The sequence below is a fragment of the Podarcis gaigeae genome, assembly GCF_964106915.1.
Source record: "Podarcis gaigeae genome assembly, chromosome: 7".
In the NCBI taxonomy this organism is placed as follows: Eukaryota; Metazoa; Chordata; class Lepidosauria; order Squamata; family Lacertidae; genus Podarcis; species Podarcis gaigeae.
In genome coordinates this window covers 42,026,625-42,266,083 of record NC_139683.1, presented here as the reverse complement: position 1 = coordinate 42,266,083, position 239,459 = coordinate 42,026,625, and the positions used below count along the sequence as shown (strand labels likewise).

General features: G+C 41.3%; 3 protein-coding genes across 11 annotated transcripts; all 3 read right to left on the bottom strand.

Annotated features, from left to right (window-relative positions):
- Positions 1-2,475: 2,475 nt before the first annotated feature.
- On the bottom strand, positions 2,476-81,124 carry GAREM1 (GRB2 associated regulator of MAPK1 subtype 1). Of its 8 annotated transcripts, none has more exons than XR_014566482.1 (7): positions 80,671-81,124; positions 60,374-60,514; positions 25,292-25,422; positions 15,417-16,595; positions 11,423-11,589; positions 6,323-10,191; positions 2,476-6,182 (listed from the first exon to the last, which is right to left on the bottom strand). XR_014566482.1 is itself a non-coding variant. In XM_083747687.1 (7 exons), the coding sequence occupies exons 4-7, from the start codon at positions 25,316-25,318 to the stop codon at positions 9,279-9,281; spliced, it is 2,286 nt and encodes a 761-aa protein (XP_083603813.1). In that variant the 5' UTR covers positions 25,319-25,422; positions 60,374-60,514; positions 72,897-73,030; positions 80,671-81,097; the 3' UTR covers positions 2,476-9,278. The 8 variants fall into 8 exon arrangements, 4 of the variants coding, with proteins under 4 accessions (XP_083603813.1, XP_083603811.1, XP_083603812.1 ...); XR_014566483.1 differs by having other exon boundaries at positions 2,476-6,202; positions 6,493-10,191; XM_083747687.1 differs by adding an exon at positions 72,897-73,030 and having other exon boundaries at positions 2,476-10,191; positions 80,671-81,097.
- Positions 81,125-88,331: 7,207 nt separating this feature from the next.
- LOC310848679 (ras-related protein Rab-10-like) lies at positions 88,332-127,411 on the bottom strand. The gene is made up of 7 exons (XM_083748093.1): positions 126,813-127,411; positions 126,288-126,768; positions 112,380-112,440; positions 110,386-110,524; positions 98,089-98,178; positions 91,316-91,417; positions 88,332-88,612 (listed from the first exon to the last, which is right to left on the bottom strand). Exons 2-7 carry the CDS (start codon positions 126,427-126,429, stop codon positions 88,535-88,537), a joined length of 612 nt encoding a protein of 203 aa, XP_083604219.1. The 5' UTR covers positions 126,430-126,768; positions 126,813-127,411; the 3' UTR covers positions 88,332-88,534.
- An 8,375-nt stretch (positions 127,412-135,786) lies between these two features.
- Positions 135,787-198,475, bottom strand: KLHL14 (kelch like family member 14). 2 transcript variants are annotated; one of them, XM_083747791.1, is made up of 10 exons: positions 197,662-198,475; positions 194,962-195,975; positions 177,582-177,703; positions 157,762-157,851; positions 153,103-153,181; positions 145,151-145,341; positions 144,890-145,048; positions 140,474-140,631; positions 136,611-138,857; positions 135,787-136,454 (listed from the first exon to the last, which is right to left on the bottom strand). In XM_083747791.1, exons 2-9 carry the CDS (start codon positions 195,930-195,932, stop codon positions 138,717-138,719), a joined length of 1,911 nt encoding a protein of 636 aa, XP_083603917.1. In that variant the 5' UTR covers positions 195,933-195,975; positions 197,662-198,475; the 3' UTR covers positions 135,787-136,454; positions 136,611-138,716. The 2 variants fall into 2 exon arrangements, with proteins under 2 accessions (XP_083603917.1, XP_083603916.1); XM_083747790.1 differs by lacking the exon at positions 197,662-198,475 and having other exon boundaries at positions 194,962-196,570.
- Positions 198,476-239,459: the final 40,984 nt, after the last annotated feature.

The following is a 239,459-nucleotide window of genomic DNA, read 5'->3' as shown; positions in this document are numbered from 1 at the left end:
AAAAATAAAATAAAATTGCCCATATCAGTATGCTGTTGGAATAATACTTAAATATTTCTGTAACAGATCTAAGCTAATGCAGTAATACCATTATGATAATGCTAGTGATTAAATAGGAATCAGACACACGAACATTAGGTAAAACTTCAGACTATTTACATCCATAAAGTTATTTATGGCAGGGGTGGTTAAGCTGTAAAATATTATCGACCATCTGAGAAACACACTGAACTGGAGGACAGATTAATTGCATACCATTTACATATCTTCAGAAAGTATGCGGTCTGTACATCAGATGGTTCTGCCACCACCATCTTCCTCTCCTCCTCTCTTGCCAGGTGGGCAGGCAGCAGACAAACCTTGGCTGGATCCAAACAACCATAATCAGGACGTAAATAGCTGCTGGCAGTGTTCTTCAAATATTTGCACCTGAGTTCCCCTTGGAGTACAATAGCTAGCCTCTCTGAGGGTGGAAGACACAAAGAAATGAGAATGCCAGTGGAGTACTGTAGTTAGAGAGCACAGAGTTCAAATCTTCACTCTGCTTCAAAGTTTACTGCCTTTCTTGGATTCCCCAGCCCCCCAAAAGGGTTGCTGTAATTATAAAAAGGGGTTACCATCTAGGTTGCTTTTAGCTCCTTGGAAGAAGTGTTTGAGGGAAATAAAAGGTATCCTCCTAGAGCTTGTTCTACATATTAGGCTACAGCATACATTAAAAAATGAAACTGAATCTAAAGATGTTCAGGATGCACGGGAAAAATTCAGGTAGTTTCTAAGCCGGCTTTCTTTAAAATGACATAAACACTTGCACAATTTCTTGGGTGCTAACAGCTAGCGGTTATATTCTTTCTGTTCTCCTCACACAACCCAGATTAAAAATGTCAAGCTGCATATGGTAGGCATGACTGAAATTTGCAACCCTTTATTATGGCAGTTGTGACTCAGCCTTTGAAAAATTGGATCTTAAAAGTTGTTAATGCACTAACCTACTATGGGTTAGAAATAGGTTTGCAAATCTTGGTTGATCAATATTAGGGTATGTTCATGTTACTACTTACTGTGACTCTCAACATGCTCCTACCACTGTTTTTTTAAAGCTGGGTTCACACATCATCAGCCTCAATCCACCTGTGTCCTGCAGCTTTTAGGGAAAACAACTCTTTGATGTGTTTTTCTTGAAACCAGCTCCCATCCAGTTTGAAAATGGAAGTGACGCTGTGCTGTGGACAGTTTGGGCGGCTTTTGCAGGTGCACAGATGATGGCTTCACATGGCGCAGGGAAAGAAGTCAAGTGAAGGCACACAGACTTTTGCGCTGGTGTGCACAGTGATGGGAGAAAGCCACTTGGAAATGCAGCACGAGTATGGGTCAACTTCACAGCTTCTCAGGCTGCTAGTGTGAGTTCAGATGAAATGCTGCATCACAGTTAATGCGAAGTTGGAGAAATCCATCTGACTGAGGAAATGCTCCATCTTCTAATCATAAATCTTCTCTAATCTTCTAAACACTAACACAGCCCCAAATGCAACTCTTTCGATAGCAAACTAGGATGGTTAATGCCAGCAGGGTTGTAACAAAAGGGATGTGTTAGTATTCTCAGAAAAAACTCTTAAGGTTTGCAGAAGGTAAAATAAATAAATACAAAAAGCCCAAGAGGGCAAACCCTTTCTCCAAAACCCAAATTAGGCCTGAGCGTACTTAGGAGCCATGGACTTTTTACTGTCATTCGGAAAAGAAAAATGGAAAACTTGGGGAAGTGATGGAATGAACTACTGAAGGAGCACATGGCATAACACCCAATTACATTTTGTTGCAGACCCACCTGTGCATCTATACTTGTGACTGGCGGTCAAGTAATAGTGAAATAGCAGAAGTAGTCTGATCTTAGCAGTGGACAGGGCTAGTTTAACAGGAAATCACAGTCCCCAACAAGTTGTGGTGAGCCTCAGGCTCATACATTTCCCCCTCTTTTATATGCCACAGGAAATGCAAAGAGTCTGCCTCCTTTTTAAAGTAATCACAGCTTCCGAGGATGTAGTTTGTTTAAACTATCATTAGTGATAACAAGTTGTGATTATACCAGTTTCCCATTACTTCTGAATTAGGACAGAAACCAGACCATACATCTGTACAGATTCTGAGACACAGATGCATATATTAAGATTGCACAAGAGTATTTTAAAAAAAGATTCCAAGAAACAGTCCTGAAAATAGATGAGATCAAGATGTGCAATAAAACCAGCAGTCCTTTTTTTAAAAAAACACAGATCTCATAAGTATGCAGACAAATTGATCAGCTTTGCACTTTGGCAGTATTCCAACTTAATGAAAGAAATTCATTTTAAGAACTCCTGTGTTTCACTTCAATTATTTTACCCAAAGAATCTAGCAATTAAGACCTTAGCATGCCAATACTGTGTTTCTAATCTGTCCATTTAACTTCTGGATGAAATAATAAACTCTACGCATTTAAAATATCACGAAAATAATATCTTTAATATACAGTTATATATATACTTACAATACACCATTGACATTTGTTCATATACATAGTAGGGTTATTTATTTGCTTCTGGTTTAAATAAATGTTCCTCACCCCAAAACCTGTAAAGAGATTATCAAACCGGCACATACTTTCACAAACACATACTTAGTTTTAACAATAGAATATATTTACTAAGCCAATAAATTGGGTTTTGTTTTGAAATTTGTTTATTTTTGGCATATATGGAACCCATTTGGAAATTGAATAGTTGAGCCCAGAAGCTAAAATTGTGCCATTATCCTTTAATGTCTGATCAGCTTCTTTATTTAAGAATTAAAGGAGTTCCATTTTTTAAAAAAAGCTCATTTGTTCTAGATATTATTGAGCCTTATGTGTTTCATTTATGCACGATGTATGCATGAAAATGGTCTTTTACTACTTTGATGTTATTGTTTATAGTCTCATCTTGTAGTGTTTCAACTATAAGGCAACTGCATGCTGAAATACTTACATTTCAGTTTCATAACTGACACACCTTAAATTTGTGGAAGTTAATGCTCATATTGCAACTGCCCCAGTACAATACTAGTAGTGGCGGTAGGAAAGGGAGTATTATTTTTATTTTTGAGCTGCATCCATCCCACTCTCACACCCTGCCACTTAAGAGGCAGCTTGTTCCTCATACTAAAAAGGTTTTCTTGCCACCTCTAGTTTACCGGAGGCAGTACAAGTAATTAATCAGATGCAGGATTGTTTCTCCAAACCTCTTATGGGATTTTGGGCTGACGTTAAGAAGTTTTCATGGCCCAGACTGCATTGGGGATGACTTACTACTGTGTTTCTCAATGCAACTGTTAAGAACCCACTTACACTTGTGTATGCTGGTAATGCAGATCAACTGAGAGATGGAGCCACATCCATTCAGCAATGCTGTAAAGTGCCTAAGTCTGTTTGGCCAACACATCTCTCCACCTCCTACTGTATCTGAAAACAAACTGGTTGCATTAATAACCTACAGGGAGGAAGAAGGGATGGAAAACTTTCCTTTCCTGAACGTCCTGAAGTTAACTTACCTTACAACCCAAACCAGTGAAACTGTTGCCATTATGAAATCTCATTATACAGCATTATATATACCATAGTCATAGACATAGTATGGGACTTTGTTATAAATTTAGCTTAAACACCCCCCCCCCAAAAAAAAATTTAGTTGCCCCCTTGGCTTTCAAAAGTGCATTTTCCTTATGCAATTAAGCAAACATTCACTAAGACAAGGGTGGGAACCCTTTGGCATTCTAGAAGTTGCTGGACGACAACTCCCATCATCTCTGGCATTTGCCCATGTTTGCTGGGGCTGTGGGCACTGTAGTTCAGCAACATCTGGAGGGCCAAAGTTCTCCACATCTGCCCTAAAGCTTTAGTTTTTGCCATTAGCAGTCTGATGCCGCCCCTATGTACAATCCATTCTTACTTGGAAGAATGTTCCACAGACTTAAGCACGGCTGCTCCATCCCAAGTATGCACACAGGAATCTTCCTGAACTTGATGGGCCTTATTTCCAAGAAAACAGACTTAGGGCTGCACTGTAAGCATCTTAAAGAAACTAAACACATTACACTGCACTATAGGATTAGCCACACCAGAGCAACAGTTACAGGTATCTTATGGATGGCCTCAATACTCCCAGACTGCCTCCTATTTAAAGGAAAACCTACTGAAGTCCTGTCCTGTTGTGAAAACAAGAACACCCATATCTAAAGGACTACTATACAAGGTATTAATGTGCTGCACATAAAGGGATTTTGCAGCAAGATGATTAAATACAAAACTATGTCCATCGCACTGCTCCAAAACAAAAAGTGCTTTCAGCCAGCACTTTAGTTATTTATCAAACATGAAGAGAACAGGGGCCATAATCAGTGGCGAATCAGTGGCACATGCCCTCCTAGCGTTCATACTTTACAAAGACCTGAGGAACAATATTATCATGCCTCTCTTATTGACCATTCTGGGTCACCCAACCACTGCCACAGTGTTGTTTCTCCTGGCAGATCAAGAGGAGCAGATGATTACAAAGGTTGCAAGGTTTCTAGCTGGGGCAATCAGAATAAGGTCCACTATTTGATGGCTGATTCAGGACCCTAAACTGTGTTTTATATAACTGACTTTTTATTTTCTTCTGTGTAAATCACAATGTTTTTTTGTTGCTATGGCCGATGGCTGATGCAAATAAAGTTTCAGTCATCATCATCATCATCATCATCATCATCATCAGGGGCTATAAGATGGGATACTCCTTTTAATCAGAATATATATGGGAGGCTGCATGATTAACGTTGAGGACTGAGTCATATGAGAGGTCCTTGTTACACCTCCCAGTCCTATGTTGCAATCTGCCAAGGAGCAGGCACTGTCCCGGCAAGAATGCTGCCTGCCAGCCTGGGTGCTTCCCCTTGCTCTGAATGCTATTCGCATGGCATCATGGAAAAATTCTATCTCTGATCCTGCAAGAAATAAGATCTGTGAACATACTTCGGGAGCGAGGAGACACTGGAGTCCTTGTGTAAGTGGTCAGGGTTGAAAGGATTAGTATTGCTCCTTGGGTGGTGCACAAATGCTTAGGAATGCTCCCTCAGCCATTAATCCGCCAATTGACTAACATTGTTAAAAATATTTTACTGGGTGATGCTGGTGGGACAAACGAATTCTCAAAATGCTACAAGGCAACAACAATGATCTGTGGAAGCAAAGGCAGAGAACAGAATATGGGGGGAAAACCCAACAACATTCCAATGCAGAAATGAGAGTCACTACAAAGTCTGTGATAAAAGGACATGCAGTGTGTGTGCGCTACTAATTTCACCACTCGTAAGTCAGGTGTGGGGAATGTTTGCCGCCCCCCAGATGATGCTGAACTACAACTCCATTGACCATGCTTGCTAGGGCTGCTGGAAGTTGTTCGGCAACATTTGAAAGGTCACCAGTTTCCCACACCTGCTCTCACTAACTTCTTAAATATGATGACCCAGAAGGCAATAAAGTTACAACCAGACATGAAACAGAGTACGGTAAATTCAGTGTGCCATATAGCACTTATGAACTGAATGGATTTATTTGTAAATTAAATTAAGGTATGGGATTATTAACTGCTTTGATGCCACACCAAGACCAGAACCACAATCCCAAACACTTGTTATTGAAGTAAATCCATGCATAAGATTATGGTAGGACTGAGGTTGCCCAAAGCACAGAATTGTTTTTCATTAAGAGAAAACTTGCTAGAAATTGGAAACATTGCCTCCCCCCCATCATCCTGCAAACCCTTCACTATTAAAAGATTTTAACCATGTGGTGAGCCCTTGTCAAATCACAAAGGATTATACACTGTGAGGAGCTATCACAGGAACCCTTGCTTGAAGTACAAATAGGTTTTTGAAAACAGAAACAAAGATGTCAGGCAACTGCAATTTAACTTCCAAACTGATAAGCACTCAACTGCCAAGGTTTGCTATATGATGCCAAACCACAGTTAAAATTTCTCAACAATGGTTTGACATGATTGAATGAACCGAAAGAATGTTGGCTTGGCTTGGATGCTAAGAGAAGTTGACTCTAAGAGAAGTTGGATCCTAAGACAATTTTAGGCTTTTCTCTTTCCTTAGCAGCCCCCCTATTGCTCAGAAGGGTCAATGATCCTCTAGAGCAGTGTTTCCCAACCTTGTGCCTCCAGCTGTTTTTGGACTACAATTCCCATCATCCCTTGCCACTGGTCTTGCTAGTCAGGGATGATGGGAGTTGTAGTTCAAAAACAGCTGGAGGCACAAGGTTGGGAAACACTGCTCTAGAGCAGGCATGGCGAAACTTGGCCCTCCAGCTGTTTTGGGACTACAACTCCCATCATCCCTAGCTAACAGGACCAAGGGTCAGGGATGATGGGAATTGTAGCCCCCAAACAGCTGGAGGCCCAAGTTTGGCCATGCCTGCTCTAGAGTCTTTTCGTGGGGCACAGGAGGCTGCAAGGGGAGGAAGAGTCAGGAAACTCTCCTTCCATTAATTTCCTTACGTTAACTGACCTTACAACGGAAACCATTGGCCATGTTCACACATAACACTAAACCATAGTGCTTATCAGTGCTTTTCTTCTAGAAAAGCTTCTAGAAAAAGAGGTGTTGGTACTGTGTACCTTGATTACCCCCAGAAAAAAGGACCGGTAAGTAAAAAGGAACTATGGATAACACAACAAGTCAACATTAAGGGAAAATAAAAGTAAGTACTGGTGATGTTCTCTAGAGACTTTGGCTCATTCCAGATTGTGCACATAGGGTTATCCCATGGTTTAGCATTCCATGTGAACTGGGCCACTGAAGTTAAAGTACAGGCTATTCCCCATAGAATTTCTTCCTATACAAATGCAGTCCAGTGCTGTACTTGGCCACTGAAGTGCTTGCAATCCTATGAGATACGGGGGGGACGGGGACATTACATCATGAGAATTCCTGGGATCATCACTGACATCTCCTCACATGAGAATCCACCTAACTACACTAGTCTACTCATGTATGGAGAAAGTACTTTTAATCAAGTTCCCAAAGTGTGTGTTTTTTTAAAAAATCAAGCAGTTTACAATCTCCCCCCTAATGGCAAGAACTTTCTTCAGCTTTCTCCCACAATTACAGCATGCAGTCTTCTGTAAGCTTCCTAAGTAGTTTTTCCCCCCAATGAACAAAGATAACTGAAGAAAAATTAATGAAAATATCACATTAAGAAACACTGCATTAAGGATTGGATGGGGGGGGAAGCTTTAAATACAAACATGAAATCCTTTATCCTAGCTGTTTAACTCTTATGAATGAGCAATGGGATTAGTAGTGTTGTGTTAAGACCTGGATTCCCTTCCTAAGACTTTGATGTATTTGTTGTCTAGCATAATGAAAACAGGCTGGCTAGGTAAATACATCACACACCATGTGGTCCAAGTTTGCATTCTCCTCACCCCACTTTTTAAATAGTCAAATGCATTTCATAGATTAGGATCCTAAAACATTCATATATTATTTCAAGAATAGGAGGGTAACCTCAACTATTCTACTTCCTCTAAACATTTTTTAATCATCATTTAATCAGCTTAATTTTGATTAGACTAGATTTAGTTTTGGGAAATGTGAACACGTTTAATTTAGGTTAGTGTTTAAGTTTCACTCTTTCCTAATTATGGTTTTTTTAAGAAACCTTAGAGAAGTAGCAGCAATACAAAGCATCTAGGATGAACCACTGAACTGCTGCATCTATGTCTTATTTCCTGAAAATTTGCACTCCAAGGCAGATCATTCTCATCTTGTGTGCATTTTACACCCAAGCCAATGGGTGCATTGTTCTCTAACAGTTATTTGTACTAAGGCAAGCCATCAAAATTTGCTCAGATTGAATGCAAAGTAGTTTCAATCACATTTGAAATCCAAATCTTTCTTTGTTCCTCTAATACAAAACCTTTTCCAAAATAAATTCTGTAAAACAAAGAGCACATTTCAGAACAGCACATTTCTGCATTTCAGAACCCCTTTGCTCCCCAACACTGAAAGGAACCTATGCTTATTCTCTCCCTTTCTCTATCTGTTATCTGCTATGCAAGAGAACTCGACTGGGTAAAAAAGAATACCTGCCTTGATTGCGACAGTTTCTAAGAGAAACAGTACGATGGTAAATCAAACTGGGGCCATTCTGAGAAGTAGATTGGTAGGGCTATGACTTCTAAACTGTTTGGGCTGAACTACCCCAAATCCTGCCCTTCCCACAGAGCTATATGAAAGACCAAGGCCTTCCTTCTCCCTCAAGTGCTATTAGGTTGAAAATTATGCTGCGTTCATAGATCATTGCCCCTTTATAAATACATGTGTGTAGAAGCTGAATGTGTTTTTTGCTACCTCTCTTTTCCCCTCGTCGCCCTGTAAATTATAACTGAGCAGAAAGAGAGGCCACAGGTGGATAACAAGGCAGAAAGAAAAACAATGCATGTGTGAGCAGGGCAGTGACAGCTCACAAGAGATTTAAGAGCAGAGGATTACCGGTAAGTATTGCTCTCCTAAAGGCCAACAACTCTATAAAAACCAACCCTGTTTTCAACTAGGCAGAGAAATAAGTGGTGAACTTGTATTGCCTTTTCAATGAGAAATTTGCACTCATCTGGAGGTGACGCGAAGCTACTAAATTCTTCGTCTTTTTTTTTTTTTGCGGTTTGAATTTCCTTCTGGAAGGAAGGAAAAGGGTTCTAATCCCAACCCACATATAAAAGGAATGCTATCCCAACAATTAGAACGAGTGGGAGAAGGACACTAACCACTGGATAAATCAGAACTGAAGGCAAGGTATGCAGCCATCAGAATACAAAAAACAAAAACAACCCCCCCCCCAAGAGGAAATACATTTATTGGTAAACACACAAAAATCAAGGTGATTTGTGTGCTGTTCAGCTTTGCCTAATCAATAATAATAAATATAATGTCTTAATAGACTACACTGAGTACAAATTAAATTCCCTTTAAAGCCCACTGTTTAGCAGCTTCTGAATGTTCAGGGATGCACAAGGCACACCTCCCTGTTTCTACTATGTACAAAAGAGTCTGCTCACCACTCAGAATATCTGCATAGTAAGAATGTTTTTTTCCTGCTACTATATTTACATAAGAGCAACAGAGGATTTTAGTGCAAAAACAAAAACGAAAACGAGAGACTGTGTGTTAGCCCTGGTGCTTCTGGCACACCTCTCTCTGAGTTTTATTGCACCGGCTTCGTAGCACTACATTTTAGGTCGCCAGCCGTTAATGAACTGCAGTATTTTCTTAACCTGCAACTTGCTTAGCTTGAAGTCCTCCAAAAGGATCTCTTCATTGAGCTGAACAAGCAAGTTGCCGTCAATCTTCTCTGTAACGAAAAAGGATATGACATCCTCAGATAAACCTATAAACCTCAGAGATTTAGAAACTTCCTCTATTGAAAGTCCAGACAGATCCACAGGGGGCTGCCAAGGAGAGCCGTCGCCGCAGGACCTTGGTGCTAGCTGAAGGTGGAGGGGAGATGAGAAAGGATAAGGGATGGCAAAGATGTCTTGCATGCCCTTTTTGCCAAGGTACTGATCTTCAGAAAGGTCTGGCGAGCCTGCCTGCGGCTCTTCCTCCGCACCATCTATTCTGAAAGGCAGTGGACACAAGTCAAGGCCGGGCTTCTCATCTGCCGCTTTTGGTGCACGAGGGGGTAAGGCAGGACACGAGAGAGACTGCGGTGTGCTACTGACTGCCAGGCTCTTCTCATCGGTGCACTCGAGAGAGTAACTCGCCGACTTTGGGCAAGTGGGCACTGCACAACCAGGTTCTGCTGCAGCTGGTAGGGTGTCCCCTACAGGAAATTCACTTCTATCCAAGTCAAATGTAAAAGTTGCTGGGCAGTTTCTCTTTGGTGTGCCAGGAGTCTTCTGTCTTGGATAACTGTAACTCCTGCTTGGGTCCAATAGAAATTCACCCCTGTTCAGGCCTTCAGCAGCTCCGGAACAATGATTTGGCCACGACAGCCTGGAGGACAGAGCATCAGCAGAGGGGCTTCCAAAAGGCAGTAGGTTGCCAAAATCTTGTAGGTCAGCCTTCACGGTGCTGCACGGATAGCAAGCAACAGGAGCACTCTCGGAGGCAGACTCCGCTTCTCCTTCTGCAGCACTGCTGCTTTTTAAAAAAAGATAAGCAAAAAGATAATTACTTTGGTACTTGGTGGTCATGTGAGAAAGCTATTACTTTGCCTTACATTATGTCAAGATGGCGGTCAGTGTCTTTATACAATTTCCCTTCTGCAGAACTGTTTGCACATCACAAATTCAAACACAGGAATTAGACTTGGGGGGGGGGGCGACATGCAAAGGCAAACAACACCCACATTCCCTGAAAAGCAGTTAACTGTACTGACAATTATTTTGTAATTTCTAAGCAAATTTGTTCACTTAAGTGGAGGGCACCACATTGATTAAGCTTGCTGCTATACACCAATGGGAGGTTTTTAAAAATCACTTTTCATCATGCCAGTAAAGCTTGCGAAGTTATCTAACATTGCATGTTAGACTAAATGTATAGGGGGAAATAGGGTGGTACACTGTGTATTCTGAACTGAAATAATGAAATCTGGACTCTGCTAATTTAATAAAGAACAGATGTCTGGCCCCTGTACCTTAAACCTAGTAGGTAGAAGGATCTAGACAGATATGAGAGATAATTCTCAAGTTCATTCTAAGGGACTGAACTTGCAAAACATGTGCTCTATGACAGTGCACTGTAATGCTTCCTTTGACATTAATATCCAGTGCCTCACAATCCATAGTATACCCATCTACATGTGGACCAATTTTCAAAGCAGAGTGCAAAACTGCAGGGATTTTTTGTTACAGTAATTTGGACTTCCCTAATGAGTTGGGTTGTTTTTTTAAATGGCTGGAGTAATCCACTTCAGTGACTGTTCCCTTATACAGTGGTACTTTGGGTTACATACGTTTCAGGTTACATATGCTTCAGGTTACAGACTCCGCTAACCCAGAAATAGTGCTTCAGGTGAAGAACTTTGCTTCAGGATGAGAACAGAAATCGTGCTCTGGCGGCACGGTGGCAGCAGGAGGCCCCATTAGTTAAAGTGGTGCTTCAGGTTAAGAACAGTTTCAGGTTAAGTATGAACCTCCGGAACGAATTAAGTACTTAACCCAAGGTACCACTGTTTAAGCTGTAAGGAAAACCCAAAGGTATCTATTAAGACAAGAGGCTAAATTACCTTACCTATTAAATGTATAGTTATTACAGGGAAAGTTGCACAAAACTGTTTGAAGAAATAACTTGGAAGGATGTTCTCCACAGTTACTGTAAGCATCCATGAACAAGAGAAGGCTGAGAGCCAGAAGTGTTCCGTACTTACATGTTGTGCAGCCCTGATGAATAGTATGAGAGTGTTGGACTAGGAGAACGAGTCTGCTGCCGTGCTGGTTTGTTTGCCCGCGGAGGAACAGATGGACTGGTGGATGTTGGCTTTGAATTTCGTGGAGGAACAGGAGGGGCATTCAGGAGTCTACATTCTTCTCTGACCTAGGAGGGAAATAAAACTTTATCATTCGGCAGAACTTTAGTATGTTCAAAGCACACTGCATAAGTAACCAGTAAACATACAGAAACCCTGTAAACAGTGCTTTTCTTCTAGGAAAAAGGTACTGTGTACCCTTGAGTACCCCCAGAAAAAAGCACTTACTACAGATGCAGAACAGAAGCTGTGAGAGAATGACTTGCTTAAGCCCACCTTATGAGTGCACTGATCAAGCAAGATCTGGATTTCCTGGGTGACTTCCCAGCTCTTTTTCTTCACCCCCGCATCACACCTGGTGTGCAAGAATTTAAGACAAGGCTTGAGAGTCCAGGTGGGTAACCTCATCGGAATCAGAGGTAGATGCATCAGCTCAGGTCCCAGTTTTTTAAGGATCACAAAACAAGAGGAATAGGAGTGGTATTCATCCTGCAATGCCCACAAAGGTGGTTAAAAACAAGCAAACCCTGAGTAATGGAATACAATGTTATTGCCTTCTTAGAAGCAGATATGAAAGCACAGCCTGTCTACTTATCTGCTGCCAGCAGAGGGCATATGGTAGCCACTGAAGGATTGCATGAGCTGGTACAGATGTTACTGGACCCAGCTTACTTTGGTCATCTGCCCATATACAAACAGTCTACCTATGTGAGCAAGAAACGTCTGTAGAGGAGACTAGAGTAAAGGAGAACCTCTTCTTCCATAACTAGAAGCCATGGTAAAATATTAAAATATGCAACTACCCAGTAGGAAATGGGAAATCATTTAGAGTTGCTATCACAGAAAACTGCAAGCGTTTTAAAACTGGTGTTTTAAAAACCAGGCAAGACAGTCTGCACATTTCGGTTGTAACCACCCTTCAATATTGTGATTGCAGGTTTTGTAACTCTAAGTTGTTGTTTTAAAGGTGCAAGATAGCATACTACAACAATGGGAGAATTTCTCCCTCTGTGAATACTAGCAGTGAATACAAGGCTTTGATTTTTAATGCTTATTTCAAGATATTAAAATGTTTTATATATCCAGAATGCAGCACTATACCTGCCATTGTGCAAGCAGCCATGCATCATCGTCATCAATTTATTAATCACCTTCTACACATCAAGGTGATGTACAATTAAAACACCAAAACAGAGCTTAAAACACAAAAAGCAGAGATAGTAAAACTAAAACAATACAAAGTGGACACTCCTGGCAAAGACCAATTTATCCCACCTGTGGCAGGGCATCAGAATAATAGGGGTGACAGGTGTGGGTACAGAGGTACTAGCTGTACAGTGGTCAAGGCAATGCTGTGTCAACTGAGTAGAAGTGAGGGGCCAGAGGATAGCACTTTGATGACCTCCATGTGAGGAGCTAATCTTTAAAGAGGCCTTCAATTCCCAAGCAAAAAAATCTAAATGATTTTTCTTTTGTGGCTGTTACTGAATTCAGCCATAGCACCAACGAGCTTTCAGTGTTGCCCCCTAGATTGCAATAAATTGATTAAATTCCGACTCGAGCATCAGTATGGTATGCAGAGCAATAATAAGGCTTTTATAAAGTGCGATAAAATGTTGTCTACATATTCATTGTGAAGAAGTAGCTCAGTCCTAGAGAGAACTTCAACCCAGAAGACCGTCCTGTACCAAGAAAGGCTCCATAGGGCACTGTTTTGAAGCTTTAAGAGTAAAAAATGTATGCTCAGCAGTAACAAATGAAGCAAACATGCTCTGTAAATATTGTGCCAGGAATAAACAAGAGTCTTACTTACTCATTGCATTAAACCAAATATATAGAGAAATGCCTTTACCTCCAGAAACATGTATTTTTTTTAGCGTGCAACTACCAACTGGTATTCATTAAACCAAGGCATATTTAAATAACTTCTAAAGTTAGGCTAACAATATGCTACAACACCATGGCTATATAATTCAGGGAAATATTTTTGATGTGTCTAAGAGTTTCTACATGCCTAATGGATTTTGAGAGTGTGGAGGATAGCTAAATGAAAATGCCTACCCAGTGTCCTGTACAAAAGGCAAATTCCATGTCAGGTATACAGTGGTACCTCGGGTTAAGTACTTAATTCGTTCTGGAGGTCTGTTCTTAACCTGAAACTGTTCTTAACCTGAAGCACAACTTTAGCTAATGGGGCCTCCCACTGCTGCCGCGCCGCCCAATCACAATTTCTGTTCTCATCCTGAAGCAAAGTTCTTAACCTGAAGCACTATTTCTGGGTTAGCGGAGTCTGTAACCTGAAGTGTATGTAACCTGAAGCGTATGTAACCTGAGGTACCACTGTAATGGCAAATTTATTGTGTGGCCACGCTTGGAATACTGTGTACAGTTCTGGTTGCCACTTCTCAAAAAGAATATTGTAGAGCTGGAAAAATATGAAGAAAAGGCAACTCGAATGAGTGCAGGGCTGGAATAACTGCCCTATGAGGAAAGGCTATAACATTTGTGGCTTTTAAGTTTTGAAAAAAGGCAAGTTGGAAGGGACGAGAGAGGGAGAAAGAATAGTGTGGGGGAAGTGGGTAGAGAAAAAGGTTTCTCTCCTCATATTAAAAACTGGAGCCAACAAATGACACCAAATGGTGGGAGATTCAGGATAGGATATCAATGGCTGCAAGTCGTGATGGTTATACATTAGCTCCAGCATCGGAGGGAGCATACTGGGGAACAACAGTGGGAGAAAGCCATTGTTCTCATGACCTGCCTGCTGCCTTCCTACAGGCACTGGTTATTCAGTATAGGAAGCAGGATGTAGGCCTAGATGAGCTTAGGGTCTGATCCAGATCTAGTTTTGGACTAGTTTTCTGTTCTTACTTTCACCTCAGTTTTGTAGCATTATGCATACTTTCGAAAATCTGTCTGATGAGAGTCAATGTTGGGACCAAAAAAAAAAAAAAAAAAAAAAACCATGCACGTACGCTGCCAAAAAAGAGTCTCCAGTGACCCTTAACTCCTTAAAACCATTGTCTATCTCTACGCCATATTTTATTTAATTCCACCATTTTATTGATTTCTACTGCTGATTTTTCCATTCAGGGCCTATTATTTTTTGACCCATACACCAGACATATGCTCAGCTCTAATGCAATTTTAATCATACTGTTCTTTGATGCAAAGTATTACATGGAATACTTATGGTTTGCAACGTAGAGACCCCTTTTTTAAAAAAAAAACCCCAAAAACCCCGCCTGTTCAATTTGCTAAGTCAATTTCCATCACTCAAGTATTTCTCCATTTTTCTTCTTCCCCAGGAGCATTAAGCAGGTTCCAAGTTGGTAACCTTTTGTTCTTGGGAGGACATATTCATTCAGCATTGAGTTTCATCTTACCATTAAAAATGGCAAAAATTCTTTGCATAGCAAAAAAACATTTCTCCATTCAAATTTACATGTGAAGTTGCACAATGCACAGAAAAATGCATGCTCTACAGGGATACATTTTTATTGGACGCAATAAAATCCTGTTCTCAAATGTGGTTTACTTCCAAACCAATCTAGAAAAGTGCAAACTCTAGAGGGGGGAAAATGAACACCAAGGCTGCTATCCTATACCCATCTTAGTGTGAGTAAGACCCACTGAGCTCAGCGAGGTATACTTTTAAGTAGATATATACAGGATTGTACTTAAGCCTTCAAGAACTATGAAATGGGTATGGGCTAATTGAGGAAATAATTCTTTCTGCAGAAGATCTGGGGGATCCCAAAGCATCTGAATTCACAATTATGACAGTAGGACTTGCAATCAAGTTCACCCCAATATCCAGATCAACACTTTTAAGTATATGATCTGGACCTACCATCACCCATCTTTATTAGAAAAAAGAAAGACCATGACTTACTGCTTCTGATTTAGGAGGCACAGGTGGTGGAGGTAGGGAAACTTCTGGAGATTTTGATGTTACTGTTATAGGCCCAGGTGCTGGAAGAGAAGAATTTCCACACTTGGACCGGAAAGAACTCCTATAGCTGTCACATTTGTTCTTCTCACTTTGTGAGCGAGTGAAAGGCTGATCATTGATTTTCCCACCCCCCTGGTCCAGCCACAGTTCCTCATAAGGAAGTTCTGGTTTGGTAGGTAAACACAACGATTCTTCACAAACTTCAGGGAACAGGTAGTCGCTGCTGCCATCGCCAGAGTCCTGGCACTGCAGGGCATCATGGGAGAATAAAGCCCACTCATTGCACAAGTCCCTGCAGCCGTGAAGGTTCACCTCACTATTTCCATGGAGGTTGTTTCCATAAACACAAACCGAGAGGCGGTGGAAGGATTGCGTCAACTCGTCCCGAGCGTAGCTAAGAGAGTTTGGCATGTGGTTGTGGCTGTGGGGCCGGGCTTTCTGCGGACTTTTGCACTCTTCATTCCAGTCGGCTTTCACATCTCTCACGCCACGGGAATACTCGTCTATGTCAAACTGCTCTTGGCAGAGACTGAACCAGTGCTTGACAAAGGCTTCGTGACCCACCTCCCCTTTCACAAGGCTTTCGGGGAGCGTGAACTTTGGAAGAGCCAAATGCAAAGGGAAGTGCATGGGAATGATTTTGTTACTGTGCAGCGCACAGCAAACCACCACAGTCTTGGTCTGAATGTTGACAAACTTGTAGCGGTGCCCCTCGCGGACAAAATGCAGGTCGTAAGGGTTTCGCGGCGGAGAGCTGGGCACAGTCACATTCACGGGCAGCCGCGTCTTCTCCACGATGTTGCGAATGGTGTGTTCGCCCTCCTGCATCTGCAGCTCCAGGGGGCTGCGCGTGCTGAAGCGGCCCTTGCATTGGAAAGGAAGGCTGATGCTCTCGTTGGTCCTGTGGTTCATGCAGATCAGGCACGGCATCTTGCCTCTGCCCAGCTTGCTGATGGAATTGAGCTTCCCGATTTTCTTGAAGATGGTGTTGAGCCGTGACTTCTCCTTGGAAGATTTTGCATAGAGGATTTCCGCTTGCCCCATTAACGTCAGCTCGTCTCCCGTGCAGAGGGTGATGTTGTAAAGCTCGGTGTCTTCGTTGCATTCGCCCGAAGCCACCTGTAGCACAGAAAATTTAAGAGATGCCCAGATAAGTCATTTTGAACATGAAGCATAAAAGCAACAGCTGCAGAAACAACAAATTAAAAATTATTGAAACTGCAGATAACGGATCAACATTTATTTAAAATGTCTCATTTAAATTTCCTCTACAACCAACCTGATTTCTTTACTGAATATGAAATTCTATGAATCCATATGTACACAGGCAATTCTGACATATCCTGGAAAAAATTATGCCCCAGCCAAAGAATAAAAACAATGCAATTAATGTAAGGAAAGCAAACATTTGAACCGAGTAAGACCACCCCCTGCAAAGCCTTGCAAATTAGGACTGAGTCACTCTGACTTTGCTGAATTTTTCATCCCACTCCCATAACTGGCAGTGTGGCAGGTGCCAGCTGCATTCTCTCTTTTCTGGCTTAAGACAGCCTCTATAGTTCTGCCGTGGATCTGTGCTTCAAGGATATAATGGAGTACTACAATGGTTGAATACTCGTGTGTGTGTGTGTGTGTGTGTGTAGGAGGTTAAAACATAAAGGAAAGTATACAAGTGCTATCAGTGAAGATGACACAGAGTTGGGCTACAAATGCTAGTGTTTCCTAAGCCCAGGAAACAATCAAATTCTATTGTTGTAGGAAAGGTGACAGGTAGAGCTTACTACTTGGACTGATCATGGCCTGGAGGAATTGCAGCTTATCCCAAGGCAAGTACCCAAGTGGCAAGCTACACGGCTGAACCAAGAGACACAGAGAATCAGGAGTGAGCAATACTGAATGCACAAGTTAGGTTGCAGAGCCTGCCTCCCCTTGATGAAACTTTGCAATTTCATAGAAAAATGCCACTTTTCTGGTCTACACTCTTTAAGAGTGTCAGAGGCAAGCTTCTTCAGCTGGATGCGGGGAAGGCTAGGTTTTCTCGGGTCTCAGCCTTGGGTGTATATTTGTATTGTGCGGTGTAGTGGCTAAAGCACTGGAGTGTGACCTGGGAGTCCAGGGTTCAAATCCTCATGCAGCCATGAAGATCACAGGGCAACCTTGGGCCAGTCACTGTCTCTCAGTCTATCCTACCCCACAGAGTTGTTGTGAAGATAGAATGGGGAGTGGAAGAACCATATTTTTGTATGCCACCTTGATTCCTTGGAGGAAGGGTGGGTTATAAATATAAAAATACATAGGGAATTTTTTTAAAAAAATGTTTTAAATTTAATTTGTTTTTCTCAATTGCTTTTTAATTGCCTGTAAGACAGAGTTGTTCCACCTGGTCTTTGGCTTAGAATCAGTTTGATTCCCTCCCCCTCTTTCTTTTTCCTTTCTCCTCCTGTGAAGAGGCTGCATCCTAATGTTTTAATGTTGTATCTTAATCTTTTAAATTGTATTTTAATCAACTTGTTTTTATTATTGGTTGTTAGCTGCCCTGAGCCCGGTCTTGGCTGGGGAAGGCGGGGTATAAATAAAAAATATTATTATTATTATTATTAAACCTGTTCTTATTGTATGATTGGAAATCACCCTGAGACTTATATGGAAGGAGATTCATAAATTTAAAAATAAGAAATAAATATAAGCTAATAAATAAGAATGGAATGGAGCTAGTAATGGCTAGGGCTCCAAGAGCATGGCATGTGAGAAAGCATCACATTTCCACACATAAACAGAGTACTGCCTAAAATCGTCGGCTCTTTTACACCATATACATTTTTGTTACTGAGTTAAGTGTAGACTGAGATCCCAATCTGATGATCAGCCTAAGAACCACTCCTTCCAGTCACACTGGAAATTGCACAAATGGAATGCAGAAGGAATAGAACAAACCCATCAGACGTGTTCGGGCATCCACTATATTCATGTAATTCAAAATAATAATATTAATTGCATCCACACAAACTAAACAAATGGGCTACAGACTTTTAGCTCTTGATACACTCTCCAGTCCTTTGTCAACCCTTTCCTATTTACTGAGGCCATTGTTCCTTAGTGAGCAAAAATATTGAGTTCGCAATACCTCCCACAAACACATTGCCAGAGTTAAGAAATCACAAATAACTTATACTTTTCCCAGTAGGAAAATACACCCCCCCCCCACAAAAGGTTGCCAGATTTGGTCATGGAAGATCCAGGTTCAAATCTCTGCTGAGCCATAACATTCATCTGCGTAGCTTTAGGCAAGTTACTGTCAAGCTTAACATATTACACAGGAATGTGAAAAAGAAAAGTAAGAATATATTATAAACTCACCTTGAATTCATGAGATAGGACAAGAATGATGGCCTTTTCCCCAACCCCTCCAGTGTTTTTGAATGTATGTATGTGTGATTTTACCCCACCCCTGTAATTAACAACTCGCCTGATAGCTATAGGAGACCTGGCATTTTATGCTAGAGAAGTGGTGTCCAAACTTTATTCAAAGAGGGCCAGATTTGATGAAGTGAAGGGCCATGAGGGCCGACAAAGGGCTGACCAAAGTTAAGCTTTTTTTTAGGATTGAAGTTGCTGGGCTTTTTAAAGGATTTTACCCCAGGGGCCGGATTAGGCCCCTGAAACAGACTTTGGACATGCCTATGCTAGAGAGTGCATGGGAAACGAATGAGCTGCCACCCTATTGGTTCTGGTCTAGGGAGGGAGGCGGGAGGCCTTGGCCCATCCAGCTGCCTCCAGTGCAATGGATCAGAGAGTTGGGTTGCACCTTTTCCCAACACAGATAATTACGCAGCATAATATATTCCTTTCGTTCCAAAAGCCTGTTCGTATTCAGAGTGGCATTCAGTTTCTGCTTCTTAGTATTTGTAGTTGTTAACTTCATGCTACCACATAAGTAATGAGCATAGCAATCCTAACTCGCGTTTATACTCTGTTTGGGGATAAGGTGAAATATCCTGGAGATCTGCTTGCACAGAGACTGCCACATCCAATTCCCTATGGGAATCTTACCTCCACTGACTAAAATAGAAGGGAATGGACTGTACCAGCCCCATAGTTAAGTGAACCATTACTGAGACCATGCTAGGGAAACAAAGGGGCTTTGTATCATGCCCACACCTACCCATGGCACTATCCGCTTTCCTCCTCTCTCCTGGTCAAACATTGCTGATGGAGCGCCAATACTGGTAGAACTTCGATGCCAGCAGAACTTTCCACTGGTGCAAGTGTTGTTCTGCTAGTGTATGTCTACCTTCAAAAACATGCAAAGCCCTTGCTAAGTGTGAATAACAACTTGACAGAACTGGAAGAGATGCAGCTTATGCATGTGCTTAAAGCTGAATACTTTGGCATGCCTGGCTAGTATTGCACTTTCAGAGTTTCCCAAGAGGAAGTAATTCAAATGCTGTGTTCAAATCTACACATCCTCAATAGAGCTAATCCAGGAAACAATCAGGATTTCCCTGTACGTGATACTCATTTACAATTCAGGTCAATGCCATGGCAGTATTATGAAACATTAATATTAAACAATGGTAGATTTCACACCGTGATTAACTATTCTCTCTCTCTCTTTCGCTCGCTCTCTCTCTCTCTCTCTCTCTCTCTCTCTCTCTCTCTCACACACACACACACTCAAACTCACACACTTCTAGAGCTGCTTCACACAAGACTTTTTTGCTCCATGAACATCAGTGCTGCAAGGAGAAGGGGCATTTTGGACACATTAGTATTTTAAATTAAACATAGACATGGTAAAACAGGCACGTGGAGTGTTTCTTCCCCTTCAAAAAGCCCTCACATGTTTTGTACACATTTTCCTACAGAAATACAGTATTCATTGAAGACAGATATCCTGTGTGATGTAGACTTCCAAGATGGGATTTAGTTTCAATTTAAGTAATATCAACTGGAGATAAGAACACTCTGAACTTTGCAGAACACTCCCCTCTCCTCACATTTTTGCATTACACACACGGTGACATCTCCCATGAGAAACAAGAAGCAACAGAGAAATCAGTGGCCCCTGATTCCTCTTTTGGCATGGTCCATGTCATGTGTGAATAGGCAGCTTGCACACTTGCTCTATGGTGATATATATGAACTCAACACACATCTGAGTGCAAAGATATGCAAGTCCTTGTACTGCAAATTTGACAGGATGGGCAAGACTGTTGCTGCTCAAGTTTAACACCTGAAGACAAAGTCCCTTGCTTAGAGAAGTAATTTCAGGTCAGTTTTGTTATTCTGAAGCAAAGGTGCACATAAAAAGGTGTTCATTTGCACTTTCAATTATTAATGGCAGAGACAAAAGAGATATGTAAAGCATTATAAATTAGTAATTTCTGACATAGCTCAAATACAGTTCTGCACTACCACAGATATCAGGCTCAGCCAGCTATTAAGTGACTGCAGCAATTTATCTTATGTGTGTATAATGAACTGAAATAAAATGCTAGGTATCAGGGAAACCTAATTTCCTAAACAGTATTTAAAACACCTAACAATAAGTACATTAACTGGGTAGAGAAAAATGACATTTGCAAAGTTTCTTCTAAACTATGTGTCATGGCATCTAACTCCTCTCCAGCTTAAGCTACAACTGCTATCTAAAGACAAACACAGTGAAGTTGTGCTTAGAAATGCCATGGGGAACTATAGCTCAGAACTGCAACGCTAATTGCTTTGTCTAGGATTTCCACCCTCTGGCATGCCAATGGCATTAATGAGCACATCACTTAGCACAGCCACCCTCATATCCGGATCTCCTCCTTTCGTGGTGGTACACATAAGAGACTTCAGAAGAAGTGATGATGTGCATTCATTGCCGCCACCTCCGCATTATACTGCAATGGTCAAAGACCTCTATTAATACCTTCCAGCGCTCTGAAAGTGTTTGCAGTGTGGTCACAACTTGAGATCAAGGTCCCAGTGTGCTTGGTCTGACTCCTCTGCTTCCTCCCTCCCACGCTGGAGTCTCGGCTGCAGAATAACTCCTTTTGTTGCCTTACTGCACAGTTTCCAGCCTCCTCTTTCCCCGTACATTTGGAAACACATTTCTAGAGCTGAATTTGGGATTAGGGCCCCTTGCTGGTCTCGAGGCAAACTGTATGAGACTACATCGCAGAAAGATTGGATTCAATTTTGCATCAACAAAGTAATGCTTCAGGTGTGCTGAAAATATTTGCATTCATGGACTTGAAGCTTTGCCCAGAGGACCTGAAATACCTTGCAGTTAGCTAATTAGGTAAGAATCCTCAGCAACTTCCCCCTTTTTCTTCAGAGAATAAACCTATTGAATTACCACCTCCAGGATCAGGAGGCGCCAGTTCATTTTCTTCTGCCACTATGCTGGAAGGAGTGTGTGTGTTTAAAACTTGCAGCTCCAAACTCATAGAATCATAGAGTTGGAAGAGACGACAAGGGCCACCGAGTCCAACCCCCTGCCAAGCAGGAAACACCATCAGAGCACTCCTGACATATGGTTGTCAAGCCTCTGCTTAAAGACCTCCAAAGAAGGAGACTCCACCACACTCCTTGGCAGCAAATTCCACTGTCGAACAGCTCTTACTGTCAGGAAGTTCTTCCTAATGTTTAGGTGGAATCTTCTTTCTTGTAGTTTGGATCCATTGCTCCGTGTCCGCTTCTCTGGAGCAGCAGAAAACAACCTTTCTCCCTCCTCTATGTGACATCCTTTTATATATTTGAACATGGCTATCATATCACCCCTTAATCTCCTCTTCTCCAGGCTAAACATGCCCAGCTCCCTTAGCCGTTCCTCATAAGGCATTGTTTCCAGGCCTTTGACCATTTTGGTTGCCCTCCTACGGACACGTTCCAGTTTGTCAGTGTCCTTCTTGAACTGTGGTGCCCAGAACTGGACACAGTACTCCAGGTGAGGTCTGACCAGAGCAGAATATAGTGGCACTATTACTTCCTTTGATCTAGATGCTATACTCCTGTTGATGCAGCCCAGAATTGCATTGGCTTTTTTAGCTGCCGCGTCACACTGTTGGCTCATGTCAAGTTTGTGGTCAACCAAGACTCCTAGATCCTTTTCACATGTACTGCTCCCAAGCCAGGTGTCACCCATCTTGTATTTGTGCCTCTCTTTTTTTTTTTGCCCAAGTGCAATACTTTACATTTCTCCCTGTTAAAATTCATCTTTTTTGTTTTGGCCCAGTTCTCTAATCTGTCAAGGTCGTTTTGAAGTGTGATCCTGTCCTCTGGGGTGTTAGCCACCCCTCCCAGTTTGGTGTCATCTGCAAATTTGATCAGGATGCCCTTGAGTCCATCATCCAAGTCGTTGATAAAGATGTTGAATAAGACCGGGCCCAAGACAGAACCCTGTGGCACCCCACTAGTCCCTCTTCTCTGCTTTCTGCTTTCAAGAAAGAGATGTGGAATGGGTGACACTCAGTAACTTAAATTAGACTTGGGTATGATTCATGTCACTGATTCCCATCTGGCCAGTTTTGCGATTCAGGCATCGCACTACAGCAGGGATGGGGGGCTAGGTACTGCTGGAGTCCAATTCACATCTGCCCCAGCTAGCATTGCCAGTGGTCAGGGAGTTGGAGTCCAATTTACATCTGGAAGGCCAAAGGCTAGCCACTTCTGCACCTATAGGATGCACATATGGGCTTGACTAACTGGCAGATTTCAGTATTGGCCTCAGATTTAACACCTAACCCACCCCTATTAACCTGATGTATTGGTTGCATTTGTAACCCTCTGTTCCTCCAAGGGGTTCAGGGCTGCTATTCATGAGGTCATCACATTTTAGCCACATGACAAAACCTGTGAGATAGTATAAGCTGAGAGATAACGGCAGGTCCAAAGTCACCAAATAAACTTCACAGTTGAGATGGGATCTGAAGCTAGATTTTCTACATCCAAATATAGCCTTCCAGTGTGGGAAAATTAGCTCCTAACAACTCTGGTGACTATAAAGGGCATACCAAACAGGAAGATTTTATCATAAGTTTGATCATTGGCAATTTAGCTGTTTTCAGATATCACCTTACTGGCTCTTCAAATTATTTGCTTAGAATGTGGTTCAAGAATAGGTGATGAGAAAAATTGATTCTTCCTTCTCACTTGCACCTTGAGAAGAAGACCTGGTTTCCTCAAACCAGTTTTCTGTGACATCCTAACTGGCAAACTGTGGTTTAATTAATCCCTCCAAACCAGGATTGTCTCACTAGCCTAATATCTTCTTGGCAGGGGCTCTCCATTTCTATCTTCAACAATAGTTGCCATGTTCAGGTGTTACATTCTAGACCCTCAAATTGTGATTTGCTGAGGGACTGTAGCTCATTCCCAGGTTCAATGCCTGCCACTGCCAGTTAAAAGGCTCAGGCAGCATTTGTGTGTTGTGTGTTGTACAGACATAACCCAAGAGATCCTAGCAGGAGATCCCCCAGTTGGTACGATTTAGAACTCCCATGAGACTCACTTGGCTTTTTCTCTAAACGTGTGTGTGTGTGTGTGTGTGTGTGTGTGTAGGAATAAACCTGAAGATCAACAGGGTCTAATCCAATTCTAACATGCTTAACTTTCTGACTTAGATGTTACACCCTCTTCTCAAATTTTCCTGAATATTAATAATGTTATCTTGACTATAGATGAACTTGCTCAAATGAGAGGTCAAGCATACATAGCCACATCCAAAGTACATAGGAACATAGAACTATGCCTTGTACTTAAACAATCCACCACTCCATGTAGCTCAGTTTACTGTTTACTCTAAATTGGCGGCAGCAGCCCTCCATGGTTTCACAGACTGGGAACATTTTCCAGTCCTACTTGGAGGTGTCAGGGATTGAACCTGGAACTTCCTGCATGTAAACCAGTGCTCTACCATTGAGCTACTGCCCTTCCACAGTGATAGACCGCCATCTTGGATAGGCCCATGCCGTATGTGCACCTCCCTCGAAAACAATTACCGGTACTTACTTTTCTAAAGTGATTGTGGCAACAGGAAATAGCTTGTGGCATTTAACCGTTAAGGTACATCCAGAACAAACATGGAAACTGCTAGAGGACATTCTATATGGCTAAGACACTCTAACATATAAGATTGGGAAGAGAGAGGGAGGGAGGGAGGAACAGTTTACAGACACTGTAGTCAGAATTTATGTGGGTAGTAGTTTCTGACAATACTCTGTTTAACAGTGATATGGCCTCCCTATTTGCAGGGCTTAAAGAAAAGAGCAACAACATTTCATTTGAATCATGTTATTTCTCATGGTTGCTGCATAGATTTTAAATCAAGGAATCATTAGTCCTTTCTGCTTCCATGTAAATGCTGATAATCTTCACCAGTATTGAGGGGTTTCAATAATAGTCCATACAGCCCCTATGTAGCCTAAGACATTCTGTGGAGTGAATGAAGCAGCTGCTCCCTCACCAATTAAAATCTAAGGGGTCGGAGGGGAGGGAGAGGGAAGGGGAGTGAACAACAAAAGAATCTCTGTCTAAAATTTGGAGGCAATTAAACAGATCGGAAAAGAACATTGCTTATTGAAGGTGGTTCCCTCTTTGAAAAAGTCTTCGTATGTACCGTATCTCACACTGATTCACAAAGATTTCAAAATGGGTTTGGGGGAAATGTACACATTAAGTTGCAGTTTAAATACCATCCGACTAAGACAACTCAGTAACCCAAAATTACTTCTCCCACAGAGCACAGTTGCTCAACTGCCATGTATATATATAAAAAGGGTTTAACCATAAATCATTTCACTAGGGATAAATATTAGTTTAGGGGCTACCTTAACGTTGAATGTTATTTCCTCCATGACGTAAACTCGTTCAGGAAATGCTTTAGCCACCTCCTCCACACTGTTAAAATACTGCACTGGCTCCTTAATATCACGGTCTTGTTCCAGCAGCTTAAACTGCCCTGAAAACAGATGATAAAATAGAAGAGCAATAAGATATTTATATTGGACGGCTGTTTCTGTGGCAACTGCTAACGCATTCCCTACGCTATTTAACTTGGTCAGTTTCCTCCAATTATTAACAGTTAGGCAATGGAAGAACAGATTGCACAACTCTTTGCAAACCTGAAAAGGAAAGAGTTACCAAGCTTTGCTAAACCGGAATTAGAAGAATGTGTGTGGGCCGACGTGAAATTTAATAGAATTTACAGGCGGGCTCTCTGAAAGTGGACTGAAAGCACAAATGCATTCTCATGGTAGAATTACACACAGATTTCTGCACATTTAGAACTTTCCCCAACACGTTACAGTACTTTATGTGTTAAAAGCACAAACTCAATTTTTACAGGAAAATACACCAGAAAAAGAAAAGCACAGATGTGTAAGAACTGAAGAAATTTCACTGGCCAATTCAGTGTTCCCAAGAGCCCCTTTTGAGGGGCACAAAGCTTAGGGATATTCACCAGTTTTCAGAATTTCTGTTCTGCTGCTTCACAAAACATTGCATTTTTGAAGCCACTCTCATGGCCACATAATAGGTTAAACTGTCAAGTCACTAGAGTTCCGTGAAAACAGGCAGTGTTATTACTGTTTATCACAATGCACTGATATGCTTTCTGGTTGTTTTGTACTACGATGCCAATTAGCCCCAGGCAGCACGGCCAATGATCAGGGTGATGGGCATTGTAGTCCAAAACATATGGAGAACAGGATCCCAGCAAGATGGCTTTTGGGAAACCTAAGTCTTTATTTCCCATGCTTGATACTTACTGTATATGGGCAGTACAAGCTAGTCTGGAAATAAAGCCTGTTGACATTACAAACACTCACAAAGGGTTTTCTGCTCCACATACCAATACTCTGTATATAAATTTGGGGTCACATACGGGAAGTTTATTTAAATAAAACCTAATTGCATTATGTCTTGCTGTAACCAAATAGAACTAGCACAATACAGTTTTTTTTTTAAAAAAACCTGGGAATGTATGGTAAGATTTACTTTTGCTTGGAATAAGATCTGGATGGTAAAAGCACCATTGTTTGGGGTCTATTCACATGAACATTTTATCAGTGGTAACAGCCAGCACATGAAACTGATATACAGCATTGCATGAATCAATTCCTACAATTCAACCATGGTACTGGCTTTGCTATAATGTGGACACAATATCAATCAATGAAGATAAGCTTATCAAATGATAAGATTAATTTGCAATAAATACCACCAATGCAATACTGTGGATTTGACATCCGTGACTGTAATCTATAGAAACTAATTATCAGCAACATGCACTTAAAATATCAATAGTGTGCGGTAGAATGTAGCAGTCATGAACTCACCAATAATTTAAACCTTTTTTTCATATAGGTATATACACCCCCACCCCCACCCCAACTTACCACAAACCTTAATTCAATACAGTTATCTGAAATATTATTTGGAATATTATTATTCTACACTAATTTAAAAGATTAAATTTTTTTGCAAAAACAATACTTGAGATTACCACGCTCCCCAAGATGCTGAAAACAGTTGGCTATCCTAGGACTAATTTATATGTTCATTTTTGGAACTGTGTTTGGAGACTCTTGAGAGTCCCATGGACTGCAAGAAGACCAAACCTATCCATTCTTAAGGAAATAAGCCCTGAGTGCTCACTGGAAGCACAGATCGTGAAGCTGAGGCTCCAATACTTTGGCCACCTCATGAGAAGAGAAGACTCCCTGGAAAAGACCCTGATGTTGGGAAAGATGGAGGGCACAAGGAGAAGGGGACGACAGAGGACGAGATGGTTGGACAGTGTTCTCGAAGCTACCAGCATGAGTTTGACCAAACTGCGGGAGGCAGTGGAAGACAGGAGTGCCTGGCGTGCTCTGGTCCATGGGGTCACGAAGAGTCGGACACAACTAAACGACTAAACAACAACAGCTTTTTGCTGTTTTCCCCTGACATAGAGAACATAAGAAGAGCCTGCTGGATCAGACCAATGGCTCGCCTAGTCCAGCATATCCTCTTCTCATTTCTCATAGTGACCAAACCAGATGACTGTAGGAAACCTGCAAGCAGAATTTGAACACAGGAGCCCTCTCCCCAAGTACTCTATTTCAAATGTGCTTCCACGTTCACAGCAACCCAGCACTAAATCCCCCTTCTATTCAGTGTGGAATCTCATTTATGTGCCATGAACCTTTAGATGGCAGATAATAATATAAAAGAAAAAAATAGAGATATACAATACAGATTGCGTATAAAGTACTTGAAAGGCACTGTTGTTGATTGAAAATCCTGTGGGAAACAGCAACAAGTGCACTGTCCTGTTATGTTGAGTGAAAACAGACTACCCACTTAGCAAATATTCCTATCTAAGAAATCCTGCATGGCTATGCTAACTACATGGGACTTCAAGTCTCTGGGTGAGCTGTATCTCTGGAAGCACAGGTATGGAAAAGTAACCACATATGGCATTGTACAGCAGGGACTATGGGCGGGTTCTCACAAGATGCCAAGCCAAAGTATGGTTTACCAAGATTTTGCAAACATGCAGGCTCCCAGAGATGAGCTCACAGCTGTTCTGCTCCTCTCTGGTCCTTTTTGCTCCCATGCTGCACTGAGCGATGCCAGATTTGGCATAGTGAGTTGTGTGAATCCAGGCCTATAGTTAAAACTCACTCATTAACCACAAGCTCCAACCAACTTTAATTCTGCTCTCTGGGAGCCTGGACAATTCCAGCAAGCTATAGTTTACTATATCATGTGAACCAAGTTGATGTGGCAAACAGTTTGCTTTCACCCACTCTTAACTACACCATATTTGGCACACGCACACACACACAATACGTACATACAAATATATATTGAAATTGTTGCAACTGTTCAGTGTACTGATGCCATGCTACAGAGGACAGAATTGGTGGGTTGACAGCAAACTCCCACTTCCTCTGATTTTTATTCATTTGCTGAAAAGTCTTGCTGAGTTTGCTACTCCTACATCAGAGCCTCCTTTTTAAAATATGAAGGCTTAGTTCATTCATTGACATCTTGCTTATTGCACATTCTTCTGTGCCTTTCAGGTTTTGACCCTGGTCCATGTTAAACAGGCTGCGGTGGAAGTGTAGGATGCTCTATAGTAAAAAATTCCATTTGACAGGGACAGTTATGTAAACATTTCTGCTTCTGCCTGGAACTCTGGATAGATCAAGCAAGCCTTGAAACAAGAACTGCTTTCGAAAAGCAGGATGTTTGAATATGTACATAGAGCAACCCCATGTAAAAGACTGCTTTTGTTTCACAAGGAGGAAGCTTTTAAATTTACTGAATGGGAGGATTTAATTCCAAAAAAGAGTCTATATGGCTATATAGTTTTTGGCAATATGTATTCATAGTACATTATAATGTGGGAAGAAATTAATTCTAGTTTAACCAGCATTCAGCATTCTAAAACCCAGTAGCCATACTAAAGTGTATACATACATTAAAATAGATTTTTTTTATTTAAAAAAGGTTCTCCTGTGTATTCTTGAACACAGGCAGTGTTTGATTTATATTCTCTTTGTAGCATGCATACTGTATACGTTTCTCCCTCATAGAACACCCACAGTAGAATGAATCTGGGAAACATTTCCCCATCAGGGTCCTTCCAACTCTACAATTCTATGATTCTATCAGCAAAACAAGTTGCAATGAATCTATTCCTCACTCCTAAAACTCAAGAGATGAGACCATTATTAACACTCATTTAATGCACTGGATAAACATTATAAAAATATAGATGTAAGAATTGTGAATGTGTACATTTCTCTACATTTGGGACCTGCAACATGATGCTGCAGCATGTCACAATTTCTGTTTAGTGTTCAAGCCAGCCAGCCAGCCAGCCTTGCCTTCCTCCATATGCCGTTCCATTCCCCTTTCCCACCCACCACCCTCGCTTCACCCCCAACAGTCAACCTTCCATGGTCATTGAACACATTTGGTTCCTATTGGCTTCTTCTGTTCCCCACCCTGACTAGGAGGTCCCCCCCCATTTTGTACTTTTGCAAATCATGGCATTTTCCTGTGCGTGGGAGGTGCCTTTTTGGCTACATAAGCACTAGCACTGACATTTGAACAGGATCTTTTTAGAAGCTATTTTAAGACACTTTAAAACTGTTTCAGATAACAGTTTACAATAAAATAGCTGGAAGCACATGGAACCATCTTTTTACATGACTTTAACCAATCCTGCAGGACAAGCCCTCTGGCTGATGTTATAAAAGGATAGCAGAGGAACATAGAAAAAAGACAATGAGGCACCAACAGGAAAGGCAGTTTTCCTGCCTGGTGCTAGGCTCTCATTTATCACCTTGGTTCCAGTAATGTTACTTAGAAGGACTTCTTAAGTAGCCTTTAATTACTGTCACCCCAGTAAAAATGAAAGCCTTGGCCTAATGCAATATCACCACTTTCCTAACCTATCTTACCCACAGTTTTGACAGATTAGTTGCGAGGTCATGGGGATATGGCATACATAAGGAATCTGCCTGTCAGACGGGAGGTCTGCAATACATAGCCTGGAGTTGGCTATTCTCTGATCTGAAACATCAGCTATCTGGTTCTCTGGTTGCCATTGGTTCAGCTGCTCCACTGTTACACAAAACTTTGCAAGCCCTGGGCATTGCTTGGGAAGAATGGAAAAACCTTTAATTCAGAGTTCTGAGCTTTGCTGCCAACTTAGGGCTAAATTTATGTGACGGAGTGGATTCATCTCATGAACACAGCACAAGGATAGAATGAATTGTTTCATAGCCTTTACTTGAAAATCGGGGGGGGGGGGGAGCACTTGCTGCTTATAATACAAATAATAGAATCTCTGATATACTTTATATATACTATATATACTAAGATATACTAAGTCTAGATCATTCTCACCACCACCACTTCACAGCTATATGTATATTCAGTGCCATAGCAAGCAGGCATAGAATCTCTAGTTACTTTCTGAGTAACAAGTCTCAACCTATTAAAGCTCATACCTCACTCCTCCCTATGAAATCTGAACCATCATAAGGTATTGTTCTGAGTTTGAAACAAACGTAAGCAGGGACAGACTCATTAACAACAGGAAGCTCAACTTGCGGCTTCTAAGGGCTTCCAATTTGTTGTGCTTGTGGTAGCAAAGACTCTAACAGAGAACTGGCTGAGTTGATGGGCTGTCACAAAATGTCCATCAACATCCAAATCTGCTTAGGGCAGATGTTGCTGGAGCTGATGGGAGGATGGAGTCCAATCACATCTGGAGGGCCAAGGGTTTCCCATCCATGGCTTAGGGGATAATAAAGCTGTCTACCTTCTGTGAGGGAATGAGGTATTTTTCTGTTTGGGTGGAGTTATACTTCACACAGGCCTTTGGGACAGAGGCAGCTTTGTGAGGGAGGCTGGAGAACTAGGAAGGAGTCCAAATATTCTAAGGAAGGTCCAAGAATTGGAGGAAGCCCAGGAGCAGCATGGAGAGTGCAGAGTGGCCACGCAGGTCAAGCAGCAGATAAATTTCACTGTAGATATGAGCTATCCAACCAGTTTTTTTGGCTGAAGGCACCTAGAGTCTTCCTCTAATAAGCATGAAGAATGCTGGACAGCCTTTGCCTTGAGGGACTGGTTTGGCCATGATTGCAAACTACCGTATTTTTCGCTCTATAACACGCACCTGACCATAACACGCACATCGTTTTTAGAGGAGGAAAACAAGGGAAAAAACATTCTGAATGAAACAGTGGATGTATCATTTTTGTGCTTCATGCTGTGGCCACAGACATGTGATCTGATGGTGAATTTGGGCTGACCCAATGCAAAAATCCTGAGAATCCCTGTGCATCCATGGTTTGTAACCACGTTTTTGCACCATTGCAGCGCCAGGCAACAGTGGGTGCGTGATTTTTGGGGGGCAGGCTGTAGCCATGGACATGCTATGTGCTCTGATGGTGAATTTGGGCTGACCCAATGCAAAGATCCTGAGGATCCATGTGGATCCATGGTTTGTAACCACGTTTTTGCACCATTGCAGCCCCAGGCAACAGTTGGTATGTGATTGGGGGGGGCAGGCTGTAGCCATGGACATGCTATGTGATCTGATGGTGAATTTGGGGTGACCCAATGCCAAAATCCTGAGAATTCCTGTGGATCCATGGTTTGTAACCATGTTTTTGCACCATTGCAGCCCCAGGCAACAGTGGGTGCGTGATTTTTGGGGGGCAGGCTGTAGCCATGGACATGCTATGTGCTCTGATGGTGAATTTGGGCTGACCCAATGCAAAGATCCTGAGGATCCATGTGGATCCATGGTTTGTAACCACGTTTTTGCACCATTGCAGGCCCAGGCAACAGTGGGTATGTGATTTGTGGGGGGGCCAGGCTGTAGCCATGGACATGCTATGTGATCTGATGGTGAATTTGGGGTGACCCAATGCCAAAATCCTGAGAATTCCTGTGGATCCATGCTTTTTAACCACATTTTTGCACCACTGCAGCCCCAGGCAACAGTGGGTGCGTGATTTTTTTGGTGCAGGCTGTAGCCATGGACATGCTATGTGATCTGATGGTGAATTTGGGGTGACCCAATGCAAAGATCCTGAGGATCCATGCTTTGTAACCACATTTTAAGTGGGGAGCGAAGGAAAAACAAAGAAGGGACATTAGAGGGGTGTGCAGAGAAGCAGCTGGCTAAGAATGCAGGAGAGGGATTTAACGGGAGGGAGGAAAGAAAGGCAAAAGTTTCCCCCCACCCAAGCCAGCCATCTCTCTCTCTCTCTCTCTCTCTCTCCCTCCCCCTCCCCCCCTCTCTCTCCCTTCCCCCCTCTCTCTCCCTCTCCCCCAGCAGCACCGGAGCTTGCCTGGAGGGGAGGGGCTTTCCCTGCTCTTTGTTCCGTTTCAGCAAACACAGCAACGAAACAGAGGGGGTGGGCAGTAAGACCCTGAGGCAGAATGCAGGAAAGCAGCCGCTTCCTCTTTTCAGGTTTCGCTTCTCCGTGCAGCGCCGCGATTTGATTTTTGCATGATTTTTCGGCTCCAGGGACCACACATTCGCTCTATAACACGCACAGACATTTCCCCTTCCTTTTTAGAAGAAAAAATCTGTGTGTTATAGAAGGAAAAATACGGTAATTGAGAAACAGACGAGCATTCACTTTTTAATAATATGATGCATTATATTGGACTCCTGCCAATGAGATTTGCAAAACAGGCATCCTGACAATGAGCATTAACATCTAAAGCCAACAAGGTACAGAAACACAAAATAGCACTTGACATCTGAAACTGCATTTCCCCCTCCCTTTAATCTTGTTTTTGTTTTAACAGTTTATTTGACCCTACTTCTTTTCATGTATAACACTTTATCCAACTATTCCAAAACATGATGCTTTCAGTATATCATAAAAGAGAAAGAGAAAGAGCAGGCTGAAGGCCAACGAGTTAAAGAAGAAAGCACTGCATAGCTGTATGTAAATTGTACTCCTAAGAGCTTTGGAACTCCAGAAACCTCATCTCTTGGTATGGCAAGGGAAGGGATGATAACCGTTTCTCTGAGCTAGACTTTGGTGTACTGCTCTGAGTGTTAAAATTCACCCCAGGGCAGCCCCTATAATTGTGACTAGTTTGAAAAGTACCTATATGAGTACTATCATTTAATTAATATGTGTGTGTGTGTGTGTGTGTGTGTGTGTTTGTGCGTGTTTGTATGTTTGCATGTATGTGTATATAAAATTTAAAACAGAAAATGCAAAAACCATTAAAACACAAACAAGAATTTAAAGGCGGCTGTGAATTTTAGAGGCTCTTGCCTTTGGGAGATCAGTATGACATCAGATAAAGATTATATGTGCCCTTGGAGCAGGATCTTGATGGCCAGTCAAAATTTGTGGAGCTATGGATGAAGGAAGGGAGGAAGCATTGTCAAAGATATGACATTGCTAACCTTTGGCAAGTTGTCCCCATATTTCATTTCAGATGCTAAGATGTATACAGCTTGAAAAACGCAAATTATAGTTTAACAACTGGCACTGTGGAACTTTGGGGAAAGTTGTTGATAACACATTTCCACTGGTTAATTCAGAACTGCATTCTCTCTGTGAAAGTTGTGTTTCCACGTACAATTAAAAACACTTTCCAGTATAGACAAGGAAATTAACCAGTTCTAGGTTTTTGCTAGGGAGTAGAAGAAAGACCTGTCTGAGCAGGAAGGAACCAAAAATGTACACAGGTAGGCATTTCAGCAAAAGCATGGATATGCGTCAAGGCGGGGGGGGGGGGGGAGAGAAGAGACAAAAAAGTTCAGAGGAATTTTACTACTAAATACAGTAAGCCACAACAAAATTAAAACTGACTTGCAGTTGCAGCAGGGAGAGAAAGCACAGGGAACACATGCACACAAACTCCTACACCCCAAGGCCACAGTTTTATTGCTTAAGCTTCCATGAATTTGGTGTGGGAAGGACACTATCAGCAGACAAATCCAGAGGTCATTTCCTGTGTAGGAAGAATGGCCTAAAATAGAACACAGAATTAAATTCTCATGCTACCCAGGGTCACACAAAACTGCCCCATATTTCAAGACCACGGGTGGAGCAAAGTGAAGTAATCTCTGTCAGGGTCTACCTGTAAGTTACTCCCTATCCCAGAAGCATTCAGCTGGTTAGTTTGGATGGGTAGGACAAGCTTATTGGGTGGGCGACACTCAAACATAGGTTAGCACACCCTACAGCTCCTGAACCTTGCCGGGCTTCTGGAGCGATAAGATAAAAAACTGCCACAAACCAACAGACAGGGGCATCACTAGGCGCTTAAAGGACTCAGGACCAAGTCCCATGGCACAATTTCACATATGCTGTTTTATATACGTAGCTGCCTCCACAAAATTAAGATGTTGAGTGGATCAGGTTTTACCAACACTGCACTCTGCAGTGTGCCCAGACTCACAGTAAGTTTTAAAACTTATTAAGTTTAAGAAAAGGGTGAGAAAGGCGCAGGAGAGCCAAGAGCTATGACAGAAGCTGCTGTCAAATGCATGCAGACCGGTAACTTAGTATCATCAACCTGTAAAATAAAACTGGGGAAAATACCAGTTTCCTGAGCTCAGCAAGATAGCCTCACACCTGAGAAACAAAACAGAATTTGATACTTCCCATTTTTCTTTTACAAATAATATGGTAAGAGTGACAAGTGATATCCCTCAAGACAAGTAGAATGCAAAAGAGCTGGGACCCACTATGTAGCTATTTCATTTGTTCCTTGTCAGGGGAAAAAACAACCTACCACCACCAGACTTGCAGACACAGAACAAGGACTTTCAAAGAAGATAAGCGTAGCTGTTGGTTTAAGACTTATGTTGTACTTACAACATGAGCTTCCTGTAAACCTTGAAGAAGTTTAACATGTATTGGGGGAGGGGGGGAATCTCTGTTTGTCCTGACTTCTTCACTCCTTAGATTAGATGCTCATGTATCATGGAAATTTTAAACCCCAAAACATATTAACTCAGAAAGAACCACAACATGATTTTGGGAGCCAGTAACTGTTGTGTTCCATTGGTAGAACACCTCAGACAGAATCTCAAAGCCAGACAAAACCTTGTTCACCTCGCTGTGCAGTGTTAAAGTGTATTATTCCTGAATATAAACCAGCCAGCTCACAAAAAGTACCAAGTTGCTTCTTCTTTGCATCTATTAAGTATTTCCACTTAAAAAAAAAAAAATGTAATGACAACATTTATAGGATGGTACAAATAGGCATGTTTGAACTACTTTAACAGCACATCAGACATGCTTTTTATATACTGCAAATGGCAACAGTATAAGAAATGGAGAAAGAGGAGCTATAAAAAAAATCATTGGGGTAATTAATGAATTCTGCTGGTATTCTGCATGTAAAAGTTGGATGTTCTTGACTACCCATCCCTCCACCACTCCAAGGATGATTCAGATATGCCCAGGGAGTGGAAACTGTGACCCCAAAGACATTATTAGACAACAACCCACATCATCCCTGACCACTGGCTATGCTGGCTGGAGCTGATAGGAATTGTAGTCCAACAACATCTTGTGGTTCACACATTCCCCATCCCTGAAGTAGATGAAGAAAGAAGAGAAATCCTGCAGCATAATATTTCAACCTTCGTGTGATTTGGCATGCTCAGTGCAGCAGTGCTGGCTTCTATTATGAAACAATCACCATTTTGTCCACTGACCTCAAAAGTTGTCCAAGAACCATGGAGTTAAAATCCACAAAACAGGCTACCGGCATATTAGTTTCAGCTTCTGGAACTAGTCAAGATTCTAGGAAATACACCCAGAATGGACAGCTGTTTCTGCTTTATCTGGTAAGTCAGAAAGTTCCATCTGTATCTCTCATCAGGTAATTTGCCTTCCTTGAAATTCTGCTTACAAGACATTTATTTGTCTGCAGAAGAAGTTAACAACTTCCATATATATATATATATATATATATATATATATATATATATATATATTCCTTTTTTAGGCACAAAGCACTGGAAAACTCTCATGGGAATTTGAAAGGGAAAATAATTATGAAGCTATCTAATCCTATCCTTTTTCTCTGCTACTGCAAGGATCTTCCTTAACACATGATAGTTTTAATTTACCGTAAATCTAAGTAATCAAACATCTACTGCTTGTTTCCCACTTCTATTTACAGTCCAATCCTGTGTAGGTTTATTCAGATGTTAAGGTTAACTGGGCTTAATGGGAGTTACACCCATGTAAGAGTGCAAAGGATTACTGATTTAGATCTTTTGCACATGTAGATAAATAAAAGCCTTTTGGCTTCATTCATAACTTTTCATTCCATTTATGTAAGGAGCTTCTGCTTACAGAAGGAGAGTTGCACTCATGAAAGAAGTCCTTCCGTGAGTGGAAGCTCCATCTATGAAATGCTTCTTAAGCCCATTTAGGTCAGGTTTTTAAAAGAGAATTGTTTTTGAAAAAGCTAAGTCATATTTTTAGTTATAAGAACAGTGGACCTCTTGTCATTTAAGTAACATTGGTTGATGGCTGAGAGATGGTAATTTCTTTCTAAGGTGGGGGTACCATCATGGAGCCTTTCAGATGTTCAATTCCATCAACCCTGGCCAGCATGGCCATTGTTTAAGGATAATAGGTGTTGTGGTCCAACAGCATTTTTAGAGGGTTTTTTTAAATCTCATCCCGTTTTTGAGTTATGAGGGGTTGAAATTTCAAAAAACTGATGATCTGGGCCTTGTCGGACTACACAAAAACCTTAAAAACTCAGCCCATAATTGATAGATGTCAAAACTAAAAACACCAGTATCTTCAGAACTTCATGGGCTTTAATATTATATGCCACATGGTGTAAATTTAAATTTAAGTTACAAAAAAAGTTGGATCAATTGCTACCCTTAAATGAAACACAGAATTCCTTTTTAAAAAAATAAGGCACTATTTGGACTTACCTGTAGGGGGAGAGGCAGGGTGCTTATCTGGAGCATAGATGGAAAAAAAGAGAGCAAAACTGAAGACTAAATCAATACTGGAATCTGAAACAAGTACATCTGTTCATTGCAAAGGCAAGAGGAAGCCAGGCTCAACACAAAGGAGAAACCCACATGTTTTGAAGTATATCTCATTAACAAAGCAGGGATTAGGTCACATTTTCTACATATCGAATGGCTCAAACAAGAGCAGAAGAATACAAAACAAAAAACAAAAAAATACCCTGCGTTATTGTATGAATGTCTTGAGGTTTTGCGTTCCAGTTGGTTTTTAAACCATCAAAACATGTGTCCCTGCAGCTTTTGTTAATGAAGCTGGGAGTGTTATAAAAAATGAACAGGTGAAAATTATCAGAGATTCATTCAACAACTTGGCTGCTAGAGATAATAACTGACCACAAACCACTTAACCAACTACGTGTGGGGAAAGGAGAGGAAACTACTTCTATCCTGCCTGTAGAAGAGAGAGATTCTTATCTTTTCTCCTGCCTGCCTACAGCCATGACACATGATCATTGGCATACCAGCCTGCACAAGGATACATTGTCCCTCCCCTGGGACAGAAAGGTCTGTGTATGCTTGACCACCCACCTGCTCATTTTGTGAATCCACAAGGATCTGATTCTTCAAGATTCTGAGGCAAGATTACACAAATGAGAAGAAAGCTTAAGATGGTTTACAATAATTTCTCACTATGCACTGGTGTGTCGAGGGTATAAATTCCACAACTCTTGAGTGAGAATATCATAGGACCTCTAAATGTAGAGGGGGGGGATGAATATCCCATGAGGAAGTACTGAGTACCTTTCTTTAGATTATAAATGTGCTTTTTTCTTGAATGTCAGATGTTTCCAATATTTTCAGAGGCATAAATCAAACCCAGCAGGCAGCTTCCAATGCTTAACTCATTCTACATAGTCAAATTACAATAGTCCAAAACTTGAAATGATCTATTACAAAAGCAATGAGAGATACATGACTCTGTTATAGCAATGTTACAAGTTAACAATCAAAAGGAGACTATGACTAAACAAGAAATGTCAATTTAACCACAAAAACTCATAGTTTATCATGAACAAAAGAGAATGTGACTAGAATTTCAAGCTAGATTATAGATTAGTTGAAATTCCTGCAGTTCAAATAAGGATAATCAAGCTTGCTATGGTTACCAAAGCATGGCTGTTGGTTGATAATATTCAGGGTTGTTATCTTGTGGCTGATTTAGAAGTGATTACTTGACCATTCTTTTTGATCATCCTCTCAACGGACGAAAACACAAAACAAGGATTCAATACTTCAAAAGACAGATTATCTGATTTTGAATTTCCCACTAACTGGCCCTGGTCAGTTTCATGGATTTGGGTCTGAACCCAGGTTGTAGTGGATCTAGATAATCAGTCTCATCAAGAAATACCTGCAGTTGCTCCACAAAGCATTTATAATATTCAAAATATTCAGAACAGTTAAACCTAAGAACTGCTTCTCATGTGTGTGGAGAGGAAAAACACAGATGACGTGCTAAGCTACTCTTGAACCAAATTGCCTACCATACTAGACCAGAGGTGTAGTTAACCTAAGGTAAAGGGACCCCTGACCATTAGGTCCAGTCGTAGCCGACTCTGGGGTTGCGGCGCTCATCTCGCTTTATTGGCCGAGGGAGCTGGCGTACAGCTTCCGGGTCATGTGGCCAGCATGACTAAGCCACTTCTGGCGAACCAGAGCAGTGCAAGGAAACACCTTCCCACCAGAGCAGTACCTATTTATCTACTTGCACTTTGACGTGCTTTTGAACTGCTAGGTTGGCAGGAGCAGGGACCGAGCAACGGGAGCTCACCCCGTTAAGGGGATTAGAACCGCCGACCTTCTGATCGGCAAGTCCTAGGCTCTGTGGTTGAACCCACAGCGCCACCCGCTTCTCATATGTGTTCAGATGCAACTTTTCCTCTAGAAGTGCTCTCATGAGTGCCTGTGTGGAGAGGAAAAACACAGATGATGAACACAGCTACTCTTGAACCAAATTGCCTACCATACTAGACCAGAGGTGTAGTTAACCTACTTCTCTGCTAACTGCACTGCAGCTACTTAGCAGTGCTGTAGTACTGATTAGGGAAATTAAACTGCAACTGGCATTCCTCTACAGAATCAATTACTTATTTTAAGGAGAGCTGAAACGCAAGGGTTCAAATGCTGGGTGGTGTCTTTTTAACTGTAGTCAATACAAAATGCACTTGTACTCATTCTCAAATTTACTGCCTTATTTTCTCTCTCCACACATATGCATTTTAATGAAGTGAAAATCCATTAATGCTAAGATGTCAAGAATTACTTTGGTTGATTCATCCTTTCTGGCTTTTAGCCACATGTGAAATTAGTACCACATAATCTATAGACCATGCAAAACTTCAGTTTGTTTCATGCATTGGCACTCTGATTAAACAGATTTTTCCTCAAGCATTTTCCATCTTACAAGATTACCATGCTCCACAACATTCCTGATTCCGAGCTCATTGCCCTCATTTCAGAGACAGAGGGACATAGCTTAAGCTCTCATTCCAGAAATGCAGACAAGAAACTAGGTTATTATGTATGTTGGGTTCTTTTACTCAAATGAAAACTTTAAGATTCCAAGATCCTGTACAAAAGTCAAGAAACTGACAGGAATGAAATACAGAAAAGGCATATTAAGTGAAGTGTAAAGTAGAACCTGCTCTGGTTCCTATCCAAAACCAGGCAACCGAGGAGTTTTCTTCTAAGTAAGGAAGTAAACTTTTATTATATCAGTCCAACAGTACAAACCCAGCAACTAGGAAAGGGTAGAATTGAGTCCAGGTGCTCTCACAGTGCAGAGGAACAGCAACAACAATCCAGTCCAAGGGCCAAGGCCAAGGCTCAAGAGTTCAAGATTACAGCAAGAGGTCCAAGACTGCATGGGAACTGTAACGTTGTTCCAACAAGTTCTCCCATCAAACTATTAAGGAGAGGAAGAAAACCCGAGAAATGTGCCTCCCCACTTCCCTTGATGTGCCACCTGTCCCTGGGAGAGATTGCTGGATGCTGCTGCATAGTCTCATCCCCCTCCCCTCTCCTCCTTATACTCTGGTGCCTCCCACTCCTGGGAGGACTCAAACGGAACCACAACACAACTAATTCAGCAAAGAATAAAAGGCAGTAACCAAAGTATTTGAAGGAGCATCTAGCCCTGTACTTTCTGACCCAGAAAGTACAATTGAGAGAGAGAGAAAGGCCCTGGGTGGCCCCATCAGCAGGATCAGGAAGGGGCAGGGCATTCTTGGTGGTGGTGCCCTGCTTATACAACTCCCACCAAGGTGAAAATCAGGCAGTCCCCCACCTAAGCTACATTTAGGCAGCATGTTAAAATGTACCTATATTTACCAGGCCCGGGGGGGGGGGGCATAACTGAAGAAGATGTCAATTGCATTGATGGAAGATATTAACTGTTGTCATTTATAGTATGTTTTGACTGATGCTTTATCATTTGTATTATTTTCTGTTGTTAGCTGTTTGGGGATCCCTTTGGAAGGAAGGGCAAGATATGGAACTAATAAAAATGAATAAATGCTTATATAAAACACAACCTCTCTATTCCTTACCTACACCCCTTTCCCCTTGCAGTTCCTTATCACTAGACTGCCCTTTTTAGGTGCCTCCTTAGAACACATCAGTTCACATGGCTAATACCATTCTCCCCTTTTGCTTTCTTTCTCCCTTCCTCACCAATGTGCCTTGTCTTTATCCTTAGGTTACAAACCTTTTGCACGGCACTAAGAAATGTTAGGTGCCTTCTAAATAATGTATTTTTAAATGTATGTCTGATTATTTTTGCCTTAAATTTATCCCATCAAATTAAAAAGAAGACCCGTAAGATGCAAATACTCCAATCCAAAATATTTTAAGTGAAAACAAGTCCCACTGATTCCAAAGAAATCTGTCCTGATTATATACACACGTGATTCAAATTCAGTCACCTGTTTCAACTAGACTTGCTCCCAAGTACAAACAGAGCAGTAGCTTTGGTGACACTTGCTGTGCTCTAGATCAGGGGGAAAAGAATATTATATAAATTTCAACTCTTCTCAACCCAAATAGAATTGTGGCAGCGTGAGATATTTGTTCATCCAGTGCCAGACAGAGTGGAAATTACTTGACAAAGGAGTTCAGAATGACATATTCAGGTGGGCCGCGAAGCAGCTGTGTCACGGTCAGGAATTATTCAAGCATGCTAGAAATCATGTGCTGTGAACTTATCAAGAGAACCAGAATTTCATTTCCCAGAGATTTGTCACCTGTGAGCTTTAAGCTGTATGCTTTTAGTACGGTCGTGTACACTGCCAATTCCCGAAGCGTTTCTTCTTGAATGAACACACAGTTAACCAAGACAGAGTAGCCGTCTTAGGTTATGAGATATGAACTCGGGCTAATATAGCACTCTGTGGAAAGCCTATATTTTGCCCACTGCAGCTTGTATTATGATCTCTATACAATAGATTTTAGAAAATAGTAGGGGGAGCACAAAAGGTTTCTGGGAAGCAAGTACCTTTCTTGATCCTGCTATTCTAAAATGCACAGGGGGAAAACCTGTAACTAATCGCAAAGTTTTCACTTGCCTTCCACACTGTGGCGCCCATGGGGATGTTTTTGGTACAATCACTGGGCAGTTATATACATGGGGATCAGTATGACAGAACTGCATTCCAATCCTAAACACATAAACTAAGCATACTGTATTTATATTCATAAATAAAACACATGATTTAGTTGGCCTTTTACATAAGCTTAGGGTTGCAGCTTAGGGTTGTGAATTTCCCCCTGCCCCGTCAAAAGTGCCATCAGCAGTACTTGATGAAAAGCACGAATACTTTTCCATAAAAAGTATACAGCTAGCGCTCAAAACAACCTTCATGAAAACAATGAAACAGCTTATGCTCATTCATCCCACCCTAAACCTCCCTTTTCAAATAGTGAACTCTTCTTCCGCTAAGCAAGTATTATTGCTGCAGATGCAGAGTGAAAAGTGTAACACCCAGCACCCACATTTCCCATTGGTGCCTTGTAGTACTATGCTGTACTATGTTGTGGAAAACGAAGAGGGCCCCCTGTGGCCAGTCTCCTCTATTTGTCTGCCAGCAGATGGATTGGCTCCACCCATTACCCACTGATCTATTTCCCCAGACGAGGCTACAACCTATGCATGCTCAGAATGCAAGTGCACTGCAATCAAATCAAATCAACTATCTTTAATACGGTCAATGACCAGAAAGCAATTTATAAAAATATGACATTATAAGTAGTATTGTGCTACAAAGCATCTGCAGCACTTTGATCTCTTTCTTGAATGGGCAGGTGCTAGACAGCAGCACAACTGCACCTGCCATAGTCAGCTAGGGATGGTGTCAGTGGATAGATGCTAGCTGGAGGAACACACAGGCAGGAGATGTTATACCTTTCCAGTGCTCTCTGGCAGAAGACGTGGCACAATTCTCAGAATAAAACCAATGCAATGCTAACTTCTCAAAAGGAAAGACTTCCATTCCTTGAACAGTAGCAATTCATTGTTTAATCAGACCACAGAATTTCAGGCATGGACTGGGAATAGTAAATAATAGGCTTGCCATATCTCACCTTTCATTAATCTCTGAAATTTGCCTCCCTCTGCCCCCGCATAAAGGCCAAACATTCCTCGGCAACATGCTCTACTATATTAGGTGTTTGACCTGTGGTGTGCGAGTGCTCCAATATTGCCTTTGTCTCAGGTTCTCATTAACTGAAGCAAGTACAGTGGTACCCTCAGGTTAAGTACTTAATTTGTTCCAGAGGTCGGTTCTTAACCTGAAACTGTTCTTAACCTGAAGCACCACTTTAGCTAATGGGGCCTCTTGCTGCTGCCATGCCGCCGGAGCACAATTTCTGTTCTCATCCTGAAGCAAAGTTCTTAACCCGAGGTACTACTTCTGGGTTAGCGGAGTCTGTAACCTGAAGCGTATGTAACCTGAAGCGTATGTAACCCGAGGTACCCCTGTAGACACTGAGTTTATTACAGCCAGGTGGCTAGATATTATTTCAATTATTTTGAAAACTAATTCCACCAATATATTTTTTAAAATCTAGCTTTTGGAAACTTGGAAAACCAGGTGATGACTTTGTTAGTTTGTTTAAAAAGGAATTCCAGTTGTGAAGTAGTATATATTTCCTGCAGCCCCAAGCAGGCCTTTCTTAATACAGAAAGCAAACACAGACAGTTTGCTTCTAGACAGCTGCTTATTGTCGGATGGGTTCTCATCACGAACTGTTTCACAATATTCATGCAGCATTGTTGGCATCAAAAAGGCCAGTTCAATTCTTTTCCTCCCCTTAATTCAGATTTAACCTTTCTGGGCGAAGTCTGGTAATTAAAAAAACGACAAAAACCTGAATGACCCAATTTCAATGTGGGGCAGAGCAGTCCTACAGATAGGAAGCCATCAGAATTTACATCATCTTAAATTAAGCCAGCATAAGTTACTCATATTCCAAACTCCTTTTAGGAGTGGAGCTTCTGCTGGCTGAGCATGCCTGAGGGAAGCCAAGCTTTTAAAACAGAGTTTGCCTTGCACCAGTCCTTTTGTCTGCACATGTTCCACCAGTTTGCCAGGTCACGTGACTGAGCTAAAAGCAACCTGAATAGGTGTAAGCCTCTCCTTTCCCCATCCTCCCCCTACCACATCTCTGGAACACTCCTTTTTAAAAACTTATGTCAATTTCGCCCGCAGAGTTAGCATAGCCCAGGGTTCATCCAAGTTGAGCAGGGATGAAGGAAGTATTACACCAATGAAGCCCTGGCTCATGTGGGAAAGCCCAAAATCCACCTATTCCAAACTTACTCATCCTGGCAGATCTTGGGTTTGGACTGTGCTGTATGCCCCCCCCCCGGACGCTTTGCAAATGGGGTGCTTTTCCCACAAAACATAAAAAAATAGTAGATTCACCCTTAACCTGCAAAGTTTTGGCTTAAGCTGGAATCACAGGACTTACTGTTCCTCCAAAAAGATCTATTTCAGAAGTCATGAACAAGGAAACTTTTTGTTGAGTACATTTCCTTTGAAAGGTGCCAGATAAGAATCTTTTTCACAGAGACCAGAACTTAATGGATTTTAAAGACCGATTCTCACTAACACAACCAATCGATCTAAATCACTACAGGAAAGAGAGCTGAAGAGACAGTAAAAATTAAGCTAAATAACATACTGAAACTGCCTCTAATTAATGGCATATTATTTTATTGGCTTAACACTGAAGGAAGCCTGGCAATCACATGTCAGACATTTCTTTCTATGGAGAAGGGAGAAGTCCACATTGATTAATTTCTTTGGAATATGTTTAGCGCAACTGTTTTTATCATTACATTTTAAAAGCGATTGCCCTAAAGTGTCCTCAGATGAACTGTGTCTTTTATGACCAGTGCAGCCCAGCAAAGTGCAATTTCAGGGAAATAATCTCTTCAATTCAAGCCTGCTCCTGGTGTCTTTGGTCTAACTACTTGCTTCCTGTTGCTCCTCCTGGTGGCTTTTGCCCAATTAACTAAATTGAGGGAGCCTATGGTTAGGAAGTAGTAAGGACCTTTGTCTTTCTTCTAAAGCTGGAGAGCTAAGCACCAGCTGGGTTGGTTGTTGCTAGCAGGATTCTGCCCTGCAGCATCCCTCTGCTACAGTGACTCCACCTCCTAACTTGGCCCCACAGTGGCCCTGATGACCAACACCGCTCCCTCGCCCAGTGACTGCCATGAGATCATGCCTGCCCCAAACACATACATTTACTTGAGACCTCCCTCTGATGCTGCTCCTGAGCACAGCAGTACAATTCAGTTAGTGGCCAGGGTGGGTGGGGAGAGATCTGGCTTGCTGGACCAAAAAGCTTCCCCACAGCAGGTGGCAAGTAATGATTAGCTGAAATTGTTTCCCACCTCCAAGCCAGATTTTTTAATCTCCCCGCACTCCTCATTTCCATGGGGCCAACTGTGACAAGTGAATCATCTGATGTGATAATGACACCAGATATTGACATCTGTCAATGGGAAGTGCTGCAGAAGAAGCTTTTGAGGCACTGCCAACATACATTGTCTGTAAAGCCCCTTTCAGCCGAACTTCAGTCTTGTTGGTTCCATACTCATATGACATCAGGTGTAGGGCAGGCAGGTTTGGTATGGCTGAAACAGCCTGGAGAACCAAATTTGGTCCATGGGTCACAGGTTCTCCACACCTGTTCTACAGCCACAAATAGGCAGCAGTAGAAGGCTGCTATCCTAAGTAAGTCCTATCCTTTGGATACTTACTACTGTTTGCACCATTTTGCTGAAGTGAAACTGCACAAATTAAAAATAAAAAGCAAGGGAACAGCAGACAATTAAGGGTGAGAAGAGGAGGAACATCCTTATAATTAAAACTGATTAAAGTGATGGCTTCGAGAAAACTCTTGAGGAGGTGGGAATATGGATCATCATCAATCTGGAAATGTTTAATTAAAGCCATTCCAAAGGAGTGGGGGAAGGGGGAGCACAAATACTTGCCCACCCTCTGTGTGGTGGAACATAAGTTGTGCATAGGGAAATAAGCCTGCTATAGTTGGCAGGTGTAAATGCTTGGCTGCAGTTTTGGGCATACTAAAAAGCAGGATGTAACTATTGGATTGCATTAAGAGTTTGAAAGCACATGAGCCCACTTACACCTGTCTGGAATACCTTGGAATAACTACTGTAAGGTTTTCATACCTACCAAACATACCTGTTTCAACTATGTAGCTTTTCAGACAGCAAACCTTAACTTCAGTTCCTAAAGTACCTGGTAGAGCTGCATGTAACCCCCTGCCCCCCAAAAGTACCATGGTGGTTGGCTATCAGCCTCCTTGGCATTAAATTATTCCATTTTCTTCTACCTGAGCCTGTCTGTATATTGAAAAAAATCTCTGGAGGTTCTTCCCTGTCTGCTAACACCTTCTGAGGTTAGGTAGGTGGGAAGAGGAGAGGGGGCCTTGTTAATAGTAGTAACAAATGATTCCTCTTACCAGGCGCCTAATTTACTATATTTTTGGCACCAGGTCAAAACCTGCTTACTCTCCCAAACTTTTTAATTTATCTGCATTGGTTTTTAACTTGACTTTGTGTGCTTTCATAAACTAATCACTGAAATGGTAAAGGTTATCTGCAGTTTTTAACATCACCCTTCTTTTATTATTTTATTTATTGGATTTATGTCCTGCCCTTTCTCCCCAAGGAGTCTGCAAGGCACCCTGGCAATAGAAATATTGAAGAGCAAACAGGGCACACACTTTTTAAAAAATGAAATAAAGAAATGTTGGTGATTTATGGCTGAACTCAGCCCTCTTTTGCAAAATGTACTGAGAACTGGCTGAGCTGTCTGTTTTGCTTCCAACAATGACTAAAGGATTTCAAAGAAGAGGGGAAGGACTTAATGAGGTAAGAGGCAAAAAGTTTTTATTCTGAAAAGGCAGAACACTATCTTATCTGAATAATAGTTCAATACAATGTGGGGTTATGTCATTCAATTCCACCCTTGTTGCAGCAAAAAATTTCAGAGCAATGGTATCCTTAAGTGGAGCCTATAGGGTGACTTCATGGCTTCAACATCTAGCCTTATTTTTATTCATCCTACTACTTCCTGCTGTGGATAACATATTGTCTGGTGAAGAATTCTGGGGAACAAAGACTTCAAACTATACTACAAGAAAAAGAGCTTACTGCAACCAATTTTCACCAAGTTGCCCTTAAGGTAATTGGAGAGGAAATCTGGTGACAGCAGCATGTCAAGTAATGAAGGGAAGGGATACGGGGGAGTAAACTTAAGTCTCTCTTAAACACCACATATTCCCTGTTTTGGCCTTCTTCCACATGCCATTACAAAGCCACTAAGCTGCATTTGGCAAGTGTACCTCCACATGGGAGGTCATCTTCAATAATGCTGATCTGGAAACCTTCTATAGGAGAGAACAACAGTACAGAGCAGGACCCTCTCAGTGATGGCCCCACCTCCGCTTGCTGATTTTTAGATACACTTTAGACAAAACTGCTAAGTACCGCATGGTTGGAAAGGCCTTGTATAGCTAAGAGGAGGGGTGTCTTCTTGATCATGATTTGCTACTGTTCTAGGTCTTGTTATTTAAAGGAACTCTCTTTATACATATTTTTAGATTAGTGCTATCATCTCAATTAAAAAAAAAACCCTTGATCAATTGTCTTGAGCCCTGGGTTGATCAAACAAGTGTGCATGCTGGGAAAAACAATGATATATCTATATATGTCTATATCTGTAACACACAAACTTCCTGATCAATCAAGGCATCCGTTTGTCAATATAATTATATATATATATATAAATGCACTATATTAGTCTCTTCATCATAGAATTGTAAGACGATCTCAGGTGGATCAGACTCAGGGCCTTATTTAGTCCAGCTTGCAGGAAGCTCCACAAACAAGTCATGAGAGCAGCATGTTGTTGTTGTTTAGTCGTGTCCGACTCTTCGTGACCCCATGGACCAGAGCATGCCAGGCACTCCTGTCTTCCACTGCCTCCTGCAGTTTGGTCAGACTCATGTTTGTGGCTTCGAGAACACTGTTCAACCATCTCGTCCTCTGTCGTCCCCTTCTCCTTGTGCCTTCAATCTTTCCCATCAGGGTCTTTTCCAGGGAGTCTTCTCTTCTCATGAGGTGGCCAAAGTATTGGAGCCTCAGCTTCACGAGAGCAACATAGCCTTTTCCTATTGCTGCTCTCCAACTACAGTGAAACCTCGGGTTACGGCGGGGGTCCTGCTGTAACCCGAAAATAACGCACATCAAAGTGCCGCATCTGCACATGCGTGATTTAGCGCTTCTGTGCATGCACAAGTGGCAAACCTGGAGGTAACCCGTTCCAGTACTTCCAGGTTTGCCGCGGATGTTCGCAGAGGCGGATGCAGAACAAGGTTTGACTGTACTGGGAAATGAAAAATTGATAAAAATAAAAATTAAGGCAGCAACATTTAATTTTTTGCTTTTGAGAGTCATTCTGAGCACAAATATTTTAGAGAAATAAATTCAACCCCTAAAGAAATATTTTGATGTCAAAGTAAAACACCATGAAACAGCATCCCAGAATTCAACCTTGTGTACAACTAACTCGGTTTGGATTTTGATGCACAAAAGAATCACTTTTCTGAGCCAGAAAAATCTACTGCTCTGCCGTTATTTAAGAGAATGGCACATCCCTATGTACAGTTACTTGGGAGGAAGCTTTATTGGACACACAGAATTGTAGAGCTGGAAGGGACCATAAGGATCATCCAGCCCTCACTTCAGAGAAAAAACAGATGTATAGGATTGGGCACTATATTATGCATGCTTAATACTAAATGTTAAGTGAATACAATTTGACCATCACAATACAAAATTCACTTGTTTTCAGTATTTTTGATCATTTTCCAAGTTACATTTCCTACATTAGCATTCCACAGCTGGTGCTCTCCCCTCCCCACACTTAATTGTGGGGCTGTATTACCTCATCTGTACATCAAAATTTTAAAAATGAAACTTCTAGTACTTTTTCTACTTTGATTGCTTGCCAACTTCTAAATCTCTCCAGCCTCTGCTAATCACATGTTTAAAATTAGGCTTCTTAACAAGTTTAATTTTGGGCTCAGCAGTGCTCCAAGCTATCGCTTCCCCTTTCCATTCATCCCCCAAAACCATACCACTGGAGAACTTTTCATGGTGACTTAATGCCTCTATTTCTGGGTTGGTTAATAACAAAACAACAAACACAAAACTACCCCCCCCCCCCAAATCTAAAACATGTACAAAAGGTTTCATGGCACTGGACGTTTATAAGACATGCTAAACACAGATTGTGCAATGTATAGAAACAAAACAGCATTCTGAACCCTTTTAAAAAGTATCCCAACTTAACCATAGGACAAATAATTCAACTTTAGAACAAATAATTAGTTCCACCATGTAATGATTCATTTATTCATATGGCACATAAAATTCACACCGCATACTTCACTATGTAAACAAAACTAAAAAGCAAGCAAGCCCAATCCTATATCCACCAATTCACAGCAACAGAACATTTTCTGGGAAACTTTCCCATTCAAATTTTTATGAGCAAGCACTTCACTGCTTTTGATAATTCAGCTGATGTGGGGGGGGGGGAGAACTTGCATTTTAATTTTTAAAAGATGAGAAGTGCAAGATAAATGAATATAAAGATTAAGCCAAAATTTGCTTTGAAAGGAAAGGATATTATATTGTATATAGTTTAAAATTACTAACTGAACAAAGAGCATTGATATATTGTATGAGTAAAGCTTTCGTTTTGAAATTGCATTATGCTTCTCTTGTTAAAAGTTAGAAGACTAACCTTCCTGACAGTAGCCACTTAAGACGATCCATTAAGGATTCACCGTTACTCAGACAAATATGACAAGATAAAGCATCAGAAATATAACTCGGGCAGCCTAAGGTATTGTCTACTATTGCAAGTTCTCGGAAGTATCCTTAGGAAGCTCTCTGCAACAGGCACATGGTATTCCACTGGGGTCACAGTCAAAGAGAAATAAATATCCGAACCATTTAAACATGGAATCAGCAGTCTAAGAGATACTTTGCTATATATAGGAATAGAACAATTACTAGAATATGGGTGTTACCTCCATGAATGCCCCTTGCTAATTACCAGGAGCAGCACCAAAAGAGTCTGAGGATGCAGCTTAACATAGAAAAAATTAATACATGAGAAATAAGGCAATTATTATAATTATAATTCTTTTTCATTACAGACCACTGAGCACATTCCTCTGCGAGAGTTTCTCACTGATCCAATTTGGAACACTTATATAAAATTTCCTCTTGCTGTTTTCTAAACCTTAAGGTTACATTTGAGGGCTGCACGGCCGAAAAGGGAAGATCCTGTCAGGAGCGAGACAGCAGCAAATCACACTGAGTAAGTGAAGTTAACTATTTATTAGAAGAAATAGGATCCACACAGGAGTGCCAGGCCGAATGAGTACAGAAACTCTTCTTCAGTAGGCCTTGTCCTTCCAAGGCAACTGCGGAGACTGAAGGCCTAAGTGGGTTTTTCTCAAGTAATCTGAGACTGCATCTGCAGGTCTGTCTTTGCTCCTCCCACTTCATGTCTCTTTTGGTCCTGGGGAGACCAGGGGGGAGGGAGATCTTGTTGCAGTAGGAGAGGGGGACACCTGTGCTTCTTCAGCCACTTTACTGATCTCTGTCTCTTGGCCTCCCACATCCCACTTTCTCGGTTTCACTTCTATTTCTGATTCAGGACTACTCCCTGCCACAGACTCTCCCTCCTCACCAAGCCATGTTACCTCTTCAGCTTCCAACACCTCCTCCCCCTCAGTCTTCTCCCTCTGACCGCTCATTGTTGTCCCACCACCAATCCCCGGGCTCTGAGCCTTCTTCCCTTGGGGGTGCCCAGGCTGTTTCCTTCCACCATTCCTCTGTATCCAACCAGTCCATGACAATAACTCAATATTTTCATTGGAGTCCGATTGTGTCTTTTTTATAATGTCTGAAAAACATCAAGGAATCCAACGGCACCTAAGAAGCACACCTGAACATCACAATGGATGCTCCTTTACATGCATTTGATGGGCTTTTTCAAACACTGTTAAACATGACAGAAATGACATGGTGAGTACCACAGTAGTAATACAGAGGAAACAGACCTTTAGGGCCTAACCAGGTGTGGCTATCAGGTGCTGGAACTTCCCCAGCAGTGTCCAATAAGAACAACAACATTATGTGCGCTCATATTTTGAAGAAGGGGGGGGGGAATTTGCCAGAAAGACAGGGGTTGCCAGCAGTCATATAGTCACCTGACTTCAGGTCCATGAAATATAATATGAAATGAGAACTACAAAAAAATTTCTATTTTCGAAACTCCTATTTCTGTTTGTGTTGCTCATCAAGACACTGGTACCTCTCCGATTTCCCTGACCTTCATACACTATCTTTTGCCCCTTGCATCCATATTTTATTTCATTTTTTACTGCAGATAGAAATAGGACTCTTATAATTCAAGTTATTATGTTTGGTGTTTCTTTGATACTGAAACCAAGAGCAAGAAGGAATGCAATATCCCTGAAGCTTATACAGAATTAGATGGTCGCAGCAGTTTGGTGGAGAAACATGCCATTCTATTTTACAAGTCACAAGGGTAGGCTCAGAAGCAAAAGAATGCTAGAGTTCCTCTAGCTGCTCAGGAGTTTATTTTAAGCAAATTGCTGCTTAACCCATACGAGCTGAAAACATTTATCATGGTGTCAGTGATGCATTTAAAACCATCTTCATCCCTTCCCAATGTTAGCTCACTCTTACTTGGAATAATCTACATTCTCCAGTACACAATTTTCTGTGTGTCGCTTTAGGATACAAACTGTGCTGTCCCTTTTGACTTGTCATAGCACTTGTGTAAAACTGAAGGGAATCAGAGCAACAAAACCAAATCACACCACAAAAGGAGAACCTTAAAAGAAAAATCTTCAATAGTTCATTTATGTAAAACACATGTAGCTTTTCCAAGCAGATGGAGACAAATTACTTTCAGGAGTAAACTGGTCTAAGACTGCAAACGAAAAATGTATCCAATGTCTAGTTTAAAGAAACTTGATAGATAGCAGTGGATCTGTAGTAGAACGAGTGGTTTAACTTTTTTTAGAAGGAGTTATCTACACCCGCTGAAACTTAGGCCCCAAAGCTGCGGCTGTAGGGGCACATTGCCAATAAGAGGAGTAAAGGAAATGAATTGTGCACATTCCTCCATTAGCTGCATGATCCATCTCAAACTCATTTATAGAATTTGCAGCTAGCTATTTCATTCATTCATTCATTCATTTATATACTACCTCCTGCTCCAAGGAACTCAAGGTGGTGTTATGTGGTTCTCCCATCCCATTTTATCTTTGCAACAACCCTGTGAGGTAGGTTATGCTGAGGGAGAGTGACTGGCCCAAAGTCCCCTTGTGATCTTCTTCACAGGGTGGGGAATTTGAACCCTGGTCTCCCAGGCCAGGTTCTGGATCTAAACCCTGGATAGAACAGAGGTAAAGAGTTGCTGGTGATAATGTGAGTGTAGGCATCATGTTTTGTCCCCAAGTACATCAGCACCTCTGCATGAGCGCAGCCCTGCTGAGAAATCAAAGGTGAGTGGGGCAGGAACACATCAAGGTCATCAAATACGAACCAACCCCCTACTAATTATGTGAGCTCCTTAATTCCATAGCCAGAGATATTGTTCTATATAGCAAGGATGGGGGACCTGTGGATCTTTCAGATGTTGCAGGACTGCAACTCCTATCAGCCCCAGTCAGTATGACCAATTGCTCGGGATGATGGAAGTTGTAGTCCAACAACTTTTGGAAGGTCACAGGGCTGATGTCCTTGCCCTGAAGGAAAGTAATACAAGTTAGCATTTAAAAATCAATCAATCAAATGAAAAGAAGAAGGAGGAGAAGTTCAGTAGAGATGAATAATTTTGCTAATAAATTCACAAAATTGCTTTCATGTTAAAAGAATCCTTTTCCTGCTAAGGTTTCAGTCTGGCCAGGAAGCCAATTGTGTGAAAGAAAAGCTATTAAGTTGCAAGGTGCACTTTTATAGTCAGTGGGTCACCAATACTTGTCTGGAAAGAGCAGGCTCTTTGATAAATCCTAATTTATAAAAGGCCAAAGTGCTTAGGATTCATACGGAATCACATTATGCTGCCATCTGTTATTTGCAACTGTTAGAGACAATGGATCATGCACTTCCCCCAGGCTCTCTCACACTACATAGAGAGTGATGCAGGTAGTGTTTTGCTATACTAGCAAGAAGATTATTAGTACTCAGACACTTTAAATAAATCCAGGTTAATTGAGTACGAACAGTGCATCTGTTCCGGTCTGCTTTCAGACTACTTCGATTTTTCTGGTTTCTTGCAGTGAAGGAGAGCCCCCCTCTCCCCCCACAATGCATAGAGAAAATGCTCTAGCATTATAGATGACTTTTCAGTGATTGTACATTATGTGTAATGCACACAATAGGTATTTGTTTGCAATGAACCGCTAAGCAGTGAGCCTCAGTTCAGCAACAGCCGCTGCCTAGTACCACAATTCAGTCACAGTCCGAGAAATCTATGATGTCAGTTGCTTTAATAGGCCAGGCTGACGTGCCTGGCACTGACTCCCAGACATGAAGCGCTTCTGGTTTCCATGGGGAGGATTGCTGACTGAGGTATTCCAACCACACTTCCTACCAGCATTCTCTAGACCAAGGCGTGCACACATACACATCTGAGCAAACATTGAACAGTATGACGTAACCTGACACCATAGGTGTTTTCAATGCCTTCCTTTTAAAAGCATCAGGAGTCCCAAATCCATTACAGATTGAAACAGCCATTCAATTCTAACAGTTCCTTCCCCGGTGGAATTAATATTTCTGGGATCCAAGGGCTTTATCTGGTCTCCTTTACCAATGATTTCGAAAGGTGGCTGGAGGATAGTTGGGTTGCTACAACAATTTACAGACAGGGGAAACAACCCCAATGAAGACAAAGTTGTAAGGGGAGAGGAGAGGAGGCGAGGCCATGCTTCAGAGAGTGAACAGAGGTAAAGGATAAGGCAGCCTCTTGAGTAACCAGGTCTATATCTGTCTGTCTGTCTATGAATGACATGACTTTATATTTGAGTAGCAGAATCTTGAACTCGGCCCAGAAGGAGACTAGCAAGTTAATGAGCTAGCAATGTAGCCACTGCATTCTGCACCAGCTGCAGTCTCCAGATCAAGCTTCAGGGTAGCCCCACAAAGATTACATTGCAGATATCCAACCTTGAAGTTCCCTGTGTGTGTGAGCCAAACTATCCTGATCTTAGCCACCGAGGAAATGGGTGCCTCTAATGACAGAACTAGATCCAGGAGTTCGCCCAAACTCTGCACCTGTTCCTTCAGGTTGCTATGCAGGAGTGTCTGATAACAAGGAGCAGAAAAGACAAATGATTCCAGGAAGAGACTTCAGGGTTTGTGAATGAAAGAACATGCATGGGTAGAAATGTGAGGAGCAGGCAAGGGAACTGAGCAGACTTATTAAAAGGAAAGGGAAAAAGAATTGGAGCAGTCTTGGGTTCAAAGCATTCTGACACATCTGGGGTACACAGATGTACTAGGCTCTGAAGTAGAGGGGACAAATAGAAGGAAGGTCTCCAGCACTTTTCCAGAAATGGAAGAGCAGAAAAGTGGGTGCATTTGCTCCATTTTCCAATGTGACCACCCTGGAAACACTTGGAAGAAAGCAGGGACTATGTAAAAGCACACATATTCCCAGTTCACCCCCAGAAAACGGCAAGGGAGGTTGCGGGGAGGGGAAGAGTAGCCTCAAGGGGGTAATTTCTAGTTCTATAATTTTATGCCCAAAGTTGGAAATGACTATGGAGGAAGAGATAATGGAGAGGTAGACACCTACAGATTACATAATAGGGATTATATTTAATAGCAGTGTTAAAGGCTTGAAAACACTATGGCAAGCAAACAGACAAATGTAGAAGCAAGATTGGCTGGTTTTCTTTTTCCAGGATTAAGACAATCCTAGCCAGCTGGAGCCCAGCTGTTGGGTCTCACTCTTCCTCCCTCTTCCTCCCACACATGCACAGATCCTCCCTTCTTGTTCTTTTATGCTTGGCTGTTAAGTGATCCTTGCAGGAAGCAACCTTGGCTCACACAATTAGCTCCCTGCCAAGTTTTTGCCCTGACCCAAATATTAGTCATTTGGCACAGTGATTACCCTCCTCTTCTCACTAGGAAGCTTCAGACCCAAAGCAATATACATGCATACGAATCTGCAGTGGAAGCATGGCGATGCTGAAATAAAACACCAAATTCCTGTGTCCACAGCCAGCATTTCCCCCCCAGGTGGAAAGACTTGCCCCCTACTTAACATTCTGCCCTATAGCATTTTCTAAGCAGAAAAGCTTCAAGGTTCTAGCCTGCCTGGAAATATATTGCTTATGAATGCCAAACACCTGCCTAACCCCCCCCCCCCAATTTTAAAATGCTGTCCATAAAACACCCCCCACCAATACATGTGTGGACAAACATCTGTCTTTATCCCATGACTGCTAAGCTTACTCAACAGTCCTTGGCAAGTCCAGATTACACAATGCCCACTAGATCACCCCTATGCTTATCATTTTTGCAGAAGCTATGCCAGCTCTTCTCCAGCAAGATATGTTCTTAAATGCTTGCTACTTTTATTTTTAATTATGTTTTCCACAAGTTTCCCCAGAACGGACAAAGCACATCCACTTAGGATTGATGCCATTGCCAAGTGGTGCCTCCTACACCCAGCCTGGACAGCCCATTCAGCTGATAACATCAAAAGCCACAAGACATCCAAGAGAATCAGCAGGGTTGTACTGCCCCCCCATCCCCTCTCAGCAAAGGTCATCCCATGGGGCACCCAAGGCAGCTTATTAACTTGCTTGCATTTTGGTGTAACAGGCTTCTGTTGCATGGGGAAAAACAGTAAGAGCTGTTCGACAGTGGAATTTGCTGCCAAGGAGTGTGGTGGAGTCTCCTTCTTTGGAGGTCTTTAAGCAGAGGCTTGACAACCATATGTCAGGAGTGCTCTGATGGTGTTTCCTGCTTGGCAGGGGGTTGGACTCGATGGCCCTTGTGGTCTCTTCCAACTCTATGATTCTATGATTCTATGAATAATCAGAATTAATGATATGATTACAGATAAATAGAAAGATGGCTATCATATCTCATCTCTGTCTCTTCCTATCCATGCTAAACATACCCAACTCCCTCCAAAGGTCCTCTAAGGCTTGGTTTCCAGACCCTTGATCATCTTGGTTGCCTTCTTCTGCACATGTTCCAGCTTCTCAATATCCTCCTTAAATTGTGGTGCCTAGAACTAGAGAGTACTCCAGGTATGGTCTGACCATAGCAGAATAGAGTGGTACTATTACTTCCCTTGATCTAGACACCATAGCACAGTGTGCCCAAAGTAGTAGTCCAATCCTTTTAGAAACTAGCTCAGCTGACAATGATTCATTGCAGCTCAACTGCTTCACTCATCAAATCTGTGTACAAAGTAGCATTCAAGTTTAGCCAAGTATAGCTGCACAGGGGGAAACTTTGAAAATATTCAGAAAAGCAACATGTTAGGACATGTGCTGATCGTGTTATTTCCACTGCACTCAGAGGCACTGTGCATATATCACTCTCCATACAACACAAAGAAGTAAGCTTTATTTAGGGTTGTGTTTTGTTTTTTTAAAATTAATGAATAGCTAGGTTTCCCCCACCAATTTGAAAAAAACCTAAAGAGTTTCAAGAAGAGCTGTAGGCAAGATTAATGCCCTAACAGTAGTTCCAGCTACTCTGTAGTCTGAAGGAATTGCAACACACCGTAGTGTGTTTCTTTGTAAACAAGGAATTGCAACACACCGTAGTGTGTTTCTTTGTAAATAAGGGAGAATAGTTCCCCTCACCTAAAACCAATACTTTAATAATGATCTCACTGAAGTGTGATGCCGTGGTGGCACTCTTCATTGCAAAGAAGTAGGAAGAGAGCTAGATGCCTTGTGACAGAGCATGCCCCCATCTGGCAGAAAGCCCAGATACCATGGGATGGCTTCAAGCTTGTTCTCAAATTATGTTTGAGGGTTATAGTGAGGTCTGAACATTAAGAGTTTTATAAGATTTAAGGGGTTGGGTTTTTTTAGCGTATGCATTCTAAGACCCAACATATAGAGAGATCTAGGAGATGGTTCTGGGGAAGAACTTCCTTCTCTTCCCCTCTAGCAGCTCTTAAGATAAAAAGCAGATCACCTGGAGCTTGCTGTAATCCCCACCACCACGGCAGTCAGATTTCAAGGCACTTGAATGCCACAATGGAAGAACCTGGACTTCACATGTAGCCACTTTGCACTTACTTTGAATAATGCAGCAATAACCCACTTTGAGGGTTGTTGTTTTACAGTCAAGCAGTATATAAACTGTACAAAATAAATAAAATGTTATACCAAAGACAGTTAAAGTAAGTTTGCTCAGGCTTATCCCAACTAGTTGACTCATCCATTTCCTTTGGATGTCATGTATATTTTAATAAATTTGGTTTTATATGTTAACACTGGAATTTATATGTCGCTGGAATTTTATACTTCAAGATCTTTCCACAGGAAGTGGTCTGTGTATGCTTTACTTTAATAAAAACAAACAGACTGGGCAACAATATTATCAACTCCTTGTTCCCTCTTCTGGATTTAGAACTTGTATCCCTTTAAAGTTTGTCACAATACGCCTGCATACAAGACACATAGTCTCTCTCCTCTTCCTAGAGCAGCATCCATCAACCACAGGCACTGCATAGATCCATGTTGAAGCTCTAAGGTAAAGGTAAAGGGACCCCTGACCATTAGGTCCAGTCGTGACCGACTCTGGGGTTCCGGTGCTCATCTCCCTTTATTGGCCGAGGGAGCCAGCATACAGCTTCCGGCCAGCATGACTAAGCCGCTTCTGGAGAACCAGAACAGCGCATGGAAACGGCGTTTACCTTCCCGCCGGAGCGATACCTATTTATTTACTTGCACTTTGACATGCTTTTGAACTGCTAGGTTGGCAGGAGCAGGGACCAAGCAACGGGAGCTCACCCCGTCACGGGGATTCGAACCGCCAACCTTCTCATCGGCAAGTCCTAGGCTCTGTGGTTTAACTCAATGTTTCCCAACCTTGGGTCTCCAGCTGTTTTTGGACTACAACTCCCATCATCCCTAACTAGCAAGACCAGTGGTCAGGGATGATGGGAATTGTAGTCTGAAAACAGCTGGAGACTGAAGGTTGGGAAACACTGGTTTAACTCATAGCACCACCCATGTCCCTGTTGAAGCTCTACATTTCTGTTTTTCTGAGGCAAGCAGAAAAAATGCATGACTGCTCTTTCAAGAGGTCAACCACACTCTTAAATCCGTAACATGGGCACACACAAGCCGGAAAATGCTTAAGTCAATCCACCCCATTTTCAACCTTGAGCTGGATCAGGAAACAAAGTTTCAGAAAGCATAGTGCTCCTTTAATCATTTCGTAACATGGTTAACTCCCTGACACAGAATTTTACTCTTTAATGATGACAGACTTGGCATCACTAACCCTGGGAAAAGACACTGTGTGCTGTCAAACAAGAGGAAACCCTTGCCTTTGAACTTCTGCAATATTTACTCTTTTGCATATATCCCATATATACTTCACGTTATGCACAATACTTTTGATCTTATTTCCACATGGGTATATGTGGTGCTGGTCTTCTGTTTTTAATCATTCTAAACTGAATTGGGTAGAGCCTCAATTTCTAGATTCCATTCATGGATTTGTATCTGCACCACAAAGCAAAGCTATTTAGACTAATAACTTCTCCAAAGAATCTTGGTAACTGTGCAGAAGAAAACCAGCACTCACACAGCAATCATAACCAGGGGACTTCAGGAAAGGCCATGGCAATCAATGTTTTACAACTATTTTCTGCTGATGGTGTAGATGTGGTTTGGGAAGCAAAAAGAAAGAAATGTTACAAGTGGAATGTATGCAGAAACCACACAACAAATATACCACACCAGTAACTGCTTTGGATGAGTTCCCCGTAGTAATTGTATCATATAATGCAGGGGATTAAGATTCAGAAACTGAAGATAGGAAGAGAAAGTGTGGAAGTTGCTTTTTATACTACTCATCTGAACTGCACCTCTGTATTGCTTTTTAGTTTCCTTGCAGAATCACTAAATTCATAAATGAGTTGTTTGGGTGAGAGAGAGAGCACATTATGACAAACACAAGTAACATTATCAGATAGTGATCAAATTATAAAGGCCCTCAGAGGTACTCTTTAAATTGCAGTTAAAGTCTAATAGTCTCTCAAGAAAAAGCCTGCCAACTGATCCATAGAGCTACTGAATGTACATAGCAGGAAACTGGCCTCTGATTGCCCCACAATAGATGTACCAGTAACTCTGGCAAATTTCAGTACTGTAAAATGCTAATAGGATTTATTATTGCCACCTGTGTTCCTAAATACCACTTTTTATTTAAAGGTGGTCAACGTGGTGCCTTCCAGATGTTGTTGGACTACAGCTCCCATCACTCTTGACTGGCGCTGATTGGAGTTATAGTCCAACAACATCTGGAGGACAATAGGTTGGGGAAGGCTACCCCAGGTCCCTGTCCCTTCAACCCCTACCCTATAATTATTTTTCCTTTATAAGGAGAGGAAAAAAGGATATATTTCACATATTGCTGAAAACAGGAGGTTACTATTTTAAGAATGAGTTGGAGAGTTCATATGATCATAACTCAGTCGTGCTATGAATGTCCTTATAGCCTCTCCCTAAATGCAACTCTTCAATTAATTATAGTTTCCCATTTTGTCTGAACTATCGTTAACTATAATTAATGGAAGACCTCCTGCTCTGTTCACTTGCTTGCACAATGGGAGGATCAAAAGGGCTGCCCAGGTGATTCTCAGGCTCATTTCTATCTTGTCTTCTTAAGCAGAGACATGATTGCCCCAACACACTCATTATTGCAGGCCAAGGGATCTTTTGGAACAGTGAAGCAAAAGGACAATGTTTTGATTAGAATTGCAGTCTTGACCCAGTTTTAAAAAGATATAAGAGAAAGGAAGCTTAAATGCAGCTAAGGAAATTTCAAATTATAGCTGTCACTTTATTTTAATTTTTTTAAAAAACCCTGCACTGAAAAGGGGCCTGGTGACAGAGGAAGAAAGAGAAATGAAAAAAAGTCCCCAGGAAAAGCAACAGACTGGCCACAACTATTTATTCCAGACAACAGGGAACTCTTAGAAGGGAAGGCATGCATGAAGTTGCAGCGATGTCATAGGTTAGACTAAACAATAGTTGTTTACAAGAGAAAGTAAGCTTTTTAAAAAATGATCCTGATTGGCATCCGTTCCAAGTCCACATGCTTATTCAGAAGCACGTAGCACTGCTGCCAGGAACAGGCATAAGTAGGCTATCATGTGGCTCAGTACATTTTCAGGCATGATGTAGTTGGGCACCTGATCTTTTTTCAAAACAACTTTGGAGGACTGTTTTGCATGAGACTTATACCACTTTTCTCCAGCAGCTAATGAAGCTTTCCTAGTTAAAATCACGATTTAGCAGTTTATACTGGTGCGTATCATCAGCTTGTAGGAATAAGATGCAGCTCCTTTTCTGCACTTATTTTCTTAAAGTAATAGTCACCTTTGCTGTCAATTTTGCTTTCCTTTGCCAAGCAACCAAAAAGGTGGCGTAATTGGTGGGCAACTCAGTCACCCTTTATTTTGCAGTTCAGAGCCAAAGCCACACTTACCAGCATAATGCACAGGGATTTCTATCTTCGGCCCTATGACGTAATGTCCCTCCTCCAGACTATGAGCTGTAATTGTGGTCCACTGTCGGCATGAATGAATCAAAAGGTATTCACTCTCCCTAAGACCTTCTATAGCTTCTCCTGCAAAAAAAAAAAAAAAAAAAAAAAGAGAGCAAACAATCAATACCATAATCAACATGTAGAATACTTTCAGATACCACATACAATGCTTGAGCTAATATATTATATTAGTATAGTGGCCAACTGGTGGATCTGTGAAATCCCAGGTGCAAATCTAATCTCTGCAATGAATTTAGTATGTGGTCTTAGGCAAACAGCTGTCTCAGCTTTTGGACTGCATCTGCATTGTGGGTCAATACAGTGCCAAATTCTCACAGGGTTACAGCAAGATTTATTGAACTTAATGCAAACATATATATTACAATGATACTGTTACTTTTTTGGTTTTGGCCTATTGACATTGCCATTTCAGTGTCTGGCAAGCAGGGCAAATCCATCCATCTTCAATTTCCATTGAAATTCCTAATCTTTCCCTACTCTCTCCACAGCAAAAAAAAGTGCAAGCTGTGCCTCTTTTATAGGTTTCAGGAATATTATAATGATCCTTGGATTGCTATGCTGTGTTCTGAAGCCAGCTTTTGATAGGTAAGCAGTGATGTAGGGTGGAACATTTTCCATAATGACACCCCCCCTCCCAGTTATATTTTTCTGTGCAGGGATCTTTTCCATTTCTAAAAAAATTAACCCATTTCATAAAAAATAATGCCATCAACAAAGGACCATGTCAAAGGCTGCCCCTGTTCCCATCACTGGAGTTGGGGGTGCAGTAATTGTGCCCCTCCACTAGGTAAGGAGATGCCATTAAAACACCTGATCCTATGAGCTACTATGCCATCCATCTGAGCCATGTCTCTTCAGAAATTGTCTACTAGTCTTTTACTTCAAGGCTACTATTATTCTGGATCCACCCGAATGCACATTATATGCTGAAATAACCTATGTTAACACAGAAAACAGAATCATCTTGATAAATCATGGCAAAGTCATGCAAATTCCTAACTTTAGTTTGGAAGAAACCAAGCAGGCTGACACAGGCCTAAATTAGTTGAAATTGTAACTTAGGGTGGAGCAAAACCCGTATAATTAGAAACAAGCTATCCTGTCACAATGTTTTCTAACTCTTTTAATGTCTCTCTCTGTTGGAATGGGGCAGAATGGATCAAGATGTGTTAGTAGAACTGAGACCAAAAGAAATTTATTAATACTTCAATTTGGCACTGGTTTTCTGTAGACATGTTTTATGATTTCAGGAAGAAATTTACTGCATTTCCCATCCTCTCCCAACCCATCCCGAATTCCTGCTTTCTGATTCAAGCCAATCCTTTTGTTGTGAAACACCTACTGGTGCTATAGCACAATGTAATTTAGATGCTTTGTAATCCCTCCTGTCTGGGAACCAGGTCACTGAATATTGCGCTTGTGGTGATTCTGCATGACTTGTACCTCCTTCCTACTCTCCCTTCTTGGGTGGCACACTTGTAAAGTGCAGTGCAGGGCAGACACCCATCTGCCTACACATAAGCACACTTTCTCTGCTACAGGCAGTGGAAAAATCCAGGATATGAATACCAAGGAGATTCACACTTTGCTACATGATTCTTCTCTTTGGATGCTAGGGAATCACATCCAGTGAGGTTTTCCTTAATACCCAATATTCTTTCTGCAACCAGATTGGTGAAGTGTTTTTCTGCCTGTATGCTGCCATGGCTCCTATGAATGCAGTTTCTCCAAGACAGTAGTCTTCCCTATTGTTCAAATCTGATGAAACTGACTTGTTTTGTTCCTCTCTGCCATGCATCTTTATTTCCTTTATTTTACCACCAACCCTGGAAATGGTTTGAATGTGTTCCGCATTATTGTATGTGGAGCTAAACCAGATCTGGGCCTAGTTAAAACATGACAGGAGACCACATAAGAACCTGTGCAACCTCAAAACTTTTAAAAGAAAAAGGAAGTTATTCAGACCACAAAATGCATCTGTTCAGACAGGCATTTTAGACTATGTCTGTGAGTGAGTTTGGCTATTTTTGATACTGTTGGTGAACTGTTTTCATTGACACAGTATGATTTTAAGTGATGTTTAAATTATTGTTTTTTAACCATTTTCTTATGTATACCCTGGAATCCTATGGGCCAGGACATGGCTTATAAATATAAATAATGCATCAATAATATAACAGGCGAGTCATATACTCCTCACATCTTACAATACAGGCAGGCAAAAGACAGCTTTTTGTTATTTTTAAAAGAAACTTTAGTAATGCCCATTTCTGTTTTAATCTTTCTATAAACCTCAGCACATTCTTAGCACATTAGTCTGAGCATAATCAATTGTTTAATGTGGAGCAGCACACTGATAAGCACTCCCTTTTTCAAAATGGCTATTTCTATATTCATCAGCTATTATCAAGTATGAATACATTACCAAAACAATTTACATCTCTCTGGTATCTCAGACATCCTCAAATCTTTCATACAAATATATTCAATGTGACATTTAATTACTTTTTTTTAACTCAGACATATGGCTTATGCACTTAAATACATGTTTTTATAGTCAGTGAGAAATAGCACTTCTTGCCTACAGACTGTTGTGCAATGATTCAACTAGCTACTGGCATTTTGCTAGCACTCAAACGTGAAAGTGCAAACACTACTATATTTCTCTGTGTTCTCCTGAAAGTTCATTATTTGGATTTTGGAAATCTTTTTAGAACGTAGACAAGCTCAGGAATTGTTAAGCAATAACACAAACACGGATCACATGCTATGTAAAAAGTGTTTGTGGGCGGGGGGAACCATCCCAGAATGCCCTGTGCCAAAAAACGATGTGGCCTCTGTAGTGCTTATATAATGATTTCTCAAAGTTTGATTGCCACACATAATTAAAACTGGACAGGAACAGTGAGGGTGTTGATGAGCTAATATTACAAAATCTCATTAGTAATGCATTCATTAAGATGGCATCTAGCTATACCATTTGCCAGCAACCATTCCCTCTACGTACAAAATGCACACTGCATTTGTTAATTAGAGGGTGGCAACCAGAGCAGAAACCTATTTTCTAAGAATCCTATAACCAACAGTCTCAGTCTATGTTTATGCCCTACAAATCCCTAAACACTCCATCAATCTGAGAAGGGGGGGCGACAAAAATATGTTCTTTCCCCAAATCAATGGGATAAAAATGGAGCTCATTGCTCTAGTATGGAGGCAAGTGATAACAAACCTATTTCTCCATTCATAATGATGAAATTTTATATGCTTACGTAGGAATGAAATCAGCAGATGTGAAATACATCCCACTCCGGCTCATTTAATTGTACTCCCACATAGTTTGGCATATGATCTTTGAGGGAAGCTATAGCAAGGAAGAATGCAATCTGGTTCCTTCAAAGGGAGAAATATTAGGCTAATGAGATCACTCTGGCAATCTCTCTCTCTCTCTGTATTCCTGCATTCAGGGGGTTGGAATGGATGATCCTCAGAGTCCCACAGCTCTATGATTCTCTCCCTCTCTCTGCATGAGCACACTTGCCCTGGGCCTTAGAAAGCTAAGCTGGCTGGGGCCCCCCAACCTCTGGGAGACACCACTCAATCAATCAATCAATCAATCAATCAATCCTTTATTGCATTAGCATACAGCCATAGCAGGATAATAATAATAAAAATAAAATAATAAAAAGGTAATAAAAGAATTAAGACAGGACCAGGTCTAGGACACACTACCCCGTCAGAGTAGCCCTAAGTTTCAAGGCCTGCACTATAAAGATTGCCACCCCACGTGTAACTTGGGGATTTGCATCCACAAGAAGCAATTTCAAACAGTCTTCCTTGGATGTGATGGTGGACGGGATCAAGAGGAGGAGCTTAGTTCTTATTAGCTCATAAATAGGGCAGTAGAAAAAGAAATGTATGAAGTCCTCAACTTCATTCATTGTGCATGGACATAGACGCTGTGTAATAGGGGTCTTAGAGTAAATCCCCTGCAGGAAGGCCGTGGGTATAGAATGGAAATGGGCCATGGTAAACGCTCTTCTCAAATTGGGCTCCGTCAGGTCTATCAAGTAGTTGGCAAGTGATCTTACCACTTTCACTTTAGGGAGCCACATGGAGAGGCGAGCTGTGGGAGACACCACTCTTTGGGGCAGGTGGGTGGGACAGCTCAGAGACCAGGGACAGCAGCAGCTGCTGCCTGGAGGACTCCCAAGGAGATGAGGCTGAGGGAACACTCCACAAGGGAGAGCATTTGAAAAAGGGTGAGGGGCTGCCAGCTCTGCAGGCAAGGGGTGACATAACTGGGCTCCTGAGCCCCACAGGCGTGCTGCAGAAAGAATGTAGTTGATTAAGGGAGTCATGGACTCAAAAAGGTTGAAAACCTCTGATATAAGAGGCGGATGTGAGGGGGGGGGCTGGTTGGTGAAGATGAACCTTGGAAAAGTGTTACCTTGACCTTGACCCTAACGGGCCATGCACCAGCCTCCAAGGGAAACTGCACTATGCTGCATTTCCAACCACCAACCAACCATTCCCAACACCTAGAAGAACTTCCAGCTTAGCCTCCAACACAGAGTGAAACCAAGAGTCGCTGTGGGAGAAGGTGAGTTTGGCACATATAAGGAAAAACTTGCAGCACCTAAAATTTCTGGATCTTGGCTGCAAAATGTTTTCTAATTACAGTGAGCCAGGCAGAACTAGAGCCAATTTATTTGAAAGGTGCCAAATATAGAGTGACATTAAGAGCATTTCCCCCCACCATAAAAAGTAGTTTTACTTACAAAAGTAAGAAAACAAGTGACTCATTCACTCACAGAAATAGGCTGCAGTATGTGATATAAGCCTACCAAAAGCTGATTTTTTTTTATTTTAAAAATGCCCACAAAAATGGTGACTGTGATAAGTGCCTATAATAAAGAACTTCTTTCCATTCCTCCTGCCTTTGAACAGACAACATCCATGCTCCACTTTCTCTAGCTCTCACAGCTACCTAAGTTGACTTGCAGCAACACACATTTGTATCCACTCTTTCCTCTTAAACGAATTCCGTTCTATGCATGCCTGTCTGATTTTTTTTTTGCCTTCTCGACTGTTATAATTTTACTACCGTTACCAAAGAGTTGCCAACCTAGCTTAAATACTGCCTGTATAATCAACTTTTTATTTCTGTAACAGCTCGCACATTAATCCATTTTTTTGCCATTTGCAATTGTTTATAAACTTTGATCTGCTGTCTGATTACTATTTCCCCCGGCATAAGTGTAATGCAAGCATAATTTGCCCTGTGAAATGTGCATAACTGTGTGTTTCTCCTCAATGTACATATGTTTGTCATGTACTCATGCATCTCTTCAACACATGTAAATGAGGCCACACAGTAAGAGCTTGGGATCTAGCTTTAAGGCAGCACAATGTGCAGAACAAGTTTATTGTTTACATGGTATGGAAGTGAAGATGGATGTCAGAACCTAAAAGTTCCATGCTTTTTGGTGCATGGTTGAATTTGTAAGCACCTTTGCTTAAAACTTTTTTCAAACCCTAGAAACGATATTTGTGGTTTCAGGAGTGTGATTATGTCACTATAACATTCAACCAGACTTGTTTTACTGGGATTGCCTATGATTCTTTGATACTGTTATTCGTCCTGGACACTTGGGATAAAAGGATAACAATGGAGAAGCAGGAGCCAGTTATTGTGCACTTTGACCATCTTTGGTCAACAATTTCTGAAGCCTCAAAATTAACAGACTGTGTACTTATGTACTACGTTACAAAAACATATCACAGTGTCACAGCAAGTTACGCATACTGTGAATTGTCCCTCCAAGCTCAGGGACTGCAAACTTCATGTCAATTAAGACACGAGGAGATCACTGGCATTCTATAATAATTTTAAAGGCTTTCCATTAGTTGGATTGACTTTAACCTCAACAGAGCAGCAAAAGGAACAAATAAAATTTCACTGTGGAGAAAAGCAGCGGTCAATGCCAAATGCTTTGTCCTTTTCAGCCACCCTGAGGAGAGAGTTCTGTATCAAGATGAGCTTTCTTGGTATGAGGGCCACTCAACAGTATTTGAGGGGAACTATGAATGGACACAGTTTTACATTCTTACGGTATATTAGTGGTGATCCTATTTCACAATTTGACTTTCAGAGAGAAGCAGAGGAGCACAATATATTCGGCCAAAACAAATGTATAATCTTTGTTCTTTTTAGTACTACTGAGCAATGTAACTGAATTCTACAAAGGCAACTAAGATGACATTTAAAGGGGGTCTGTGTTGTGTACTGCAAATAACTGCTGACTTGAACAAGACAAAAGTGACCCATTTTTTTCCACTTTTATTTGAGATGGCAGCCAGCCAGCTAGACATCTTTACACTCCACTGGCAAAATTTACTACAGTGCTGAAATAATTCCTGTATTGTAGCAGCACAGTAGTATATCACCATTTATACTCTGTTCGTTAGATGTCACAAGAGCCTTTTTAATATAAACATTCATTTTTTGCTTACAATCCTGACACCTACTGTGCTTCAGACACAAAAAGGAACTGAAGCCTTTTGCTAACAGCTGAAACACGTGTGCAAATTAAAACAGCCTTCTTTTTTTATCCAAGAACCAAACAATGTTAATTTTCTGATCAATAGAACTTCACAAATGTTTTGTTTTATTTATGATGCATGGCTACTATTGTTATAACTCCTTCAATAGTAAGAAACTTCCTTCAAAGCTTTTCTCCCCCTAGTCAGTAGAAAGATGAAAGAAACATCTCCTAAGATTTTTTGTACTTTGGCTTGGTCATCTAGTCCAATCCCCTGTAATGAAGGAATTACAGCTAAGAATAAAGTATGCAGTTCCAAAGGCTGGAGAACCTAGAAATGAATGTGGGTGGGTGGGTGGAACCTCGGTTATTGCTTCCTTTATGAATATATTCACAAGACTTTAGTATTGCTAGCTAAAGAGCTGCCGGATGTTTTTAAGTTCTATTCTCCCCTTGCAGGACTATTAGCTTGTATAAGGCTTTTCCAACCAACTGATTCTTCCAGAGGGGAACTAGGACCATGAATACTGACTCATAAGCCAGCTAGTCCTTTAAGAGGCTCTTGCTGGTAAGCATAACAATAACTCTGTCATGGAATCCAAGAAGGGGAGGCGAGGGGAAGTCGCGGAAAAAAGTTATTGAAAATAAGGACTGTAAATGTTGAATGTTTTTTAATTTTGCTTTTTCTTTCTTACTTTCTTACTTTTTAAAATTATTTTATCTTTTCTGGAAAACTGTTTTGTTGTTTTTTGCCTCTGTGTATTATTTGAAACTCCAATAAATATCATTTAAAAAAACACACAAAAACCTATCAGCTCCAGCCAGCATGGCCAGTGGTCAGGGATGATGGGAGTTGTAGTCAAACATCTGGAGGGCTAAAGGTTCACAGCTCCTGCACTCAAGGCGCAGGAGCCCTAATACTGAAACATTGGTCAGCTTTCTTCCAGTGAGAATGTGCTGAATACCAAATGACTTTATGCTTCTCTCTCCAATTAATTGGATGTTTTCATGTGACAGTAATTCATAGGAATCAGTGAATTCCCCATGGCTTCTGCAAATGAGCGCCCACACAGAAGCTTGGCAGCACTAGGTAGCATGGGTTGGACAGCTGCCACTCTCATTTGTCTTTCCCTACGATGCTACAACCTCTCTCATTGCTCCCACATCCTCTTTGCCTCTACTTTGTGTGGAGAAGTCCCACCAACTCATTTGTTCGCTCTGAGAGCAAAAGGGTGAAAGGATGACGTATTAGAGCGCAGGCTTCCTGGTGCCCACTGCAGAGGGTGTGGAGAGGGGGACACTCAGCGGTATGGAAACCTTGACCCAGCCCTGAAGATGAACACAGAGCAGGATGTGTGATAGCTGGGAAGCACATGTTCCATCTTTATTTGTCTCACAATTCAGTTCTGGAAGAAGAGGATTATGCTCCCCAGTAGAAAGTAATTTCTCTCTCTCTAATGCAGCTGATTTACCTTCTGAAATGCTTACCCCCTCCCAGTTTTGAAGAGGCAGGTTGGCTAGCAGCAGACCCAAACTCCCCATTTAGGTGGACCTACATTAGAAGGAAACTTTGAATATATTCGCTGTCTTTTCGGCCAAAGTTCTCTAACTGCAAGTCATACAGAACTTGGCTTGGTTTGGTTTTTTAAATCACAACACATATCCTATTTTTTAAGTTTTTGCAGTCTGTTTGTGCAATGGGTAAATGGTCCAATACAATTAATTACCAAACGTATTGAAAAATTTCCCTCCATGTGAATGCTGAACTAATTTGGAGAGCCTGATAGAGGGATAATTTGATTTGGCTAGAGGCCAGGGAAACAGAAGGGAGGAGGAAGGCAGGAGTTGGACAGCATTTTCTGTTCTTATTTTGCATTTTAGGAAGAACTGACCTCTTGAACAGAAGTTCAGAGAAGGTTCAAAGACAGATGTAAACCAGCAGAAAAGTTACATAGAATTTTCAGGTACTGTTCAAGTTCTTTGAGTTGTTCTACAATTTAGTAATGCCATATTTCAACTAAGGGGTATGAAAAAGCTGCTATCTTTTTAAATGACAGATTAGATTTACTTCCTCTTTGCTACTGATCAGCTTTATGCCAACTGCTGTTTACTGAACATGTGTTAAATCAAGGGGTTAAATACCATTTGGTTGACAGTTATTTCACATAGTATACCTATTCCTGAAATTTCACACACTGAGCAAAGCAACAGATTTTAACACATTTAATTAGAAGACAGTGCTTTGACAAGAAAAAAGATTTTTTTCATCTGCAGTAACTTATTTAATTATACTATGTCCAACAAAAAACAACAACACACACCTTTTAAATATGTGGTTCTATTAAGCCAAAGGTTAGCAATGTGGCATGTGTGAGCATAGTGGTCTCCTTGAGGATTCCATCTGGCACTCACAGCCTCTGAAATCTCTCTATTCATGGCTCCCTTGGCCATAAAGTGATGGTAAACTCTCCCCCCTCCCCATTGCAAAATATCATAGGATCATAGCCTTGTAGAGATGGAACGGACTCCAAGGGCCATCTAATTCAACCCCTTGCAATGCAAAGTACATAAAACTGAAGGAGGAAGCTATAGGAGTGGCATTCTTTCCCCCTTCCTCTTTCAGCTCTATGTGCTTTCCAGGGGTCAGATTAATTCTACTGGATCCAACTTTCACCCAGAACCCTTGGAAAAGCAAGGGGTGTGTGTGCGTGCACATGCTGATCTGGAAGAGAAGTAATTAGAGTGGATGGCTCTCATAGCACTCACTCAAAATCCAAATGTGCCCATGGGTCCAAAAAGGTTGGTGACCCCTGCAGTAAGCTACATTATCTAACAGGGCTGTCTTCTATGAATTTGTCCAATTCTCCTTTGAAAGCCATCCAACTCTGCAGCTGTCACCACCCCTTGTGGCTGAGAAATCCACAAGTTATCTGCTGCACGTAGCAGCAATTTTTCTTGTCTACAGCTATACCAGTTTAATTGGGTAATGTAGAATTCTAGTAACATGGGAGATGGAGAAAATTTTTTCATCCCACACCATGCACGATTTTAGAAAACTCTACCCCACCCCTCTTACCTGGCTTTTTCTTACCTGCTAAAAAGTAAAAAGATCCAAGGATGGGTGTAGCCAGGGGGGCAACTGCCCCCCCAAATCAACAAAAGTAAATAAAAATACATAGCTAACTGAGGTTCTGCGCGCCCCCCCCAACAAAAATCCTGGCTATGCCCTTGGCTCCAAATGCTTTAGTCTCTCTTTGTAGTGAAGGCTTTCCAGTCCCTGACTCATTTTGGCTGCAGCTTTACCACTTCTAGGATACCTCATTCAAGATGGGGGGTACTCAGAAATAAACCAACTTTAGGACAGTCTTTAGCATCAAAATGAGCCTATCCCTGACAATGAGCAAACCGTTCAAAAATGCCTCCCTCCAGCCCTCTGCAAATGGGGGTTAACCGAGTTCACAAGCACCCTTTTATTCAACAGGTGGTAGCAATGGCTTCCACACAGAGGATATATTGTGTAGGATGGCATGATACAAGATGCAAGGATAGGAGTGTCGGATTAGAACTGGGGAGACTCTGGTTCAAATCCAACTCTGTCATGAAGCTCAAAAGGGATCTTGGTCCAGTTACCAGCTCTCATCCTAAACTACTTCACCATGATGTTGTGAGGATAACATGAGAAGGGACCATGTACTCTGTGTCTTGAACTCTCAGGGGAACAGGTGGGATAGAAATGTAACAAATGAAATATGCGGTTCAACCACGCACACCACAAAAAAACCCTTTGCTTAACCTAAAGTCTGCTGGGTTTTGCTCAAGGTCAGTTTTTAACTGCTCTTCTACTACTTTTCAGCGCCCAGCTTAGGAGGCGTTAAAAGGGGAATATACAAATTCTGGAGGAAAAGGCTATTAAATGTGACTGCTTGTGATGGTTGTCGTACTACCTCTAGGGCGCTATACCTAGTGAAAACAACAGTGGAAGAGAGCTCTTTGGTGGAAGAGTCACAGGTCAGCGGCAGAGCATTTCCTTTGTGCACAGAAGATCCTGGGTTTAATCCCTGGCACTTTCAGGCAGGGCTGGGAATGTCCCTTGCCTGAACTCCTGGACAACTGATGCCAGTTCATGTATTGTAGACAAAGCCAAGCTAGATGACCAACGGTGTGACTTGGTACAAGGCAGATTCCTATGTTCCTTTTGTCTTTCTACTTGTGAAATTCTCTTGACATCTGCTTAGTCACCATGGGAGGCAAAATTCTGGACTAGCTGAGGCCTTTGGTCTGATTCCACAGGGCTCTTTTTATGATCAGCCTGAATCCTATTGGTTAAGATTAAGGTTAAATGTTGGAGAAATCCAATTATTGCCAGGTATATCGTGGTCCCCCTTATCAAACTGAGGCCCCACCCAGGCTAACAAAGGATTCAGACCAAAGTTCTAGTACTATCTGCAGACACATCCTCCTGAGAATTTTAATTGAGCCTTTTGACTTGCCTACTCTATAAGGATTTCCCTACTGGCCAACTACAGTCCAGCTCCGCCACTTACTCATTTAGGCTTTCCTGACTAGAGTATATGTGCTGGGAAATGGTTTAGAGCTCATTGACAATTATTTCCATTAGGGGATGCTATTAACCTGACGTGTTGCTTTGGCATATTACAGAAAGGCTGCTATATGACTGTTGCAGAGGCAGGATAATCTTAACACAGATTTCTCGCTGCATTAAATTGATGTAAAATATTAGCACGAGGTTTTTTATAGAAGTTCTAAACAGTTTCAGTGGGGGAGCGGGAATCCTTTGGGGAGGAAGAGCAGGATATAAGATCAATTTAAATAAATAAATTGGTTTTTAGGGTGTGTTCTCAGTTCTCACATGCCCACCACTTGCCCTGATACCCAAACGTTTAGGGGAGATGCACACCTTATGTTTAAAACACACTCGATACACATGACTGTTCTACACCATAAATTCAAAGCACACCCAAAACACATTTAAAGCACATGACATCCTCCAAAGAACATTGGGAACTATAGGTTACCCCTCACAGAGCTACATTTCTCAGCACCCTTAACAAATTACAGTTCCTGATGTTCTCAAGGGGTGTGTGTCATATGCTTTAAATGTATGTTGGATGTGCTTTAAATTTCTGGTGTTGACCTGCCCTTTCAATTTGTTGCTTCCAGCAAAGAGTAGGGGAGAAGCAAAGTGGAGACTTCCAGCAGCCTGCACTAACACATTGCACCCTGGTGCTAGACCACAGTTAAACATTAACTATGGCTTGATATTACATGCAAACTAGGCCATTAACAATTCATTGTGGGAAGTTGTTTAATATATTTTGGAAATGTTTAGTATGCCTCAAGTAAAGTAAAGAAAATAGAGAGGCTTTAACTTGGGAGAAGGACTGAATTCACAATCATACCACCTTCGTATTACGTATGGCAAGAAGCTATGTTGTATTGCTTCCCACAAATCTATCTATTACTGAAGCAGGAAGTTAACACAATACAGCATATTGGATTGCACACGATCGAACATAAAGCAATGCCGTCACACTGAAAGCTATAGTCACATCCTTTGCCCATATCTGACTGTCTGTCAAAACACATTGAGGCAAATTTATTCTCAGCCCAACTGTCTATACACATCTACTTTGCAAGTACTGGGTTCAGTGGGACTCACTCTCAGATATGTTTGCATAGGATTGCAGCATAAGACCTCAGACTAAACTGCAGGGAACAGTCTGGCACTGAGAGCAATAAGGTACTGAACATGTGGAGGCTCCTCCTCTTCTCTATTCAATTGTACAATACAAAGAAAACAATTTACAAAAGCTATGTTTATTATTATTTGTTATTTTTATTAATCACTCTTTTCACAAAAGTAACTCAAGGCAACTTACAGAAAATATTAATTAAGCAATATTAAGCTGTATAAAATATTGCTCAGTGTCTAAATCAAACAACTCAACCAGATGCTGTAGAAGCATCATCACCATCATCATCTAAAGACGGGCCCTGACTGTGGGCTTACAGACTGTAAGACAAGAAAGAAAGAAAGAAAATAATTAAGGAACAAATCAGAGAGGAAGGCCTCTGAAACAGTGGGAACTACTGCAGAGAGAAATCTTCAAAAGCCACTCAAGCTAATGGGAGCTTTGGGAAGGGGGTGATGGGATCGTGGCCTGTGAGGAAAGGGTTGAAAGGGTCTCCCCACGGTCTTTATCAATGGCTATTTATAGTAGTGTTCTGTTTCAGAGAGATGCATGACATCAAATCATGGATTTGACGCCGCATGTAGTTTGGCCCTGGGCATAGTGTCCCCTTATAACATGCTAAATAACACCTTTGGAATGTGGCCTGAACTTCTTGTATGTGGACGAATAAGACTTTACAACACAATAATAACTGGTTTCTCTCTCTAAACAGCAGCCATCTCCCATTGCAGTTATTAAAAAGATCAGTTTAACCAGAGGTCACAAGTCATAGCTGCCTGCCTTACAACATCCTCTTGTAATAGCCTTTCTACTTCTCAAGTGCAACATAGTTCTCTTTCTCTCAGAGCAGCCTTGAACAATGCACACTTATACTGCCAATAAGGGAAAAGCACTTTCCTCCAAGGCCCTTTTCATTCCTGAAAATGAACTTCACAAGAACTCAAAGGGAACCGTCAGAACCGAACTAAAATATATATGTGTGACTCATACCAGAATGGTGCTATTGTCAGTTATGTTTATTTGTACTTAAACATGTTTCTTTTATTTTTGGCCAGTGCTATAACAGGGGTTCTTGTGGCAGCTTGTAATAAGGCTAAAAACTAATGAAAAATTCATTCACTAGAACAGGCACCATCACCTAACTAAACCAACAATTCATATTTACGCCCCTAATGAAGTTTTATACTTTTGCAAACCTGCAAGCAACTGTTGCAAGCTGGGTATAGGCAAAATGGGCTCAGCTCACTTAGGTATACAGAAATGAGATTCCCCCCCCCCCCAAGGAAATAACATATGCCAGGGAAAGACAGCAGACCATACCAGGTAAAAATGCTTTCAGAAATGGCTATCTTGGGAAACAGCAACTATGGAAGCAACTTGGAACTATGGAAGGCACCACATTGAGCCGCATGAAATGGAAGTCCATCAACCAGGTATCTGAAGAAGTGTGCATGCACACGAAAGCTCATACCAAGAACTGACTTAGTTGGTCTTTAAGGTGCTACTGGAAGGAATTTTTTTGTTTGGGAAACAGCAGCAACAGTACAGTATTCCAAACTGTCAACAGACTGAGCTGTATGTTTCTTCTTACAACCCGTTAGTGGATAGCACACATAACATGTACCCAACATACAGGACTCTGTACACATAATTGTGAATGGTGTACTAGATATTCCCCATGGCACATGAAGTTAGCTTTCTCTTAGTGAAGTTAGCTTTCTCTTAATGAAACTAGTATAGGACTTCACAGCCTACAGTTATTCTTCATCAACTTGGCAATTACAAGTTGCTTGGAATTACCCTAATCCACCTCCTCAAAAAACGTGCCTTCTTCCATGTCAGTATTATGGCCTCATTACACAGCCTCCTGCCCAGTTCAGACCTATCAAATCTCTCCAATGATTTGCCTAATCGCCAGCTTCCACTCCTCCCGCCGTGATACACCAGCTCCCCTGCCCTGGCTCTCATTTTAACAATAGCATGTATATATGCATAGCCAAAGCCATCTGTTTAAAAACATGGTAGTTGGAACCTGTGGGAGCTACCAAGGCCAGCAGCTCTGAAGGAACAGCACTTATTTTAAGTCATTTCTATACTGCTCTTCATTTAAAAATGTGTCAATCCTAAGGTGGTTAACAAAAAAGCAGTATCTTACTGGCACAAGAAAAGGACTTCTTTAAGTTTACTACAGCAGTTTCAAGGATACCAAAATTGGTGGTTATCTCAGGGTTCAAAGACATTGAAAAGGAAGTATAAGAACTGCCTCAAGTACCAGAGAAAGTACAAGGCTTAGTACAAAGCTATGATAGAGGAAAGGGGGAAACCATTCCATATTAATCAATAAAAATGAATTAGCTGTTTAAAATAAAAGCAGCTTTAGACATCACATCACTAGGCAAAGAGCTAACATGAGCTTTACTGCATTGGAAGATGACCTACAGTAGCAATTAAATCTCCAAAGGATTGCATTGAAGCAGGAGGAAGTAGTTTGTCAGGCAGTTATAACCATGATGAGTGGAAAGAGGAGAAAGAACTCACTTGAGCACAACGGGCCACATTCAGCTTCATGGCTCTTAGAAGCAAGGGCGTTAGGCTTTTTACAACATTTTGTTTTCACATAACGAGTGCCACAATATTTCATTTGTAGGTTGCCTCAAATGAGTGTGTCTGTGCAAAATACCTTAATGTGAGAATTAAGTGCCATAGGAATTACCCCCGTGGCAAGAACATGCTCACCGGCCCCAGACTGTGTTGGTCAACCAAAAAACCAAAGCTCTTATATCCAAACTGCTAAGTATGGTGGGACATATTCCTTTTCAAAATCTATCTGGCACCATCCTTGCCAGAAAAATAATGGACTCGTATAATACTACATTGCTTTCTACACATCCATCATATCTTTTCAAGGAGCCAATAACATCAGCATGTCTCCCTAGTTCTTATGCAAGACACCAGCATGTCATGTGTATCTATTTTCCCACTGAATCACTTTCTTCTGGAAAAACAGTACCATCAGTGTACTGTAATAAAAGAGCTCCTTTCTACAAAGAAATTCAGGGCCATGCTAAACAATGCAAGATTCCTTTACAGCACTTTTGTGTACATATAGGGAAAAAGCATGAAAACTGCTTTTAGACTGAAAAAAATGCATGAATCTACAAAAATTGAGAAAAATTCTTTCTCTACTGTAATTAGTCACTGCTGTGAAGTGTACACTACACAATGAGAAGTGTGTGTTCACTTGACACAGCTTTCTACATCATTTTTGAACAGATCCACAGATATGTTTTCCTTCCTCAGACCCTATTTTGTCTGCTTGCTATTCTTTCAAAGGAACTTGCTGCAATTTGCTTGTTTACCATTCATTATTGTTTCCACAACATTCCCTTGCAGGAATGACACTTACATGGCTTCCCAGTACCCTCATGCATTTTAATTGCATACTTTCTGAATTTCCAAAGTCACCCAGGCAAAAATACATACAGAGAGCTCCTAGCAGAAGTGTCCACACATAAAAAGAATAATACCAATGGTTAATAAAAAGCCAAGATGTTGTTGTTGTTGTTGTTTAGTCGTTTAGTCGTGTCCGACTCTTCGTGACCCCATGGACCAGAGAACGCCAGGCACCTCTGTCCTCCACTGCCTCCCGCAGTTTGTTCAAACTCATGCTGGTAACCTCGAAAACACTATCCAACCATCTCGTCCTCTGTCGCCCCCTTCTCCTTGTGCCCTCCATCTTTCCCAACATCAGGGTCTTCTCCAGGGAGTCTTCTCTTCTCATGAGGTGGCCAAAGTACTGGAGCCTCAGCTTCACAATCTGTCCTTCCAGTGAGCACTCAGGGTTGATTTCCTTCAGAATGGAGAGGTTTGATCTTCTTGCAGTCCATGGGACTCTCAAGAGTCTCCTCCAGCACCATAATTCAAAAGCAAAAAGCCAAGATACGGGATGACCACCAGGTACTCCTTTTGAACAAAAGTGGGGTAATGACCCCTTCATGGATCACTGCCTTGCCGTGGCGAAGGGGCTTGAAGAACTCAGAGAAGCTATGAACTATGCCGAGTAGGGCACCCAAAAGCCAAGATACTGCAGTGGAAATAATATGCTGCACAAGTAAAATGAATTCTACCTCAAGAATGTAAAATGCAACTTAAGTTCTACATTCTGTAGTTTTCTTTGCCGTGGCTTTCCGACTCCGGATGTATTTGGGCACATGTCTGTTCCCCCTCTCCATATCCTTAGACATTCAAGGCTAATTATTAACATAGAGAGGAAAGCGTGCACACGCGCACACACATCTATTTAGAGCTATTTTCATATTCATTCATTCAGTCTTATTAATAGCTCTGCACAAAAAGATACTGTCCTACAACCTTAAGCAAAACCTTGTTGTGAAAATAAGCTCATGCTGAAGGAAATGTCTTCTGCAAAACTCCTCACAAAGATACTGCTCTGGAAGTAATGCAAAGTTAACAATATGCACCAGACCAACCAAGGACATTCTACATGTGTAACAGTCCACAGAACAGTCCAAGTGATCTAGAGCATCCTTTGCCAACCTGGTGTCTCCCAGAGGTTCTGGACCACATCGCCTATCAATCCTAGCCAGCACGGGAGGCAGGATTAGAATATACTGTTGCTGGCAGAGCACAGTGGCTAGGAAAATGAAATGTGGGCTCAGAGAATCCCAGTTCAAATCTTCCTAAAACTATGAACTCATGGGATGACCACCAGGTACTCCTTTTGTACAAAAGTGGGGTAATGACTAGCACAAGAATATTGTAGGGATTTTGTTTTTGTAATATATCTTTGCATGTAAGGATTCTTAAAGTAGTGGATGTTAATAACACTGAACAGTTAGGAAAATTATTGTAAATGCAAAGTTTGATGGTGATGATGTTGGCTATCCTAATTTATTCAGTGACAAAGTATAACAATCAGGGTCAGGTTGATACATACACACAAAGTCTAAAATCCGCAATTGGATAGTATTTGTATCCAACAAAAATGTCACAAGGTAGTGAAGAAGCTTTCAAGTTCTCCAAAACTCCATGCTAAACCAAAAGTGTTCTACTTAAGTGTATATGGGCAGATAGCCCTTAGGACACTCACACAAAGGAGCTGGGTTATTAGCCATCGGAAGCACTTGTGCTTTACTGAATATGCAAATACAGAGGATTTTTTTTCTATGTATACCATCAGAAGTAACTATTTAACTACTTTTAAAGATATTCAAGATCAAAGACTGAAGTGTGTCCAGTGCTGCCATCACTCGATATATCCAGATTCACATAGATGCCGTTCAGAATGAAAATACGGGCCGTGTATTTCTATCAGGGTGAAAGAGGTGAAGAAATTCTAAATTCTTGGAAACAACAGCTGCTAATGAGCAGATCTTGAATTTTATCAAGTCAACCCCTTAGTATCTCACTTTTCGCATTAGGCAAATGGGCCAATACTATTTAATGATGTTTTCAGCAGTCTATTGTGAGAAGGACAATAGGAAAGAGTGTTTCACATTTTTAAAAATTAGGAAACAATTGGAAACTTAACCCCTCTTCAGACAAGCAGGAACCTGGAAGAGAAACACGTGGGGAGGATGTGGGGTGAGTGTGCTACTTTTGCCTCCCCACATTGCTGTCCATGGGTTAGAAGACAACTGCCCAAAGCAAGGAACCTCATGTCGGCTCCCAAACAACATAAACTCCCAGAAAATCAGGGTTCTTTACTACATGGGAAGCCAACACGAGTCACCCTCCAACTTGCAGAGGGGAACAGATTCCCATAGCCATGTACGGCTTCTTCCAGTTCCTGGAGCCATGAAGAAAGTCTTGGACACAAATGGACAGTGATCATAGAAAACGGAGATGTGTGAATACCAGGAGACTAGGTGGATTGCAAAGGGCATTCAGAAAAGAGACTTGCACAAGAGCTGTAATACAGTGAGGAAAAAAGCCTTAATCCTAAAGTTATAATGACATCAAGGGTTGAATTTCAGGAAGAAATTATGATTAGAAGGAGATAGCAGAAAATTATGGAGAGCAGCATAACAGTTCAAAAGCTGCAGTGGAAAACCTTCCCAGCTCAGTTATCCACTTCCCAACTGCTTGCCGATCACACAGTAGTTACAACCAATGCAAGGGGAAGAGAAGAACACCAGCAACTATTTTTGCACTGCTACATTTGAGAGGAGAGGAAAAGCGGATGAAAACCCAGTAGACCGGCTCCTAATAATAGAAATGCACCAGTCAACAACCCTTCTATGCCCTCCTTTATTAACACGTTATATAACTTGGCTATTCGTTTTAATTCATAGACGTCATCCGATAATATGCAACCACTTGAACAGAAGAGTCAACTGTTAACTAGAGAATACTGAAGAAAAATTCAGGCAGGGTGCCCATATGAAATGTGCTGTCTTTAGTTTAATGAATGTCTAGCTTAATCAATTGGGAATACCTTGATAGATCTGGGCGAATAGGTGATGCAGGGTTGGAACCATTATCTATTCAATATTTAAAGAGGCATAAATATTGCATCATAGCTGTTGCTCTCCTGCACTGCATATGTAAACAAGGCAGATGCAAACACACTTCTCCAAGACAGAGAATGATTAGCAATTCCATATCTTGCCATTCTAATATGAATTTTTTTTTTTCATAACTTGAAAGTTCAATTTGTGCAAAAGGCTTTTTAAAAAGAGCTTTCAAAGGATTCAATTGTAAATAAATCTAATTCAACGGCTGGCACAGGAGATGGGTACACAAGAAAATGGGTATTCTGTGTGATTGTGTGGGGATGGGGAAAGCAAAATCAAATATAAGTTTCAATCTGAAGCTACCAAAAAAAAAAAAAAAAAGCTTTTGGCTAGCTGAGAGAGCACAGATAACTGAAGAAGTAATTGCAATGGTTATAATTACTATAATGTGTTTGTTTGACAAACGCATCTCCATAATAAAGGAGCTGGGGGAAAATAAGCACATCATACTAACCCTTTCAAAGTTAAACACAGCTTGCCAGAATAGCCCTTCAACAGAAGAGCCTATCAACCATACTTTGAAGGGAATTGGATTTCTGCACCAAGCTACAGAAGCAATTCTTAGTTTATGCCCCTTTGGGAGGGGATTTATAACCATTTCTTCTTTCCCTGTACCACTCCTGTTAATGTTGCCCTCAGTAAGAGAAGCTGAGAGCCAATAGCCATCTCAATAAATCTATGGGCGAGCACAATTCTTGCTCTGAGATTACGCAGAGTCCTATACTTTGCGTTTTGGACCACAAGCCAACATAACACACCTGAGCCCATCTGCTTGAGTGGATTTCTTAAGCACGCAGCTCTTGAATTTGCATTGTGTTCCGGGGCTATCTAATATCCCAGCCGCAAGTCAGCCCAGGTGATTTGCAACGGGACCTAACTTCCAGCTGAATTTCTTGGGATCGCAGCCAGGGCGACTAAGGGAAAGCCTCTCGACTTTCAGATATGATAAATTAAAACGGCCCCGATTCGCGCAGGGAGCAACAGTGGGCAAAAGGCGAGCCAGGGGCCATTCGGGCGCAGCTCACTTGCCCCCTCCTCTCCTCCTCATTCGGCGCGCCGACCGCCCCAGCTCCCCGGGCCCCGAGACCGCCCCCCGCCGCTCTGAGCTCCTTAAGATCAAAGCCCTGGCATTCGCCTCCTTCGTGCCCCATTCATATTTTAGTCACGTGCCCCCTCTCCCCAATGGGCTCTTCTCCCCAGAAGGACTCGCGCCCGGAGTTTGGACGGCGTTCAAGTGGAGCAGAGGCAGAGTCTGGCGACTCTTTCCGAAGTGGCTGGGGAAGGAGGAGAGCCAGTGCCCGGCTGCACAAGCGCCACCACCGGCGCCGCTTCTCCCGCTCCCAACCCGCCGGAGTCCGGCCAAGTTACCAAGCGAGCTGCTGCTGCCGCTTTTCCGCGCGGCCCTTTGCGCTCTTTCTACTCACCGCCTTCCAGCCTGACGACCTGAGGCAGGCGATAGGTGCTCACCAGCAGGTCCAGCGGGACAGACACGGCGCTCCACTTCACATCCTTCAGACTGGAGCCCGGCGAGGGGCCCGCATCCATGTTCCCGCCCTTCTTGGGGTCCGGGCGGCGGCGGGGGTCGTCTGGTGGCGGCTTCGCCCTGCTCAGCCTCGACTCTCGCCGCCGCCGCCGCCGCCTCCCCAGGCCATGATGGGCTTGGCTTAAAAGCAAGGCGAGTCGCCGCCGACAGCTGCAACTGCTGCTCCTCCGCCGGCCCCCCAGCAGCAGCGGCGGCGGCGGCGTGGGTTGCACAGACGGCGGCGGCTCTTCCCGCTGGCTCCTCTGCTTGCAGCTCCAGCTGACCCAGTAAACGCCATCCCAGCACGGACTGACTAATCAACAAGGTGCGAGCGACGCCTGCGCAGTGGGCGCCCCTCCTCTTCTCCACTCCCCGGGAAAAGGGCAGCCCAGGCGCTCCCTCCTGGGGGCGTGGAGAGAGAGAGAGAGAGAGAGAGAGAGAGAGAGAGAGAGAGAGAGAGCAGCGCCGGGCGCGGGAGGAGACGCGCGCAAACGCTGTCGCTCTCGCTCCCCCGTCCGGTCGCTCAGGCGCCCTGCAAGCTGCGGCGGCGGCCCGAGTTAGGAAAGCGGCGGAAGCAGCTGCTGCTCAAGTAAACGCGTGGAAAAACAGAAGCTCCAAGCCGTTTACTCGGAGGAAGTAAAGCCCGTTGGAAAGAATGGGATTCAGAATAAACATGGCGAAGGTGACGTGAGCTGCCGCCAGATCGATATGTCCGTGGTTAATACCATGGGCGGTGGCAAGAAGGAGCTCTCGCCCCCGCCCTCCACTCCCTTGCTGGATTAACGTATATATACTGTTATTTTTCATTTAGCGATCTCGACATATGGCACACACAAACCACTATCTAGAAATAGGCTTTTCCCCTTTTGTGCCCCCCCCCCATTTTTTGTCTGCTGCTGCCGCCACTGATAAATACTATTATTAGGATCAAACAAAATGTCACAAGACAGCGAGCAACGTTCTGTGTTCTCCAAAACTCTCCATTAGATGAAATGTTACACGAAAAGGGGGGGGGGAGCGAGGACAAGGGCAACAACGAAAACAAACTAAGGAAAACTATAAAAGATGAGGCTGCATCTTATTTTGTTTTATTTATTACAATTATATACCACCTATTCCTTCAAGGTGGTGTACGTGGTTCTCCAATCTCCCATTTTATCTTCACAAGAACCCTGTGAGGTAGGTTAAGCTGAGAGACAGTGCCTGGCCAAAGATCACACAGTGAGATTCATGGCTGAGGGGGGACTAAATCCCCAGATTCTTCCCAGATCTTGTCCAAGTTTAGACTTGGTTCCAAAATGAAGACTGGATTGTGGATTGGATTAGACCCTGCTAGATTCTTTAGGACTCAACGATCCCTGTTTTTGAAAACCTAAATCCTACACTATAAAGGCTACCTGAGCCTTTGTTTCTGTGGTTTTGAACAACCCCCAGACCTCTGGAGAGATTTGACTCTCTTGACTTTATTTTTCACACTCTCCTCAGTTTTTAGAATGTTGTTCTTCAGAAGTCCAATGTGACTCTGCTGACAATTGTCCACTTACACATAAAGGTAAAGGTAAAGGTACCCCTGCCCATACGGGCCAGTCTTGACAGACTCTAGGGTTGTGCGCTCATCTCACTCTATAGGCCGGGAGCCAGCGCTGTCCGCAGACACTTCCGGGTCACGTGGCCAGCGTGACAAGCTGCATCTGGCGAGCGCAGCACACGGAATGCCGTTTACCTTCCCGATATAAAGCGGTCCCTATTTATCTACCTGCACCCGGGGGTGCTTTTGAACTGCTAGGTTGGCAGGCGCTGGGACCGAACGACGGGAGCGCACCCCGCCGCAGGGATTCGAACCGCCGACCATGCGATTGGCAAGTCCTAGGTGCTGAGGTTTTACCCACAGCGCCACCCACTTACACGTAAGATGAACCAAATAGCACCATGATCACTTGGTCACCTTCCCTGACATTGGTTCCATGACCAGCTGTTCTAGGGCACAGTCATTTAAGGTATCAAGAAACCTCTTGGTCATGACCAGAATACACATTTACCTTGTTGATGTAAGGGCAACTTAAGTCACCCATTACTACAACCGCAACACTTCCTTCTTTCGGTGCCTCCTTTGACTTAATCAGCTGAAGCTAAATGGAAGTGGTTGGACGTGTTACCCAGTGGTAACCCTTAAAATCTCTCTTATGAAATATAGGTAGGATCATGCTGCACAACCATAGGGCTATTCGTAACCTCCAGTGGAGTTCTTTGTCACTCAGGCCTGGCTTTACCATAGGGCAGCACAAGTAGCTGCTGGGGGCACCAAAAAAAGCAAAGAGTCTCCTGTGCCATGGTTGTGCTCTTGTTCGTGTGCAGAAACACACACATGCATCACAGCTACAGCTACCAGCCTATCTTCCACCCCAATCCTTCTGTTAGCACCATCCATCTAATCTGCCTCTCCTTTAATTGCCCACCTGCAATGTTATATGACATTGAGAAGAGGATGAGTGTAGCACAGCAGTGATGACAACAGACAGGTTTGCTTGCTCATTGCTTCTGCCTGTAATTGGTGTAGAAGCAGAGCTCTCAGTGGTGGAATATGCCTTCCCCTTCCTAGCAGTTTTGATTTGGGGCAGTTCAGCTGCTCCATCCATCTATCTGAGCTGTGTTGCTGGCAGGAAGCAGCGGTGGACCAGCCTTAGACTTCCTGCGCAGAGGGATGTGTGTGTCTTTTCTTCTGTTCCCTTTGTATGTTTTGTTCTTTCTCTGTTCTATGTCTCATCTCTTGTACTCCCATGGATTGGCTGATTGTCATTCGGACCGGTCTTTCTCAGATGGAAACAGATGCTATACTGCCTATTGTAAGATATATGTGTATGACAGAAAGAGAAATATGGCTCAATTATAGTGACAAAACAACTTCAGCCAGTTCTGTTGGCATTGCTCCAAAAGAAAGGAAACTGATGGCATTGAATGGGATAACGATGTCCTGGAACAATCCTTAAATATAATGAGTGTTTGACAACTATACTAGGCACACTGCTGGGAAAGTGTACTATGTTCATAGGAACCATACATAGAAAGCAAATATTACCCTTTTTTTGTGGGGGAGGCGACATTAGTAGGAGTTTAGATTTCTACCTGCTCAGGCTCACAGATCTTTCCTGCAAAATTCGTATCGGTTTTGCATCAAATCAGTAATGTTTTTCCTCTGTAAGGAAAAGGTTACACTGGAATTGGACCCCAGTACTAAAAACTGATGTCTTGTCTCTTGAAAGCATACGATTGGCAGCTAGGAATCTTGGATGCAGCTCAAGCTGTAAACTGATACTTTGTCCCTCAATTTCTGTAACGGTTTTACAACATTTGATTTGCATATCAGTAGAGGTATCTTATTGGTTGCAAAATAACATATTTTTTTTTGTGGCAATGATAACAATTTCTTTCCTTATCCAGGGTGGTTGTATGATTAGCCCCAAGCAATATGGGAGTTGAAAAAAAGCAATTTGCGTCATAAGTGCTACTGGATCGCTTGAGCTTAGCAATGACTCACACCAGAGCCTGGAGCTTCTTGCTACCTTGATAAAGTATTTATTTATTGCATTTATGTCTCACCGTTTCCTCCCAGGAATTCAAGGTGGTGTACATGGTTATCCCCCTCCTCATTTAATCCCCCAACAACCCTGTGAGGAAAGTTAGGCTAAGAGGCAGTGACTGGTGCAAGGTCACCCAGTGAGCTCCATGGCTGAGTGGGGATTTGAACCCCGGTCTTCTAGGTCCTAGTCCAGGGGTCAGCAACCTTTTTCAGCTGTGGGCCGATCCACCGTCCCTCAGACCTTGTGGGGGGCTGGACTATATTTTTTTGGGGGAAATGAATGGATTCCTATGCCCCACAAATAACCCAGAGATGCATTTTAAATAAAAACACACATTCTGCTCATGTAAGAACACCAGGCAGGCCCCACAAATAACCCAGAGATGCATTTTAAATAAAAGGACACATTCTACTCATGTAAAAACACACCGGGCTGTCTGCGGGCCGGATTGAGAAGGCGATTGGGCCGCATCCGACCCCTGGGCCTTAGGTTGCCTACCCCTGCCCTAGTCTAATGATCACTACACCACACTGGCTGAGGAACAGGGGAAGGTGTTTAATATTAGCCAGTTATTTTTTCTTGTTTCAGTATAGCCTCTTTAAAAGACCCAGAGATTCCTGAGCAGCTTAAAGGGTAGAGAGGGGTAATTCAGAAGTTGGGAAATTTGGGGAAGAAATTGTTTGATCTAAGAAAAAACATAAAAATAACTAAAATGAAATTGAGCTAAGCTACACAACCAGCAGAATGATGTGTTAGATAGTCCATCTACTCTTTTCCATTTGGATTGTTTTTAGACTACACACCATCTCAGCAGAAGCTGCATTTGCTCCTTGCAACACTGTCAAGTGACTCCTATTACATGAACTCTTTTCAGCTGAATAAAAAAAATTCCTTCCAGTAGCACCTTAGAGACCAACTAAGTTTGTTCTTGGTATGAGCTTTTGTAATTCTTTTGTAATAAGACAGCTACTTTGAGATCTTGTATAGAATGTTCTGGGAGATAGAAGTGTTCTCCTACTGATTTCTCTGTCTTGTATTCCTGATATCAGATTTATGTCCATTTATCCTTTGGATTAGGGTTTGGCCTGTTTGTCCAATATAGAGAGCTGAAGGGCACTGTTGGCATTTGATGGCATACACAATGTTAGAAGATGAGCAATTAAATAGTCCTGAGATGGTATGTTTGATGTTTTTTGGGGCCAGTAATGGTGTTGTCCGGGTGTATGTGGCAGCAAAGTTGGCATCTGGGTTTATTGCAGGCTCTGGTACCAGTGTCCATGTTAAGTCTGGTTGTTGTATTATTGTGGGTGAGGAGTTGTTTAAGATTGGGTGGCTGGCTGTAGCCAATGAAAGGCCTTCCTCCCAGACCTTGAGAAAGAGAACTGTCATTGTCTAGGAGAGGTTGTAGATCTCTGGCTTTTTTAACTTGAGGGCTGTATGTGATTACTAGTGGTATTCTGTTATTTTCTTTTTTGGGTCTGTCTTGCAGCAAGTTCTCTCTGGGTATCAGTCAGTCTCTGTTGATCTGTTGTTTAACTTCATCAGGCGGATATTTTAGTTCTAAAAAGGTTTGTTGTAGATATCTTAAGTGAGAGTTTCGGTCTGTAAGGTTGGAACAGATGTGGCTGTAATGTAGGGCCTGGCTATATACAATGGATTGTTTGGGATGGTAGCTAGAAGCATGTAAATATGTTTGTCGGTCAGTTGGTTTACGGTATAAGGTGGTGTCTATATGCCCATCCTGTATTTTTATAGTAGTGTCCAAAAAATGTATTTCTTGCATAGATTGGTTCATTGTTAGGTTGATGGTGGGGTGAAAGTCACTGAATGTCTGGTGGAAGGTGTCCAGGGTCTGTTGACCATGTGTCCAGATAATAAAAATATCATCAATGTATTGCAGGTACAAGAGCGGTTTGAGTGGGTAGTCGTTTAGGAAACGTTCTAAATCTGCCATGAAGATGTTGGCATACTGTGGGGCCATGCGAGTGCCCATTGCTGTGCTGCTGATCTGGAGGAACAGGTCACCACCAAATTTGAAGTTGTTGTGGGTAAGGACAAAATACCAGAGTTTGGTAGCAAAGTCCACTGTGATTTTATCTGAAATTGTGTTCCCTATATGTGTGGGATGTTGGTATACAGAGATTCCACATCCATAGTGGCTAGTATAGTATTGTTAGGAAGATTATTCAAAGATTGTATTTTCCTCAGAAAATCTGTGGTGCCACATACATAGTTAGGAGCACTAAGGGCATATGGTTTCAGAACAGAGTCCATATAACCGGAAACACCCACAGTAATAGTGCCAATACCTGAGATGATGGGGCATCCTGGATTTCCTGGTTTGTGTATTTTAGGTAGAAGATAGAAAGTTCCTGGTCGAGGTTCTGCTGGTGTGTTTGTGAGGATCTGTTCTTGGGAATGTGGGGGTAGCTCCTTAACAATCTTGTTCAGTTCTTTTTTGTATTCTTGTGTGGGGTCCGAGTCCAATTTTATGTAAAAGGTGGTATTGGAAAGTTGTCTGTGAGCCTCCTGGATGTAATCAGTTTTTTTCTGATGACGACAGCTCCACCCTTGTCTGCCTCTTTAATTATAATGTCGGGGTTGTTCCTGAGATTATCTATGGCTCTCCTTTCAGCATGGTTTAGATTTTGTTGTAAGCGATGGTGTTTTCTGGTCACATCCGTTTGGATTCTGTGGTGGAAGCAATTGATGTACAGATCTAGTGTGGTATTGTGTCCATCAGGAGGGGTCCATGTGGAATCCCTTTTTGTGTAATAATTTTTTGGTGGTAGTTGGTGCCCAATGTTCTGTTCATTAATGTATTGGGAGGGTGGTAGTTGTTCCCCAGTAGGTTGAGAGATGTTGTGTTGTGAAGATGTTGTTTGTTCTACTTTGTCTTGTTCTTGTGTGTGTTGAAAGTACTCCTTCAGGCGTAAATGGCGGAGAAATGCTTCCAAGTCCCCACAGAACTGGATCATGTGTGGGGATTTGGAAGGGCAGAATGATAGTCCACGTGAAAGGACTGATTCCTCAGCTGGGGTGAGTGTCTGCTGTGAGAGATTGACAATATTGTTGATCTTGTTGTTTTGATTAGTAGCCTGTAGGCTGGAAAGGTTAGAGAGTTTTTTGTTTTTCTGTTTTTTCAGTAACTCCAGTTGAGAGTGGTAAATGGTTTGTTTTTCCTTGTGGAACTCTTGCCAAGCTGGGTGATTCCTAATAGAGTTGTCCAGTACAGAGAGTTCCTCTGAGAGCTTCTGTTTACAGTACAGAACGCGGATCAGATGGCCAAACCCTACGTCAAAGGATAAATGGACATAAATCTATATCAGGAATCACAAGACAGAGAAACCAGTAGGAGAACACTTCATTCTCCCAGGACATTCTATATAAGATTACAAAGTAGCTGTCTTATTACAAAAGAATTTCAGAAATAGACTGGAAAGAGAAATTGCTGAATTGCAACTTATTACCAAACTTAAAACCATGGAGAGACCTGGTCTGAATAGAGACAACTGGATTCTTATCTCATTATACATCATAAAGCTATTTTTAGCCATCTCACCCCTTGCTTTTTCCTGTAAGACCAATTGCAGTCGTTAACAGTCGTCAACAGGTTTACCACACCTATCAGCCAATCACCCATTCCCACCACCCTTCTGAGTAATACCCCTCCCCACCTTCTCACTATATATAAGGATCTGGTGACTTCTGTTTCAGTGTATCTGAAGAAGTGTGCATGCACATGAAAGCTCATACCAAGAACTAACTTAGTTGGTCTCTAAGGTGCTACTGGAAGGATTTTTTAAAATTTTGTTTCGACAACAGCAGACCAACACAGCTACCTACCTGTAACTAGATCTTTTCACCTGAGTTTCACCCCACTGCGTCCACCTTTCTACTTCATAAATTTCCTGTATAAACAACCAACACTTTCACACAGATACTTCTTATGCTTGTATTTGCATAATACTTTACAGTCCCCCTGTGCAAATCATAGTTTTGTTTATTTTGAACATTTGTAACAGGCAGTTAAATAAAATGTTAGTGGACAGACAGTGCTGTTGCTTTGTTAATACCAGTAACAACTGGGTATTTTGTATATCATTGAAGGGAGAAGAAAATATTAAAATTCAAGGGTTGGTATGTACAAAATAGATAACATGATCAGAAAGAATACAAAACTGCTCATCACAGCTTGCAGCAACTTCTCTTTTGTGTTTTTTCATATAGATCCACTACATCTAAGTCAAGGGATGCACAGGAATTCTGAGGGAAAAGAATAACAGAATTTAATCCAGTGTGAACGAAGTTAGCATTACAAATACTTTCACGATATTAAGAAGCATATTAATTGAAACAGTTGTGAATAACATTAATAATCATTAATAAATATGACTTTAAAAACAGCCTTCCATAGTAGAGTGGCCATTCATAGAATCACAGAATCGTAGAGTCGGATGGGATCACAAGGGTCATCTAGTGCAATGCAGGAATCTTTTGCCCAATGTGGGGCTCGAACTTACAGCCCTGGGATTAAAAGTCTCATGCTCTACTGGTTGTAAAACAACAACAACAAGGTTTCTGTCAGTTCAGGCAGGCCTGTGCTAGTCCATCCGTGTTCATGGCCAGTGGGCCTTGGGCTATTCTGACTTCCTGGTATACATGTGGTTGACCAGAGCTCAGCTACCTTCTCTAGCAGTGGATAATCACATCTTTACAGCAACCCTGAAAGGCTGTGGATCAGGATAGCCTGAAGACTGTTGTCCACGTGCTGCAGTCCAGTGCTAAAGCCTGTTGGATCAGCATGCTGTTCCCTATATGACTAGGCAGATGCCTTTGGGCAGAACTTGAAGACAATCTTGTTCTCCTGCTATTTGTTTCCCAGCAACTAATGCTGAGTGGCATGCTGTCTCTGAACATGAAAATTTCATATAGCAATTATGGCTAGCAGCCACTGATAGACTTATCATCCATGATTGTGCCTAATCCCCCTTTGAAGACTTCTAAGCTAGTGACCATCACTGCATTGTGCGTCAGTGAATTCATACACAAATTATATACTGTATGAAGTAGTGCTGTCTGTTCGGAATTGACTGCAATCTGGAATTCCTAGATTTCTCTCAACGTAGTCTTTCTTTTTTAAAAATAGAAACAATAGCAAAATGCATTATGCTAAGGTTAAGGAATTTAATTCACCAATAGCACTTCAATGTCAGAAGAACAAGACTCAGTCTCCCGACAATGCGAAAGTATGTGAGATGAGTCAGACAGCTCAGTATCTTTCCCAGATGCTGAAGCCAATTCAGGATTCTAGATGCTGTCAAAACACACATTATGTAAGAGAATGTGCATGACACAAATTTCTTAAATGTATACTTAGGAGGGGGGTGAACAGTATTCCTGAAAGTCATAGAAATGCATAGTTCAGCTATTCCGTTTTTCAGTTATTTTCTATTTCACGTATTAAATCATACCCATTCCAGGTAGTTCAGCTATTCCTAACAACAGAAGCCACACTTTCAAATTAACACTGTTTTCCATGAGACACAAAGAACTGCCAGCTTTTGTGGACACTATGGCCTCCTTTGGGCATAATGCTAAATTATAGTTTTGTGTTACATGAACAAACCTTGGGCTCATCAGCTCTCCATCCCCTCCTGACAAAAAAAATAGTAGCTTTCACTTCCAATTTAAACTAATGGGTTTATTGCTACATCTGAGCTCAGACAAACTGTAGTTTAGGGAAACAAGTCAACTTCAAAGTATGGTTTCTGATCCTGGCTTGTTTCCTTAAACTTCAGCTCCCATCAGCCCTAGCTTGCGTGGCCAGTGATCAGGGATGATGGGAGCTGCAGTCCAACAACATATGAAGACCACAGGCTCTGCATTCCTGCTATATGACAAACGTGAGATGAATGCTGACCACAGTGGAATTCAGTTGTTTTTTTCAGCTTGGAGAGTAGGTTTCGGAAGTCCATCTGAATGACTTCTGGCTTGCCTTTGGTGGTGTCCACTTGCCAAGGTCCCTCTATACTTAATGGGTTGGTGACAGGGTGTCTTCAGTTTCTGAGCCTCATGACACTCCAGTAGCCCCTTTTCCCAGGATATAGGGCTTGGGGAGCAACAGATCCAGTGGGCCTCTTGCCAGCCCCTTCTTACAACCCCCTAGGGTTACCTCCAGTGCACTTGTTATACATCTTCTCACTAGATGACTGGAATAGCAGGGGAAACCTCTTGGCAAAGCCCCCTATCCTTCACTGTTGGTAGGGGAAGAGGCTATAGAAGACCAAAGACTTGGTTGTCCCCTAGCTTCCTCCCCAACGGTTGCCTCTGGATTATTTAAGCTCAAAAGCTCCAATAGCTCTTCATCAGTCCCAGGTGGTAGCAGATATGTTGCTGTTTTATATGGTAATTTATTTTTTAATGTGGAGTACCCTTTTTGAGGTGAGGAGACCAGAACCGTACATCATATTCCAAATGTGGTCACACCATAGATTTGTATGGACAGAGGAACTGGTGTATCATGGTGGGTAGGGTGGAAAGTAGATTTTAGGCAAACTATTGGAGAGATTGGATGGGTCTGAACTGGTCATTGTTTTTGGACTGGATGAGACTGTAGACTGAGTCAACATGATCAGAAACCTTAAAGTGAGGATCCTCAGGCAGAATGGGCTCTGTGTCTATCCCTTTAAGAAGGCCCTCTCTACAGGAGCCAGAGCCCAGCCAACAACGTCTGGAGATTTCTGATCCCAAACTTATAGGTCAGTAGGTACATAGTCAGTAGATCCGAATGTTTAAACTTTCCCTTTCTATCACATGTATCTTCTTTCTTCAAAACATTGTTTGTTAAGGTAAAGACAACAATTTGTAGGCTAAATATATTCACAGAGCAGGAATGAATTTGTATTTCTGGGCCATCTAATTTATAAGATTCAGTCTAAGAAAAAGAAGTTGTTGCAGTGAGCTTACCTTGTTCAATATTTCTTTAGCTAGCACTAAAAAGGCATCTTCAATGTTAATATTGTCCTTAGCACTGGTCTCAAAAAAGGGTATTCCATATTCCCAAGCAAGCTGGGGGGGAAAAAAGGAACATGAGTCTGAATTCAAACACTACTAATGCCTAGAAAGTGCAATTCATAGCAAACTCAATTTGAAAAGGGGCTTGCACAATCCCAATTACAAACTCTGTCACAGAATGAAATCAACAGACCTCATTTCACAGTCTATTTAGGGTTGGGAATGAATATACAGGAACCCCCCCCCCATTAACCGTGTTCAATATGTGCATGACTATGCACATGCGCATTGCGCCGAACCCAGAGGTGAATAAAAAATGTCACAAAAAGGGATATGGTGGGGGTTTTCAGTTGTATCTCAAACATATGCATGGTGCCTCGGAACATAAGCCCACCTAAATGGGGGTTTGCTTTTATATCCATAGACATCATCTATTCTCTCTCCCCTCTGCCCCCCCCATTATTATTGGATAATAATAACCTAAAGCAAATCTCCTTAACAGCAAGATTTAACCTACAGTAAGTCTCCTTATTTAGCTGGGTTCAAACCAATATGACCCACACATTGTCATTCTCAAAGATTGCACAGACAGCAGACACTCTCGGCTCTGGGATGCTGTCAGAGTCTTCATGCTACCTTCACAAAGCTTGGTACGTGTGGAAAATCTGTTAGGTGTACAGGTGGAGAAAGTAAATAAATAAATAAATGGAGAGTGGGAAACAGTGGGTTCCCCCACTCCCCATTTATTTATTCCCCTCAACGCAACATAAATGGGTCTTAACCATGAGTGTCTACATTGTTATGCTTTCAGTCTTGTTTTAAATGTATTTGTTGTTTTGGGGTTTTCAACTGTTTTAATGTGTGAATTGCCTTGAGATAGTCGTTTAGAAGGCAATTAATAAATCAACGACGATGACCATGACAACAACAACATATTTCTACTATACAACAATAATTTCATTCTAATCTTAGGTTATACTGGTTTCAGTTGTAAAATATCACCAATGTATGGACTCTACAAAGCTTTAAAAACATTTTTGCAGTGACATTTCTCAGACATGCTTTTCAAACATGTTTGGCCTTATGATCCCCATGGAGATCTTACAAAGGAGAAAAGAAAGGTCAAATAAATTGAGAAAGAAAAGAGCATGCATGCCTTTTTGAATAGCAAATCTAATAATTTCTCCTGAAATGAGTGTGGCTCCCTAGAAAATGTCTTTCTTCTAGGCTAGTGTGGGAGGGAGGGAGGCATACAATTTATAGCTATTTTGAGCACCTGTAATTACTGGTTTCTATAGTTGATTACAGGAACAAATGAAAAGGATTGAATTATTCGTGCCAATAGAAGCAAGCTATGGGGAAATAAATAATTTAATGAATCACATTAGGAGGATTTTTAGAATCCCATCCAAAACAAAGGCCTGGGTCCTAACTGCCAAAATTTTGGGATGGTTAGCATGAAAATCTGAGGTGAAAAATGTGTGTTCTTGGGGTAAAAAAGAGGCTTATAAAGATGTGTCATCCTGGTTAATTAAAATTAATAAGAACCACAAGTGGTTTTTTTGTGTCAGTTTTTGTCAGTTAACTGGCAAATAAATGGAATCTGAAGAGTGAGGGAAGCTGTTTTGTGTGGAGCTGGTTCTCCAAAAGCAATGAAGCAGCTACTCCCCTGCCCTTCTGTTGGGAAAGGTGAGAGGAAAAAATGGGGAGGTGCTGCTTTAAGCTGCTCAAGGCATTTTGTGGTAGCTCCAAATAAACCAGCTTCCTTGCCCACCCCCTTCTTTGTGCTAGAACCTAGGATGCCTTGAGTTGGTGATTCTTGATGGGCCATGGTCAAGGAGCATGTGTGCTGGGGGGGGGGAGAGGTGTGTGTGTGTGTGTGTGTGTGCACGCGCACATGTGTGCGGTGATCTTCAGAGAGTGAAGGTTGCAGGGTGTGATTCTGGACCCACCCAACAACAAACATTACCCTTGAGGAAACCTAGTTCTTTGTGGAAAGAAGGTCCCCCATTGCTCAGTTAGAGGTATTCCTTCCTAAAGCAAGGAAAGGGGGCGGGAAGTGCCTGTTAAAATGGTGCTCTCAATCTAGAAACAGTGGTCATATGGTAAGAAAGTCCCCCTGGGGTCCTTTGGGAAGAAGGACAGGCTATAACATGAATTAATAATAGTAATAAGTAGCAGCAGCAGTAGTAGTTGAAAGAAACTTTTAAACAAATAATTGCTGCCTGAATAAGCATGGGCACTCTTTAAGTCAATTAAACATTTTAAAACTGAGTACGGTAATCTAATTGAAAACACAGCAAAACACTAATATGAAGACCATTATTTGTTAATCTCAGTAAATACCTGAAAGCACACGGGGTTGTACCCAACAAAGTGGTCCCATTTCTGCAAGGACTTCCACTGTGCGATGCAACATATAATTCTTTTCCTCCTGCCGTGCTCCACCAACCTGTTCTGGGGGTTCCCTTATCCATCCAGAGCAGACTTTTTTGTGGTGGTGATGGGGGGTGGGGCAAGCTCAGGAAGCGGAGAGTAGAAGGAGAGATTCCATTGTGCAAGCAGAAGTCCTTGCATAAATGGGTTGACTTCACTGAATACAAGCCCAGATCCTTTTCTGAGGCTATTCTCTGAGGGTCACCTGTATTTGAAGAAGAGAGAAGGATGATGACATCCAACACACTTTGGTGTAGCACTCCATCATTAGAACACTCTCCCCCAGAGAGGCTCACCTGTTGGTGCCATCCCCTTCCAGTGCCAAGGAAATAAATTGTATTTATTTAGATGTTTGGCTTAATACCCTTTAAAATACAGAATAAAACCAGAGCTAAGAAAGTATGAAACTCTTATTTTAATGTTCTGCTCCTTTTAATGTTGTTCTATACGGTATCTAGGTTTTTTCCTTTTTACTGTCAGCTACTCTTCAGACATTCAGACATTCAGTAGGGACACGGGTAGCACTGTGGGTTAAACCACAGAGCCTAGGACTTGCTGATCAGAAGGTTGGCGGTTCAAATCCCCGTGATGGGGTGAGCTCTCATTGCTCGGTCCCTGCTCCTGCCAACCTAGCAGTTTGAAAGCACATCAAAGTGCAAGTAGATAAATAGGTACCGCTCCGGCAGGAAGGTAAGTGGCGTTTCCGTGTGCTGCTCTGGTTTTGCCAGAAGCGGCTTAGTCATGCTGGCGACATGACCCGATAAAGCGAGATGAGCGCTGCAACCCCAGAGTCGGTCACGACTGGACCTAATGGTCAGGGGTCCCTTAACCTTTACTCTTCAGAAGCATTTGGAGCCCAATGGTCCAATTAAAAAAAAGCTATATGAAAAAAGGGGGGTGGGATCTTACAAATAGTAATAAAAATGTTACAGATAGGTAGCCGTGTTGGTCTGCCATAGTCAAAACAAAAAAATTCCTTCCAGTAGCACCTTAAAGACCAACTAAGTTAGTTCTTGGTATGAGCTTTCGTGTGCATGCACACTTCTTCAGATATCTGGTATCTGAAGAAGTGTGCATGCACACAAAAGCTCATACCAAGAACTAACTTAGTTGGTCTTTAAGGTGCTACTGGAAGGAATTTTTTTGTTTTGACTATGGCAGACCAACACGGCTACCTATCTGTAAATGGAACTATGGAAGGCACCACATTGAGCCACATGAAATGGAAGTCCATCAACCTCACCAGGTATCTGAAGAAGTGTGCATGCACACGAAAGCTCATACTAAGAACTAACTTAGTTGGTCTTTAAGGTGCTACTGGAAGGAATTTTTTTGTTTTTAGTAATAAAAATGGTAAGGTTTCTGTAAAGGCAAACAGGATTTCAAAGCTTCCCCATATAAAGTGCCACATAACGGTTAATAAAGATGTAACTATTATATTCAAGCAAACAACAATACAAACAGAAAACAGGCAGGACATAAACTGAAATGGATAACTACATAAAGGCATGAGTTTTAAAGCCGGAAAATGTTACCTAGCTGTTTCTGACTGAAAAATAGCACATTTGTCTAGCCTTTAATATTTCTACCACCCACACAACATATGTCAGAACATCTCATAATTTTAATTAAGGGAATGTGTAAGGCTCTCTTAGAACCTGTACTTAGAGCTTATATGATGATTTTTCAAAAGAAATGTGTTTCAATCTTGGTTTAGATCACATTCACAACTGTTCCAAACAGGGAGGTCATAGACAAAAGTCAGGGATCTCCAACTGGGTGCCCTACTATGGCACGCACAAAAAGTCTTAGTAAATATTCCCTCCAAAAATCACAATACGTGAGAGACTTTGCATTCCTGCTCAGGTCCTGTTTGCACTGGTTCAGCCTCTCCTACATTGAACATGTCCACATTCCACTGAACATGGTGGGGATATTTACCAATACTTTTTGCAGGTACTATGTGGGCAGGCACGATGGAAAGGGAGGGAGCTACAGGTGGGTAGCTAGGGTGGAGATAGAAAGCTTTTCCTCTCTGTGAGCTTCCTTAACTCATCTTAGGATAAGTTATCTTGGGATCTGAGTGAATGTTTTTTTTTGTAATTAGATCAACCGATTAGTAGGGGAAATTTGATTCAAATCAAATAATTAAAATTTATCTATTTGCTTAGTGATTTCAATGACTTAATCACTCTGCTCAGGACAAGACTAAAGTTCATTTGTGCGCCCCCAAAGACCAATGAAGGATTTTTTTCATACATTCTATCTTTAGAGTCCTCTAAGGAAGACATTTTCAACCTTTTTGAGTCCACGGCTCCCTTGACCAACTACATTCTTTCTGCGGCACCCCTGTGGGGCTCAGGAGCCCAGTTATGTCGCCCCTTGCCTGCAGAGCTGGCAGCCCCTCACCCTTTTTCAAATGCTCTCCCTTGTGGAGTGTTCCCTCAGCCTCCTCTCCTTGGGAGTCCTCCAGGCAGCAGCTGCTGCCATCCCTGGTCTCTGAGCTGTACTACCCCAAAGAGAGGTGCCTCTCAGAGGCACCATTCGCCTGGGGAGCTTGTAGCTAGGACTGCTGCAATAAACAGCTGTGAAAGCCTTTGGGAGGCAGAGACACAAGAGGGCATCAGAGGAGGGAGGGAAGGAAAGAGGGACAGAGGCCAGTGTTGCCCACAGCACCCCTGACCATCTTTCAAGGCACCCTAGGGTGCCATGGCACATTGGTTGAAAACCACTGCCTTACATCTTGGTTAAAATGGTGCTTAGGATTACAGTCAGGCCTTCTGAATGGTCTGGAGACACCTGATGCTATAGGGCTAAGCTGCCCCAAAAGAAGTGCCTCCTCACACTGCCCCACAGGGGCCTGGGAAGAGGATGTCCTCAGCCTTAGTGGCCCGATGGAGACTGGCCAAAGGTGAACATGAGGCCAGACCTTATTCATCTTGGGAGGCAGCAATGGCAGCAGCGGGCACTGCCAGGCTTGCATGGCAGAAAGGCTCCTCTTCAGCACCAGGCACTCAACTGTCAGGCAGGCCTTGCACACAGTAGGCACAGCAAGGCCAGCGCAGCTCCTGCCTGCCTGCCCAGCCTCCCCACTTGCCTGTTCATTTCCAACAGCAAGGGTTGGTGGACTGGCTGTCTGGGCTCCCTTGCCTGCCTGCTTGCTTACTCCTAGGCTGCCTCAGCTCCTGGCAACCAGTACCCCATGGCCAGCCCCAAAGGCACCATTTGTAGCCAGGGCTGCTGCAGCAAAGAGCTGTGCAAGCCTTTGGGAGGCAGAGACACAAGAGAGCATCAGAGGAGGGAGGGAAGGAAAGAGGGACAGAGGCCAGTGCTGCCATGGCACACTGGTTGAAAACCCCTGCTCTAAGGATAATAGTGAGCTTGCTCAATGTTTACAGTAAAAATGACAAAATGCTACTAATTTATTATTATTAATAATAATAATTTTTATTTATACCCCACCCTCCCCAGCCAAGGCCGGGCTCAGAGCGGCTTACAAGCAATAATAAAAACAAGTTAAATGATTAGCAGAGCAAATACTACATGTGACTACATTGGCTGTTCTGCTCCCTGGGAAAATTTCACCAAATGGAGAAATCAGAATTATTTCCTATATTGTGACAAAGGAATGGAAGAGCAATTCAAACAAAATCTAGAAAGGAATGAGAAACGGTAATGGATTGTTCCATTAACACAAAGTTACTCTGTTAACCATACAATTGAAAAAGGCATTGAACTATTTAGAAGCCAGAAAATGCAATACGCCAACACTGCCCCCTGGTTGAATATTCATCATGATAGCTTTTAGTTGACTAACCACAAACGGTTCCAAAAAAGCATGCAGTTTGCTCACCTTCTGTAGGAGGCCTGTATTTACTTGTATAGATCAAGTAAAAATTGCAATATTTGCGTATTCCAGATGCAAGAGACTGATGCAAAATATGCAAATAATGCATTCTTTTTAAAAGGGAACTCTTATATTGAGATACCACTTGAAAAATCTGCCCTTCATACAGATATTGTATTTTATATGTTTATATCAGGGGTAGTCAACCTTTTTATACCTACTGCCCACTAATGCATCTTTCTTGATGGTAACATTTCCTTACCGCCCACCAGTGCTCGATGGAAGGAGGATTCAGCTTGTGCCATAGAACCCCCTATCTCCTACCTAGAATCCTGAAACGCCCACTAGTGGGCAGTAGGGACCAGGTTGACAACCCCTGGTTTATATTATATATTTTGTTTAAAAAAGAAGAAGAGGTGAAACAATGTGATAAATGCCTTACCTTTTTCCCTCTGTTTTTTGGAATGACACGTTCGGTCTCCTTATCACACTTATTACCCAGCAGTATTACCTCCACGTTTTCATCTGTTTTCTATAAACAAATGAAGTGAAATGAGTATCACTAAAGTGGACTCCAAAACATGCTGTCCAGCTCTTTCCCCACCTAATAATCATTTCCTCAATAATTATAAAAAACGGAGTCTGAGGCAAGTTGCACCATTATCTACAGCTTTAAGGAACTAAGAAGGGACGGAACATGTTGTATCTGGAGCCTCATGGAGGGTTCCTCATGGAGGCTGATGGAGGGTTCTAGCTTAATCACTATGCAAGGTTAAAGTCCTAGGCCTAGATCAATCCCATGACTTATGGCATTGCACCAGCGACACAAACTTTACACCAATCTTGCATATTCTTGGGGAGCCAGAGAGAAAGGTGCCAAGGCAGAAGTTCATCAGTTACAATCCATAGCCACAAATTAAAAATGGATGATGTGTGCATGAGGCTTAAAACCTGGGGTGGGGGGGCTGCAAATATCTAGTTACCAGCTAAATGGAACTGATTGAACTGAAATATACTACTCTGGGAAAGCAAAATATTTCCAACATGCATTGTTCAGTACAGGTGGGTAAAACAAAAGCCACAGTAATTAAGCATAATAGCAACAACCTAGACAGCATCTTAAACCAAGACAGTATCTTAAAAAGCAGAGACATCACCTTGCCAACAAAGGTATGTATAGTTAAAGCTATGGTTTTCCCAATAGTGATGTATGGCAGTGAGAGCTGGACCATAAAGAAGGCTGATAGCCGAAGAATTGATGCTTTTGAATTATGGTGCTGGAGAAGACTCTTGAGAGTCCCATGGAATGCAAGAAGATCAAACTTATCCATTCTGAAGGAAATCAGCCCTGAGTGCTCACTGGAAGGACAGATCCTGAAGCTGAGGCTCCAATACTTTGGCCACCTCATGAGAAGAGAAGACTCCCTGGAAAAGACCCTGATGTTGGGAAAGTTTGAGGGCACAAGGAGAAGGGGATGACAGAGGATGAGATGGTTGGACAGTGTTCTTGAAGCTACCAGCATGAGTTTGAGCAAACTGTGGGAGTCAGTGGAAGACAGGAGTGCCTGGCGTGCTCTGGTCCATGGGGTCACGAAGAGTCGGACACGACTAAATGACTAAACAACAACAGCAGCAACAACACAAACATCCCTGTTCAATACATAAGACAGACAAGATCAGCACCCTAAAAAAGCAACCCATTAGCAGAGCTTCTTATACCACATACACTCAACAGCAGGATATACCTCTCCAAACAAACGAGATTGTATGCCACTAAGGTTAACTCAGAGTAGACCCACTGAAAGTAATGAACCTAAGTTAGTCACCTATATTAATTTTAATAAGTCTACCCTGAGAAGGATGGCTGATGTATACAACTCATTCTTCTCCCTGGGGTTGAGGAGCATTCTCAAGCCCAGCTACCTCATTTGACCTATTCCTATGGAGAGCTTATAGCTCAGTGATAGTATAGTACTTGCTTTGTTGTCAGAAGTTCCTATGTTCAATCCCTGCCACCTCCATCTAGAAGGATCACGTACCAGAGACACCACCAGTCAGAGCAGATGATTCTGGACTAGATGAACAAATAATCTCACTGCCACAAGGCACTGTTCTATATTATTCAGGCCTTCGTGCCCCTTCTATATTTCTTTGAGCTAAGGAAACTACTTACTTCTTAGTGAATGCCAATACAATGATATCAGAGGCACAAGCTGAAAGATAGATAGATGATAGATGATGATAGATAGATAGATAGATGATAGATAGATAGATAGATGATAGATAGATAGATAGATAGATAGATAGATGGATAGATAGATAGATTAGATAGATAGATATAGATATATAGATGATAGATAGATAGATGATAGATAGATAGATAGATGATAGATAGATAGATAGATAGATGATAGATAGATAGATGATAGATAGATAGATAGATGATAGATAGATAGATAGATAGATATAGATAGATAGATCCTCCACAACCAAGTTTACTACATGCTGAGTTCTTGGTTCAACAAGTACTCATACAAGCTCCCATTTGTTGTTGTTGTTGTTTAGTCGTTTAGTCGTGTCCGACTCTTCGTGACCCCATGGACCAGAGAACGCCAGGCACCTCTGTCCTCCACTGCCTCCCGCAGTTTGCTCAAACTCATGCTGGTAACCTCGAAAACACTATCCAACCATCTCGTCCTCTGCCGTCCCCTTCTCCTTGTGCCCTCCATCTTTCCCAACATCAGGGTCTTCTCCAGGGAGTCTTCTCTTCTCATGAGGTGGCCAAAGTACTGGAGCCTCAGCTTCACAATCTGTCCTTCCAGTGAGCACTCAGGGTTGATTTCCTTCAGTATGGAGAGGTTTGATCTTCTTGCAGTCCATGGGACTCTCAAGAGTCTCCTCCAGCACCATAATTCAAAAGCATCAATTCTTCGGCGATCAGCCTTCTTTATGGTCCAGCTCTCACTTCCATACATCACTACTGGGAAAACCATAGCTTTAACTATACGAACCTTTGTTGGCAAGGTGATGTCTCTACTTCTCAAGATGCTGTCTAGGCCTGTCATTGCCCTTCTCCCAAGAAGCAGGCGTCTTTTAATTTCGTGGCTGCTGTCACCATCTGCAGTGATCATTGAGCCCAAGAAAGTAAAATCTCTCACTACCTCCATTTCTTCCCCTTCTATTTGCCAGGAGGTGATGGGACCAGTGGCCATGATCTTTGTTTTTTTGATGTTGAGCTTCAGGCCATATTTTGCGCTCTCCTCTTTCACCCTCATTAAAAGGTTCTTTAATTCCTCCTCACTTTCTGCCATCAAGGTTGTGTCATCTGCATATCTGAGGTTGTTGATATTTCTTCCGGCAATCTTAATTCCGGCTAGGGATTCATCCAGCCCAGCCTTTCGCATGATGAATTCTGCATATAAGTTAAATAAGCAGGGAGACAAAATACAGCCTTGTCGTACTCCTTTCCCAATTTTGAACCAATCAGTTGTTCCATATCCAGTTCTAACTGTAGCTTCTTGTCCCACATAGAGATTTCTCAGGAGACAGATGAGGTGATCTGGCACTCCCATTTCTTTAAGAACTTGCCATAGTTTGCCGTGGTCGACACAGTCAAAAGCTTTTGCATAGTCAATGAAGCAGAAGTAGATGTCTTTCTGGAACTCTCTAGCTTTCTCCATAATCCAGCGCATGTTTGCAATTTGGTCTCTGGTTCCTCTGCCTCTTCTAAATCCAGCTTGCACTTCTGGGAGTTCTCGGTCCACATACTGCTTGAGCCTTCCTTGTAGAATTTTAAGCATAACCTTGCTAGCGTGTGAAATGAGTGCAATTGTGCGGTAGTTGGAGCATTCTTTGGCACTGCCCTTCTTTGGGATTGGGATGTAGACTGATCTTCTCCAATCCTCTGGCCACTGCTGAGTTTTCCAAACTTGCTGGCATATTGAGTGTAGCACCTTAACAGCATCATCTTTTAAAATTTTAAATAGTTCAGCTGGAATGCCATCACTTCCACTGGCCTTGTTATTTGCAGTGCTTTCTAAGGCCCATTTGACTTCACTTTCCAGGATGTCTGGCTCAAGGTCAGCAACCACACTACCTGGGGTATACGAGACATCCATTTCTTTCTGGTATAATTCCTCTGTGTATTCTTGCCACCTCTTCTTGATGTCTTCTGCTTCTGTTAGGTCCTTTCCACTTTTGTCCTTTATTGTGGAAATCTTTGTACGAAATGTTCCTTTCATATCTCCAATTTTCTTGAACAGATCTCTGGTTCTTCCCATTCTATTGCTTTCCTCTATTTCTTTGCATTGCTCGTTTAAGAAGGTCTTCTTGTCTCTCCTTGCTATTCTTTGGAAATCTGCATTCAATTTCCTGTATCTTTCACTATCTCCCTCGCATTTTGCTTGCCTTCTCTTCCCCGCTATTTGTAAGGCCTCGTTGGACAGCCACTTTGCTTTCTTGCATTTCCTTTTCATTGGGATGGTTTTCGTTGCTGCCTCCTGTATAATGTTACGAGCCTCCATCCATAGTTCTTCAGGCATTCTGTCCACCAAATCTAAATCCTTAAACCTGTTCCTCACTTCCACTGTGTATTCATAAGGGATTTGACTTAGATTGTATCTTACCGGCCCAGTGGTTTTTCCTACTTTCTTCAGTTTAAGCTTGAATTTTGCTATAAGAAGCTGATGATCTGAGCCACAGTCAGCTCCAGGTCTTGTTTTTGCTGACTGTATAGAGCTTCTCCATCTTTGGCTGCAGAGAATATAATCAATCTGATTTCGATGCTGCCCATCTGGTGATGTCCATGTGTAGAGTCGTCTCTTGTGTTGCTGGAAAAGCGTGTTTGTGATGACCAGCTTGTTCTCTTGACAGAACTCTATTAGCCTTTGCCCTGCTTCGTTTTGATCTCCAAGGCCAAACTTGCCAGTTGTTCCTTTTATCTCTTGACTCCCTACTTTAGCATTCCAATCCCCTATAATGAGAAGAACATCCTTATTTGGTGTCACTTCTATAAGGTCTTGTAAGTCTTCATAGAATTGGTCAATTTCAGTTTCTTCAGCACAAGTAGTTGGTGCATAAACTTGGATTACTGTGATGTTAAAAGGTCTGCCTTGGATTCGTATCGAGATCATTCTATCATTTTTGAGATTGCATCCCAGTACAGCTTTCATCACTCTTTTGTTGACTATGAGGGCCACTCCATTTCTTTTATGGGTTTCTTGCCCACAGTAGTAGATATGATGGTCATCCGAGCTGAATTCACCCATTCCCGTCCATTTTAGTTCACTGATGCCCAGGATGTCAATATTTATTCTTGCCATCTCATTTTTGACCACCTCCAACTTACCCAGGTTCATGGTTCTTACATTCCAGGTTCCTATGCAATATTTTTCTTTACAGCATTGGACTTTCCTTTCGCTTCCAGGCATATCCGCAACTGAGCGTCCTTTCGGCTTTGGCCCAGCCGCTTCATCAGCTCTGGATCTACTTGTACTTGCCCTCCGCTCTTCCCCAGTAGCATGTTGGACGCCTTCCGACCTGAGGGGCTCATCTTCCAGCGTCATATCTTTTATATGCCTGTTGTCTTTGTCCATGGAGTTTTCTTGGCAGGGATACTGGAGTGGCTTGCCGGTTCCTCCTCCAGGTGGATCACGTTTGGTCAAAACTCTCCACTATGACCTGTTCATCTTGGGTGCCCTGCTCGGCATAGTTCATAGCTTCTCTGAGTTCTTCAAGCCCCTTCGCCACGGCAAGGCAGTGATCCATGAAGGGGACAAGCTCCCATAGGGCTTCCCAAATCACAAGACCTACTCTGAATCACCTGCCCACCCAGTTTAGAATATTTTCCTTGAAAGAGGGTGGTATATCATAGCACACACTTACTTGTTTTTGCCCAGGGTGTACCCCTAAAGGCCTTGGCAAAGCAATGCACATAGAAATCAATGTTAGAAGAGAAGCCACTGCTCTCATCCAGCAATAAGCAAGGCCACAATCCTATGTACATATGCTGTGAAGTACGTCCCATGCACAGGACTGGGCACAAATCTTTACGTTTTTGCTTCAAGAAAGTCCCTAGCTCCTACTGGTGGAAACTATCCTATCTCTAGTAAAGTATTCACAATGTTATTGTTATTTTTGACTTTCAATTAGGTGTCTCCTTGAGTTAGATTTACTTCTACTGCTTTCTGACAGCTCACAGATCCTAGGTCAAGACATACATGAACCGCAGCAATAATTTCCTCAAGAACAGAGGGTAAAATAATCCCTGCGACTGAAGCATACAATGTGGGCATATAATGGATAGCTCTCTTACTTCAAGGCAATTGATGGCATCTATGAATATCTAAATTAGAAGAAACATGTTCTGAAACAGATCCTGGCATTTACAAATGTATGTGTATTGTAAAGTTAGTGGTACTTAATGGGCTGGATACAGAGAACCGTGAATGATGTTATGTTCAAGGAACAGGGCTTTCCCACTCTGTCCTCTGAACTGCAGTTGCCAGAGCCTTCTGAAAAGTAAGTCCTGACAGTGTGGGATGTGCCACAGTGGGCTGCTGACAGAGTGAGGAAATGACATACACACACCAACAAGCCAACGTTTCTGCTTGTGCAAGCCAACATTTCTGCTTGTACAAATCACCTCTGGAGCCAACCAATTAAATGGCTTGTTTGAACCAGTGGTCTTCTTCAGTTGCAAGAGGAAAAATATCCAGATACTTAACATGGACATCAAAACTTGTTCTAATTCTTGACAGGGAAATGGGAGAATTCACTGAATTGAGTGTGTCAAGTTGAAGTGACTTGTTTGGCTTCAGTGAAGCTACAAAAGTCACTTTGCACAAAACATCAGCCTTGTGTTTATGAATTGTAGGGGGAGAACAAAGCCCCACCCCACTGTGTTGATGTAAACATCTGAAAAGGCATGAAGGAACATGGTTTTTATTCATGAAATGTCAGTAGAGTTATGCCGGCTCACAACTATGTTGCTTCATTTCAGCACTACAGCAGCAGGCAAAATTATTAAAGTTACTGTTTCATCTTTTTAATCCACTCAACTAATCTCATTTCATAACTGCAGCTGATGTTCAGGATAATGTAGTCTTTCAAATGAAGTAAGCTCATTGCAAGGGTGCAAAGCACAAGCTGAAAATAATGAATCAATCTGACCTGGATTAATAGAAGAAAATGATGGTTGTTTCAATAGGTACTGGAGCTTTACTCATTAAGATCATTGATTCTTCTATATAAAATTATATTCTAAGTTCCTAAAACTGCATATAATAAATAGAGTAGTTTACCTTTTTATTATTTAATGAGAGAAGTAGCATACTTCCTAATAACATTTGATTTAAGCGTTCCACATTTGAAGAGATAGAAAAAAGTAGTACTTAAACAAAATGAAAGTGTGCATCCTTTTTCCTGCATTGTGAAAGTTATGTATCTTATTGCCTGAGTTGTTCTTCCAAATTCATTTTTTAAATCACAAAAAGGCAAAGAAGGGCAATGATAAACAATCATTCCCACCCCCACCCCCCAGAAAAATGCAATTATACATGTTGCTTCAACCAAAATCTTAAAATAGTGAGTAGCTTCTCTTATAGAGTTTTGCAAAATTCAAATTATTAACATTAGTGTTATGTACTAAGCTTGGATCCTAGAACAATAGGCAAGTAGGATCTTAGAATGCAACAACTGATTGGCTTGCAGGAGAAGACCAATCAGGCTCCAGGAGGGAAGCAGAATCAGCCAATTAGATGGGACTCATTCTGTAAATAATGTATATAAAGGCCTGAGGTTTGGGGGGAAATGTAATCACTGTTTCACAAGCTGCAATAAAGAGCATGAAATCACTGCAGGACTCCGAGTATATTTCAATTAGTTTAAGAAATCTAGGACCAGTTACTTACATTAGCTTCCTATGGTCATCCCTTAAGCCAAGGACAAGAAGATCCTTCAATAAGGGAAAAATCGAGACTGATTTTACAGCTCTGAAGATTAACAACAGTCGGCTCATCATCTGGATTCTATATGATCTTTGGCCACAAGGAGGAGCAGTTTAATAACATGAACACCAGTGCACAAAAGTAATAGATTATGCATAGAGGTTCAGTGCAAGGGACATGTTGTACCTGATCAGCCCCAAAGCTGGTATTAAGGGCCCAACAAGCTGTGATGTTAACATGCAGGTTGCAAAAATAAAAATAATGCAAAGAGCATTGGCTGGACATAGGGTGAATGAAGCACTGCAGGAAGGGTGCAAGAAATCCCTGCTTCTGAAAGTGCTATTTGCATTGAGAGGAAATCCCACAAGGGTGCCAATGCAAACAGCATCAAGAAGAATTTCCCCCCTCTTGAGTTAAATTCATTCTCCCTGTCTGTTATACTCCTGCTAATTATAAGCCCTCCCCCATCTGATGGTACTTGCATTTTTTAAAACATGTATGTTAAATGCAAAAAGCACTTTAAAGCATCACTTGTAGGGTGGCCTTTGCAGTAAGGCTGCATGTTAAATATTTAGCTCAGTATTCAGATTTGTGGGGTACTGAAAAGTGTGAGCAAATTCACCCAGACAGTCTTTACACAGAGGACCTGCCTCTGCCCTGAAAGCTGCAGCTCCCAGGCAGGGGTGCGGGTAGGACTCCTCGGGAACAAGGAGGGCTGGTTGCGGGGAACGCTTTCTCCTCTCCCCAGTTTCTGCCCCACAAACTTATGAGAATACCTTTGTGTGTCATAAAATGGCCACCTCCTTCATCTTTATAAATTCATATTTGACTTCAAAGCCACTTTATACCATGAGCATGCTGAACGATGTTCTAAAACTGATTACAAGTTTGCAAAATACAAGTTTGCTTTACAAATTTCTCATCTGAGGGTGCAAGATTGATATAGCCCTTTCTCTCTCACAGGTGCTCATATTTTTTAATTGAGCACCTGTGAGAGAGAAAGGACTGTATCAATCTTGCACCCTCATATGAGAAATTTGTAAAGCAAACTTGTATTTTGAAGCAATTTTCCTGTAATAAACATGCTGATTGTCTTGAAACTTGCTGCGATCAGCATTATAAGCGCAGAGTATTAAGCTGTCCTTCATTTGAAAGGTAAGAATGATTTAAATATTAAAGTCCCAGTATATCTTGACCTGTCTTGAAAAGTAATGTTTCCCCACAACAGAATCTGCAAGCCTTGCACATTATTAGCATAACTGGCATACAAACATTTACCTTATTCTTTAATATCGCACTTGCTGGTTAACTCTGACAGATCTACAAAGACGTTAGTTGTGACACAGAGGCATCGACAACTATTGGATTAATGATATTCAAAATAAAATATACAAAGTATTAGGATGGTTCTAGACTGCCCAGGGTGGCTGGGGCAACCCAGTCAGATGGGTGAGGTATTATTATTATTATTATTATTATTATTATTATTATTATTATTATACCACCATGGGTGGCTAACATCTTGTTCTTGGACTCCAACTCACATCAGACCCAGTCAGCATGACTATTGGTCTGGGATAATTGGAATGCAACAATGGTTGAAGGGCTGCCATTTAGCTAAACTAAAAGATGCAGAAATTCTCTGCACTATTAGTACTTGCAGATCACCTATTCAAAACAAGGCCAACATATTCAAAACAAGGTCAAATCCCATTCAGTCATCTTTATGATACTTAGGGGGAAAGTTCCCAACAGGAACTTTTTAAAACCAAGCCTTGCAGCCATGTGCAAGGTGGTGGAGATTTTCAGGAGGGGTCACTGCTGGGGAAGGCAGAAATAACCCTTACCTCCCCACATGCCATAGCTGCATGCTAAGCATTAAGTGTAACGTTTAGCTTGACCCTGATACATTATGCAAAAATTGCAACCTTTAAAACCCTTAACAGATTAGGTCCAGGTTACCTGGGAGTGCACTTCTGTGAAGTACAGTCACACCTTGGAAGTTAAACGGAATTCATTCTGGAACTCCATTCGCCTTTCAAAATGTTTGAAAACCAAAGCGCAACTTCCTGCAGTCAGTCAGAAGCTGTGGAAGCCCCATCAGATGTTTGGCTTCCAAAAGAACGTTTGAAAACCAGAACACTCACTTCCAGGTTTCGATCGTTCGGGAGCCGATTTGTTCAGGAGCCAAGGCGTTCAAGATCCAAGGTACAACTGTACACCAAAATCATTAAAAGGGGGCTGGTTCCCAATGCCTCCTTGCCTGATTGGCAGGGCCTTTTCACTAATGACACCCCTATGACAGAACTCCTGAACCAGCAAAGCTTGTCCTGCTATCTCTCTTAAGTTTTAAAAGAGATATGAAGACTCTTTTTTTAGCAAACAAAAGCAAAGCAGTGGCTGATTTTTAAATATCACACTTTAACCTGAGAATTGGCTCTTCCTACGGACAATTCATAGTTGTTACCGTAATCTAGGTGTGTAGCAACATCAGTGTAAAAAAGGACCCCTGACCGTTCGGTCCAGTCGTGGCCAACTCTGGGGTTGCCGCACTCATCTCGCTTTATTGGCTGAGGGAGCTGGCGTTCAGCATCCAGGTCATGTGGCCAGCATGACTAAGCCGCTTCTGGCAAACCAGAGCAGCGCACGGAAACGCCGTTTACCTTCCCGCCGGAGTGGTACCTATTTATTTACTTGCACCTTGAGGTACTTTCAAACTGCTAGGTTGGCAGGAGCAGGGACCGAGCAACGGGAGCTCACCCTGTGGCGGGGATTTGAACAGCCAACCTTCTGATTGGCAAGTCCTAGGCTCTGTGGTTTAACTCACAGCACCACCCACGTCCCTGGGAACATCAGTGTGTATGGCGCTTTATCAAGTACATCAGAATAGGTCCCCACCTGAAATAGCTTACAACCTAAAGTGTGATGATCTTTTAAGATAGTTTGCTTGTCTGTGTTCTAAACATGTTTTTCTCCTTTTCTATGATATTTTTAAAGAAATTTATTGACAAGTTGGAAGCTGCCTTAAGGGCTCTGTGGAATCATATGTACGGTGGGACAAAAATTACTGACTCACAGGCAGCTGATGGAGTTGTATGGCTGAACAGCTTAGGATTTGGCCAGATGCTTCTTGTTTTACTCAGCAATGAACCCCTCCAAATATCCTATGTGATGAAGTCGTGGTTTAAGACCTTACAACAAATTTCAAAAAAAACCTATCTACACAGCACATCAGCACTAATACAACACAGGATCAGGACACAACAGGACATGTAGAAATTGCACAACTGGCAGCATAATCCTATCTGTTACATGGAGGAGATAAGACTACACATAAATATTTTGGGAGGAATTCAACACGGCACTAAGCAGATCAGTCCATCGGTACAACCATTTCTGCTTGGCTGATGTAGCAATCTGCCCTGTCCTTCCATGCCATACTGTGCAGTGAGTTCTCCTGACCCCACTCCCACAGCCAATCTGTGGTGGCACAGAGGGAGGAGATGCCAAGGGAGCCCCATTGTGCTAGAAGAAATCCTTGCATGGGCTTTTGCTGGTGGGGCTCGTTGGCTGATTTCACTGCCACAGGATGCATGATGGCAGCTTGCTGGAAGCAAGATACTGGAGCATATGGGCATAAAATATTCCTTCTGGTCCTTGATTCTTTTTCCTTACCTTTCCTTTCCACTATTTCCATTCACTGTTAAGAAAAGAAACTTTGCCCCATAAAGGTAAAACATGCTTAAGTTGTACCCTGTGTAAGGCATAGGATAACAGCGAGAATTAATAGTCTCCAGCAAGACTTTAAAACTTAGAATTCCCTTGAGTGAGTAGGATGTTTTAATATAGCCTTTTAGATTTAGCACAGGATTGTCTTTTAGATTTTTATTTGTTTTCTGATTTATGCTGGTAGGAATGTATATGATTGTTTGTTTATATATTGTAAATCGCTTTGAGTTACCATGGCAAAAAGTAGCCAATAAATGTAATAATAATAATAATTAATCATTATAATAATCCTACAATTTGATATAGAGAGGCATGAGAATACTGAATACTGCAGAATAGGAGTGGAAGTCTGACTGTTTAAGACTTAATATATTTTTTTGTTGATTTGCTATAATAAAGAGCACACATTCATCTTTTACTATATGCCAAAGCCAATATTCTTATAATTAATGTATTTTTGTTCCTTGCTCTCCAGGAATTAATCTTTGCATATTTCCTATGAACATGGGCTTTCTCCTTCCAGAACAACAGATTCAGGATTGTATACAATTTTGAAAGAAATACTAAATCTGTAGTTCACCCATCACTTCACCCATGTGCTCAAACCCATCACAATCAATGTTAAGATGTTTGTGGGCACACATGCATGTCCTTGCCACCACCTCTACCACCTCATGTTCAAAAGCAAAAACAGAAATTTGGGGTGACATTGGGAAATAGTTGGGTAACAACATGATGCTGTGTCCAGGATTTTAACACACTGGCAGATGAAATGAGCAAGATGTCTAAGTGAGTAAATGCACAGGTGGAATGGAGGAGTTGTGAACCAAGAGAATAGAGAGCAAGACTGGTCCAGACAAATCATGCGGATACTTACCTCTCTTTACCATGATGCAACACTTTACACAAGAAAACAGGAAGAGAGAAACAGTGATAGATCATGGGATATACAGTGGATTCCCCATCTAAATAGCAGCAGTAAAAAAAAAAAGGCACCCTAGCTTCTATGAACCTGTCAAAGATCATTGTACATTGAGAGCAAAGGCAGAATAGTATAAACGTACCTCATTTATATCTTTCATCCAGTGTGCAATTCCTTGAAAGCTTTCTGTACTTGTGATATCATAGACAAGAACGAATCCATGTGCTCCACGGAAGAAACTAGTTGTAAATGTATGGAATCGCTCCTGACCAGCAGTGTCCCTATAATACATTGTAAGGAATCATTTGGTACTGCTTACATTGTAAGATTGTGAACAAACAGTCCTAAATCATTAATTGCAGCCTTCTGTAAACAGAAAAAAGCAGAAGCTGCGCATACAAATAAAAACCCAGTTGGCATACAAGTTGAGTACTTCTGCAGTAAAGATTCTCTCCAGATCAGATTTTATTCAAAATACTATGGATGCAAATAACCCTGGCTTTAAATCTCAGTGTTGTACTTGTGAATGAATGGAACAGTTGGACTGAGTTAATAATGCACCAAAAATATACATATGATTAGGCACAAAATGGCTGCACTACCTGATGACAGTGTTGTGTTTTACCACCACCATCAACTTAGGATGCTGCATGGAGCCAGTTATAAGGGTGATCTTCAAATATTTAAAAGCTGTCACATGGAAGATGTTACAGATAGGTAGCCGTGTTGGTCTGCCATAGTCAAAACAAAAAAAATTTCCTTCCAGTAGCACCTTAAAGACCAACTAAGTCAGTTCTTGGTATGAGCTTTCGTGTGCATGCACACTTCTTCAGGATTCAAGTTACAAGAAAGGAGATTCCAACTAAACATCAGGAAGAACAGTTAAAGAGCTGTTTGACAGTGGAATGGCCTCCCTCCAGGAGTGAGGGACTATTCTTCCTTGGAGGTTTTTAAGCAGAGGTTGGGTGGCCATCTGTCATGGATGCTTTAGTTGAGATTCCTCTACAATTCTATTATTCTGTTTTCTACATTTTACAGTGGTCTCAAATAGGCTGTGGAGTTATGAGTTCTATAGCACCAAACACATTTCTTGAAAAAATATACAGTTGTACCTTGGATCCCGAAAACCCGGAAGTAATTGTTCAGATTTGCGAACGTTCTTTTGGAAGCTGAACGTTCGACAGGGCTTCCACGGCTTCTGATTGGCTGCAGGAGCTTCCTGCAGCCAATCAGAAGCCACGATTTGGTTTTGGAAGTTGAACGGACTTTGGGAACGGATTCTGTTCAACTTCCAAGGTACGACTGTACTGTACTAGGATCAGATTGGTTGAGGTTTGCCCAGCTATGTGTGACTCAGTTACATTGGCAAAATCATACAGGAAACAAGATGTAACTACTTTTCTTAGTTATACACAATGTTGCAAACAGGCAGTATTGCAAGAAAACCTTTTCCACCACCTGCTTTGCTTATAACCACATTAGCACAAACTACTCTGTCTGCCAGTTGCTGCTAGGTGGATTTGTAAAATTGGGATGTCAGGAATCTCACAGAATTAACAAAGGGTGTGCATTCAAAGGCTGCCCAATCTCACAGCCTACACCTCCCTCCCTCTCTCACACACAGTGTTAGTAGATTGACAACAGCAAAAACATTGTCTGGTCTTTTATTATATTGGGTTCTATGAGTAGAGTAGTTAGCAAACCTTTACAACATGAACCCAAGCAGCTGCATGGCCAAGATCCGTTCACATACATTTCTTCCTATAGCAGGGGTGGTAAACTTGTGGTCTCTCATATGTTCAAATCCCATCATCCTCAGCCAGCATAGCCAATGAACAGGGAAGATGGGAGTTATAGTAAAGCAACGGAAAGGCCCCAAAGTATTTTCCCCATTGAATGGGTTTGAAAGTAATAAAATATAAACTCTGTTTTTGTTACTGAAACCAAAGACGAAAACTACTTGTACTGGAAAAAAATATATGAATACACATCTTAGAATCCCAAGAGCAGATTACTAATTTTGATATACTAATTATTCTAAAGTTTGGAATTTATCAGTTATTTATTATGTACACGACTTACATTTTTTTTCTGAATGAATGATCTGTACATTTTTCTAAATAAATAAAAACTCACCATATCTGTAGTTTCATTGCTGTATCATTTACTGAAATGGTTTTTACTTCGAAATCAATGCCTAAAAGAAACAAGGGGGGAACTATTATCGTATCTATAAATATGAAAGGAGAACAAATCAAAGGAATAATAGAAGTGTCAAAGGGTGTAAAAAAAATTCCATCATCTATATAACAGTTCGGAATCTCACCAAAGTACTCAGTAAAAGGAAAATTCCCATAGCTGTGCTTCCTTATTAGTTTAGAAAGAACTCTTACCTCTCCCTATATGGAAGAGACTTTGCAACCATCTGAAGCAAACTGCTGCAGAATTTAAAAGATTGTTCTGTATTCTTTCTTTTTTAAACTATTATTTAGTTCAAGCCTAAGGGTTGATGAAATCTTACTAAAGCTTCAGTGTAAAAGAAGTGTAAAAAACCTAATTTATTGGATTTATTTCGTAAAATGAAAATCTAGAAGGATCATTACTTTAGCCAAATTCACTTATATGCCCACATCTATAAACAACATTTGAGAGAGGGAAATTTCTCTTTTCACATAGAGCTTGCAATACAATTTTATGTCTGTATACCTTCTGTACAATAACTGGAAAGGGGCATGATATGCAGTTGAGCACAGGAAGGTCACTTTCAAAACACCGAGCTGGAAATGCTTAAAAATAATAACTCAGCTGGGGATTTCCAGTCCTACATGAAAACATTTTATATTTGACATAAATTTTAATAATAAATTGACATGAGCATTTTATTTATAAAAAGAGAACTAGAGAGTGCTGAATCAGATGAAAATTTAATCTAAATTAAAATAAGGCATATTGACTTCTTAAATCAACTTTACATTTATTGACCTAAAAGGTCAATGAATGTTAGTGAAAAACAGAAGTCAATAAGTATTGCATGCATGAGTTATTCATAGCTTTATATAAAATTTCAAACAAATTTCACAAATGGACAAGGCTGTGGGGAGGGGGATGAGAAATGAAGGGCCAAAGCCCCCCACACTGCTGATAAAATTAAGCCATAGTATTATATGACCATGATAACAAAAGTAGGCTTGATTACTAGCCAGACAAATGCTGTTTGATCATATTGTTTTTGCCTGCATTTTCATCCAAGCTTCTTCAAAGTATCACAAGCATGGGACACAACAATCCAAACCCAATTCTAATAAATCTTTTCAGGATTTTATAATCATTCATTGTATCATGAACACACTGTTGATGCAATTGGTTCTCAGCTTTAGTACACTAAAGGTTTCTGTGGAAGACAGAATTTTCAGGTTGTGCTATCTGTTCAGTATAAGTGGGCCTACAACAAATCTGTATTACAGATTGAAGAAGGGGAGGAAAAAACAACTTTCTTGAGTAACACTGGAACTTCCTCAAATAAGACAGACAGAGGTCAAAAGCTGAAGAAGGGAATGCAGAAGTCTTTTGCTTGATCCCACCGGTTGATATATTCTGGTAGCACAAAAGAAATGAAGTGCTGGAGGGTGGTCAGAACATCTCGGTCTGCAGAAAGCTTACAAATCTTAAGTGACAGACCACTGAATGGGCTGGGCTGCAAGTTGTCAGGCTGCATGAATGAGGTGGATGGGTGAGCTGGCTGTCAATCTACTTGAGCCAGAATCAGGTGACTGTTCCAAAGCAGCCAGGAGTCAAGGTGCCAAGCAGGAGCTGAGATGGCCAAAGGCAAGTGTATATAGTCAAGATGAGGCAGGGATCAAATCCAATGGAACAATTGTGGAAAGAGAGCAGAAACCAAGGCAATGTCATCAGTGAGACGTACTGAGGAGCAAGCCTTGAGGCAAGGGTTTCCTTGATCCGAGTGGGCACTGATTTGCCCTTGAAATCAGCTGAGCACTCAGTCACCTGGTACTGAAGCCCAGATGGCACCCTCAATATGCTGAGCTCCATCAACCAGGCTTTCAGTAGAAACAGAGTGCTGGTGATGCATGGAAGTCCTGGAATCTGGGAGCCCTACTTGGAGAGACACATATCCTCCTCTTCGTGTTTTACACAAAGACCAGGCAGCTAAGGGCTAACGGACACTGAAGAAGACCTTGGGATTTTAACTCTAAAATCAATAAGCAACATACACATAGCAATACAGTGGTACCTCGGGTTAAGGACTTAATTCGTTCTGGAGGTCCATTCTTATCCTGAAACTATTCTTAACCTGAGGTACCACTTTAGCTAATGGGGCCTCCCACTGCCGCCGCGCCGCTGGAGCATGATTTCTGTTCTCATCCTGAAGCAAAGTTCTTAACCCGAGGTACTATTTCTGGGTTAGCGGAGTCTGTAACCTGAAGCGTATGTAACCTGAAGCGTCTGTAACCCGAGGTACCACTGTACAATGTGTAGTTTTGCAATTTCTCAGTGGTAAGCTATTGGCTCCCCTGATAGGTACCGATTGTTTATCAAACCCATGTCAATCTTAAGAAAGGGCTCATTTGGATACAAAAAAGAAAGAAAAAAGGTGAAATCATCTGACAACTGTAGAAAAACAAAATCAGTTAAACATTTTGTAGCCATGCAAATGGCAAGAATATTCCCTTTAGTCCTTAATTAGGACATATGAAGCAGAAAACAAGTTGAAGTAAAGCTACTTTGAATCCTATGATGAAGTGAAATGAACGATATTTATTTGAACATTTTTATATTTTAGCAAGAGGTAAAAAAAGAGTTTTACTTTTACTTTGACAGCCAAGTCAAAAGGAGTCGTCTTTAGGATCTTTTCCCACCACTTTAAAAGTTAATTTTGCTTCTGAAGCACTCTGAGATCTCTGTGAGTAACTTGTACACAGTATCTGAAAGCACTACAAGGAAATCCACTGCAAGGAAATATGTCATGGAACTATTTCAAAACTTATTTGGTTAGGCATCTCCATGTTCACTTGGACATGCAAATCTTTTCCCCCCCATAAACTTTTCCCCTGGTGTTCAATGAGGTGCCATTGTTTAAACAAAAACAGTTATTCTTTATAGTCTGCTATTCTCAATGTGATGAGTCTGCCTTATGATCCGTATAAGTTTAATTAGAAAACTATAGCTGCTTATAATTCACAAAAACTGCATAATTGAAGAGGAAGAAGGGCAACCATCCCTGAGAGTTTAAGTGCTGAATAAAGTGCTTTCAATGAAAATTTACTGTGAATGCATTTTTTTTTTAAGAAAAGCAAATCTTGAACAACTAAATGCTACTATCCACAGTTGCAACCCTCCCAATATCGGCAGCAAACTACCAACTTGCAACTATAATTCTGGGGTTGTGAGCAGGACCTGAAATGTCCAAACTATGAGGAAAAAAGCACCGTAAGTACTGAGAAATGACATTTTACCATATTGTATCTTCATCACTCTGTAGTCCTTTGCACCAGGGCGAAAGAGAGGGGATTCTTATTTCACTCAGATCAACGACTTCCCAACTACACACTGGGGGTGGGAGGGGGACATGGGAATAGGAACTGGGAGTGGAAAGAACTGGAAATATGTGCTCTTTAGAGAACTGATCTGCCTTCTTCCAAAGATACACCTTTTGAGTTGGATCTGAGCTCTTGTTATGAATATTGGTTGTATTCACAAAGATTGCACAATTGCAACATGCCCCATTTGTCTGCAAGATACTTTAAGATTTATGCCTAGAGAATATACGAACTAGGTGCACAGAATTCCTCTTCAGTCTTGAAATTCTCCTAGTATAGATATATTTTGACTCTTGCCTGTTCATCTGGGGGAGGTAGCAATCGCATTTGGCAACTGGCAGTGGCAACTGGCAGCCACTATAACTATACCCAGTATTTCCCAGCAAGCAAAACGTAATAGCCAGCTAAGGCTACAAGAAGTCGTGGCCATTACTTTTATTCATATGGAGATAGGGAATTAAATGCACTAGCCATAGACTCAACAGTGCTTCCTCAATAAAGGAATCACAGCTTGGGTTCCAACCATTTTCAAAAAACTCTGTCACTCTCCCCTTCCTGGAAGAAAGGGGGGGGGGTGAAAAGTCAGCAAGTGCATTATACTTTTAAAATCACAGATAGCATCACATGGGACAACCCTGCACTAACACTGATCCTGACACCATGCTGATGTGAGCACAGCAATCACATCAGCAAGTGTTCCAGTCTATAGTGTAGATTCTGCAGTTTGGTTGTGCATTGCTATGTAACTGACATACAACAGATGTACGTGATGCAGATTGCTTTTACATTGGCTACACGGCAATGCACAAGCAATCTGCAGATTTTCACCCGCGCACACCCAGTCTTAGCTGTGCCTTAGCTGGAAAACAATTTGCAAAAGAGGATTTTAAAGCTAGTCACATAATAGGGCTTTTAAACATCAAGCCTAGCTGAAAAGCCTTGCTCAGTCCAAGGCATGCACAAAGCTGCTGTATCTAAAACCTTAAAGAATTAGCTCTGGATGGTATTGCCAATATGATTACTTCAGAGTACGAAATATTCTGATTTTTATCTACTATAACATTGAAATGCTTTCTTGGTTATAACCGTTCCAGTCCTGTTTAATGAAAATGCTGCTTGTTTGTGCCCCTTCATTTCAAATCCAAATGAACTCATTTTATTATATTTATTATACAGTTTCTTAGAAACAATCTCTTGGCCACACTCCAGCAAAACCAGGAAAAAAGGGTAGGACTGGGCAAATGAGAAGAATGGAGCCATGCAAAGCAGAGGGGTGGAATCGACCCAGTAGTCTAGGATAGCCTTCCCCTGCCACAACTGTGCTGGCTGGGGCTGATGGGAGCTGTATTCCGAAATATCTAGAGGGCACCAGGTTGGGGAAGGTTCCTGTAGGATTACTTCCACCTTTTGCTCAATTCCAGGTCCATCCTTCCCCTGGCTTGTTATTCTAGTTGCCATGCTGACAGAAGGTGATAGTCTCCACCACTCAGAATGACCTAGGTGGGACTGAGCCTCCATTCCCTGGTTGGACTGCATGGGTGTATATATTTTTCTTTCTCCATAAGAATCCAGCAGAGCAGCTTCCACCACAGCATGTCAAGAGCAGCAGGGCATCTATGATGCTTCACAAGTAAAATCAGCCTGAGCAGTGGTTAAGCTTGAGCAGAGAAAGAAAGAAGCATCAACAGGTGCTCAGCTATCACGAACCTCTAGGAGTGGCACTGCCTCCCTTTGGGGGTTGCACTGCCCTTGCAGTGGTCCTGTGATTTACAGATGCTCCTCCACTTACCCATCCAAATCGGCATTTCACTAGTATTAATGTGGAACAAAACTATGTTATTGGTACTCATCTTGGTTATGTGAAATTCGCTATAGATAAACATGACAGATATTTGGTTTTACAAGTATTCCATCAGTAGTATCTTCTGACTTTTTTTGCTGTAGATTTAAAACAAGGATAGGAAACCTCTGGCCTTCAGGATGTTGTTGGACTACAACTCCCATCATCCATAATCATTGGCCATGCTGGCTGATGGGAGTTGTAGTCTAACACCCAGAGGGCCACAGGTTCTCCACTCCTGATTTAAAAGGTACTTTTCATCACTCTGCTTCATTTGCTGCTTTCCCTTTTTATATTGTTTACTAGTGTAACACATGAACCAAAATCCATGGATTTCAGCCACAGAAACATTAATTCCCTCTGAAACTTCAGATTTCCCCCATGAGATGACTTGAGTTGCTATGACCAAGACTATATTTTGCTCATATAAAGAGATGCAAAGTAATGCGTCGCAGCAGTAGGGAGAAGCTCCCTGGCTTCTTCACCAGCTTGACTCATCTCTGCCTCTTGGCCTCCCTCTTCTCTTGCTTTAGCTTCTGACTCCAATTCTGTACTTTTCTGTGCCGTAGAGTCTCCCTGCTCACTAAACCCTGTTACCTCTTCAGCATCCAACATATTCTCCTCCCAGTCTGCTCCCTCTGACCACTCTGTGTCACCCCACCACCAATCCCTGGGCTCTGAGCCTTCTTCCCTTGGGGGTTCCCCAGCTGGTGTCTCCCACCATTTCTCCATGCCTAGCCAGCCCATGACATATGTTATCAAGTCTTCTTGAAAATATTTCATGACCAGATATAATTTAGTTTTGTTCCTAAAGATGGAATTCTCATTTAATCACATTTTAGGACACCCATAGCATCACTTTGCTGCAGGAGTGTTGTTTTATAGTTCTAGAAATCATGTTCTGCACTTCAAACTGAAAATTGGGTTGAAGACCTTTTAGACCTGTACATTAAAGAATGAATCATGTATTACAGGAAGAATAAATTTGAGAAATGTAATATAATCTGGCAACCTTTTCTAGAATTGTTCTCTAATTGATTGTTCATCTTCTGCTGAAGTCTCACAGTACTCAACATATATTCCCTCCCCCCCCCGGCATTTATTATTTTCCCATTACATTAAAACTGTCTTTCTCAAAACCAACAGTTTCTGGGGAACATTGATTGGGCAAAGATATCAGGAAGGCCTATAAATCAGGAGATAAAAAAACAACCCTGCCACCTTCAATTGCAGTTTCTTCAGCTGAAACATTGATATTTCTGTTACTCTCCTGTTAATAATCCTAAAATTAACAGAATGTTGATATGGTGTGGTAAATCAGGATCTGTGCACATGGAGGGAGAACTAGATACTGCTTCTTGGTTTCTATAAGGAACCCCTAATATCCAATCTGGTCCCCCAGGAAAATGGCACAAAGGGAATGTGAATTCAAATAAGAAGATATACAAATCAACCCGGTTGGTCAATTTGCATGACGATTCTACATGCCAGATTGCACTGTGCTCATAGCGAAAGGATTGTTTGAACAGCAAAGTTTGCATACAAACCGCCATTTTGTCTACTGCTGCAAACCTTCCTAATATGGGTCAACCAGCGGCATGTATTATTTGTGATCTGTACTTGAGACAACTGCTTCAGGTGACAGCTTGGCTGATAGAGGATGAGGCTCTTAATCTCAGGGCTGTGTGTTCGAGCCCCACATTGGGCAAAATATTCCAACATTGCCGGGTGTTAGACTAAATGACCCTTGCGGTCCCTTCCAACTCTACAATTCTATGATCCAATCATCTGGATAGTGGTGAAAAACCACCTGGCTAAAAAACACTGACCCAAAGTTGCTTGTGTGAAGCGAGCAGTCATTTTCTATGACTCAGCCAAGTTATAGTTCCTCCCATTCTGAACCCAACACGTATTCATGCATGAGAAGACTATCTCAGTTCACGCAGCAAAAAACCCATTTCATTCTCCAGTATGAATTAGAACACCATTTGCTTCTGCGTTTCTTCACTGTGGTTACACAGAGTTGTTTAATAGCATTACAGTGGCACAGTCTGGTTTCAATACATGTCCTGTTCTTTCTCCCATCACAGAACTGACTGCCAATTCTTTCTGATTACCCTTTTTCACAGAGGATGGGCCTATTCGTTCTTTCCTTGCTCCCAGAGGAAGAGGACACTTTCCTTCTCAGAATCAATGGTCTGATGGCAGCTGCTTTAAACTGTAAACTTCCAGATGGGGTTGACTATAAAGAGCAGAGCTTCGTTAGCATATTTAAACTAGATTGACGGAATCTAGCCTTAACTCATCTACCTCTCATAAAGATTCTGACATTTTTATTCAGTTTGACAAATCAAATGGAAATCAGTGGGACTTCAGGATGCCCAAAGTACTACTCAGTATACAAGAGGATTTTTCAGTATAATTTTAATGTAAATACCCAGTACCTGTTACATTTACATATTCATATGCCACTTAAAAATAAGAGGGGAATGAGAGTGATTCCCAATATGAAAAACACATTTACTTTTTTTAAAAGTCATGACCACAACCCAGGACAGAATCAGTTGAACTTAATTTAGTTTATTCAATAATCTTAGGTATCACCAAACCTGTTGGATTGTAGCCCTTAGCTAAAACCACCATCAGTTTTAGCTGTGATTCCTGCATTGCAGGGGGTTGGACTAGATGACCCTTGTGGATCTCTTCCAACTCTACAATGGACATTGGCATGCGGAACCTGATTTCCCAGCACAATGTTGTATTACAAGTTATTGCCCACAATATTTCTAACAGGAACATAAATAAATATTTCTACTATTAGAAGTAGAACAACAGGATGCAACATGCAATGGGTAATATTGCTTCCCTCCTTTCAAAGAGATTTCTTCACCAACCCAACGGGATTGGCTGTCTGAGGTCATCCTCACAGAAAGGCCTAAGGAAAGATGATAAGCCCTGGGAATCTTCCACTGTAATCCATCCTTTTAAAAATAATTCAAGTAGCTGAACACACACACACACATTTTTTTTGTACGTGCCAATCAGAATAATAATTCCTCAAATTAATCACAGACACACAGTGCAAGCATTTCAGTCCTTGGCTTAATCTGATCTTGATTCTCCTGGGCAACGAAATGTCCACAGACACCAAAGCTGGACATGAGAGTTGAAAGGATTAATTTCTCAGATGTCTATAGAATTAAGTCCTCTTCGGGCACTATAGTTGTAAGAACCAACACAGTAAAGCTGGGGCTGCACAGGAGATCAGCACTGTCAAATGTGTAAGGAGCTTCCACTGAAAACACAAAAGTTCCCTCTGCAGATGTTCACTAATCATGCAAGAAGCCAGGAAGAACATAGACTCTTATGCAGAGTCAGACCATTGGTTCATCTAGCTTAGTATTTTTTCTACAGGTATGGCAGCTTCCAGATGTTGTTGGTTTCCCATCAGCCCCAGCCAACTTGACTAATGCTCAAGACTGATGGGAGCGGCAGTCCAGCAGCATTTGAAGGGCACCCTGTTGACTACCCTTGGTCTACCTATGCTGACTGGCAGAGGGTCTCCTGGAATTCAGACAGGAGTCTCTCTCCTAGCTCTACCTAGATATGCCAGGAATTGAACCAGGGGCCTTCTGCTTCAAATGAAGAGGTTCTCCCAACCAGCTGCACTCCTTATGGGATGAACATTATGGCTAAACATTGCAACCTCAGTATTATCTTAGAGAAATAAAACCTGAGGTTAGCTAGTTTTCTTTGTGGATTTAAAAATAATTCAGTACCTTTGATCCCCACAGGCTACAGAGCACCCATGATCAATGGCTCCTTCCACCTATTCATGTAGAGAATGATAATAACTTCAGGCTATCCACAGGGTAGGGACGCAGGTGGCGCTGTGGGTTAAAGCCTCAGCGCCTAGGACTTGCCGATCGAAAGGTCAGCGGTTCGAATCCCTGCGGCGGGGTGCGCTCCCGCTGCTCGGTCCCAGCGCCTGCCAACCTAGCAGTTCGAAAGCACCCCGGGTGCAAGTAGATAAATAGGGACCGCTTACCAGTGGGAAGGTAAACGGCGTTTCCGTGTGCGGCTCTGGCTCGCCAGAGCAGCGATGTCACGCTGGCCACGTGACCCGGAAGTGTCTCCGGACAGCGCTGTCCCCTGGCCTCTTGAGTGAGATGGGCGCACAACCCCAGAGTCTGGCAAGACTGGCCCGTACGGGCAGGGGTACCTTTACCTTTACCTATCCACAGTGTGGCCAAACTACACACAGAAGAAACAATGTAGGTGCAGATATCCCTGCACCACAACACACTGTTATTTGCAAGTACAGCTTTCCACAATTCTGCTTTTGGACAAACATGCCAACAAGCAAGCATAAAAAGTCCTCATGCAGTAGTGCCCTAATACGGGTCACGTCAAATGTTATTTATGTAAAGTACACACCATCACTATTTCACAACACTTGAATTAGTGATGGTGTGTACTTTACATAAATAACATTTGACCGTCACTATTTCACAACACTTGAATTAGTGATGGTGTGTACTTTACATAAATAACATTTGACCGTCACTATTTCACAACACTTGAATTAGTGATGGTGTGTGCTTTACATAAATAACATTTGACGTGACCCGTATTAGGGCACTACTGCATGAGGACTTTTTGTGCTTGCTTGTTGGCATGTTAGTCCAAAAGCACTATTTCACATGTACTATACACCTGAATGGGACACGGTTGGTGCTGTGGGTTAAACCACAGAGCCTAGGGCTTGCCGATCAGAAGGTCAGCAGTTCAAATCCCCGTGACGGGGTGAGCTCCTGTTGCTCAGTCCCTGCTCCTGCCAACCTAGAAATTCGAAAGCACAAAGTGCAAGTAGATAAACAGGTACCGCCCCAGTGGAAAGGTAAACGGTGTTTCCGTGTGCTGCTCTGGTTTGCCAGAAGCGGCTTAGTCATGCTGGCCACATGACCCGGAAGCTCTACGCCAGCTCCCTCAGCCAATAAAGCGAGATGAGCGCCGCAACCCCAGAGTCATCCACGACTGGACCTAATGGTCAGGGGTCCCTTTACCTTATACACTTGAATATTCAGGGAGCTTGCAATCACATGTTCATGTGGAATACATGCATATAGCAGATTCCAGTGTGACAATGTACACCTCATGTACTTATATTGTACACTTTTAATCCATGAAGTGTGTCTTCTGTTGCTATACAATACATAATGTGGATTATTAGTTCACAAAAGTAGTGGGATGTAATGCTAAACTACTTACATTATAACTTCCCACAATGTTTAAAACACACTCACACTCACAGGCACACTTCCACTGAGTCTAGTTTCCAGGTGCAATCTGCAAAGTAGTTACACTTCTCTAAATGGCCCTGACTATTAAAACTGAAACAGGAAACACAGGAAAGCAAAGTTAAATAGGGGAAATACTTGATTGCTTCACAGTATGATTCTGCATGTATTTACTTGGAAGTAACTGTCAGTGTGTTGAATGAAGCCTGTTACACATGCTTACAGTAGCTATGTGTATGGGGGTTGTGCTCATGGGAATAGCCAGGATCTTTGTTAGGGGGGCAGGCTTTTGTTAGGGGGTGGCAGAACCTCAGTTAGTGATGTGTTTTTCTTGATGGGGGTGGGGCAGCTGCCCCCTGCCCCTCTGGCTACGCTCATGGTTGTGTCAAGGGCTTCACAGAAATGGTGGGTTTTGAGGAGGGTTCGTGGGTGCCAGACCCAAACTAGAGAAGCCACTGTAAATGCTAATAGCCCTGATGCTATTCCATCTGAACTGATCAAAGCCAAGCCAGAGTGGTGGGCTCTGATACTAGCGGAACTATTCACTATGATAGATAGATCTGGTACCATACCTAACTCATGGCAGTAATCTATAATTATCCCAATCTTTAAAAAGGGTGGCAAAAAGCTGACATCCAATTATCGACCAATAAGTCTACTGTCAAACATCGGGAAATTGTATGCTAAACATCTGTTAAATAAACTAACTACTTGGCTTGATGGGAATAACATCATAGGTCCAGAGCAGGCAGGGTTCAGGCCAGGGAAATCTACGGTACTTTACACAACTGTTTGGTGTTATCTCATTTAGCCACCAAGTACACACGGCTTCATAAAGAATGTCTTTATGTGGCCTTCCTTGATATCAAGGCTGCTTTTGATACTGTCAACAGGGGACTGTTATGGTCCAAATTGGAGACAATGGGCCTAGAACCTAGATTACTTTACTTGATCAAAAAGCTTTACACAAAGAACACATGTCACATAAGAACAACACCAGGGATTGTAATGATAGATCCTGTCATTATAAACAGAGGAGTAAAGCAGGGCTGTGTATTCGCTCCCTCTCTTTTTAACCTTTTTCTTAACAACCTCGCTTCTTTACTAAAACAGGTGGATGCCCACAGCCCAAAACTCAATGCATCAAGCATTCCTATCCTTCTATACACAGATGATGTGATTTTGCTTTCGCGGACAAGAATTGGCCTAAAATGTTTGTTAAATTCTTGTATTGACTATCTGTCCAGAATGAAATTGTGCATGAACTTTGATAAAAGCAAAACAATGGTTTTGGGGAATTCACACAAAAGTTATAGCTGGGTACTTGGTGGAAAACCTATCCAGCAGGTATTCAAATTCAACTACCTGGGAATCACATTCCATCATAGGCTTCTATGGTCCTTGCACCATGCAACGGCGGTGAATGCCAGCAAGATGTCTATGCATGCCACAATGCGTTTCTTTATAACAAGAGGTAATTCGCATATCCTCTCTAACCTCAAGGTCTTCAACACCAAAGGTATAGCTCAGTTGCTCTACGGAATTCCAGTCTGGCTGCCAGGGTTTACCCAGCTGGTAGAACGCGTGCAGGAAGCTTTCCTTTTTAAGATTTTTGCTGTCCCACATTGTGTACCCTATGCAGCCTTGTGTCTAGAGGGAGGTCAACACAAGGTAGAGACCATAACCTGGGCAAGATTTCTTACATGCTGGTTAAACATCTGCCTCACAACAGATAAAGATCCTCACCTTAGTAAAGTTTTGCTAGCTCCCTTTCTTTCCCCAGGGTTACAACAGTTTAACATAAGGTACAGCAACTTGGGCTGTCAGTGGAATTTTTGCGATCGTTGTCCCCACCATCTGCCAAGGCTATAATAAAAACTAGGTTGTGGGACACTGAACGCCAGGAACTAACAGCAGCAGCAGAGAAAACATGTCCCCCTCTTAACTTTCAACTTTCTTGGGCACATGAAATTAACTTCCATTATCTTGAATTTTTACTTAATCCTCAGGAAAGAAGGGCATTTTCACTGGCCAGGTTTAATTCAAATCCTTCAAACCTCCTATGGGGAAGGTTCTTGGGAATGGTGGAAGGAGAAAGAATTTGCCCATGTGAAGACCATCAGGTGGCAGCTCTTACACATAAGGTTCTTAAATGTAAACTATATGTTGATCTCCGCCAGCAGTTCCTAGGTCAACTCTGCATCCCCAAATGGAAACTAGAGTTAGAGGTCATACATTTTCTATTACAGTGGTACCTTGGGTTACATATGCTTCGGGTTACATACGCTTCAGGTTACAGACTCCGCTAACCCAGAAATAGTACAGTGGTGCCTCGCAAGACGAAATTAATTCGTTCTGCGAGTTTTTTCGTCTTGCGATTTTTTTGTCTTGCGAAGCACGGACTTTGGAAAGCTTCAAAAATCACCAAAGTCTTCAAAAACCTCAAAAAAGGCTACCACACTGTGTGCTATGAGTTGCTCCTCGAAGTGAATGCATGGTTTTAAGAAAAAGGAAACAAACTTGCAAGACAAAGGAAACAAACTTGCAAGACGTTTGTGTCTTGCGAAGCAAGCCCATAGGGAAATCCGTCTTGCGAAGCAACTCAAAAAACGAAAAACTCTTTCGTTTTGCGAGTTTTTCGTCTTACGAAGCATTCGTCTTGCGAGGTACCACTGTACCTCGGGTTAAGAACTTTGATTCAGGATGAGAACAGAAATTGTGCTCTGGTGGCTCTGCAGCAGCAGGAGGCCCCATTAGCTAAAGTGGTACTTCAGGTTAAGAACAGTTTCAGGTTAAGAATGGACCTCCGGAACGAATTAAGTACTTAATCCGAGGTACCACTGTATTGGGGAATAATCAGGAGCGCACCTTTTTTGTTGTTAAAACACATTGCAGATGTCTGGAGAGGAGACCTAGAGATGTAACCTTAGTCTGCTTTGCCTCTTTCATTTGACAAATGTTTTGTGTCACTGGGAAGGCGGTAATTCTGTATTGATTTGCTATGGATGTTTGTATGTGATACCAATAAAAGGTTTGAGAATTGAATTAATAGTTGCGAAGTTTTACCACGCAGTGTTTTCAAGCTTCACAGAGATCTTCGGGCAGACTTGGAAGTTTCTGACAGAACTCTGTGTGAGTTGGAAGACTGCACGCTACATTATAGATGAAACTACAATGCGACGACTGTGCGCGCGCGCACATTATTATAAGAGGGAATAAACCGATTTTCCAACCCACAGGCAGCGGGTGGGGCGCTGCCAGAAGGGGTACGCGGAGCAGATAAGAAAGGAAAGCGGAGGAGGCGGGCAAGTGAATAGCAGCTGCAGGCGGAAGAGCGATTACTCACCGACGGTGGTGATATAGGAAGGGGGCGGAGACGGCTTGGTTGGGCAGAGCTCGGTGTATCGCCTCAGGATCGAGCTTTTCCCCACGTAGGAGTCCCCGGCCATTACTATCTTGGCCTGCAGTACTTTCTCCGGCTGAGCCATGGCCCACGAACCAGAGAGCGGAGTGGCTGCAGCTGCTCCCGGCGCAGGACTGAACCGAAAGTTGCCGGTCGGGCGTCGCTCCTTTCCACCTCCAGACACGCGGCCAAAGGAGGGCCCGCCCTTCCTCCGCCGCCTTCCTCTCCGAAGCGTCGCCAAGCCTCGGCTTACGCGAGAGATTGGAGCTGGATTTCCCCCCAGCAACAGCGGGCCGACTTCTGTTTTGCTGCTTAACTATATGCCCCCAGTGCAGGGCTCCCTGTGCCTTTGAACAGTGGTGTCTCAGGCAGAAATTCAACTGGTCAAGCTGTTCTCTCTCTCTCTCTCTCTCTCTCTCTCTCTCTCTCTCCCTCTCCCTCTCCCTCTCCCTCTCCCTCTCTCCCTACCCGCTCCAGGCTGCCTACCACGCAGCTGCTATAAGCAATAAGCACAGAGGGAGAATTGACATGACGGCGGATGTGACAACCCGTTCTGGACTAGTTGGGGGGTGATGGTGGTTGTAGACTAGTCCATCCACAAGTCCTTGCGCCACAGCCCGGACTCCCAGGCATGTGGTCCAATACTGGAGTGGCCTTACATGTTACCACTGCTCAGTGGAAAAACACTGAAGTCCTGCTTTCATAGATCACAGAATCATGAGAGTTGGAAGGGACCTTGCAGATCATCTAGTCCATCCTTCCATGCAGGATTAAGCAGCTGCTGTCCCATATGGGACAAACCTGCAACCTTGGTGTTATCAACACCACACAGTAACCAACTGAGCTACCCAGGCTCCCCTGGTTATTATCTGTCTTATTAGATCATATCTAAAAGATAACGTAACAGGGGAAATGCTGGAATTGAAAGCCACAGTTAGTGTGGAAATTGATTAAATCACAAGTACTCCTAGAGAATTTTTTAATTTTTCAGTTCATTGTTCCTTTCATAAGGTGGATGATGGCTAGGACCTGGAGAAGTTGAAATGAATCACCCTAATGGTTTTGAAGTTAATGTCTAATTCTGTGAGTTGTTTTACTGGCAATAAAACATAACACAACATGTTCACTTGATAAAAGTCAAGTAATGTGCCTTTATTTGGGGTTTGACAATTAATGGTAGGCAACTGAATGGCTACAGCTTCAGGTTTTTGTTTTTTTAAAAATAATGTATTGAAAACTAAAGTAGCTTAATTTCCACTCTCATTCCTAAAAAGGTTGTTGGCTTTAGTTGTCCTCCTTTCACTCAGTTCTGTTGTCAGTTTGGGAATCCTGTATTCTTCGTAGTAGCATAGGGGATACACCATTCTATACGTACATCTCCTAACTTATTAAATATTATGCACTGTGTTACTGTAGTCTCTTTCCCACCCCTCAAAAATACCCTATTTGATTTTGTACCCTCCCCCCTGACTCTCCAATCATTCCTTTTCTCTTAAGCTTCTGCCTGAAAAAAAACTCTTTAAGCTATTTCCAGTTTTTTATTGTTCTGATCAATGATGTCAACTACCTGTTGACTAAATATGCTGCAATAGAGAGCAAAGGTTTTTAGGCATTGCATTCTTGAACAGATAAGTGTGTGTGTGTGTGTGTATGTATGTATGTATGTAGATAAAGAGATCGAAAAAAGAAATAGTTCCTACAAAACTATTTCTATTTCTAGCATATGCATGCTTTGCAGAAAAGTGGGGGGTGGGGACAGGGGAAAAATTAATAAAAAGAAAAAAGTCTCCACGGCTTTAGATATGGAAAGAATATAACTCAAAAGCATACTGACTTGTGCAGGGGTGGCATTCAAAGGAAACTGAACATTTTGATTTGACCCTCTTTTCTTGGAATCTGTCTTCAGAATGGAGGATTATTAACAAGTTATTTGACAGTTGCGCTCTACAATTCTGTGATTCTATGAAACTGAATAGGAAGGCCCCACCTTAATATATGTAAGATAGGAAAATATTGGACAGAAGGAAGGGTCAGTAGCCTCCTTCATACATTAATAATTTGAAGGGGGCTCCATGCAGTGGTCAAACTGCAAATTTGCCCAGTTCCACTGAAAACATCCTTGCCTTGCATATGGATGCCTGCAATGAAGAAGCCGACACATTCGCACAGACCTCTGTGGTAGCTGGAAGCCTGTGTGATTAGGTTTCCAGCAGTTGTGGAAGCCTTCATGTATAGAGGTCTACGTGTGTAAGTTTGCCTATTGCAGACCCACCACCCATTTAACTATGTAGAGCTCCTTCATGTAAGCTATGTGTGAAGGGGATAATATATTTTTACCCTCTCCAATTTTTCCAGCGGATTCCATTTTGTGGCTTGTGCATGCACAGTGGGATGTAAAAGTAGCTACTTGGCTGCTTCCAGTGTTCTTCTGCATTCTTTTAAAAATGCAAGTACTGTACAAAAATGTGACAATGGAAATATCTCTCATCCTTCTGGAAAATCAAATGACTTATCTAAAGGGCCAATATATTGATTTAGTGGCTGATTGTAGTCTATCCAACTGAAATGTTCTTGAAGTTGGTCCTCGCCATAAAAATTTCAGACAGAACTGCAGGCATTGGCTTTGCCCATCTCTCCTAATCTTTTATGCACCTACCGTTTCCAGAATCACCTCTATGAAAAAGAATATTCCTAGCTTGTAATGCATGCTTACCTAATGGAATCATGCTTCCAAGAACCCACAAATCTTAAGTGAATTCTAAAGTGTGTGCCCTTGTGAATAGCAATATACACCTAAAATATTTGTGAGCAATAAGATCATGTTCTGAATGGTTAATTTTCCTACTAGGGATGTTAGCTCCAATCTGCCTGTTATGAATTACCATACATAAGAAAAAGAAATCTGTAATTCTACTCCTCCGTGTCTTTATTTTGGAGTCTGAAGAGATGCCTGAGAACTGCTTGGATTTCAAAGTGGCTTCTTGCCATATTAAGGACTTGATTTTAAAATATGTTCCAATAAATCACCAGGAAAGATTATGGCCTATGTGAGGGAGCTCTGCAGGATATTCATAATGACTTCATCCCTCCCAAAATTATTAGCAGATACTGTGCTGGATTGGTAAATACCAGGGTTTGCAAAAGGCAGAAAGCAACAAATGCCCTTGCAAACCTGGAGAAATCTGCTTTGGAGTGGTGGTGGAGAATAGTAAGAACTATAGTTGTTATAATGCAGTTAATGGGTGACAGTATGCTAATAAGTCAGATTAACTAAGCAGGTGATTCATGCAGTAATCCTTCTTGAAAGAAAGTGCCCATTTTGAGATGCTAAATGAGAACATAAATGCAGTCAGGCATAGAATCCTTGAAAGATAGAAAGTGTGCAGACCTGCTTCTTAATGTAATGGGTGAAATTAATTTTTTGGGGTGAAAGGGGCTCATTTTTCATATCCTGCAATCATTTTAAAGGAGTAAGGGTCGAAATCCTAAGAGATACAAGTATATTTCTGGCAAATGTAAATGAATGTAGAGACATAACATAGCAGAATTATATTACTAAAATTGCTGTGTTGGTCACCTGTGACAGGCCCTCATGGACAAGGATGTATGGACAGTGAGAGCAAATTCACAAGGTCAGCACACTCATGTGTCACGACATACGGTTTGGAAAGCTCTGCACTACACCAACTTAAATGTTTGTTCTGCCAGTGCAAGGGGATCTGCTCAATCTATCCCTGTGCAGCCTGTGTAACTTGGGGTTAGCATTATACCCTCCAGAGAGTGTGCTTTAATTACAATTTGAGTTGAGTTGAAAAAATCCGCCTGACTTCTGAGTCCCATGTTCAGGATGCAAACCTGGACTCCCTCTCTTGTCAATAGTTTGAAGGGGGCCCCATGAAGCTGTGCAAAGCTCTCCCACTCTGCTGGGGAATGAAGTACAGTGGTACCTTGGTGAAATATACTTGGAGTCGAGAGTGGATTTCATGCTCTTTATTCAGCTCATAGTGGTGAGGAGGAATGGAAGTTCCCCCACAATATCTGCTTTATATACATTATAAAGGGATGCGGGTGGCGCTGTGGTTAAAACCTCAGCGCCTAGGACTTGCCAATCGTCAGGTCGGCGGTTCAAATCCCCGCGGCGGGGTGCGCTCCTGCTGCTCGGTCCCAGCGCCTGCCAACCCTAGCAGTTCGAAAGCACCCCCGGGTACAAGTAGATAAATAGGGATCGCTTACAAGCGGAAGGTAAACTGCATTTCCATGGCTCGCCAGATGCAGCTTGTCATGCTGGCCACGTGACCTGGAAGTGTCTTCGGACAGCGCTGGCCCCCGGCCTCTTAAGCGAGATGGGCACGCAACCCTGGAGTCGGATACGACTGGCCCATACGGGCAGGGGTACCTTTATCTTTATACATTATTTACACCATGGGCTGCACATGATTGGCTAATTCCGGGATTCTCCTGTAGGCCAATCAGGTTGTGGATTCGCTTCCATCTGGAGCTGGATTGGGTGGCTCCTGTGGACCAATCATACTGCTGCATTGTTCTAGGACCAATCAGACAGCTGCATTCTGAATCCTATTGTTCTAGGACCAATTAGACTGCTGCATTTTGGATCCTATTGTTCTAGGACTAATCAGACTGCTGCATTTTGGATCCTATTCAACTCAGTACATAACACTTGGTTTAAGAACAGCCCTGTTTACGAACTATTCGGTTTACGAACTCCACAAAACCGGAAGTAGTGTTGCAAAATTTACCTCGGTCTAAGAATGGAAGCCGAACTGTGGAAGGACAATAGGTGAAAGGCATAGGCATACTTGGCCCTTCAGATGTTTTGAGACTACAATTCCCATCATCCCTGACCACTGGTCCTGTTAGCTAGGGATGATGGGAGTTGCAGTCCCAAAACATCTGAAGGGCCAAGTTTGCATAGGCAGTCAGAATGGCCTCCAAGGAAGGATAGAAGTCTACGTTGGCCACTTCTGACTCTCTCGAACCACACCCATCCATTCCCCCCTTGCACTGGTATTGTTTCCCTGGTGTGGGGTTCTACAAATCCCTGCTAGCTTCAGTACAATAGCATTGCTACACCACTGTAAATATACCCCACTGGAACAATTTCAAAAAGACATCAGTAGAAAATAGGATTGCATTGTTAGATAAGTGAAATGAACTCTATTTATACAAGTTGCAATCCTGGAAAACTTATAAAAAGCAAACCATAAATTAATATTAGAGGCCACTTGGCCCTTTAGTATATAATTAAATCTATCTAATGAGAAATAAATAAGACTTACAGAGAGTAATGGAACTGAAGGGGAGGAAACTCCTCTACTTGAGGTTTGGTTATGTTGTGTGATCACTCTTACATTTTATCATAACAGATAAGGATACTACTGCAAATTTTGCAGTTCAGCGTAATATCTATAACTGGTTTTGATGTCTTACTCAGCTTTGTACCAGTTTGATTTTTAGAAAGAGTGTACATTATTTCCATGAAAACAAATATGAGGATGAGGAAGCATTTTCCCCTGTGTGCAATTCCTACTAAAGAATTTACATTCTTCTAATTTATTGGTTTACTGCATCACTTAGTGCACTCTGGAGATGTGCAGAATGTCCCCGCTGTTAGGAATATGCAGACGAAATTTACCCTTTTTGCACTGAGTCACTCACTGTCTCCTTGAAGTCATCATACTCTTTCCTTTCTCAACCCCACCCCCCTCTGTATGTTGGCAGAGAGAATCACAGCTATAAGGTAGCAATCTGGACTATCAGTAAGAACCAACCAGAGGGGGATGGGATGAGAACAATGGTAAGGGTGTTGTTCATACACTATTCAAAGGGTTGGGTGGTTTATGGACAAACATGCTACAATTTTTTTTTAGAGTGGGGATAGATCATGGTAAACACCTCATTACTAGGATAAGTGAAGATAAGCACTCAATTACAATTTCCAGGATCTGGAGGTGTGAGATGATCTAATTAATATATGCAGACACAATTCAATTAGGTCTACCAGGATGCAGAAAGTCTCATTGATGGATTCTAAGATTGCATCTTAAACTTTTTAGGCAAGAGGAGATTTAGGCATAGACAATTCAGGTGCAGAGTCACTATGGTATCTAGTTTCCTGTGCTTCTCAAGAGTATTTCAGGAGATGGTTGTTGCTGTTGTTGTTTGGTACTTCAGAAACCAGAATCAAGAATTTGGGGTTGAGTCGGAATTTTCCAGGCAGGCAGCTGCTCTTTTCTGAATATGGAAATGCCCGTGTTTTCTCACCACCAGCCCCACTAGGAGTGTACACAACCAAAGGAGATGAGAATAATGCATATTCCTTTAAGATCATCTTGCTTGTATGCAAATCTTTTCTTCCTTTATTCTGTTTGTGTGAAAAAGATGGGTCATGTAGCTTTAAGTTCTGTGTACAAATGAAAAAGAACAGGAACCTTGCAAATTATTTTACATGTGAAAAAGATTGTGTCCAAACTATGTATAAAAATATGAGTACTTTCACCTGGTATAGAACTGCATGTTCTGTAATTAAATATTACACAGAAATATCACTACAGGGAATTAGAAAATGATGTATACACAAAACTCACATAACAAAAGGGAAAAACTGGTATTCAAGTGAAGCAATGACACATAAGCATATAGAATTCTACGATCTGATCCCAGCAGTGAATATTACATTTGCGAATTCTAAAAGCCAAATCCTGTAACACATGTACTGTGTAGTTCAGAAGTGTCACATTAATATGGAATGGCATGAATTTAATCATTAATCTAGTTCTTAATTGTAATACTTCAGACAACCTATTACATATGTAGGGGGGTAAATTACATTAAGCGAAACTTATGCCAGTTGAAGATTTGAGCAGTCATCATTTTTGTGGGAGAGCAAATATATTATTCTTTTGGTAATGAAGTATCAACATCAAATCCTGTTTTGGATCAGAAGAAGCTCAGTAGCCCCAATCCAGTGATCCTCACCTATATCAGCTTGTTGGGATGCTGCTTCTCTTTGACAAAGTTAGTGTTATCAAAAGTTGCATATATACAAAGGGTAGCTGCAAACTGTGCACAAATCTTTTCTAAGGCTTGCCCCTTCCACACCTGCTATTTGCAGCTGGTGCCAATGACAGCTTTTCTTTCATTGCAAATAGAGGCAGGCAAATTTTGACCATGACTTCAGCCAGGGCAGGGTGGTGGTGAAAGAGATTTGAGCCCACCCCAGTATCAGCTGCTTTTAAAAAAATCAGCTCCAAACATTTTCACACCAGAGCTAACCATCTGACAGGTGTCACAGCTAATTTGGTCTGAGAGTTAAAATAGTCTGTGTGGCTTTTAAATGCTGTTTGGAAATGCCCTTCACCCCCTGTCAATTATAACATACACTTCTCCTGCATAATACAAGAGCAAAACTCTAATCCTGTTGGTATTAGTATTATATCTGGCCAAGAGCTAGAAATGGGTTTTGCAATCTGTCCACTTTCCCCATCTTGTACCTACAATGTTCACTTCAAATTTTGGGAGCACTTGCAAGCTTTGAGCAGCCATTTTAGAATTTACGCCAGCAGTTCTGCCCCTGCTGTGATTTCACAGTGTAGCTAGACCTATGGCCAGGGTGGGGGACCTTTTTCAGCTTCAGTCCCTTTGGGGAAACCTGGGGACCCCTTGCCAGTGGCGGATGTGCTCAGATGCAAAAGTGGTCTGAGCAATAGATGCGACTCTCACCTTTGCACAGAAGGCTACATTCCAGCCACACAAAAGTGTGGTTGCATACACACAGTACCTTCAAAGCACATTTGAAGCACATTCTTTCCCTCAAAGAATTCTGGACACTGTAGTTTCTAGAGGGTTGCTGGGAATTGGAAGTCTGTGAGGAGTAGACTGCAATGCCCAGAATTCTTTGAGGGAAAGAATGCGCTTCAAAAGTATACAGTCTCTGCAATCATATAGTGCAAGGTGACGTCTTCAGTGACTTCCAGGCACTATTTGTCAGTGAAACGGGGCAGGGATCAACACACTCACCCCCTCCCTTCAACCCATCTCCCTTCTTAATGGAAAAAGAACAGCAAATATACCTCTCCCACTTATCTAATGACACTACCTTATCTAGTGGGAGAGGGAAAATATCTATTCCCACTGCTCACATTTCAAATTATTTCATTACGTTTACAGCATTTATTTGGGCAGTGAACTAGGAAGCAAAACAGTCTGGAATCATGGGATGCACAAAGCCATTTATCCAAAAACTACACAGAAAGTGTATAAATGTGAGGGGAGGTGGAAAAGAGGAATAGCATTGCTTCTGAACAAGGAGAAGAAGGGAAAACAAACGCAGCCGAGCCATGGTTAAGTCACCATGTTGACTTGTAAAATAGGAACTTTTGTTTTCCAGAGAAGTAAAATGAATGAAAAAATATATATCCACAGCTGGTCAGAGGCTAAGCCAATGTGATAATAATGCAATAAAAATGTGTTTATATTCAGTACCTTACAATTAAAATAATACACTGAGTGGACACGTCTCTCTTTGAGGTATATGCTCTTCTTTTGCTTCAGTAAGGGATACAAAAGATAATGTCCTTGCACAGCTTCTGTAGTTTTACTTTGCAATTCATGGCTGCTTTATTAATCAACGCAAGATGCATTCATTGAACTGGATTAATCCTGCATAAGTAATTTTTTGAAATTTCCTGCTGAAGTTATTTTTCATTTCTGTGAACAAATAATTTATTTGGATTTTCATATATCAGGATCATAGAGATTTGCCACAGTCAGATTTTAATTTTAGTTACATTTGAGTTGGCTTATATATTAGGGCACAGAGTTTTGCATGAGAGCCTCTTCTAAAATCTGTAATTGGTGTGGAACATTGACATGCACGGAATAAATCTGACAAGGTCCAGGGAGCCAAGTTCAGTTCCACTGATCAACATCTATGCTGCAGATTAACTGAATCTTTTATGGCATTACAAGCACTCTAGAATTCATTAGTGCATCTTCCCCTCCCACTAACCATTCTGACCTCCAGTGCTAGTAAGCCTTCTTTGGGTGCCATAAATTTTAAAAACTTACAACAAAGCAAGAAGACAATGAAATGTCCTGTTCTGTTTCTTCCAACACACATGCACACGCCACCAGCCTCTCTTAAGTTTACGATAATTATTTTAAAAATATAAACACACAGCTACTTGCACATTCTGCTGCCTTCTTTCTGTCTGAGACGAGGTCTCAGTTGCAAGGATAGACTTTGGAGTTGGCCTTTTAGAAGGTGTTTAAAAAATGACATTCAATCCCTCAAAAGATTTGGTCTTCCATCTATTCACAGTCACCTAACTCAAATGTTCACACACCTACATGACAAAAGGATCTCAAAACATTAAATGTTAGATTATTTAAACTCGTCAGCAGCAGAGATTTGTCAGACAGATGCATTAGTACATAAGTTTTTATTTAAAGTCCCCTCGCCCTACAAGCAAGCTTCATTTACACATTCTAGTACTGTACAAAATTTACATTATTGGTTACTTGTATGGTTTCCTTGGTCATGCCTTCCCAAAAATTAGAAAGATTTACATATATTCCTCATAAATGCTTTAATTATCTTTGTCTTTTTTTAAAAAAAGAACTTTTAAACGGACAAGAAATCCCCCATCTTTCCCATTAAAGTGGCATTTTAGCAGTGGCATGGGACAACATAGTGGCAAGTCCTGGTATTTTTAAACGCCATAAAATGTTCTCTCATTTGGAGTGGTAACAGGTTTCCTTTCCATATATTTATATATACATATAGATTTCTAAAAACCCTCCCCCCCAAGTTATGATTGCACGACGTATTATTTTACAAGTAATTTTTTTTGATCGGAACAACACAAATAAATACAAAACTAACAGAGATTGCACTACATAAGAAAAATGGGTTGAGTTTCCAGGACAAACACTCCAGTTTCAGGAACTCTGTAACAGGGACTTCACTATGTTTCCTTTCTTTCTTTCAGATACAGTTCCCTAAACAATTCATTTGCAACATTTGAAGAGACTGAATCTCTGCTAGTTTTCTGCAAGTGACAACAATGGAATTAAAACAAAAAAAAAATCCTTCCAGTAGCACCTTAAAGACCAACTAAGTTAGTTCTTGGTATGAGCTTTCGTGTGCATGCACGAAGGAAGGATTTTTTTTTGTTTTGACTATGGCAGACCAACACGGCTACCTATCTGTAACTGGAACAATGGAATTAGCATTAGCAAAACAACAGTGGCAGTAGTATTAAGAAATCCAGTTTTTATTGTTATCAGTTTTACTACTTTCTTAGTAGCCTAAGTCTTATAGTTTGAGTTTCCTACCTTTCCTTTTGGTCAACTATGATGTATGACTTCTGCCTACTTGTACCCTGTGCCTCTTTGTTGTTCCCTTACGCATCTGAGATTTGAACATAAAGGGGTTTTTTTGTAAAACTAGATTTGATTCTATATTGTCTTGTATTTCTGAATAGACAATTTTATTTTTCATACAGACTATAGGTTAGTGTGTGAACTGGCTGCTGAAGGGGTGGTGCAGCTTGTAGGATCTGGCATAAGAGTCCTAAGAAGGGCAAAAAAATGAAAATTTATTTCCATCCATTGGTGGTAGGAATCAAATCATATTCCTATGCCCGTACGCTTTATTCCTGTGCAAGACGCCCAATGGGACTTGGATGGAGATAGGTAGGGACAAAGTGTCCCATTCTACAAAAACTTGCACAGCACTAATGTGAAATAGCTGTGTCTAGCACACTACACAAATATGACGAATACAGTGGTACCTCGGAACTCAAACGGAATCCGTTCCGGAAGACTGTTTGACTTCCAAAACGTTTGAGTTCTGAGGCGCGGCTTCTGGTTGGCCAACAGTTAGGTTTTTGCACAGTGGAAGCCGTGTTGGACGTTCGTGTTCCAAGGAATGTTCAAAACCGGAGCACTTATTTCCGGTTTGTTGGCGTCCGGGAGCCGAAATGTTCGAGAACAGAGCCGTTCGAGTTCTGAGGTACCACTGCATTAAAGTAGAAGAAAACATATAGGGCCTAACTTGATGTTAAACATTAGTGTGACTAAACCCTGATGGCCCTTTTTATTTTAAAAGAATCAGCAGCTTCTAGAGAGTGTAATTTATAGATTGGGAGGCATATTAACTGTTCCTGCACACACTGCTTCTCTGCTCCAAACCTCTCCCACCTACATTTCTCCTTGTAAGGTCACAAATGCATGTTTATCCTCAACACCCCTGCCATTCTGGGCTCAAAACTGCCTCAGTTGCACTGCCTATTGGAATTGAGTTGAGCTTAACTAAACTTTATACCTGTTATGGTAGTTCTATGCCCATATTTCTTTTCACCACAGGTACAAAGTTAGTTTATAAATATTTCAGTGTAGATCAGATTAAGGAATTACAGCTACTTGCCAATATATGTGATAGCACATAATCCACATTTTAAGAAAGAATTGGTTCTTTGGTGTTAAATAGGGGGAAATAACAAATCTATTAGTCAAAATGACTCAAATATTTGTTAATTTGTATCTGAAATTTATGAATTAATTTAAGGAATAACTTAAATCTTAAAAAAAACAAACAAGAATTACTTGTATAGGCCAGAATGTTTAAATCAGAATAATACAAAATAATATACAGAATAATAAAATGAGGTTCTATGAATTACTCTGGATTTACACTACTAATCCATAGAATTGGCCCCAGTCCTAAAACCTCAATTGTGATACATCTGAAAAACTTCCACTTCCCCCCTACACTTAGGCATGGGGATTTCAGAGCAGACTATATGAGGGGCCAATCTGTTCAAAACAGAAGCCTTCTCTCTTATGATCTGTCTTCTTAAGTTGTGTTACTTGCAGAACACGTCAGCAGCCACACATTAGGGCTAAAATGGGGAAGCAATTCTGTAGTTCAATGCATTTGGGCATCTCAGTTTTGAATTTATTGTGAGCAACATCACCATGACCTCAACACAGATCCCATGCAGGTAAAATACAATGCACAATAGTAATTTTGTTCATTCAGGCAGTGTTTGGATGTTTAGAATTCTTCTCTTTAAATTTAGAATTGATATGAGGGTTTATAGCAGAGAAAAGTGAGGATCACTCTGAAATGGTCATCTGTTAACATGTGCAGTATTCCATGCTTTCAAGCTACTTGTTTGACAAGATACCGGTCTGTCTGAGGTGGGAACTATACTTAGTCCTTTTTTAAAATCATAAATGCAGGTATCGGGGATAGGGTCTTGTTGTATGTAGTACCAGGAATTCTGTCCCTTAAAATATTTAAGTCACCCATCATTTAACAGTGTTCATTTCAGTACTTCCTGTATGTTATTTATTGTATGGCACACACGCAGGTAGTATGACAGTGGAGCAAGCAGGTCCTGCCAGGGGCTCAGCTACATCTCCTTCCAGCTCTGTCCAGGTTCCGTTCTCAGGACTGTAGCAAATGGTAGAAGATTTGTAGGCTCCCTGTAACACAACATAGTGTTGTTGAGGTAGCAGATAAATGACATCCAAGCAAAATTTGAACAGCTTCAGCTAGAAAACAACTGGTCCTTGGTTGCTCTGCAACTTGCAATGTATTCACCTTTACAACTAAGATGCACACACACTGCCTTGATTTAGTCATAACTTCAAAAAAACTATAGTAGAGGCATCTCGAAAGTAGGGCTTTGGGTGAGCCAAGTGCAAGGTAGTGGGAACTTGAGCTCCTGACAGTCAATTGGGGGGTTCGGCAGGATGCTGGAAGTGATAACAGAGAGAGAATGCAGGAGGCAATAGCTGCTGCTGCTCCTTCTCAGGAGTTGCAATGCATCATGACAGAGTGCCAGGGGCTTGGCAGGTACTTGATAAAAACCAATCTCTGTCACCAGCCTGGATAACAGTGCCCAAGAGTAGTCAGATTCCCCCATAACATCTCTTCTCCCCATGCTTTTAGGGATATACTTAGTCAATTTCCTCTCAAAGCAGTAAAACTGCTTGATTATGAAATTCATATCTGGAATAAAGGACAAATTCACCAAGGCAATAAATAACTGCAGCATAGATTGTTTGCTTATTCTGCACATACAACTTGGCATGGTTAGAATCTCACCTTTCAATTCAAAATTTCATTCTCACATAAATAGCTTTGCAGCCATGTGTCTGGAAACTGGACAAAGCGTGGCTCATCACTATAAAATTCTGGCTCTGCCTACATTTCATGTCCGATCCATCTTCTTTCACTTTCCACATGCTGGCAGAATCCTTCCACTCCAAATGGCTAGCTTGCATTGAGAGCAAAATCAGAACCTGTGACCTAAAACTTGAGTCACTACTTATGCTCCCACAACTGGAAGCATTCCAGACAATCAAGTGAAGAATTCTAGAGATTGAATTTCAAATTCTTTGCAGTGCAGCCAACAAAACCTGTTCCCCATTGGGGTTGGGAATACTACCCTTGTTTGGCCAAGACACTCCATATTCCCTTGCAAGATTTAGCATCTTACCATCCGCAGTTTTGCAAAGTAGATTCTCAAAAATCCTATACTCTGAAATATACTGCCCTTGTGGCACAAAATATGTTGAATCCATCGTACATGTTTTATTTTACTGCCCATTTTACGCAAAACAAATATGATAAGTATTGAAGGAGGGGATTTATCACACTGACTCTTCCATGGTGCCTTATCTGCTGAAAAATTGTAGTAATGGCATTGTGGAGAATGTGGCACGATTTTTGAGTGACACTATGAAATTACGTCACCATAGGTCCAAAGAGCTATCTTTGTACCTCATGATATCTGGACAGTTTTATCCTAAAGTATCTCCTACTATGTTTCATTAACTGTGTTGTGTTCTTATCTATGTATACGATGCACTTTTTTAAGCCAGTAAAGGAGATTGATTGATTGATTGATGTTAATAGCTTAAAAAGAAATAATGACTACTGATTTTGCAAAGCAGGTTATAAATCAGCCAGATATTTTCCATACATCAAAGATTCTGACAGCAATTTATTTAGATATGTATCATTCTCACAGAATGGTTGCAGCATGTTCTCAAATGATAACCGAGAGATCCATGTACAGACAAGGGATACATACCATACTCCAGCTGTAGCCTCCTACAAGGTAAATGCTGTCATCAAGAACTGCACAGCCAGGACCACTGCGACCCTCTAAAATAGGAGTTTGCAAAATATTCCATTGATCACCTTTTGGGTCATAGCATTCCACGAGCATGACATCAAGATGCGAAAAACCTGTACAACACAATTATCAAATGATGTGAAACCACTTATTTTAAGAGAATGAGCATATGGTACTTGATCAATGATGTAAAAACTTCGCCCACCTTAGTAAGTTCATCATTAAAGACTAAATTGCAAAGAACAGGAGAAAACCTCTTAAAGTAAGAAAGTGAAATATTTTCCTTTTGTCATCTTCATCACAAAATTCAGCACTGAGCTAACATTTGCTTTTTTCCTTAATAATAAACACATATTGGCTGCCATTAGTTGCCAAAGAACATTCATGGAGAGTTACTGATATATGAGATTAGAGTGTTTTTTCTACTCCATGATACCAGGAGTGAAATACCAGGACCGAAATGTGAAGGTACTATGGAATATTTGAGTGCTCCCTGTCCTTTATCTCTCTCACACAAGGCAGCTGAGGAATGGAAGAAGGAGAAATTAGAGTACAGAGATAAGGGAGAAACAATGAAAGGGAAGAAAGGTGTGTATTTTAGGCAATAGCAGACATATGAGTAAAGCGAGAATGGAGAAATAATGAGAGGGCGAAGGGACCATTTTAAACAATGGCAGAAATTTGAGAAGAGCAATCAGAGGGTGATATTGAGAGGGGAAAGTAGCAGTTTGAAACAAGATTTAAGTAAAGTGAGAAGGGAGGTGGGAAAGGCTCTATTGTGTTAGCTTCTGTGTTATACCTAGCTCCATTTCTCCTTGTTAAAGCTGTTTTTTAAAAAATAAAACAAAAAACCCTCAGTGTTTTCCATCCCTTCTTTACTCAAACCTCTGCTATTGTTTTAAACTGAAAATTTCTTATGAGGGTCTCTCCACCCTTGCTTTGCTCAAACTTCTTCCATTGTTTAAAACATGCATACAGTATTTTCTCTTCCACTGTTTCTCTCTTCTCATTGTACACAAGCTTCTCTTTCCATGTGTGAGAGGTAAAGGATGCGGAGCCATCAGATATCCTATAACAACCTTCACACAATGTATTTCACCTCTCTTTGTTCCAGATTCAAAGTAGCAATTTAGAAGAGATAATTTATTAACCAAAAAACCCCAAACACCCATATGTACAACATCCATCAACTGAACTTAACCTTCTCTAACTGAACAAGCTCACTTGACAGTCATGTTCTTAAGATTCTGTTATCTTAAAGATACAGTAACATACACCGTCATAGCATGTTAGCACAAAGAGGGCTGCTGAAAAGGAGAGAGCAGGAGGAATAGAAATCTCTCTCTCTCTCTCTCTCTCTCTCTCTCTCTCTCTCTCTCTCTCTCTCTCTCTCTGTGTGTGTGTGTGGCCTGTATGCAAGGGAGAGTTGAAAAAGGAGAAATAAGGTGGTAGGAATGGGGATGAAAGGTGATAATGGTGTACAAAGGGAGATGCAGAATTTAAGAGAGGATTGCTTGGTCCCTGCTCCTGCCAACCTAGCAGTTCAAAAGCATGAAGTGCAAGTAAATAAATAGGTACTGCTCCATCGGGAAGGGAAATGGTGTTTCCGTGCGCTGCTCTGGTTGGCCAGAAGCGGCTTCGTCATGCTGGCCACATGACCCGGAAGCTGTACACTGGCTTCCTCGGCCAATAAAACGAGATGAGCGCCGCAACCGCAGAGTCATCCACGACTGGACCTAATGGTCAGGGGTCCCTTTACCTTTAAGGCATGGAAATGGGGATTATCTGTGTGGAAGGGAGAACTGAGAAGAAGAGGGGGGACAAGAAAAGGGGGTGAAGGTGGAAAAGGTGCTTAACAGTAATAAGGTGTGGGAGGAGGAAGGTGCAGGAGATTACCCTGGTAGTCGTTTTTTCAAGGTTACACGAAAGGAGGAGGAATAGACCTAGGGGTGAAGGTGAAAAAAGGTGCAAGGCAGGGTTGCAGAACAGGACAGAGGCTTCAGAAATGGGGTGGGGAGATGAATAGTGAGCTTAGTAGTTACATATAGTGGGAAAGGGAAGCTGTAGAGGGTTAATGGGGGGAGGTCAGGGGTGTTGGCAAGTGGAGAAAGCAGGGGTGTAGCCCCTAGTAAGATGAATGCAAATAATGATTGTTAGAAATAAATTGTAGACAATTTTTGAGATGAGTGGGGGATTTTAAATGTTGTTAAATATTACCCCTAAAATTAAGGACTTGTTTCTTTGCAGAGCTTCTTCTCCAGCTTGGGAAATGATTTACAGAGGGAAATACTGTTGGCAATTTGGGTCAGAAATAATCTGTTTGTTACAGTGAATTTACGGTGATGACAAATCATCCATGCTTCTGAGTAATGGAAGTTCCCATTTTTATATTATCTAAAGCATTCATTACTCATTTATTTAATGTAGTGAGATTATATATATATATATATATATGCTTTCGTAGATTTTCACGGGTACAGGAATGCAGGTTTTGGTGTCCTCGGGTGTCTTCCCGTGTAAAAGTTGGGGTGTCTAGGCGACGTTTCGACGAGGTCTCACTCGTCATCTTCAGGCTGGTGCTTTCGGCTTCTTGTTACTGGAACAGAGCGGGATCTCAATGTTTGAGTTCCTATAAATACTATAGAGGGGGTGTGGTGTCTAGCCTCCAATGTTCTGGGCAGAGAGGAAGTTCCCAGGTTCCTTTGTAATTTGGCCACACGGGAAGGAAAAACTGGATAGCTTCCTCACACATCTCAACAACTTACACCCCAAAATACAATTCACTATGGAAATAGAAGCCAACAACCAACTTCCCTTCCTTGACGTCCTAATCTACAAAAAACCTGATGGCTCCCTAGGACACACTATCTACCAGAAAAAAACACACACCAACCGCTACTTACATGCACAATCACACCACCACCCTGCACAAATAAACTCCGTAGCCAAGACTCTCATCTCCAGAACCAAACGCCTGGCTGACAAAGACCACTTGACAACTGAGTTACAGAATCTCTCAAATGTGTTAATTGCCAATGGATACCAGCAAAACAGGATTACGAAGCTAATCCAAAAGGAAACACCCCCCAAAAACCAAGACACAGAAGAAAACAATGGCATGGCCCTCCTTCCTTATATCAAGGGCACTACAGATAAAATTAGCAAAATCCTCCATAAACACAATATCAAAACAGCCTTTTGCACCAACCAAAAAATAGCCAATATCCTCAGAAACCCCAAGGATAAAATCCAGTTGGAAAACCAAGGGATCTATGAAATACCCTGCAAAGTCTGCCCAGCCACGTACATTGGACAAACAAACAGACGAATAAATGCACGTATCGCAGAACACAAGAATGCCGTCAAAAAAGAAGAAAAAACTTCCTCTCTTTTCCAACACATGAAAGAAACAGGACACGAAATTAATTTTGCAGATTCCAAATTGCTCTTTAACACGGAACATCACCACAAGAGAATAATCATGGAAGCCATCGAGATAGAGAAACACCCTCACAACATGAACAAGCGTGACGACACATCCCGCTTGCCAGACATCTGGAAATTAGCCCTCCCCACAAAAACTGACACCAGATCCAGAGGCACACAGAACGCCAACACCAATCAACCACACCAGACCCAAACCCAGACCCTCTCCACAGATGAATTACTGACACCATCCAGTAGCCAATCCATGGTGGCACCTCCGGATGCTGCACCCCCCTGCAATCCCTACACAGATCTGGCTGACACAAGCCACAAAACCACAGCTCGCCCCTATACACGAAGCCAAGCCAAAGCACAACTAAGTGCAATACAGCCATCTTCTCAAGAAAACTCTTCACAAAGTTCAAGAGGTCAAGACACAAAGACTTTAGCAACTAATCCACACCTAATGACCCACCTAAGTGGTACTCAGGATATCACTCAAGAAATCACTCAAGGTATCTCTCAAGTAATTAAGGAACAAAAGAAGAAAAGGCACACTAGCCTGGGAACTTCCTCTCTGCCCAGAACATTGGAGGCTAGACACCACACCCCCTCTATAGTATTTATAGGAACTCAAACATTGAGATCCCGCTCTGTTCCAGTAACAAGAAGCCGAAAGCACCAGCCTGAAGATGACGAGTGAGACCTCGTCGAAACGTCGCCTAGACACCCCAACTTTTACACGGGAAGACACCCGAGGACACCAAAACCTGCATATATATATATATATATATATGTATTATATATATATATATATTCAAAGATGCTGGCTCAAGCATCATGCTAAATTGTGTGGCAGGGTTTTAAACTTAGTTAACTAACCTAGCAAAATAAATATTTATCAAAAGACAGAATATTACATTGTTTTGCTATTAAAAATGTGACCTTTCAAATGATTTCCTCCGATTGCATACAGTCGATCATTCATTACAGCCAATGCATGGATTGCTCTCTTTGTGTTCATATCTTGTTTTCTAGCCCAGACATCCATTACAGGGTCATAGCAGTACAGCCAGGGAACGTATTCACCATTGTGGACACCTCCTACAAATTAAATATACCTTCATTAGTTAAAGGAAGCACACCACCTTAAAAGAATAACTGGATTTTGTTTTGCGATGAAGGGGAGTTTAGAAAACAACTTGCCAGAAATATAGATTTTGCCATTATGTACAGCTCCTGCATGTGCCGCCAAGGGCTGTGGTAGGGAAGATACATAACGCCATTCATTTGTCTCTAAATTATAGCATTCCACACTTGACAAGTAGCCAGTCTCATTTCTCCCACCTATCACATACAAGTTTTTGTCAAGCCGACAGGCATAAAAACTGGCTCTCCTAGAGAAAAAACAAATAGAGCAGTTAGTTTCTAGTGACTAGAATTAATTCCATCATTCTGTCTTACAGAACTTATCATCTGCTACTCTAACATGAATCCCCCCACTCATTTATCCCTGAGAATATGGGTGACTTTTCCAAAAAAGGTTACAGTGCATTCCCAACTCGGACCACTCCCCACCTCCCCACCCCAAAGTATCACCCAAAATTTCCAAAACTATTCACTTGTAATGATTTCTGGATTATCCATTGCAATTTCTTATTTACAAAAAAAGGAATCATTAGGAAAAATCAAAATGTCAACATCATAATGGCTTTATGGAACAGCTACACATGGAATACAAAAAAGATAGCGTGGAGCTGGAAAATGTACCAAAAAGGCAACCAAAATGACCAGGGAGCTGGAGCAACTTTTCTACAAAGGAAAGTTAAGAATTGGGGCTTATTGATTTCAGAAAAATGCAAGCAAGGATGGTGTGTGCAGAAAGTAGACAGAGAGAGGATGTAGGGTATTCTGCGGGTATGTTGGGAGTATGTTGAGTTGCTTGGGCAACAGCATTTGTTAGTCCTGGCAGTTCAGCTTTGGAAAGTGGACACTTAAAAAAGTCTAGGTGGTGCTTCATTGAAGGCTATTGTCAATCAGCATCCTCTGTGATATCACAAGGGCTCATGAGGCACACTTCTCCTAGTATGCCTGATTAGAGACACCCTTCTGCAGGATTCTGGAGTGCATCCCAACGTTCGCCCACTATATTGCTCCCCTTGCTAGATGTATTAAATGATTAATAGGTCACACCTATACGGGGGGTTCCAGCACACGCACACACAAAGACATTTGCAGGAAATGTCTGATTCGTTCTTTTTACTGCAAATGCTCCATACACAAGATGCTGAAGAGAATTCGGGCGCTCCTGCTCATGTTGACCTCAGTGTGTCCAGTGGCCTATTGGTGAACTGGGGTTTGTGAGTGGACTGTGAAACAATTCCCTCTAAGCATTCTGTGTATAGTCTTTCAGAAGAACAATTTATGTAGTATTGTCAATTACCACACAATCACTTGGTGAAGCAGAAGTTTAACTTAGAAGCAATTTTATTGGCAGTGAAGATTTAAGCAAGAACTCATTAATGTTTAGGATATTTGGTTCCATGGAAGGATAACAGCAACTCAGTAAGATAAAGTAAAAAAAAAGGGGGGGAGGGGAAGGATAGATAATGTAACAATAATAAATTATCTTGACATTCACTTTCTTTATAGTCCTTCATGGGTCATTGTTCCCAATTTACTAAGAGAACCACATCATCAGATTTTTTTCTTCAATTATCATTTTTTTCTTTTTTCTGCACTACTGCAAATAGAACAACTTTCCTTGTATTACATTCTTGCCATCCAGCAAAGGTTTATCCGGCTAACTCTCAACAAAGTTTTAAACATCTCCTTAGTTCCAGGGCAAGGAATCAGTATTGATGGAGACTTTCTTACCATGCTGTGCTTTCAAGTCATTTTTAGTACAGTACTCCTGAACGATCTATTTCTAAAAACATAATAGGAGACACTTCATTTCCCACACAACCATGAAAGCACCTCTGAGCCTTGCAACAAAGTCCATTTTAGTCCAAATATGTTTTCTAGCAAATGTAGTATATCTTTCCTTTTTAACAGGAAGTTAAGGCGATGAGTGCTATCAGGATCACGGCCAACATGAGGCCACTGAGAAACACAAGAGGAATCTCAGCATGTTGTGGGAAAGCCCTAAAAGTTTGCAGAAGCACAATAAGTCTTTAAAAAAGACAACTTGAGACAAGCAATCCTCACACAAAAAAGCACCCTCCAGCTCAATGAGGATTGAGCATATCAGAATAGGGGAGGAGTGGAATGTCCTAACTGGAGAGACTAGTTAGCTAGAACCCTGAACAGAAGCACGCCTATTAGGAAGGAAGATACATCTCAACATTTTATTGCAGTTTCCAGGGGTTACATCTGCATAGCAGCTTTAAGATTTGCATGTGAACATGCAAGAAACCACTTCTTTCAAAAATAAAGAGTACTGTTAAAATGCTCTTGGATTCTCAGTGACTCAGGCTCTCTCACAGAAATGCACACGTTCTCTTCATGTTATGTGTGTATGCATTGCTTTGCACACATCAGCGTCAATCATTTATTTGCTCCTTTGGTATGAAAGCTTTACTTAATAACAAGGGAATTTAAAATGTTATGAATAAAACACTTTATTATCCTGTGAGAAATATGTATGTGAGACATATGCTTATTTTTTATATATATAAATATATATGTTTTAACTATCCAGATTGAGTCAGATTATTTAAAACTTCATCTGATGGAGGTTATGTCTGTGTGACTAAGACGATAAATGGTTGTTTTCCATCTCAGCTATCTTTAGAAACAAGTTTCCTCATAAATGTATCCTCTATGTGCATTCTTGACTTCATCCACATAGTGTCACTGTTAGGAGCAGAAATGTAACAGTCAGCCTGCTTCATTCTTCAGATTAAATGTGTATTTTATGGGCAAACTCCCAATAGTAAAGATTTTAAGTTTCCCTTATCCTTCTTTTCCACTAAATAAATTACACTTGAGCCATAGAGCTCTAGTTAATTAATGTAAAATTTAATTGCTATAAAAAGTCCTCCATGATAAAATATTGCACTAAAAATTCAGTTTAGAAAAGAAATCATCCTCTCATATACATCTAGTCCTGAGAAATATATTGCCATCTCTAGTAAAAGAAATTACATCAAATTACTCTTGTGGATCAGGATATTAGTCCAGCTGCAGGTCCTGCAGTGGCTTGTGAAAAGTCTCTGCAATGAACTTAGCTAAATTTTACAATGCAGTTACATGGGAAAAGTAAAAGAAATTCTTTCCTGATCCCCAAAGGCAATGAATTTATGCCCTGAATCTTGAAGTTTGATTATCAGTCTTAGATTGAAAAGCTATCAGAGTTATTACTGATCATACCAATGCCAAGAACCCTTTTAGAGAGACCCTAAAATCAGCTGGTGATTTTAATCTAAAAATATATGTTATGTAATTTGACAAATTAGTCTTTCTTTGCTTTAGCGTGAACATTGAAAAGTGGGTATGCAGGAATATAGGAGAATGCACCTGCATAGACTACTGGTGAGACTTTCTAGAAAGCTCTGGAAAAAAGACAGCCAAAGAGAGCTATCCTCCAGATGCTGCAACTTCCATCAGATCCAGCCAACATAGCCAATGGACAGGGGTGGTAGGAGTTGTTGTCCACAATATCTGAAGGGCACCACATTGGCTACCCCATCTCTGGAAGATTAGGAGCACAGGATCCTGCCAGTTAAGTGCAGTAGCAAGTTTTACATGATGAGAGGGCAGAGACAGCTCCTTCCCACTTAGTTCACTTCTCTGACCGTGAGAGAGAACACAACCAAAACTTAGATCATGACCTTCTAGACAATCTCCTTCTGTAGGGACAGAAGCCAGGATGTGTTGCTGAACATACACCTGTTACAGGGAAACAAGTCTAAACCCCACATTCAATCTAATGGAATTATACTGCTTCACCAGATTAAATAGGGGGATAAGGAAGCTGCTCCTGGAGAAACAGCTGGAGAAAATCACAGCTGGAGGAGTCCATGAGGATGCTTTTGCCTCAAATATCATCTTTAGGACTTTGCCACGGTAGTTTTTGCAGGTATAGCTGTCAAAGTCTGACAGGGAATATGAGAGTCCATTTGAGATTTCAACGACATGGTTTATTATCTGGACTTATGGTAAGGGATCACTTGTGCAGTTCCACTAGGACATCACCTCACCATCAACCTGAGTCTAGAAGACACTGTGCAAGAGATTCACTTTCTGGACATGAATGTGCAACTATTAATGGACATATAAGCACATTCTTATATAGGAAACCTACTAACTGTTACTCATACTTACATGCTTCCAGCTTCCACCCAGAGCACACTAAAGAGTTCATTGTTTACAGCTGAGCTCTATGATACAACAACATCCATTTAGATTCATAGGATTGGACAGAGCCTCACAGCTAAAATAATTCACATCAAACACCCAAAGTGAAAAATCAGATCAACAAAGCCAAATTGTTCTTAGGTACCAATCTTCTACACAACAGATCTAGAAGAGAAAATGACAAACTACCACTTGATGTCACAACAGCCAAGCCAAAGCCACTTGAGCCTATCATCAATGATCTACAGTTCATCTAGGACAGACACTTCCCACACATAAGCCTTGGGTGGCAGACCTCCAGTTGCTCTCAGACAACCCCCTAAATAGGACAGCAACTCAGCAGCAACAGTAGGCCATTCAAGAGGTATGGACACCCTATTAAAGACCAAGAAGCTGACTCTGTCTACCCCATTTTATCAAACCAACAGTTTTGTGATTGGTCACTGTTAAATATGTAATTATCTGCATTACATTTCCTTCTGACCTCACTGTTTACACCCACCCAACCACAAAAAACCCATGTAACATGCAATCCAGCAGCCTGTTCTTATGTAGAGGTAAGCTAGCTCTATGGCAGTCCATGGAACTGGTGGTGATGAAACAGTAGGAGTCATAGCAGAAGACTTACAATGGATTGAATAAAACAGAGGCCAGGACCCATTTTATAACTTAATCTGTGAGACAGTGATAATGGCGAAGATGGCTTTTGTGTCACCACTGTATCTGCTCATAATCACCCAACATAGCTTTTCTAGGTGGTCAAAGAGCTATTGCAACAGAGCCTTTCAGGATGAGTTTGCCAAATACTTTGCAGGAATTTCCCCCCCCATTCATTCCAATTTACAAGCCACCGTTTGGCCAGGGCCATATTGTGGCTCTTTTATGCTACTCTGTGTTTCTATGTGCTTCTTGATGTTTTGAAATTCTGGATGTTATATTGTGCTGTTTTTAACAACTGAAAACTAAATTTATTACCTTCCTTGAAGGTCTCTTGGAATACAGAAGAGAAACAAATCTTCCAGGGCATGGGAAATCCTATCTGTGTAGGCGCATCCCCATGTGTGGGACTGCTAAGAACTCATAAAAGAAAATATAGCCTTTCAAACTGTTCCATGCTGCTTTAGATAGCAATTTTCTCTGATGTTTCTTTGCTTCCACCATGCTTCTTTTCCTGCTTTCATTTTCAGAACCATTTCTTTGGAGGTGGTATAGCTGTGGCCATTGGACTTTCTGAAAGTCCACGGTGGGGAGGCAGGTTGCCACCCTCCATCAACTTCTCAGCAAAATGGCCCCCCAGGTGAGCGGAGCTGACCATCTGTTACTGCTGGGCTGGCTTTGTATGGAAACTTGCTCATGTGCTAAAGTGGGGTACATCTAAGTCACAGATTTTCAGCCTCATCAGCATTGTACCAACTATGTCAATAGCTAGGACTTCAGCGCAAAGGCCAACTTACGTCACAAAGAGGGTGCAATTGCACTTGAAGTGCAGTACTATAACAATTTTTTTTAAAATGGAAACAATCCAGCAAAAAATAAAATATTTAATTTGCATTAATTTCAATTGGAGGAAGTTAAATGCATACTTAACCCTCCCTATGAAATCAGTAGGACATAAATGGATCATGTCCCAGTTTTCTTAACTAACAAATACTGAATCTTCATTGCAGAGGCCCTTTTTGATTAGTATTCAGCACCCAGTGCAGTGCTGTGCAGACTCTGCAATGCCCAACAGATGGTTGGCTGAATACTTATTGGGGAAGAAGTGAATCCATGTTCTCTCCCTCCAGAGAATGATTCATGTGGATGGGCTCTCCAGACAGGGTCGCAGAATTTTATTCCCTATCATGTTCTAGTGTTACTGAATTTTTCTCAAAGGAGTTTTTATTTGCTGTGCTTTAAGCTGCAGTGGGTCTTGGTTATATTTGTTTTAGTTTCGAACTTGATGTCTGCCTGTCTTATTATTACTGGTTTATTCATTTTTTATTTGTGATTATGCTGCATTATCTTTACAATTACTGTTTTTATAGAAGCAATCTTGAGGGAGTTTTGACTTCTTAAGGCAGCATATAAATATTCTAAATAAAATAATACATATATTGTTAAATAAATTCTTAATAGCTTTGTTGTCACTCATCCTGAGAACTTTGTTATAGAGCAGTCTATCAATACTATAAACAAACAAACTATTGCTTCACAGGAGGAGAAAAAAAACATCCTAATTGCACACATTTTGTCATAAAAAGGAGAGCATAAAAGCTCTTTATTAAAGAATATGAATGACTAAAAACTGTCTTGAAAGGCACTTGACTTAATAAATTGGAAGTCTCCAAAGAAGTCACAAGGGACTAGTCAGTAAACAATTCACATATTTTAAAATGTCTAATCACATTTTCAGCAATACTGTCTTATCCTCAGAGGCTCGTACAACACTGAAATAATTGATCACTGTGAATTATGTAGGCTCAGCTAAGAGGGTGAAGGTTAATTATCTCACTTTAAGAGCCCGGCAAAGAAGGGTTTTGATAATTAGAACACCATTTTGAAACAGAATTTGGACTTCTAAATACTTCAAATGATATTTTAAATATCAGACAGGCTTATAAGAAAAATCTAAAGCTGTCCATTATTTTTTTTTTAAAAAAACCCTCATGGTACAAGCTCATGGTAAGGCAGACACTAAATCTGCCTTAAGTTAGAGGCAGTGAGGCTGTGACAAGTAGATTTGTTCAACTGGATAACGAGCTGAACATCTTCAATTTTTATGGATGTCCTAGCTAAAGTGTATCCCCAAAAGCTTTATATACTATGCATCTGTGTTGTATTAGGAGTTGGATAATGGCTTGCATATTAACTACATATTTATAACCGTTCCCCAACCTAAAATCTAGGGAGTCCCTAATCAAGTCTCTCTCTATGGAAGAGGTTGAACAACATGGTGTAGAAGTGGATTATACATACCGGTACCCACTTTAATCTGGTTTAAGGCCCAGTTTAGAAGTGGAACATTTACTCTTCCAGGCCCAAATTTTAGAATACACTTTCCATTGCTGTCTGCTGGTGCTCTTCCTCATTCTCCTTTGCAGTTTTGCAAGGCATTTTATACATTTAGGTACCTGATTTCTGGTCCTTCACTGTTCCTTATTTTATATTTGGCTTCTTTTTAGTGTGATTACTGAACACCTCCATGCTTACCTGAGGTCTGAACTTTTCACAGTCACCTTGAACAAGACGATAGGTTAATACATTACTTTAATAAGTAAAATGGCTGGGGAGCAAAGAATGCTTATGGTGGGTGGAGAAGGTTCAGGACAAAGGGAGAAAGGTACCACCTTTGGTACCTCTCATCTTCCCCAGTGTGCTTCTGCCAGCTTCTTCTACCACCTGATTATGTGGAGTGGGCAGGCAGAGGGACCCAGCAGGTGCTGCCATTACCAGCCTAAGTGACCAAAAAGGCAAGGAGTGGTTGCTCTGCCAATGCACACTGAAATTCAACGAAAGAAAAGCAAAAATATAATAGAAAATAGTAATTGTGAAATATTTTGGAGACTTGAAAGAAACACTGTTTCTACAATTCTACGATTCTATGAAAAGGATGTAGCAGTTCAGCTTTTACTTTAAAGTACCTTCTTGTCAGCAGAAAGATAACCTAGCACTATTATATTTTATTTGCTAGTGCAAATCAATTTCAACACTTTCACCATTCACTTTTTTCACCCTAAGTTAAACCCCAACCATCTTCCTCTCTTAGGTAAAACAGCCACCCTTTCCCCAACCCCAAATATATAGCAAGCATTTACCTCTCTTGCATGGGTGGAAGTTGTATCCAGCTGTTAAATCTAGGATCATACCGGCTAACAAAGTTTGTACTGTGCTTTCCTGTAAAGAAATTAGTTTCACATTTAACTCTCTGTTTTCTGTCATTACAAATCACTGCAATAGTATATTCCTTGCACTTGTCAATCTTTATGGAGGTCTTCTCTCTAGAGCAAAGCACGTAAACACACAAAATCAACAGCCTCTAACTACAGTTCTTAATAGGTATCTATGGAAGTAGTAAAAAACAAAGTATTTTAGCTCTGTCTCATAAGGTTCTCTACAAGTTTCTCTTTAAGACAGAAACCCACTAGCATTTTTTGTTAAGTGTCATAAATCTTATGACAATAGGAAATTATTGTTCTGAGGGAGATGGGCTTCTAGTGGCATTTCATGAATATTTTGTAGCAATCTGTAGAACCATGGGTATATCTGACATTCTTTCTTGTCTCCCCAGTTTGCAGTGGGAAGAGGGTGATGTTGATTGCTGATAGGGAGGTGAACACATCTTTACTAAGTGCTCAGGCATCCTTACATTAGGGATTTGATGTTATAATGTTGAGAGTTTCCCTTATAGGACAAAGAGGAAAATACATACTGCCTTTTATAATATTGCCTTTTAGAAGGATTTATATGTGCCATTTAAAAATAATGTATTTCTACTGTCCCTAAGTCACAAATAAAGCAAAACAAAGCAAAGGCTAATTGTGGAAGTCTACATTATCCTGACTACTAACCTCTGGCACTGCATGCCTTCAAGATATTAAGATTGCAGTATATTTTACATACAGATTGATATCAAAGCAAGAAGACTGGAGCAAGGGAGTGCATGGCAATTTCTGTTTAACACCTGAGCCTTCAGCACACAAGTATCTCAAAAAGCCCTCTTGTTTCTTGTATGTGTGACTAAAAAAATTGAATCACAGCTACATGACAACCCAATCATGTATCTCACAAGGAAATAAATGTGTAGTGGGTAGTGCACCAGGTAAATAATTTTAGTGTACATAAAGGAACCCCAAATGCTTACAACCTCTTTCCTTTATACACTGAATTTGCATTAATCAATAAAATACAGTTTTGTCTCTTTTGTGTTTTTTTAATTTCTAACAGACATTCTTACCCAGCAGGCCTTCAAGGTTTGATCTAAGAAAATGGTTCATAGTGAAATGAAAATTTCACACCTGTGAGGGTGAAAACAGTGTATTCTCCATCCAGCATAGGTAGATGCTATTTACGGGACTGAACATGCAAAGCTGACGAGTCCAAACAAGTGGAGAACTTAGTTACCAGACAATTTCAGACTACACATATAATGTGCCCCAAATCTCATCATTCTATGCTAAGGAAACCATAAAGTCTGTAAGGAGAGCAAATTATGCATTCTGGTCTTGTTATCATATTTGAGTGCTTAAGATAATATTTTAGTAATGTTAAGCAGCTCTCATATATGAACGTCTAATTACACAACAATTCTAGGAGTGGAAGTTATCCCAGAGATTCTGTTCATCAGTAATCTATATTCAACGTTTTTCTGGAACAATGCCCCTCAATTCCCTTCATGTACAAAACCCCCCTTCCAACCGCCCACAATTATACTTCCCCCTCTTTCCTTCTTCACCTTCCATCTATGCCTTCCCCAGTCCCTTCTTTCAACACTTACTGGTACTTACTTGTATCTTTCCTTGGTTACACCTGCTCTGATCTCTAAACCTCCCTTCCTCCTCTTAATCCCATGCTGGAAATTGTTCCTCACATTCCTCCTCCCCTTCCAACTTAGCACTGAATGGTGAACTACATGGGCTTTTGAAATGAACGGTAAATAAGCAGCACCACATTTAATAGGGAAATCAAGCAGGGCTCCTTTGAATAATAGGGAGCTTGGCTGTGCTAGATGGACCAGTGATCTCACTCTGGTGATGCCCTCTGTTTGGGGAGGCAGGGCTAAGCAGACTCCCACCCCGCTAATATGCTTCCCTGTTAGGTAAACTACCTTGCCGCTATTAAACTACCTTGCCACTATTAAAATGAGAAGATAGAAGGAAAAGAAGTGGGGCAAAGTAGCCCAGCAGTTAGGTGTTCCTGTACAATGCTTCCCTTTGCAGGTCAGTGCTCCACATAGCTCTACTCTAGCCATCATGAAAAATCAGAGGGAACTCAAGTGTGAATTCTAAGGCTGGGGAAATACCCCATCCTTGCCACTGGTTCTGCTAAGAGTGCCATCTAATTTTTTTTTGGGGGGGGGGTCAAGGGTATTTTAACGTGGGAGAAGGCTTGGGGAGTTGCAACAGAAGTCTTCAAACTAGTTCTATAGGTTACAGTTCTAGAAGTAATTATTTGCAACCTTTTGTGCAGTAGCATTTCAGGAATAAAGTAGAAAAGCTATTCTTCCAAAACATTGATTTAAATAATTTTTGTAAAAAACCTACTGGATACAGGCTCATGGAATGGACTAGTTTATCTCAGTTTTCAAGGAAAGGAACAGATGTAACGCTTCAATATAATTTGGTTTAGTGCAGATGCTGAAATGGGTCTTTCACAATAAAATATATGCAGTATATGTAATTTCAGCTGGATCTTCTGGCATTTTGAAGTGAAAATGTGTACCTGCAAGCTGTTTTATAGTTTGCCAGTCATAATTATCTCTGTTACACAGACTGCTACAACTGCAACTCTGTCCTCATGTGCAAGCTCTTCAACAATGTCTTGACAATATTTTAAATTTTGCAAGGCATACTGTTCTCTTTTGCTTTGTTCAGAAGTCTGTTAAATTGTTTAATTTCTCTCTGCTGAAAATTTATGAAGTAATCAAATAAGGAACACATACTACTAGATAATCTCTATGTGAATCCCTTGCACAAGATTAGAAATAAATGTGTAGTGGAACAATCAGGAGTTTTTTGATACTGCATACATAACATTTTACCTGGAAGGGACTGGCTTGGAACTGGAAGAAAAACACTGACTGTAAAACATTGTGTAAGAAATACACAGAGTTTTGAGAAGCCAGGGTCCTCCTTCCATCAGGCTGTGGTACAGGATGGAAGAAAAGGGATGCAGGACCATTTCATCAGCACAGCTGAGACCAGCACATTTGGCTCTTATTCTCTTTGAACTGTCTCCCTACCAGCTGGTCCTCAGAAGAGCTTGTAACTAAGAACCGCTACTTCAGTGTGCTTTTTCTTCCTCCCTCCTAATCTATTTTCCTTTTGTGCCATGTCTTTTAGACTGCAAGGCTGAGGGCAGGGTCTGATTTGTTTGTATTGATCTGTAAACCAGGATTTTTTTCAGCTCAAGAGCAGGGTAGAAAAAATCTAAATAAAATAATATAAAAGCATGAAATGCTGGTTAAAACTCCTAACAGCTGCCATGAAATGCCTTAGTCTGGAAAACACTGTCTACACATATAAAGAAGATGTGGTAGCTTGAATGACAAAGGTACCAAAGCCTCAAATCAGCACTTTGGCTGCCCATGGAGAGGAACTAGAACGTGTACCCAGAGTTCCTATTTCCTCACATGAAAGCATTCATTGCTCCTGTGGAATATTCTCCCACCCATATGTGGAGTTTCTCTGCTGCAGGTGAAGGGCTTGGTATGTCACAGAATGCTGTTGACAGCATCCTCAAGCTTTTTTGGGTTTTTGGGTAACACTCAGTTCCCAAGCCCATTTACCATGTTAGCTTGAGAAAGAACATAGTTAGCTTTTGAAGCATAGGGCCTTCAATTCTGTGTTTCAAAATTTTCACTTTTCAGCTTGAAGCGGCCTCTAAACATAAAATTGGCCTTAAGTATAGTATACAAATGGCTTCAGCAAGACCGTAAAAATACCTGACTGTGTACACGAGGCTGTGTATTTCTTCTGCATGACATAGCTCTCTAGAACTGTGGCCTTAGAGTTTTAATGGAACTTTGCCAAAACAAAACTGCTTTAATCAGTTTTATTGATCTTGTTCAGATATCACACTAAAACCATAGTTTAACATAAGAAGAACAAGCTGCAGCAAGATTCAACCTTGCATGCTCACACTTTGGCATGACCACAAGGAGGAGTTGTTTTTGCTTAACCACAGCTTATCATACTGTTTGAACCCAATGAACTGTGGTTAATGCTAACATAGTCTGTCTGAAACAAGCCAACTTCAAATCATGGATTATGAAGCTGGCTTATTGAAAACAAACCACTGTTAGCATTAACCACTTTCTGAATTCCGTGGGGACCCGCCAGAGGAGGTATGAATATGTTAGTCCAGGTTTGTGGCTCACTCTCATAATGTTCAACTATGGTTTAACATAATGTCCGAATGTGCCATTGTGAGCTGTTTGGCAGTCCACTTCATCCAGAGGTTCTATTGCTGCAAGTGAATTTAGGGTCACAGCCTAATGGGCTGATTCGCATACTACATTTTTTGCAGATACAGAATATTATTGTGTTTGCATACATAAAAAGAGATATGAAACTGCAATTCACAAATCCCTTTAAACAGCATCTCACCGGAAGGGCAGCTGACTGTGGGTATATAAGATCTATGGCTGCAGTCATATGACCGAAGACAAATAACTTGAGGTACATCTGCAAATGGATATTTTGTACTTCTGTACTATTCACATATTCTTATAGTTCCATTAGTTAGTATGTACATACCATTAGGATTCCACTGGTCTTCTCCTCCCAATACGAACAAGAAATTTTCTACTTCCACAACACAATGGTGGGCACTATTATACGGCATAACTGTGAACAAAACAGGTATTCTTTATCAAGCTCCATTTCATACAATGGCTGCTTTGAGACATTTACTTCAGGAAAGCTCCAAACCATAAATGCAGACATAATATAAGTATGCTTCAGTTCTAGTACATATGTCAAGTAAACTAAAAGTTGCTGGTATCCCATCTTTATGATATCCCTTTTGGAGAAACTGGAAAAATAGCCAGAGTAAATCACCACCAATTTCTTTCCCTTGTATCTGCTTGCTGTCATGTTTTGGTGCTCCAGGCGCACTATCCCGAACTGGGCTATGATGTGCTGATCTCTTCAGCATCAACACTTGTAAGCTGAATCCCAGCAAACACAGGTATACATGGGATCTTAAGACTACACAGCCCAGGGTCTGTTTTAACAGCTGCTAGTGTGATTTATGATACACAGAAGCTGTCATAACAGCTCCTCCAGGCTTGCAGTTCCTGAGGGGGCGCCGAATGTGACTTCACAAGCCTGTCACAGTTGTGTCGTCAGCTATTGCACAACCTGTGGGCTGAGTAGTCTTCAAGACCCCAGGTATGCTGTAGTTGAAGTGGCCAATAATATACTTTGTAGCAGGTTTGCAACTTTTTTAAAAAATGAAAGAGGCATGGCTAAACCTGCAATTGTCAACTGTGTCCTGCAAGTACCATGTAAATAGCAAGAAGATTAAATAAAAGCAGCACTGCAAAAAACAAAGAAAACACCCTCCACAAGCTTAGTTCTGTTGGCAACATTTCCATAAGAAGAGTCAAAGTATTCAGCAGCTTTCTCTTACACAGCAATGAGCAAGCTGCATTTCCATACAGTTTTAAGTTTTTAAATTAAGGTCCTGCTGATTTAATGCCTTCTCCAAATGTATACGCTTAATTTCCTGTACAATGTCATTAGCAGCACAATCAGACATTTTCCATCCATCTAATCAGGGAGTCCTTTGTTGAAAGATCAAAACTGTTTTACCATAGTTGCAACATCCTTTTTTTTTTTTTTTTTGGATGGGATTATTTTGAGGGGATGGGAGGGGAGAGGCACGCAGGAAATCTTTTTTTCCTGTTTCATTCCCCTCCCCTTCCCAAGGCTAGAGCTGTAAAACAAAAATATGCAATTTTAATGCCATAATATGTATTGCTCTGTGGAATGCAACACTATCAAAAATCGTATGTTGAAATGCATACTTACACAGGTTTAGCTATCATACTACATGCAGTAGTTCTGGCCCGGTGTCACCAGTAGGAAAAATAATGTCCTTGTTCAGCTCATCATATGGGCACCTTAAATCTAGGTGAGGACAAATGGGGAGGTGATGTGCATGTACAGGCAGGGAACTTATTGCTTGAAACGGATCAACAGAGCACTTAGGAAACCAGTGCAGTGGGAAATCAATATGACTCAGGGCCAGCTTTTACTTTGTGCTCTTTTGCCAGTGCCAAAAAAAGAGGCAGCCTATCTCACACTTGGATTATTTTGGGTGATATATCTCTCATTTCATTTGTTTTATTATCTTTTATTTTTCTCAATGCACTCAAAGCCGTATAGCATATGCAAATAACAATAAGAAATATGTGCAGCTTTCTTGTTGAAGACACATTTTCTTAAAGATCAAGTAGTCTCATTTAAGCTTCTTACTGATTTTTATTTTATTTTATTTATTTTGCCTATGCAATGGTGAATAAGCAAGGTGCAAATTTAGCTTCCAGTAAAGGTCAAACATCATTTTCATAGTCTGTGGTTGTACAGCTGCCTAAGCAAAAGCAATTGTTAGGCAGCTAGGCTAGTGAAAATGCATTAATTAATGTTACTTATTGCTGGTAGATCTTATACAGCCATTAAGCAGCCAGACATAGACACTGTTAATTTTCAAATTACTTACACAGTTGTTCCACGTAAGTCAATGAGATATTTTGGAAGATGAAGCTTAAGAACTATAGCTTTGGAAAATGTATTGATAGGTAGAATGGCTTAATGTCATGTGTAGATTTATATTGGTATTGGTTCACAACACTCAGTATGTTAATTTATAACTCAGGGGCAAGTCTGAGATTTGAGCCCACAGGTAAGCTTTCTTCTGCAAGTTAAATGTAATGCCATCATTCCATGCATCACTAAAACCCTCTCCCTTAAGAGGAGGCCTGAGCAACTTGTGAGCAGTCCACTAGAAACAAGGCCACGATACACAGGTGGTGATCTGTGCTTGTTTTCCGCCTCACAAGTTGTGGAATCCTTCAGATCACATGAAATCATGAAAAGCAAGTTCTGCCTCTTTTTTAACTCATGACAAAATACTCACTCAAAATAGATCTGGAGACCCTTCATATTTACTCCAAAGATACTAGGAGCGGATCTGAGGCTCCTTTCCTACTACATTGCAGCACCTTTCAATTGCATACCCAGAAGCATGGGGGAACCACTTCATAGTACAGCAATGCCAAATTGTAGAAGTTGGGCAGGGTGGTGACGTGAATAATTGTTTGCTTCCCCACAGGTTGCCAGTTCCATGTGAAATATTCATGGGATCACCTCCGCCCATGTTCTTATGTTATTTTATTTATACTGCTCTTCAAATAAGCACTTCCTGGTTGGATTAAGGCAGGTCGCATGCGCACCCCATGCAGAATGCATCTGAATCATGTAGAAATGATTTTCTTGCCATTGGGCATGCTTCTTAGCATGTAATGTACTAAGGCTGCAAAACTTCTTTAAACATGATTTTCAGAGCTAAGTGGCAACAAATATGGCCAATAGTACTCTGTTTGTTTGATGCCATGTGTAAAAATGGTAGAATATCTGACTTGTAAAATTACCGGTATTATGATCACTCCAATGACACAAATGAAAGTTGCAATGGAATAAGCAGAAATAAAAGTTCTAAAATGTCACTCAGGTTAAAAAAACAACAACACTCTGGTTCCAAAATGTAACTTATAAAAGAGCATGTTACAATTCAGAGAACTACATTACTGGCTCTGTTGAGAGTATGTATTTTTCAGACAGAAGCTGCCGCCGTCCCCCAAAATTTAAAGGTTCCATTAGGCACATGTGAGCCCTTGGGCACACCTGCAATAACTTTCTGTAAGATATGACACATTTCTGCATTCTGAAGGAAGCAACCACACTTTTTACATTGCCCCTCATCCCCCCTGCCCCACGATGCCTTTTAGACCAACTTATTACATTCACTAAGAATTCATGGGTGTAAATAATGCAAAGCATGGGCCAATGTGTAGTCCGCTGATGCAGACAGCTGCTCTTATTAATTGCACACTGTCCTCTGCTTTGCTGATTTATTTTAATATGAGTCTCAGATTCCCTCATCTTTACATTTCATTTCATCTCAGGTGAGTACCTCTCTTCCCCTCCAAAAAAGGTATTGGAAAAGAAGTTTGTACGCCACGCTCAAACACAGCCCAGTGTGAGTTTTTAGCGTGTCAGTCAGTGAGTTAGAGGGAAAGGGTAAAGAGAAGCTAATCAGGATGAAATGAGATTAAAGGCTGTCTAATTTTACAGCAACTGTGATCCATCAGCCACTGTGAAAGTGACAGTGGAAATGAATGATGGAGACAGACAGGTGGGGTTGTACATTTCACTGATTTATCCTCAAATGCACTGGGCCTTATTTTATTGAGTGAACATGACCGCATTTATCATGACTGTCATCTAAACCCACTTCCCTCCATTTAAAAAGGTCACTTTACTAGGAGGAAGTAGGATAGAGGCACTTTCAAAAGAGGTTTAAAAATCTAATAACATGTGTTTATAAAGCTCTCTGCAAGAACTCTCAGCTTTATTAAACAAACTAGTGGAGTTAAATGAAAGGAGAAAACACCAATAAATAAGAGGAAAAAATTGACATCTGAAAAACATGTGCAAGACCCAAGGTCCTAGAAATAAACTGCACCTATATAGACATATCGGAGAGGACATGCACAAACCAACAGCTTCTCTTCTGGCCTACCTTCTCCCCCAGAAGTTAAGGTCCCAAGATGATGAGAAAGCAGAGTTGTAGTACAGATCACTTCTTTAAAATTTCAAAAGAAATCTGGTCCACTTAATTTGTGGAGCAGAACCCTATTCTCAGTGGGGCGCGGGGGCGCGCATGCAGGGAGTTCGTTTCCTTCAGTATCTGTGTTTCTGCATTCTAGTATGTAGATTGTTTGGATTGAACTTGTACAAGTATTTGGTTGTGCATCATCAGCAACCAGTTTGGGAAAGGATTTATTTTAACAAAATCAGGCAACGCAAAAGCAAAGAGAGACTTCCCCCTTTCCTGACAGAGAATGAGTGATATCTTCTCTCTCACTGTGCACACCCATTCACTTCCAGTTCTGCCCTTCACCACATCTGTCCCCACACTTTACTATGCTTGCACAATATTTGAATTCTTTTTCTTCGTCTGATGCTGTATCTTGTAAGATTGTGTCATTGGTCTTAACTAGCGTGTTTCCACCAACCAGAAAACACACGGGTCCCAGAAAACATCTTGAAAACACAACAGGTTCCATAGGCCTGAATGGCAGGTATATATTTCTAAACAAACAGTGGGCACAAGCCAGGACTCCAGTTTCTCAAATGTTTATGGGTGCCAATCTTTCCTTCACATCATACATACCTCAGCAAACCGAAACCACACATAAAGTTTGAGGCAGATCTAAGTCAGCAATGTATCACCAGGAGGGGCTGTGCAGGCACTAAAAAAGCCTTCCACTGTTTTAAAATAATTCTATAACCCCTTCCTCAAATCTGCTCATAATTATTCAAAAATTAGCACTTGCCAATAAATTTCAGCATAACAGCTGTCTGGGAGATGTTCACTTTGAATGCAAACGTATTCATTATTTGTAATGAATTACTAACTACCCAAAACACAGTAGATTTCTGGTCACAAATATCTGGGTTGGAGAGAAGTGCTTCAGATGGAAGAGCACCAAATGAAGATAAGTGGACAATGAATACTTTTGTGTTACTGGATGAACTGAAAATCTACTTTGATTTTTAAAATGCTTGTGAGGTCTACTTTGCCAGAGATACAGTCACAGAGACAGAAATCACTTGGAGCAATTCAACAGTAATGTTACACATAGGTGCTAAGTTCTAATGGAGACAGACATACTGTACAGGGTTATTTAAAAACTGTATCAACCAATCCAATACCTATCTACTATAAATTTTAATGTTGTTTTTTACTTTGTAAGTCTCCTTTAGACAATTTTGTGAAGAAGTGACAAATTGATATAAAGAAATAAATACTTGTAAGTAAGGTTTCCTGTGTTCAATGGGACTTACTACTAGGTATGTGGGTATAAGATTGCAACTTCAGTCTGTCAGGTTAGCAATGATGACAGCAGTATCTGTCTCTTTTTAAAAACCAGTCACATACTCATCCTTTACAATTCTAGATGGAGTCACTAGATGGTGTTCATAGCTGCCTGCCCTTCTGTGCCCCACCTCAAGATGCTTTGAATTATTATATTAATCAGAATTTGCAGCCAACCACAAACAAAGAAGTGAAATGTAACATGAATAGCATAGCTAGTTTTCTCTCCAGCAGTTAACTTCTGTTTGTGTATCCAGTTCAAAGGAAATAAATCAAATGTTGTGTACAGAAAACAAATGCATTTGGTGCCAATCCTGACAAGTGCTGAGTTCCTACAACTCTCACTGATTGTGACAGATTTGGCACAAAATGTGCCTTGTGTTTTCTTGTCTCAGTTCCCCAAATCCAAACCGAATGAGAAGCAGTCCATGATTCCATTGGCAGTCCAAAATACTGTTTCCTACTCCATACTTCAGTCCTGGTAAAATAATTGCTTCTGTTTATTGTTTCATGGCTGCTTTGTGGCTGTGTCTCTGTAGTTCCACCATGAATTGGCCACATTTTTTCCCTGTAAAGTTTGAAAGCTGTTTTCCCATAGTTGTGCTCCATGCTACAGAGGCTCAACTAGCCTCAACCAGAAGTCAGGCATTTAGTGTTACTGTGGGACACTCTTCCAGCAGAGATACATCAAGTTTTCCTCACTTTTTGACTTTCAAGCATCTCTTGAATACTTTATGCCAACAAGCCTATGCAGTTATTTAAAATCTCTTTGAGGAGCCAATCTTCCCTCCATTGTCATTCTGGCCTCAGCTCTCCCCAAGGCAGCTGCTGGAGCCTCCCACTCCCTGTTGCAGACCTTCTTAGCTCTCATGTCAAATGATTTGTGCTTCCAGGTAGGTATATATTCTTCATCAGTTGCCATACTCTGCTTCTTGCTCTCTCTATGCTTCCTTCTGTCTTCAGGGCCACTTTTTAGACCCTTGACAATCCTCTTCAGCCTACCAAAACCTGTCCAAACAGAGCTAAACCTAGTCTTATACTTTCTTTGGTCATGATCCTCAAGCCAATCAATTTGTTTCTGATGGAATTACAAAGCCCATTTGCCTATAAATAAGGACAAAGAGATTTGAATGCAATATCCACTAACTGACCAATCATAAACCAATCAGTTCTGAATGCCACTGCTGTTAGCATAAAAGGTGAAACGCAGCCAGCAATAGGAAGAAGCTGTGACAGTTTAAATGTCAATTGACTAACAGACCTTGTATAACTTTGTATATTCTCTCTGCTTCTAGCCAGCAGTTAGAGACAATACTTCCTGACAGTTAGCCATTTACAACCCAATAAGTGTTTAAATTGTTAAAACATGTTTAGTTTACCGCACAACAATATAGGTTCTCCACACTGTAGGAGCTTCTGCCACCATAGTGCTTTTGAAAGCAACTGTTCATGAGATAAAAGCAGGTGATACAGTATTTGGATTCAACAGGATGTGATACAGGATTGCTGAATGGTAGCTTAAGTACAGCTCTAATAGCCTGTGTAGATTTGGAGGCTGGTGGAATGCTAAATCAATAGACTTGGTCTTTGGTCTGGCAAAGCATTCAGAATTTGCTAACACTGGGTATCTGTCTCTGGTTGTTGTTGTTTAGTCAGTTACAGATAGGTAGCCGTGTTGGTCTGCCATAGTCAAAACAAAAAAAAATTCTTCCAGTAGCACCTTAAAGACCAACTAAGTCAGTTCTTGGTATGAGCTTTCGTGTGCATGCACAAGAAGTGTGCATGCACACGAAAGCTCATACCAAGAACTGACTTAGTTGGTCTTTAAGGTGCTACTGGAAGAAAATTTTTTTGTTGTTTAGTCATTTAGTCATGTCCGACTCTTCATGACCCCATGGACCAGAACACACCAGGCACTCCTGCCTTCCATTGCCTCCTGCAGCTTGGTCAAACACACATTTGTAGCTTCGAGAACACTGTCCAGCCATCTCGTCCTCTGTCATCCCCTTCTCCTTGTGCCCTCAATCTTTCCCAACATCAGGGTCTTTACCAGGGAGTCTTCTCTTCTCATGAGGTGACCAAAGTATTGGAGCCTTAGCTTCCGGATCTGTCCTTCCAGTGAGCACTCTCTGATTACCAGATGCTGAATGGAAATCTACCAAAAACTGAATATGTATTACTTTGTTGATTGACTCCTCACTTTCATGGATTAGAGTTTCCCCAGATTACATGGATGTGTTGCAGCAATCAATTACCGGTAAATGTGGAGGATGTCTTCGGTACAGCAATGTACTTTAAGTTCATTGGTCCTTCTTTGGTAATTTTCTTTGTTGCTCCAGATACATCTGATATCGGAAACAAGAGAAAACTTATATGCCCGTAGACTTGACACCTTAACACTGGAGGATAATATCTGATATCAGAGCTTCTGAGAATTCCATCTTCAAGTATTCTGTAACTGCCACCTTGGCTATAGCATGATTTTGATTCACACCAGAGCAACAGAAGAAAGCAGAAACTGAAACATATTGCTATAAAAGAGTCATCTGTTTTATTAAGTAAATTTATTTATTTACTTAACAAGGTTCATATATCTTTTATCACAAAAACCTCGAAGAAGATAATATACAACTATAAATAAATAGCTATGTGAAAATACCAATAAATATTGAACACAAATATAAAATAAACCTGTGCACGCTATCTGTGACAGTTCCTTGCAAATAATTCCCTATATCCCTAGAAGTGTTACATAATAATTTTAGCAATTATCACCAATTTTGTCCCCATTTAACATAGATTTAAACTCTGATTCTCACTGATTGTAATGATTGCATTTCATTACCATTCAACTCCCACCTTACAATTTTCTCCTTTATATATCTACCTACTAAGAATTCACTTCCCGCATCTAACAACATGGGTTTGGGTCCTTGAAAATGTGTGTTATAATGCATTTATGACATAAATTTAAGGTGCCACAAGACACATTGATTGTTTTTACTGCAAGAGATTGGCATGCTATCCCTCTGGATTTATTTTAAAGTGAGATAGTGATGACTTACAAAAATGCTACCCCATACATAATGTATTTCCAATCTTGCATCCTGTGCAGTTTGCTTCTCAAAAGAATATGGTTCCCAAGTTTATTTATGGCAGGAATTCCTACCTTTAACTGCAGTATGACAAGCAGAAATTCAACAGGTGACAATTTCCGCTTCATTGCACTTCCATGCTCAGAAATGTTTCTCTGGTACAATTTTTCCCTGTCATGCAGCTATTAAAGACTCAAGAGCCCTGCCAGAAAAAGATAGCAATCCCAGGTGGCTGCTATGGTATTTACATTATGCTGGAAATTCCTCAACAGGAAACAGCAAAATATAGTTGTTATACTACTACTAACTACTCCTCCGGATATACTCCTCTATATGCCGATTTTTCCCGCTTAGCTTTATCAGCCCATTTGCAGCTAGGATATCACCTAGTTTTGACCCTGCCTTGCTTGCATCAATCCTTTCAGCAGTTTAACTTGCCTTCCCAGCACTGAATCACTGACTCATTTTCTTACATTATACTGTACTAGATTTGTTCACTGGCTTTGACTCACTCTTGGTCATTTCTCCACAATGATCCTGGTCACAATCTTTTAAGGTAAAACTAGACAGCAGCAGATAAGTGTTTCATTCATTTGGTCTGTATGAAGCCTTAGTCTACATTAGTCCCATTACATGTTCACTGAACACATGAGAGTTGAGTGAGATCATGCCAGTAAGCCATGATCCTGGTGGTGTATGCTCAGCTTCAGTGAGAACAGCCCCTATGCATGTAGGGTAAACATGTATAGGACTTCTCCATATAAAGAGAAATCCTCAGCCAATCAGGATTCCCTTTATGTAGAAGAGTCCCTACAGGGATTTCAGATATGGTATTATAAGGAAGAAACAACTGTAATTACCAAGATGTGTTAAATCTCTGTACACATATCACTCTGTTCTGTACCACCCTATTCTGCCTTGGTATTCCACACCTGGAATACTAAAATATCAAATCTATCCACAGAAAATGGGCAGTTTTCTGATTTCACGAAGAGCAATTTTTAAAGAATATCTTGAACTTTAGAGTTTTTGAGGTGTAAAGGTGACTTTTATTTGCATGTGCTAGAAAGCATGCAGAGATTCTGTTAAGGAACACAGAAAGCTGGGAAAATCAGAAAGAAATGAAGCTACAAGATGACCAAAGGCTGAGCATTATGACGTAAGTGCTAAATAGGTGCATTGTAACAGGGTACACAGAAGATATTGAACAAGTGGAACAGCCCATAACAAAAACTGCATTAGTTTGTGTTTGGAGTATCTTCATCTGCTCTTGGATATATCCAGGGAATAACTGAGGGTAGAAGAGCGCTGCTGACATCATGTCTTACCTATCTAGCAACCATGTGACTCCCAAGTCTCTGCTACCATCTTGCAATGCTCTCCAAGAAGGACACCTGGTTCCACTTCCCCATTCAGTCCCTGCCAATGAATTTGCTCATTAATAAGCACACTAGCCTTCAGCATCCTAAAAAGAAGAAGAAGAGTAGAAGAAGAGTTTGGATTTGATATCCCGCCTTTCACGCCCTTTAAGGAGTCTCAAAGCGGCTAACATTCTCCTTTCCCTTCCTCCCCCACAACAAACACTCTGTGAGGTGAGTGGGGCTGAGAGACTTCAAAGAAGTGTGACTAGCCCAAGGTCACCCAGCAGCTGCATGTGGAGGAGCGGAGACGCGAACCCGGTTCCCCAGATTACGAGTCTACTGCTCTTCACCACTACACCACACTGGCTCTCAAAAAAACAGCAGAGACATCACTTTGCCAGCAAAGGCCCGTATAGTTAAAGCTATGGTTTTCCCAGTAGTGATGTATGGAAGTGAGAGCTGGACCATAAAGAAGGCTGATTGCCGAAGAATTGATGCTTTTGAGTTATGGTGCTGGAGGAGACTCTTGAGAGTCCCATGGACTGCAAGAAGATCAAACCTATCCATTCTTGAGGAAATCAGCCCTGAGTGCTCACTGGAAGGACAGATCCTGAAGCTGAGGCTCCAATACTTTGGCCACCTCATGAGAAGAGAAGACTCCCTGGAAAAGACCCTGATGTTGGGAAAGTTTGAGGGCACAAGGAGAAGGGGATGACAGAGGACGAGATGGTTGGACAGTGTTCTTGAAGCTACCAGCATGAGTTTGACCAAACTGTGGGAGGCAGTGGAAGACAGGAGTGCCTGGTGTCCATGGGGTCACAAAGAGTCAGACACGACTAAATGACTAAACAACAACAATAACAAGCCTTCAATTTGACCTAGCAGCATAGGCCATTCCATTACTCTAGTAATTGCTTTTTTGTGTGTACTGCAAATGAACAGAGTTTTCCAAACAAGGAAAGACAGTTTGCCTCTTCCTTTCCTGAAAAAAGCAATGAGAGGAAATGGTCACAGAAAATTAACACAGCACATATATCTTGGGAAGTTTTGTTCGTGCAAGGAAATCAGAACATGAGGAAACCCCAATCCAAGATATTAAAACATGTTCAGCTAAATAACAGAGGTATAAAAACAGCATCCATTAATATTATCAACCAACAAAACACATTTAGAGAAAGCTCTGATTGTTATTGAAAGATATTTCAAATGGGAAACATAAAATTTCAATCACAAATGCCACTGATGTAGTGACAATCTGCTGGATTTCCATTCTTCCTTAGAACTTTTCTCTCTCATTCTTAGATATGCAGCCATGCATCATTAATAGGAATGCAGCCATACATCATGCTTGCCACAGGCATTGTATAACTAAACTCCACCATAACACACACGCTCTTGCTGCCCTCTTTTCTTTCAGAAACACCCCTGCCATTTTTATGTGAAATGTAAGCCCATGAGTTTTGAAAATTGGCTTGATTTTCTAATCAATCTTACATTTGCACTTTTATTGTAATTTGATCCCTTCATCTAATTTTAGCTATATTTGTCTTTTGGCTTTCTGGTTTGTTGGACCAGGTTAAAAGGAACGCAAGGCAGACTTGGCGCCCTCAATAAAGGATGGTGAGAAAGAATGGGGGGTAATCAGGCTCTATGCTTCTGTCTCTTTTTTGTACTTTTATTTATTTTATCAATATTTTATTCCAGGGAGAGGCCATAGCTCAGAGGTAGGGCACATATTTCCTGCCCAAAAGCTCATAGGTTTGATGCCTGACATGTCTAGGTAAGGCTGGAAATATCCACTGTCTGAAACCCTGGAGAGCTGCTGTCAGCCAGTGTAGACAATACTAAGATAGATGGACATTATGCTCATTTAGGTCAGTGCCTGAAACTTCAAAAGAAGCTGCCTCTTTACGGGGGGATTATGTCAACTGGCTCTGGGCTGGTGCTTAATAGGCATTTTTGTTATTTTTCAATTAGAAAGGGCTTATATTAGACCTCATCATTTTTTTACTGAATTGTGTTTCTGCACAATGAGCCATAGAATCATAGAACTGCAGAGGTTGAAGGGACCCTGAGGGTCATCTAGTCCAACCCCCTGCAATGCAAAAATCTCAACACGCGGACTCCCATCCAATTTGAAACCATACTATTTGGAAATGTGCTAACACGTTTATTATTATTATTGCTGGCCATGATATGCTTTTGTGTCTTTTTTGATATTATTTTGTTGCTTTCATTTGTTAATGGTTTGGTATTGTTATGAACTGCTTTGAGCTAAACTTTGTTGCTGGAAAAGTGTCATACAAATATTAAATGAAACCAATGGCCCTGGTAACAGGCAGCTGTCTAAGTTCCTATTTGTTTTGCCATTGTCTATGCATTTTTATTACAATGTGAGCTGTTTTTGATACTTTCTGAGGCAGACATGGTGGATAAGCTTTTAAAAACAACAGTTACACAAAGACAGACTGATGTAAATACTGCATTTCTAAGTACAACAATTGCATGTTCTAGGGGAGTCATTAGTTCTTCAGATATCCAAAGCCTTCATTAAAGCTGTCTAGCACACAGTGTTGAGGCTGCTGCTTTAGTAATGTGCCAGTGCTTGCTCAAGCTTTACAATGCAGGGCTGAGACCAACCTTAACACAGCACTGAATCAGAAGCCCTGGTGCTTGCAACTGCTGAGTGAATAAAGTGAGATGCAGAGAATTTATTGGGGCCACTGAGAATTGTTCATCAAATTAAATTTGGGTGTCAAAATGTGTATAGTTTGTGCACAACTATGATAAATGAAAACTGTCAATCTTCAAACAGTATAATGGGGACATATCAAGAGATTATTCACCCCAATTTCCTCCTTTGTCCCTATTATTCTATGACTAATCAAAGCAATTTGCTGTGCCTTTTTAACACTAATTTTGAGCAAATGCCTAAAGGATTCATTGGCTCTGTCTCATGTTCAGGAACAGAAATGGCAAAGTATTCAGGAGCTGAAAAACGCACCCGCATGACAGAAAAGCGGCAAGGAGCGACAAACCAGCAACCCCAATTTAAATACTCTCTTTAAAGAGGTAGTATTACAGTGGTACCTTGGGTTAAGTACTTAATTCGTTCCGGAGGTCCGTTCTTAACCTGAAACTGTTCTTAACCTGAAGACCACTTTAGCTAATGGGGCCTCCCGCTGCTGCCGTGCCGCTGCCACACGATTTCTGTCTCATCCTGAAGCAAAGTTCTTAACCCGAGGTACTATTTCTGGATTAGCGGAGTCTGTAACCTGAAGTGTATGTAACCTGAAGCGTATGTAACCCGAGGTACCACTGTATAATGCATTTATGCATTTATTTTTTAAAAATCAAATGCATATTTTAAACCCTTGTCTCATCTAGATGACTGAAAGGAAATGAAGGAGGGGTGTTGGGTTTATATAATTCATGTGATCCTTGCCTATTTTATAATGTGTAATTTTAAATGTATAAATTTACATGCTGTTTCCATATATGCTATAATGCAAACTATCCCTCTGGGGGATGGGCAAGAAATGTACAGGCTACTCCTCATGCATGCAGGGGGTTACATTCCGAGGCATCACACATTTATGTGAAATCATATATGTTGGGACCACCACTGAACCCTATAAACTTCTGGAAACTCTTGAAAAACCCTTTTAAAAAATCAGCAGCAGTCCTGGGATTGCAGTTGCAAAAGCTTGTGGGATTGTTAGATGCTGTTTTCATGCCACATTCACTCTTTTTTGGGGGGAGGGCATTTTTGCCCCTTTAAGTGCCACTTCCAGATTGATGGCGATGCACGTGTCTCAAACCCGTGTAAATGGGGAATTGCCTGTAAATCATTAATCAAGATGTTTCTCTTCCTTAATTTAATACTAGTATTTTGTAAGCTTTGGCTCGACCTTGCGTTTGGCACCGCCTACCAAAGTGTTCAGTCCAGCCCAGCTTCATGCAGCCTCACAGTTTAGGGGAGTTAGAACAATAAAACAATGAGATAAAACAATAAATTAAAACAACAAAATGAAGCAATAAAAGGAGTTAAGAAGTAAAATGGAAGAGGGGATGAAAACAAGTGCTAAGGGTTGGTTATAGAGCAGAAACCTGCCTTAGAGTTGGCCTTAGAGCTCAAAACCCTGCTTCAAGCATTCGGTGGCCATCTTCCTCCCAATAAATTAACAAAAGATTAACTGACTTGATAAACAACACCTTCTAAACCCTATTCAGGTGTCTCCATGCAATCTCAACATGCACTTCAAAAGAATCTACGCTGCTTGGGATAAAACTAGCAAGAGTCCATTTCCCCCCACTGCACAGAATTAGATTGCTCCCCAATCTTGCATTAGGGAAGCATGACATTGCACCAGCAAGGATGTGGCAATATCCTTTTGCCTGTGGGATGATGGCAGTATGAGGGAAAACCTGGGTGACTGGGAGCTTGATGAATGAGAATGTTGGCTTAGTTCATTCCTTGGCAAATGTGGCTAGAGTCTTGGTGTAAAATTCAATCTCCTTTGTAGCCACTAATTATATTATACAGGTGATGTTATTAAAGAAACACCAGTAATAAAACTAACAACCAGTAATGACATCTTCTTTTCAACAGTATGCAAGAAATTGCATACTAGCAAGAAATCTAATTCCAATTGGATTCATTTTTTTAAGCCCATTAAGATTTTTTTTTTTAAAAAAAACAACTCAGTGATATCAGGATAGAACAGCATGTGTTTTAGCCCTGGTTCATCCTCATCTTCTTAACCAGTACAACAAGACAAAAGCATTAAAGTAAAATTAATCATGTCAAAAGATTTTAGCAAAAACAAGTGAGACCATGCAGAAAGCATCGCTTTGTCTAGGGTGAAGTCTCGCTCTGATTAAAAACATATAATGCAAGTAAAAGTAATACATCATTGCCTTAGTGTTAGGGAAATTTTTGGAAGAACTCCACAACCAGAAATATAAGAAATCTATATATTCTTTATCTCTTGCAGGTTTATTTCTAACAAGTGAAGCAACACTGTTCATTAAAATTCAGCCTGATATTTTTAAAAAAGGACTGAACAAAAACATTGCCGTAAATATTACATAATCTGACTACAATATAAACAGCAGTCTCTGCTTTTCATTTGACTGATGTGTAAAAACTCCAGTGTTAAGCAGATTCCAAACTCAATTTAAAGTATAATGAGAGTATTTATAGTGATAAAGTCACAGTCAACAATGCAAAGCTTTTGCTGCTACTCTGAACCACCCAATTTTGCTATATGTCGCAGATAATACTCGTTTATTTTAAATGCATGTTTTGTGCAGGCCCTGTGTTTGAGAACAATGGGTGAGTCAGCAAAGAAGCTTTTTTCTGCATTTAGCATTTTCACTTAACTTGCAGAACACAAATGAGATAAAAACACTTGTTCAAAATAAGATATATTTGCTTGCACCCTTCAGTCTCCTTTTCCTTTGTTTCCAGATATCCTATGAAAAATACAATCATTTAAAAGTACCATGCATGTGCATGTGATGTTGTATTGCACACAAAAATCTCAATTCCTTTGAATCTTTCTCCCCTTCCAATATGTCATTTAAAACTGGAAGCAGCACCATGCTTCTTCCTCTGGTTCCATGACTAAGATTGGGAGGGGCCATATCTCAGTAGATTTGATTGCAGAAGGTCCTAAGTTCAGTCACTGGCCTCTACAGGTAGGCGTAAGATTGCTGTCTGAAACCCTGGAGAACCACTGTGTGTCGCAGAAGACAGTACAGAGCTAAATTGACTAATCATCTGGCTTCATATGTTTCTATATGTGCTCTGTACTTCTAAGACAGTGCTTCTCAAGCTAGCTGATATGGTGGAACTGCATTCCCTCCCTCAATGTTCTAAGTCAAGGTACCATATTTAGTTCCTGAAGTATCCCACCCAACCTGGGCTGTGGTGGAGCTGCAGGGGACTGCATCCTATGGCTCATGGACCAGCACCAGTCTGTGGACGACCACACTGAGTACTGCTGTTCCAAGAAAAGTGCAATTATTTCTGTTAATAGAAATACTTGAGGGATGTTGTGTATCCAACAGTAAGTATAGACGATAACAATAACCTTGGTTAGCATATATTAAAAAAATCAAACCAGGCAAAGCAATAACTTTTCCTTGCAGAGCTACCATGCACAACATACACACTAAGCCTGCAGCTGTCTTCATAGTTCTGGCTAGGCCATTTCTTATGGAGACCAGCATTTATGATTTGTTTAACTATTCTACAAAATAAATCAACTGATGCAGCCAGATATTGCTTTTCCTCTTAGAAATGGGAAAAAAGATATAGGAAGGATGCACCTCCCCACTCATCCAAAATCTCACATCTGATTCTTTATTTGATCATGTCTCCAAGATCCATAGTTCCAATATAACATTTTCCTTAGACCTATGAGAACATCAAAGCATTCATCCAATTATGCTTATGGCTTCTCTTTCACTACTGTCCAGTTCTACAGATGCCAAGATGAAGCAGCATAAAGAAGATATGGAAATCAAGGAAACTCTCACAGGCACCAATACCCATAGCACTGAAGAAAAGCTGGGAATGTTCACACAGGCCAAACACCTACATGCCCCAAGGACAAAAGGGCTTCCAGTAGCCCCAGCCTCTTTCTTTCCCTTCCTAGGAAGAATGCCTTTGGGCTCACTTGAGGCTGGATACATTCTGTGGAAATAGAAATAAAAATCAGGAGTGGTGGGGCAGGCATGGTGGGCACCACTGGGGGTGTTTAGGAGACTACAGTGCCCACAAATGCCGCAGAAGGGATCCCAGATGCAAAGGGATCCCTCTGGAAGCAATTTGCTGGGTGGGCCAAAGGCGCTACAGTTGCTTCCTGGCAAGTGGGCTACTGTTGCTTACCAGGAGGGAAGGGGTGAGTCAGTGCTATGGGTATTGGTGCCTGTGAGAGTGGTGGTGAGGTTGGCATGGTATCTGGCTTCAATGGTGCATTTGCACGATGCAGACCACTGTGCCCCTTTGCCCTCTCTGTCCCAGTAAGCAACCGTGACCCGTCTGCCAGGAAGCTACATAGTGTAGTGGCTCTGCTCCACCCAGCGAGCTGCTTCTTGATGCCCCATAATTTATGTGTTCACTTGCTTGCCACAATGACACTGATAATGATCTGATAGAGACGCTATAGATAACATCCAGGAGGCCTGGATCCTGGAGACCTCAAAACATCCCTACAGACAGAATGATTTCAGAGGTGCTCCACAAACTGTAGCCTCTGTAGTGGCATGTTCTGTATCCATTAGCACCGTTTCCTAGGATACAGTTACAAAAGCAACTTTATAATGGGTTCTAAAACAATGGCCTCAGAAAGCATGTTAGCAACCTATTCGTGTGGTGAAAATCACATCACCTGAGTGTGTTCTTCCCTTTGGTGTCATGAGAAAACATAGTCTTTTAGAGTAAGTACATTAATTAAAAGTGAATTAGTTTAAATATTTTATTATATGTTTTTCTTCAGCTGCTTTTTATATTTTTCTTCTACCTAATGTTACTGAGCTGGGTTATTACAGTGTGATTTAAGAAGTCCTTTAGCGCATATCTGGGGGTGGGGAGAAAGGGTTTTAAAAACTGATTATCAAAGTTTTCTCTGGCCGTGTCTAAGTGAAGCCGTCTCATCTTCCCTCCAATATACAAGCTGCAGAAAGCTTACAGAATATTGATTGATTCTGTGGCAACCTTATCTCCCCACTTCCAAAATGCTCTTAACAGCAACTTCCAGGCTATGTTTAGTCTTTCTTATTTGCCATTCAGAGCCACCTTGGTGAAGAGTCCTACAACCAACACCAGAGGCTACTAGTGTCAGAAGTGACCAAAGCAGTAAGTTTTGCTAAAGATATTACATCAATATTCTGGTTTGGTGCTTTATTTTCCTTTGATTGTGCATACCCAGTGCTAGCCACCAACACACCTGCCTAGTCAGTTATAATTCTTCATATAGCATATATAGAGGGGAAACAACAGTTGAGTGGTTTTGGGAGACTCCTGTCTGGAAGCACCAAATACTTTTCCTACATTGTATGAGACCAGTGAATTAAAAGTGACAGTCAAGTCTTTAAAAGCAGTAAGTATGCATTTGATAAATATTTCATCTGGTGCTGCATTGCAAGTGAGATTCCTGATGTACATATTCCACAGTGAGTTCTCTTTCATTTGCTCCTGCCTGAGAACAACTCTACTGTACAATCAATCTCAGAAGCGCAATCTCAGAAGCAAACTGAGTCTTTTTTCAGACTAATATTTTGCTGTGTATAATTAATTTTTCTTTTTTTAAAAGAAAGATCTTCCAATGTAAACATACTATGTATACTCTGATATACTTTCTTTTTACAGATGAAATTCAATTGGTGGTACATCTTGTGTAAGTGAAACACAGCAATTCTTGTAAACCTGAAAGCTATGACACCTTATTTGGTTGTTGTTTAAATCTCTTTTTTTAAACAACTACGGAGGGAAGGAAGGAAGGAAAGTATAAACACATACAAAATATATTGTATATATACAAATGAGGATAATAGTGGTGTAGAACAATATATTTTGCTAAATGCACATTTTCACTCTATGAGAACCTGCATCTGCCAAAAATGCCCTCTTCAGTACTAAGAGAAATCTTTGAATCTGGTCATCCCAAGGGGAGGCAAAAAAATGGAAGCCAGTAGTAATATATGTATACACACATATACAGCTGTGTCCAGTGTTGCAGTTTGAAACTACACTTGAGTCCTGAGAAAAGTGATATAATTTCCTAAGATACTAAGGAACATGAGATGGGTCACTAAGGTGTCATGGGCACAATTAGGACCTTTGAGCACTGGCAGTAGCTGGAGCTATTGTACCAGTGCTGTTCCCTGCGTAGTATATCTCTCCCCTGCCCCCCCCCCCCCGTACATGCCAAACTTGTGTTTGCTCCACTGCAGGTAAAGTGGCCTCATAGGATCAGGCTGCCTGGGAAACAGCATTTCTGTTATAAAATCTAAGTTTCACAAGTTGTCCGGCCTTTAAAGTATGGCTTTGATTTATGGATCAGAATTGCTCGTTTATAATTTTATCTGAACAGCTTTAGGCAATTCTGACAGTTAAAAATGTAGTTTTATTGACCAGTGCAGCTAGTCTGCCCACAAGGGGACCAGTAAATACACAGCCTACTGCACCAGGAAAAAACACTATTATTTGATTCCATGACCACGTTAGATTGGAAATTGTAACCACTATAACAATAAGTTCCAAAGCTTAAGACAAAATGCTTGCTGTAAAACATAGTTGCCGTTGAGAAAGAAGGTGACAGATCTGGATAGAAAACCTGCCAGTACAGTTTACCGAAGCTGACCCGTACCACTGATACCTGGCTGTGTCAGTAAGAGCTGTGGAAGACCGCAACGGGAGGGAAGGGGAAATTCTCTATGACATGAGTGGTGTAAAAGGGTATGCAGTACAATGCAATATGCCATGAGCTCTAAAGTATAATATAAATAGGACACAATCCAATTAGAAAGCTAGGAATTTCCAAGTCGCATCAGTTTCCATGTGAGTGATCTAGGCATGTTTTGAACTTTTCTACTTAAATTAGTGGCACTTGGTCTTAACTGGCTGGATTGTGTCCACAGCATATACCGGTAATATACACTGTAATAAAAGGCAAAGGTACCTAGAGGAGGAGGCAGGTTTATTTAAGAAAGCCTTGCTAGTTTTCACTATAAGCGTACTAAAATGATTTTAAGACAGATTTAATTTAGGCTTGTTCTGTTGTACAGGTACTATCTCCTACAATCTCAATTTACTCTTCCATTGTGAAACCTGTGTAATATATAAACAAATCTCTGTAGGGAAGCAAATCAATAAAGTGTCTAATTTGATTAACCAGGTTTTAAAATTCATCAAGGTAATTCAACGTAAAGTAAACTGCTTACTTGTCAGTATTTTCCATGTCTTCTTTTCATCATCATAATACTGAACCAAATTGCTGGGTAGCCGGTCAGGTCCAGGGGGCAGTCCACCAACCAACAAAAGCATTTTCTTGTTGGAGCGAATTCTTCACCCAAAAGAGAGAGAAGATGAATAACCACATTATTGGAGAATATTTTTAGTAGCAACAAAATCATAACCATCATAGGACTGTTCACTGCTTGTAGTTTTCTATTCACTTTTTTTTGTTTCCTTTCCCTATCATGTCTCAACAACTTTTTGAATCAAGCAGAAAAAAATAATAAGAAAAGCTGCATAGCCCTCTACTTGTGGGATAATAAGTTTCCTTTATGCAATTTGTTAAAGGTTTATTCTAGAATGACCTTTTTCTCATATTATCCCTTTAAATCATCACTCTTTACAGTTGAATACACATGAAATGCTCTGGAGTTGTACTAAGGTTAAACATTAAAGTTGCATGTCAAAAATCGTATTAGTCAAAATCATTATTATAAAGCCATTCTGCACCCAAAGAACCTTGAAAAAAATTAAGGCTATGCAGAGAGATTCTGAACCAATTCTTTAATCACACACTGAAACTTAGATTCCAACACTTCTGGCACAATTAGTAGCACTGTGCTAACAGGTACAGGCTGAACTCTACTTACTTACAAAACCCTTTTTTTATTTTGTTTAATTTAGCCCTACATTGCCTCCTCCCCCTGCACAGCCCCTCCTTTCTCTGCTCTCCCTCTGAGCACCACTGGCTATAGCAACACCAATTGGTAAAATGAGACTGTGATGTTGTTGTGAGCCTCCCCAGAGTGGAGCCCTGCCAATGCTTGCCACTGATCCAGCGGCATGAACCTGCTCAAGTGTGCAAAGTCACTCTAATTCCCTCCCTCTGTTTTTCTACCTTCTCCCCCAGGGGGCAGCCACTGAAAAGAGTGACTACCCACCCATCAAGAGCTGGCAATTCGCTGCTATTAACCGTGACCGTGATTCCCAATCTGCCTGGCAGTTCTTAAGAACAAGACTGCAACGTCTCATATGCAGTAAAAGCTGTAATATGCACCCTGGCCTCCATCGCTATACCTGATGAATGCACGTTTCTTTGTAACACTAATGGCTTTAACACAATTTCAAGAGAAAAGGGGAGAGGAGACCTAGACCCCTAGATGAGTACTGATGCTTTAATAGTCACTTTACATATAATTGAACATCTATCAGTTACAGAAGCCTGGAAAAGTGATAAAATTCTAAATAGGGAACCATGGTAAGGCAATTCATTCTACTGTGATGTGAAATTTTAACTATATGCACATGCTATGGACGTATGTTATGTGCCTGATGCAACGTCTCACTGCAGGGTTGCTGACCTACTTGGTTACCCTGCAATCTTTATTGCATTAATCAATGGTTCTGGAAAGCAAAACAGGACTTGTTTCCATTAACCGGTTTGAATTATTACTGAACCATTTTAGGTACATTAAAAAAGAGGGCAACACTTCTGATGCTGAGATACTCTGTTAATAAAAAAGTACTTCAGTAAAGGGAGCTTTATCACTAATGTCCACACACTGCATTCTTAACAACTACTACTACTACTACTACTACTACTACTACTAAAGCCTGCATATGTTTGACCAACTAATTATATTAGCATGGTGCTCTAATGGAAACATTCGTAGAAAATGAACTCAGTTTCAGTTTAGAATTCTGTCTGTATAGCCTTATTATCTTAATTAAGATATTGAAGGTGCAATCCTATTCAAGTCTACTCAGAGGTAAGCACCACTTAGTTCAATGGGACTTCAGATGTGTGTGTACAGCAGATGTAAGGAACCTGTGGCACTCCAAATCTTGCTGAAATTGGCCATGCTTGCTGGTGGGAATTGTAGTTCAACAACTTCTGGAGGGCCAAAGGTACTACACACTTGGTGTATAGGATTGGACCACAAAGATTACAATTACAACAAACTAAGGCTGCAATCCTAAATGCACTTACTTGCACCCTCCTTCATAAGATTATACAACTCTTTATTATAACACCACAATTCAGTGCTATTCTAATGTGCACATTACAGAACATACACAGCTCACCTCCTGTGCTTGGGTTTTATCTCTAACCTAGCGAATCAGAAGCAGATGGCCACACAATGTGGAAGTCATAGGCCAGATGTTATGCCAAAGCTAAGCCCACAGGACCTCCAGTTCTTGTTCAGGCTACCTGTGCTACTTGTGACTAGCGGTGGGCAAACACCTCTGGTCAGAATTGGGCTCTTAAAAAACACCTCAAGTTTCTCTCAAACTCAGAAAATAGCTTGGTTCTTTCCAACCCAGTTCTGAGTTTGTTTTGGACTTGGCTGCACCCTGATGATGATGCTGGAGCATGGCAGGATGTGATCCATTTACACAGGGCTGTCTTTAGCAGATGCGGTACCAGGGTGCAAATATCTGCCCAGCACCCCCAAATTATCACAGATAGTGTTGGGGTGGCTGTAGCTGTGCACTGCCAGCCATTGGGGGGGGGGACTCTCCCCCATGCCGCTGTGGGAGAGCAATCCCCACAGAGGCTTGGGAAGGAAGCTGTGTGCCTGCCAGCCATATGGTTGGTGGGGCTCAGCTTCCATCCTAAGCCTCTGCAGGGATCACTCTCCTCCTGAGGAGGTTTGGGAGTGAAGCTGCGCTCTCCTCCCACAGAGGCTTGGGAGGGGCACAACTTCACTCCCAAGCCTCTGTGAGGATCGCTCTCCTACCGAGGAGGCTTGGGAGCCTTATGGCTGGCGGGGCACAGCTGGCGGGTGTGCAGAGAAAGGGGAGGCTGCTGGCAAAGCCGCACAGCTCCTCCACTTGCTGGGGCATCCCTGAGAGGCCGGCACCGTGGCGCGACACACCACTAAGCCCTAAGGGGAAGACGGCTCTGCATTTACACACCAGCTTCATCCCTCACATTTGCCTTTTATGTTGCTCTAGTGGCAGCAGCGATGGCAGGGGAAAGGTGGGAGCTTTTTCTTCCCTTCTCTAATACTTTGCATGTTACTTAAGGTTCAGTGCCAGACACACAGGAATGTGGTTTTCCAGCACTAATGACATGGGAAATGACATTTTGCAGCACTTCTTGTCTCTAGTACACAGGCATAGCTGCATGCCAGGCATCGGTGAGGAGAGCAGGGAAGAAAGGGCTCGCTTCCCATGCTCTTGGTGCCTCACCAAAGCAACAACAAAGGAAAGGGAATGGGAGGAGACTTGGAGGTGTGGGTGAGTGGGAAGAAAGAGTGGGAGAAAAGCTTAACTTACTTTCTGGCTCAGAATTTTACCCAAGTTACAGAACTTTTAGGGTTGTAATGCTTGCTTCACATTGAACAGTATCACGTATCTGTTCTAAACTGTGCTCAGATAATGCTTGGAACGATCACTACTTGTTTTTGTCCCCCTCCCTCATTTTCAAAATTTTATTAATATGACATGACAGTATGTAGCAAAAACCATTATACATCAAACAATCACTATTTGTGACATTTGTGCCGCAGGTGGGCCTCTGGATAGTACATTATTCAAGGAAGGGAAACATTTCATTTACAAAAGGAGTAGCATTGAATATGAAGGAGCTTGCTGCTTAAGTGCATGTGCACATGAATCTAGAAATAGGGCTTGGTGTTAGTTTATTTGCCAATTTATATTTAGCCATCATGCCAAGACTGCCTCTTATAGTAAAAGATAGTTATTACCTGCTTTAAAAGAAATCAGACACAGAATAGCTAGCAGGCAGTAACAAAGTTAGTAAATTTAAATTTGAGATCCCTTTGACCCATGAGATCAGAATCAGTTCCACAGTCACTGTCAGCATGGACTACCTTCCGATTCATGCCTGATAGATGAAAATTTCAATAACGCTTCATTCTACCCAATCTCTCCAAAGGGGGAGTAGAATAAACCATGTTTTAATTTGAGTTAAGGATGGCTGAACACATAACAAGAGACTGAGCAACGTTAAGCCATAAGTCACCTAAGCATGGTCATCCTTAATGAGAGAGTAAATTGTTTATTCCAACCGCCTTGTGTAGCATGTTCTATTTCTATCACAATCAACTTCACTTGTACTTTAAAATTCTGAAAACCATTGCAAGTTTGGCCAATAAAGAAGCTTATTTCAATTTTTTATTAGTTTTTGCATTTCACATTCATCTAAAAAACCATCTTCAAGCCTCATAGCACTATGAAGAAACAAAAAATAGTAAAAGTTGTCTTGTCTGAGGTGCAGGATGACTGGCGACACTCTGATATGAATTACCAAATAGTGGTAACAGGTAATGTACACTTGGGCCCAAATTGTACAATGTGAACATGTAGAAACCAGAGCTGTGAATGTGTAGCCCTCTCAAAAACAAACAAACAAACAAACAAACCAAACTGCAAGTTGTGCCAGTCACCTGTTCAGTGGGGAAAAGAGAAGGTGGGTTGTTGAGACAGACCTCAGTTTCCATTGCCAAAAAACTGATTTGGTGTGATTTTCAGCTTATTTGAGGATTCTACACATGCACAGATACTGCTGGAGGAATTGCACATCCAGCATAGAATCCCTTTAAAGATGCATGCAGAAGCCTACTTCTGTACATGTTTTGCACCCCCCAAAAAAACAATATCCTGAGATTTAAAAAAAAGAAAAATGAGTAACAGAAATCAGTAAAAATGCAGCATTATTAAAAGCAATCCACAGTTAAATCCTATCAACTATTTATGGAAGGCTTTCTGCAGTTTGTGGGGCATCATAACAGAAAAGGAAATTGCTGATACCTCCCCTACAACAAAAAATAAATAGAAGACAGTTGGACACCAAAAGTGCTATAGAAATTATAACTTGAGGATGATATCCAACTAAGTCACATTCAGAGTAGACCCGCTGAATTCAGTAGACTTAAGCTGATTACATAGTAAAACAGCCCAAGCTGCAAAAGAAAAACAAACTTTTTTTCTGAATGCTGTATGGAAAATCACATGAATCCAACCTTTGAAAGGGAAACTTTGGAAGGAACTTGGAAGGGCATATTTTAAAGGTCTAACAGCCTATATTTCCATGCTGTACTTTGCTGCATATTTTGTGATTTTAAACATCTGCTGGGATTTTCTCACTACTTGTCCCCAAAGTGGATCTTGGCATCCAAGAATTCTCCTTTTATACCTAGTTTTTCCCCCTTGTACCAATAGCTTCTTCCTAACAAACTATGGTCACTAGCCAACATGGATCCATGGCTTGTTAAGGTGGAACAAACTACATTCCAGTTTGGACATAATTACAAGACAAGGCTTCATGGCTTGCTGCTCCCACTCACAGCAGGGTAGGGGTGAAGTCAAAGCAATCAGATAGTATGAACTACCATGCTGCTTGACCCTGATAAGCTATTAACTATGGATTAGTATTATGCGCAAACTAGCCATATATACCTCAGCAGTTCTAAACAGCATAGGAGTGATATAGCATCCATGCTGAAACCTCTGATGATTTCAAAATTTAGGCCCACTTCACATCTTATTAATAAGTCAGGCTAAGTCAAAACATTGTTTAGCAAGACTGTGTGAATATGTGGACTCCTAGAAATGTCTAAACCATGCTTATAATTAAGTTCTCTTTAGACTAACCACAAGCTGCAGCCAATAACAAACCTTGGTTGGAGCTCGTGTTTAGTCTGGACAGTGCTTAACCTAGGCTTGCCATACGTCAGGAAAATTCTCGACATGTCCTGGTTTTTGAGTGTAAAAATGGCACCGGGGGGAATTTTGCCGAATCAGCAAATTGTCAAGGAAAACATGGATGTATGTCAATGCGATGGAAAGAAAAAGCAGCAGAAACAGCTCCAAAAACTCAACCATTTGGGTTTGTTCCCCCAAAAAAGCTCAACAACATTGCGGCGGGTATCAGGAATTTTACTTTTTGAAATATGGCAACTCTAGCTTAACCATGAGCCTGGATTCAGATGACTTGCTAAGCCAAACCTTCTCATAACTCCACACAGAAGCAAAATAAGTGGCTTCAGATCTTCTCCATTAGCCCACACTTTTACACTAAACCAGTGTTTGAGTTAGTGAAATATGAATCAAGCTATTATATTTTAGGTCTATCTACACCTAAGACTTTTCAAGTGTACCCCTAAAGTTATAAAATATGAATGTCACGAACATGTTTACAAATATGAGCATAATATAGGTACTAGTGCCTATTCAGTGCACATTCATAAGCAAAACTGGGTTTGCCTCTGTGTAATATGTGAAATTCTCCAGAGACATGGGGGCTCTTGAATTAAATATTTCCAAATTCTGGAGATGGAAAAAATTCATCAGCATAACATAAATATTTGTTCCACTCAATTTTAATACCTGCCCAACTGTTTTTTTTTGTTTTTTTTGTGGGGGCTTGTCTTCTATGTTCACCTGTTATGTGAAGAACTTGTAAAGAAGGGATTGGATTAATGAAACAAAACAGAGAGAAATCTGCAAGAGAAAGAAGACAGCTGATGTGCAGGTCACAAAGTACAGAGCTGGAGTTCTGCTTATAAAAGAAGTCCTATTATTTTGGTTTTTCTTCAAGTTTCCCCCCCCACTTGGAGGTTTATGTGAGGATTCTAACAGCAGACAAATTAAAGGCAGTGTTCAATGCTGAAGTGGAAATCTTACAAAAATGGAAAAGGAAACAAATAGGAATAATGTGTATCTTGTTCCCAATTCTTCTTGATTTTTCTTTTATATATGTAATTACAGTGTCCTTTCCTCACTTGTTTCTTTTTCAAAAGTTAATACTTGTGTCTTAAAATTATTTCTTCTTTCACTTTGTGCAGCCACTTCCTTGGTAGCCATGCTACATTTTTCATTCACCTTTCTTTTCTTTTATGAACATGAAATAGCCAGGCCAACACAACTGATTTCACCTATTGGTTTGATTATGCTATCCTTGTTAAGTCACTTAACTGGATCCTAAGTGCTTTTGCAACATTTTAAAGTATTTTCCTTTCACGTTGCTGTATCACTGTTTCAGATAACTGATACAAACAATGCACCAACATTTGTGCTTGTTTTAAAGCAAAAGCAGCCTCAGGAGGCTGCAATTCTGAACACAGAACACAGAAACAATAAAACCTTGCTTAGCCCTTTGTCCATTGACAGTGCACACCCCGGTCCTACCCCACCCACAGCCACCATCAAATCATCCATAGAAATGATTTCCTTAGCAAGGTTCTCTTAGAAATATGATCTGGAAACTTGTTCTTGCAGACCTGGAGGTTGCACCCTTATGAATGCCATTACCTTTAAAAAAATGTTTTTGGGGAAAAGAACCATCAGCCATGTCTTTTCTTCACTGTCTTTCTGAGTCACCAGAAAGTCGCCAACAGAAAATTTGTAGCATGTAATCTTGATTTATCATTAAATATTTTGTTTAGACAAACATTAATAGATGCTTCTTTCTTTCTTTCCTGTGGGACTGCACAAGTAGGTAGGTGAATTTCATTTCTTGAACCCTTTCAAATGCATCTCTCGCACAAATACTGGAGCCAGTTTCATTTTCTTGGCCTCCACAGGCTCAGTGTATCACATTTCATTCAGGGTTTACCCCAGGCAGCATGGTGACCTACTCAGAAAGCTTTGGCAATCCTCTATCTTGAAATTGCAGCTCTAGGCACAGAAGAGTATACAAAACTCGAGCACTGGTTGGACATTCTAACTCATGTCATTACAATTACATGAAGCTAGAGTGAGGCTGTGGCTGCTCTATCACAGGCACACACACTGAGGGGCATAACTGTAGAGGAGAGGCAGGCTTCCAAAGAGTTATCCATCCCTTGTTCATCAGTGTTAGAAACTGAGATATGAAAGCTAGGAGCTAAACGGCACCTTAAACCTAGGTTATGGGCGCAAGAACGGAATGTCTAGGCACACTTTTTTATAACAAGAATTCAAAACTAAAAGTGAATGAACTGCAGCTAAAATATTATGTTCGTTTTTCACATGGTCTAGTTCTTCCTCTGCCCACCCCCTAATACTCCTAACGGGGTCTCTTCTCCAGTCTTCAGAAAGCAGTTGGAAGTGGGGAGGCAGAAAAATGTCCTCCTTTCCTTCCATCCTGCAGTTTTATTCTGAAATCTTAGGTACAGTACCATGCCCAGAGTTCAGAAACTGCTCATGCTAATGAATTTCCCTGTCGCAAAATGTGCCGAGAACAATGGGAGTTTCGAACTCTGCTTGTCATGATGTGGAACCCTGTGCAATCAGGGAACCATGTCATGGAGAGAGCCTAGACACACAGAGCTGGCTCCTCACAACAGATGTGCCCTCCCAGGGAATGGACAGCAGCAGTGTGAGGGGCTGACAGAGATGCGATGGCAGAGATGGGCCCACTCCCCAACTCTATATACTGCTAGCTAGACTTGGAAGAGTGTGCCCAACTTCACAGACATATAACAGGCTGCATTTATTCATTGTATTGCAATACACTATTTTTATTTGTTATAGCTATTTAGCTATGACTAAAATCCACAGTAAGGATTTTTACTATGGATTTTTGCTACCATATTATTACTGATATGTTGGTGTGGTAGGGGCTGTCCCCTCTGGTTCCTGGCAGTTAGTGATGAACTCTGAGTTCCAGGAGGGAGTGAAATCAGAGATTGGGTGATGCTGGTAACAAATGCCAACTCACAGAAGTTTTCTGGCCCCTCAACGTGTTATTTACTATTCATTTCATTTCTATATTTATTTATCCTGCCTTTCTTCCAACATGGAATTCCAGGTGGCATAAATGGGGGTTTCCAGACAGCCTCCCATCCAGGAGCTGACCAGACCCAGACCTGGAAATGCTTTAGCTTTAGCAAGGTGACCGAACTACGTGCCCTGAGGCTATGCTCTTGTATGTACATATGAGTCGGACAGGTAGGATGTATTATACTAACACTATTTACAGTGATGAACAATTCAAAAATTTCTTGGCAAGTTGTCTGCTGTACATTTTCCTTTTAGGCAGTTAATAGGGTTTTTTTGTTTTGTTTTTAAAAAACCCTCTCGTGAACTGGATATACAAGTTTTCACTTTCCCTATTAGTCAGATTCTTGCTGATTGTACTGTCTCACCATTACTTCAGGTTTGTACAGAAAATTCACATCACAGTGTCCTGGAGAAAACACTGTCTTTGATCGTAGTGTCTGAGGTCTGACATCATGGAGAGCTGTGCTTTAAAGAACATGAATGCTTCTCTCCTCCCTATCTGTGAAGGGAGCAAGCTGGTACGTGATCAGAAATTATGCAGTCCTGATTTATCTCCTTAATTTGCTCTATTGAAACACTGCATATATTGCACCCCAAATCCCATCTTAAGTTTATCAAAGTCTCATAGGAATTCTAAAAGTAATGTTTGTTCCTTTGTTATGGCTGGTTATCCATTTCCCTCTGAAGCTTCAAAAAAAAAAAAAAAAAAGTCTGCTGTCTCAGCCATTACTTTCTCCAGCCTCCCCCTCCAGCCTCCCCCTGATCAGTCAGCTTCTGTTAATCTTGGCAGGGTTTATTTGAGCTAAATCAGTTATCTCCCTTCCAATGACACAGCAAGAGATATATGCTACTAGAAATATTTGGAGCCATCTTCCTGAAAATGTTCCAGGGTAACAAATAACTTAGCTGCAAATCCAATGCCAAGAAATACTTTTTTGTTCTTTAAAATGACTCCTAGTTTTAAGAACCAGTGACAGAGATTATTATTATTTATTGAGCAGCTGACAGCATTTCTATGGGGCGTTTCCGCTATGTTTTTGCATATTTGATTACTTTTGATATTTGATTACTCTGCATGGATTGTGCCAACCATAAACTGTGGTGCTATTTTGAAGTTAGGGATTTATTATGCCACTGTGACTGCCGTTTCTCCTGATGACCTCCAATTACTATTGCCAAAGGGCACTGGTTGTTTGGGGGAAAGCTTCAGGGTTGGGGCTGTAATTTGGAATCTGAATTTATCTATTCTAGGCGATATGGATATATGGTGGCCAGAGGACAATATTTAATTTATTAAGTCCAAGACAGTTGGATGGCACCTTGTACACATCCTTCCAGCAGCTCTTGCAGCCAAGCTGGTGCCAAACGTATGGGTCTGCTTTCCTTTGCACCACATTAGTGAGGCCGAGGGAGGGGTTGTTGTCTGGGCAGCCCAGGACCTCTATACATACTGCCCAGGCTTGCACCCAGGAGAGGTGCTGCTAACACAGCAGTTTGACTTCATCACTGGAGGCACATTCCATTGTCTCTTGAGACAGACAGATGCCAATATATAGTGATCATCTGACCAGCTTGCACCAACTTTTTATGAGCAGATTTCCAAATATCGTTGATGTCTTCCAGCAAATTTTCACAGAACTCAGGCCCTATTTGATAACTTATACAATTAATAATCAACACAATCAGCAAACCTAGGCTGGTTTGATGGTCAATGCAAAGCGGCTAAGAAAGTTCTGGCTAAGGCAATTAGGGATCAGAGGAATCCATGGAAAATTTGATCAAACTTAGACTGGAATACAAGAGTCTGCTCATGAACAAGAAAGCTGAATATATGAAACCCAGTGTCAGGAATTGGGACTAGCAGTAATGGAACAGAGGAAAGACAAAATCTGGGAACTGGGTTGTAGCTCTGAGCTCCTCAGGAAAAAATACAAGATACATAAATGATTCATAGATAAAATTGATCTCCATGTTTTTTGGTCTACTAGGTAGAGAGTCATCTCTAAACACTGCACAGCTCACACAAAGAGTACAAAATAGGAGAAGCAGATAATCCAGGTGGGTTCAGTGGATGATCATAGTGAGGTATTTCATATATACAAGAACTGTGTCAAAATGCTTGTGATAGCTTGCCGGTCTCATCTCCCACTTTCAGTCCCACAATAATCACCTTACTACTTGACTTATTATGACATATTTATAATACTTGACCTCAGAAGGCAGATGTTGTCTCGCATGGTTCTTTCTCTACACAGAAAAGCAGCTTCAAATTAATACGTTTGGCAGAAGGCCATTCATTTGATACAGAGTGTTATAGTTCAATAACAAGGGATACTGGCAGCAAACTAAGGTAAGCTGAAGGATCTGAATGTGCTTAGTGTGTTCTTTTTGGCTTGTTTGTTTTATTCCCCCTCTTCAGTTGAATTGCAGGCCTCTATTCAGCTCCATTTCAGAGTTTTGCCTTGTGAGATGGAAGGCAACAAGCATAAGTATTCTGCATAGGGATGAGCAGGGTGGCAAAATGGGGAAGTGGGTCCTTAGGGGTTAAAGAAACCTCTAACTATATATAGGATTTATGGAATCATAGAATTGTAGAGTTGGAAGGGACCACAAGGATCATCTAGTCCAATTGCCTGAAATGCAAGAATATTTTGCTCAACATGGGCCTCGAACCAATAACCCTAAAATTAAGAAAGTCATACTCTACTTAAATGATCTACCAACTGAACTGTGAGAAACTTGCCTTTTCTTTTTCTTTTTAAAGCAAGCTCAACAGTCTCCAAACCCAATGGGGCTGAGGTCTGTACCAGGGGAATATTTAGGTACTTAAAGGTTTGGAGGGCATGGACCCCTTGACACAAATTTGCATAAGAACACCATATGCTAATGTGTATAGATGCAAATTCAGAATTTAAATGTCAGAGAAGGCAAGTCAGCCTATTTCCCATCCAAATCGCCCTGTGTAAATTATTCAATTAATTTGCACCCTACCCAGAGCACCTAAAATCAGTGCCCCTTCAATTCTTTTACTCCCAATTAATTTCCCAGCATATCTTTATCCAAATCAGTTAAATTCCCATTCAAATTACCCTCAAATTATCTCTCTAAACACATTTATTCTTCCAAATTAATATCCTACCCAAATCGACCCTTCACAATTCCATTTCCCCCAAATTCGTTACCCACACAGGTAATGATCTGGGGCACTTAGAAAAAGATTCGGAGCTCAAGCCCCATGAACCCAACTCTAGCAGAGCCCCTGGTCTGGACATGCATGTTGCCCGCTTACTGCCAGTGAATGTTGCCAGCATGGGAGCAGCATTCAGGCCCAAACCTCCACCAGTAGGCTTGCATGGTATATGTTATCAGCTATTGCCTCCAAGACCAATTTCCTTCCAACGGGAATCTTTAAACTGAGAAGAGGACCCTTTCTGCATGTGTTGTGGGGGAAATACAACTGGCTTGCAAGAACATGCAGCTTCAAACCCAGTTCCCTCTCTCCTCACACTTGCACCCAAACCAAACAGGAGAATGGGTCTCCAAAGCCCCTCATCTTTAGCAAGTGCCAGGCGCTCCCCTTCCTTAGTTAATATTTGATTATGGTGCCTACAAAGAGCAGTGAGCATACACAGACTGCAACTAGGATTTCAACCATACTTATATCCCATAACTACACACAGATAAACAAAGTCTGCCCCTTGGAAAACAGAGTGGCAAAACCTGATTGAACTTCAGAATGATAAAAATGATAAAAATTGCTTTATCGGTCATTGACAATTATACGCCTTCATGCAACGGACTTTGCAGTAAGTCTAACTTGACAAGTATCAATATCTAGCTTTTAAAAAAATATTAAAAAGCACTCTAGTGAAGTCCATTGTGTGATGGACACTTTTAGACAACTAAGTTCTGCTCAGTGGTGAAAGAGGCAAAGAATTACAGAGTTCTGGGTAAACGTGTAAACCATTGTCTTGAAGTATCCAGCCTGATTTCCATTGCATAGTCACTGTAACTATCAATATATGAAACATTAAAAAAAAAGCTCATGCACCCAGGCAAATGGTAGTGAGCTGCAAAAACAGGTGGAAGGAAGAGGTATCATGGTCCTTTCTTACTAAGACTTCCTAGTGAACCAAGATTAGTAGAAAAACCTAAAGAGCCCTTTCAAACATCCAACTTTGTTGAGAGGCAAAGGTGATACCACTTGCCTGGAGAGAGCTATTTCATTTATCTCAGTTTATGGGGAAAGTGTGGGAACAAAGTAAACTCTCCATCTTTTATTCCAAATCTTTCAATTCAGAGCTCTAAAATGTAATTGAAAATGCAAAGGAAATTATCATCTTTAAAACCAGTCACCAAGAAAACCATAAGCTGTAATGCAAGGAAGAGTTTCTGCCACCAGGACACTGATGACTGGTTGCTAGTCAAATAAGGGGGAAAGCTGAAGTTGATGCTTTATTATTACCTCGAGCAAGCCATATAAACATTACAATCTCCATATATGTATCTTAGCATTTGCCTCTTCATTCAGCAACTGAGAGTTAATGCAGAAGTCCAATTCAGAAGTAACAAAATCATGGTTTGTCAATATATGCATGATCCTCATGACTGTACTTTATCCCTTACTCCTTTGTGTGTAACAAGATTTAGCTTTGATTCACAGTTTGTAACAAACTGCGATTTCCTATTTCATCTGAACACAAGAGACTCTTGTTTGTAGAAATCATAATTAGCTAACAAATCAGGATATTGAAACAAAGCATAGTCTGCTACCTTGGTTTGTTAACAAATTGTGGTTTGAATGAACCACAGTTTCTCATATTCAGACAAAACAGGAAACTGCTGCTTGTTACAAACTGCAAATGGAAACTTTAAATCTCCTCCCCTTGTGTGTAAAGCAGAGACGGGATGGGGGCAAATCATGCATGTTATATTCAGCACTTTACAGGGTATAAAGCTGTACTTCTTTATACAATTCTTAGGATTAAGTTCCACTAAACTCTGAAATTTTATGATTTCTTACTTATGGAAAAATACATTTTCCATAGTTTTTAGAACAAACATTTACATTTTATGGGTGAAAAGTATATCTTACTTTACTACTGATTCTCTAGAACTAGCATATTGGTATGATCTATATAATGCATTTGAAATGTAATAAATGTTGGCTATGGTCTTGCATCCATTGAAGGATTTCATTTTGAGACAGACCATCATCAAAGGTATTATAGTTTCAAATATGTGCACTTGTTTTGCAGCAGTGATAACAGTATTATCTTATTTTAGGACTGCAATACAAAAGATACATAAAATTACTACTTCCAGAGAGCAACTCGAGAATCATAATTCAGGCTTTTGGCTTTTTACCCTTTCTCTTTAGTGGGAGTTTAAAGTTTGCAAATAGGGCAAATCCTAAAGCATCTGCATGCAATAGTTTTAAGTAGTGCATTAGGAACAAAAGTGTAATTTTAAGCAAATCAGGAAGTCAGTTATCAAATTATGCTAAAGGCCTGATACAGCCCCCATTAAAGTAAATGGGAGTCTGCAGCAGGATGTTAATCAGTCTTTAAGAGCAGGTGTGTTAATTCTATGTTTCTTCATTATAGAGTACTAAGCAGATGTCTATGCCACTTAACTATTTACCTCTCAGAAAGAAGCTAGTCTCTTTTAAAAAGAACCATATTCATAAGTATCCCTTATCAACATCTCATAAAACATTTCATGTAGTTCTAATTTACCTATGCCATTATTGCTCCCTGGAAACCAATAATCATGTCTGGAAATCATTCTCTATATTCATTTCTATCTATCAGACTACTTTATTCAATAAGTTTTAAATATGCTTTCCCCCAAATAATTCCAAATAATGTTCCCATGCCTTTTAAAGACTCTCTTTCATTTAATGTTAAGCTTTCAAGGATCATCATTTGTTTAGTTTAAAATTTTATATTTAATTTCTTCAGTTTTAATTAAGTCATATGGGACAGTTAAAAAACCTTAATCGGGTGCATATAAAATTTGCTTTGCTTATGAACTTCTTTGATTTATTTATCTTTTTGTGTATATGCTAGACAGTATCGTGGAATAATTATGGAATATTAAAGAAAGTCAAACTATCAAGATAGAAGAATAGATCATTAATGGATATCAATGATAATATCTAGAGTAAAGTTTTAATATGACTACAGAGGTTAATTTGTTTTAATACTCTCAATATGTCCGTACAATGTTATATGTGCAACAAAAGTTAAATCAGTATCCACATTTGAGTACAAAAGTGAGAAATACTGGGTTGTATCCAATGTTAGTCCTATTCAGTGTTGACCCATTGAAATTAATGGGCTTGACTAACTTAGGCCTACTTTGGGTCTACTTTGAATATAGCATAGATGGATTCAATCCATAGTTCCATAACACTGCAAGCCCATACATATCTACTCAGTAGGAAGCCCCATTTAGTTCAGTGGGGTTTACTCCCAGGTAAGCAGGTGTAGGATTGCAGCCTTAATGACTACAGAATAAGGTCAGACTATGTCTGTTCTGTGCATTTTTTGCTTAAAGGAAAAAGATAGCTTCCAGCTGCAGAAGTATCAGCATCCCTGACACCTGTAAACATTCAGTGGTCAGAACACCACTACATATCCTTCAAATGATATGGACCAGTGAAGCTGGAAGGTATCTGCACTGAACCAAACAGCCTGGTATCTCAGCAATCCACCACAACACAAACCCCATCATGTCCCAGGTGGTGTGCAGAATTGAGGCTGAAGTAGGTAATGTAGTCTGTATTTTGAAAGCCAAAATATTATCCTAGAGACAGTTGCCAGACATGTTACTGTTAAGGCCTCAAATGTGCTTTTATATTTCTTAGTGCTCCTGTTACAATTTTTCCTAATACTTGGCACTAAGATACACTAAAGTGTAGCTAGATATTTTACAAAGCCTCTCTAGAGACAAAGAAAGCCAGAAGCTCTGCAGCTATCATCAGCTAAAGTTAAATGTTTAAGTTAAGCATGGAGTTTTTGTTAAGTTCTGCACAGGGAAATAAAACACCATAATATGCAAAACACTATGGATCTCACGACGCTCTTCCCGGTCATGCCACTTTAATAACAATTCACTGTTAACCATATATTAAAAAAGACAAAATAAAAGTTTTGTGACATGTCTAGACTTTCAGACAGTTTGATATTAATACATACAACAAAAAAGAGGCATAGCTACACACAAAAATATAATATTAAACACTTCCCATCTCTTTCATTTCCCATAGTAGCAATTTAAAAGATTTTTATCATGGATTTTCATTCACTCATTTAACAGGAAAATATATATGATGTCACAAACAGTATGACATCATGACTTTTCATGGGCAATACCTGCATTTTATCAACGGCAGTATTATAAGTGAGCATAGAAAGTACTTTAAGAGCTAGATGTAAACCCAGACATCTGCACTGTATTTGGATTGTTTTATAAAACAGGTGAAACATTAAACTGGGAATAATGTGAAGCATGTTAATGATTAACACATTACTTTTTGCTGTTAAATATAACTTGTACATTGCATTGTAGTATCAGGGGAACAGAGCATTATATCAGAAAGAATTGTGGTAACTTCCACAGTAGAAAGATGAGGAGCTGGCAAGATACCATCCCTGTAGAAAGGGCCCAAGGAGATCATAATGGGATTTAAAATTGATGCTACTAAGCCATGGCTGTTTGCCCATCCAATTTTCTCCCCATATTGTATTTTAAGAGACATCTCCTAAATTATCCAGCACATTCCACTTTCCCTTGACACCAGTCTTGCTTGCTGTGCACTGCACCTCTAACAAGTACTGTAGTTCAGTGACTGGGCAGCTTAACACTTAAGGAGAACATCACAACCTGTTACTGAAGTTTTCCTTTCCTTTTTCAAAACTGTATTCTCCTTTTGTCCTCCCCTCCCCTAAATCAAACAAATTTAAATAAAATTAAAAAGTACTTTGCTTTCTTCAAAACACCTCACCATGGGCTGTATCAACAAAGCATCTTCCAGAAAAGTGTGGGTGCAATTCCTCATGCATTTTGACAGGGCTCGAACTTTCCCTGCAACCTAAACTTTCATCCAAGTGCATTACACAAGGAACTGACCTGTATCCTTTATCACAAGCTCACCCACAAGAGCACAAGCAGAAATCCACAGCACAATCCTATACAGGTCTACTGAGTAATAAGTCCCCATATGACTTCCTTCCACATAAGGGTCCAGCTTCAGTTGTCTGCAAACTTTCTGCATGCGTTATTGATGCAGTAGGAAGTGACTATCCAAAACAGCTGCAGCATCTTTAAAGGGCCCCAAATATCTAAGCCATGGCTCCTTTTTGAGCCATGATATTCCTGTGGCTGTTGCTATAGTGTGCCCCCCCCCCATATATATTTCCTCTCTATTTTCATCCAGCGCCTATGGGAGGGTGTGTTCAACCCACCGCCTCAGCCAGGCGCTGTCCCTGTTTTGCTCACAGCTCTGTAGTGCTGAAGTCAACTTTTGAACCTCAAGTTCCATTTACCCACGCAGCTAATCCGATGCAAAGTATGAGGCTTTGTCTGAATGGGACCCCCCGCCCGCCCGCTTCGCCTTCTCTTACTTACCTGCTGGCCAGGCTCTGCCTGCAGTGCTGCCTGAAGGGCATCAGGTGGTAGTTCATGGCGTCCAGAAGCAGCTTCTGGCAGACGGGGTCGGTCCGCATGAAATCCACCGACTGGACCCGCTCGACGAGCTCCGGGGCCGGGATGAGGGCGAAGCGCAGGCGCTTCATGAGGTCCGGCGCGTACTGCATGCGGGTCTCTCGGTCGTGCTCCAGCCACAGCACGGACATCTGGAAGAGCGCCAGCTCCGACTCCACGGGGGGAGGCAGCGAGTCCAGCAGGGCGCGCATCTCCTCGAAGTTGAGCAGCAGCACGTCCTCCACCAGGTACTTGTTGGCCAGCTTCTTGGTCTCCTCGAGGCCGTGCAAGGCGGCGATCTTGCACACCTGCTTGTAGTTCTGCACCGAGATCTGGTCGTTGAGGAACTGCACGCACAGCTTGGTGACCTGCGGGATGTGCAGGATCTTGCTGACCGACAGCACCTCCTCCACCGTGTCCAGGGACAGGGTCACGTTGGCCGTGTACAGGTACTCGAGTACCAGGCGCAGCCCGATCGACGAGCAGCCCTGCAGCACCAGGTTGTTGATGGCCCGCGGGCTGGCCAGCAGCTTGTCCTCCGGGGACGAGGAGGGCGTGCCGGACTCTTCCTGCTGCTGCTGCTGCTGCTGCTCTTTGGAGGGTAGGCCGTCCTGAGCACCTGGTCCGACGCCCAGCGGGTGGTGGTGGTGGTGCCCGCTCCCCCCGCCGCCTCCTCCGCCTCCGCCTCCTCCTCCTCCGGCGGTGCTGGAGAAGAGCGATCGGAAGTACTGCGAGCACGAGGCCAGCACGGCCTTGTGGCAATGGAACTGCTGGCCTTGCGCCGTCAGGGTCACGTCGCAGAAGAGCTGCTTCCTCCACAGCAGGTTGAGGCCGTGGAGCAGGTTGTCGCTATGGCTCGGGTCGAAGGTAGACGTTCGGTCCCCGGACCTGGACATGGCGGGCAACCTCAGCGCACCTGACTGGAAAGCCTCCTCCGACCTGGGCAAAGAGGGGGCAAGGCGGGGTGCGGTGGGGTGAGGAAACGAGTGGTTGAGAGGCTGGGGTGGAGGGGGGCACACAAGAACAAACGCGGAGCTTTCACAGGCCTGGCGTGTCCATCCTTATCGCAAGCACCGAGACGCGTCCTGCTCAGCCGCCCCCGCCGCCGCCACGGCGGGCTTGGGGCTGCTTAAAACTCTCGGTGTGCTGCTCTCCCCCCGCCATGGGGCTTGGGCTTTCATCTCCAGCAAGCGCTGCTGCTGCTGCTTCCCTCCCGAAATGGCGGGGGGTGGGGGTGGGACACGGCTCGTGGGCAACTACTTTCTTTCAACCCGGGAGGAGCGGAGGAGGCGCGCGCGCCACTTGCGCGCCACACTGCTGCTGCTGCCGCTCCCTTCGCAGGAGGCGGGAAAGGAAGGTGGGGTAGAGTTTGGGCTTGTACGGCAAAACTCTCAGAGAAACTATCGAGACGAAAGAGAGGGCAGGTGGAAAAACCACGCAGCCCTTGCCAAAGCCGAGGGCGGCCAGGCCGCTATTTCAGACAGCCTGTCTGAAGATGCCCCTGTCGGATGCCCCTCCCCTTCCCCAAACTGCGCCTTTCCCGCCTTTGCGAGGGACGGCGTCTGCAGAACCGCCAGACGCTTCGCCTTGAAGCAGCACCGCGAGGGCGGGGGGGGGGGGGAGGAAGGAATGTCCTCGTCTGTGGGAGAGGAGGAGAGGAGAGGGGGCAGCGGTGTGCACCCAACTCCGGCCGCCTCTCGCTGCGCGTGCTGCACTGCATTGGGCAAAGCGGGGAGAGAGGCAGGCCGAGCCGAGTCCCCCGCCAGAATCTGGCGTTGATTCTGCGCGGGTTGCTTTTCCTGTGGGCGGAAGGCGGCGCCGCTTTAACTCCGGCAACTCTGGGAAGTTCGAGTGGGGAGGTGGGTGGATGTGAAGGGGGGAAAGAGAGAGATTGGGGGGCATGAGGGAAGGAGAAGGAAGAGGCGGGCGGGCGGGCGGGCGCGGAAAAGTGCCCCTGCGCCGCCAGGAGCCGGAGCTCCCCAAGCCAAAGTCGCCTGGACTCTGAGGGGGGCGGCGGGGGCGGCGGCGGCTGAGGGGAATCAATACACCGAGCCTTAACCTGGGAGTTGCACCTGCTCGCGCTGAGGGGAAAGAGACCCGCGCTGGCCGTCGCCCGCCTCCGGCAGAGCCGAGCCCTCCGCGGCAACAGCCAGCGCCGCCGCCGCCGCCGCCGCCACGGCTTCTCTGCGGGATCCCGGCGAGGGCTGCTACTTCCATTGTAGCTTCCCCTTCTGGTGGGCAGCGCTTGCCGTCTTCGCCTGTGGCCAGGTGGCAGGGAGGTCCCCTTCCCCGGTCACTTCCCTTGCCTCCCAACAGTCGGGGTTTCAGAAATCTCCAAGAGCCTCTCCCTTTAAGTGGACCCGGTCATTCCTCTCCCCCCCCTTCACACACACCTCTCATCCGCCCTCCCCTTCTTTCTTCCTCCTTTGACCATTTCTTGCAATCGGAGTTTATTCTCCAAAGACGTGCGTGTAACACAAGTGCACCCCCCCCCGATCGCCACATACTTCTAAGCCCACGGAAACCACACACACACACACACACACGCCCCGCTTTCACGACAATAAACAAGCCACGAGAGAGAGAAAATACTCAAGACGGATAGACCGAAGGCCAGAAACTTACCTGCTCCACAACCAGCTGCCAAAGTAAAGGTTCACTTAAGCTCCCCCCCTAAAAAAAAAATCAATTGTCCTTCCTTTTTAAAGGTTTGATCGCTCCTTCCAAAAACAAAAACAAAAAAACAAAACAAAAAAACCTTCTGGTGCCCAACTCCAAGCAGTCACTCTTTACAATTTATTTTGTCGTACATCATTTGATCACCATGAATTAGCAACAGCAAGAAAATGTACGAGAGGGAGAAGGGGAGAGAGAGAAAGAGAGAGAGAGAGCGCGCGCAGAGCTTTCTGCAAGAGAAGAAGAAGAAAAAATGTACGTGTGACAAATTATGCTACCAAGAAACAACACATCATTATCCTTGGGCCTGGGGCTCAGTGAGTCGTAACGAGAGTAATAGGAAATCCACGGTTGGGGAGAGAAACGGTCGTGCATGGCCGGTGGAGAGAGACCATACAGGGGGATGGATGCTGGAGAGACTCGCAAAATTATGGCTCAAGGCTATTGTAAAAATTGTCGAGCGTAAATGACTGCGATTTCAAACATCTTTGGAAGAAAGAAGGGGAGAAAGCGACCCCCTCCTCTGCCTCTCTCTCTCTCTCCTCTCTCTCGTCTCTCTCTCTCTATAAAGAACCGTCAAGTTTTAGTGCGCATTGCTAATTAGTCAATTTCTCTCTGCCTTCACAGGCTGGCGACTTTGCTGCTGAGCTGAAACTGCTAATTTCTGTGACCAGCTTTTTTTCTTAGCTGTGATCTGGATGAATGAGTAGCTGTCTCACAGAGATGACAAAAATAAACTCTAATCCCCCCCCAAAAATTTCCACTACATCTTTCTCATGCATAGATTTATGATCTTCAAGCGCCCAGTGCAATATGCAAACTTTTGTGTCTGCACAGAATGGTGTTGGATTCATACTGCACTATATTTGTTTTCTGCCTCCCCTCCCCTCCCTAGCTGCCCCATGTGATGGAAATGTCTGGTCTCAGTACAAGAGATATTGTCACCCCCCAACCCTCTGTTATTAGCTTGATAGGGTACACCTTCCATTCATGCATATGTGAAGGAGAGAGATGAAGAAGCAGAGGTAAAGTGAGGCTAGTGCATAATATTAGTACTATAGCTGTTGCTTTTTCTTTGATTCAACTGCACCACCTACATTTTATGCTCTTGTTTGAAAGCATATTTTCTCTGTCATTTTGTCTGGTTAGACAACTGTCTCTGTGCTTCACTGTCAGCTCCTCAGCAGAGAAAAGGTTCAGAAGTCACTTTTTATTGTCAGATTAGCATATTGCCAGATTCGCCTTCCAGTTTAGAGACTTTGCAGTGCAGAAGCCTGACCCAAACCGCAGGAAAACAACTACTCTTTAGCAAGCAGAGCCTTTCAACTTTTTGCCTGATCTAGAGATACTTATGAACTTTCACCACTCATTTCCTAGGGCGAGGTAGGAGGTGGTGGTGGTTTGGTGCAGGTTTTGTGGATGCTTTATTGAATTGAATCATAGGTCTTTGAAGAAATTTTGGTGTATTCCTCCCACCAACAGGCACTGGAGTAGTGGACAAATTGTCCACACTTGATCCTGTGATATATTACATCCTCACTTTTATAGCTCTGTTCTTCTGTTGTCAAATCTCCAAATGCCCAAAAAGGAATATATGACCTTGAATAAAAATCCCATTAAAGGAGACTTGAAGAGAAGCACTTCACAGAAAGTTGGAGCTGGGATAAAATCTTAAGATTCCCAACTAATAAGGCTCTTGTAATTAAAATGCATGCCAGGGGGTTTATCTGGAACACTAGCCCTTATTTTCTTCCTTCTTAGTTTACAAAACAATGCAAAAACATCTGCTGATGGAAGAAAACCAGCTGGAAATCAAATTTTACAGGAAATGGGGAGACCCACATTACAGTGCAGCAACTGATATCATAAAGAAAATGAAGGTGCCAAATGATTCAGATTAATTTACACTTTTTGCAATGTAATTTATACAAGAGTACATTTTCTTAATGTAGCATTCCGTGTCTTGGCATATTGCATTGACAGGCTAAGGGCATAGTCTGCATTGGACGGGGGAGTATTCAGTGCACCCTGTCCCCACAAACCACCTAGTGACCCCACACTGATACACCAGAGACCTTTATAGAAGAGCGCAGCTAGCAGAAAGATTGAGATAACCCCATGCAAAACAATCAGTTTTGTGTTACTGAATGTTTGGTGTGTGCTAAAGATGTGCCAAAACAGGAGCACAGAATGCTCGTTTACACACACATACACATCAATAGCAACAGCTGTGGAATGTTACTAAGGCCCTTGGGAATAGCAGTTTTTCTGTCATTCCATTGCTGTTGAACTTTACTGTATTACTTTCTTTTATAGCTGTAAATAACCCCTGAAGGCCATTTTACATTATATTACATTAAATAATTAAATAACAAATTATGTGTCACATAATCCTATACTGCCTTAAGTTGTGAAGAGGTCTTTCTGGAAGTTCTGTCATTCATAGCAATTTTTCATTGCATTCTTGGTGCTGAGAAATGAGAGTTCCCTATTCATTAATGGAAAATAGTTGTTTTGTTTGCTATCCAGATTGATCCCCAAAGTTACGGTAGGTTTTATGTCCATATGCCTACGAATGATGCGTGTTCAGTGTCTTTCCAAAAGTAAACACGAAGTGGCCTGAAGTGCAAAGTTTACCCTCCACACTTTGGTCACCATTGTTCCTTTGGGGGGCAGTATTATATGAAGCAACCACTGTGGGTTCATTAAAATCCCATGGAGTTTTATTTATGGACTTGATATAAATAATAATATAATAATTGATTATTTCTACCCTGCCCATCTGGCTGGATTTCCCCAGCCACTCTGGGCGGCTTCCAACAGAAGGTTAAAAATACATTAAAACACCAGTCATTAAAAACTTCCCTAAACAGGGCTGCTTTCAGATGTCTTCTAAATGTCATATAGTTGTTTATTTCTTTGACATCTGATGGAAGGGCGTTCCACAGTGCAGGCGCCACAACCGAGAAGGCCCTCTGCCTGGTTCCCTGTAACTTCGCTTCTCACAGTGAGGGAACCACCAGAAGGTCCTCGGCACTGGACCTCAGTGTCTGGGTTGGATGATGGGGGTGGAGATGCTCCTTCAGGTATACTGGCCGAGGCTGTTCAGGGCTTTAAATATCAGCACCAACACTTTGAATTGTGCTCGGAAACATACTATCAAGAAGGGTTTCAGAACCGATAGAGCCCCTCACTCATATGTATAGGTTCTCCAAACTTACTACTTGTCTGTTTGCTTTCAGCTGTAGAGTAGCCCCCCCCCCCCCGCAAGATAGCAATTTCATAAGTGGAACATCAACAATGAATTTCACCCTTCCACTTTTTTAAAAAAACAAAACCAAACCATGAGATACTTTGTGCAAAACATCTTACATGTTTAGCAATCTGGGAGTTATGGCAGGTCTATATGGTGAGGTACACATTTAATAAATAATAACATGATTCTAGTGAAACATCATAAATCTAATATCATGCCAAACAGGTTGCATAAAGATGTATATTTTACATATGAGTACCAGGCAGAAAAATTGGTTCACAAGTTTCTGTAACCCCAAACTTTGCCTAAAACTTCCTAACAGGAGAATGGTTGGTTTTCTCCAATTCTTTCTTCCCACTGCAGCCCATGTGTCCTAGAAAATCCTGGCTCAGAGGGCTGGGAGACCAACCATAACAGCAATAAAGTGGAACAGAGGGCTGCAGGGGCAAAGTGGAATTGGAACACAATCTTCTCTAGTTCTTGTACATTAGAGGACACCTCTATTGGATCACCCCAAATTTGTCTTCAAATAGAGAGATAGCAGTAGATTGATTTTAGCACAATTTGTTCAGGGTGCAGAAATTTGCTCCTGTGTTTGGTCTATTCAACTGAGCACTATCAGCAGTTTTAATCTCTGCTGCTTTTACATTTTAGGTGGAAGACAAAGTATAACAAGTAGCATTCAGCATGGGGAATGTGTAAATGTGTTATATATAAACATAATACCGAAATACAAATAGGGTTCTCAGAACTGTCCATCAAATAGTTTGTATGAGTTAAGACAAATTTTTCCTTTCGACTTCTAAATCCTAGCATTTTCCTGACCACCAATGCAAATAACCAGATATCAAATGGGTTCAGTAGAAATTAAAGGAATTATTCCCTTCTGCTTTACTACAGGCAGTATCATATTTATGAGAGCTGTTGACCAAGAGTAGAGTAGAGTGTATACTTTACATTCATAAGATTACATATGCTATATCTATGTTTATCCAGGTATTGCTGGGAAAGGCTCCTGTTTGAAGCCTTGGAAAACTGTATTCACAGTCAGTGGCCCTCAATTAACTCTTCCACTTCTTTCTGAATGAGATCAACAAAGCCATCACCACCCACTTGCCTGGCCATCAGCACAATGTGCTCCACCTCAGTGGCAATACTTGGAAATCCCTTGAAATTGTGCACACATATTCCTTCCACAAGTTCCGCCATTTACAAACACCTGAAATCTATTAATTTCTTTGTTTCGAATAAAAGACGGCAACAGCATTCTGAGCTAGATACTACTTACTCAGGGCCAAGCCATGCATGCTGCAGCAGGTTCATGATGAAATTGTCTTGCATTGTGTCATTAAATTTTTTTAAAAAACAGGTTCAGGGAGTTCAAAATTGATCCCTTCTTCATTTATCCAATCTTAATCACACATATCACAAGATTCCACTAGCTCTACATGGGGGTAGGGTGTTTTAAAAAATTCAAAACGTATCTCCACTTACGTATGGTTTATTCCTTTGCACTATCTTGATTTGACCCCTCTTGGAGTTTTTCCCCCACCCCAAATTGCCAAGGAAAATAAAATGTTTGCTTTATGGAGGGTTTTCCCCCTAGTTCTTACCATTGAAGGAAATCACACAAGCAGAGAGTAAGTTATCTTCTTTTTTTATGCTGAAGCACTCGACTTTCATGGGACTCTTTAAAAAGCTAAATTACATAAAGAAACTGTGGGGGAACTAAACGCCTTAGGCAGTTGATAATGGTTTATGGAACCTTTCATGTTCCAATCATCAGTTGAAATCGGACTTAGGTCAGAAGAGACTGAAAATAATTACCGTCCTATGGCAGCTGTGAGCTTGGATGTGATGAATTGGTGGCTTCAATAGCTGTACTTCACATTACAAAGACAACTTCAAAACAAACCACTACTGTAATTTGTACTAATAGTTGATGTCCACTTGCCATTCCAAACTGAGGAACCACTTACTTATTCACTATATATTTTGGAAAATGGTTTGTCTGTCTGTCTGTCCATTCTCGGTGCTTTCAAATGCTTCTAGAGATATTGTCACCCAATCTGGCATCATTGTTTTCGAGGTGGATACAGTTTTCACCCACATTTGGACACCATCAGATGCAAATTTGAATGTAGATGTCAGACTGAAATGTTGCAAACCACCACACCAAATTCCCATGGAATGCCCTCCCACTTGAGGTAAGACCTGTAACAGTGAGGTGGTGAAGGCAGGGCCACATTGCACAACTACCGTCAAGGCAACAAGTATCACTGTCATTTATGGAGCGGGTAAATTAATTTAAAACAAATTTTAATTCATCAAGTGAAACACAGACCAAGAGTCAGCTATCATAGCTTACCAGGGGCTCCAAAAGCCTGTTTTTGCTGCTTTTGTGGTACTGCAAAAGCAGGGTATGTCAAGTGTCTAAAAGACCATGGTTGTTAGACTGTGGTTGGATTGCTGGGTCTCAATTTCTGCAGACCTGTTTTAAAGTTTCATGGCTTGGTGATACCCTGTGGCAATAAGTTCCTTGGTCTAAAATAAGTATAATAAAAACGTTTCCACCATAATGTTTACATGGCTTATAATGGAGGTGAGGGGATCATGGTTAATATCTTCATCTTGATTACATCCTTCTAAAAGAGTAATGAAGAATGTCAATCTTCAGGATTGCTAACTGCTATGATTAAGAAAAGTCAGCATTAAGGCACGGTATTATTAATTTGGTAGTTTTCTTAAGCACATCACATCTTTCAGTCTCTAATACCATCTTGTTGCTAAAATCCAACATTAAATTAAGCATGCTAAAGAACTGAGAACTGACACTGGGACAAAGTCCACATATATTAACCATGCAAGACAGATGTAAGCAGAAATGGGTGGTTTGTATGCATTTTGTAATGGAATATAAGGGATATAAGCAATCTTTGTGGAAGGTGGATTAATTCACCACCAGTAAATTTGACCCATTGATGAACCTTATGCTGATAATATAACAAAAGGACAGGGTGTAGAAAACAAGATCCATCTGCTGTGAAATTCCTTCCTTCCTTCCTTCCTTCCTTCCTTCCTTCCTTCCTTCCTTCCTTCCTTCCTGTCTTTCTTTTTAAAATGGCTGTTATTTAGGTATATGAATGTGCAAAATATATCTGAAATAATAAAAAATGTTGGATTTCTGCTGTTGCATAATAAATGCACAATGAAAATATGCATTTATTTCATTTTAATTTATTTAAATCTTATATCTTATGTTCTTCCATCATGAAACATTAAGGAGACATACACAGGGTTTCCAGGAACTGACTAGACATAGGCTTACTTAGCTTCAGCATTGTTGCTATTGCACTCTATTATTGTTACTACCACCACCACTACTTACTAGTCTTTTTTACTTACAAATGTAACTTGGAGTGATTTACAGCCACAAATAAATAACACATACATTAAAATATGACTTCAGAACATACTCTGGGACCATAGATAGAAAGATAAGAGTGCTTCTCTTTCCATTGGTTGTGTTAATGTGATATAAGAGGTATGTTAAGTTTAATCATTGCCATTTAGCATAAGGATGGGATACCTGTAGCAAAATGTTGCTGAACTCTGCATCATCCCTGACCATTGCCCATGCTGAATCAGGCTGATGGGACCTGGGGTCCAGCAATATCAAGAGGGTCTGTGATATAGATATTATTATTATTACCACCACTACTACTATCATCATCATTATCATTACCAACAAGTCCAAATTTATGGTGACCCATCAATTTATGGTCACCTGAATTTTGGACCTTATGTTTTATCTGCCACCAGCCAACAGGGATTAGTTCCCAAGTGCTAAAATGCAAGACCCAAGCCTTTCTGACATTCAGTTACAAGCGTCAACAGAGCATTATAACTTACCAAAAACAAACAAAAAACAAAAATGTACAAGGCGTTCATTGTACCAGTTAAGGATTACAAACAACAATTATTTTGAGTTTGCTTTTAAAGCTCAAGACTTACCTGCAAAGATTTCACAACCCTCTGCAGGTCATGGCCCACTAGTTGGGAAACGCTGATTTAGAAGAAATAGCTACCATATTCTGTTTTATATAAGTTGTAAAGTGTAGGTTGCTATCTGTAATGTAAGGATATGATAAAGAGAGTGAAAGATACTGCCTACTATCCAGTTAAATTTTGTTGTTCTTTCTCTCTCAAGTGCATTAAAACACACATGATCTTGTGAGATGTATTAAATATTAGGTTATAGGAATGACTCATGATTTTGAGAAGTTACAGTTCACTATACCAGAATACTTTTGTCTTGGCCATGTTGGTGAAAATGAATTTAATACATGGAATGTCATAATATAATCATGTGACAATGCAGAAAACAATTTAGGTGTCTGCCACACATATATAATGCCTATTAATATCATTTATAGACACTGATCTATTAAGTCGTTTTCTACTCCACCTTCAGACCTTTTGTGTGGCTTGCCAGGCAATTACTTTGTCAAATCTGACGAAATTGCATAATAAATTGTATACATGCATCAAACATGAACAGTAGAGGGGTATAACAAGCTGTGTATTTCCAGTCCACTTGCTCTTTCGTCTAAAGAGTAGCTTCTGTTTTGAAAAGCAATTCTATATCCTCTTCAAAGGCTTGCATAAAATGAGTGTATACATTTATCTATCAAACTAAGTAGAAATAATTGAGACGCTTAATATGCACAGTAATAAAGAAACGCAACAACAATTTCATTATTAATGTCTATTGATTATTTATGTTTTCAAATAGACAAATGTAACTTCTAACATTTTATCATGTTAGCCTATGTACGCATTTTGGCTTTACCTGTTTATTGGCAAATTTACAATCCACATTATGGGTGTTTTTATCACTGTACACTCATTTGCTATGTGCGCTGCCGAGGTCAGTTTATGAAGTGACTAGTGTTTACTCAATTTGATTACTATGTAATGTAGCACAGACAACTCCCCCCACCCCCACCCCCACCCCACCCCCGAGTTTTGGAATATTAACTGTGCAAAAGAGAGCCCTGTAAATCTTTACCTAAAAATCGCCAAAGTTTAGATTGATTCCAGCAGTGGGCCTGTATTGATCTAAAAAGCTTTGCGTTCCTAACTAAAAACTAATCTTTATTTCACCCTTTAGTGACTGCAGCAATAAATATGTTCACTCCTACTGGAGTTTAGTGGATTAATGGTTATTGGAGATTGTGGCTTCCAACTGAGGCTGGTAAACTTTAACCTTTGGAGGACAACATGAAGGCATTTACCCCTTGTCATCCATAATAGCTAGGTCCGTTTTTGACAGTTACCTGAGTGTTAAAGAGGAGTCGGAGCAGGAGATAGGAAATAAAATGGCAGCAGCACACTTTAGCTATTAATCATATCTTAGGCTTATTACTGTAATCAGATCCTTATTCATTTTTATGCAAAATAAATTAAATGAATTATCTTGTCACACTCAAATATATCTGGTTAGCATGCCTTTTTTCCAGGTGCACTGCCATTTAGCTAAAAAGAGCAGTGCAAACCTTAAAATGCAAACCTTTCTTTTCCCCTTATAAGCTGTGGAATATGAGTGAATGATGGCTTTCTCACTGTGCAGATTTTTGAGACTGCCTCTATTTGACTAGAGTCATTAGCAGTCTCGTAGGGTGCAATCCTATATTCAGATCTGCTGGCTGAGGGGCCTTAGGATTTAGTGAAAGTCCTACTATCCTGGTGCAATACAATATGTGGTGCCACCACAAAACAGACACTGGTGGAATGGCTGAAACAGTGAAGTGGGCAGAATGTGGGTGGTGCAGGGGTGGAACCCATTGACGATGTATGTAGTGATGCTCCTTCAATTCACAGTTGCACCCCTGTCAATGGCAGAACTTCACACCACCCCCAGATCTGTTAAAAGAAGCCCCTGCTCCAACATCAATGGGCAGGTAAAATGTTTTTCAAGCTACCCCTGCATTGACAATCATCTCACTCGCATCACTCTGAGTAAGACTTAGTTGAATACCACTCTAAAAGTTTATGTATCTTATGTAGATATGCATGCTTCTTTAACCCCCTCTCCAAAGTTCTGTTACTTGGCATGAAAAATGAAAACCTGTGATACTTTTTTTTGTTACGATATCAAATTTTGTGCCAGATACAATGCTCCCCTCTCACACAAAGATCCACAGAATGTGTGGAATATACAACCACTGACGGTCACTCTGTCCAAAAGCACTATGGAATTCAGTTGTCTGTGTTCAGGATCTTATTAGTTGCTTAGGCTCATGCAAAGAGCTTGTAGTAGATTGGGATTTATTTATTTATTTTGTCCTTTGAGCTGCTGGTCCCTGTTCTAGATCACAAACTGCTTTTGAAACACCTCTGCATTTCAAAAGTGGTGGGCTGCTGCTACTTGATGAAAATAAGTCTAAAGCATTTCGGCTTATGGAGTAAGTTTCATGGAACTTTGGCTCCTGGCCAATGTGCCTATTTAGAAGCCTCCTGGTGTGGATGAGAGGAGTCATGTGGTCTGAAGGTGGTAGTGTGTGGCATCGATTGGGATAGCTATGTTGAGGCTGTACTTCAAGACATGCCAGGAGTATCTTAGATAAAGAGAGAGATATGCTGTGCTGCACACACACACAGTTTGCTAATGGTCTTTGCAAAGAAAGCTTGATGGCACAGCAGTAGTAAATTCACTTAAATCCAAATTCTTTGGCTCCAAGGGACGTTGCTGTAGTTAGTAGTACAGTGCAAGTTTTTCATACCAGAGGTCTCAAGTTCTGGAGTGAAATTCTGGAGTGCAGCTGCCAGTCAGTGCAGATCATACAGAGCAAGATAAACCAATGATCCAACTTTGTATAATATCTTTCACTGGATAGTGTACTGTATTGAGAAAATAATATAGCAAATCGTTTGACTTATAATTTATGGAGTTCCCATAATCCTTTACTGGAGGGAATGTTTATTTTTGCATACCTTCCCACACACTGTTATTTGCGTAAGAAGGAGTTTGTGGTAACTCTGTCATAATTTAGTGATCAGTTTTATTATGGCAATAATCCTTTCTCTTTCTGTAAATTATTTTCATTTTGTAAACCATCTTCCCATGAGAGAGATTACTTTTGTAACCGTCATGTAGAATTGCAGTTATTGGCAGCTGTTACAAACAATTATAATCAATTCTGGTCCCACAGGACATTATCCCAACATCCCAAACTAATCAGGGCTTGGGGGATATACTTTTGGAACAATTCCTAAAACTGGTGTGTAATCTTGGATCAAAACTCACCATCTCTGGAATAACCCAAAACATGAGATGATGTCTTGCTCTGCCTCGATATTTATTCACAGCTCTTGACAACAATTTGTGCTTTTAAAACGATACTTGTTAAAAGATTTGAAGTTGTGGGAAGAATAGGAGAGTCTGCAGTTATTGCAGCCAGTGGAAAGTGAAAACCCACCTTCCTGTCAAGAGGTTTTGTTCATTCAGCTTCAGCTTTGAGAATCCTCAGTGTGGCAGCAATATGCAGAAAAATGGGGCAAGAGACAGCTCCGATGAGCTTCCCAGCAGTAAACTTGATTTATCATTGAATGGAGAAACACTGAAGACAGGGACAGTCCTACCACTAAGGCAGAGCAAGGTGTCCACAGAAGAGGCTGAAGGATGGGGACCAATGGGGTAGTGTTGGAGGCCAGAGTACTGTGTGCCACATAGCTTGCCTCAGACTAGCCTGCTGCCCTCAGATGAAGCTGAGCACAATGACCCACCCATTTACAGTGTTGAAGTAAGACACAACTGTTAGTCAGCTTGCCTTTTCTACAGGGAATGGGAGAAGTCCTATGCTATCATTTGCCTCAGGCAGCATAATGTCCAAGGCTATTTGTCCAAAAGCTACCAGTATTGAGGGGTGATGGTTGGTTGCTGTCCTAAATTCCAAAACCTGCCCTGCTACCACAACGGCAAACTTAGGACATAGTAACTAGGAGCTATAAATAATGTCTTAGTAACTATAAACCTATAGCATATGATGGCAAAAAAGAAGTGGGCAGGGGAAGGACAAACTTCCAGTTCACAACAGCTTCTTCACCTACACACATGTATACAATTATTGCCACATTAATTTGTGGATCATTCATATTTAAGTATACACTTCACAGAATCATAGAATTGTAGCACTGGAAGGGATCATGAAAGGTATCTAGTCCAATCCCCTGCAATGCAGGAATCTTTTGCCCAACATGAGGTTTGAACCCATGACCCCAAGGTTAAGAGTTTCATGTTCTACCAACTGAGCTATCTCAACTTTTGTCAACTGATAATATTTTTAAAATTTTTCCTCTTAATGTGTGCATTTTCTAAATGTATTTTGTCTAATTTTTTTTGAGCCAATAACTGTACCATAAATAAATAAATAAATAAATAAATAAATAAATAAATAAATAAATGGAGATGTGCAAAATACAAAGAGTTATTCTGTTCTATCCCATGTATTTTGTCCAACAGCATTTGTAGGGTACCATGTTTGAGAAGAGTGGAGTAGGAGTATGGTTAGCATTCTACTGCGTTTGAAGACAACAAAATCCAAGGAGAGACAGAGATCTCTGCTAATAGATTTAATCTGTAGTCATAATGTTCTAGACTGGGAATTAATTTGAAACTTTCACTTAGGCATTAAGAGGCTTTGGTGGAAAATAATGGGGGACACATAACATTTCAAGTGGGTATGAAAAAGTTGAGATGACAAACTACTGAAAAATAGGGAAGAAAGAAGCAGCAGGAAGAAAAGCAGGAACAGCTGAAACAAAGGACAAGTCCTGTGGCCACTTGCCTTGAAACACAAGGACAACTATCATCTGAAAGGATTTAGCAGCAAGTGCAGGCTGAGAAAAATAAAAAGACAAAATCACCCTGGATGAATGGAGAAGGATGCACCAAGAGATGCTAAAATGCAGGGATATAATTTTTGTTTCTCCTTAAAAAGGAACAAAGGATTTGGTTCAAATACTAATACTCATAGGTCTTCCTCTGTTCTTACAGCTGTAATTATTTCTGGCCTCCAATCAAACTTTCTATAAAACAATAGTCTGCCCAGTCCTGCCCACAGAGATATTAATTCTAGTATCACACACAGCTTGAACTTTGTTTACCAGCTGAAAAGAACCACTGGCCATAAAGTTCTGTGAATGCAGGGTGCTGCTCTAACCCTAGGTATCTCTTTGGTGAAACTTTTTATTTAAAGTTCAGAGTGGAAAAGCAATTCAGCCAAAGGGGATGATAAGGACTGTGCTGGGGTGTCAACCGCTTGTCCGCCACCCCCAACCAAGAAAAACCTGGACCCGCAGAGCAGGAATGTACGCTGCTGCTCTCCTTCCTTCCATGCAATGGTCACTTGGAGTCAGATGTTCATTTCCTGCTTGAAGCTGTACTGTCTAATTCAGGGGTGGCTAAACAGCACCTGTAGGCAAAGGGCTGCAGTTGATGGCTTTCCCTGGTGTCCACAAAGCTTATGAGCCTACACCATTGTGCCCTTGGTCTTGAGGTGATAAGTGTGGTTGCCTTTTCTCTTGCTGAAGGAGGAAGTTGGAGGAGTGACACTCTTTCCCACTTCCTCTTTAAATTATTTGCCCTTTCCAAATCTCAGATTAATTGTACTGTAAACGGCTTTCACCCAGCCCCATTGGAAAAGTGGTCTCTGGGGGTATGCTTTTTCTCTTTCTGTCTCAAGGAGTAGGAAGCATCATCCAATGAAGGAGGGGGAGAAGTGAACAGATGTGGTGGTGCCCAAGCACTCATTCAGATGCCCATGGGCCAAAACAGGTTGACAAAATAGTTGATTTCATAAATAAAACACGGCCCAGTGATAGCTGCTGATGCTTTACTGCTACAGTTCTCATTTCTGCATTTTGAATCCTGCTCATGTGAGCCAGAAAATTATGAGAACCATGAAACAGCTCTCACAGTAAAGGTGTGCATAATCTATTAAATCTCCCCAATACAGGTGTACACCACCAACTGTAAAACTCTTGTGGGACTCTGGTTTAAACAATAAAGGGCTAAAATTATTGTATTTTACTAATTCCCATGCATATAACAATCCTCATTGTTAATAGGACCTACATTCATGCAAATATGTCTAGGACTGAATTGTTACAATATAATGTTTTTAATTAGAAAATATGTACTTCTCACATTTGGCTTTTGGTTCTTTTTTTTAAAGTGCTGTGTTAGGCAAATAATTTGGATTACTCTGACTTGCTTGATTAAAAAAGGCATTCAGTCAAACAAAGTGGAATTCTAGTCAATCAGCTAGACAGCATACTTCCTATTCAAGTTGCCAAAAGGGTTGTTTTGCTGCTAAATCTCTCATACTGTGTGGAGAAGTGAGACAGGGATGTGCAGGTTGAGAGCTGCATGCGTTGTGTGCTTGTGTGCGAGAGAAATATCAAACTTAACACCTCACTTTTAAGCATATTACATTGAAGCGTATCCTATTCATTTCAATGGGACATTGCTCCACAAAACATGTTTAAGGATCAAGGTTTAAGGCAGCGGACAAATGGGCATGTCTAACATGTCCTTAATGGTACATGTTAAATTGTCTTTACCATACAGGCAGGTGGGTGGGGGGACTGAGGCAATGGCACTTTTGAGTTATCTTGCCATGCAGCCTCTTAAAAGATAATGTAAAGCCTTTTTTTCTAATTTAGCCTAATTTCTGCAAAGTGTCACAGCCCAATGAACCACTGAAACTGAACCAGTTCACTGAACTGAACTGGATTGAACAGATGGAATTCCACCCTCAGTATGCTTGAGAGATTCTATGAACAATGCAAAGTCTTTTAAACCTCTCCTCGGAGCTTGCTACTTAGAACAAATACGTAGTTTACTCTGAAGTCATAAAGCCAGCAGCAAATCCTTCAATCTGATACAGGTTGTGCTTCAGCTCTTAGTTTGAAACAAACAAACAAACAAACAAACAAACAAACAAACAAACAAACAAAAAATACCTTATTTGAGTTACTTTTATAGCTGTTGTTCCAATATCATAAAACAGAACGTTGAAGGATGGACAAGAGGATTGTAGGTGCCCAGGGTTTTTTTATACTAATGCACAATCTAGTTTTCTAGAGATTTCCAGTAACACACACACAAGCTCAAGCAAAGGGTGTAGCTGAGAGCAGATGTTCTGCCTCTGCAGTTTTGAAACCCAAATGTGGCCGAGGCACTGCTGCTACATTTGAGCTCATACCTTTAAATTCTCTTCTCCCACACAGTGCATAGTAAGTGCATAATACTGTACAGGTATGCATGATCTTGCTTCTTCCCTCCTCCCTCCAACTCCTCCAACCAAGAACACACATTTTCAAAGCTGTTTTTGAGTTCAGCTTCATGGAAATTTGGATCGTTATCACAAGGCTGCAATTTCCACAGGGTTTCATGATTCTGTGGACACAGTGAAAGCTAACTCCTCGAGTCCTTTTGCAGTAAGGCCAGCTAAGGAGTGTCTAAGCTCCAAGAGGCCAGATAAATTGTCTATGCAGCATCTCTAAGGATTAGCAACTTGCCTTAGCAGTTGGAAAGAATGAAAACCTGTAACCAGCCTTCAGGCTTCTTTAGGAAATGGTGGCATGGCTTCATGGACCTGTTCTGGATGGGGTTCTGGTCTGGCTCCACTACAGACACTGGAAGCACAAGTGGTCTCTGTGGCATGGAATGGTCTAGCTGCAATCCAATTTGGATGGGGATAACCTAGCTTCTATCGTTCATGCTCAAGTCACGTCTAGGTTAGATTACTACAGCACAGCACATGTAGGGCTGCCTTTCAAGGTGGTTTGGAAACTGCACCTAGTATAGAATTCAGTGGCCTGATTGCTGACTGGTACCACATAACACTGATTCTGGTCCAAATGGCTACCAACTCATTTCCAGGCTAAATTCAAGGTGCTGGTTTTGACCTACTGTGGGCCTCAGGACCCAATATGGTGAGAACAGCCTCTCTCCTTATGAACCTTTTCATAAGACCCTTCAATAATCAAATGGGCCCTTCCCAGTGTGCCTCTTCCAAGGAAGGTGTGGAGGGTGGCAATGAGGGAAGAAGCTTTTTCAGTGGTGGTTCCCAGTTTTTGGAATTTTCACCCCAGCGAAACAAGCATGGCACTAATGTTGTTAGTTTTTTGGTGCCAGGCAATGTTCACATTAGAGGCTTCAAATGGAGCAAGGTTGCATTTCAAGTTGCATTCTCACAGTGTAGTTCACATCAGAGAAGGAGTGGGGATGTCTTCACTCAACACACATGACCTTTTTGGTCTCACTGCCATTGCAGAATGCTTCCCCACCAAACTTCTACTCATGAAAAAAGAAAGGAAAAATAAGATAATAAATAGTATTATTGATGAGGAGAAACATTTGACAAGCCCGAAAGAGATAAGGACAGCATTGATAAATTTTTATACAGCATTATATCAGTGTGAGAAGGAAGATCTTGAGAAAATGGAATCTTATTTAAAGACTGCAACATACCTAAAGCATCTAAATAAAACTTGAGAACTTTAAATGCACCCATATCAACATAGGAACTGCAGATGGCATTAAGTCGAATGAAAGCATTTGCGAATGATGTGGTGTTAACTTTGGAACAACCTATTGTAAGTCTCCCCAAGGAACTAGAAAAAAATTAAAACTTTGGAGAAGTGGCAGGTTTTAAAATAAACACAGAAAATATCAAAATGTTGGTTAAAAACATGAGCAGTTGAAAAAGGCTTTAGAAATGGTGAATGGATTAAAAATAGGTAAGAAAGTTAAATACTTGGTGATTTGGCTGACGGTGAGAAATCTCAGTTTATTTCAAGATAATTATATTGGAAATATATTTTTTAAAAGCTGGAAATATGGGGAAGAATGAAGCTTTCTCTACTAGGTAGAATTTCAGCCATTAAAATGAATGTGCTCCCTAAGATGTTGCTTTTATTCCAATCAATCCCAATGGTTAATAATTTAAGTTGCCTCAAAGAATGGAAAAAAGATATCTCTAAATTTGTCTGGCAGGGGAAAAAGCCTGGAATTAAAAATAAAATTTGGATAGATACAAAAGAAAGAGGAGGCTTTGTCCTGCCAGACCTGCAATTGTACTATGAGGCAGCTTGTCTGTGCTGGCTAAAGGAATGGATTGTATTGGAAAATGCACACATTTTAGATCTGGAAGGCCACAACATAAAATTTGGTTGGGATGCATGTCTTTGGTATGGGAAAGATACAATTTATGAGTTTTATGAACCACATTATTAGGAGAAATTTGTATAGAGTCTGGAAGAAATACAAACATTTGCTGGAAAGAAAAACACCTCTATGGCTATCATCTACTGAAGCAACCACAATTAAGAGAATTAATATGGATAGACAGTGGGCGACCCATAGAGACTTGCTGGACCTTTCAGGGAGTGAACCCAGACTGAAACCAATGGAAGTTAGGAATTGGTTACAGTATCACCAGTTACATGATACGTTTAAACTAGATAAGAAAAATGGGGTTTCAGACCAAAGCTCACAGTTTTACTGTTTAAAATGTATAAATTATTATTGGAATGGGAAACAAAGGATGAGCTGGCTAAAGCTTCAATGACACACTGGGCAAAGGACATAAAACATAACATAGGTTTACCTTTGGGAGAAACTTTGGAAGAATGACTTGAAATTTACTGCATACTACACACATGCTACATGAAAATAATTCATAGATGGTATTTAAGCCCGAGTAGACTGGCTAAGATGTATAAAGTAGAATCAGATTTGTGTTGAAAATGTAAATAAATGAATTGAACTTTTTCATCTGTAAAAAGCTTAAAGAATATTGGGAAATGATTTATCATGAGATAATTTTTTAAAAAAAACAACTTTCCCAAAAAGACCAGAGACATTTTTGTTAGGAATAGTTCAGACAGAAGTTCCCAGGTGCCAGAAAAACTTATTTATGTATGCAATAACGATGTCCTGAGTTTTGGTAGCCCAAAAATGGAAAGTGAGGGAGGTCCCAGGTAAGGAGGATTGGCAATTTAAGATGATAGAATATGCGGAACTAGCTGGTCTAACGTATAGAATAAGAGAGCAAGAAGAACATGTATTTAAAGAAGAGTGGAAAACTTTTGCTGAGTATATAGAAAATAATTGTGCACAGTTGAAAATGCTGGCAGCATTAAGGTAAATTCAACAGTATAATAAACACTTGAGTGATGTAAGTTAGAAGAACTGAATAAAATGGTTATAGTACAATATGCAGTAATGGTAGATAAATTAAATGATCCATGGAAAGGGAAGGAGGGAAGCCATTGAATGTGTGGTATTATGTAAGCTGTCTATTTTGAGATGTAAAATTGAAAAGTTAATAAAAACAAACAACAAACAAACAAGCAAACAAACAAACAAACTCCTACTCATGAAGTTGGCACCTGTGCAGGCACACTCATCTGCACATGCACGATGGCTGTCTCAAATGTTTTTTGAGACTATTCTTAAGTACAAAGTGAATGCAGTGTAAGTTTTCTAGTTGGACTGAATCTCCTTTGAGAAAATATGCACTGTGGTTAACACACTCAGGTGAATATAGCTTCAAAAATGGTCAGTGGGCGTGCATTAGATGCAGACTATGTGGTAACATGAACATACCCTAAAACATTCCTGTTTGCCCAGGCTTTAACTTAGATCACAGTGCAGTATGCATTATGGTTTGTTTGTTCTGTTCATCTTTGAGTAGGGTGGGGTAGGATTTGTTCTTTTTATTTGGATGAACACCTTTAAAAATATTTGTTTTATTATGTATTTGATTTTAAAAGATTCACAAGCTCTTTGGTATTTCATATATTTGTAAGTCACTGAAGGACTTTTTTTGTAGAAAAGCAATGAATAAATGCAATAAATAAACAAAAAGTTTCTAGTCTAAATGTTCAGCTCACTCACTGCGGTTGGCAATACAATGTCATATCCACCCTGAAGCTGCGGTTATCACCACACAGATCTCCCCCAGCAACTGACTAGTTTTTGTTAGCTTGCTTTGCTTGATTGCTTCTGCAAAACAGCATGAACCTTGCCAGAAGGCTGTGAAATTCTGATGCAGCTTTCTTCCATGCCTGCACCCATTCCTTATGCATAGTATTCCCTTTGCTGCTATCCCACAGACATTGATGGCCATATAGAAAGATAGAGGTTAGCATGATAGACTAAAATGGCCAAGTTGGCCCCAGAGGTTAAGGAACAGAATTTATTTCTAGTCCTAACTCCATGTTCAAGCATTATTTTTATTATTTCTTGTAACATCTGTAATCACACATCTTCTGCACCAATGTGATTTGACCCTTTAGTAAGTAGCCCAGGGTAGCAAACACATAGCCCTCTGGATATTGGACTACACCTCTGACCATACCTGGCCATAGGTCGTGTCAGCTGAGGGGATTGCAGTTTAAAAAGCGAAAAAAGTGAAAGCAGAAGGCCACATTGGAAATGCATGGGCCTCTATCCCTAATCATGATGAATCAGCCTCAGTCAAGGCAGTAGAATCCATATCATTTACACTGTAGATGCATGGAATGTTTCTTGATGTTTGTGTGGAAGTCTATGGGAATTCTTTTCCTATACACATTTTTCGTATCTGAATCAAAATGTGAAAATGAAGTCTTACCTCCTCTGATACCACACTGGTTTCTGTTCACAGGATAAACGTCAAGTCCATATACAGTACATGGAAACATTATATCAGAATTCAATGCCCATGTAACCTTCGGAGAATCAGGCCCTGAGAGAAAAGTATACTATGTTAAGCCAGAATCAGCCCTTCTTTCTCAAGCAAATTATTGATTTAGCTCCTGGGGATATTTAGAAGTTGATTCTGAATTATGAGGCCAGCACATGTAACTAATAGTTTTTAGTGGAATGTCAAACATTTTGTGAAGTATTGGGAAAGTCTGGACCCAGATTTCACTGCTGAAGCCATAAGCTGCTCAGTGAAGAAGCTGAGGAAACACAAACATACAACAGGACACAATTTTCTTCCTAATACTCAGCAGAGCATTGCAAGCCTTCCAGCTAGATAGCACATTGCTGAGGGGTGGGTGGGTTATGATCTACTGGTTAGTCAAGCATGCTTAGCTTTCCTTCACCCCTCCCCCAGCCTTTTTGTTAGTGAGTGTGTTGAAGTTGGCAGCAAATATCAGCCAAGGCATATGACTCCCTCCTGAAACAGCAGCAAAGTCCCGCTGTCTACATCACAGCCTTTCTGTCCACCACAAGATGCCCTGTCTTGGCAGCCATCCCTTTGTCTGATGTGGAGAAGCAACTTTTCTCTTTCCCTTTTCCTGAACAACTTAAAGTTTAAGAAGTCTGATCATTAAACCAAAATCATTGGAGCAGCATGGAAACTTTCCCCCCTCCATGGCATTGTGCATCAATCTGTGACCCTCCCCTCCCTTTTTCCTTTTCTGTTTCTTAAAGTACCTCAACCTTTTGGTGAGATGAGTATTCATTGCTCTAGCCCAGTGAATTCATTGGGACTATTGGTATGATTAAAGGCTTGATAGCTGCCCCATTAATTTGTGAAGAGAATCATTTTCTTTGTACTGTTTATGTCTTTTTCACAATTTGCTTCCTCTCTGCCTCTCCCTGCCTTTTACACTGCACACATATACCTTAGAACTTGGCATCAGTTTTGATTGGAATATTCAGTGCATATTGTTCTCTGCTGGTATTCTCATAATGTTCCCTTATTCATTTTTAAGCCTGCCAAATCTCTCTCTGTTTGTGTGTCTCGAGGGCATTTGTCCTTTTGAATAAGGAAAATGTTTTGATACCTTTATCGCGTCTTTCTGGGACGGCACTGGTTTCTCTTTCTGATCATTTCAGCTTTGATTAAAGCAAACGAAAATAGAAGTGTCAGGCTCTCCATTTTTTAACTAATGCAAACATTCCCTCCCCCCATTATGGTCCGCAAACAGTTGATTCCAATCAACTTTCCCCCAACTCATTCCACTTGCAGTGTTGTACTTTGATAACCACTCTCACACAAATATTCTCAGAAGTGTTTCCAATCTGGTGATATTATGATAACATAGCCCTAAGGGTTTATTAGCGTCATGCTATTCATTTCACCTACTTTCATTTCCTTGGACTAAGTCCAGAATAGCCCCTGGTCCTGTTGATTGCTCTTCAAACAGAAGAAATAGCCCTGTATTACATTTAGGAACATGCATCCAGTTTCTAATGACTCTATTGCTGCTATACCCATCAGTGTCAGGGTAATTGAAATTCCACTATAGTCACTGCTCCTGTATCTCTTCACAGCTTATTCCTTATTTATATAAGTTGGTGGGGTTTTTTCACCTACCATTTTGTCTTCGGCATTCCCTGGCCTATGCCATTTTCTCCCTAATTGTTTTACGCCATTTTAAAGGGTGCTCTGCTCCCGTGCTCTGCTTTTATTGGTTTTTCGGTTAATCAAATGCAGGAGCAATGTTATGAACCTTGAGTTACTTGCTGCTTGTTTCCCCACTGTTAGTTTCACAGTGGAAGCACATTTGAAGATACTGCTCAGCTAAGCAAAGCATGGCAGCCAGGACCAATAGGACATTGGGAAAGGAGGGTTTAATGAGGAGGAGCTCCCCTCAAATGCAGCAGAGGATAAGTCTGATTCTGACTTTTGCATGCTAAGCTTCCTTGCTTCGTGACAGATTACCTGAATGACCTTGGATGTTTTGCTTCAGCTCCCATTCCACTTGTCTGTTCTCTTTCTCTCTGAATTTAGGAGAGCAATTAGGGCTTAAAGGCCACAAGTCTTAATTCATCAGTTCCTGCAGAAGCCCATCCCTCCTCTGATAATAACAAGAAGCAAACTTGTTCCTCTGATTGTACGGATGAAACAGCCATGATGTGGGGCATACCTAACTACATTGTGACTCGCTTTCCCATCTGGAAAGAGGGATGTCACATTTGCTTACTTCCAAAATTTGGCCAAAGAAATAAATGAGTGACCATGACACAGTTTATAAGACTTCCTTGGACACTGTTAAAACATGTTACCCCAGAAAAGGTTATATGACTTGAAAGGTTTTGGGACAATTCATTACTCTTGGTGAAAGTTTGCAGTTTCCTATCTCTTTGACTTTGCACTGGTGCCTTTTCTTCTTCCCCCCTTTTTTGGCAAGCAAACAAGAGCACGGATCCTACAATATCCTGTGCAGCCTAGGTTCCAACACACATGTAGAATTCCTTCATCTGCTAAGGCTGTCTCATTGATTTTAGTAGGGAGTACACCTTTGTATAGACAAAGGGATAAAAGTAGTATGTAAACTGGACATATCTGGAAAACAGTTTGTGTGTGATTCCTAGGACCTTAGTACTTCTTTTACTTCCATTGATGGTAACTACATTTTGTAAACCTGAGTCAGAGGAACTAGAGTGTTGCACTTTCTATGATATGCCCAGGTTCAGGGCAGCATCATTCCCTAAAGTGAATGCAATCATACAATCAGGGACTAGTGTGTCAAGTTTGGGCATCTTTAGTACTGAGTGGACTCATCAGTTAACTTGGTCCATCATTAAAATGCAAAGTGGAATTGTCCTTCAAGAGGAAGATAGCTTTTCTACACATTTCACTTTTGAAATGTCATAATTTTCAGCTAACATGTTCTCTTTTAAATTTCACATACTATATTGGCTGAGCAAACCATAAGGGAGCTCACTGCTCTTTGCAGCATTCAGGGGGTCATATTTTCATGCAGGTTAACCATTTCCGAGCAATTTCTTTGATTTACTAGACCCAAGTAGACTTCAGTAGGGTCACTGGGCCTTTTAAATTTAAGAAACCTTCCTAGAACAATGTTTGGAATTCTAATTTGTCATGGAATCTCTTGACTGAGAGTACCAAAGTCCCTTGACTGAGCGTACTGGAGTCTTTTTGTTTGCTTATGATTTAAACAATTTAAGCTTCTTTTCTATCTGGCAGGGGTCTTCTTTCCTGCTAAGCACTACGAAGGAGTACCAAGATTATGTTGTTGCTTTTATCCTGTTACAGATGGCCCCCACCCCTATTATTTACCACTTTCCAGCCTAGGACCCATATGTTCTGAATGTGGATTGTGATCCGTTTGTGCCTCTTTTAATCTCCCCTCAGCCAAGTGGCATTCTCCTTCAACTACTGCTGCTCCATATTTTCTCCTCCCTAAATTCAGAGATACTTCCCTATGCTTTGAAATTCAAGTAGGAGAGGTACATCAAGTACAGAGGAAATTGCAGAAGGCTAGTGGAGATGGTCCATCAGTATTATATCTTAGCTTTCCCCAACCTGATGCTGTCCAAATGTTTTGGAATACAATTCCCATCATCCTTGACTACTGGTCATGCTTGCTGAGGCTGATGACAGTTGTAGTCCAAAACATCTGAAGGGATAGAGATGCTGGTTTACACTGAGGTGTCTTACACTTCCATTCTTTAGAGTTTGAATCCCATTGTTTAGGCTTAAGCGAGGCCTCCTTTCTTATCCCACATATTAATTCTCATAAAATTAAAATATTTAAAATGCGTGCTTACCCTGTCAAAATTGGATGGGGAGGGGGAGGGATAGTAATGAGGATCAGACTTAGCCATCTATTTAGGTAGATTTATGTTCCAGCAGCCTATCTGCCTCTCTTTACTCATTTATAGGGAAACAAGTTACAATGGATCTTAATTTCCCATATGCTTTCTAGTCCACAATAATATTGTACATAATCTTGCATTTAGGAATTACCCATTCTGCAGAGCAGTCTAGTGTTTATTTCACTGTCTGTCTCTGGCCCAGGGTTAAAACTATTGGAGGTCCAGATGACATCTGGCTTCTCAGCTCAAACAGAATATTGGCTGCAGTGTTTATCAGTGCATTATTCATCAAAACTGATGATGCAAAGTACAACATGCTGTCTGTAGCGCAGTGTACGAGTGGAAAGAAGTTGGCAGAAATGCCCAGTGTTCTGTGAGCAGCATGTAATCAATAGTCTGGGTGCTTGTTCACTTTATGTTGATGACTATTCCCTCTGGTACGCTTTTGTATATTTTTGGGATCACTGTCTTACCAGCTGTGCTGCTTTTTCACTCTCTTCTTGATACCATCCAAGATAGATAGAACAGAAGGGACAACCTTTTGTGCAGTGGGTGTCAAATCAGCTAAGCTAGTTACACAAAGCATGACAATGAGAAAGAGACTGGAAAGGATGCAGCTCAGAATTTCCAGCAGTGTGGATCTTTTTTTTTTTTTTGCAAAGAAAAAAAAAAGTGAAATGCCATGTTGATCAAATGGTTATTACTATTCCAGCCCTAATCACATTAGGTCAAATTAATCCTGCACATTTTCAGTGGAATTTGACTTAGAGCACTTCCAGATTGTCTCTATTTTTGGTTGAGATTCAGTCACTTACTGGCAAATTTCGGCTGTGCAGCTGAAGTTGATTTGGCACTTTTGCACACCAAATCTGTCCCTGCCCCACTTTTTGCTACAAGAAAAGTGATGGGAAAATGCACTTATCTGATGTAATGTTATCTAACCTTCCCACAAAAAAAGAGAAAAGAATGCTCAGTATATAGCCAATGCCATTTAACTCCCCACAAACTGTGCAAACAAATGAGAATGGATGCTCATATGAGAGGGACCATTGTTTACTGCTGATTCCTGCAAATGGGTCTATCAGTATGACTTCACCTTGGAGTGAGGCCTGTTCAGTCTGGAATTTGACAAAATAATAGCAATGTTTCTCTGTGGTTATGTATGATCCCCTAAATGGGCTGTTCACCTGCAAGAATGTTGTATGAAGTGAGTGGGGAAGTTTGTGAATACTGTAGAGAGACAGAAATTAACCAAAGAGATGGAGAAAGAGCAAAGGAGAGAGAGAGCGAGAGAGCAAGAGAGAGAGAGAGAGAGAGAGAGAGAGAGAGAGATGAGAGAGAGAGAGAGAGAGAGAGAGATCAGAGTAGAGAGTGAAAATGAAGTTTCTTTGGTGTAGAGGGCTTTCCCCTGGCAATTTGATGTGACTTACTGGTCCTACTAAGCTTCATTAACGTCTAACTCCCGAAATTTTGGATCACCTCCAAACAGATGCCAAACTTTTCTTTTGTGCTGTGGGATCAGACAATGTTGGTTTTTTGGGGGTGTTAATTTCTAACCCCAGTTTGCTGTATCAATTACTCGGTTTAGATGGTGGAACAAAATGCAGGGCTCATGGCACAAAACGGTACAAAAATACAGTACTCCAAAAATTTGGCTCTGTTTTGGAGTGAATCAAAAAATGCTTGGGAGGTTTGGGAGAGTTTGAGTATCAACTACTTATTTGGGGGGGCACCACAAAATGTGGGGTTCCTGGAACAGAATGGCACCATATGAGCACAAAACTTCAGCATCGGTTTGGAGGGGATTGGACAATGTTGGATTTGGGGGTGTTAACTTGTAACCTCGGTTTGCTGTGTCGACTGCTAAAATTGGCCATGGCACAAAATGTGGGATTCACAGCACAAAATGCTCACTTATTATAGTTTGTGCTACCATATCAAGTCTCTGTCTATCTATCCCTCCATCCCATATGCTTCTACCAGTGCTTATCTTTTCTTTTCAGGGGGTACTCAAGGGCACAAAGTACCGGCATCTCTCTTTTTTGTTGTTGTTAAAAAGTATGACACTTACTGTAACAACTCCATGGTGAGTACAAGCACCTATTTTTCTAGAAAAAAAGCACTGACTTCTACCCTGTCTGACACCTGCCGTTACTCTGGGATAGCATATTCCTCCCAAAGTCCAATTTATGATTAGGTAAATAGAGTTCTCCTTGCTCACATTTATTGGCATCTCTGAGTGCTAGCAATTGTTAGGAAGGTGGGCTTGCCTAGCAGTATGCGCTTTGCCACAAGTCTTCTCACTATCCAAGGGCAGAAAGGGAGGAGCCAGGTGCAGGAGCTAGACTTTAGGCAAGCTGCTGAGTTATGATTATCAAATGTTTTGATGCTCCAAGCAAATTTTCTGCAGCCATTCATTTACAATGCATGTTCTGAAAAGAGGGAGTCCACTCACATTACAGAGTTAGTCACTTCCAAGAAGCACTCCTCTTTTCCCTCTCTTAGATGGCCTCTGAAGGTAACCAACAGGAGAGAGGTTGCCAATTCAGCAGGAAAGGCCTGTGAGATTATCGGACATCCTTCAGCATGCTTGGGAGGCTGAGTTTGAATATGCTCACCAGGTCCCATCTTTCTCAGGTCAGGATGCATGGCTCTGTTTTATAGGTCAATTTCCTAGTGGAAGAGAAGTAAATGAAGCAGAGCCTGAAGATAATTTATAAGCATAACTGCTTTGTTTTCCAAGATTCATAAGTCCTAGAGCAGAGGTAATAATAAACAGCATGCATGCAATTCTTTGCCTCATGACAGCCAGCATGACACCAATTCTAAGCTTCTTCCTGGTTCTCATGAAACAACTGTCTCTTGAAAGCAAGCTCCAAGCAGAAGAGTACGACAGAAAGCAGAAATAAGCATTCCCCCCATGTTCTGGCTGGGAGAATCCCTTTTGCTGAAATCTTGCATCTTGGACCCAAAACTAAATCCCCCAATGCCTTTTTGAAGACCTGGTTTCTGCTGATGCACTAAGGATGAGAAAACTTAGAAAACCACTGTGCCCACGTGCATCCATGTTTCCAGTGCATTTACCAATGTAACTGTTACTGTATGTGCTCTCCGATACAGCTCTTCTTTGTGCATGTTCCTTAGCTGCAATGTAGGGGCGGGAAATGTGTGGATCCCCAGATCTTGTTGGGCTCCACCAGCCCTAGCCAGTTTGGCCAAAAGTCAGAAACGATGGGAGATGTAATGTAGCAACATCCGGATCAACACATGTTCCACACCTCTGTTCTAATAACACTAACCATTGCTTAAAGCTGGGATGGGGTACAAATGGTCCTCCAGATGTCATGGTAGAGCTCCCACCACTCCTCATTGTTGGCTATGCTGGCTGCGGCTTATGGGGGATGGAGCCCAACAACATCTCTAGGGCCAGAGTTGTCCCATTCTTGGCTTGACAGTACACTCCTTTTTGAGGAAATGTAGCAGTTACCTCTAGTTACAACTACTAATGTCAAAACTTTGAGCCAGCTCAAGCAGCCGGCCTCAGAGAACAGCTAGTGAGCCACAGATGAATATGCCATCTGCATAAAATGTTACAAAAAGTAATACTGCCACATATAACAAGTTAAATGGAGACTCTATAAGTATCCTGATGCTGGAGAATTATCAACCGGACATGCATGTACATATCCACAGTGGTTGAGCCTATGGAAGCATGTTTCCACACAGAGATCTTTGTTGTTGGACCAGGGAGTAGATCTAGTATACAGGCAACTCCCAAATTATGTGGGGTTATGTGAAATCACATATATTTGAAACACTGTTGAGAAAGCCTGCAAATACTCTCTTCTGCCCCCACCATGTTCCACCCCTTTTGGTGACGTTTTCAGGTCACTTTCAGGTTTGGCGTGATGCATGTGTGTGCAGTCATGCACATATTGAATGCACCCAAAATGGTCACTACCTGTATAATAAATGTAACAACAGTATCTGGTAAATGTGGTGGTGGAAGCAATATTACCGTCATGTTTTCCTATCCCATTCCTCTTCTTAGTGAAGGTACAGGGGAAACCCAGCCGGATGGATGGGGAATAAATAAGGAATTATTATTATTATTATACTCATTCCTTGAAAGTATTGTGCAAGTGGCTGATGCTTTTATGTAGGAAGTAGAGTTGTAACCATTAACTTTTTAACAAAAAGGAAGTACCACCAAAGTTACTGAAGATTTGCACAAAAAATTATTAACTGAAATGCAGACATTGGACCTTATCAATGCTGTGCATGACTGGAGGGTTAACCTTAAGTTTGCATCTCAGCAGGGTTAATAAGCTTCTAATATTCATATGTAACCCTTAGAAAACAGAATCCTGTGTCTTATCATGGCTAGTGACATCACAATTAAAGATCCATAAAAAGCACACATACTACTGGAAAATGGCTTGTAAAACAGCCTTGCAAAATACACCCACAGCTACCTCCCATCAATATTTTTACTAGCCCAGTAGCCAACACCTATCAACAGAGGTCATTTGCAACACATTGATTCTTTGAAAGAAACAAAAAGAGTCAGCTCATCTGCAGCTTACAAAAGCTCCCTTGTCTTGAGGTTCTTTGGAAGGCTCTTTCATGCTAATCTAAGAAATCTTAGATTGTTGAGCTTTCTGGTTGAGCATCACCTTTTGGAAATTCCTCCTGGACGTCCATTCCGAATTTGAAATCCCTGTAATGTCCAGACATATGGCAGCCCTAAAGAAATCACATCATTCCTACTTGCCACAAACAGGTGAATCCTAAACATATTGTGTGAAAATCAGTCATACCTATGCAGTGATATTATTATTATTATTATTATTATTATTATTATTATTATTATTATTATTATTATTATTTTCCTGATATTATGCCGTAAGGGGGTGATAGATATTATATTTCTCTGTTTGGTTTCCAAAGAAGTCTTTCTCTTTTCAGCTAGGCATGTGATCAGAGCTGAAGTCTTCCCTTGGTGCCTAAACTCTATTATCTTCAAGATCGTTCATTTGATTCCTATAGAGGACTAGCACAGCCAGTGATGATGGATGAACTGAAACATACCACTTCATGTACAGTGGTACCTTGGTTTAAGAACAGCTTAGTTTATGAACAACTTGGATCAAGAACGCTGCAAACCCGGAAATAGGTGTTTTGGTTTGTGAACTTTGCCTTGGAAGCAGAACATGTTTCTCTTCCTGTTGAGTGTGTTCCATTTGTAAATTGAGTCTTCCGCTGCTATGGGAAAGCAACTCCTTGGTTTAAGAACGCTTTGGTTTAAGAACGGACTTCCGAAACAAATTAAGTTTGTAAACCAAGGTCCCATTGTATTGGTTTGGATCCCAACTTGGTCCTCCATTCATGTTGGAGGACTGGTGATTTCTGCCACATTTCCTCCATGTACAGCCTTTTTCTACACCAGGTACCATACCAGATTGGATGTGGACTTGTTGGGTAGCTGAGTAAAGCTTCTGAGTGGCTCAGCTGCAATGTAATGCCTAGACCATGGCTTGGCAACTAGAAACACTCTACATGGGACAAAGATCACTCCCCAAGCATCATCCTCTGGAAACAACCATCCAAGTAGGATTGGAAGCATTGCAAAGTGGTGCCACTAATCTCGAACTCAGACAACTGCTCCAAAATGATGCCATGGCTGATGGTATTGAAAACCACTGAGAGTTTGAGGAGAATTAATAGGGATACAATTTGTCTGTCTCTTTCCCAACAGAGGTCATCATACAGGGCAACCAAAGCAATTTTTGTGCCCAAACCAGGCCTAAACCCCATTTGAAATGGATCTAGAAAACCAGTTTCCCACAAGAGCACCTGGCTGAAGTAGGAACAAAGTATAAGAGCAAAGAATAAAAAAAATGTTACCCATTTGCAGCCAGCATTATATCACTAGGGGATGAAACAAGGTTGAAGCCCAGTGGTAAATCAACAATGAGTAGCTGCTCTTTCTCATATGCTTCTCAGAACAGAGATGCATTGGGTGATTGTCTCCAAAACTCTGTGCGTAGGGGAAAACAGAAATAAGACTGGAGCAGTGACTTGTACTTTTAAAGATTCTGTTCAATAGTCTGGAAAGGACAGGACATCCTTGGTCTCTCTGTGTTGGCACTCATCCATGAACTTTTTTCAGTATGTAGCATATGTACTAGAAGCATAATCAGAAGAGTACTGATTAGCTCGTCAGACTGACCTGCTCATCCCATTTGTCTCAGTTCAACAAGCATGCTGCTGGTAAGCTTAGCCATTCTGTTTCTCAGTCACGGGATCCCTGGCATAAAAGAGAGACCCTTTTCTTTTGATCTGATTTCTACAGAACCACTACCCCATCTTTGACCTTTCTTGACAGAGTTTCAATACAATGGTTCGGTATTCAGCTAACTCCTGATCTGCTGGGAAAGCATAGTCAGTAGAGCATGAAACTCTTACTTCCAGGGTCATGGGTTTCAACCCCATGTTGGGCAAAAAGATTCCTGCATTGCAGGGGGTTGGACTAGATGACCAACTCTACAACTCTATGATTCGACACAAAGCTGACCCATTGAAATTAATGGACTTAACTTAGCCGTATTCATTCCTTTCAATGGGTCTACTCTGAAACTTAGCTGAACACCATCCTATTCTCTTAAAAGTGCATGCATATGTTATACACCTCTGTCACCTTCCACCTGCCTGACTATTACTATCAGATGTATTACACCTGAAAAGAGTAAAAAGCAGCTTCCCTCTATGGGAAGATAAATACTTGCATGGATTTTTGTTGGGACCATCACACAGGCAGAAAGGGTTAAAACAACCATTGTCTCAATCCTGATTCCTCCAGTGGATGCTTTAAAAATGATAGCAGAGGAGGGATAAGGGAATTTAGTAGAACATGTTTGACCTCAGAAGCTACATGAAGGGATATGTTGCAAAAACTGAGCATTAGTTTTCTCATTAGGAATAATGGAAAAACAGCTCCCTGTCCCTCAACAGAATTTGCTTGTTTAACTTCTCCCAACTTTTATCCATTTCTAGTCATGATGACAATTCTTAAGAATAAAGTGTTTTTAATGACACCACCAGAATGTTCATTCAGAGACACCAACTTTGTTTTCTATGGCTGTGGTTTTCCTTATCACTAGCAAGCCTCTGTCTGAAAGACTGGTGTTATAAAAAGTAAAGAGTGCCCTGTTTTTGCTGTTGTAGCTAAAGTTGATATGGCATCAGAGCCTCTAATGGATATAAACAGGGCTTTTTTTGAGCTGGAACACAGTTCCGGCATCTCTCAGGTGGGTGCCATTGCCATTATAAGAGAGCAAGGGAGGTGTTTGTGTCTATTTTTCTAGAAAAATAGCACTGGATTAAAAAAAGAACCCTAGCTTATATAACTAGCTGTTAGATGCATATAACATTTTGCAAATGAGTTCACAGCTTGTGCAGTCCACAAAAAGCTGTTGCTCTTACAAAAGGTCAAAGAAAGAGAATAAAGTGGGTACAAGTATGAACCAGTTACAGGCCCAAATGAAATGTTGTCCCTAAAAGTTCATTATTCTCATAATCATTAATGCAGACTATACACTTGTTCTTTAACAGTTTCTTCTTTGCTAGGGTCACAAATGGTATCGGCTTCTAGCAAGATTAATATTTACTGCACAAGCCTCAATGATCCCAAACAGCATTAGCAAAAACTTTGCAAAAAAGACATTTCACTCTCTTTTTTCCACTCATTAAAGTGCTTCTTGCATTGTATGATCATGCTGTTGGGAGCTCAGTAATGGGTCTGTAGTTTCCCTTCAACTCTGAGACACAGGCATTTGAGAGGAATGGTAATAGAAAGTTTGGCATGATGCAGACTGCTCAAGCATATGGAGGGTTGAATTCCACTCTTTCAGTCCGATTCAGTCCAGTGAACTGTATTCCTTTTAATGTTTCACTGTGCTGTGACCACCTAAATTAGACTACCAGTGTTCTTGAATCATTTTGATTTTTTTTTGTATGAAAGGTGCAGCACTCAGAACAATGGACTAAACTGTTTTGCCACAATTGGTTTTTTATAAAAGCTGTGATTGAAATGTGATATATGCTGCCCTATATTTTAATTCTGGTAGTCCTCTTGACTTTGATAATCCTTTGTTTGCCTTCTCCAAGCCTAGCACACAATCTTTTTTGCTTCTTCTGTTTGTCTTGTATAGGCAACCATTGCAGATGTGTCCTTACTTCAACCCCTTCCTGGACCCACCCCATGATATTAAGATAGTAGGGAAAGGCATGAAAACACTTAAGTGAACATCAGTTAGCTTTTTATTAGTGGTTGAATGACCATATGCCTGGGAGTGGTGTCTTTTGGGCTTTCAAATTTCAGCAGTGCCCTGTGCTGATTCTTCCTTCTGGCCTGTGGTAGAAAAATCTCTTCCAGGGTGTAGGAGGACCCTACAAAACAATGTAGAATGTTGTGTGGATGCTGCTAGTAGGAGATGGTGTGATAAGATGCCAGTGCTCACCTAACCTCTAGTATGTCACATTGCCCTGCAGCTTACCGGGAGGTAGAGGGGCAGGGAAGAGATGGCAAGGAGGTTGGTGCAGTGGAAATGCACTGGCAGGAACATTGGATTGGCTCTCGGGTGCATTTTCAGTAGAAATATGACCGACTGGAGATCAGGTGAGCAGTGGCACCCCACCATATTGACCACTACTGGGTGCTGCAGGGGGAATCAGCACAGATCACCTGCCCTTCAGACCTCTTTGCCGGATGAAGAGCCATGCCCTGAGTGGAACACAGCACTGGTTTTCACCTTATACAGTATATGCACACATACAAGCACCTTCATTGTCCACTTGATAAAGCAGACCCTTGCTTGCAAAGCTTGCATTGCAGCGAGTAGATAATTCTTTAAGATGCCCCTACCAACTTTGTTTGTTTGTTTTTACTTGTATTTTTCTACCTTTGAAAATAATGTTGTCTACATGCTTAACAGACTGGAGACTGGGAAGATAATGATGCACAAAAAGAAAAAGTAAGAAAAGAATACATTTTGCTGCAGAAAATGCTATTCTAAGAGGCTTTCTGCGAGCACATCCCTCTATATTTACTGAAGAAGGGAAAAGTTAAAAGGGCAGAAACAGTGAGAGTGAAAGCACATTAGCAGATGAAAGTTAAGCCACAGCACTCAAGAGACCAGAATCTAGGGCAACTGCTTTGCCTTACCTTACATTGCAACATGATGACATACAAAGGTCTTCTCTGAAAGGGCAATGACAAGAACAATTGGTGACTAAAACAGAACAATTTACAGATCCCAAGGCTTCGGGAATTAGGACTTGCTTTTCAACCAGTATCAAGGGCATTTAAAAACATGAAGTGCATTCTTACCATGGAAAATATCTGTCAGTAAGAGAACATCTGGACACTGCCTACCCACCAATGAACATACACCTGTAAACTAACCAGCAAGAAAGCCAGTTGTCACCTGTCACTTTTTATGTAGGGAGGTGTCAGTGGAGAGATGCTTAACAAATCACGGATTCCTGGTTCTGCCCTTGAAAGTCACACTACTTAGTGAACCATTAACTGGTTAAATATGTGGAGTACTTTTGATGGTGTGTCACATGGTATAGCAAGCCAGTGCAATTTCAGCAGTGCCAGACCATGCCTAGGGCATCATGAGGCATTCAAAATAAGGACAGAGATCTATCACTGATGTGCTACCCTTTCTTCTTGGCACCAAGGGCTTCTGCAAACTTTTTGAGCATTTCTCCTGTTCCTCTCCCTTCACTGACATTGAGACAACATTGTAATAATATAATCATAGAATTGTAGAGTTGGAAGGGATCCCAAGGGTCATCTAGTCAAACCCCCTGCAGTGCCCTCATACCTTTTGATTATTGCTGTGAGTCTTGCAAGACCTGCTCTCTACCTTGTTAGTCTCTTTCCACCTGGCCTGGCAGTGAAGGGTCCTGACTGACTGACTCCAGCTACAAAAGCTGAGGCTGCTGAAGAGGCCAGAGACCACCTTTGCTGTGTATTCTGTTCAGGATGCCTAGAGACTCTTGGGGTAGAATACTGTTCAGGGTTTGTTCTTTGTTGGAGAAAATATTTAATTTTGGAGATGCTTAATTTTCACTGTTATTAGTATTTCTTGTACTGTATCTTTATTGTTAGAACTTACTATGACTTATGTGGGGACTGTTTAATTTTATTGGATACTTATTGTTTTTTGTTTATTGCTTATGACTACTGTACCTTTGTTCTATTTTTGTAATTATGTAAAAAAATTCATGTTGTAAACAGCCTTGGGCATGGTTTAATGGTGGAAAGGCAGCATACAAATAGACAATGATGATGAATAATATTGCATGCAGCTGCTTACAAATAACACATGCCTCCTTTGACTCACTGAAGACAACAATGTCATGTATGTCATCTTAGCGCTCTAACTTATTGGCTGCTCCTGCCTATTGGCTTTGCCCACCCAAAAGATCTGTTCTTCAGCCACCACCATGGCCAAGACAACCTGACGGAAAGCCAGACCATGTGTTGCCAATTGCTTTGTTCTCCCAGCAGACTGTTCAAATGTATCTGCATGTTTTCCTTGCTGTGTGGTCCTCTGGTTGTGTGGTAAGGAAGGCAGCTCACCACATCCTAAGTCCAAATTCTCCCCCCCGAGATTCTTCACATGGCTGTGTTTTGCAGAGAGTAGGCAGTGAATCAACAGCATTATTACTGCCCCTATCCCATTGTTGTGTCATCTTTAAATACTATATTGGTTTTATAACACTTGCAAAGGTTTTATGGCAGGAAATTAAATAAAATTGCTTCCTTGTCGCTTAAATATAGAGGTAGTGAGTGTTGCTATTAGTAACTACTGGCTGGATTCAAACCATCAGAGGTGTACAAGTACACAGAGTGGGGTAGGGATTCAATTTCCCTTCTAAAGACTTTCTGTCAATGTCGCAGGAAAACATTACACAAATATATAACATTCTGTTACATCCCATTTTCATCCTCAGACTCATTCAAAAGCAAATTAACAACAACAACAACAACAACAACGTGTTTTTTTATAGTCCGCCCATCTGACTGGGTTGCCCCAGCCACTCTTGGCTGCTTCCAACAGAATATACTAAAACACAACAAATGTCACACCTTAAAAGCTTTCCATGGGCAATGTATTTCCTTCTTGAATTATGAGCCATATTTTCTTCCAAATGGAAATGCCCTTCTATTTCAACATCGCCCAATTTATTTCTCATATCATCCCTTCAAGTTCTGTATGGATTGTCTCTCATATTTGCTCTCAGTGGGAGTCTCCACTATCCAATATGAGGTTCTAACTGGGCAAAGTCCTAGGTGTGTACAGCTGTCAGTGTGTAAGGTACCTTTCTCACCAATGCTGAATGCGGAACCACAGGGGTGTAGCCGGCAGGCACAGGAGGACATGGTGGAGTGGGTACCTTCTTGGTTCTTGCTTCTACCTCCACACATTCATTACATGTGTGATTGGTTTCATTGGAAAGCATCCCATGAGCGTGGGTCAGCATATGTAAAATGGGAATCTATTCTAGAGGACTATCTGAACTTCACTATAGCTCTGAACTTAATGCCCATTTTACACATGGCATTTCAAGAAAACACATTTAGAAACTGCAGTAGCCACTGAGTTACTGCATTCAAAACTGTCTAAGACCGCAGAAAGATGAAATTGCACCCCACCACTGTAGGTTAAACCATAGAGACTAGGGCTTGCCGATCAGAAGGTTGGCGGTTTGAATCCCCGCAATGGGTTGAACTCCTGTTGCTTGGTCCCTGCTCCTGCCAACCTAGCAGTTCGAAAGCACATCAAAGTGCAAGTAGATAAATAGGTACCGCTCTGGCAGGAAAGTAAACAGCATTTCCGTGTGCTGCTCTGGTTCACCAGAAGCGGCTTAGTCATGCTGGCCACATGACCCGGAAGCTGTACACCGGCTCCCTTGGCCAATAAAGTGAGATGAGCGCCGCAACCTCAGAGTCGGTCATGACTGGACCTAATGGTCAGGGATCCCTTTACTTTTCCCTTTACTGTATAATAGCAGCAAAGCCTCTGCCTACAGATATAATAATATATTAATCCTAGAAGTTATGTGATGCTCATAGCTGGGTGAGCCTAGCTTCCACTGGTTAGGATTTTTTCTTGTAAATGCAATCCAGTTGCCAACAAGTTAAGCAACCATACTGTGCAATAGTGAAATTATCAGAACAGGGTTTTCTCACAAGGAAAAGTTTCTGTTCTCACAAATACAAGCTGAAATCAACAATATGAGTAGGGAATTCTGCAGTGGAGACATACCCTGATGTACAAAAGGTTCTTCAGTTTAGAAAGTTATTCAGATGGTAAGACACAGAATAAATAATTATGTGCAGGTCGAGTAGACTTGATGTGCACATTTAACACACTAAATTCTATGAATGTAAATTTATGTATGCAAGGTGTGGAGCAGAGCATCATGCATACATAAGGTATTGTCACATGTTCCCCACTTTCCTGAGGAGTAAGACGTTCTAGTACAGCACTACTTGAGTCTGATGTCCTTTGGAAGGGGAGATCACTGAAGATGTTACGTGTTTTTGTAATATTTGAATTGTTTACAAGTAGCACAAAAATGAAGGAATCAGCAAAAGCAGTAGTTCAGCAGTCCTGCACGAGATCTTCAGAGAGCGAAAGACCTACACCCCAAGTCACTTCCAGTTAGTGACTCAAAACTCAGTTCTTTCGCCCTTAATCTGCCTTGTCCCCAAACTACAATCCCTCTTTGACTGCAGAAAATATGAGTTTTCTCAAGGTCTAATGGCTCTCCCATTCCTAACACTTGAGAGAGTCTGGCTAATTCCTAACCATAATCCCATTGAGGAAACATTCACAACTCATCCTGAGTGAAGAGAGTTTCTTTGTCGAAAACCAAACTGTGATCAGGGTTGCTTCAAGGCAAGCCCATAGTGATAGCCACCCCACCCCAGCAATCAGACAGAACACAACATGATTTTGTGGGTTAAATGCACATGCAATTTTGGTCTTTTGTTGCAGTAATAACATTTTAGCCAAGCTGAAAAATGACCAACAGCATAATTCTTGGGAATATAGACTTCAGATACATCTATCCCAGTTATAATAACAAAAATAGTAATGTAGATTGTAATGCTCAGCAACACTTGGTTTCCTGAAGAAGAGCAACTCAATCACTGATTACATGTCATAATGACTTTCACAACGCTCCAGGAAAAACCAGAAAATTAGATACAAGTAGGCGGGGATAATAGGCACATGAAACTAAAGGGCGAGTAAAGGTTTCAAGATTAGATTCCTTTTTTAAAACTGGAAGGCAAGTAGAAAACAAAGACTGCAGCATGTACATTGCTAATATGTTTGTGGACTTTGCAGTAGAGGAATTGCTCTGTATATTAAGTGCACGGGACAGACAGGATATTGGACCAAGTCAGCTTGCAATGCTGCCCACATTTCCTCAATGACTGCAAAGTGACTGCAAGTGATAACAGGTGTGGCCAGAAGCAAAAATATGCGGGCTCTTAGGGCTTATCCACACTTACCTTTTGTCCCGCTGTTTCCAGGCACAGGCTTGTGCTTCAAAGCTTTAGGCCTCTGCGTGCTTCCCTCCTGCCCCAGAGTTTTCCCTCCAAAAACCAGCTCCTTGGGTTTTTAGCAGAAAATCTGAGTTTTCCACAGATTGACATTTGCTCCTATTGAGTGAAAAGAGCAGGTTTTCATGGGGAAAGCTCCAGGGCAAATAAAAAAAGAGTGTTCAGACATGCAGGCAGAACATGCCTGGAATGAGCAAAGGAAATTTAAGTGTGGCTAAGCCCTCACTTTTGTACAGTAGGGTTCACTCCAGCCATATAAAACCAGAGGTTTCTGCACACCCCACCTCTCTCCTCTATTCTCCACCAAGCCAGGGCTAGTGGAAGGGGTAGTCTAGGGAGAGGAAACATGGCCTGGGGAAATTGCCAAGGGCTTACAAGAAAGGCCCGGAGGGCCACATGTGTCTTCAGGGTATGGGCTTCCCTACCCTTGAGTCTTCTAGTCCTTAGGAGTTGATGATAGAGTCATGTTCTAGGCTCTTCTTTCCAGAAAGAAAGGGCTGAAGGAGCTGCAGATGACTCAGGGGCTGGCTGATGTCAAAGATACTACTGCATAGGAAAATCTCCCACAAACTGCTGTCCAGATATTGTTGGACTATGGCTCCAATAATTCCTGGCCATTGCCCATGGTGGCTGGGGCTGATGGAAGTTGTAGTGCAAAACATCTGAAGGGCATCAGATTGGGAGAGGCTGCCATAGTAGTTGCGAGAGACTGGCCAGGGGCATTTCCTCTGGTTCTAACAGGCTTTCCATGTTTTCCAGCACAGCACAAACTAGCAAAATCTGTTCACCAGTAACAAAAGTGGGATAGAAATACACACAACAAGCAGCTTTTACCTGCTTAAATATCTGGGGGGAAATAATCTGTCGCCGGCCTTTGGCCATTTGAATTAGCCCCAAGGTTTGCGGGCAAAGCAACAGTTTATCTTAGACAGCAACAGTTTATCTTAGACAGTGAGTGAGACTAAGTAGTGCACTTTGTACCCACCTTTATATGTGTCACAAAAACTGTCTGTTATGCTTTCTCCAGAACATAAACATTCAGGCTCAGAATACTGCACCTGCTATTTCCACAAGAGCCCACAGCCTGTTCTGAAATGCCTTTATGACACTTTATGGAAGACACTCTGTTGAAATTAAGTGGTTGGCTGGCTTGACTGTTGGGCACACTGGCTCTGCAGACAGCTGCAAAAACATCTACCCCAGCTTTGAAGACAGCTCTTGGCAAAGTGCACCCCCTGCCCTTTATCCTGTATATACCATGAATTTCAGAATAAACAATCTTATGAACAAAAGACAATAATTTGCTAATTTTGTGTTGGTTGGAGGCAGACATTCTTGTTTTAGGTGATTTTGCAAGAACACTTTTGTATTGTTTTATGGGTATTTTACTATGTAATTTTGCATTTTTTATTATTTTTTGTAAATCACTTTAAACTAAATTAACTAAGCTTCTTCAAGCTACTAAAGAGAAAAGATAATGGATACAGTATTTTGTAGTTCTGTATACAAATGTCATTTTCTTGTTAATTATGTGCCTTATGTGAATTATTTTATTGTTTCTGTTTTGTTTTAATGCTTCTGTTTATTGTGCATTATGATTTATATTACCTGCTTTTTAAAAACCACCCTTCAATCATTTTTTGTGATGTGTAGAAATCCCTTAATGCATAGTACTTGCCATACATGTATTGATGATGTGAGTTAATGCAGGACTGTTATAGGCGATTCAAAAAACCACAGGTCTTAGCACATGTGCTACTTTGCACATACATGGATCTAACTTCCATATAAGAAATGGTATGAACCCCACATACGTCCTATCACATGTCCCCTTTTTGCTTTCTGTGCACAACATAAAAATGCAAGGCCACTTACTATATTTTCAAAGGGCAAAATAGGTACATGTGTATTAATCACATGTTGCAGCAAAAGAAAAGATTATATGTTATAGCCACATGTGAAAATTCACATGTGGAAGCATTCCTTAAGTGGACCTTCCTAAAAATGCAAGGTACTATCCAGTTGTTCATCTGAGTTTTGCATTTAAGAACTAAAATACTGATTAATAAATAAAATTTGCTCTTTTTGCCCCTGTAGTGTAAGTGTGCAGTTTCAGGTTCCTCCTTTCACTCCTTTTGTGCTTAATGGTGTTTTGCAGAGAATTTCAGGGTTTTCAGTAGGGTGGGAAGATGTGATCTAGGTGCTGCTGCACTATGAATCTTTTAAAAGCAGTCTAAGAAATATTTAAGACCTTAGTGGAGGAAGAACAGCTCTCCCAGGCATAATTTTTGGTGCTGGTTGCAGCAGGGAGCGTATGCTGTGAGGAAAGTATTATTTTTCTAAATGGAAGGTGTCAGATGGTCACGCAATGTGACTGCATGTTCGAGATCACTGCCTCCCATCTGCAATTTGTGACGTGTGAAAGATTCTGCCCAAATGTGCTCACCAACTGGAAATCCTCAGCACTTTTTTTTCTTATCAGGAGAGACCAAGATAACCAATGGTTTACAGATCAGGGATCCTATCAAATTAATATCACTCTAGGATAAAATCTGCTTTAAATACAACGACTAAACTCCAGCAAAGTTAACTAGTACATACAAGTCCATTCATCTGATTAAAACTCCTCTTAGTAAAACAAGGAATTTTTATATTGCAAAGATTTATATTCATCTCTTTTAAAGCAGACCTAATAAATAAAATAACAATAATAATAATATTAATAGGGTGTATTCTCTTCCAGTATTAATTAGTGCTATATAATTGCTGTGCTTATTAAAAGCCTTACTGGGTTGGTTTTATGTGACTTCTCCAAATCCTAATATTATTGTTTGGTTTTTGCCTATTTTTATTCTGTTAAATTTATCCTAATGAAACTGAATTGGAGAGGCAAAGAATGGGTTGTCTGTGCATTAGCAGGGCACAATCTGATGATGGAACTGATCCAGTGGGCTGAGGATTTTGCTAGTCCCTAAGCATGGTGTGTTGGGGTCACTCCAGAGACAATATCTTGGGGAGTTTTAAGATTCACTTGAATGGGAGGCCAACTGCACCAAATCTGCTTAGGGACACACAGCACATTACATTTTAATTGTTCACCTAAGTCTCAGGTGGACATTTTAAAAGTGACATGTGAAGCGTTGTGATGCTGAAAGCTGTGCTAGTTGCACCCACGCTTTATATTTTTAGGTGTATATATACAATGTCCTAGGTCCTACAAAACAGAAAGTGTGAATGCAGTAAACACATGTATCATGCAGGTACACCAATCAAACAGCCATGATTGGCTGTAACTCCCCATTGAGTGTACTCTTGGTAGCAAATTGGGTATGCTGTTATGTAACATGTGGAACAGCTTTCTGACTGGAATACAGCTGCTTCCTTCTGGGATGAAGGAGTGTCTCTTGTTTTGTTTTGAATGGTGAGATGCTAGGGAAATCACATGCTATATGCAAAGTAGGATGGTGCTTTATAATTTGTAGGAAGTTCTTAGGGAATTCTCTGGGTCTACTGAGCCAATATTTTATTAAATGAGAGAGGGATTTAACTGCTGTGCTCAGAAAGGAACCTGGCAGCCTGATACTCAACAGTAGACCCACTTTGCTGAAGACCAGTGATTCCCAATTAGTCAAGTACTGCAGACCCTATATTCTTCAAAAAGCCAAGCCATGGATGACCTACTTTTGAAACTTTTGATATCTCTATGATAGTTTTTATTTTGTGAATGGTGCCATGGACTCCTTGGGTGGGTTGTGTGGACCCCCAGGAATCCAAAAACCAATAACTGGAACCCACTTCCTTAGACCTTTTTCCATTTTACTGAAATGAAGGTGATAATTGTGCAAATTGACTGGCAGTTTGCAAATCATCACAATTGTTTTGACAGAATATTGTGTTTCCAATCCTAATATCAAGCTCCTTGGCGCTTTTTGATAGTGTATCAATTGCTGTATGTTAAAGTACAACTAAAGCATAGTTCTTGACAGGGGTTACTTGTTACTTGTAAAGCCTGAGACTTGACTTATCCAAGCACAGTTAAAAATATAGCTTAACAGCACAATCCTAAATGTGCATACTAAAAAAATAAGTGCCACTGAGTTCAGTGGAATCAGATCAGAAGAATCTTTATTTGCATCAGCCACTAGCCCCCACAGGGGGCTTTTCTATAAGTTACCCTTTCAGTATATTCCAGTGCTTAGCCACATTATGGGTTCTGCATAGAAGATTAGTGCAAACACCAGAGATTTCTTGATACTATCATCTACTTGATGTGTGTAGTGGTATTGGTGCCACTTTGCCTGTTTCTCCTGCCTCAGTCTTGGAACTATGCTTGCTGGTTGTATAGACACACCTAAAAATGTCTGTCTGTATTCTGCAGCTGAGAGTGATGGGAACTGAAGAGATACTGGCTACTCTGCTTTTTCAGAGAAGAGACTCTCTCCCATATTTCATTTCCTTCAATGGTACATAGTATGGCTGTTGCTACCTAACCCTAACTAATAGTGGAACAGTACAGTAATTGTTGATTCGTTGAGACTTATGGAAAGCAGTATGTTTTCTCAAGAACTCTCATGAAATAGAAATCATATATAATGTGGCCCTCACACACCTTCTTTTCCTCTCAGTTGCTGTCATGCAAACAGTAAGGAATACACTATCACAAACGTATAAATTTTTGGTATATTTCAAAAACATTTCCACTAAATTGAATTTATGTTTTTCATATAACTTGGGGAGGGGAGATGTTCTTGAAATGGCTGAACTATTTTGTAATTAATTAATTAAATGTGTGACATAAAGTGTAGTTACACACATGCACAAATAATGCCTTACTTTTTCATGCCACCGTATGTCCACATCTTCCCCTGAAGACACACTGGAAACCCATAATTGGCATTCTGGTGAACAAGAACACTCTGAGTCTACCAGAGATGCTTTTGACCCTGAAATGAAAACACCATTTACTTTTATTATTAACAATTCACATTGCCATTAGCACATAAAACATGTATATAGACAGCAATAGCAGTTTTGGATACCTGACAGGAATGTTAACTTTTACAGGAAAAAGAGTAGAAAACTACAAAAGTAGATGTCTTAAAAGTCCCACAACTAGTCTTTCCAGACTCATGTCCCATGATCTCCACATATTCTAAGATTTTTATTTTTATTTTTAAATTTGACTGCAAAACACTTTGGTTCTG

Excerpts from the sequence above, each read along its gene's own strand:
- LOC310848679 (XM_083748093.1), bottom strand. The coding sequence starts at position 126,429 with ATGGCTCAGCCGGAGAAAGTACTGCAGGCCAAGATAGTAATGGCCGGG. Across the intron at positions 112,441-126,287 it reads TTCCTATATCACCACCGTCG|GCATTGATTTCGAAGTAAAA; the intron begins GTGAGTAATCGC and ends TGTTTCTTTTAG. Across the intron at positions 98,179-110,385 it reads GGATGAAAGATATAAATGAG|AAAACAGATGAAAACGTGGA; the intron begins GTACGTTTATAC and ends ATTTGTTTATAG.
- GAREM1 (XM_083747685.1), bottom strand. The coding sequence starts at position 80,791 with ATGGATGCGGGCCCCTCGCCGGGCTCCAGTCTGAAGGATGTGAAGTGG. Across the intron at positions 60,515-80,670 it reads GGTCGTCAGGCTGGAAGGCG|GAGAAGCTATAGAAGGTCTT; the intron begins GTGAGTAGAAAG and ends TTTTTTTTGCAG. Across the intron at positions 11,590-15,416 it reads TGCCTCCTAAATCAGAAGCA|GTCAGAGAAGAATGTAGACT; the intron begins GTAAGTCATGGT and ends TTTCCCTCCTAG.
- KLHL14 (XM_083747791.1), bottom strand. The coding sequence starts at position 195,932 with ATGTCCAGGTCCGGGGACCGAACGTCTACCTTCGACCCGAGCCATAGC. Across the intron at positions 145,049-145,150 it reads TGGCAAAATCTATATTTCTG|GAGGTGTCCACAATGGTGAA; the intron begins GCAAGTTGTTTT and ends TTTAATTTGTAG. Across the intron at positions 138,858-140,473 it reads GAGGCTACAGCTGGAGTATG|GGAGCCTACAAATCTTCTAC; the intron begins GTATGTATCCCT and ends GTTGTGTTACAG.